At 40.9% G+C, this 288358-nt stretch overlaps 1 protein-coding gene across 2 annotated transcripts; it reads right to left on the bottom strand.

The window, feature by feature from the left end:
• Positions 1 to 65161: 65161 nt before the first annotated feature.
• MAN2A1 (mannosidase alpha class 2A member 1) lies at positions 65162 to 272975 on the bottom strand. 2 transcript variants are annotated; one of them, XM_073344670.1, is made up of 22 exons: positions 272272 to 272975; positions 259338 to 259598; positions 234859 to 235003; positions 204218 to 204389; positions 194638 to 194765; positions 193050 to 193223; positions 188440 to 188626; positions 185408 to 185585; positions 175837 to 176039; positions 151357 to 151542; positions 147338 to 147452; positions 143861 to 143928; positions 119891 to 120056; positions 111618 to 111854; positions 111373 to 111495; positions 103065 to 103179; positions 97618 to 97751; positions 95560 to 95701; positions 93856 to 93989; positions 79793 to 79987; positions 67970 to 68080; positions 65162 to 66542 (listed from the first exon to the last, which is right to left on the bottom strand). In XM_073344670.1, exons 1-22 carry the CDS (start codon positions 272404 to 272406, stop codon positions 66390 to 66392), a joined length of 3462 nt encoding a protein of 1153 aa, XP_073200771.1. In that variant the 5' UTR covers positions 272407 to 272975; the 3' UTR covers positions 65162 to 66389. The 2 variants fall into 2 exon arrangements, with proteins under 2 accessions (XP_073200771.1, XP_073200772.1); XM_073344671.1 differs by lacking the exons at positions 234859 to 235003; positions 272272 to 272975 and having other exon boundaries at positions 259338 to 259414.
• Between the last annotated feature and the right edge of the window lie 15383 nt (positions 272976 to 288358).

Below are 288358 nucleotides of genomic sequence, written 5' to 3'. Positions count from 1 at the left end.
CTTAGAATGTAAGGCAGAACAGTCTGTGTTCTGAAATATACTTACAAAGAGACATTTTCCCTCTACACAAGGGAGGAAAATTAGTACAAATTATTCTAGAGATATGTTCATAAATTGAAAAATTAAAGCTTAATGAACTTGGAAAAACTATGGTTATATTTCTCTCCTGAGCATGAAAGCAGTGAAAACTAAAACATTTTAATGATCCTTTAATAAAAAGAAACAAAAGATTAGAGTGAATATTTACTGTACATAGTTAATTTATCTCTTGCTTTTTAATAAATCAGTTTAGAAAAGACTATTGGTGTAATAATCTGGGAGATAAATTGTCTTTTGATTTTCTGGAGCCTAGTTTCTCAATACACAATCTTTTGTGAAATTTTCTTCTACAGAGCCCACCCCACTGACTACAACACTGCAATGGGAAATCTAGACCTGTAATGTTCTTATAACTTAAATACAAAGTGCATAGATGGTTGATATCACTCTGTTTCTCTTATTTGACTATATTAAGAATAGGAATTTCCCACTGAAATTTTTTTTCAATAGAAAATGTGGCTTCTGCCAAATCAAAATTTTCCATGGGAAAGTGTCAATTTTGTAAAAATGTGCTATCAGGAAAATTAAGATCAATGTTTTGTTTTGGGTTGAATTCAGTCAAATCCTTATTGATCTGTTGAACTAAATTGAACCATTTTGTTTTGAGTCAGGCTGACATTAATTTGCATCTTCTGCTGTGCAGCCAACCAAAGTCATTCAATATCAAACCAAGCTAAAACTAAATAATTCAACATTTCAAAATAAAATTATTTTGGAACTTTTCACTCTGTGAGAAGTTTTGATACTTCAACTTTTCCTCCCATTTCCAGGTGAATATAAATATCAAAATATCAGGATTTCCTGTTGGATGGAAAAGCCAATTTTCAATAAGCTCTACTTAAAAACATTGATAAGTATAAGGATAGCCATTGTGTTACCAATATAGATGAGCATGATAATAGCTATATTAAACCTGGTTCCAGCTAGCATGTCTAGAAGACATTAAATAAATGGATTTAAGCTGCAACACTAAATAATTCTGGAACAGAACAGAACAGAGAAGGGAATATAGTGAAAAGCATGAAAATGGGCTTGAGATCAATCAAAAAGGCAGGTTTGTTGGCCAATTTTTTTGATCAAATATTTTTTATGTTCATATGTATTATAAACACACAAGGATTGGAGCCTCTGTGTCCCACATTGTAAACAATTCTAACACTGTTAGAATTCTGTATACTTTTTAGACAATGTCATTTAAAAGTGTGTTTGTGTGCATAATTCAGAGCCCCTGAGCTTCAGATGATACATAATTAATTACAAGTGCTAATGAATTACTATATTTTTACCTGTATCCTTTCCAGGTTGTACACATTTAGATAAATGAAACAAGGACTTTGACTAAACTACCTTCAACCTGAGAACAACATTCCAATTCTTATCATAGGCAAGGCTATGTCTACACAGGAGTTACTGCACAGCAAGCCAGCATGTGAATTTACAGAGCACCAGCTAGTTGCACAGTAACGTCTCATGTGTACCATGCTACAATGCAGTGAAAATCCCAGAGTGCAGTTTAGTGACTATGCTTTCAAACAGTAGTATACTAACTGTACTCTGGGGCTTTCACTGTGTTATAGCAGCATGTATATGGTGAATTAATAGATTGCCAGCTGGTGCACTGTAGATTCACACGCTGGTTGGCTGCCAATGGCATACCACCTATGTATGCATTGCATGCCTGGCTGGCTGTGTGTTCAACTGGCAGCCTGCAGGCTGGATCCGGTCCAGCGCTGACTCCATCTGGCCCGCATGCAGGATGCCATTTTGTGCACAGCTTGACCTTGCACAAACCGTACAGGTGAAGTCACACCGTACACCATTTTGGCCCACCTAAGGCATGCAAGTGGGCTATTGCATGCCTTACTAGAACTAGAACAGCATGCCGCTGCTTTCTGCAGAGTAACTTGCTGTGTAAATGAGCCCTTATTAACATTCCTGTGAGAGAACATACCCATGTCCATGCTCTACACACTATTGTAAAAATCTTTGTACAAAGTATGCCTTGTGAGGTATCATTTGAAAACTCATAATTTGCTGGTTTCAGAGTAGCAGCCGTGTTAGCCTGTATTCGCAAAAAGAAAAGGAGGACTTGTGGCAGCTTAGAGACTAACCAATTTATTTGAGCATAAGCTTTCGTGACCTACAGCTCACTTCATCGGATGCATAATTTTCTGGTTATTATTGTCCTGATAAAATGTGTGTGGCAACATTGGATGTGAAGTTATAAGATTCCACTGTACGGTGTTCTTAACACGTTTCAAACTGAGGTTGCCAAACAGGTCTGTCTCAAAGAAAGAGATGTGTGCTCTGCTTAATTTGTATTTAAGAAGTAAACAGAAAGAAAAGGAGTACTTGTGGCACCTTAGAGACTAACCAATTTATCTGAGCATAAGCTTTCCTGAGCTACAGCTCACTTCATTGGATGCATACTGTGGAAAATACAGAAGACGTTTTTATACACACAAACCATGAAAAAATGGGTGTTTGTCACTACAAAAGGTTTTCTCTCCCCCCACCCCACTCTCCTGCTGGTAATAGCTTATCTAAAGTGATCACTCTCCTTACAATGTGTATGATAATCAAGTTGGGCCATTTCCAGCACAAATCCAGGGTTTAACAAGAACGTCTGGGGGGGGAGGTAGGAAAAAACAAGGGGAAATAGGTTACCTTGCATAATGACTTAGCCACTCCCAGTCTCTATTCAAGCCTAAGTTAATTGTATCCAATTTGCAAATTAATTCCAATTCAGCAGTCTCTTGCTGGAGCATGGATTTGAAGTTTTTCTGTTGTAATATCGCAACTTTCATGTCTGTAATCGCATGACCAAAGAGATTGAAGTGTTCTCCGACTGGTTTATGAATGTTATAATTCTTGACATCTGATTTGTGTCCATTTATTCTTTTACGTAGAGACTGTCCAGTTTGACCAATGTACATGGCAGAGGGGCATTGCTGGCACATGACAGCATATATCACATTGGTAGATGTGCAGGTGAACGAGCCTCTGATAGTGTGGCTGATGTTATTAGGCCCTGTGATGGTGTCCCCTGAATAGATATGTGGGCACAGTTGGCAACGGGCTTTGTTGCAAGGATAGGTTCCTGGGTTAGTGGTTCTGTTGTGTGGTATGTGGTTGCTAGTGAGTATTTGCTTCAGGTTGGGGGGCTGTCTGTAGGCAAGGACTGGCCTGTCTCCCAGGATTTGTGAGAGTGTTGGGTCATCCTTCAGGATAGGTTGTAGATCCTTAATAATGCGTTGGAGGGGTTTTAGTTGGGGGCTGAAGGTGACGGCTAGTGGCGTTCTGTTATTTTCTTTGTTAGGCCTGTCCTGTAGTAGGTGACTTCTGGGAACTCTTCTGGCTCTATCAATCTGTTTCTTCACTTCCGCAGGTGGGTATTGTAGTAGTAAGAATGCTTGATAGAGATCTTGTAGGTGTTTGTCTCTGTCTGAGGGGTTGGAGCAAATGCAGTTGTATCGCAGAGCTTGGCTGTAGACGATGGTTCGTGTGGTGTGGTCAGGGTGAAAGCTGGAGGCATGTAGGTAAGAATAGCGGTCAGTAGGTTTCCGGTATAGGGTGGTGTTTATGTGACCATCGTTTATTAGCACTGTAGTGTCCAGGAAGTGGATCTCTTGTGTGGACTGGACCAGGCTGAGGTTGATGGTGGGATGGAAATTGTTGAAATCATGGTGGAATTCCTCAAGGGCTTCTTTTCCATGGGTCCAGATGATGAAGATGAAATCAATATAGCGCAAGTAGAGTAGGGGTGTTAGGGGACGAGAGCTGAGGAAGCGTTGTTCTAAGTCAGCCATAAAAATGTTGGCATGCTGTGGGGCCATGCGGGTACCCATAGCAGTGCCGCTGATCTGAAGGTATACATTGTCTCCCCAAACGTAAAATAGTTATGGGTAAGTACAAAGTCACAAAGTTCAGCCACCAGGTTAGCCATGACATTATTGGGGATAGTGTTCTTGACAGCTTGTAGTCCATCTTTGTGTGGAATGAATGAATGAAGGTGTGGTGAAATGATAAAAGTTAGCCTTTTGACTTGTAATGGGGCCTCAGTTGTAATGAAACAAAATGTATGCTTAGATGTCTATTAAAAAAACCCACAAGAAACTCTTGTACAATGCCCCCTAAATGTTTCCCATCCTCCAGTTCTGAGAAAACAAATCTACACAGTTTCTTGGCATGGTCTTCCAGAGTCCCAGACTTAAAGTACCTTAGAGGTCTGTGTACAGATCTATAATAAAATTGAATAATTTGCAGTTAGAACATCTTTCATCTGAGGATATCAAAGCCCTTTGCTTATAACTACACCTCACAACACCTCTGTAAAATAGGTACAATGTATATCCACTTCACAGATAGCAAAGTGGGGTATATGAAGATTAAATGACTTTTCAAAGTGAGTCAGTGGCAGGACCAGCAATAGAACGCAGGAGTCTTGGCTTCCACTCCTGTGCTCTGACTACTAGACATATTTCTCCCTAACACTAATCATATTACAGAAAAAAAATCATTATCCTTAAAAGGGTTTAACACAGGGCAGTTGAGTTTTGCCTGATTAAGACACTTAAAAAATTTTTTTTTTGTTTTGGCTCTGTTATTGTAAGAGCTCTACCATGAGCTGTCTGCAACATTCTTGAATATGCTATTTTGTTGATCTGCTGTTATGGTGTTAGCTGTTTGGGGTGAAATTTGCTTTCAGGAGTGTTCATTTGTAACCCTTAGAAAAAGAAAACCTTGTAATGCTCAAATTGTATTTGTAATCCGTCAGGACTCTGTTTTGTAACTCACCATATTTAGCATCCACGTCACCATTCTGAGCTGCTATTAAGCAGTTTTATCTATGTTGTCACTGTGCCACAGATAATATCTAGATTTACACATTTCTTCCCCCTGACCCTGAGAGAGCTGTCTTTGTGCTGGAATGTGGTAGCTGGAAATACAATTCTGGATGGTTAGAAATTAGTTGTGCCTTGGCAGACTGAACAAGAGGAATTTGTTTTCCTACATAACAATAATATTTTAATACAGTGAATGGGATATTCCAAGATTCAAGGAACAAATTATTTCCAAGATTGCAACTGGTAGTGTGAAAAGTTCAAACTGAAAATCAAATAACACCATTCCCCTTATTTACATACGTATTATTATTTATATAGTGTTCAGTGTGTGCTAGGTGCTTTATAAACAAATAATAGATGCACTATGCAAAGGGATGAAAAAAGTACTGATGAATACATATGGAACACCAATACAATATACATGGACTACAGTAAATGAGATAAAGAAGCTTTCATATACCATACTTAAAGCAGTAGTCAGTAGTGTCTCTTCCTGTGCTCTTGATGTTTGGAATGAAAGTCTTGACATGATGGCTCACAGTGGGTGGGTGTTCAGAATCTTTGATTTCCTAGGACAAACCCCCCGCCCCACCTCCCCACCGCCTTGACCTACTTGTTCCATGAATATCTTATTTTACTTGCCAATTTCTCCACATTTTCCTTTATCTGACCTATTGTTCCATGTCTTTTCTGTTTTATTACAATCTGTTTGTGGTAGGGACAACATCTTTCTCTGTTGTTGTAGTAAATCACCACGTAAATGTATTCAGCTATATTTTTATTATTAACAGATAACTAGCTTTTCTGGAATTGTGCTTTGGTGTTCAGAGAGTGACTAGAAAATAAGTATTCAAAAGAATAAATGAATAATTCCTTTGGGGTACTTGAATCTTGAAATTTTCTGGTGAATTAATTTCCTTCAGACAAAAAGTACGAAACATCCAAATCAGAAACTCTTCCTCCCCACTCCCACTTATTATCCAGTTTCCTTCATGGATTTCCCAAATAAAAACAGACTTCTTGGCTCAGACAATTCTCATTAGGAGTATTTTATGAAAAAAAATATAGGTACTGTTTGTATAAATTAGATTTCCTAGACAGAAAACCCATTAGACAGCCCTTTCATCTTCTTGTTTTGGAAAAGAAAGTTGACAACTATTTCAGAATATAGCTTTTTATGCATCTCAGAGACGTTTTAATTGACTTCATTCAGTCATTCATAGGGAAGGGACAGAAACATTAATTAGGGTTCCTGCCTCCTCCCCCTAGCATTTTTGTAGGCTAGCTACAGCTGTTCTAAAGGACTGATGTATTGTTCTCTCTTTTTTGATAAATGCCCCAGTTTGACAAATGTTATAAGTGACCTTTATTATTGTTATTTATATTGCAGTAGAATCTAGAGGCTTCAGCTAAAATCAGGGTCCCGTTGTTCCAGGCTGTCAGGGTTCCCTCCCCACTCTGAACTCTGGGGTACAGATGTGGGAACCCGCATGAAAGACCCCCTAAGCTTATTTCTACCAGCTTAAGTTAAAACTTCCCCAAAGCACAAATCCCTTCTTGTCCGTGGATGGTATTCGCTGCCATCACCAAGTGAGTTAGACAAAGATTCAAGGAAAAGAACCACTTGGAGTTTCTGTTCCCCCAAATTTTGCCCCCAAACCCCTTCACCCCCTTTCCTGGGGAGGCTTAAGAATATTATCCTCACCACTTGGTACAGGTGAGCACAGACCATATCCCTGGGTTTTTCGGACACTAACAACCAATCAGATTCTTAAAAAAAACAGAACTTTATTATAAAGAAAAAAAGGTAAAAGAAGCCCCTCTGTAAAATCAGGATGGAAGGTAATTTTACAGGGTAATCAGATTCAAAACACAGAGGATTCCCCTCTAGGCAAAACTTTAAAGTTACAAAAAACTGGGATAAACCTCCCTCTAAGCATAGGAAAAAGTCACAAGCTAATACAAAAGATACTCTAATGCATTTCCTTGATATTACTTACTATTCCTGTAATTTTAGATGTATCATTCAGTAGGAGCTGGCTTACTTGCTTGGTCTCTCTCTTTGTCTCCAGAGAGAACACACACAGAGCACAAAAACAAAGCCTTCTCCACCTCCCCCCAGATTTGAAAATACCTTCTTTCCCCGTTGGTCCTTCTGGTCCGGTGCCAACTAGGTTAATTGAACTGATTAACCCCTTACAGGTAAGGGGATGGGGGGAGGGATAGCTCAGTGATTTGAGCATTGGCCTGCTAAAACCAGGGTTGAGAGTTCAATCCTTGAGGGGGCCATTTAGGGATGTGGGGCAAAAATTGGGGATTGGTCCTGCTTTGAGCAGGGGGTTGGACTAGATGACCTCATGAGGTCTCTTCCAACCCTAATATTCTATGATTCTATGATACCTCTGGCCAAGAGGAATTTTATATTACTGCATACAAAAGGTTGTGACCCTTCCCTTTATATTTACGACACACACAGGCACCGCAAATACATAGTAAGGGCCTGCTCCTCCCCTGAAGGGTTTACATGCTAAATAGATAAGACAGACCAAAGTTGGGAGGGAGGGTGGGCAGAGGTGCTGAGAGGTGGAGTGACCTGCCCACAGTCACACACAAGGCCATTAGCAGAGCCAGGTCTTTGGAATCCCAGTGCTCTAGCCACTGCTCTGTACTGCAGGTTTGACTGACAGCTGTAACCCTCTGTAGCACGTTTTAGGTTATGACTTTATTCATAGATTCATAGATTCATAGATATTTAGGTCAGAAGGGACCATTATGATCATCTAGTCTGACCTCCTGCACAATGCAGGCCACAGAATTTCACCCACCACTCCTAAAAAAACCTCACACCTATATCTGTGCTATTGAAGTCCTCAAATTGTAGTTTGAAGACCTCAAGGAGCAGAGAATCCTCCAGCAAGTGACCCGTGCCCCATGCTACAGAGGAAGGCGAAAAACCTCCAGGGCCTTCCAATCTGCCCTGGAGGAAAATTCCTTCCCGACCCCAAATATGGCGATCAGCTAAACCCTGAGCATATGGGCAAGATTCATCAGCCAGATACTACAGAAAATTCTTTCCCGGGTAACTTGGATCTTACCCCATCTAAAAACCCATCACAGGCCATTGGGCCTATTTACCATGAATATTTAATTACCAAAACCATGTTATCCCATCATACCATCTCCTCCATAAACTTATCGAGTTTAATCTTAAAGCAAGATAGATCTTTTGCCCCCACTACTTCCCTCGGAAGGCTATTCCAAAACTTCACTCCTCTGATGGTTAGAAACCTTCGTCTAATTTCTAATCTAAATTTCCTAGTGGCCAGTTTATATCCATTTGTTCTTGTGTCCACATTGGTACTGAGTTTAAATAATTCCTCTCCCTCTCTGGTATTTATCCCTCTGATATATTTATAGAGAGCAATCATATCTCCCCTCAACCTTCTTTTAGTTAGGCTAAACAAGCCAAGCTCCCTGAGTCTCCTTTCATAAGACAAGTTTTCCATTCCTTGGATCATCCTAGTAGCCCTTCTCTGTACCTGTTCCAGTTTGAATTCATCCTTCTTAAACATGGGAGACCAGAACTGCACACAGTATTCCAGGTGAGGTCTCACCAGTGCCTTATATAACGGTACTAAAACCTCCTTATCCCTACTGGAAATACCTCTCCTGATGCATCCCAAGACGACATTAGCTTTTTTCACAGCCATATCACATTGGCAGCTCATAGTCATCCTATGATCAACCAATACTCCAAGGTCCTTTTCCTCCTCCGTTACTTCTAGTTGATGCGTCCCTAGCTTATAACTAAAATTCTTGTTATTAATCCCTAAATGCATGACCTTACACTTCTCACTATTAAATTTCATCCTATTCCTATTACTCCAGTTTACAAGGTCATTCAGATCCTCCTGTAGGGTATCCCTGTCCTTCTCTAAATTAGCAATACCTCCCAGCTTTGTATCATCTGCAAACTTTATTAGCACACTCCCACTTTTTGTGCCCAGGTCAGTAATAAAAAGATTAAATAAGATTGGTCCCAAAACTGATCCTTGAGGAACTCCACTGGTAACCTCCCTCCAACTTGACAGTTCACCTTTCAGTAGGACCCGTTGTAGTCTCCCCTTTAACCAATTCCCTATCCACCTTTCAATTTTCCTATTGATGCCCATCTTAACCAATTTAACTAATAATTCCCCATGTGGCACAGTATCAAACGCCTTACTAAAATCTAAGTAAATTAGATCCACTGCGTTTCCTTTGTCTAAAAAATCTGTTACTCTCTCAAAGAAGGATATCAGGTTGGTTTGGCACGATCTACCTTTTGTAAAACCATGTTGTATTTTGTCCCATTTACCATTGACTTCAATGTCCTTAACTACCTTCTCCTTCAAAATTTTTTCCAAGACCTTGCATACTACAGATGTCAAACTAACAGGCCTATAATTACTTGGATCACTTTTTTTCCCTTTCTTAAAAATAGGAACTATGTTAGCAATTCTCCAATCATACGGTACAACCCCTGAGTTTACAGATTCATTAAAAATTCTTGCTAATGGGCTTGCAATTTCTTGTGCCAATTCTTTTAATATTCTTGGATGAAGATTATCTGGGCCCCCCGATTTAGTCCCATTAAGCTGTTTGAGTTTCGCTTCTACCTCAGATATGGTGATGTCTACCTCCATATCCTCATTCCCATTTATCATGCTACCATTATCCCTAAGATCCTCTTTAGTCTTATTAAAGACTGAGGCAAAGTATTTGTTTAGATATTGGGCCATGCCTAGATTATCCTTGACCTCCACTCCATCCTCAGTTTTTAGCGGTCCCACTTCTTCTTTCTTTGTTTTCTTCTTATTTATATGACTATAGAACCTTTTACTATTGGTTTTAATTCCCTTTGCAAGGTCCAACTCTACTTGACTTTTAGCCTGTCTCACTTTATCCCTACATATTCTGACCTCAATAAGGTAGCTTTCCTTACTGATCCCTCCCTTCTTCCACTCCCTATATGCTTTCTGCTTTTTCTTAATTACCTCTCTAAGATGCTTGCTCATCCAGCTTGGTCTACAACTCCTGCCTATGAATTTTTTCCCCTTTCTTGGGATGCAGGCTTCCGATAGCTTCTGCAGCTTTAATTTAAAATAATCCCAGGCCTCCTCTACCTTTAAACCCATAAATTCTTCAGTCCAATCCACTTCCCTAACTAATTTCCTTAATTTTTGAAAGTCAGCCCTTTTGAAATCAAAAACCCTAGTTGCAGATTTATTTTTGTTAATCCTTCCATTCAATTTGAACTGAATTAGCTCATGATCACTTGAGCCAAGATTATCCCCTACAACCATTTCCTCTATGAGGTCCTCATTACTCACCAAGACCAAATCTAAAATGGCATCCCCTCTAGTCGGTTCAGCAACTACTTGCTGAAGGAATCCATCAGCTATCGCATCTAGGAAAATCTGAGCCCTATTATTATTACTAGCACTCGTCCTCCAGTCTATATCTGGGAAGTTAAAGTCTCCCATGATCACACAGTTTCCATTAGTATTTACTTTATTAAAAACATTAAAAAGGGCGCTATCCATATCCAAATTAGATCCCGGCGGTCTATAGCACACCCCAAGCACTATCCCAGGGGAGGCTCTAATAGTTTTCTTCCCCAATTTAATTGTTGCCCAGACAGACTCAGTCATATCCATTTCATCGCTTCTTATTTCTTTACATTCTATCTCATCATTGATATACAATGCTACTCCACCACCTTTACCATTATTTCGGTCTTTCCTAAACAGCACATACCCTTCAATACCTGTAGCCCAGTCATGACTACTATTCCACCAGGTCTCTGTTATACCTATAATATCTGGTTTCACTTCCTGCACCAGTAACTCTAGTTCCTCCATTTTGTTACCTAGACTCCTTGCATTAGTGTACAAACATCTTAATTTTTGCTGTTTGGCCTCACTCACATTCTGTACCCTATTAGGCACGGTTATTTTACTACCAGTATAACCTATTAGACTTGTATCTACACTGCCCTTCCTCCTACCTACAGCTGTATCCACTCTTACTTCATTTTCTTTCCACTCTATGCTAAATTCTGGCGTGGAGATTACCTGGACATCTCCCAACCATCTCCCCCAAATTCCTAGTTTAAAGCTCTCTTAATCAGTTGTGCCAGCCTCCATCCTAGAAGTCTATTTCCTTCCCTACTCAGATGAAGTCCATCCCGAGAGAACTGTCCTCTATCCATGAATGCCTCCCAATGGCCATACATCCCAAAGCCCTCCTTATAGCACCACTGCCTAAGCCATCTGTTGATAGTCATAATCTTGTCACACCTTTGTTGCCCTTCTCTAGGAACAGGCAGAATCCCACTAAAGATCACCTGAGCCTCAATTTCCTTAAGCGTCCTCCCCAGCCTAGCATAGTCTCCCTTAATACTTTCCAGCGAGAATCTAGCCGTATCATTTGTTCCCACATGAAGGATAATTAGGGGATTCTTTCCCGCTCCCTTTAGAATCCTTTTCAACCTCAGGTCTACATCCCGTATCTTAGCACCTGGAAGACAGCACACCCTCCTATTTTCTGGATCAGCTCTGGTTACAGGCCTATCTATTCTTCTCAGTAAAGAGTCCCCAATCACATAGACCTGCCTTTTCCTAGTGACGGTGCTATTCTCCAGTCTATCCCCTGTTCCCTCTGGCTGCAAGTTTTTTCCATTCCCATTCTCCCTTGTAATCCTTTTTAACCCATCCTGTATCCTCCTGGGGCTCATATTTGGTGTAATCTCCATTAACTCTTCCCCTTTTCCTATAGGACTAACCGCTCTTCTCTTCTTCCTTGCCCTGTCACCTTCAGTGACTACCTGCTGAGCCCCTTCTTCATTTTCCAACTCTGCAAACCTATTCTGAAGCTCTATTTCTCCTTCACTAGCCCGTCTTTTCCTCTGCCTAGTTCTTTTAGTCACATGCTTCCACTGACCATTTTCCTCACCCAGTCTCCCCTCAGAATTCCCTAGTCCTGCTTCCATCTGCAAGTCTGAGCTTTTCCCTTCAGATACCTCATGTCTTTGCTCCATAATCTGCTCAAACCCCTTCCTAAACTCTACCAGACTTTCCACCTGCATCTCCAAACCTCTGATCTTTTCCTCCATCAGCTCTATCAGACGGCATTTCATGCAGACAAAACTCTTACCAGGTGCCCCCTCCAGGATCATGTACATACCACAGCTTCCACATCCAGTCATCTTCATTGTGTCATCTGCTACATGGGTCACTCCCACTGCCACCTCTGAATCTATCATAGCCTTCCCACCTAAATCCTGTTAATCTGGGAAACACAAACCACACCAAAACACCACCACCCACAGCAAAACCAAACCCCACACAAGCACCACAAGACAAACTCCCCTTTCAAACTCCCACTCAAACTCCCCTGTTTACAGCTCTGTTTGCTAGCTCCTGTGCTGCTGCAGCTGTCTGTGCTGCTGCCTGACTGGCTGCTACCTTTATAGGACCCCTTTAGATTTATTGCCAAGTGTCACAGGGTCACCAAAAGCTTCCTCCCTCTTGAACCTGCACCCTGTGTCTAGGCTGGTATAATAAAGAATCTTCCACACCTTCTTTTGCTGGATCACCCAACAACCTTTATTTACAGTGTTCATGCAGTTCCCAGATCCCCCAACAGCTAGTGCCCCACAGACCCTCCCCAGGGTCCCCTGGCTTTTGAGGCTTTCTTCTTTGATAAGGAGACAGCGATACCACCCTCCTGTCTCCTCCCAAGCTAGCCTCCCCACTGAGGTTTGCCCAGGGCTTTTATAGCCCTCTCATGCCTCAGCCCAGCTGTCAGTACTTAGTTGAGCATGTGCCTCTGAGCCAGCCCCCAGTAGGGCTTGTAGCTGGGCTCCCTGTTGAACAGCTGTGTGTCTACCCCGGCTTCCTGGCCAGAGAGCAGGCTGCAGCCAGCATTTTGGCAGGGACTTAAAGGGGTTTACCCCTGCCCTGCCACATCAAGATAAATATTCTAGTCAAGTGCTATTGACCCTGAGCCATGCATTTACCATACACAATCTTGACTGTTACAGTGCTCTTCATAGCTGTCTTTCTTCAACTGCTTCTGTCCACTGGAGCGGCTCCAACACCGCTCCCCATTCCCTATGCTGTATTGGCTACCACATCACCAATACACTAACTAGACAGATATCTTCAATCCTTGACCTCTGTTCTTTGTGCCCTGAAGCCTAGTCTCCAATCTGCTGTTGGTAAGGTGATACATGTGTCATGTTGTACGGGTTATTATACTGCTTATGATTCCAGCCAAATAATGCTACAAAGTGAGCAACAACCTTCATGGTGATTTTGTAGGACATTTTCAAGTCCTCTCTCTCCATGTTGGCAGAAAGATGGGATTTTCTGCTTGATCAGAAACTTGCTGGAGTTGAATGATTATGGTTGTGCTGGTCTGCTGGTTGTGAGAGCTTATAATGGAGATTAATGCTGGAAAAAATAGAACAAAATTTGTTGCAGAAGTCAAGGTATCTTTTGTTAAGAGGAAAGTTCAATAAAAAAGTGGTTTTTTGTGGCCAACTTTTGAAGTGAATTTGTTTAGCTGAATTTTAAGTCAATTCTTCTGTAAACTGTGAGATTTATTAGGCTACAGGTAGTCTGAGGGTGTGTGTGTGTATGTAAGGAGGAGAGAGAGAGAGAGGTGACAATCTGCGTCTGTGCTATTTCAGTGAATATTTTATCCTTTCAGATGTTTAAAGGTCATGTGTAAAGTACATTTAGTCATTTGAGTTTTAAGAAAGTGGATTTTCGTGAGTTATGTATTGAATTCCCCTGTAAATACTTGGGATTTCACCCAGTGCTGCTTACATATGAAGAAACTGTAATTTACCAACTCATTTGATAGGTTGGATTCAACACTGTGTTTTTGATGGCTTCTGCTGGTGTAACCCAGAGTACAGAACTCTAGCAGCTGAAAGTCCACTTGGAAGGCTGTTGTGGTCATGAAAGGTGACCACAACTCCTATTCTTCTGGGGCGCCCACAGACAGTCAGTACAGCCTAGAAGTCCCCCTCAGAATCAGAGGTGCTTGTGCTGGGTGGGCTGGTTCTTGTGAACATTGCTGCTAGAAGAAAGGAACTTTTGGGATATGTTAAGTTCTTGTTCTTCTTCTTCACAAGCAAAAGATCCATTAAAATTTGCCGTCCAATAGCAGTGCGTTTCAATGGAGGGAACCAAAAGACGCTTGAGGTGATGGATGTCTTTTTTAAAAAATAATACATTATAGATGGGTCTGGTAGCACTGCCTATTATTAATGTTGCCCAACACTTCCCATTATAAAACCTTGTTTTAAGTTGCTTATAACCATGTCAGATGTCTGCCTCAGGCTGATTTTTTATAATTGCAGCCAAAATGGTTCATCCATGTTAAAAAAAAAAAAATCTGGCAACCTTTTCTTTGAGAGGCTCATCACCAAATGAGCTTATCTCAATTTTTCAGAGGAAGACAAATTTTCTGTTCCCTACAGGCATCCCGCTCTAGCAAGGGAATACTACGCAAAGAACTTCATGTGCGAACAGCTGCTGCTCCGCTTCATTCTGAATGAGGAATCGTAACTCTTTTAATAGCCCTTTGGATGCTCTGTGTGTGTATTACACACACACACACAAATAAGCATTCATGTCATGCTAGTCTGGAAAAATGTCAGTATTCTAAAGAGTTAATCAAGAAAATGCTTTTTCATTACATTCTAATAATTTATTACTCCAACCATTATTAAACCAGCTGATCTTCCCATAGCAGCTGCCATTTCTCCTCCACTGGAACCACTTTACTATTCATTAAAACTGTATCAGTATTTACATTTAATTAATAAATGGCCAAGCAAAGTGCCAGTGATGGGGCTGAATATCCAGGGTTTCCAAGAGTGCTCAGAGAGTTTTTTTCATCTCCTGGACCATGGCTCTCAGGTGCATTCGAAAAATGACTTCTTTGATGCTTAGGAGGGAGGAGTGACCGATTCTCAATTCACACATGCCTCTAGCTGATTGATTCTTGGAATGGGACTGGCTCTGACAATACACTAGGTATTTAATCCAACAAAACCATTAATGCAATATCAGCAGCTCCAGGAAATAACAGAACAATTAAAAGGCCAATATTCTGCTTCAGATCAGCACAGCAGATCTTGACTGGGAGTTTTGCATATGTGTCAGGCAGAATATTGTAGTAGAGATACCCATGGGGATCTGAAAGGACTGTGCCAAAACCATGACAATGTAACTATTAAACATCCACAGTGGTGGTCACATTGTGAAGGCAAAATAAGGATGGGTTAATTAAAAGGTTATTGCATCTGCTATTGGGTGCATATTTATCACAATTGTGTATACAAAATAAGTAAGTGTATGTACAAATGGCCAGCTACTGTAAATAATAATAAATATTCTGAATGTGCCTACAAGCCCTATCCAGCATCAAGTCCCCATTGTGTTAGATACTGTACAAATGCAAAGTAATGGACAGTCCCTGCCCCCAATCCCTGACAGCATAAACAGGCAAGACAGACGTAGAGTTGGAAACAGGAATATAATATACAAGTGGAGTAAACAGAATTACCATGACTATGCAAATGTCATGTTATTTCATAATATTGTTTGGGGTAAGTTTTATTTTTAATAATTTTGGGTGGGATTTTATTTATGGCAGGGTGGGTGAGGAGGAAAGGTAGGAAGGGATTAACTAAAAGGAAAAACAAAGGTAGGGAGGTGGGAGATTGAGAAGGGAAGAATGGTGAAGAGACGGGAGGGCAGGTGGAGTGAGACTGAAGTGAAGGGACTGTGAGAGAGGGGAGAGGAAGGTGCCAGAGCAAACAGCCAATCACCAGGGGGAGAGAATGTTCAGAGCAAAAACTGCAGAAAGATGCCTGATGACAGAATCTGCTGAAACTGCTTCAGCTGCGGCTCCTACTGGTTTGAGTTTTTGCTCCCAGGCAGACTGCGCTGGACTCAGTTGACGTCAGTATAATGAGAGATGCAGGATGCTCAGCAAATTTTGAAAATCAGACCACTTATTTAGGAGCCTAACTTTAGGCACTTATTTTTTTAATGTGGCCTAAATGTTTGTTAAGAGAGAGAGTGTCTGCCACGTTTTCTGCTTTGATTGTGGATTAGTAAATTGAGAAGGAGTGAAGTTCTACTCTAGTAATGTATATTTCTAGTATATTTCATCTGAGGATTTAAAAACACATAACAAATATTAGTTAATTAAGCATTATGGGTCATTTGTCAGGTTGGTAAACCATTGTTTGGGACTGAAAACTGAGTTCCTATTATCCCATTCACATCACTGAAGCTCAAATATTGGATGAAACTCAAGTATTTTCATGTTCTAAACCTTGACTAAAAGTCATAAAAATCAGGATAGTGACAATGGGACCCGTAGGCTCCCACTCCTAGTTAACTTCCACAGACTCCTTTCCAAACTCAGTCTCTTCTCCCTTCCTTGTTCCTTGCCTGATCCCAGTCTTTCCCAGCCAGTTGTAATTCTCCCTTGCATTTCCCTCCTTGACAGGTCTGTCTCCCTTGTTCTCCTCACTTGTTCCTAGTCCCAGTCTCTCTTTGTCCAGCCAGTCCAAGTCTCCCCACAGTTCCTCATCCAATCTCAGTGTTCCCCCACAACCAATTGGCTTCCAGTCAAATGAATGCTTCCCTTGCCACTTCAGGCGTCATGAATGTGATGGACCGGGATAGAGGGGTGTACTGGGGTGTTTGTCCATTTATTTTATATTGTCAGTCCTCTTCTTGAAAAAGATTTCCCAGCTGAGACTCAGGAGTCAGAATCTATAGAAAAGGATGTCCCCGACTGCTTTTCCTCACCTGTTAGAACTTGTTTTGTTCCCTTTCCTGCTTGATGACTCTGTACAAGAGGCTGCTCGGCAGCTCTCCAACACCACTTTCTACAAGCCATTACCCTCTGATCCCACTGAGAGTTACCAAAAGAAACCACAGCATTTGCTCAAGAAACTCCCTGAAAAAGCACAAGATCAAATCCGCACAGACACACCCCTGGAACCCCGACCTGGGATATTCTATCTATCTACTACCCAAGATCCATAAACCTGGAAATCCTGGGCGCCCCATCATCTCAGGCATTGGCACCCTGACAGCAAGATTGTCTGGAAAAGAAGCCCTTGAGGAATTCCACCATGATTTCAACAATTTCCATCCCACCATCAACCTCAGCCTGGTCCAGTCCACACAAGAGATCCACTTCCTGGACACTACAGTGCTAATAAATGATGGTCACATAAACACCACCCTATACCGGAAACCTACTGACCGCTATTCTTACCTACATGCCTCCAGCTTTCACCCTGACCACACCACACGAACCATCGTCTACAGCCAAGCTCTGCGATACAACCGCATTTGCTCCAACCCCTCAGACAGAGACAAACACCTACAAGATCTCTATCAAGCATTCTTACAACTACAATACCCACCTGTGGAAGTGAAGAAACAGATTGATAGAGCCAGAAGAGTTCCCAGAAGTCACCTACTACAGGACAGGCCTAACAAAGAAAATAACAGAACGCCACTAGCCGTCACCTTCAGCCCCCAACTAAAACCCCTCCAACGCATTATATTAAGGATCTACAACCTATCCTGAAGGATGACCCAACACTCTCACAAATCCTGGGAGACAGGCCAGTCCTTGCCTACAGACAGCCCCCCAACCTGAAGCAAATACTCACTAGCAACCACATACCACACAACAGAACCACTAACCCAGGAACCTATCCTTGCAACAAAGCCCGTTGCCAACTGTGCCCACATATCTATTCAGGGGACACCATCACAGGGCCTAATAACATCAGCCACACTATCAGAGGCTCGTTCACCTGCACATCTACCAATGTGATATATGCTGTCATGTGCCAGCAATGCCCCTCTGCCATGTACATTGGTCAAACTGGACAGTCTCTATGTAAAAGAATAAATGGACACAAATCAGATGTCAAGAATTATAACATACATAAACCAGTCAGAGAACACTTCAATCTCTCTGGTCACGCGATTACAGACATGAAAGTTGCAATTCTTCAACAAAAAAACTTCAAATCCAGACTCCAGCGAGAAACTGTTGAATTGGAATTAATTTGCAAATTGGATACAATTAATTTAGGCTTGAATAGAGACTGGGAGTGACTAAGTCATTATGCAAGGTAACCTATTTCCCCTTGTTTTTTCCTAACACCCACCCCCCCAGACGTTCTTGTTAAACCTTGGATTTGTGCTGGAAATGGCCCACCTTGATTATCATAAACATTGTAAGGAGAGTGGTCACTTTAGAGAAGCTATTACCAGCAGGAGAGTGGGGTGGGGGGAGAGAAAACCTTTTGAAGTGATAAACACCCATTTTTTCATGGTCTGTGTGTATAAAACATCCTCACTGCATTTTCCACTTTATGTATCCAATGAAGTGAGCTGTTGCTCATGAAAGCTTATGCTCAAATAAATTGGGTAGTCTCTAAGGTGCCACAAGTACTCCTTTTCTTTTTCCTCTGTTTGGGTTTCTTTTCTCAGTTTTTTTCTCATCATTCCAGCTTCCCACAGCTTGTATTCACAGATATTCTTTAATTAGAATTTCAATCTTTTGCAGAAATAGCCGTGCTCTGTAGACAATTGCTCTTAGAATTGTGACAAGGAGTTTAGTCCTTTGGGCCCTTACCCATGCACTTGTATTTCTTGCTCTGTCATTCTTTCACATTTCCCCCTTTATGCTATTTTAACTATGGACGTCAGCATTGCCTAGTATGTAATTTGTATTTATGACCCAAATCAATAAAAACTCCTGCCAAACTAGATGCAGCCCATTCCATCTGGATAGTTGATATACTGATTATAACAACCTCTGACGTAATAGGTTTGGTTGAATAATATAGTGCAATGGACACTGAAGACAGGAAGAAATAAACATGAAATGGCTTTAATTTCATATTTTCAGGCTTCCTAGTCCACTGAAATATCACAATTAATGAGCATACTCATTAATATGCTTAAACATTGCTAAGAGGATTGTCACTGCTTATCCACATTCTGGTGTGCACATCAATATGGTGAAGAGGAAAAAACCATCCAGAATCTCTGAGCACACCTGAAAGATGTATCTGGGAGTGAACACTGTGTATAAAGTAGAAAGCGAGTAATAGGGTCATTCCCATTTCTCTTCCTTTGTTTTTTGTCACAGCAAACATCCTGTATTTGATCTGCATTTTGTAAAGCTTCTTTGACATCTTGGATGTGAATACTTGCTGTGACTGTCACAGCTGCACTAAAGACAGAAATGAACACCCTCAAGGTCAGGCAACTGTGAGAAAGAATCACATTTTTCTGTCACCACTTACCTGCCCCGTAGCCCAGCAAAAACTCTATTCTCCACGTGCTGTATGTAGGCAAGTCATTTTAATTTCCCTTCCTCGCCATTTCCTATACAAGATCGCAACTTAAAAACTGCCTAGATCAGTGAAGGATTTTCAGTCATTCTGGCCATGCTCAGAACCAGGTCCCCAGGCTGAACAGCTGCAGAACTTAATCTAGCTTCCCAGTAATGAATTCATTCAGCTCATTCATATGCAAGTCATGTATAAGATCACAACTTTAAAGTAAGACCAATCTTTTTAAATGGAGTGAATGTACAGTAGGCCTAGACTGCAGAGACTTGTATAGAATTCATAAAGTATTGGCTGTGTTAATCGGGGAAGCAGCACACTTTGCTGTTGGATACCTTTCTCTCTGTGGTACTATTTAATTTTTTCTCTTACTTACAAATGATGCCAGCCATTGATGCATCTTAACTCCATCTGAGAGACAGGAACATGAGACCATCTTGCACCCCAGAGCATGGATGAGCAACGTTATAGACCAAGTACACCTTATCTCTGATGTGCCTGGTGCACACTAGTCTGGGTGTGGAAGCAAACAGCCAGCTCCTCAGCAGGGTTCTGAATGGAAAGGTATTTTCAGGTGCCCACTAGTGGGTAAACAGAACTATTGTATGAGAAATATGAAGTTTCTGCAGTCCCTGGGGCTGCCCCCCCACACTGCCCCCGCCCCCAGCACTGTCCCCGCAGCTCCCATTGGCCGATTCCAGGCCAATGGCAGCTGCGGGGGTGTCGCTTGCGGGCATGGGCAGCACATGGAGACACTCTGTCCTTCTCCCCCCAGGGGTCCCAGAGACGTGCTACCAGGTGGCCACTTCCGGGAGAAGCTTGGGGCTATGGCAGCCAGTCTGCTTGAGCCCTGTTGCGTGGCCAGCCAGGAGCTGCCTGTTGTAAGGACCTCCCACCCAGAGTATGCACCTCGCACCCCCTTATCCACCCCAACCCCCTGCCCCAGATCAGAATCCCCCTCCTGCACCTAAACTCCCTCCCAGACCCCACACTCCCATCCCCAGCCCCCTTCGGCACCAAACTCCCTCCCAGGAAAAAGACTTGTATACAGAGGCCCCACAATATCTAATTGCCCCAGGTCCACAGGAGAGTTAATCCATTCCAGCTGGAAACGGAACAATATGGTAGTAATACCTGGCCCCAATCAGAACTCCTCGATGCCTCCTATCTATGGCTGTGGCCTCGCAAAGCACTTACAAAGGTGATTAATTTTAAACACATGGGTAGTCCCATGGACTTTAAAGGACAACTCATATACCTAATGGAAAGTTCATACTGAAGTACTTTGCTGGATCAGGGCATTTATGTCAAGTTGTAATCATCTGGTCATTTCAGAGCAACTTCCACAGCATGCGATAATTTAAAACTCCTGATGTTAGTGAGGGAAAGCATGTTATTTGCCACAAGTGAAAACAGAACAGAAGACATGTGGACTGAAGAAAGAGGAGCAGGGAATGGAATATGAAAGAAAATTTTGTGTTAGAATTGAAGAGCAGGGAAAGGGATACAGAGAGGCTGCATTATCTGAAGTAGGCATGGGAGTAGAACTCAAGAACCCACATTCTAATCCCAGTTCTGACAGTGACACATTCTGTGGCCTTGCACAATTTTCTTATCCTCTGTGACTCAATTTCCCCATTCATTAAGTACAGATAGTACCATAGCACTTGCCTAACTCACAGGGGTTTTGTGTGGATTAATATTTGTGTAGAGCTTTCACGATGTTAAGCAGTATTATACAGAATTATGTGCACTAAACTTTGCTTTGCTAGAGATTCCATTTGAATCCTTTCTACATGGTTATATCTACTTTAGGCTTATCTACACTACAGAGACTACATTGGCACAGCTAGGTGCTGCAGCTGTAGTTCCATAGTGGAGACACTAGCTATAGTGATGGAAGGGTTTTTTCCAATCACTCTACTAATCCAGGTTTCAGAGTAACAGCCGTGTTAGTCTGTATTCACAAAAAGAAAAGGAGGAGTATTTGTGGCACCTTAGAGACTAACCAATTTATTTGAGCATAAGCTTTCGTGAGCTACAGCTCTTTTCATCGGATGCATACATAAATTGGTTAGTCTCTAAGGTGCCACAAGTCCTCCTTTTCTTTCTACTAATCCACCCCCTCATGTGGCAGTTGCTAGGTCGATGGAAGAATTCTTCTGTCAATCTAGCAGTGTCTTTACTGGAACATCCCCAATGGTGTGAATTTTTCGCACCCCAGAGCAACATAGTTAGGTTGACCTAAGTTTTAGGTCTAGACTGGGCTTTAGTACCACTATGACGGGATCCCCGGGGTGCAGCCTGAGACTGTGCCCTTAACTCTCCAGCCTGGGCTGTCTCTCACAATGCTTTGCTAGTGACAAGCAGCAAACTCCTCCAGGTGCTGTTATCACTCAGCACAATCACATGTGGAGCCCCACACCCAGCTAGATTGCATGAATGCTCCCAGAGCCACTCATGAATCACACAGAGAAAGGCCAAGCATGGGTCCACTGTGTTCTGTTTTATATCTTTAGTCCATGTGCTTGGAGAACACAAGTCCAGGCAAGGGTGAGCAATGCCCCTGGTGTGGCCTTATGCAAGTGAGTTATTGCATTGTAGCTCCCTTGCTGGACAGTGGCTGTTGATGGTTGTTTGACACACACCTGGGCATTGGTTAGCTCCCTTGTCCCTGGGGATCTAATATCTAGGCGATTTCCCAACTCACAGCATATTTTAGTGACAACCGTACAACACATTCTCATAACTTCATATGCATTAATGATATACATATTTAGATGGAACAGTGGGTTTCAGTAGATTATAACCTTTCCCACGATACCTCACAAAGCATGCTTTATATGAAATATCACAATTGTATACAAATTATGAATATGGGGCTACAGGGTGCTCCTCCGAGGTATAGCATGTCACAAGCACATTAGGTCCAAGTATATCTCCAAATGCCCAAGGTGAAGAGATGCTTGTTTCCTAAAAATGCATCTCAGAGGCTCAGCTTCAGCTTTTGTGCTAGATCCTTTTCCCAGGGCAGTCAAACCAGGCTGCTGACAGTAAGAAGGAGAAAAGGAGTCTACTGCTAAGGTTTTGGCTACACTAGGAATTGTTTTCTGTCTGCTACTGCGCTATTAGCGCCCCTCCTCTGTGGTAGGAGTGCGAGTGTTGACCCACATTATTTACATCAGAAATAACTGACGCTGAAGCTGTTGCTCTAGCTGTGTTAGTCCAAGGCTATTAGAGAGACAAGGTGCGTTAGATAATATATTTTATTGGATCAGCTTCTGCTGGTAAAAGAGACGAACTTTCGAGCCACAGAGCTCTTCTTCAGGAGCAAGCTGGGAAGCGTGTCTTTTTCACCACCTGAAGTTGGTCCAATAAAAGGTATTAGATATTAAAATATACTACCTCATCCACCTTATCTCTGAAACTGAAAAGTTAGTTACATGAATCCCAGACCATTTTACGTATCCTGCATGAATAATTTTTGTCCCCATCAGTTTCAGTCTGTGTCACACCTAGGACCTCACAGTGGGCCAGGCTGAGAGGTCTGAGGTTTCAATCTCATTTGCCTGGCCTGGGTAGTAGACTAGGTATAACCATTCTATAATAGCATTTAAAACCCACGTTCAAGACGGAAAAAGTTCAGCTAACAGGGTTTCATCCACAGTGTATTACTGAAGAGTGGATTACTTTTCTTTAAATGTCTCTTTTCTAAAAGATGTACCCTCTTGACCACATAAGAATCTCATTCTGCCATTAGAATTCTGTGCTTGGCTGAAGCTACCCAGTTCAGAGATCCTTGAACTACAGTCACTAACCTGCAATTAGGAAAAACACATTCGTCTAGTCCATTAGTCATTTGTAAGTACTGAGCTATTGTATGTTGTCAATTGCTCAAAACTGACAAGGCTAATTACCATCCTTTCATTAGGGTTTGCCCTATTTTCAGCCAAACCTTTAGCATTTCACTGTTTAAAAACAACACTTTACGCAAATTCTTCGATAGAACTGTCATAATTCTGATGGGATTCAGCAGGCAGCGTGTCTGTAGGGATTTGTTTGTCTGAAATACTACTGTTGCCAGGATACTGTGGTGGCAGATGTCAAAAGACAACAAACTGAAAGGACAGACTAGAGAGACTAGCCAGAAATCTGCCCCTCGCATACTGATAAACATAGGGCCTGATCCTGTCCCCACTGACATCAGTGAGAACAAGATCAGGCTGCTAGTTTCACTCAGGGATGTGCTACAGGCTCTTGGAAGCTCTCCTGAGCTTTTGTTAAATTTCTAACACCAAATTGAAGGTGATTTCCCTGCTGCTAGTGAAGTTCACCCTCTCTCTGGATGCTAAATCATTCCTGCCAGAAAAGACTTATCCCTGGAGCTCCTAAAACTGCGTCTGGAGAGCAAACTATATGCCTTTGGAGTGAACCACATAGCCCAAAGCAAAACAGGACCCTGGGGAAAGTATCCCTTAACAGTTCTTGTAGGTGATCAGATACCACGGTTATGAGCTCAATATAAAAACCGTACACTTTAATCATGCAATCTAACCTGCCTGGGCAGATCCATTGAAGTCAGTGGGGCTCCATACATGTGCAGGAGTCTGCCCAACATCCTGTGGCTGGAAGATTAAGTTAGACAAATTCAGACCGGAAACATGGCTCACATTTCTAATAGTGAGGGCAATTAACCATTGGAACAATTTACCAAGGAATGTGAAGGATTCTCCATCACTTGAAGTCTTCAGATCCATATTGGAGGCCTCTCTAGAAGATGAGCCCCGACTCAGCCAGAAGTTATGAGCCTGATGCAGGAATCACTTTCTGAAATTTTGTGGCCTGTGTTATGTAGGAGGTCAGATTAGATCATCATATTGTTCTCTTCTATCTTTAAAATCTATGCATCTATGTGGAACAGATTGCAAAATGAGGGAGTCTAAGATCTTTTCACTGTACTCATCCCCATGCTTACTGAACCACTTACATGCTCTCCACCTCTAGACTCCGCTTTAAGTTATAGGTATAAACACTGTGCTATCAAGGTACTCAGGTACAAGGTACAGCTATCAAGGTACTCAGAATAGTTTCAAATATTTATACAAAATACAAAACATTACCAAGTGCATTTAAGATATGTTTGTTTAGCTGCAAGAGAAAACAGGTACATTACCCAGTCCTTCATCCATCCTCATCTTTTATGCAGCACATGCACCCTGGGACAGAGTTTATCACAGACTGCATGCAAACATTTTTGGGGAGCCCATTGTTAAAATATTGCCAGCACAACTGTACTTTCACTTTGTGCTGTTTATAGCCAGTATAATAAATATACTTCAGTTAAACTCTCTTCAGGGAGCCACAATCACTAAGGAAAGCAATAAATAGTTAACCTTCCCCCTCTCTTTTAATATAACACTAACATGAAAAAGGGCATCTTCTGTGATTCATTAATACATGACTCTGATTCATTAAAAGCACGAATTCGCAGGTCACGAAAATACATGTCGTCACAGAAACACATCCAAATCCCTTTGAAATCAGGGGCATAATACGGTGTTTTAGACTGTATGATTTGATATATCTTGCCTTTTTCTTTTGTTTTGCTATTTTATGGACCATCCCTTTTCATCACGAAAGAGAGTATATATGTTGTACAAGACAGACGGTATTCGCCCCAGGCTTTCTTTCACTATGAAATTCACCAGGGTTTTTTACCAGCTACATTTATGAAAAGTTTGAGAGTTTCAGTTGCTGAACAAGTGCTTAATGTGATGCGAAGTACTGAGGTCTACAGGATGTATTGTGTGGTATGTTTTAAAAGATCCCCCGGCTCATGTCTTATTTAGCTTCATAAAAACATGTGCCCATTGCCTAAGTCTGAGTCTATGCATAGTATATATGACTAAATAACAACTGATACTAAAAATAAATATATTGCCAGCAATCCTTATCAAAAATATGATAGTGATTGCCATACTGGCTGGTAGAATCACCAGCATCAAACAAAGTGTTTGGGACCAGAACTGTAGTACTTGTTATAAAGGAAATGGCAACATCAGAGCAGTCCCCAAAATTATTTCAACTCTGCTATAAAACCTAAAACAACCACTCTCCTAGATTCCTAAACCAATACATTAAATGATCATTCTTAACATCTACATTGCTTCAGGGTAATGGCCTGAGCAAACAGATGGACCTTTTGCAGTGGCCTGAATGCAGTGTCAACAAATTTGGGAGTCACAGCTGGAGCCCCAGAGTGGAAGGCCAGTGACTATCTCATTATATGACGGGTACATAGACATCCGTTATGTAAATGAAACAACCTGGCTAAAGAGTCACTCTTCTATTTTGTGAGGGCTCTCAATAAGGGTATGACATGACCATACTGTCTAAACTTGCCCATCAGAGCACTGCATGGATTAATCACTGTTCAACATGCAGTGAAGTCTGTCTTACATGACCATTCAACAGAACAACAGACGTGGCCTCCTAATGACAGTAGAGCAGAATTGTAGTCAGGACATTTCCAGTTGCCCAATTAGGGTGCTGTCTTGTACAGGTTTCACTGTGCTACTTCACAGTTTGTTACATTTGTTACCAGGTTATCCACCCCTTGCCAAGCTACATGTCAGCACTTGCGGAAGCAGAAGCTGCAGGAGACAGCACTGTTATAAATGCTAACTTAGCAAGACAACAAAGACAGGAAGAGCTTTGAAATCAACAATCTTGAAATGTCTTGAAGAGACTGCAAAAAATAAAATAAAATCATAGTTCAACCACTGTACTCTGGAAATTATTTTAGTTCGAACTAATGAGTCACAACCTTATTTCTTGAAGTCCACGCTGTGTTTATAAATGAAAAATGGAGATAAAAGGTTTTTTGTGCTTTTGTTAAGTTTACTAAAAGCAATAATTCCCTTATAGCACCTGAAATGGAAAATATAAAATCTGACTCTCTTGTGAAAATGTTAGTCTATGAAGAGGAGTACTGTGCTAATTCTTGCAAAGCCAGACAACATTATTAGCATGCTAAATTTACAGCATGTTTGTTGTTCAGTGAATTGATTATGATATCCCATGGAAAAACGATCAATAGCAGGTGACTGCAACAGAAGAGAGCAAGGAAAAATGGGCCCAATTAACAGAATGACTTTTATGCAACTCCATTTCTTTATTTTATTTATTTTTGTAACTTACAGTGAAATTGTACCTTGTCACATGGAGTGCATCACACATAAAAGCAAACACCAATTTCTAACTACCTACAATGGGAAGCAATCCTACAGCCATGTCCACCAACCAGAAAAGAACTCAGAAGAGCAGGAAAACAAAGGATCTTAGCTTAAAGTCTTCCAGCAAAAGCTTAATCCGAAAGCAAGTCTATGCTGGGCTCTGAAGGTTAACAAACCTGGTTTTGGATGGATTGGCAGTAGAAGAATGTTCCAGTGTTTGGCACCCTCTATGAAGATCACCCTTCTCTCAACCTCAAGAGCATACATTAACACTCTACTAAATTCAATGTATCCATCCCTGAGTGAGAGATCTCCAAAAAGAAAAAATAAGCAGAGAACAAGAGTGTGATTTTTTGTTTTATTTTTGTTTATCTGTATTTAAAATACTGACCAGGAGAAAATTCCTTGTAGCATGTAAAGGATGGCTAAGTATCATGTTCTGTACTAAGTATCAGGAGACCAAAGAGAGTTTTTGGAATATAGTAAAACACCAAGAAAGAATGGATATGATATTTTAAGAAAGAGGATACTTTAAATGGTGTAGAACAGACCATCAGAAAAAAAGCCCACTCACAATGGACATCCACTTCTAATTGTATTTTCCCTTTATGGTATATTTGATTAATTATTTTTTTAGTTTATGTATTTCCAAAGCATTATATTGTTTCCATTATATTGGGATATAGAATCGTAGGTAAGAGCAATTAATAAGCTTAGCAGGTATGGATGAAGGATCATTAATAGCTGTTAGGTGATTTGTTGCCAGTTCCAATAGCACCTAAATCTTGAGATAAATATATTCCAAGGCTTAGTTATCCCAAGAGATAACCTGTATCATTTTTCTTTCATTAACAATGGAGCAGCAACAGCAACGTATTTATTTATATGCACATTTCCAGGCCTAAAAGCTTGTCCTTTTAAAATTGCTAGCACTAAATTCTCATCAGCCCTTGATGAAAGGAGGCATTATGAATCAGCAGCAGCAGCCCTGCTAACATCTGTGCACAATGCATATTAAAAAGAAATACAAACAGCAAAGAAGGTCCTGTAGAATATATCAGTTTCTACTCCAAGAGGCTTATGGAATAAAATGTGCAAAATTACTTACTGTTCTTAATCATACTAATCACAAGTAATAGTAAAGAACTGGACCTAGATCATCTTAGTCGTGTTGGGATACCAATGTATTTAGTAATGTGCAGTTGACCCCTTAATGATGAACACCAGGAAATCAATGCTTTAGCATCATGTAACACATTAGCAACCTCCACCTTATATATCTGTAAAGGTAAGCCTCGCTCTGAGTGTGTCCATCCCTTTTTCAGTCCTTCATTTTCAATCTACCAGTCTAGATATTTATTTACAACGTATGGTTTAAAAGTAAATTACTTAATCCTCTAAATTATTGCAGTCCTAGTAGTGGTAGAAACTTTTAACTTCTTTGAGTACGTCAGTGTAGACGTGCAAGTGCCACAGGTGTGTGAGCTCAGAATCTATATAGCCAAGCCCACTGGGGCCAAATATTTGCCCTGTACTTCCTCATGCTCTCTGACAAGGGCGTAGCAGCCTTAACCTTCCCTCGGTTCCCTTTTGCCAACTACAATAAAGCAACAGAACCTGGATTGTGTCTGACCCACTTTGGTGTTTTGTCTGAGCCTCAAAACCTACATTGTGTGAAGAGATATTCTTCACTTGCTTAGTTCTAGTTGAGGAGAGAGAGAGAAAGTTCTGGGGGGGGGGGAGGGGGCCCAGGGACTGTGAAGTGAAGTTGCATAACCTTTGGAAATGGAGGAGTCTGAGTGCCCTGAGGATTTAAACCCTGTGCTTGGTGCAATGGTTTGCTGACCCTGATAGACAAGCACAGCAGATGTCTTCTGCCTCAGAGAAAGACACATCTCTGATAAATGCTCTATTTCACACTCCTCCTCCAGCACCTGGACGGATGCAAGGCTCAAACCGCACCTCTTGCAGCAATCCATGAAAGTAGCCTCCAACCCTGGGGAGAAGATGACATTTAAATGAAGGAGACATTCCTCAGCAGGTGCTTCAGCAATCAGCCCCACCACTGCTTCCAGCAGTGATACAAGGTCAAAACCAACGCCTAAATCAGCACCAGCACTGGGATCCCCTGCATCACCAGGCATCTCCTCACCACCAAAGACATCGGTACCAATATTCTTGGTGCTGACTTAATCCAGAACATTCTATGTCAGATGCAGAGCAGCACACACACCAGCACAGATCTGAGTGGGCATCACATCCATCCTGGAAGGAGGACTCTAAGGACAAGACATTGATGGCCCTCGTTTGAAGGATGGTAGTAAGGCACTGCTGATGAAGAATGCCAGGGAGGCTACAGTACTAATACCGACATAGACACCAAGTTGGTACACTGGTACCAACCTTGGCAGCAACCTTGGAGCCTCTGGACCAGGGGCCAAGGTTCACACTGAAGATCCACCGTCACCTCCCTTCCAGCATAGATCATGGCACCAGCTCTGACATCAGCACTAGAACCACTCTTGACAATGCCACTGTTGCCAGAGGAATTCTTCTCCTCCTCCTCCTCTTCCTCTGATTCCAGCAGGGAGACAGCCCTCAGCTATGAGGCTGGAACACTAAGTGGTTATCCTAGGAGTACCCAATACCAAGGACTGCTACAGGAGTATCAATGAGCAGGCTACCCATACTCCGGCCAATACCAATACAATCTCCCACAATCGCCCTACCAGAAGCACCATCCTGCCAGTCCTGGAGTGATGCCCCATTACACAAAGTGGAGGAGGTCCTGGTTGCCTACAGTGTCCTTAGCTAGAGCCTTGGAACCAGAAGAGCGTCTGTGCAAGTTGGTGGAACGGTCCAGGAGATGCTCCGGCTACCTTCCCCACCTAAGGAATCCTCTTCCTCCCCTGACAAAGCTGCACCAGCTGGGGATGACTTTTGTTTTGGCTGAGAAATAGAATTCAGGGGCAAGAGTTTCTACTCCCTTTATTTATCATTCCAAAGCAGAAAGGGGGTCTTTGCCTATCCCAGAACTGAGGAGGCTGAAGAAATACATATGGCATAACACTTACCTCCATTATTCCATAGCTTCAGGCTCAGGACTGCTTTGTGGTTCCTTGCTTGCAGGATGCATATTTCCACCCACATTTCCATCCATCCAGTGCACGGGAAGTAAGTCAGATTTACAGTAGGGCCAAACCATTATCAATACAAGGTACTTTCCTTTGGACTCCTCTCAGCATCGAGAAGCTTCACCAACTGCCCAGCCTTTGTAGCTACAGAAAAAAACGGTTTTCATGTCTACCCTTATCTGGAAGATCGGCTGTTATCGGGAAACTCTGACAAACATTAAATGAGCTTGGTCTCCTGATCAGTTGGGCCTCATGGTGAACCAACAGAAATCATCTCTCAGTCCAGTGTGGCCAATAAGGGTTAAGGAGAGACTCTGTGATGGCACGGGCATACTCACCTCATTAATAAATGGGGTAACTGCACTGCCCACCCAAGCATGACAGTGCAGACTTGCCTCAATGCATTATGAGGCCATATGTAATTAATATACAGAAATGCCTAAAAGTGACTAAATTCTAAACCAAAACCTTAAATCCTGGGTACTGCTGGCTGCCAAGGCTTTTCAGGAAGCTTTGTCAGAAAGTGAGGGTGGAAGTGAAAGATCAGAGCAAACCCAACTTTTCTAGATTGAATTTCTCAATCACCAGTATAACAAAATTACTGGTCAAGCCACTATCCAGTCACTGTGGCCTGGGCATTTACTATGGGAAGGGTGCCAATAACATTTCAAAGAGACACCCTTATCATCCATGAATGCATGGGCAAGACCAAGGAAAACAGTTCAAATGGTGAACATGGAAAAAATAAATGATCTGGTTGCATGTCTGTAGAGTGGCTGTGACCAATAGCAGCATAAGTGCTAGTGCAATATTTACATTTTGTTCTTTTGAATGCAAGTATAAAATAAATCTTTTGTTCTTTGCTGTGCTCTAAGATACCAGATAAATCAATTTATCACTGAAGAAAGGTGCACTTAATAAAATTAATATCCCAACAAAGAACAATAAATCATGTTTAAACATAAGGCCTTCTATTCAGTGGCACTCCATACCCTGAATAATTGTTTGCAGGAACAGGCTCAACCTCCAAATGTCGCTCAAGAGTCTCATACCTATATTAAGTTAGCAGAGGCATAAGAAGTCTCTTTGTGCAGCTTGACATTTTATCCTTGTAGCTTTAAATGAGTTAAAATTCTTGTTACTTTTCTGAACTCTAATCATTAATTAATTCCTCTGATACAGCCACTCTAGTCTTCCATTCAGCCCAAACATTTGGCACACAGCCCTGGATCTGCTTTAGGAACTTGCTGCCACTGAATCTCCTGTGACTGGCGCTCAGGCAATGACTGCATCACTCTTTGTTGAACCTTTTTAACTTATTTATTAGGACTATTTTAAAAAGCTTGCCAAGACAAATAGGGCTAAAGCTCAACTAGAAACTACAAAGCCATTTAAGTATTAGGCACTATGTAATTACTTTTGACAGAGAGAAACCGAGCAATTCCTTGTCAGATAGACAGGACACTGAATCTAAATGAGTGCCTTGTTTTGGAAAGGTAACGACAACAATACAGCCTGCTGGATGTCCTTGCAGCAACATATTTACTAATTTCCATTACATTCTTGCGAGCTGAGCCCTCCACGAATCCTTGACAAGTACATTGATTGATATGCATCGTTTATTACATGTGCAATATGCATTTCAGAATGTCTTCTGAAACCCTTGTATATTAATAATTCATTCTGTGCACTTTTAGGCGCCTCTCCCATCTGAGTTTCTCAAAACCCTTAAACACAAATTAAGACTCCAAATCCAGTAAGGTAGGGGAAATATTACAATCGAGGAGACTGATGCAAGAAAAGGTTAAGTGACTTCACCATGGCCACACAGGAAGTCATTGGCAGAGTCAGGACTAGAATCCATATCTTCTGACTCCCAGTCCTGTGGCTTGATAGCTCAACCATCCTTTTTGCAATGGAAATATGATTATTGGCCATTCTGAATCCCCTGAGATTTCAAATTCTACTCTTTCACGGATTAGATCTTCCTCTAATTCCATCTGAACAATTTCATTATTGGCAGAATCTCACAGAAAGCAAAGGATATGCAGATATTTTCAAACACTGATTAATTCAGATGAAATTCATTCCTTACAAATAAGCAGAGAATCCTAGGAACAAAGAAGAAGAAGAAAGAACAAAATGCTAGAAAACCCTCCTGAGACACCAGAACGGTCATTGCTATCAGTCTGGAGAGACTATCCATTAATTTGTTTCATCATCTCCTTGCAGGAAAGAGAATCCAGTTTCAAAGAACTTTTTGTTTCCCACAATTCTTCTTTCCCTTTGAAATAGCATCATCCCCAACCCAAATGTAATAGGGCAGTTATTTTCACTTTAGAAAGATATCCTAAAGTAAGAAATTTTCAGAGTATCCTGTTCTCTGTGCGCAAATCCACACCTTTGCAATGGTAAGACTGTTGCAAGAGAAATGCCTGTTATCAGGTTTATGTGATATCAAATTTGGTCATTATATTGGAAGACAAATATCTCATGTTGACAAAAATCCCTTAGAGTTCACTGTGGAGAACTTCTAATTTCCACATCGAAATGAGGTTTGAATTTGACCAAGCATCAATTAAATGCTGTGCATTCTGACAATGACCTGAGATTGAGATAACAGGTTGACATAGCACTGCATCATGATGCATGTTCACTTTAGGTTTTTGGTTTCCTTCCAGAATTAGAATCAAAAGTCTTAGGCCTTGAAAGATGGCCCTGGTTCAGTTGTTCAATAATAGAATAGCTAATACACCAATTCAGCAATCTCTCTAGTGCTAATAAACAATGGTCACATAAACACCACCCTATACCGGAAACCTACTGACCGCTATTCCTACCTGCATGCCTCCAGCTTTCACCCTGACCACACCACACGATCCATCGTCTACAGCCAAGCTCTGCGATACAACCACATTTGCTCCAACCCCTCAGACAGAGACAAACACCTACAAGATCTCTGTCAAGCTTTCTTACAACTACAATACCCACCTGCAGAAGTAAAGAAACAGATTGATAGAGCCAGAAGAGTTCCCAGAAGTTACCTACTACAGGACAGGCCTAACAAAGAAAATAACAGAACGCCACTAGCCGTCACCTTCAGCCCCCAACTAAAACCCCTCCAACGCATTATTAAGGATCTACAACCTATCCTAAAGGATGACCCAACACTCTCACAAATCTTGGGAGACAGGCCAGTCCTTGCCTACAGACAGCCCCGCAACCTGAAGCAAATACTCACCAACAACCACATACCACACAACAGAACCACTAACCCAGGAACTTATCCTTGCAACAAAGCCCGTTGCCAACTGTGCCCACATATCTATTCAGGGGACACCATCACAGGGCCTAATAACATCAGCCACACTATCAGAGGCTCGTTCACCTGCACATCCACCAATGTGATATATACCATCATGTGCCAGCAATGCCCCTCTGCCATGTACATTGGTCAAACTGGACAGTCTCTACGTAAAAGAATAAATGGACACAAATCAGATGTCAAGAATTGTAACATTCATAAACCAGTCGGAGAACACTTCAATCTCTCTGGTCACGCGATCACAGACATGAAGGTCGCTATCTTAAAACAAAAAAACTTCAAATCCAGACTCCAGCGAGAAACTGCTGAATTGGAATTCATTTGCAAATTGGATACTATTAATTTAGGCTTAAATAGAGACTTGGAGTGGCTAAGTCATTATGCAAGGTAGCCTGTTTCCTCTTGTTTTTTCCTACCCCCCCCCCAGATGTTCTGGTTTAACTTGGATTTTAACTTGAAGAGTGGTCAGTTTGGATGAGCTATTACCAGCAGGAGAGTGAGTTTGTGTGTGTATGGGGGTGGGGGGATGTGAGAACCTGGATTTATGCAGGAAATAGCCCAGCTTGATTGTCATGCACATTGTGTAAAGAGTTGTCACTTTGGATGGGCTATCACCAGCAGGAGAGTGAATTTGTGTGGGGGGGTGGAGGGTGAGAAAACCTGGATTTGTGCTGGAAATCACTTTAGATAAGCTATTACCAGCAGGACAGTGGGGTGGGAATAGGTATTGTTTCATATTCTCTGTGTATATATAAAGCCTGCTGCAGTTTCCACGATATGCATCTGAGGAAGTGAGCTGTAGCTCACGAAAGCTTATGCTCTAATAAATTGGTTAGTCTCTAAGGTGCCACAAGTCCTCCTTTTCTTTTTGCGAATACAGACTAACACGGCTGCTACTCTGAAACCTGTCTTTGGAGTCTGTTTCTGAAGTTTTTCTGTTGTAATATCGCAACTTTCATGTCTGTAATCGCGTGACCAGAGAGATTGAAGTGTTCTCTGACTGGTTTATGAACGTTATACTTCTTGACATCTGATTTGTGTCCATTTATTCTTTTACGTAGAGACTGTCCAGTTTGACCAATGTACATGGCAGAGGAGCATTGCTGGCACATGATGGCATATATCACATTGGCGGATGTGCAGGTGAACGAACCTCTGATAGCGTGGCTGATGTGATTAGGCCCTGTGATGGTGTCCCCTGAATAGATATGTGGGCACAGTTAGCAACGGGCTTTGTTGCAAGGATAGGTTCCTGGGTTAGTGGTTCTGTTGTGTGGTATGTGGTTGCTGGTGAGTATTTGCTTCAGGTTGGGGGGCTGTCTGTAGGCAAGGACTGGCCTGTCTCCCAAGATCTGTGAGAGTGATGGGTCGTCCTTCAGGATAGGTTGTAGATCCTTAATAATGCATTAGAGGGGTTTTAGCTGGGGGCTGAAGGTGACGACTAGTGGCGTTCTGTTATTTTCTTTGTTAGGCCTGTCCTGTAGTAGGTGACTTCTGGGAACTCTTCTGGCATATCAATCTGTTTCTTCACTTCCGCAGGTGGGTATTGTAGTTGTAAGAATGCTTGATAGAGATCTTGTAGGTGTTTGTCTCTGTCTGAGGGCTTGGAGCAAATGCGGTTGTATCGCAGAGCTTGGCTGTAGACAATGGATCGTGTGGTGTGGTCAGGGTGAAAGCTGGAGGCATGTAGGTAGGAATAGCATTCAGTAGGCTTCCGGTATAGGGTGATGTTTATGTGACCATCGTTTATTAGCACTGTAGTGTCCAGGAAGTGGATCTCTTGTGTGGACTGGACAAGGCTGAGGTTGATGGTGGGATGGAAATTGTTGAAATCATGGTGGAATTCTTCAAGGGCTTCTTTTCCATGGGTCCAGATGATAAAGATGTCATCAATATAGCGCGAGTAGGGGCGTTAGGGGACGAGAGCTGAGGAAGCGTTGTTCTAAGTCAGCCATAAAAATGTTGGCATACTGTGGGGTCATGCGGGTACCCATAGCAGTGCCGCTGATTTGAAGGTATACATTGTCCACAAATGTGAAATAGTTATGGGTGAGGACAAAGTCACAATGTTCAGCCACCAGGTTTGCCGTGACATTATCGGGGATAGTGTTCTTGACAGCTTGTAGTCCATCTTTGTGTGGAATGTTGGTGTAGAGGGCTTCTACATCCATAGTGGCCAGGATGGTGTTATCAGGAAGATCACCGATGGATTGTAGTTTCCTCAGGAAGTCAGTGGTGTCTCGAAGGTAGCTGGGAGTGCTTGTAGCGTAGGGCCTGAGGAGGGAGTCTACATAGCCAGACAATCCTGCTGTCACTTTAAATAAGCTATTACCAGCAGGAGAGTGGGGTGGGGGGAGAGAAAACCTTTTGTAGTGATAAACACCCATTTTTTCATGCTTTGTGTGTATAAAAGATCTTCTACACTTTCCACAGTATGCACCCGATGAAGTGAGCTGTAGCTCACGAAAGCTTATGCTCAAATAAATTGGTTAGTCTCTAAGGTGCCACAAGTACTCCTTTTCTTTTTGCGAATACAGACTAACACGGCTGTTACTCTGAAACCTGTCAGTAGTAACATTGTGATTCAATGACTGCCACAGTATATACTGGATAACTTTTAAATGTACAGCAATGCATCCTTATTCTTATATTGGGGTAAAAAGACCTATCTTGTTTTCATAACCACTTTTATCATTATGTATAGCAAAGTGTATAATGCAACGATAAGCCAGAGCAAGTTTGCACCCTGCCAGCCTCCACAATGGGCTTAGTGCCTAGTAGTGTACTGTTGTTCTATTTTGATCCAAGCTGTGATTGATTCTCTCTCTCTCTCTCTACCAGTTTTTTGCCTGCTCTGCCTTGCCCCCCCTCCAGTCACACAGACCTGGTCACAATACCCAGTCAAGCCCTATGCTAGTTTCTGGGCAGACTCTATTAAGCCCTCTTTTAGAAGTGGCCCCTTAATTATTTCTTACAACTATGTTGAGCAAAGGGTGCATTCACACATCAGTTTTAATAAGGCTTTAATTCAATCCATAACAAGCTTTCACCCAGCTCATAACAATCCAAAGGGTTCCTCTGAATGCTTCTCTTTTTTTTTAAACCCTTAGACTAACCCTGTAATTTCCAAGTGGACATATGGATATATCTAAGTGGATGTATAAACCTGGCTGTGTTAAAAGAGGTTGAAGGTTGAAATTTGGCTTTTCAGAAAGGGAGTGGTAGCAGATGAGTACTTCAGCTGAGAAAGGACAGTTGTCAGGATAGATAACTTGGAGAAAGTGTTAAATGAGGATTTGGTCAGATAGGTTGTCTACAGTAATCGATGTAGGAGGGTTTGACAAATGGGAAAGGGACTTTCGTCTGGGAAGGGAGTTTGCTGAGGGTTCAGCATGTGCCAGGGATGGGACCAACAGTAGGCATTTGTGAGAGTCAGAATCAGGCACTTATGAGGTAGGTTTGACAGCTTGAAGTGAGTTTGGGTTGAGGCATTTATGGCAGCTGGGCAGCAGATGGGGGAAAAAGATCAACAAGTAGGAGGCAGGATCTGAGTGGAGAGGGTAGCGATGGAAAGTTTTGCCAGTTAAAAATTAAGAGAAAAGTTTAGAACTGTATGTTTGTCATACATGGTAAGTGTTAGCGGAAGGACAAGTATACGTGTTATCCAAAGCAACGGGCTGAGAATTAGGAGATCCAAGTTTTGTTCCTAACTCTTCCATAGACCTTGCAATTTGTACCAGGCTTATTGTTATGTTCACAGCATACACACTGAAGTTAAATAAGAACATGAATACTTTTGGCGGATGGTTTATTTCTTAGAATTCAGAATGATGATAAATGAGAACCCCAAAAAATCTAGACACACATCAGGCTGCTCTCAAAAATAGAGAGGCACAAGTCCCCACCCTCCTTACTCTAAGCTGTTTTTCTGCAGACTGACTGCTGCTAGGCCCAGATTACATGCTTACTTACAGAGTCCCCAAGACTGCAAATGAGATCTGGAAAACTCCCTAAAATGTGAAGTGACAGCCTACAATTTTAACACCATTTTCAACACACCACCAATTATCGCTGTAGTAACTGAGTGCTGTGTGACTTTGGACAGCTCAGGCAACCTTGTGTGTCCCTCTGTTATAATACTTCCCTACCTCACAAAAATATTGTAAGGCCTTTGAAAACTTTGGATGAAAGGCACTATAGAAATGAATATTTATCATTACTACTACCCCAGTACAATTTCAGACAATCAGTATACCTGCTCTTGATGTCCTAAAGGTTCAATGTAAATTTTTACTACCTTTTTGTAGATATGCAAAGCACATGGCCATATAAAGAAAATTCAGTGTAATAAAGATAATAATAATAGATCATACTTAAGTGCTTTGTATCTTCAAAGTACCCTACAAACACCAACTGATTAATCAAATAAACACAATTAGACAAGTATGCTTATTTTCCAGGATACTAACCCTGCTGTTACTGATTTTAAGGTAAGCAATTTAAACAGCTTAAACAAGCAATCAGATCACATGTGTGTCCTACATCTAGATCCATCATAGTCAAAAATTAAGATCTTGGGAAAAGCTGCCTGCCCTGGGAATATAGGATAGCATTAGAACACTAATTACTGGCAACATAGGGCAGGGAGGGAGAGACAGGAATATACTGTGCACAATTCTAAATATTTATTACATAATATTACCACTAATGGAATCCAATGTGCTGTGTTTTCAGATTTCTCAAGAGAGGGGCAGTTTGGATGTTGATTCTGTATGCTTAATGTTGTTTTATTCTCAACATTTTGCTATGAAGAAGATTCTGAACATGTATTAAACTGAATTAAAAGCAGCAACATTGGTTCTTAACTAGCTTTTAAATTTGTCTTTTTTCCTGACCTTCAATGTCAAAGTGAAAAAACGTAACTTGTACGGACATTTCTGAGCACCATTTATGCCTGTTTAGTCTTCACATGAACATTTCAGTTTAAACTATTCCAAGATTTTAACAGATCTGGTTAATACTGGAATGATCTTCTGAAACTTGTCTTTTCCTTCTTGGTATCTCCATTGCCATTTTTACAGATGCAGAGCTTACTCATTTCCCCTCTATGTTACCAGCACATAGATGTGTCTGTGTGCTATTATACCAAGGTATTTTTCGAATCTCCTCTGTTTATTTAGATAGGATATTACTTCATGAATATTTTTAAACTATATAACTAGCTAAATCATTTGGAATGTCTAGTGTTTGACATGTTTACAGTTTTAGCTCTATTTGTCTAAGATATTATTAGCAGTGTCTCATGCAGAATGCCCATCTAAACAAATAGGTAGATAACCAGTGGCCCATGAAATAAAGGGTTAGTTTGCCACCTGTTCCACCAAATGGCAGCTGGGGCAATGCCATGTAGTACAACTCACTGTTGTACTGATATTCATCTCCTGAAATAGTGCCTCAGAGGTGGTCCTTTTGGAAATGAGATTGCAGAATGGCAGGTTAGTGGGTAAGTACAGGTACAGTACCTACGCGGAGGGGTATCTTACTATCTGTATTGCCCTCCAAGCTCTGTTCCATGTAGGGTAGGAGGTGGAAAAGGGACATCAGAAAACAGCAATGACTCCCTGATCCTGTTACAGACAGGTTGCTGCACCAGTTTGAGCAGCCTAGGAACCAACCAACATCTGAAGGAAGGACCAAGCTCCAGATCTGAGAGATTGGCCATTGAGGGGAGGGAACCAATAATAGCTAAAGAATTGTCAGACACACAAAGTTTACCTGTTGGCCAGAGCCTGCTGGCTTTAGGCTAAGCCAAGTTATAGACTCTCATAATTGTAGGATTGGAAGGGGCCCTGAGAGGACATCTAGTCCAGTCCTAGAGTGACCAGATGTCCTGATTTTATAGGGACAGTCCTGATATTCGGGGCTTTTCCTTATATAGATTGGTGCCTATTACCCTCCACCCCTGTCCAGATTTTTCATATTTTCTGTCTGGTCACCCTATCCAGTGTCCTGCACTCATGGCAGGACTAAGTATTAACTAGACCATCCCTCACAGGTGTTTGTCTAACCTGCTCTTAAAAATCTTCAGTAATGGAGATTCCACAACCTCCCTGGGCAATTTATTCCAGTCCTTAACCAACCTGACAGGATGTTTTTCTTAATGTCCAACCTAAACCTCCCTTACTGTAATTTAAGCCCATTGCTTCTTGTCCTATCCGCAGAAATTAAGGAGAATAATTTTTCTCCCACATTCTTGTAACAACCTTTTATATATTGGAAAACTCTTATGTCCCCCCCCTCAGTCTTCTCTTTTCCAGACACCCTCAGCCATTTCTCCATCTGCAGTACCAGCTTTTCCCAGGGTCCACAAGACAGAGAACTTTGAAGAATTTGCAAACAACCTCTTGGTCATAAAGCATCAAAACCTCCTTCTTCATTAGTTCTGATTACACAACCTTAGTGTGTGTAGTACAATTGCTCTTTTCAAAGAGGAACCCAGTAATCATATACAAATGACAAGAAGTCCACTGGTGTATGTCCCCATCTGCTCAGGAGAGTGGCTTTTAGGTAGATAGTGACATGGAAACAGTGTCAAAGGGACAGTGGTTATTTTCTCAGAACAGCTTTAAGATGAGTAGATATAATGTCTTCTTTAAGAAGTCATATATATTTATATTATATAGGTCAAAATTCTGAGAAACTGGTGGGCTGTTACCTAAGATTGGATGTTGGTTAATTCTAAGGAGGTCTATCATAAATTATGTTGATAATATCTGTTGTCTCCCCCAATTATGTGCTGTGGAGGAGAGATTAATGTGCACATAACTGTAAACTGGGAAGAAATCTTAATTAATTGCAATTGGAAAAGCAGCTCAAATGTTAGTGACCCTGAACTTGGAATTGATTCGTCCCTTCCTGTATGAAAACCTTTTGAGTGGTGTATCGGGTTAGTGACAACTGGGACTGATAAAATCTTTTGATATGAGAACTGAAACAAGAGGGGGCTGACATCTCACGTCATTTTAGAGATAGGATTCACATTACGATTATTTTTTTCATTTAACATTAATCTGATTATTTGATAACTGGTTGAACATATTCTTTTTGATGGTTTTCTTTTTGAACAAACAGGAATGGTAGTGGTAGCTAGCTGAAGATATATTTTGTAATTTTTTTATTTTATTAAATGGTAGGGGGGAACTAACAAAGCTCATAAAGTGGGAAAGTCACCTCAAATCTATTTATTTAGTTTAAACAAGGAGATTCCACTCAAACCATCATGTGGAGGTAAAATAGAACTAACCATCCTTGACTATTGAGTATGGCTTTGTCTACTCTACAAATACTTTGCTGGCATAGTTATAATGGTATAGCTATACTGTCAGGGTCCATCTGTATAGATTCAGTGGATATGGATAGAAGGAGTTTTTCCATCAGCATAGTAACACATCCATCCAAACGTTATCAGAATAGTTGCACCTATGCTGGAGTTTTTGCTAGTATAGCTATATTGACTGGGGTGTGTGTAATTTTTCATATAAATGACTGACGTAACTATGAGGACAAAACTTTGTAGTGTAGACCTGGCCTGTTTTCTCTAACTGTTCTCCCAAAATAAGTCACTTGTAAAAACTGAGCTTTGCCCAACTCCTGATGCTTGGCAAAAAAAATCTGTTTGAAAACAAATGATGTGCTAACTCAATAACTGAAAACATTATTCAAAACATGTTCTTGAGTTTTAACTTAAACAGTTTACACTACTAGCAAAATAAAATTTTCAGTATGCTGAGCAATTGTAAAACAACGCATTTTGAGCTATCTTGAAACAATTAAATAAAACTCACCCTGAAGTATGAGAGCAAGCTTAACTCATCTTTAACTACTTATTTCATTAGCAAAGAGTGAAGCTGAATGCAGGTTAAGTTAGACAAGTGGAACTTAATTAAACCCTGTTCACAGCTCTGTCCATGTAACTGTGTTGCTTCCAGTCCAGCTCCATACATTTATTGTTTTCTGGGGTCCTGTCAATAACAGTCCCTCCAGGGAACATGTTCCCACTGACTCCAGTTCCACTGATCATGATGCACCACTGATGTTATTTTACTGCTACACCTTATCTTTGACAAGGCACCTGAGGTGTATGAAACAAAATCAGAAGACTGCTATGTGCTGTAGAAATTTAACATTTCCCCCCCACAAAGTTCCTCAAGTAAATATCCTTAATATGTAGGACAAACAACATGTTGAATTTTAGGTTGCCTGCAGCTTATCAGTATTTAGTAGTTTTTTGCTTCACTGCCCTGAATTAATTTCTAAAAAGTGCAGGGCTTTACAGACATGGTTAACTGCTTATCCTAGGCAAATTAAATTAAGCCTCTGGCATACGATGAAAAGTTTGCTTCACCTAATTGAGCATCTAATGGGTATGGATGAATTTGAGCTACACATAGAAATATTGTTTTCAAAGCTTTTTTGATTAACATCCATTCAAATGGGTTAAGAAACACATCACATTTATTCTTATATTTTTGCAAGAAAGCTTAAAATAAGTTGTTGAGCCCTTCAGAAGGCTTCATACCACTCTGTTATGTCCTGCGTCAATACCTGTGGTATTCACATATTACTGCAGACATTCCCCACACCCCACTTTCCCTGTTGAATATACAATTGCCTCTTGGTTCTTTCACTGAGCTTTTCCATACAACAAAGGGCACTATCATTAAAAGATTATGCTATTCAGAAGCTTTTAATTATCCTGATCAAATTCAGAATCTTAACTTTTTCCTCTATAGATTATGCACCTGGCAACCAGATGCAACTTCCTTGCCTCCTCAATACAAAATACTAGGCAGGTGGGTGAGTGAAGTGCTGGTGATGAATCAACCTGAAGGTTCTTTTGAGATTTCAGAAAGGTTTATATTCTTGAACTCGTAACTCTTCTCTGAATTCATCTCAACAGTATGGAATTTGTACAAAAAAATAGAGGTGGGCTCTTGATTCCTTTGCTCATCATTGCACGTCAGTAAAACCCAAGAGTATGTTTAGTCTTTGAGTCCTGGATAAACAAAGAAACAATCTCTAATGGACAAAAGCCACATTTAGATTTTTATCCCAGAAACGTCTTTCCGTTTTAAGGAAATCCACATGCTTTTAGTGTGGATTTTAAATGAAGTGTGTGAGAAAAAAGTTCAGTCATTTTTCTCACGCTGTACAGCTTGGTCACCAGTCCCTTTACTAAGGACTCTCATGGTAAGCTACAATTGTTTTCTAGGTTTCAGTTAAAAAACCTCCTTTACAAATCATTCCTCATTTGACCACATAGCTTCCCTTTCTGAAGGTTAGCACCAACCTTCCCCCACCTCACTTTCAAATTACTTAATTATTGTGCTCCTGCCTACATCTCTTCCTTAATCTCCTCCTATAACCATTCTGCGCCCCCCTTTCTTTTTAATTCAATCCTCCTTTCTTATTGTGTCCTTCATTTCTTTTTCTTACTCTTGACTAGGTGCCTCCATTCATGCCTTTCCTTGGGCCCAGAACACTTTCTCATTCAATATGTATCATGCAAACTCCTTTTCCTTCTTCAAAAAGCTTCCATAAAAAGAACATGACACTGTGGTCTTGGTTACATGATGGAATGATGCACACTATGGGTGTGTTATATCTAAAGCGCATTAAGTTAAAGTGCACTAGAGAACATTTAGTGCATACCAGCAGGATCTACATGGACCAATTCATTCACAACAGACTAGTGCACTTTAGAAGTCACACCTCCTCGGAGCAGATTACCCCACCACGTAGACAAACCCTGTTTTTGACTGGCTTGTTACTTTATTTCTCTCTTACATCATTTAACACAGCTGTTCAAATATGAAAATTGTTAACAATTCTCCCCTGGACACAAAGAGCTTATATTCAAACACTAAAAGAGATCCCAAGAAGATTATCTCCTTAAATTAAATGCCAAGAGATTAAAACGGGTCTCATTCCCAAAGAACTTTAAAAATGTAAATGAAAAGTCAGTGAAATTTGGCCAAGAATACCACAATTCCTCATTATCTATACACCTTTTGGGAGTTCTTGATACTTTTCATGTAATCCGTGTATGTGACAGAACAGAACTTGATCGCAGATGTCCTTAGTGAATCATTTACCTGGTATTAAAAACAATCACCTTTGTGAAATGGGAATGATTTAGATGTTTCAGTAAGTTTATCTGTTGATAATCCATAGAAAAGTTGCCACAGTCTAGCCTTTATTTATACTTACAGTTTTCTTGGGCAGTACCTACTCTCCACTTTTTGGTCAAATTATCTGCTTTAATTTTTGCTGCTAGTATGAAAATAAACAAGCAAAGGCATTATCTAAGTTTTCAATTTTGCCAGCTATCCTGGATACTGCAACCATATTTGCCTTTGAAAAGCAAATTTTAATATAATAGTTGGGCAGAGTCTTTATTTAGACCTAGATCATGTGTGATTATTAAATTACAGTACTTTTCCCTCACAAAATAATGGGTAGAACTTTTTTTTTTTTAAAGGGTTGACATCAAGAGTTTATTGTCTGAACAGGGGCAGAACCTAAAGTGCTTTTGCTGTTGAACTCTTGGAAGAACAAATTCAAAAAGCTTTTATAAGTTAGCCCAACAACTAGAGAGAGGACTATGTAAGCTTGTAGAAAACGGACTCATCTCTTAGATTTGATGAAAAATGTATCGAGAGTATCTGCTATTAAATTCTATTGGCCTCCGGATGAACTGCAGTTTGACTACTAGGTAGCCAGTGCTGATTTTTGCCTTCTACGAACTAGCTAAAGATTGCATACACTCCATATAGGTTTTAGCATCCTCCAAGATATTCTTTTCACCAGATTTCCAATTCAAGACAACTCTATTTTGCACTCTGATGGAGTCTATGTCCCCTTCAATCCAATACTGGAAGATTGCCCCACTCCCAATTTTCACTGCCCTACTTTTAGAACAAAAAGTAAAACTGCAGATCTCATTTTAGGTGGCTTTAAAAAGACAATACACAGTAGAGCTGTTTTTCAACTACTTCTCTATATAGTTACAAATATTTATCATTCCATTTTTTTAGAAAGTCATTCATTATTACACCTGCATGAAACTTGGATTGCATCTACTCACTCTTTATTAAACGAATGACAAAAACGTGAATGCCAGTGGATAGGAAAGTCAATATAAAGACTAATCAGTTTCCTTTTTTTGTATAACTTCCATTTCAAGGTCTTCCTTTCTCCAATTAGTTTCCCCAAATGGATTGTTTAATGCGTAACTAATCTTGAACTTGCTCTCTCTCTCTTGCTGATGGAAAAATTACAGTTCATTTTGTTCAAGCCATGGTGCTTATGTTGCACATTTATCAAATGCTGATATTTTAAAAAGCTGCATGACAGCTGTTTTGCTTTTCCTCAGTGGAAATATTAGAGTCAATTGCATTGATAAATATGCAAAGCTCTCCTTTGGTATATAAAAGAAAAAGAAAATTACTTTTTTCTGTCAGTTCAGAATCTTCCCTGCATGATCCTGGGAATTATATGCCCATGTACCGTGTTATTGGAATCATATTACAGCTTCAGGTGGGAAGTGTGGCCTGTTGGCAGAAAGGGATAAAAGTTATTTTCTCCAGGCTAGCCAAAAAAGTAGACATGGAAGTTTGAATCACATCTATCATTTCTGCCACACCAGATAGATCTGAACTACAGTGAAACAACACATATAAGTCATATGCTTTCACTGAAAATGGGTCTGAATCAAAGTCCCAACTCCAAAGCCCCTTGCAACACTTGTTTTCACTCTTTTTTGCCACTGAAGCAAATCATTTTGCAAATTCTTTTTGCAACACAAAATTCAGAGTGCAGCATAAGGGTAAGTCTGCTGGAACTGTAAAGTAAAATGCATTACAAAGGAATACAGTGAAGGTAAAATATACATAGGATTAAGACGTCGTTATTAGAAAACCACAGAAGACTGGGAGGTGGATCAGAATCCCTCCCCCTCAAAATGGATATAAGGTGTAAGGCACTTGCACAGCCCGATCATGGCTGCTACTACCATCTGTAGGAAGTAGAACCAATCATTACCTTCTGAGAGGAAGTAGTTCTGTATTGTGCATGAAACCCACTGTCCAGACCAGGGTGGGCAAACTTTTTGGCCCAAGGGCCACATCTGGGTGGGGAAATTGCATGCAGGGCCATGAATGTAGGGCTGGGGCATGGGTTTGGGATGTGGGAGGGAGTGTGGTGTGCAGGAAGGGGATCAGGCCAGGGGATTGGAGTGCAGGAGGGGTGTGGGGTGCGGCAGGAGGCTCGGTGCAGGAGGGGTGCAGGGTGCAGGCTCCGGCCCCACTTACCTTGAGCGGCTCCGGGATGGCAGTGGTGTGCTGTGGGGCTACGGCAGGCTCCCTGCCTGCCCTGGCCCCGCGCTGCTCCCAGAAGCAGCCAGTACCATGTCCCTGCAGCCCCTGCAGGAGGGGGAGGCAGAGGGCTCTGTGCTCTGCCCTCGCCTGTGGGTACCTGCCCCCAATCTCCCACCGGCCGCGATTCCCCATTCCTGGCCAATGGGAGCTGTGGGGGGGGAGGTGTCTGCAGGCAAGGGCAGTGCGTGGAACCCTCTGCCTCCCTCTCCCGCAGGGGCTGCAGGGACATGGTACCGGCTGCTTCTGGGAGCAGTGCAGGGCCAGGGCAGGCAGGGAGCCTGCCTTAGCCCTGCGGCGCCATGGGGCTGGCAATCCCACGGGCCAGATCCAAAGCCCTGATGGGCCAGATCCAGTCCATGGGCTGTAATTTGCCCATCCCTGGTCCAGACCCTTGTATCGTTCCCACAGTCCACCTACAATCCATCTGACAATACTTCTGCACAGACAGCAGCTATGGATTTTGGTCTCACAGGCCACAGAAGGGGCTGGAATCTCTGTTTCATGCCCCTGATGCAGAAGAAATTTTTGCCTTGTGTGTTGGCAGAACAGGCCAGAGGACTTGATCATAAGAGCCCAATTATAAATGTTTACTAAGTCCCTAGAGACTGAAGAAATCTCATTTCTCTGCACTTGTCAGAATCTCTTTTCCCTCACACTAGGGATGCTGATCTCTCTTCTCTTCTGGAAGCTTCTCTCCCTTTTTTGCCAGAGGATATTGGATTGATTAATTAGCTTGATCCTCACAATCAAAGCTACACACAGCAGTCATTTACTTCATAGCACTTCTGTTAAACATGAGGAAATACATGCTTTTGAATCTACTAACACGCAAAGTTTCACACAGGAAGAAACCTGACAGCTTTGAGTTCTAGGAATAATCAATATTTTCTGTTAGGTTTTCATTAAATCTAAAACATCTAAAGTCTTTTAAAAAGTACTGTTACAAAAAATGAGAGAGTATGATATTCACACACTTAAGTAAAAAAGTAAAGTGTCACAGCTGTATATTTATTTTTAAATGCATGTAATTAAAGATCTCTATGCAAACATCACTTCAGAAGTTTCCACATAAAGACTTATATAGTGCCCTCTGCATTACTGTATCATGTTTAATTGGGAATTACTCTTAAGGTGGATGAAACTGTCCACTGAGCATCGCTATTAAGAGGATTCTATTATTTGTATGTTATATTATTGATATGTACTGTAACACAGAGTGCTGAATTGCAAAAGCTGTGCCAAACAAGTAACAGAGTCCTTACACTGAAGTGTTACAAAGGCAGGGGACTAATATATAAAAAATACATATGTCACTCAACAGTACTAAAAATAGAGAAGAAAACATATCTATAATTAAGGGTATGGAGCCACCCACTAGGGCAGACAGGCAGCATACTTCTTAAAAGTATACTATAGGAAGTGCCCAAGTAACTCTCAACATTTTATTAGAACTTAACTATAGTAATGCTGTTGTAAGCTGTACCATGTCAAACTGTTACTAACTCACATTGACTTCAGTGGGTCCAGGATGTAACAGGATTGTGGTCTTCAATTTCCGACACAAATATTTGTCCCACTGCAGGTATTTCTACAGTATAATTTTATATAGTGTCTCTGTGACAGGTTGGGTCACAGAAATCTCTTGGGAATGCCATCTGATGTGCCTAGACTACCTCAGAGCCCATTTTTCCTGTCAGCTTGGGACTTCAGTACCTTGCCTATTTGAGCCAGACATGCTTGCCTGCTGCAAACACACATCCAAGTCTGAATCACGTCCTGCACAAGCTGCAGGCTTAACTGAAAACAGCTTAAGAAGCGCACCTGTCTCTAGCACTTAGATACCAAGCTCCCAATGGGGTCCAAACCCCAAATAAATAGGTTTTACCCTGTATAAAGCTTATACAGGGTAAACTCAAATTGTTCGCCCTCTATAACACTGATAGAGAGATTGCACAGCTGTTTGCTCCCCCAGGTATTAATACTTAATCTGGGTTAATTAAAAAGTCATTTTATTAAATACAAAAAGTAGGATTTAAGTGGTTCCAAGTAATAACAGACAGAACAAGGTGAATTACCAAGCAAAATAAAACACACAAGTCTAAGCCTAATATAGTAAGAAAACTGAATACAGATAAAATCTCACCCTCAGAGATGTTTCAATAAGCTTGAAACATCCACCCCCTTATATATCTTTTGCGCAAGGCGGGAATCCTTTGTCCCTCTCTGGGTCCCACCCCTCCTTCTAAATGGAAAAGCACCAGGTTAAAGATGGATTCCAGTTCAGGTGACATGATCACGTCATTGTAAGACTTTATTAGCCACTTGCCAGCACACAGGTATACAGGAAGACTTACAAGTAAACAGAATCATTTACAACCAATTGTCCTGGTTAATGGGAGCCAAGCCACCATTAATGAATCCAAGCCACCATTAATGGCCCATACTTTACATAACCACAGTAGGAACTCAGAGTTATATTTCATATTTTTAATTTCAGATACAAGAATGATACATTTATACAAATAAGATGAACACACTCAGTAGATTATAAGGTTTGTAATGATACCTTACAAGAGACCTTTTGCATGAAGCATATTCCAGTTACATTATATTTATGCTCATGAGCATATTTTCATAAAAGCATACAGAGTGCAAAGTCAGTCTCCTATAGATATTTATAGAAAGTAAATAACAGGTTAAGTAACGAGTCTGAATAAAGGCACTGCTGTATCAAATGTCAAATGATTTAAGCATTTAAATTTGAAAGACTTCAGAGAACAACGAACTGTGAAAATGTTAAAGAGCAGCTCAATCTCTAACAGGGAAAGACAAGTCTGGTGGTATAGTGCGAGAAACAAGAACTACAGGTAAGATCCCCTCCCCGCCATTTTTTCCATAGCTTCAGGAGAGTCAGTCCAGAAGGATTTGACAAGCAATCACCAAAAGAGCTAGCGCCAAACTGGGCAGGTGAGAGAACGGATATTTTGCAATTGTCACTGACTCCATGTATTGGCCATCAAAAACTAATGAAAAAAACTACAATGAAAGTAATGAACAAATCCATACTCACTCTCTCCTCAAAATCCACTTCTGCCAAGATGCTCACCAAAAAAAAAAAAAAAAAAAGGCCAGCACATGTTGGTTAAATTATGGGACAGTCGAAGACAGCTGATATTTATTTATAGGTAAAAAGAAAAATTGCCAAGAATTCAGAAATCCTCAGTCATGCCTGTGATGGAATGGAGCTACTCTATAGTAATATTGTATGCTGCCCTGGTTATTGGGATGTTTAGTGTATGAATATATTGGGTTAGTTTGGGGGGTGGGGGATTAAGGAAAACAAGCAACAAGGAAGAAGATAGCTTCTAAATTAACACTTATGGGTTGTTAAGAGACACTGTCATGCACAGGAAAAGACATGGGAACCAGAAGATCAAAAAGACTATGGACATTTCAGACAACACTCTCTCTCCAGCAAAGAGGGCTGCTGTTCAGGGAGACCAGGATGACACACAGGCACCTGTTAGGAATATCTGAAGATGTGATGCCTGTCTAGATGGTAAGCCCCTAGGTAAGATAGATATGAATTTTGACTTATTTTAAATCCCCTTTCCTCCATAGCCTTTGTTCCTCATAGACTTTAAAGTCAGAGAGGACCATCATGATCATCTAGTCTAACCTCCTGCACATACAGGCCACAGAACATCACCCACCCACTCCTGTAATATACCCTCAACCTCTGGCTGAGTTACCAAAGTGCTCAAATCACGATTTAAAGACTTAAAGTTACAGAGAATTCACCATTTACTCTAGTTTAAACATGCAAGTGACCCATGCCCTATGCCCCAGAGGAAGGTGAAAAAACCCCTAGCATCTTTGCCAATCTGACCTGGGGAAAATTCCCACCGGGCAGATACCTGGGAAAGAATTCCCTGTAGTAACTCTGAGCCCTTCCCATTTAGTGTCCCATCTCCAGCTGTTGGGGATTTTTGCTTCTGGTAATTGCTGATGGGCCCCATGCAATTGTATGCAGTCCCATCTTACCATCCCCTCCATAAACTTACCAAGCTCAGTCTTAAAGCCAGTTAGGTTTTCCCCCTACTGTTAAAACAAACACCACATTGGTTTTTAGAAAGATGTTTGGTCAATACATACACCTCTCCTTTGTCAGACTCCTGACAGAAAGAATTGCAGCCTCCAAACCCAGTCAGACCTGCTGGGTGAGCACAGTTGGTACACAGGGCATCACAGATCATGGCCCAGTCTTTGTGGGGGAAAAGGAGAGGTAAAGGACTGAGACTGGCAGGGTACATATGATGCTTCCCAGCGGTGCCCAGTGTTGTGAGGCACCTCGGTATCATCTGCCTTTAGCATGAGGAAGTCTTGTCTGTGCCTGCTGTGGGTCAGCTTCATGACTCCACCACTCTGGCAACACAAGCACTGCCTTCCAGGCCTTCGCATATCTCACTTTCTCTTTACAGGTTCGTGATAGGCACATACCAACCCCAGTCCTCCAAGCATCCTTCTGGAGTGCTCAGCTCCTGTTCCACTGAAAACTCTCAGAGTCACTACTCCCAAAAGAATAGTACACACCAGCTTACAGGGATTCCACTCAGGATCAGCACTCCACTTAACACATAGCACAGAGAGAGAAAGATAAAAGAACAAGTTTATTATCAATAACAGACTTAGCCTTTAAGAAGCTACATGGTCAGCACCAGATGTTCTAAAATGTGGTAGAGGTACTAGGCCTTCGTGATGGTGAACAGAAGGAAGGCAGAAGGAATGAGGGAAGGAAGGCAGAGATACTAAAGGTAGGAGGCGAAATTCTGATTTAGCAGCTAAAAAATTAACAAAATATGGGTGAAAGAACAAGCAACATAAGATTGGAAAAATTGTATCATCATGGCATTGCTGAAAAAGATCACTTTTAGTGCACAAACTCTGGAGGTATTGTTCTGCTACCAACCCAGGGAAAAGTATTGGCTACCATTCATGCTGAATAGAATGAAGGCAGCAGTGGATGGAAATATTACAAGAAGGGCAGGCTGAGTTCTTTCTAGGTAGATCATGTTGTGAATAGGTATTCACTCTTCAACAGATTATCAAAAAAGCAACTGCTTGGCAAAACACCATCTTAATCAACTTTACCGGCTTGAAGAAAGCATTTAACAGTGTCCAGAGAGACCCTGTGAAATATTACTAGAAGCTATGGGATGCCAGGTAAGCTGATAAACATAATAAGGAGTTTATATGATGGGAGGAGATGTGCGCAAGATCAGATGCAGTCCTGGGGGAGTGGTTCGATATTGTTTTTAGAGTTAGACAAGGGTGCGTATTATAACCAGTCCTCTTTGCATTAGCAACAGACTGGATGATGAAGCAGGCAACAAAAGGCATTGACCATGGTATAAAATGGGTTACCCATGACAAGTTACACGATCTTGACTTTGACAATATTGTTTTACTAAGGACGACGGGGAATGCAATGATTGTCCTTGCATCACAGGTAGATCAGGAAACAGCAAAAATTGGACTGAAATTAAATGCAGAGAAAACCAAGATTATGAAGGTAGGAAACTAGACAACAGGGTAGTGAGACAAAGGTAGCTAGGAAACTAAGGCAGTTAGCCCACTGAATTGACCAGCAGATGAAGGCAGGAAAGTAGGGTTGTGGGGTCCCCCCTACCCGTTTCCTTAACTTATAGGTACTCTACAAGGAAGAAATCACAATACGATGACAATGGCATGTTACCAACACCACTGCTAGCTTCTCCTGCCTGAACCTGTGGGGGTCCCTGCCAAACAGGCATTCTGATCCTGGAGGCTTCAACTCAGGCCCTGGTCTTGACTTACTGGAAATGTGGCCTGTCCATGCTGATGAAAGTCAGGAAGGGGAAACCACCTGACATGTGAGGTGTCTGTTGGTGGAGTCCTTTAGGAAGCAGGTAAGTGAGGGTCTGGAGGAGGTTGCTTGTCTGTGTAGCATCCAGGAGCACAAGAACTTCATTGGCAGGATGTACATGGAAGCATCTGCAATGGAGTATGTTAGTTGACTACAGATGCCTGCCGTGGCACCAGAGGAGGAAGGAGACCTGGCTGCTGGCCACCTAAGGCAGTAGAATGTTTTCCATACCCCACCCAGGTCCCCGTCCATCACAGTCAAGAACTGGTACACTATACTGGCAACAGGAGGTGAGGAACAGACGCCAATGGCGGAGGAGTAGAAGCCACCTACTTCCAAAGCTTGGAGGCTCATGACCTCCACACCCAAGAGAAGACATACGGTGCTGGTGATTGTCTCCCTCAGAAGGGAGTCCCCGAGGCATCCATCTGCCAACATGACAGAGAGGTGCGCTGAGAGGTGCGCTGCCTGCCAAAGCCCACATCTGAGATGTTACAGAAAGGTTGCTGAGGTGCATTCCTCCCTTTGACCACTACCCCATACTGCTCACCCATGTGAGCACTAATGATACTGCCAGGTCTGACCCTGAGCAGATTAGCAGTGACCACAGGGCACTGGGAGCGAGGGTGAAGTAGTAAAGGACACAGGTTGTGTTCTCATCCATCCTCCTGGTTGAGGATAAGGGTCCAGACAGAGACGTGTGCATTCTGGAGATGAATGCATAGCTGCACAGATGGTGTTGATGGGAAGGCTTCAGCTTCCTCAACTATGGGATGCTATTCTGGGAAGGAGGACTGCTAGGAAGAGATGGACAAGAAAGGGAAGAGCATCTTCACACACTGACTTGCCAATCAAGTAAGAAGAGCTTTAAACTAAATCCAGGCACTACTAAAATAAATGGGAATTTTGTCATTGACTTCAAAGGTCCAGGATTTTACCCAAGGTTATTTACTCCTTTTTGACTCTTTAAAACATTCTCTGGAGAAAAACATCACAGCTGACTTGCCATTAAAGTGAAAACCTAAGTGAATTACTGTAGCTTTCACACACAATCCCCACCCCCACCCCTCTTCCCCCAATCTAAATACTGGCCTGAGGCACAGAACAGGCAATATTCTGACCTGAACTATGAAAAGCATAAGGTCTACTATCTAGCAATCCATCATGACTAGACACGGATCATTTAACCAGTAGGAAGAGGAGGCACCAGGCTTTCCAATGGCTACATTTGCTTGTAGCTCTGGAGAGTTCCAAGTTAATGAACTTTTGAAATTGTAACACTTTTTAAAAGAGAAAAACTGACCTAAGTGGAAGTTCTAAAAATGTATTACTTAGATTTTTCCCTCTCCCTCTGAGGTCTGTATACGTGAACTCTTGGTAAAGTATTCTGACTGTACAGGTGAATTGATATAAAAATAATCCCAATAAATTTTTGGAAAAAGTCTCTAAAATATACCAAAAATAGCTTTTCTGTAAATGATATAGCATACACAGTCCAATACATGATGTGACAAAGATTTTATTAGCATTCATAGAATCATAGGGTTAGAAGGGACAGCAAGGGTCATCTAGTCTAACCTCCCCCCAAGAGGCATGATTTGTTGCGTCTAAACCATCCAAGACAGATGGCTATCCAGCCTTCTTTTGAAAACCTCCAAGGAAGGAGGTTCCACACCCTTCCTAGGGTCTGTTCCATTGTCCTACTGTTCTTACAGTTACAAAGTTCACTTATTAGCATTCATTCATTTCATGCTACAGTGCCCCCCTCTTTAGGGGACAAGATGGCAGAACTCTTTGGAGGTAACTTGAGAAACATTGGGGAAAACATCCAAACATACCTCCCACTCTCTCTTTTGGACAGATTCCCTGTTGGCCACCATCATAATGAAGTAATATTTTCCCATAGCATGGCAAAGCTGTTTGAAGTGGATTGAGAAGTGAATTTTGGGCTTGTGCAAAGAGACCCCTAATTGGATGGATTTGCAGAGGGACCCAGCTTTGTTTGAACCAGCTTTACTTTATTTTAGTGGAAATGTTTATGATACTATCTATCTGTTATCTGTACAGCCAAAGAGTGAGATCCACTAACATAATCTAGGAGTCAGAGTCTGCTCCACAGAACATTTTAAGCAGATGTGAGTAGAGGAATTAGGAACTTTGCTTTTCTAATATGTATTCCATGCACACTGATACAGATCAAGCAGGGCATATTGTGTTTGCGATAGCCACAAGCTGTATGGAAAATAAATACTATATTTTAGAGAGTTTGGCCAGGAAGCATTTTTATGAGAATTCACACAGGGAATTTTTGACATAGGTAGCCAACCCTGGACAATGTTCTCAGGAAAGCTTATCAAGTAATAGTGAAAGACTGCAAGGGGCAATAAGTGCTCCTCTAGGCCTATTTGGTGAAAACCATGATGAGGTACCCAAGGGCAGATTGCATAAACTTAAATAAAAAAAGGGACCAACATGATGAGTGGTTTGGACTGCATCTACACAGGGAAATTTATAACTTGTAATTCACTACCATGGAATTGCAAGAGTGGTAGAGGATATTCAGAGGGCCCAGGAATTATTTACCAGTGTAATTAACTCTGTTTAGAGCTAAATGAGACAGTGGTAAAAATGCATAAGTCCTGTCTATACTACAACCTCCATCACTACCACGAGTGCAGCTGCAATGATGGTTGACTACAAGTCCTAAATTTGCCATTGGGAGTGGCTGGAAGTGGGGAATCATAGCTGCTGCTTTGGCTGATTGCTCACTCCATTGAACAGAAGTGTTGAAATAATGTACAAAATATGAGTTGAGTTGGCACAGGAGTGAAGAACACCTTGCAGTCTTTGTTGTCTGAGGATTCATCAACACTCATCAGTGGGATACTGTCTTATAGAGGTCCATCGGTATAAAATGAGAGCAGAACTTGGCAGAGCTGAAACACATCTCATTTCAAAGTACAAAGAAATCATCATGATCCTTGCTAATTTATACCACTTTTTCTACAAAAGCAGAAATGTCCTGACAGGCCTGGTCACTTGCAGACCTACAGTTTAAGCTATTCTACATTCACATGTCATCATTTTTATTTGAAGACTTAGTTATCAGTCATGTTTTCTTATCTTGTTTGCTGTTAGTCTTCTATTAACTTTATCTTATCTTTCCTTTTTGTAAGGTATTTGGAGCAAGAACAAGCTGAGCATCAAGCTCTGAGGAAGAAGAGCAAGTGCAGAATAAATGCTAAGCATGAAACAGAGACCAGAGCCATTGTCATGGCAATGAGGATCAGATGTGAATGGTTCAGCTGCCACTATGCTAGTGGGTGGGTGAAAATCCTTACTTCCGGACTCATTGCTGAAATCTTTGGTTAAACATATCAGCTCTCTAAAATCTGCAACCTAATTCACAGAAATTCCAAATTAGAAGATCTGGAAAAAGAACATTTGGGTATAAACTAAACCAAAAACAGATTATTATTGTAGAACATGGATTATTAAAACTGTTATAGAGGGCCAAATTATCAGAGGTGCTGAGCACCTTTCAAGATTTGTCCCTTAGCATTTTATAGGAATTGTTATAGTTTTCCAAACAACTAAGTGGCTCCTAATGGAATATCCTTAAATATTTGTTTCCCCAAAGTCTAAATACAAACAGAATTTTTATAGTGAGTACAACATGTATGGGCCTGAACACTACACAGAAAAAAGACATGATCGCTGGTCACATGGGGTAAGCAATATAAACAAATGAATGATTTCCAGAAAGTATTCTATTTACCTTTATTTTTTTGCTGAAAAGATCATGTGTGTTTGATACAGCCTCTCAACTAGCATGGATCTATTCTCCCTGCATTCCCAAAGTTCAGTACATTAACTACTTAAAAAGAAGTACTGGACACGCTGATGGAGTCTTGACGCAAGACCTGTGAATCCAGCCCATGCTTTTCCTGGCTGGTGAAAATGCCATGAGAAACTGCCACTCATGGCTGAAATAGACAATACTTCATTCAGGGAAGTAATCTCTCTCTTCCTCCTTTAAACATGCAACAGTGCAACCAACACAGAATAAGCCCACCCTAAATACATCAATTATAGCCAATTATTGCCCAGTATCAAATCTACTGTTCCTGAGCAAGCTCAGAGAAACTACCCAAAGATCAACTACAAACACATGTAATTGAAGCCAACATTCTACTACAGTGATGATATAGAAAATATGGAGCTTAATAACAATAATGCCAGACATGCACATTACACCAGAATCTTGGCATAATTTAGGCCTAAGCCTTCAAAACATGTCGAACAACAGATGCTGTTTTTCTATGTTTCACACAGAGGAGATGTAGGCTGAGTCACTACAACAGCTCACTAGCTAAGCTTAACCACAAACGCTTGTTAAGTTGTGAAGTAAGTTCCTTTTTTACTCCTTTTCTTCTATTTTATACGTTTTATGCCTATAAAGTTATAACAGAGATACCATACCAAATAACATAGCTTTATCTGCTGTATCCTAAGGTATATACCTTTATTACCAGAAAAATCTTTAAATTTAAAAAAAAATGTAAGAAACAATATCAGAATATTAAAGCTACCTAAAGGCATTCTGAAACAGACCCCCTTCAGTTTGAGGTTTTTTCATTGCTTAGGCAACCTCATCACAAAGTATGGCAAATAGTGCAGGCCATGCTGTCTATTTTAAATAGAAATGGATTAATAAGAAATATATGACTGATCCTTAAAGTTATATAAACAAGATTTTTTTTTAATTAAAGAAGCTGATACATTAAAATGGTATGCTGAGAAGCCCATGTGAAGTGAAAATCTAAGGTGAACCAACCAAAATGGTGTAAGACCTACATGATCATAAGGCCTGATCAGCTGTGATTGGCAGTTGCACAGAAAGACTTTCACATATGAAGCAAACCTACTAAAACTTTATCACTATGGTGTAGGGAATTATCAAGTACTGGTACAGAGGGGTATACGGTTGTTTTGTGTTATTTCATTGATTATAATATCCTACTAGTGATGGAACAAGCAAAAGGGTTATATAACTTTATATTGCTGCATCATGAACTACTTAATGCCAGAAACATCAAGGAGTGTGAAGAGAGAAACTTTACATAAAGACTTTGTTCTAACTTCAAAATGAACTTTCCTGCAGACAGCAGAGTGCAGAAGGAAAGAGCATGGAATCACGAAAATTGGCAAAGGATCATAGTTCCAAGGGCTCCCCCAAAATACGTTAGAGATGGGAGTTAGGCCAGTAGATGCTCAGTGTGTGATCTAACACGTATTACATAAATTGGTATGACACAAGATGTTTTACATGAAGACAACAGAATTTTCCACACAACACTGCAAGAAACCATAAGGGAGACACCTCGTTTTCTCACTGGATGAGAAGAGGAGACATAACTTGTTGGACATTTCAAATCTTTGCCAGAAACATGGGTCACTCTGATTGTCTCACATCACCTTTGTCAAGCAGAGGAACCAGGTCATGCCACCCAGGAGAAAACATATAAAATGCCCCGTGTTGTTCAACACATTACTCCTTGAAGCTGAAACATCTGGATGAGGGAGCAGGAAAGGACTGATGTGAGCAGGACAGTTATCACTGGCCAGCGAGAGCACCCCCAGCTTGGTAACAACTTAAGTCTTGTCTCGGATAAGCATCCTGTTGACTCTCTTTCACACTCCTATATAGGGACATCACTATGAAATCCAGAAAGTGAATAGAGTTTGCTGCCATAACCATTGTATTCCTATCTTGAAAAACCAGTCATTGCAACTGTGAAACTGAACTGGAAAACCAACCTTCATTCCAATTCTAACTGATAAGTAGAAAAATAAATTGTGTGTGTATTGTTTACCCAAGTGACAACCTGGTTACATTAAGCTAAATGCTTCTCAGAAAGTATGTGCGTTAGTTAAAATTCTAAGACTGATTAAAATGTATGATGTGTACTTGTCTTTTACTAAAAAGGTTAGCCTTAGTTGTCTAGAAGTTATGCTAAATCAAGAAGTAATTGAGAACATTGAGGCTGGAGAAACTCATTACAGTAGTTAAACTTAGTATTGATTGTAATAGGAAATTGTGCAAAAGTTAGCTCTGACTACAACTGAGTGTTTCAAAGAGTTCAACCCAAAAATTACACAATTTATGGTCAAGACCTTCTTCGACAAAAGCAGCAGCTTTGGCTTTTAAGCTTTTACCATGATTTGAAACTTTAGTTAAAATGGCATACGAGCTTACAGCTCTAGTGAAATTCCTGAGAAGTTAGAGTAGCTGCAAAATAATTACTTAACTATGTTTTGGGTTTATTGTGTGATAGTCTTGTGTGTGTACAAGTGGCAAAGCTTGGCTATGAGTAAAACCTGGTAAGGTAATGTTGAACTGAATTAACATTTTTTAATAAAAAAATAGCTTGTCTAAATTTGTATATCTGCTTTAGAATGGTTTTGGTTGAACTGACATGAGCAGTCCCATAATTACATTGGCATATAAACTAGAAGATAAGGATCGGTACTGAAGGATCCATAGTTCCACCATGATACCAAAATTACCTACCCAGACTTGTACAGAACTAGGATCTCATCTTTGTAATAAGAGCATGATAAGACCTTGAATTGATTGAACAGATTTATTATCTCTTACAAACTAACATCCCATGTTGAATTTAATTTCGACATTGTAAAGACAATCATATAACCATCTTTATTTTTCTTTCTGTAATTCTTTTTTTTAATTAAAAGCTATTTTAGCTAATAAAACTCAAATTTATAGTAATCTGAGTTTCTACTTTAGCTAAGGAACACAGAACTAAAGAACAAAATGCAGTACAAGGTAACTGGTTAATTAAGTTATTTAATCACTGCGTGTTTTATAATGAAGACACTTCATTTTCAATTTTTATTTTGTTTAAAATTTCCTAGGAATTTACCAATGTTTATAAAAATTTAAAAACAGGTGAAAATCACTGCAAAAAATTAACTTGTTTTCTGAGTAAATATTCTCCATCTTGTTTTTGTTTTAAACTTAAAAAAACTTACGTTCTAAAACAGTCAGATACAGTTTTTGGTTTTTGACTCATATTAGTTCACTAATTTTAATTTGCCTAGAATGCTGATAATTATCCAAAATATCTGTAAAAGCTGGTAATGTGTATATCATAGACTTGGGATTGTCTACAATACAGACACCAGCGCTTGAGTCATTCTGGCTCAGCTTTTGGCCCAGCACCCTGTTTCAGAAGAAAGATAGCAGCTTGGTAGTCTGGGCTACCCCAGTTACTGAGGCACCATCTCTCCTGAAGTGGGCCTGGAAGAAAAACAGGTGGAGAAGACAGCATGAGAAGATGGCAGCTTCGCCTTCTCCACCCTCTTCCACTTCTGGGTCTGCTCTGGAAGGAGAGATGGTGGCTCAGTGACCTGGGCATCCCAGGGTAACCAAAATTTTGTCGCGGTTATTTTTAATAAAAGCCACGGACAGGTCGAGGGCAACAAAGAAAAATTCACGTAAGCCTGCAACCTGCCTGACGTTTACTAAAAATTATGGGGGGGGGGGGGTTCAAAGGGCAGGCGACTAAAGCCTGAGCACCGCTGTGTGTGTGTGTGTGGGGGGGGGATGCTGCCAACCACCACTGCTCACAGCTCTGGGGCCCACACTGCACCCCGGCAGCTCAGAGCTCCAGGGCCCACCAGCTGACAGCTCCAGCTCACTGCCCTGAGGCATGGGGATGAAGCTTTCACAGACATCTCAAAATCATGGAATCCGTGACCTCAGTGACAAAATATTATCCTTACTCATGAACCTGAAGCTCTGAAATGGGTGATCATGAAACATTAGTATAACTTTTACTTTTTTGGGCAGCACAAGCTATAGAGGTCATATTCAGTAGAGAAATGGTCCTTTGTTGTGTTATATTCTCATTAACCTGTGTTATTAAATAATTCATATGGAGAAGGGAAAGTACAATAATCTAAACAATATATTATTGATACAATGTAATCTAACCTTTTGTATTTCAAACACCAAATCCAATAGTATAGTATATATGATAAATACTAATTAGTTCATAAAATGTAGATATTAAAGAGGATGACAATTAGACCCAGAATCTAAGAATACAATCTGTGTAATGTTTAAAGTGTTGCTGTGAAAAGTTCCTAAAAAGGAAGAGGAATGGGAACCAATAAAGCAAACACCTTTACACCTCAAGAGTTCCCCAATATGAACTATGTCTAGGGTCCTCTGTTAAGTTTATGTTTTGTATATATCTTTTCAAGGAGATAAATTGATACCATTTATCAAAACTTTTATGCTTTTGTTTCTTAAATCCATATAGCCAAATACCACAAGGATAAAGGAATTGTGCCAAATTATACAACAGACTGAGTTTGATCTATATAGTTTCTCTTACCATATGCAGTTAGCTGCCACTCAAAGCCATTCACCATAAGTCAGGGGAATTTGTTTAATCCCCTTTACAAGGCTGCACATTTGAGAGTATGACAACAGAAATCAAAGCAGTTATCTAAAGACAGCTATTTCTTTGGAAATTATACCAGCAGGCCAAGTGTGAAATATACTGGACAGTACTTTCACGGTATCTTTAAAAATATGTACACACCTTTTTCACATACATATCTCCAATATGGAGATATGAAGCACCCATATTTGCAGATTTTGATGGATTCTAAAATATAATATGTTGACTTTACTGTCAACTATGATGTTTAGAAAGGGAAAGGAAGGTTACTCACCTGTAACTGGAATTTTCAGAGTATATTCTCTGTGCACTCACCCATTTTGGATGTGAGTTCCCCTTTGTTTTGTAGATGGTTGAGTTCGCTGATGCTCTTTATTGGCATGTCACCTTACAGGTTCAGATGTTTGACATGCTGCTATAAAGAGATCCTGCTATCTAATCTACTGTCTAGTCCTGCAAACTACTAATATAGAGCTAATGAAAAAACTGTCCCCTTGGAGATGCTGCTCCTCCTCCTTATATTGCTCTTCTCCATTTTAGTGTCAGAAAGGACCTTCTACTCCCCTCTTAAAATCCTGCTTCTTTTTGAGTTCAGCTCATATCCCTCACTAAACAGGAGATGCTCTCTCAGACCATGAACTGAATCAAGTTATCCAATTGATCAAGATGGGATTCTAAAAAACTGACCCACTGCAACCAACTACCGTGATACACCAACCCCTTCTAGGTGTCTAGGAGATGTGCTCTGAGCACCATAAGCTTGAATGCAAGCACTTGCACACTCTGAACACTAGGCTGTGCGGGCTCTATAATTGGGTAGCTCACCATTAATAGAGTCCAGATAACAGTATTTACTTTACTAGGGCTCCCAGAAAATAAAAGGTGCAAGCAACCTAGGTGTAATTACTTTTACTGCTACCATACTCATCAACTTATGCTAGCTCCTTGGGCAGTCCAGGACCTGGGTATAAAGATCCATGAGGAACTTCAGGCTCAGTGCCAGGGATAGTTCTTATCCTTTTCTCTCACAAAGGAATGAAACAATGGCCCGCAGACCCAAGTGGTTAGAGCTCAATTCTTCTGTCCAGTCTTGTTGGCCCATCTGCACGGTCTTGGTGTCCACACACTAAGTTAACACTTCTGCCTGCAGGCCACTGTACTGTATCCTGTTGCTGTGACTCCTGCCAACAACAGGCTGGTTTACTGTTCAGCTCTCAGTTTCTCAGTCACAGCTCTAAGGCTGTTGCCTGCCCAGCCTTGTCTCTGACAGCTAACACCTCGGCTAGAGTTCATGTGCAGCTTCTTGTTCTCTGCCAAGCCTGATCCCTTGTGACCTCTTTCCTATTCTCTTGGCATTGTGGAGGTCTCTACTGACCAGGTTTTGAAATAGGTAACAGTCCTTTCCCTTAGTTCACTCTGGATGGTTAGAAAGCATCCAGTAACGAGCCAGCAAGATCAGTGTGCTATAATCCTCACCAAAAGAAGAGATTAGTTTAACATGGTTCAAAGTCTGCAGCTTAAAACTGACAAGAAGGAAGGATGGGTGGAAGTATGATCCCTTTCTTGTTTCATGGTCATCCTGTGCTCCAGCACCAGCAGACAACCAGCCAGCTCTCCATGAATCAATAGCAAGTGGTCCATGACCACATTTTGGAGTCCATTGCTTTAAATCCTACTATTAAATGCTTTATTTGTAAGTGGCATCCATGTGAGCTCCCACATTACTTTCCTAATGGTGCTGAACAAAAACAAATAATTTTGAAAGGAGAAAACATTATTTGCTCCATCACTGGTAAACTATCTGTAAGCAATTATGATTCCACAGTAAGGTGATCTTAAAAAGGGTGCTTTGGTACTCCACAATCAATCAGCATGTGCCCAGTGTAGTGCATGCCACACACTGCAGCGTACACCGTTAATTTTGTTCTTTATTCTCTAACTTCTAGTTTAAAATCCTGGAGCTTGGAATTTTATATTTTCTTACCACCTGGTTAAACATCAGTTAACCTCTTGGCTCTGGCTGAATGTGTCCCCCATTAAGACAATGGCATGCTAATTCTGTCTCATATAAACAGCATCCATTGCTATTCACTATCATTAAGCTAAATCAGCTCCTTGGGAGACGTCCTAATAAAGCAAGCATCTGTGCCAATTAAAGGTGTCACAAATAAGTGGTGTATGCTGTAGTTAGCTTTAGAAAATGCAAGACATTCATAATCATTTTAATGAAAAAATATAATCCAGTTAGTGTACTGTCATTTTGACTGCATTTTCCAACAGTCTGCACTTGTTAATTTACTTAATGAAGTTGCTGAAGTAAATTGGGAGTAGTCTCCACTTTATCACTCTCAAATGCATAAAAACAGAACTGAGTTGAATTCTTCTTTTAAATCTTATTAGAAAACAACTCGAAAATATTTTGAAGATGCTCTCATTCTGTTACTTGTTACAGCATTTTCCTTTTTGATTTTTACAGAGTATCTCCTTTTGAATTAAGTCTTTTCCTCATTTTCTTTGGTCAGAAGTCACATATGTTTAGTTTTCTGAAATTAGTATCTATCCTTTATTTACTTGGCACCAGAGAATACTGAATGAGACATCCTCTTCAAGGCCCTTCATTTTCAGTTTTTATTTATTTTTACCATTTTTATTCCCAGTTTTCACAAAAGCCATTATGAGGTTGTTGATTTTTTTGTTTGTTTTGGTTTTTTTTGTTTTTTTTTTAACTGATTTTCATTGTATTTTGGAAGTGCCGGAACTCCCTAGACCCATCTCCCTGCTCCAGAAGGAGGCATGGATGCTTGGCAGCCTGGGCCACCCAGGGTACTGAGCTGCCAACTCTCCCCCTGGAGTGGACCCTGAAGGAGAAGAGGTGTGGGAGACAAGGGCACCATCTCCTCATGCTGCCTCCTCCACCTCTTCCACTTCCAGGCCCGCTCCGAGAGAGATGACTCTGTAACCAAGTTACTGAAATGCCATCTCTCCTTCCAAAAGAGGGTGTTGGCTCAGAAGTACCAGAAAGACTCGAACATTGGGGTCCATATTGCTGTCAATCCCAAGTCCACCACATACATATTACCAGCTTTATAGATAGCAAGAACAGTTATCAGCATGGAAAGCAAATTTAAGTTAGTGAATTACTTTTCATGTCAAAATGGGTCAAAAAACAAAAAATCTTCTGATGTTTTACAACTTTTTTTTTTTTTTTTGGAAAAAGTTAAAAAAAAATCAGGAGAAGAGAGTAATATTTACCCAGAAAACTGTAAAGTTAGTTTTCGCACTGATTTTCCAGTGTTTTTAATTTTTGTAACAAACACTGATACATTCTTGGGAAATTTTAAACAAAATAAAAAATAAAAATGAAGGGCTTTAGGCGTCCTTCACTAGCAACGCATTTCACAACAGAAAATCCTTATACCCATCAAATGTTACTGAAGCCTCAACCATTTAAAATCACCTCTATTTTCTGTTTTTAATCAACTGTGGTCAAGGCATTGATGACACAGACAGCATATCACCATAAGGTTATCTTTTATTAGAGATCTTATATTCCATTTCCCCAAAAAGATATAAAACCTTCCCAGAGAAAATATCAAAAACCTTCCATTTAAATCAGTTTGTTTCAGAGACAGGATGAACAAGAAAAATCAAAGACATTTAAGATACGGGAATGTAAAAAAATCTCAGGACAGGTACAACTCTGGTCTGGAAAATAATTACAATGTTTGAAACCATATCTTGAACAGCATTTTCTTTAAATCCATATTTGTGGAAAATAAGGATACTTGGGTCTCTTAACCACCAGTGTAGCTATGAAAATTAGAAAAAATGTAAAAGAATATGATTAATTGGATGGTGTATGCACAGTGAATGCACAGAAAACCAAAAATGTCACCAAAACTGCAATAATACAATTAACGTATTGAGTAACCATTCACAGGAGGTATGGAAAGAAGGCAAGAGCCCAATCTTGAATTGATCACCTAAGCAAAATCTCTGCTTGCTGACTTTGGTGGAAGTTTTGATTGAGGTAAGGAGTTCAACACTGGGCCCCAAATTGACTCTCAAGTCATAACTTACCATAACTTATAACTTAAACAGAAGGCATTTAAGGTTTTCCCCCAATAAAAAAAATTAAAATTACTAGAACAAAGCAGAAGTCTGCTGGTTAAGGAGTATTCAGGCATTATGATTGTACAGCTGGTGACAAATGAAAAACTGATACAATACATTGTTTAATTATATTGAAACAGATCCTTTGGAAATAAGTCCAATAGGCAAGAATACTTTAAAATGTATTGCATCAAAACTTTAATTTTCTGCTTAACAGAATTTAAGATATTATTTTGAATATCCTCTTTGCACTGAATGCACAAAGTGCTCTGAAGATTTCTCACCTACGTATGCAACAAAAATAGAAAATCTTACCACAATTTTCTGCTGGCAAGTCTAAAGATTGTAAATTTCAACTAAAAAGGGGGAAAAAATCAAATACTGTAACCAAGAAAATTTACAGTACATGTTTACTGCACGAAAATATCAATTTACTGTTCTATATACCCTCAAATATAATTCTCACTTTTTATAAACGGTTAGTGGTCAATATATCCTTGACATAATTCACACCGGATTCTACTAAATATTCTATTCTTAAGTACAAAATATTTAGCAGATTGAACTAATTATGAATTATGCAATCATGATAAAGAGAGATCCAAACCATGACAGTACATACAAAAAAAAAAGATAAAAATTTAATTTTATGTTTGAAGTTGGATGTATGGCTACAAGATATAAACTGATATACCACAGCACCAAAATTATCTAATTAAAATAGTACAGCAGTCAATTTTAGAGTTAGCAGATAGTATGTCTTTTCCAGTTACAAGGGTTTATCATCTATTAATATTAAGAAAATCACTGATAAATGCATAAATAAAGCCTAAGCAAAATGAAGTCAGAGGAACAAAGATTAAGGAGGATCAGTAAAGGGAATAATACTCAGACGCAAATTAGTATATTTTAATTGTAAACAGTAGCTGTATTCAGGGAAAAAGAATTTTCATACTCACATGGCTTCAGCACTCAATGCAAAATACTTGATATGGTGAAAATGAAGTGAGAGGAGTAAGAAGCTATTCCTCAATAAGGTACACATTGACAGCATATGTAAGCATGAGTATTAGGTTTGAAGAGTGGCATTTTTAAAATATAGGCACATGATTTTCAATGCACCGTTTACTACAATCTGTGAAATGCAAATACATTGTATGATGGGTTTTGCAAACTATGTCTTACACACTATCAATTCTCTGCATCAAGTTGCAGTTTCCTTGACAGTGGCAATATTCCTTAGTCTTCCAATATTTTGTTTTATGACACCATTTCAGTACATTCAAATAGTCAAAATGTTCAGAAAAACACAGCACAAATTTGGTGCCGGAGGACATAGATCAGAGTGTGGCCAGCATGGTCAAATAGAAGACACACAGTTTAAGTATTATATAAACTACCCTTTTCCCCAAAACAGTGATGTGAACAGTAAAATAGTAACAGGACACATTAAAAAATAAGGCACATTTATCTTGATATGATAATCTTGATACAGAAAACCCATTTCAGAGAACATCAGTATCCAAATGAGTTTTGTAAAAAATCTTGTATTCATGATTATTACAGATTTACTTTTTTATTGTATATGATAATGGAATAATTGCACATATCCCAATGTGTCAAGTAACAAAATGGGACTTTTATTAAATATTTCTATAATTTTCCATTGCAGGATTAATTTGAAATTCTATCTTTTCTTAAGCTATGAAATTCACAAAGTGATGGTAAGGCAAAAAGTGTTAAAATCTACCATCGCTTACAATACGAAGTCTGCTGTCTTTCAGTTTACCACAGAATTCAAGTCTCCATCCCATTGAATAAATTGAAATTCAATATGGAATAAACTGAGATTACTGTCACTTATATAAATGATTTCAAATATTTGGACATTAGCTATTACAGAAGAGCTTTTTATTCCATTTCAGTTCCAAGCTGTATTAGGGATTTCAACATTGCAATTATTTGTACATAAATTAATCAAGGATCAGCAAAAAAAGTCATTTAAGTCCCACTTCCCCTCCCTTCAAAAACAAAAAACCCCAGAAACCATTAATTAGCATTTAACCTGAGATTCAATTTGTTGTCGAGAGGTTAACAACCTTAGAAATTTCTTCAGGTGTTGCATTAACTTATACTGATGTTGGTATTTTATGTAAAAACAAAAAAGTTGTTTGCAACATGGCTATTCACTGTGTTGGTCAAAAAAATAATTCTAGAATGCATGTTTTCTCACAGTATCCAGAAGCTGGAATAACAATGTGCTTCTTTATTGCACGTCAAACTTAGAGGAAATATAACTGCAGATTCCTCTTCACTATATGAATATTAAAGCCAGGTTTCATCTCAGTCGAATCCGGAATGTGTTTATCTCCATAGAACTTATACTGATCTCACTAATATTTCTGGCATCTGGAGGCGAATGCATCAAAGATAAAGATGTAGGTATAAGACTTTCAACGATTAGCTTATTAAAGAGTTTGTGCACCTTTATCTGAAAAATACAAAATTAAATAAAAGTCAGTGATATTTAGAAAATCTAATACAAGTTTGAAAGCCAATTTTAAAGTAACTAAGGGCTTGTCTACATGATATAGCAATGCGCACTATTGCTCTATAAATTCTAATGCACACGATTACTGCACACTAACTGGCCTGTGTTGACCCTGCTGGTGTGCATTACAAGTTCCCCACTACGCATTAATGTAGTGCTGTTTGAAACAGTACTACGTGAATGTGCACTAAGGAACTTTTAGTATGCACCAGCAAGGTTAACACAGACCAGTCAGTGTGCAACACCTTAGTGTGCATTGCCGCATCATGTAGACAAGCCCTTAGTTACTTTAAAATTGGCTTTCAAACTTGTATTGCAATTGCAATTACTGCACACTGCAGAACCGTGTAGACAAGCCCTAAGTTAACTTAATTTTAAACCTTTATAATGATCATTATGTCACATCTCATTACAAGCAACAGCATGCATGACAGGGAATCATAACACCAAAGTCACTGAAAATTCCTAACTGACCATATTTAAAATGTTATAAATTATGCTAGAAAGAACCCATTTAGACAGTAGTCACTTTGTGTCACATTTGAAAGCAAATGATTAAAATGTATCAATACACAGGAGGTTTGATTATAAGTATTATGTTTGGCAATATTGTAATGAAAATTTTAATCAAGAAAACATTAAATCTTGCCCCACTAACCTTCCAGACAACCCTTCAGTAAACTACTTCCAGATTGGATTAAACCTACTCTGTGAATTTTATGGATTCATTGCCACCAGACAAAGTTCTATGACTCCCCCCGCCACCCAACCTGATTACATAATCAAAGAATCAGAGATGGTAAATTAATTAATGTTTGTGAAGTGTTCGGATACCACAGAGATGTGGGCCATACAAGTACCTAGATACACAGAGCAGTTGATAGAAATGCTTAGGTTGCTGTGATGTTTGCTGCAACCTTCAAGGCAGCATTCACATGGGAGAATTCATATTTATGTTAACTAATCATATGTGAAGACGACAAATATATTATGTAGTTTTAAATGTAAGTATTTCTGTAGTAAAATAATTTCAAATAGTAGCTTTTTGTTTAAAATCATATTTACAGAAAGTTAATAAGACTGAACTCTAACCTGGAAGTTTATGGCAATGTTTTACAAGGGTGTTTTTACTTGCCAATGCCAAATTAATCTACACACATCAGAATCTTCATATAATTGTCAATACAGAACATGTCACTTGGCTTTCAAAACACATTAAATCGCAAGCATCCTGAAAATATGACATTTTAAACAAACAAATAAATGTTCAACCAGAATTCATAAGTAACTGTTCTAAAACATTTTAAATTAAGCATGTATGCAAAAATTATCTTATAAGTTAAAAATCTTCTAATATTTCAACATACCTTTCCCTGAGTAGTAGAGCATAATAGCCCTGTGTCTTTGTTTGAATATTTACAGTCAAATCCTTTTCTGTGAAGGATCAAGGCTGCTTCATCAGATGGCCCAGAATCTGCCTGCAAACAAACAAAATGTAAGCGTACCTTAGAAACTAAATGCTACGAACAGGAGACTTTTAGAACCTCAGACTAATCATTAGGATTTGACCTCTGAGCCACTTATGTTATGAATACCATTCTCCCTAAACCAACAGAACACATTTCATGTAACAGCTGTAAAAAAGACTGAATGTGCAAGAATTGGCAGCAAGATGATTTTTAAAAATGTTCTTTATTTTTCAAATATCTGAAAAACCTGGTCCCAAATTTAAATGTAGTGGTAATAGCTGTATTGACAGGCTTCCCAGAATAAGCAAGGAAGTAAAGGCTTCATAATTATGCAACCACGCCTCCAGGTTTGATTACTGACCATGACTTTGGTCCCTGCCAAGCTTTAACACTTTAGGCTTAGAAACCTAACTACTAATCGGTTACAAAGCGTACTAGAAACTATGACCAATAATGTACAACTATGAGATTAACTGTGCAGATTGGTACATGAGCCCAGAACCCACAAGAGGGAATATGCGAGAATTCAGGTACTCATTGAAACTCAGTTGTGTTTGATCTAATATATAAAGCCTCTTCAAGTAATAATCACCACAATTATTATTGCTAATTGCTTATATTACAGTAGCATAAAAAAAAGCCTCAATCAGAACCCGGCTTACTAGGGACTCTGCAAAAACAAAGAAAGACAGTACAGCTGTCTGGGAAATAATTCCCAAATTGGAATGAAAAGCCAAAACTCCAAAATTTTTCATGGAAGTGAACTTCTGTAATATTTTGTTTCAGAAATGAAATATGCTCCCAGTGCTCCCCAGGAGCCTGGCTGGCTGCAGAGGAGCCAGGCGACCAAGCTGACAAAGTACACAGCTGGAAACTGAATGACACCTGCCTGGTTTTCATCACAAGTTTCATAGACATTAACACATTTCCACAGAACATTTTGATTTCAACGAATTGGTGTTTACTGAAGGAAAAAACTTTGCACTGGAAAATTCCTGACCAGCTTTAGCAGAGGGTACCTGCTTTAAAGAGCTTATAAACTCAGATGACAAATCGTGCAGAAAAGACAGGAAAACACCAAAACATGTAATTTTTATGTACAAATATACTTTTTTTTTGGCCACTGAGCCTAAGCATTTGGGACTATGGAGTATTGGCACAATTTTAGAGCTAATCAGAAATTTTCTGAAAAAACACTTTTTCATTGGAAGATGCAGATTTGTTGACAATTAACTTTTCTATGGAAATGTGTAGATTTTGGGAAAACTTTCAATGGAAATCAGGCAGGCAATGGAAACCCACCTAATTTCTGCCAGGTCAACCTTCCTCTCACCTTCACAGCCCACCAAGTGAGTTACCACAGAATTATGGTGCACAGGCTTCCTGGCTCTGCCTTTTAGGGGCAAAAGATTTTTTCAAAAATTGGACATTGGAAAGGGAGGGAATGAATAAAGATAACTTGTCCTTCAATTGAACAGAAAGGTATCTGATAAGACCCTTCCATTTTTTGCCATTTGAACACAAAATGTGGTATTAATATATTATTGAGCACAATAATAAGAATAAATGGGATAAAATAATTATCAATATTGAGTTTCTAACTATGAAATACCATACTTAGTGTTAGTTCAAAACGTAATTTCAAAGTTAATTAAATTACACTCAGAAAACTAGACAAAACATTTTTGTTTTGCACACAAAATAACAATGTCTGTGTAAAGAGCAGGTTCGAGAAACATTATTTAAAATTCATGATGCAGAAGCCTGACTTCCTATAGGGGTGAAGTGATGCTAGAAATGACAAGCCAGTCATCCAGTGGACTTATCTTGTAGTCATCTGCATAACACATGATGGTATGGATATTTCAACTTCATTTTAAATTAAAAATTATCCTAATTAAGAATTTGAATCTATTAAAATAGAAACATATTAATAAAAACAATTACATGTTAATGAATGGACTTCAAGTAAAGTATAGGCATGTCTATGACTTAGTAATCATACAGGCTATGCCTACGCTGCAGAACACTTGCTTCAGCATGTAGGAAAGGTGTAGCAAGACACCGCAGCAAAATGCAGGCTACATCCACACTGCAGTGTATAGCTACATAATGCAGTAAAGGTCTCTTGCAGGAAGGAGGCAGAAGGAAAAGGTTCTGGCAACAGGCAGCTGCTAGAGCCTTTCGCTGAAGCCTCCATCCTAACAGAGTCTTGCATTGCAGTGGGAGACAGGGACAGGCACTGCTTAGGCATGTAGAGAGCTGTGATACATGCATCCTTCCTCACTTAAGCAGTGCCTCACCATCTACATGGCTATTTATACCTGTGCTAGGGGAAGAGGGGATGTGCAATGTATGTACTCTAGAAGCTGCTGCAAGGACTGTGCAGTGCAGACATACCCTTACCTAGAACTATTTGTATATACTCATTCTACCAATGGGTAAAGGAGTCTAAGTAGGTCTAATTTATACAATGGGATGATGTAAAAGTTGCCTTCCCTCTACTTTAATCTATACCTCCTTACTCCACCTCAGCATGTAAATTACACTGAGCGTAATTAGGTCTAGGGGAGTGACTGAGTATAACGGAATCAAACTTACAACATCCCATACATCACTTATGAATTTGGCTTGCTATGATTAATGTATGAAAATCTACTTTACTCTTCTCAGCCTTCAATAAAAATTAAATATTCTCAGTCCTGTAAAATTTTACACATTACTATGGGACAAAAACTGCTAAGCTACTGCACTATCAAATCTCCCAACTTTTCTGTACAGCTGTCAACCCTTCAACAAGGATTTAATTTTGAACCCTCAACAGTTTAACACTGTCAGGTTCTTGGCTGAAAAAAACAAAAACAAAAAAGCCCTGTGCCATGAATTCTCATACGCAAGAACCCAGGGCAACACTGCTAAGATTTTGATCTGAGTGGAGAAGAGCCATTTAAACAATTTTCAAGTGATTACCATAAGACTTATAGTCATTTATTGGAAAGTTTAAGCAACACTATAAAGATACATATTTGCTCTAAAGGAATATTTAAAAACAGTTTTTAATGTTGAAAACCAATTTATTTATAGTATATCATCTTACATCAATACACTTTTTTTTTTTTTAAAGAAATGTTCCATATCCCTGAAGCAGTATGACAGGAAGGTTGATGTTTTACAATATTAGGAATTACCATTTTTTCCTTAGAGGAAAAGAATTTAAAATTGAAACATTTTATCATAGGATTTTTCTTACTTGTTCTTTCATGGACTTATTTTGATTTCTGTTGTCTTAAATCTAAATAATGCTTTCCTTGTAATTTTGTAATTGAAGGTTCTTTTTAATATGTAAAATTGTAATACACTATAACTTCTCTAAAATATTCATTGACAGCTAGAGTGGTGTAGAAGAATTTATAATTGCAGATAAATATGTTTTGTAGGTGAGCTAATAAGTCATGGCATTTATCATTTTCACTTTGAATTTTCTGAAAAAAAAGGAAAGTCTGCTTCTTTGTGCAAGAAATTCATTTCACTGGGTAATGCAGTTTTTGCTGTGGAAAAAGAAGGTTTCATACCTACAACTGTTATTCACTTCGCATACTGCCTCTGCAGATTTACACTTTGCAAGTGCCGTATCATTACTGCCCTGGAGCCCTCTACAAAGCACTGTTTGAACACATGCACCTTTGTGGTTACACAAGGGATCACAACCCCAACCAACCCATCCAAGCTCTGGATCAGCAGTGGCACCTGGAGAGCAGTTACAGATAGGAAAATAGAGAATTCCCTCTGCAGATGTTCACAGATGGGAGTAAAAACCTCTTGAAGGAGGGCTGTAGCACAAAAATGAGGCTAGCAAATTGCTCTCCTGAAAGGAGCATCTGCTTTGGCCTCTAAGGGTATGTCTACACTGCAATTAAAAACCCGTGGCAGGCCTGTGCCAGTTGACTCGGGCTTGCAGGCTCGGGCTATGGGGCTGTTTAATTCTAGTACAGACATTCAGCCTTGGATTGAATCCAGGCTCTAGGATCCTGTGAGATGTGAGGGTCTCAAGGCTCAGGCTGCAGCCTGCGCCCCAACATCTACACCACAATTAAACAGCCCCTCAGCCTAAGCCCCAAGCGCCAAAGTCAGCTGGCACAGTACAGCCACAACTTTTTAACTGCAGTGGAGACATATCCAGAATCACAAAATTAGTGCTAAGTAAATTTATGTATTGAGCTGTTGTAAATGACATTGTCAAAATAAATCTGAGGGAACAGTGGCTTGAAAGAGTAGATCCTGGAGTTGTCAGTTATAAATTTAACTCCCAAGAAGGTGGTGGGTCCTGCACTAAAGGGCTGATGTGGGCTGGGCTCATGTATCCACCTCACATTCTGGTGAACACTCACCCCCGCATCCTAAGTCCTTGAGGCTCATGTGAGGGGAACAAAGTCTTTGAACTAGAAGATAACAGGTTGCTATTGATTCCACGTATCCTGTTGAACATCATGGTAGCTTGTTAATATTAAAATCACTAAATAGCCCTATATAGGAAAGGATGTGGACAGAAGGGGAAGACATGGGCCCCCTCACATTAAAGATAGTATTACTTGTTTTAGAGTTATTGATAGTTCAGAAAGACAGAACCTGTAATGCTTATATATCAACGTACTGTCTGATAAATCACAAAAAGGGGCACAGGTGCGGTTTGCTGTGCAAATCAGATGAGGAAACAGGACAAGCAGCACATTCAACATCTATCTAGAATATGTAGAAAAAATTATGGGGGATTTCAATCAAGGACACACATGCTGGAGGTCTCATGCTGGTGTAGAAATATCCTGGGAATTTCTAAAAATTATAGATAACTTAACTTAAACATTGCAACCATCTCCAGATAATTCTATATTAGATTTCATTCTGATGGATAAAGATGTAAGATCACTGAATTAAAACTGATGGCTGCCTTGATTCAAGTGATCATAATCTAATCTCATTTGCTATGTGCAAACAAAATACACTCCTGACCAGTAATATATACACTTGTTGCTTTAAAAAGGGACCATTTCCAAAGCTAAAAACAATTATGAGCAAAACTAAGTTGGAGGAAATATTAAAGCATAAAATATGAAGGATAATTGGGAATTGTTTACAAAGGCTTTATTAGATGCCAATCTCTACACACCCATTCCGCAGTCAGGAAAGAGGTCTTCTTCAGTTAAAAAAATCATGGTTAAGAGGGTAGGTGAAAGCAGCAATACAAAAACAAAAACCCAATATGTAACTAATGGAAAAAGAAGCAAGTCAATAGTAAAGAGTACACATCAGCAGTTAGGAATTACAGACAATTATAAACAAATCTAAAAGTATCAGTGAAAAATCAATGGCAAGTAGGGTGAAAAAACAATTATATTTTTAAAAATATATCAGGAACAAATTAAATTCTTACAGTGGTACAGATCTGCTACTAGACAATGATGGTAAAATTAACCATCATGATGCAGAAAAGGGAGACATTCAATAATATTTCTGTTCTGTATTCAGAAAGAAGCAGAATGGCTGTATCCATATCTTACAGGAGTAAGAAAATACTTTTTTCCCCATCAGTAATTAGGGAGGGTATTAAATGGCAACTATAAAAAATTAGTGGGACCATATAACTTGCATCAAAAAGTATTAAAATAATTGGCTGAGGAGCTATCTGAAGCATTAATATTGACTTTTAACAAAACTTGGAACACTGAAAGTTTCAGAGGACTAGAGAAAAAGCCAATACTTTGCCAGTATTTAAAACATATGGAAAAACAGGATGACACATGAAACTATTGGCTGGTTAGCCTAACATCAATTCCAGCTATATCATGGAGAAGCTGATATAGGATGCAATCAGTAAAGATCTAAAAGATTGAAACATAATTAATGCCAACCAATTTGTTTTTAAATGGGAAATAAGTAAAAAAAAATCTTTGTTTCTTTTTACTCAAATCAAAAGTTTGGTTGAGACAGGTAACTGTGTTGGCATAATATACATACTTCTGTAAGGCATCTGATTTAGAATCATAGAAGATTCTATTGGAATCTTGGAAGGGTTGGAAGAGACCTCAGGAGGTCATCTAGTCCAACGCCCTGCTTAAAGCAGTACTTAATCCTGAGTGACATTCTAATAAAAAATTGCGCTATAAAAAATCAATGCAGCCATTTTAAATGGATTAAAAACTGGCTAGCTAATAGATCTCAAGAAGTATTTTTAAATGCAGAATTGTTGTCCAATGATCTAGTGGGATCCTGCAGGAATCTGCTATTAGCCCAACATTCTTCAAAAATCTGGAGATGACAAAAAATCTGGAGTAGCAAATAACTACAAGATCAGGTGACCAGTTATATAGACCACCCCAGATCTCTTGGTACACTGGTCTCATTTGAATACCATGTGTTTTAACACAGCCAAATGCAAGATCATGCATTTAGCAATAAAGAATGAAGGAAACTAAGAGGGGGTGTGTGATTGTACGGAAACAGTGACTGTGAAAAAGGGCTGAAGAGTTTTTGGGGATTAGCAAATAGTGGGGTTAGAAACTCTTTCTTCAGTGTGCTTGTGGCACCTCTTCTATGACCCACTATAGATGGAGGAAATCTTCCTCCAACACGCCTCTCTCATGAGATGGGTCCCCAAAGAGGAAGGAAGAAAGGAAAGGAAAGTGAAGTGGCCTGGTGCAGAACTGTATGGAACAACCTTTGCAGGTGTGTTTAGTACTCAACAGTTGGAAGTAATACTGCACCAGGCACTGGTAAAGGAGAAGACATAAGGTCCAAAGGATGGAGGCAATGGTGTGTAGTTTTCAATCATCCCACCAAAAAGCTGTTGATTGCAAGACAAAGTTCATCTGATGAGCAGTGAGGAATCCTCCTTCTGTATGGACATCTTTTATTAGAAGCAGGCTTAGTCAAGGAAGCAGACTTGCACCATCTCTGAGGCTGCATCTCCCTGTTCTTGCAGAAAGGGAAACTTTCGGAAGCTGAATGTTAGATTCAAATGTTTCCTTCTTAAAGCGGACAGACTTAGTAAGCTCTAAGGATTGGGCAGCAACCTGTGTTGTTCTGATCTTTTCCAAAGGCCTCGGCCTTCAAAGGACAGTCTTTGATGTTCTTTTATGACTCAGAAGAAAGGCCAGAGGATCTTAACCAGAACCATCTGGGCTCTTCATTCTTGACCCTACAGGTCACTACAGGACCCAAGGAGGATGGCTTTGCTACCCGCCGGAGGCTGCGTAGAGACTTACGAGAGTCTCTATGCAAAAGAATAAATGAACACAAATCAGACGTCAAGAATTATAACATTCAAAAACCAGTTGGAGAACACTTCAATCTCTCTGGACACTCAACAACAGACTTAAAAGTGGCCATTTTTCAACAAAAAAACTTCAAAAACAGACTCCAACAAGAAATTGCAGAACTGGAATTCATTTGCAAACTGTACACCATCAAATTAGGCCTGAATAAAGAATACAAAAACTAGTTTCCCCATACTAATTTTCCCGTACTGTTACTCACACCTTCTTGTCAACTGTTTGAAATGGGCCATCCTGATTACATTGGCCTCATTACCACTACAAATGTGATTTTTCCTCCCTTGGTATTCTACTGTTGAGAATACCCCACTTCCACTTTAATAGAATTGTCTCGTTAGCACTGATCCCCCACTTGGTAAGGCAACTCCCATCTTTTCACGTACTGTGAAAAGTACTGCCTACTATATTTTCCATTCTATGCATCTGATGAAGTGGGTTTTAGCCTGTGAAAACTTATGCCCAAATAAATTTGTTAGTCTCTAAGGTGCCACAAAGTACTCCTTACTATTTTTGCTGATACAGACTAACATGGTACCACTCTAAAATCTGCAATATCAAGTATTTTCTTCTTGAAGAAAGGCTCAGGTAGACCAAAGATTTAGTTGCTAACTTGCTCCCTTAAGTTTTAAGAGTTTCATCATCTTCTTGCGAAATAGGTCTGAACCTTCAAAAGGCAGTTTAAAAATTTGGATTTGAGGGATAGGGTGGAGGTCCCGAACTTAACAACCATTGTATTGATCTTGTGGCAGCTCCCAATGAATAGCTGAATCAAAGTAAAAACTGATCTGGTCATCAATGACCGATAATTAGTGGTGTGGAGAGCAGTAGAAAATTTTAACTTTGACCCACATAACCTAACCTCCTAGACACTCTTCTGAGGTAACCAAAAAGATTTACTCCACTACATTATGTGGATCAAACCTACACATCTCATTGAACCACTTTCTTCAGGCTGAAGCTCTCTCTTCACTCTCCAAAGGCATTTGGACCACAGCCACTGCACTTCAAAAGGACCAGAAACACAGATGGGCAGGATTGAAGAGGAAGTTACTCACCTTGTGCAGTAATAATGGTTCTTTGAGATGTGTCCCCCTATGGATGCTCCACTATTGGTATATCTGTGCCCCTGCGCCTCTAATCGGAGATTTTAGGTAGCAGTGTCTGTTCGGCCTGTATATGCGCTCTCCCTGCCTTGTGATCTGCCTCGGGGCTATCTAGTGCCATGCAGGCGAACCCCCCCTCAGTTAGATAGCCCTGAGGCAGACCACAAGAGATGGAGAATGTATGAGCTGAATGGACACTTACATAAAATCTCCGATTAGAGGTGCAGGGGCGCAGATACACCTACTGTGAAGCACCCATAGGGACACTACTCGAAGAAGTAGTAAGAGCTCATGCTAGACTGGTCAAGAGCAACTGAGCTCCTTCCTCCCTATCTGCTGCCTCTCCTGGCCAGCTTTCAAGAGGTAACTCTTTCCCAGACTTTCTCCCCACCTTGCTGTTGGTACTGTGGCTACTGAGCACTCCAAGAACAGAATTAGGAGAGTGGCTTCTTCTCTCCACCCCTCAATTTCATGTTGGTCCAACAAACCCAGCCACCGGGAACAGTCATCTATTCAACTCCCACCCCTCAATGACCACTGCTGAGCCCGCAGTACCAGCTCCCAGAGGTGGTGGTGAGTTAAAAGATGGAGGAGGGGCCAACTGCCCAAGGGGGGAATTGAGAGAGGAAAAATTGACAAGGGGGTAGCCACATACTAATAAAGGATAATTTTGCCCTCAATACAGAATGAATTCATAGAATATCAGGGTTGAAAGGGACCTAAGGAGGTCATCTAGCCCAACCCCCTGCTCAAAGCAGGACCAATCCCCAATTAAATCATCCCAGCCAGGGCTTTGTCAAGCCTGACCTTAAAAACTTCTAAGGAAGGAGATTCTACCACCTCCCTAGGTAACGCATTCCAGTGTTTCACCACCTTCCTAGTGAAAAAGTTTTTCCTAATATCCAATCTAAACCTCCCCCACTGCACCTTGAGACCATTACTCCTTGTCCTGTCCTCTTCTACCACTGAGAATAGTCTAGAACCATCCTCTCTGGAACCACCTCTCAGGTAGTTGAAAGCAGCTATCAAATCCCCCCTCATTCTTCTCTTCCGCAGACTAAACAATCCCAGTTCCCTCAGCCTCTCCTCATAACTCATGTGTTCCAGACCCCTAATAATTTTTGTTGCCCTTCGCTGGACTCTCTCCAATTTATCCACATTCTTCTTGTAGTGTGGGGCCCAAAACTGGACACAGTACTCCAGATCAGGCCTCACCAATGTCGAATAGAGGGGGACGATCACGTCCCTTGATCTGCTCGCTATGCCCCTACTTATACATCCCAAAATGCCATTGGCCTTCTTGGCAACAAGGGCACACTGCTGACTCATATCCAGCTTCTCGTCCACTGTCACCCCTAGGTCCTTTTCCGCAGAACTGCTCCCTAGCCATTCGGTCCCTAGTCTGTAGCTGTGCATTGGGTTCTTCCGTCCTAAATGCAGGACTCTGCACTTATCCTTACTGAACCTCATCAGATATCTTTTGGCCCAATCCTCCAATTTGTCTAGGTCCCTCTGTATCCTATCCCTGCCCTCCAGCGTATCTACCACTCCTCCCAGTTTAGTATCATCTGCAAATTTGCTGAGAGTGCAAACCACACCATCCTCCAGATCATTTATGAAGACGTTGAACAAAACCGGCCCCAGGGGCACTCCACTTGACACCGGCTGCCAACTAGACATGGAGCCATTGATCACTACCCGTTGAGCCCGACAATCTAGCCAACTTTCTACCCACCTTATAGTGCATTCATCCAGCCCATACTTCTTTAACTTGCTGACAAGAATACTATGGGAGACCGTGTCAAAAGCTTTGCTAAAGTCAAGAAACAATACATCCACTGCTTTCCCTTCATCCACAGAACCAGTAATCTCATCATAGAAGGCGATTAGATTAGTCAGGCAAGACCTTCCCTTGGTGAATCCATGCTGACTGTTCCTGATCACTTTCCTCTCATGTAAGTGCTTCAGGATTGATTCTTTGAGGACCTGCTCCATGATTTTTCCGGGGACTGAGGTGAGGCTGACTGGCCTGTAGTTCCCAGGATCCTCCTTCTTCCCTTTTTTAAAGATTGGCACTACATTAGCCTTTTCCCAGTCATCCGGGACTTCCCCCGTTCGCCACGAGTTTTCAAAGATAATGGCCAATGGCTCTGCAATCACAGCTGCCAATTCCTTTAGCACTCTCGGATGCAACTCGTCCGGCCCCATGGACTTGTGCACGTCCAGCTTTTCTAAATAGTGCCTAACCACCTCTTTCTCCACAGAGGGCTGGCCATCTACTCCCCATGTTGTGATGCCCAGCACAGCAGTCTGGGAGCTGACCTTGTTCGTGAAGACAGAGGCAAAAAAAGCATCGAGTACATTAGCTTTTTCCACATCCTCTGTCACTAGGTTGCCTCCCTCATTCATTAAGGGGCCCACACTTTCCTTGGCTTTTTTCTTGTTGCCAACATACCTGAAGAAACCCTTCTTGTTACTCTTGACATCTCTCGCTAGCTGCAGCTCCAGGTGTGATTTCGCCCTCCTGATTTCATTCCTACATGCCCGAGCAATATTTTTATACTCTTCCCTGGTCATATGTCCAACCTTCCACTTCTTGTAAGCTTTTTTTTTATGTTTAAGATCCGCTAGGATTTCACCGTTAAGCCAAGCTGGTCGCCTGTCATATTTACTATTCTTTCGACACATCGGGATGGTTTGTCCCTGTAACCTCAACAGGGGTTCCTTGAAATACAGCCAGCTCTCCTGGACTCCTTTCCCCTTCATGTTAGTCCCCCAGGGGATCCTACCCATCCGTTCCCTGAGGGAGTCGAAGTCTGCTTTCCTGAAGTCCAGGGTCTGTATCCTGCTGCTTACCTTTCTTCCCTGTGTCAGGATCCTGAACTCAACCAACTCATGGTCACTGCCTCCCAGATTCCCATCCACTTTTGCTTCCCCTACTAATTCTTCCCGGACACTCCTGCACTGTATCTTTATGATGATGTTGCAAACTAAAGTATTCTTAAAATAAATTGACACAAGAAATATTCTGAGTTCTCTGACCACTGCTGGAAGCAGGATGAACTTAATATACATATATGTGATGTGGAATGTCAAATCCTATGTTTGTATGATGTTTCAGAAATAATGACTGGTGAGAAGATGGAAATCCTTCAGCTGTTGCGGAAGAAAGGTCTGGTGACTACATCTTATGTGGATTCATAATTTACTTTTATAGAATGAAATATTTTCCAGAATATAACATTAGTTATATCATATATTTGTTCATAACAATAATATTTTGAACATACCTTTGATTGTATTGTCCTTAGATTGACCACATGCATGTCACAAGGCATGGATGAAGTGAGTGGAGAAAAGACATTCAAAATCTGTTGGACATCAGATTCCGCATATGTAGTCATTGGAATTACAGGATGATTTAAGAAAGAAGAAGTTATATGGCTCAGAAGAGAGGGGAAACTGACTGATGACTTCTCTTCTTTCTATTAAAAAAGATAAAACCACTTTGCATTAAGTTTTTATATGGCTGCCTTAATTAAATGTAAATTTGTAAATTAAGACATATTAATTATTTTTTAGAAACAACAAAGACAGAACTTCTCAATCAGCTACTCATCTGCTTCTCTAATAATAAAAAATGGTTACATACTGGCTCGGTAACTGTTCTTCAAGATGTGCTGCATATGTCCTTTCCATTTTAGGTGTGTTGAGTGCCCGTGCACCGAAGCTAGAGAACTTTTTCCAATAGTGGTACCCATTCATGTGGAGCATGTGCCCTCTGCACATTTGTTCAACTAACTGAAGTTATGAAGGGGCGGAGCCTCCCTGACCCCATTCAGTTCCTTTGCCCAGGGAGCCAGAGTTTGCTGTTGCTCCAATGTAGAGAGCAAGGAGGATGGATCGTGGAATGGACATGTGCACACATCTTAAAGAACAGTAGTTTCTGAACAGGTAACTAACATTTCTTCAAGTATCAGGGGGTAGCTGTGTTAGTCTGTAGCCACAAAAACAAGGAGTCTAGTGGCACCTTAAGACCAACAGATTTATTTGGGCATAAGCTTTCATGGGTAAAAAGCCATTTCTTCAGATGCATCTTCTTCAAGTGTTTGCACATGTCCATTCCACTTTAGGCGACTAACAATTCCAGATGGAGGAGAAAATTGGTGTCTACCTAAACAAGGACTACAACACTACTCTTCCAAACATATCATTGTCTCCTAGGGCATAGGAGAGAGCATAACGAGCAGTGAATATATGAACAGAAGACCAAGTCATAGCTCTGCAAACATCACTGATGGGAACATGACCTAGAAAAGCAGCTGATGCTGCTTATGCTCTCATAGTGTGCTAAAACTCTTTGAGGTCACGGAGCATTATCGTAGCACTGATGAATACAAGAGGAGATCCAGGAAGAAATCATTTGTCAAGAGACAGGATGCTCTTTCATCCTGTCAGCAAAGGACATGAACAAGAGTTTAGGGTGGAGATGCCATAAAAACTCTTTAATTCTGTTCAGATAAAAGGCCAAATCTTATGAATGCCCAAAGTATGAAGGTTTTCCCTATCTCTGTTGGTGTGAGGTTTTGGAAAAAAGTTAGTAAGTATGTAGAATGATTTAGATGAAAATCTGACACCACTTTAGTAAGAAATTTTGGGGTGTGGATGCCAACTAATGTTACCTTTATAAAACAATATCTAAGGAGGGTCAGCTACCAAGGCCTGAAGTTCTGCTACCTCCTGGCCAAAATAATGGCCATTAGGAATGCTACCTTCATTGAGAGATGAGAGGGGGGTGTAGCTATAGGTTCGAATGGTGGCCATGTTAAAATGGAAAGAACCAAACTCAGATCGCAGGATGGTGTGGGATCCCTAATAGGAGGCAAGGTCTGTCCAAACCTTTCAAGAAGCTAATGTCACAGGCAACACTGCTGAAACCGTGGCCTCATCTCTGTTCTTCCTCTTTTCCCATGTCCATGTCCCTGCTCCTTCTCTTCTTCCCCCCTCCAGGAGGCACCACCCCCAGGCCAGCCCAGAACTTGGAGCCAGGCCATGCTAAGAGCCACTCAGGGAGCCCAGGCTGCTATGGGGAGACCCCTGCCCAAGAGCAGCCCTCGGCTCCACCCACCATGGTGCACTGGCCAGGGCAGGTAGAGGGTCCAGGGCTCCCCACAGCGGTCCTGAATCCCTGGGAGGCTCTTATTACAGCTCAGCTCTGACTTCTGGCCACGCCAGGGGATAGGGTCTTGGAGGGAAAGAGAAGAGGGGCAGGCCACGGAGAGGGTCCGGGCCTCAAGACAAGGGGGACTAAGGTCCTCTTCAGTCCCCCCACTGGAAAGAGGCTGGAACTGCCGGCAGGGGCTGCACTTCACAGTGGGGGAGCTGATCACCTTATCAGCTCCCCTGCCACAAAGCACAGGTACTGCCACTCCGCGCCCCCGAACTACGTCCATGTTAAAAAGTGGGTGGGCAGTACAACGTAAGATGCCAGAGTCTATAACTCTACATTGCTAGAATGCGGCACTGGGAAGCACCTTGCAGGAGTTATCTTAACTATAACTAACTTCGGTACTGGTCATTTTATGTGAGTGTGTTGAGGACTTAGCCCTCAAAGAAGAAGAGGGCTTCTTCCAGACAGAAGAGGTCAAAGGGCTGGACTTCTGCCTCCTGCATGGCACTACAGGTGGAGAGTGGTGTCGTCTCGCCAGCTCTCTTCAACTCTCTTCCAAGTCTGGTGGTGCACTCGAAGATGGAGTTGAGTCCAAATCCCTGCATATTGAGCACCTGGGTTCCAAATGAGAGCACAAAAGCTGCTTTGACCAGGATGTCTTGAAGTTGAACTTCCCTCAACGTCCTACTCCTCGTTTTAAACACCTTACAAATAGGGCAGTTATTATACCTGATGTGTCCTTCTCTCAAACACTTATCATTGGGAGTGAGGATCACTGACTGGCCTAAATTTGTTATAGCCAGAACAGTACTTAAATCTTGGGGACTTGGACATGCCTGGGAACTGAGCCAAAAACAAGTACCACTATCTAAACTACAACTATACTAAACTACTTACAATAAAAGATCTCTAGAAAGTTTTCTTAAAGGGAAATATGGGAAAGACCATAAGAAGCCACATACACTCCGACTACCAACCATGGGTGTGAGAAGGAACTGAGGAGGATTGGGACGGCTCTAACACTTTATACTTTCAGCTAGCAGCATGTACTGCCCCAACAAGTACCACTATGGGGAAAAGTTCTCCAGCTTCAGTGCACTGGTGTGTACACATCTAAAATGGAACGCAAGCACTCAAAGAATAATAATAATAATATATAGCTCTTATACGGATACTCCGTAGCTTTCTCAAAAAGCTTTGCAAAGGAGGTATCGTTAACACTTCTGTGCTTTTCTTCAATGCCAACCATCAAACCTCCTGTAAAATCTGTAAAAGTCTCTTCATCCTCCTTCAAGTACCTCCTTAAGACTTACCAGTGCTGTAATGCCTACAAAACACTCCAGATGATAATGGCTATACAGTTAGCAAAAAGACTATGGTCTCATAGGAAAATGTACTATTTACTGTTATCTCGTCTTGCCACCCCACTTGTCTATTTCATCTACCTACTCTGTCTTGTCATACACCTAGACTGTAAACTGTGGAGCAAGGATTAAATTGTACAGCATTAATCTCAGTGGAGTCCTGATCATTTACTGTAATACAAATAATTAATTGTGCCAGCAAATTAAAATTAAAGCAAGCTACAGAATTGCTTTACAATTTAAATGCAAATGTTTTGTATATTTGATTAGTTCTCAACAGATAAGATACATGCTAACTTTTGAAGGAAGAAATGAGTGTTGCTTTTCCTCCTCTTGGTTAGCAGCACAACACATTTTTTAATTATTTTTTTGTGTGTGGGTACAACAAACAGCAAACATCTGATATGTGATTCAGCTGAGAACTAAACAAGTAAACATACATCTAAATTACAAACAGGTTGTTCAATCTTAATTATAGGCAATGGTATAAACATTTCAAGTATATTATTTCATATATTTTACTGAAGATTTGCTGCACGTGTCAAAAGAAGACAGAGGATTCTGGAAGTGAATCACTAGCTAGGTAAGTGGTGTAGGGCTCTGGTTTTGTGAAATATTGGTCCACCTTCTACAGGGAAGAGGAGGCTATATTGTTTGGCCAGTCACCACTTCAGCAGAAGGGGGACCAGTCTTCTTGAGGACATGCTGGCTAGAGTAGTCAGGAGGGCATTAAATTAATAGCATAAGGGGAGGGTAAAAAGAGGGAAGATATCAGCACTCAGCACAAAATCAAGATATCGAGAACAAAATTTATCAAGGAATCAAAGGACATGAACAGGAGAAATTCTTTAATTACCTATACATCAATGCTAAGAGCCTGACCAACAACCAAGAGGAACTGGAATTGGTCATCTAGGAGCATAAATTCAATCTACAGTAGAAGCTCAGAGTTACGAAGCTCGGGAATGGAGGTTGCTCATAACGCTGAACAAAACATTATGGTTGTTCTTTCAAATGTTTAGAACTTAATACACCTTGGAAACTTTACTATGCAGAAGAAAAATGCTACTTTTAACCATCTTAATTTAAATGAAACAAGCACAGAGACAGTTTACTTACCTTATCATTTTTTTTTAAACTTTCCCTTTTTTTTTAATTAAAAGTAGTTTACATTTAACACAGTACTTTTCTGTAGAGTATATGGAATTTTTGGTCTCTGCTGCCTGATTGCATACTTCCAGTTTCAAACATGCTTCAAATTTGTAAACATTATAGATGAGAATTTCCTAACTCAAAATATGTTGCAGCCAGCATGGAGGAATTCTATATTAGACCTTGTTCCAAAAGATAAAGAACTGACCACAGGACTAAAAGTAATGTATACACTTGCTGCTTTAATAGGGCCAATTTCACAAAGCTGAAAACAAGTATGAGCCAAATAAGCTGTGGAAAATAATTTAATCAGAAAAACTTGAACTATTATTGGGACTCACTTAACACCTTACTAAATGCCCCCAAAGCCTCAATCCCACAAATGAGGAAGAAGGCTGTGCTGGTTAAAAAAACCAAACTGTTTAGAAAGCAAGTGAAGGCAGCTTTAAAATATAAAATATATAAATAATATATAACAAATGGAAGAAAGAGAAAGTTAACATTAATGAATAAGTCAGAAGTTAGCAACTGCAGAAAATTGATAAGGGACACAAAAGGAGAAAAATGTATGGCAAGCAGAGTTATGGACAGTAGTAGAGTTTTTAAAACACACTAGGAACAAAAAAGAATTCTGACAATGGTATTGGTCCATTACTAAATGGAAATGGTAGAATTATCAATAATAATAATACAGAAAAGGTGTTCAATAAATATTTCTGTTTTGTATTTGGGGAGGAAAAAAAAGATGATACAGTCTCATCATATGGCGATAACGACGTTCTTTCCATTCCACTAGTGTCTCTGGAGGATGTTGAACAGAAGCTACTAAAGTCAGAAATTTTAAAATAAACAGATCCAGATAACTTGCATCCAAAGAGTTTCAAAAGACTGGCTGAGGAGCTTGCTGATTCTCAATAAGTTTTGGAGCACTGGGAAAGTTTCAGAAGACTGGAAGAAAGCTAATGTTGTGCCAATTTTTAAAAAGGGAGCGGAATGACCCAGGTAATTATAGGCCTGTCAGCCTGACATCAATCCCAGACAAGATAATGGAATAGCTGATACAGGACTCAATTAATAAAGAACTAAAGGAGGATAATGTAACTGACACAAATCAACATGAGTTTATGGGAAATAGATCCTGTCAAACTAACTTGATATCTTTTTTTCAGTGAGATCACAAGTTTGGTTGATAAAGGTATTAGCATTAATGTAATAAACAGACTTCTGGAAAGTGTCTGACTTGGTCCGGCACAGCACTTGGATTAAAAAATCAGAATATAACATTAACATGGCATACATTAAATGGATTAAAAACTGGCTAACTGATAGGTCTCAAAATGTAACTATACAGAGAGAATCATTATTGAACTGGTCTGTCTTCAGTAGGGTCCTGTTGTGATTGGTACTTGGAGCTAAACTAGCATCTTTATCAATGACCCGGAAGAGAACAAAATCATCATAGATTAAAGTTTGCAAATGACAAAAATTAGGGGAGTGGTAAACAATGAAGAGGACACTGATTCTGAATTGCTTGATAAACTAGATGCAATATGCATTTTAAATACGGTTAAAGGTAAACGTATACATCTGGGAAGAAAGCGTATAGGCCAAATTTACAGAATGGGAGATTCTATTCTAGGATGCAGTGACTGAAAAAAATTTGAGGTCATGGTGGATAATCAGCTGAACATGAGCTCTCAGCATGATGTTATGGCCAAAAGAGCTAATGTGATCCTGGAATGCATAAACAGGGGAATCTCAAATAGCGTAGAGAGGTTACTTTATCTCTGTATTTGGCACGATGTGATCACTGCTGGAATAGCGTGTCCAGTTCTGGTGCCCACAGTTCAAGAACCTTGTTGATAAATTAGTGAGGGTTCAGAGAAGAGCCACAAGAATGACTGAAGGATTAGAAAACATGCCTAATAAACATGCCTCAAGGAGCTCAATCTATTTAGCTTGACAAAGAGAAATGTAAAGGGAAAGAAGCTGTAAAACAGTTGACATCAAATGCGATATCTCGAACCACAGGATGGCTGGTCCACACCCCACTATATGCTCTTGTAGAGGAGCACAAAGAGCTTTTCTGTGCAGGTGTGGGTCCACAATCGCTGCTTTACAAACTCCAGTTAAGAGTGCACAGGCACATGCACATTCTGTGGTGGAGCCCCCACAGGGACACATACTCGAAAAATGCAGCAACTCCACTGAATAGTTCTGCACGGTTCTTTCATACAGTACTACTGTCTGTATTTGAAACAATTTTTCTAAAAATGTTTTCAATCACAAGTAGGACTTTTTAAAACTAATCTAAGTACTCAGTTCTATACTTAAACATTTAGTATAATAGCAAACAGCTCTAGATATTCAACTAAATACCTCCCAGCACAAGCTTAGTTTTCACCTAAATATTTCACCACACTTAAAATCCCTGATCTAGGATCTCCTAAATTTATAAACACATGCAGGCAATGTTTATGGTGTTGCTTATCACAGAGTGCTCCGGAATTATCTCCAACATATGTTTCATAAGACACCAACATAAAACTAAAATAATGAATTCTGTCAAACTGAAAAGGTATTTGAAACATTTATTTACTTCTTGTCTTATACCACCAGCACAATACTATGATAAGATAAATATCTCTTGAATCAGAGGGGTAGCCGTGTTAGTCTGGATCTGTAAAAGCAGCAAAGAGTCCTGTGGCACCTTACAGACTAACAGACGTATCTCTTGATTGTGAAAGTTATCCTATCATTCTAAACATCTTTATAAATTATGTTGAACTCCACTCTTGCCAATTCTGTTATTCAAGACAGACTGAGGATCTCTCTCAACTCCAAAATATTAAATCTTTTCATTATTTAAAGTTTGAAAAATTCATGACTTGTTAATTGTTATAAAATTATATTTAAGATTCTTCCTTTTGTTAACACTCCTTATCCCCCATTTAAACCTTTCCCCTGCATAATGCCATTATTTAGGAGTAAATACGTGTTTTTGAATAATTGATGAATATACAACATGCTGCTAGAAGTAAGGAAATATACACTACATCCTGTAATGACCAAACAATACTATTGGTTAAGAAAGCATTACATGACTAATGACAATTTACGATTATTACCCCCATAACTAGTCAATGGCTGAATAGTCAGTCACAGTTAGTCTTGCCTTCTGAACATTTCCCTGTTCTTTTTCTGCATAATCTCTCCCATCCCATCTAATTCCTCATAGAATTCTCATGTCCTACTTCTCCATTTTTATTTGCCTTCCGCTCAGAATTAAGGGTTCTGGAAGCAACATCAGCTAGTGCCATCTTTGTTTTGGTCTAACAAGTATATCCACCAGTTGTGTTTTAGGCTATGGCAGCAGCCACTATCAAATGCTCCAAGATCTATAGCATAGCAGTTGCAATGTTTAAAAGGAGCTGCCAAAGCAGTACCAAGGATCCCGATATGCGTCTAAAGACGTATACATTTGCACTGGCTGTTACAGCTCCCTGGAAACCCGCTTTTAAGGAGAAAGCATATAAGTACAAGTGAAGAAAACTGGGACAATATTTTTCTTTTTTTTTAATTTAAAGGCAGAAGGAAAGATGCCATGAGCAAGAGGTTGGAAAAATGTGGGTCGAACTATTTCTGCTTTCCATTTTTTTAGGAGGGGTGTGTGTGTGTGTTTATATGTATATTTATATATGTATATGTGTATATATATAAGCTTAAGTCATTTATTTAAAACAAAAATTATTGCTTTTTGTGTTTAAATACAACCTCCCTTATGCAAGAGCATTCACAGTCAAATGGCTGAAAGCACAATATCCAGGGCTACACTCGATCTAAATTTGCATTTGATAGTAGGTTGAAAACCACACAGAAGTATGAAATAAATGGAAGAGATTCAAATCAAAGTTTTATTTGATCAGTTCCATACTATTAAAATCAATGAAATTCCAGATTTTAATAAACATTTCTTTTTACCTCATGCAGTTACAGAAATGCCAATTTGTCTGGGAATTTAGCAACTGAAGTTGGAGGAAGGAGGGATCACAGCAGTTTGATACATGGGGAGAGGAAAAGCTAAAAGCTTTGTCATTGGGATGTGGACAGGATTTTAAAGAATTGAGCACCACCTCTACCTTCTTCCACTCAATTTTTAAAATAACTTTCCAAGTGGTGACGTGGGAATATTTATTAGTAAATACTAATACTCTGCAGAGGATTTCAAAAACCTTTACAAAAGGTGTGAAAACATCGACTAATAGGGAAAATGGAGCGGATGGTATGCTGAGACTGTCTACAATGTTATACAGCCTATCTGCGACAGCTAGTAGCAAATATCCCCAATGGCTAGTGATGGGACACTAGATGGGGAGAGCTCTGAGTTACTACACAATTCTTTCCTGATGTCTGGCAGTTGCGTCTTGATGAAAAGCTCAGGGTTGGGAAGGAGTTTTCCCCAGGGTCAGGCTGGCAGAGACCCTGAGGTTTTTTTTGCCTTCCTCTGCAGCATGGGGCACAGGTCATTTGCAGGTTTAAACTAGTGTAAATGGTGCATTCTCTGTAACTTGAAGACTCTAAATCATGATTTGAGGACTTCAGTAACTCAGCCACAAGTTATGGGTCTATTACAGGAGTAGGTGGGCAAGGTTTTGTGGCCTGCAACATGCAAGTCAAACTAGATTACCATGATCATCCCTTCAGACCTTACAGTCCACGAGTCTATGAGGCTTACATTGAGGCGTAAAACAGTGGGGTGGCCGGCTGTTGACAAGAGTTGTTGGGATGGGAGAAAACTCATCAAAAAGTTTCAAATGACTGCTGCATTCAGATTCTCTCCATGACAAAGTAAGAGTGTCCTGGAAAACTCCAGCAGCTCCTGGGTGCTGGAGCCTTTCCCTGCTACGGTCTCACCCTTGCCAAAGCCTTTCACTGCCCCATGTAGCTACACACCAGAATGTGGATGCAGCCTGCAGTGTGTAGCTGCACATAATCTACCTGTCACTGCAAGAAGTCTGCAGTGTAGACATAGCCTTAATGGCTTCATTCATGGATTTAACAACAGAGTCCCACATATGAAATTTTGCAGACCATTTCATGTGTGCTATTGCATTTAGGCTCTTTGAATACAAAAGTGTAAGAGTGGATTTGCCCCCTTTTATACATTTCCATGATTATACTAGGTAAAGTTTATTATGGCAACTTCTTGATTTTTCATTTGATAGCCATTTTAATCTAAATTCATTTTTGAAAAGTTTAATTAGTCAATTAAGACCCAAAGTACCACTCAAAGTTGATAAATATCTGCCTCAAATACTGCTAATATAAAATAATTCAAAGAAATGGCAATAAGAAAATATTTAGCAGGATGACAAGTATGACTAGAAAGGCTGTCAGGAGCAAATTAAAATATAATTCACTATTGCACACAAAGAAAGTGGAGTATGGTAACACTGTAGTCACAAATACTTTAAAATGGCCCATCAGTATATTTTATCACCAGATTTTCTTTATTCTCTTCCCTTTCATTTTCTATAAAATGAGCTGATAGCTTGCACCTGACAATGATTTTAAAACAAGCTCATGTTAAACTGAACAGTCATAAAAATTATTAGGTTGCAGTAATAGAATATACTCATCTTATTATAAGATTTAAAACCTAAGAAGGTGCCTGATTGTAGGAAAGTGTCCCAAGGACCAGCAAAACCACTCAGCCACTATAGTGCAGCCTTCTGACAAATGATGCACACTCCTGGCTAGGAGGACTGCCACTGGTCAAACTCAGTGAGCTATAGGTTCTGCAATGACACATGCCACTCAGCCTGCAGTAAGCCTCATTAAAATCTGCCTTCCTCCCATGCATGAAGATTGTAGTGAAGGAAGAGAGTAAGCATGAGTCCAGTCACCTCAACCTGTTTATGGTACAGTGAATGTTCTTACTTCCTCACTTAGTCCAACTCCAGCTCCTTCCACTGCCCTTTCGTTGGTACTGTTATGTGCATGTCAGCTGCTGCCTAGTGCAGTACCTGTATACCACCTTTCTTTATACAGATTTCTTGAATTTTTTGCCTAACTTTCTCTTTCCCTCCATTTTCCTTTTTCAATTTGATTGCGTCATATGTTCCTCACCTCATAGATCAGGGTCCCTAGAGCAGCAAAGAGATACTTGGTGATGCATATGGCTGGTATACTCAAGAACAACTACTTACTGCTATCAGTGTTGTTCCGCTAGATGACTGCTGGATGGATATGTATCCTGGGTGATCAGTGTACATCTGGACACATGAGCGCAGATGTTCCTGGCTAAGAGAGTTCATTGAGACTGTACATGTACACCTAAACAACCTCAACTTTTTATGCTTCCAGCCAACCATATCATCTCGTATACTCATTGGGCCTTGCATTTAGGAAGGAAACATTCTGATGAAGAACTTCTGGATAAAGAGACTTTAAAGTTTATACTTCTAAGATCCTATGTATTTTTGTATATATGGGTTCATGATAGACAGAGTTTAAGGCCAGAAGGGACCATCATGATCATCTAGTCTGGTTTCCTGCAGATTGCAGGCCCATAGAACCTCACCCAGCCACTCCAATAGTAGGTCCCTAACCTCTGGCAGAGTTACTGAAGTACTCAAATCTATATGTAAATCTATATACAAGTGTCATTGCCTATCATTCTACACCATTGTTGTGTAAGGTTATCTAATTTTGGTCCAATCGTCACAGCAGGGTCTTAACAAGAGAAACTATTATACAAATAGATAGCTATCTATGCTAATTCTCACAGTATGGCAATGTTTTTACATATGAAACCCCCCACACTCTTGCCAATCTGACCTACACAATGGTTCTGATTGTGAGTATTTTTTCTGGCAACTTCATACGGTCTTAAAGAAGGTGGGAGTAGTTTGCTGTAAAGACAGGTGTACTTCAGTAATGCTAGAGTAGTGTAGAAATAAGAGAAAGGTTTAATAACTAATGATTTTTGAGTGGATGCTGCTCCCTGCTATGCAAAACAGGTATTAACCTTTCATATCCTTGACTTGTGTCATGTGACTGGAGCCAGGAAATAAAGATCACACTCTGACCAGTCACATCTATTACGTAGTATCAGAAGAAAACTGAATCTTTGACCAGAAAAAAGAGCAAACGAAGACACTTGTATCCCTCAGTCTGAAAAGCAAAATGGAAGAGAATTGGAGGCGGTAGCAGAACTTCCAAATTTTCCTGGAAGCAGGTGGTATTGCAGAGAAACTGGAGATGGTGAAATTTCTTCACAATGCTACAAGTGGCAGCCCCAGAGGCTTTGGAGATCTATAATGCAATCCAGTAGAAGCAAAAAAATGACTAAACAGCTAACCAAAATTTCAAGAATACTATGAGCCATGCAAAAATGTCACTTATGTAGGCACATTTTCTTTACTAGGAAGCAGTTGCCAGGTGTGTCATTGAGCCTTATGTTAAAGAGCTATGTATTAGACCTAAATCATATCAATCTGAACTGTTAACTAGATGAAGCAATTAAAGACCAAATTATTTGTGGTATAACTGATAAACAAGTCAAAGCAAAGTTATATTATGAAAAATTGAAATTAGTGAAAGAATTGATGTTCGTCTCATTAAAAATACATACCAAGGCATAAAAAAGTAAACAAACAGCAGAGACCATATATATTTGTAAGAAACGCAGAGGCAATCATCACACAAAGATTTCCAGCACAAGGAGTGCAGTGTCATGCATGCAATAAAAGAAATTAAGTAGGTTACTCTCAACACAAATTGCAAGGAAATATAAAATATATTCAAGCAAAATATATTAATAAACATATAGCTGGAGGACAAAGCCCTGTGATACAGTTCTTTTTTGGTTCTCAATAAATTTGCAAAGCAATTTCCCACAAAAAGATTGATGTGTGGCATGAGAAAAATTAAAAATTTAAAATTAACTTTTGAAGAATGTGGTGAGATGTTTAATGGACTGGGATGCATTAAGTATGTGACATCACACAGAGAGATCCCTGAAATACTTTCCAGCTTCCTAAGTTACATCTTTAATGCACTTACCATCAACTTACCTTTTTGATTATATCTATTGATATAATTCTACATTTGTAGATCTGTGATTTACGTTTATACAAATGTAATTCTACATTTTTATTTTATCTATAGATATAAGTTCAAGAATCTCCTTTCTTATGTAACGGTGCTAGCAGACAATCAATAGGTGATAGCCTTTTTATTTGGAAGCAGATTAACAGGTAACACCAAATATTTGAGCGACTGATGTGAATGTCACAATGTCATCGGGAAACAGTCCAGGTAAGGCGAATACATCCACTTCGATACATTTATGAAACATTTTACAAGCAGGTGAATGTGTTACAGCCTGAGGATGAGATTTTCAAAGCAGTAAAGGTGATTTACACGTCTTCCTTTGAAACTGGAAGATGTGTGGCTAAGTCCCCTGCAGTGCTCTGAAAATCTCAACCCTAGTTTTCACTTTTGTTTTTGTGAAGTCAAAATGAGGTTTTTCCAGCTTACCTGTGAAAACTGATTACAAACATATAGTATTTGAAATGTGGCTGGATTCAAGTTATGGGAATCTTACTTTTTGCACTACCGATCTTTAGTTTTAAAAGCCTTAGTGTTGCATTTAATTTAAATATGTCGAGTGTTTGTGCAAAAAGTCTCAACTTTTATGTTACAGACTTAAGAAGATCACCTATTTAGCTTATCAGAGAAGCTGAAGAGGTGACTATATCACAGTCCATAAGTACCTATGCGAGGAGAAGATTTCTGATGGTAGATGCCTCTCTAAACTATCTGACAAAGAGATAAGATTCGATGGCTGGACGTTGGAGCTAGAAAATTAACAATGGAAATAAGGCACAATTTTATTTTTTTAACACTGAAGTTAATACTTGGAACAACTTACCAAGGGATGCAAGCGATTCTCCACTCTCTGAAGTCTTTAAATCAAGAACAGATATCTTTCTAAAATATATGTTCCTGCTCAACAAGATGTTATGGGCTTAATGCGGGAATTATGGAGTAAAATTTTATGGCCTGTTATATAAAGGAGGATGTCGACTAGAGGATCACAATAGCTTTTGGCATTAAAAAAAATAATCTATGAATCAAATGAACACTGGAATTTAACTTTAAGTGGTATATTGTAAGTATCCTCATCACTGCAGTGGTTGCTATCACCCATATCAAAAAAATTAATTCCAGCTCCTTTGTATATTACAAGTTCATACACAATTCCTCATCTTTATAAACTGCCTTCTGATTTTAAATCCACTCAGTTTTGTAGCTTCTCTCATCAGTCTCTACTTTTGCAATATGATACTCCTTCCCAAACCTTCTTCCCCACAGTGATGGAAAAACAAAGGAGAGAAGAGAAAAAAAACCCTGAGGGAATAAGAGGGGACATACAAGGGTAAATATTTGTAAAAGGAAGAGTGAATCAAACTGACCAATACTATTATTGCATACAACATTCTCATATCTTCCTGGCTTACATAAAGAGAGACAATTTAGATAGGTCAGATACCTACACATCAGGTACTTTTGCTTAAATATATCTGTACAGAAGTATCAAATATTTGTATCTTCGGTTTTATTGAAAATACAGCAGACAAACCCATGTAATTATTCCTACCTCATCTACTCCATTTCTTCTCTCCAGCAGAAGTCGGAACAGATTAGCTGTGATCTTGTTATCTTGGAGACCCTGTCCAAGGCCACGGTTGTCATCCTGCATAAGTCGACGGTCCATGATGACTTCTAACTGTCCTGAAAAATAAATATTGAGGTTATGTTGATGATAGTAGTTTGTGCTGCTTTTATTAACCACATGAACTGCAAACAGCAATGGTAAAAATAATCCAGACAATATTTCTTACAGTTGGAGAGTTTGTGATATCTATGGTACTGGGAGGGTTGAATCAGCATTTTCATATTGCCCTGGCTTTGGTTGCTTATAATATTTTCAAATTTTTACCTATCAGGCTAAAATTTTCAAGCACTGGTCTCTGGATAAGACTGTTTTCCCCCCCAATTTTAGACAAAAGTTTTTAAGATGTTTGAGCTGCAGGAGAATGAAAAATACTTTCCCTATTATAAAAGAAATTCCAGAAATTTCTATTTGAACAGCTCTAGCCCTACAACAAGGGTACGTGAAAGCTGAAATTTTACAGGAAAAGAGGTTACTTACGAATAACTCTTGTTCTTCAAGAGTTGCCTCTGTGCATTTACACTTATGAGATATGTCTCTGGAAACAGCCTGCTAAACTGACTTGAAAAGCTTGTGCCCAGGGGTTGCATGAGAGATCTCATGTGAGCGTGATGTCATTGGCCTATTCCCTTTAACGTAGTGCACCTCCAATATTTCTTCTTTCTAACCAGATTGTCTAGCCTGACCCGTATATTTCACCCCATACCCCTACATTAAGCCCAAATACTTTATTTAGACTAAAGCTTTTCAGTCCTCAGGAGATTAAGCTATTTTGTGTCACACTGAGAAAGCAGACAGAGCACTAGATAACTATCAATAAAGGAAAAAAGAAAAAAGATAGTACATAAAGATCTACTGAGATTGCACCTAGAGTACTGTACACACATCTTTCAGCACCACTTCATATGCTTCAACAGTAGTTATTCATGAACGCTTTTTATGCATAAAAGTAAACAATACAAACTAGTTTTATGAACTGGGTTGGTAGATAGGAAACTTCTATTCACTTTCTCTTACAATGCAAGAATAAGGGAATTTTTCAATGAAATCAAAAGGTAGAAAATTAAAAACTGATTAAAGAACATACTTTTTCACACAACACAAAATTAGATGGTGTAACTCACTACAATAAGGTATCACTGAAGCCAGAAGCTTAGCAGGATTCAAAAAAAACACTTTTAGAAATTAAACAAGACTATCCAGAATTATAAAAGTAAACATTAAAAAACAAAACAAAACAAAAGCAATGGATTAGACATAATCCCATCTCCTTAGGACATAAAACAACCTCTAACTAATGGGAGTTAGGAAGAGACTTTCCCTGGGAGTAAATCTCATATCTGCCTACTGCATGGCTTCCTCTTAGCAACTAGTGCTCGTCACCGTTGGAGATAGGATACTAGAGTAGCGGGACATCAGTATTCTGATTCAGAATGATCACTCCCATGCTCCTAATATATTTCTCACAAACTATCATGTTTTAGATGTAGTAAAAATGCTTCCTTTTTCTTTACATTCTCAAGGAAGAGATATGACAGAGCATAGTAATCTGTGAAACAACCCTCTGAATACTTGACATGATTTAATATGTAGGTCAGACTTTGAAAACCTTTCCCATACTGTACTTACCACTTTTCAAGCTTGTAACACCTAGAGACTGAGCAGAATGTAGAGTCAAACGAATGGCATCATCCTGGATATAAGTCATTGTAGTCACTGGATAGATATTTGCTTGAAGAGGCAATTTGTTCATTGTCACTCTGGGCTGAATCTACAATATCAAAATTAACGTCAGTATATTCCATTGATATTTAAATATGTAAAAAAAAGCAAAATATCTTTCTAGGCGTTTATCTTATATGCTTTGGGATCAACAACTGATAGACACCAAAGCAAGTCCCTCCACCATATCATTCAGCTTTTCAGGGACTTATGGCCAACATTACTTCAGAAGTGGTGTAACTTACACATACTTGTAGTTCAAAGTAGTTTTAAAAAAAAATGAAAGGTTCTTCAAGGGAATTTGCATAAAGAATTGTAATGGCTCTTAGGATAAGGAGCAGTATTTTTGAGAGATTTTTTTTTTCTTCTTCTTTAGAAAGTAGATTGTGAATTAGCTCAAAGTAGTGTAAGTTATTCCTAGGATTTCTAGCACGGATATAATTAATAGAAATCTACAGACATTTCTTGCCATCTGTATAGATAAATGTATAGTACTATTAAATATTCTTTACTACTTTAAAACTTCACTTTATATTTTTTATTTAAGAGCAGTACTACTTTGAAATAATTAAATAAAATGGCAATTTCTTACTCAACAGATCTGGGTCCCTATGTACTCAGAATTATACCTGCTGAGAATAGTGAAACTAAAGTTTTTACTTCTGCAAACACCACAGAGCCAACACAGCTAAGAAAAATGACGTGAATTCTTTTGCATCAGGTGCATCACCAATACTATGGCTGACTGTGTTCCAATCAATTATGGTATAATTTATATGCATCACAGTAGCTGCTAGAGGTCCCAGATAAGATCAGGGCCTGCTAGGCACAGTGCAAACATGTAAGATTCATGCTCCAAATATCTTAAAAATCTAAATAGACAAGACAGAAAAGGAAAGGAATACAACATATCAATAGTGTGTCTGACGGTCTGTTAGTGACCTTTTAGTTCAATTTATTTTTATGCTTTGACCCTGAGAACCAAAACAAAGATTTTTCAGGTCAATACAATGTGGACTGAGAAAAATTTGTGTTTGCCAGAAATATTCTTGACACAACTGATGTAGCTTTGAAGTCCATTTTAAGGGTGGCTTCTACTTTCCTGTTTGCAGGGGTTTGGTCCTTTGCTGGGGTTAGTTGGTTGTTTTGCTTTTTGAAAAGAAGGCACCTTCCTCAGGAAACATCATGCCCTTTGCCATGGATGCTACCACTTTATCAATGATGGGGAGAATGAAAAAGGAATGTTTGGGTTCTTAGATTCTGCAGAATTTCATGGCCTCCTGACAGAGCAGATGCCAAATTACAAACCCTTAGAAGTTATTTAAATCTTAAAATTTCCTTGAAATGGAACAGACATTTCTCTTTGAAAGTCTCTCCAGTAATTGTAACATGTTAACTTCCACAATGACGAACATCTACTTTAGTACCTTATGTAGACTGAAGTTTGAGACAAAATCTATGTCATCTACATATTCTGCAGCACACAGAATGCTGATGGCACTCAAAAACAATGAAAAATGAAATACTTAATTTTTAAGAATATCTCCTCCTCCTTCAATATTCATGCACAGGAGATTATTTTTTAAGAAGTCTACAGCACCACACAAAATTAAAATAATAATAATAATAATAGTCTATAAACAAAGGATATATTAGTACCATCATATTGTTATAACTAAACACAGTTTTTGTATATAAGATAGGCTGATTTGTCATAACAGACATAAAATAAACATTCTTGAATCTTGGAAAAGCTATTCATAGCATTTAAGTGCATCTAAGTCATGTAAAAAAAATAGTATATATTTAAACTAATGCCCACTTTCAAAATAATTAACATTCTCATACTAAACTATTATTTGCTTGAGTAAATAAGACAAAAAAACCAATTAAAATCAAGTATTAAGCCATGATGATTCTAAATTGTCATAGTTACTATATTCAGAATTAACAGATGGTAATTACCTGATATCCATTAAGGTCAGTGTAAAACCTGTTTTGGCTGTTTATGTCAGATGAAATTCTCATTGCAATCTCACGATTGTATTCTCCTCTAATGTCCACAATATTGGACAGCTCAAGAGACTCGCCTTCCAACCCTAAATTTAAAAGTACATTTACAATTTCTGATTATTAAAAAATAAAAACCAAGTTCTATAGAGCTCGCCCCATAGCATAATAATGTTCCAATTTCCCTCAATCAATTTTCCTTTCACACTAATGTCTACCCTGATAGAGAGGAGTAAGCTTTGAACCCAGAGCATGTATCACTATTATAGAATTGCATAGCAGAGACTCTCTATACCATTGCTACCTACCAGATTAGCCATATAATTTTGAAAGCTTCATTAATGTGGAGTAGAAAAACTATGTGGATTATTAATATCTGCAGATTACTAATAGCCCAAACCAGTATAGAAGTCAGCACACCTCCTGCAGGCAATGGAGTGTGCAACGTTATTGCTGGGTCCTGCCCCTGAGCACTAGCTAATGCTCTGGAACAGGGCCGGGCCATTTACTGTCTGGAGTTGATGCTGCTCCTCCACCTTAAATTGTTGGTGCCTGCTACTGCTGCTCCTTTTGGGTGTAGGTGTGCTGTTGCTAGTCTCTTACCACTCCTATGGCAACTCTGTTACAATCACAGGAGTGAAGAGAAAGTACAGAACCATTTTAATACGAGTAAATAGGGCTTCCAAGGGCAGAGAATTTGAAGACTTTGTTTTGATGTGACTGGGAACACAAAGTATGTCTTTTGGGCGATGGAGGGGGGACGGATGAGGGCCAGATTTTAGAAGTTAATTAGGTACACATAACGACCTATGAGGAGTTTCAAAATGGAGCTTACGGGTTAATTTTTTATATGATAGTATACCACATCTCGGCCAAAACAAGAAAAGAAAATTATGAAATGTTTGTTTGCAAGCTATAAGCTTCAGACTTAAATTCTGCAGTAAGATTGTGTACAGCCTTGATCTCATCAAAGCATCAAGAAAATCCTCAACTTAATTTTGAATGGATTACCTCTACCCTGGTTGACCATCTTGTCATGCTTTGGCTTTCTAATGTAATTTAATATGTTTTCCAACATATTTCAACAACTAGTAGAAGAGGAAAACAAGGTATACAATCTTTGAACAACTCCAAAATTTAGAGTAACTTGTGGAAAAAACATTACAGCTGGTTCACCTACAAGATTTAGTGAGTCAGCAGCGCAGGGGACAAAAGATGCATACTGACTTATCTGCTGAATTTGATTCTGAACACCTTTGTATGCTGGAGCCATGTTAGCTCCTTGTCATAGTTTTGTCCCCTCCAATTAGCCATATCTAAACAGTCTTTTTTCAGCATCTCTAAACCTGGCATATCCTTCCGTTTTGGTGTGAATATCAATGAAATCTACAAAGCAGTCATCAACCTTTTCTCCATCTTTTGATACTTCAGTATACCTTAGCACCTGAGACATTTGTTCCATTTGGAAGAGTTTGGAATGCAAATACAATGGAGAAGTATTTAAACTTTCCTGAATCTGTCCAAAAAAAGGTCTACCGTGCTTTTTATAGTACTGCCCTTAATAGCTTCTATACGATCTCACAACATGCTACCATGCCCTGCAAGCAATTCAAATAATCACCAAAAATTACCATTATGACAACTTTCTAATTTCCCATCTGAACCCCTCAAAACTAAATCTCTCACCTAAGCTCCGCAAAATATTGTATCGTGATAGCAGATTTGCATATCTTCGTCAATTGTGCAACCCTTTACCAACCATTCTGCAATTTCCATCTAGCGAGCGATTGCCTCCACCTGTTCTTTGAACATTCACATAGGCATAATCCATTGCTAAAGTGGAAAAAATTTGTGAACCCAGTTTTACAAGTTCACAAAGGAAGATGAGGAGTTTGGCTGGAAAAGCAAACAAATGAAACAGTACAAGAAGGCAAGAGTCAAACTGCATATCAACCAAAATCACTGGTGCAACTTCCCATTAGAAATTTTGACAAGGAACCACAATTTTAATACTTGCCTTTATTTGAATTCACTAAGCAAACAGGCTCGTTCTAATTTAACTCTGGGACCATTTTCTACCAAAAAATGGTAAACAGAATCTGTCACTTTTGTGGCCAAGCAGCCAGATCTCGCTTGAAGTCAAAATTCTGCCCCACGCTTCCAATAAAAAAACTGCTTTCAGAGTCCACGTCCGTAACAGTTGTGCTAGTAACCAATGGGCAACATTCTGCTGAAAATCAGATTTTGGGACCCAACAATTCGATGTCAAGTTTTGTGCTGGAATCAGATACTCCAGAATGGAACACGCCTGACAAACCCAAATCAACGTCCTCACTAGCTAAGGAAGGGTAAGAAATGCAAGTAACAGAACTGTCTGCAGACTGTTTACCAGCAATATGGTCAAATATTTCAAGATATTTTGTAGACCACTCACACTTTTCTGATCATCTTTTTCATGGGCCTGCTACAGCTTGCATTTTTGAGCACCACTCTTGCACTTGTAGGTATTCATGGCGGAAATCACAGCTGACCATAAGAATTCACCCACCATGCTCTTTATGAATGAATTGCTATGTTTGGAATGACTGCGCTAGAAAGTCTAACTAAACTTAGGTAAATCAGGTAAGAGACCATAATATCTCTGTGAAACTCAGAGCTGTATCAGGTAAAACTAATGAAAAAGGAGCTCAGGAATGCAGATAAGTTTAATTTAGGTCTAGTGACGGGAACAGTTACAGAGCAGGCTAGGGCCCCAAAACGGAAGAAAAGAGCAAAAGGTTAAAGAAAGGGGAGCAAGGCCCGGTTTCACTTAAACCATTTGAACTGCCCTTTACATGGCCATTTGGAGCAGGTGGTCCCAAGCTCTATTCCTACTTATAAACCATGAGGTTCACACAGTTTAAAATTTTTATAGTGGATATAGTTCATCATTTGTATTCCCAAATCACAACTAATTAACAGGTTTCAGATCCAACTTGAGTGGCAAGTAATGATGGGGACAGGTCAGGTGTAAAGACCAATCTGGACTACTTGGTAAGATGCCATTGTGTGTTTTAACAAAGCCAATTGTGAGGTCATACATAAAAAACAAAGAATGTAGGTCACGCACTTACAATATGCATGCCTGAATCCTGGAATTCAGTGACATTGAAAAGAATTTAAGGTCATGGTAGGTAACCAGTTGAACATGAGCTTCCTGTGCAATACTGTACAGGGTGGATGCAATCCATGGATGCAAAATTGAGGAGGAGTAGAGAAGTGGTATTACCTCTAATACTGCACTAGTGAAACTATTATGGAATATGTGTCCCCACTTAAAAAAGGATAGGGGAAAAACTGGAAAGGGATCAGAGAAGATCCAAGAATGATTCAAGGTTTTGAAAGCACATAGTGAGAGACTAAAGCTATGTAGTTTATCCCAGAGAAGATTTAGAGGTGCCTTGATCAGAGTCTGCAAGTACTTACATAGGTGGGACCGAGTATGCCCCTGTATCCACAACCTACACTGTATTGTAATAAATCTTTGTAACAAAGTATGCCTTGGAAACTCATTTTTCTGATCAGTATTGTCCTAGCAAAATATGTATGGCAACATTGTATGTAAAGTTATAAGATTTTCCTATATGATGTTATTAACATATGTTCCAAACTCCACGGCACTGCCCAAACAGAAGTAAGCAAACAGATCTCTCCTAGACAAAGGAATGTGTGTGTGCCTTTATTTGCATTTAAGCAGTAAACAGAATCATCAAGTAGGGAGGGAAACAAAGAAAGCTCAAACAATTGAGAAAAAGCCAGCAAGAACATCCTTCCATATTGACTCTGTCTCCTCGTTCCCAGCTGGAAATGTTTTTCAAAAGGGGGACTGAAACTATAAAAAGGAGGAACACACACCCCAACGCACCTCTCACTCTCCCTGCCCATCACATCCACTGCACCTGAACTGACAAAGGAAGCATTATGGACTCTGGGGGAGGGGTCCTGACTCTACTGAGTTTGGTCAGTAACACTGCTGAAAGCACGTGGTGAGAAGCTTTGCTTGAATCTGATTAGTTTAAGTTAGGCATTAGTAAAAGTTTTATCCTTATTTTCCTTGTAACCATTTCTGACTTTTATATTTCATTACTTGTACTCACTTAAAATTTCTCTCTCTTTGTAGTTAATAAACTTGTTTTACTGTGTTATCTAATCCAGGGTGTTTAAACAGAAGTGTCAGAAGAACTATCTGAGATAATAAAATGGCATATTCCCTTTAAGGAATAATGAACCTAAAATATTTTGTACTGTCCAAGAAAGTATAGGACATACATTTCTGAAGGAAAATCTAAGACTAGGGGTGTGTTGGGGTCACCCTGCAGTATAACCCAGGCTGGTGAGAGCCAGAGTGTAACCCAAGTGTGGCAGGCAGGCTGCAGTTACACACAGACTTTGCATGCTGGAAGGCTGTTTGTGAGTGGCCCAGGTGGAAGATATTTCAGCAAGGCATTGTAAGACATCTGAGGTTGCAGGGCAGGGTGACAGCTGCTCAGTAGTCTGGATTGTATCCTGGTATATCACAATACAGAAGAGATTTCTGACAGCAGATGGTTTGTTTAATCTAGCAGAAAAAGGCCTACTGAGATCCAATGACTGGAAGCTGAAACTAGACAAATTCGCATTATAAATAAAATACAGATGTTTAACAGTGACGGTAATAAAACCTTTGGAACAATTTATCTAGGGATGTAGTGGATTCTCCATCATTTGAAGCCTTTAAAACAGGAGTAGGGTCTCAAAATATTACAATTCTCCCTCCCTCATTTTAGCGATCGTTACCAACGATTTATTATTTCTACAGTATAGTAGCCAAAGGCCCCATTCAGGATTGCGTACCCATTAAATGCTGCATACAGCTGAGATGGATATAGGGAGACACAAAGGAGCCATTTACACTTCTCATTCCTGGGGCTGGTTTTACAATGCCTTGGTCCTCAGCACAGGTGCAGCCTCAAGGCCACTCTAATCTACAACAGCCGCACAGTGCCAGAGCAACAGAAATCCCCAGCCACACCACTGCTACATCCGTTAACCCAGGAATGCCACCTGTACTGGGTGTTGAGTGGTGTAGGAACCACTGTGGCAGCCCTACACCATAAGAGGATTTCCCAATGTTGAGGGAGTCCTCCACCAGGAAAATCTGTTGCATTTAAGTCTGCCTTTAGTTGAGTGACTGCTGCAAGACTCAAGAATAAAGCATTTGTCCTTAAACTTAGTGAATGCTGCAATCAGAAGGCAATTCCTAAACCAGCACTGTACTAATCATAAGTTATGTAAGCACTGGAAAGCCTACGTAAGGCCAAAACTAAACAAAATTATCAAGAAAATACAAAGACATATATAACTGCAGTTTTAAAACCTCTTACCCTGAACTTTATAGAGTCGCACTGTGTGTGTCAGATGATGGAAAAAACAAGTAACTTCTGAGAAAATATTTCCATGAGTAACTCTTATCGTAGGTGGATCCGTGAAAACATAAGGCTGCAAAAACAAAGTTAAAACAATGGCATGAAAACTGTTTGCAGCATAAAAAAATCCGGTAATAGCTCATCTTAAGTGATCACTCTCCTTACAATGTGTATGATAACAACCATTTTTTCATGTTCTGTGTGTATATAAATCTCCTCACTGTATTTTCCACTGAATGCATCCGATGAAGTGAGCTGTAGCTCACGAAAGCTTATGCTCAATAAATTGGTTAGTCTCTAAGGTGTCACTAGTACTCCTTTTCTTTTTGCGAATACAGACGAACACGGCTGCTACTCTGAAACCTGTCATTATGCAAGGCACTGCATTTAGCTGTATGGAGTGGAAATCTATCAACTTCATGAAAAAACTCGTACAGATACAGACAGACATCTTCCTTTCCAAATGCAAACAGATGGACATCATACCAAAAGGACTGAAGGTAAAAAATGCATTACAATCTACATACCATACAGACTATGCTGACAGCTTGTGCCACACGCTCTCAAAGAAACTGCGGAACCACCTGATCAACATCCTCTACGAGCAAACAGGGAAAGATTAAGAATGAGCTCTCAAAACTGGATACTCTCATAAAAAACCAACCTTCCACACAAACTTCCTCGTGGCTGGACTTTACAAAAACTAGACAAGCCATTTACAATACACACTTTGCTTCTCTACAAAAGAAAAAGGACACTAAACTATCTAAACTACTACATGCCACAAGAGGCCACAGTAATGGTTCCCTTAACCCACCCAGCAATATTGTCAATCTATCCAACTATACTCTTAGCCCAGCAGAAGAATCTGTCCTATCTCGGGGCCTCTCCTTGTGCCCCTCCACCCACAAGAACATGATACAGTTCTGTGGTGACCTAGAATCCTATTTTTGACGTCTCCGACTCAAGGAATATTTCCAACACACCTCTGAACAACATACTAATCCACAGAGACCTTCCTACCAACACTACAAAAAGAAGGATTCTAGGTGGACTCCTCCTGAGGGTCAAAACAACAGACTGGACTTCTACATAGAGTGCTTCCAACATGCCCGTGCTGAAATTGTGGAAAAGCAGCATCACTTGCCTCATAACCTCAGCCGTGCAGAGCACAATGCCATCCACAGCCTCAGAAACAACTCTGACATCATAATCAAAAAGACTGACAAAGGAGGTGCTGTCGTCATCATGAATAGGTCAGAATATGAACAAGAGGCTGCTAAGCAGCTCTCCAACACCACTTTCTACAAGCCATTACCCTCTGATCCCACTGAGGGTTACCAAAAGAAACTACAGCATTTGCTCAAGAAACTCCCTGAAAAAGCACAAGAACAAATCCGCACACACACCCCCCTGGAACCCCGACCTGGGGCATTCTATCTGCTACCCAAGATCCATAAATCTGGAAATCCTGGACGCCCCATCATCTTAGGCATTGGCACCCTGACAGCAGGATTGTCTGGCTATGTAGACTCTCTCCTCAGGCCCTACGCTACCAGCACTCCCAGCTATCTTTGAGACACCACTGACTTCCTGAGGAAACTACAATCCATCGGTGACCTTTCTGAAAACACCATTCTGGCCACTATGGATGTAGAAGCCCTCTACACCAACATTCCACACAAAGATGGACTACAAGCCGTCAGGAACAGTATCCCCGATAATGTCATGGCAAACCTGGTGGCTGAAATTTGTGACTTTGTCCTCACCCATAACTATTTTACATTTGGGGACAATGTATACCTTCAAATCAGCAGCACTGCTATGGGTACCCGCATGGCCCCACAGTATGCCAACATTTTTATGGCTGACTTAGAACAACGCTTCCTCAGCTCTCGTTCCCTAATGCCCCTACTCTACTTGCGCTACACTGATGACATCTTCAGCATCTGGACCGATGGAAAAGAAGCCCTTGAGGAATTCCACCATGATTTCAACTATTTCCATCCCACCATCAACCTCAGCCTGGTCCAGTCCACACAAGAGATCCACTTCCTGGACACTACAGTGTTAATAAGCGATGGTCACATACACACCACCCTATACCAGAAACCTACTGAACGCTATTCCTACCTACATGCCTCCAGCTTTCACCCTGACCACACCACACGATCCATTGTCTACAGCCAAGCTCTACACTACATCCGCATTTGCTCCAACCCCTCAGGCAGAGACAAACACCTACAAGATCTCTATCAAGCATTCTTACAACTACAATACCCACCTGCAGAAGAGAAGAAACAGATTGATAGAGCCAGAAGAGTTCCCAGAAGTCACCTACTACAGGACAGGCCTAACAAAGAAAATAACAGAACGCCACTAGCCATCACCTTCAGCCCCCAACTAAAACCTCTCCAATACATCATCAAGGATCTACAACCTATCCTAAAGGATGACCCATCACTCTCACAAATCTTGGGAGACAGGCCAGTCCTTGCCTACAGACAGTCCCCCAACTTGAAGCAAATACTCACCAGCAACCACATATCACACAAAAGAACCACTAACCCAGGAACCTATCCTTGCAACAAAGCCCGTTGCCAACTGCGTCCACATATCTATTCAGGGGACACCATCATAGGGCCTAATCACATCAGCCACACTATCAGAGGCTCGTTCACCTGCACATCTACCAATGTGATATATGCTATCATGTGCCAGCAATGCCCCTCTGCCATGTACACTGGTCAAACTGGACAGTCTCTATGTAAAAGAATAAATGGACACAAGTCAGATGTCAAGAAGTATAACGTTCATAAACCAGTCGGAGAACACTTCAATCTCTCTGGTCACTCTATTACAGACCTAAAGGTTGCAATATTACAACAAAAAGATTTCAAAAACAGACTCCAACGAGAGACTGCTGAATTGGAATTAATTTGCAAACTGGATACAATTAACTTAGGCTTGAATAGAGACTGGGAGTGGATGTGTCATTACACAAAGTAAAACTATTTCCCCATGTTTATCTCCCCCTCCCCCCCCCCAGCCCACTGTTCTTCAGATGTTCTTGTCAACTGCTGTCAATGGCCCACCTTGATTATCACTACAAAAGGTTTTCTCCCCACTCCCCCACCCTCTTGCTGGTAATAACTTATCTTAAGTGATCACTCTCCTTACAATGTGTATGATAACACCCATTTTTTCATGTTCTGTGTGTATATAAATCTCCTCACTGTATTTTCCACTGCATGCATCCGATGAAGTGAGCTGTAGCTCACAAAAGCTTATGCTCAAATAAATTGGTTAGTCTCTAAGGTGCCACTAGTACTCCTTTTCTTTTCACGAATACAGACTAACACGGCTGCTACTCTGAAGCACAACATATCAGTTATTAAATAGGTTTAAATCCCAATTTAAAACCCCCTCCAAAAATAAGTTTTCATCTATAGTAGATGAGTGTAGGTCTGGTAATCTGAACACAAGACTGGGATCTGGGAATATATAATCCCTACTTTTACATTGACTTTCTTTGTGGTCTTGGGAAATTTTCTTAACCCTACTCTGTCTTAAAATGAGGATAATCTTCATTACATACCTCACGGGTATGTTGTGAGAATTACTGATTTAATATTTGTGAAGCATTTTGGAGATGAGAGTAACGTAAGTGTTAAGTAACATATTACTATGATTACATATATATTAGGTTCAATATTAGGGAAGTGGCAGCCAGCAAATTCCTCGGTCCATGCCACTTCCCACAGCCCCCATTAGCCTGGAATGGCGAACCACGGCCAGTGGGAGCTGCGATTGGCTGAACCTGCGGATACTGCAGGTAAACAACTGGCCCACCAGCGGATTTCCCTGATTGGCCTTGTGCCAAAGACTGCCGATCCCTGCACAACAAACTTAGCTGAACCATTAACTGCACTCCTGACAAAGCTTTAGTACTAGCTCAGCTTTGCCCCATCCCAGGAGGACCACTAGGTCCAGGAGCTGAAGCTGTCTCAGGAGCACAACTGCCTTTCAAACTGCCAACTCCTAGCCCTGGTTTGCTGATCCAGAGTGGGTTTGTGAGACTGGGACTACTGGTAGGAAGGCTGAGGATAGGAGCCAAATTCCTCCTTCTGACTGCCCAGTTAATATTCTCTGAGTTGTTTGAGTGGGTCAGCAGAGGAGGAGCTCCTGTGCATGAAAGGCTATTAGTAGTAGCAGATCTCAAACTCATTGATCTCCAGCAATGACTCCAACCAATGAATCATCTGTACTTTTCTGACTAAGATTTTCTATGCTGGGTGCTCAAGGAATTTGTCCAAGAAAAAAGGATGACTGTCTCTTGAGACAGATTCAGGGACAAGTCCCCTTCCCTCCTCTTGGAAGTAGAAAATGGGGGAAACTTGTCCCTGAGGCTGTCACAGGAGCTGGTTTTCAGCCGCACTTCTCACTTCTCAGACAACTTTTCCCCATCTCTTGATTGCCATGAGGGAAAGTAAGTCTGATGAGCCAAAGGACTACTTTTTGAAGTTGAAACAGACCATATTTTATATTGAGAACTCAGAGTAGAGTTAGATGGCACAAAGACTTTTTTGGTGTGTCTTTTTGCCATCCAATTTTGCTAGGAGCTCTTGCAACCAAATACTATAATCTGTTTCAACTTCAGAAAGTAGTCCTCTGGCTCATCAGATTGATACTTCCCCTCCTAGCTATCACAGGAACAGAGCAGTTCAAAATGAGCAGTTCATCAGCTTTGTCAGGACATTAACATCCCATACCACAAAGGGCTTTCTTAATGGTGCACAAATTGGATGACAAGTTGCTGAAAAGACACTGGTCTACCTTCAATCAGTTCACAATAAACCACGAGTACTGTCAAATGTATCTGGATGCTGTTACTCTAAATTAGACCCAGGCAGGTGAAGAGGATAGTTAAGTAGTTTGTGTATGAGGCAAGTAATGGGGTTTGTTTGCACTGCACTAAAAGATTTTTCCACTTGGACTTGTATGTCTTTCTGCTAAATGTGCTTTTAGCACCTCAGAAGTCAAGAAACACCTGCTCAAATACACCATGCACATGGATCTCTATATCAGAAGGCAAGCTCTTTGGGAGAAGATTCCCATATTGTGACGAAGCAGATATTGTGGTTCTGACTGATGATCTAAGACCAGACTCAACAACATGAATCATACTGGCTATGGCCATTTGCAACGAAGTAAAGAACCACACTTGTCTAGAGCAATAAGAGCTACTATCTTCAAACCATTGTCTCTTCTGAAATTTGGCAGTACATTTACAACAACAGAGTTTAGTATAAAGCCATGTAACAGCCTCTTTACAGAGTGTCACGTTAACTATGATCTTTTTGGTACCATGATGAGAAGCAGAGATTTTTGTTCGGGTGATTTATGACAAGATCCACTGATGGTGTCTTGTAGTAGAGGAAAATCTGATCTGCCAGTTTGTAATTCAGAGACCATTTGTGAAGATCTGTTTCAGCTCAGCTCAGCCCTATCTGTGATTGTGTTTCCCCCCCCAACCCCGTCAGACACATGGTGACAAGGCTCATCTTGTAGGACACACAATATTCCCACACCTGCACTGTTTCTCAAAATAGGGAGCACAACCTGGTGTCTCCCTCCATGTTTATGTAAAAAACGGTTGCCTAGCTGTCCATTTTAAAGAGGACAATTTTTTAGGATACTGAGTCTCTTAAGGTCCTTCGTACATACAACACTGAGGTAAAAATGCTATTACTATTGAGACCAAGGTCTTTTGATAGAACAGAAAGCAGACCAACAGGCTTCCAAACTTGGGGCAAAGATTCTTTCATTGTCTCACCTGAAAATGTTGCCCAAACCTGAAGCCAGGCCAGGTCTACACTCTCACAGACTTTAAGCATCCAGGGTGGAGGCCTTTTTCCATAGTTCCACCTGACCTATGGCTCACAGTTCACAATGTGAAATGTAGCCGTCATGAACTGGTAAACTTTTTGCTCAATTCATTATCAGCACCACCGCTTAATTTTTGGGAAGGCAGTACCATAATTGTGTTTAACCTTCCCTCTAGTTATGGCTCTGTCTCCACCTACCCCCAAGCTCCCATAGGGAGCTGAGACACCATACATCCTTGGGGAGAATATATTTTTTCCTCACTGTCTTGAAGGTTGGGATAGCAATGTGAGGTTTTTGCCACACTTTCTTCAGCAGCTGGTTCACAGTGCAAGGTTGTGGCATCTCTACCTGATAAGGGTTCCTGACCCAGGTTAATAACTATTGTAGCTCCTGTAAAGTCCTGTACTAATTGTCTTTCAAAATCAGGAGTTCTTGGAAAGAAATATCTGGCATCAGAAGAGTTTCCTGTCAAAGAATGAAATTAAATTGGTTTGGCATGACTTGTTCTTGACAACTCCATGCTGGCTATTACTTTTGACTCTATTATCCTCTAGGTGCTAACAAGCTTATTGTTCAATAATTTGCTCCAGTATCTTTTCAGGTATTGAAGTTAGGCTGATTGGTCTAAAATTCTCTAGGGCCTCTTTGCTCCCCCTTTTAAAGAGAGGTAGTATGCTTGCCCTTCTCCAGTCCTCTGGAACCTCACCCTTCCTCCAGGAATTCTGAAAGATAATTGCTAACTGTTCCAAGATTGCTTCAGCTAGTTCCATAAGTACCCTACGATAAATTTCATCAGGCCCTGCCTGTATTCCCAACTTGAATACATCTAGCTTATCTAAATATTCTTTAACTTGTTCTTTCCCTATGTTGGGTTGCATTCCTACCCCCGTTGTTAATATTGATTGTGTTAAAATATTGGGTCACAATTTACCTTTTTCGAGAAGACTGAAGCAAAATAGTCATTAAACTCCTCAGCCCCCTTTTTTGTCATATGTTATTAGCTCTCCTTCCCTGTTAAGTGGAGGGCCTCCATTTTCCTTTATCTTTCTCTTGCTCCTAATATATTTTTAAAAACCTCTTCTTATTACCTCCTTTGCTCAGTATAACTCATTTTTGTGCCTTAGCTTTCTGATTTTGTCCCTACATGCTTGTGCTACTCTTTTGTACTCATCCTCAGCAATCTGTCCATATTTCCACTGGGGCTCTTAAGAATACTGAGATGTGTAATTATGTCAACCTGACTGATAAATTGTTTACAGTTCATTGATGGCTTTACCAGGAGCCCTGTGTACGAGGCAGCATGTTGGTTCAGGTCCCCAGAAAACTGACTATGACTCAGTCACAGTCTGCCTTTCAGTTCCTCCGTCCTTTCTTCTGTAGTGGAAGTGGAGGGGAGGGTGAGATATATCCTGTGTGAGCCCTATATACCCCCAAAGCTAAGGTGGTGGGAAGCAGCAAGACTACAAAAGTTGCTCCACTCACAGTATGGCTGGCCAGTACAAGGGACTATAAACATGTTATATGCCCTTTCTTCCTTGTGCGAACACACAGGAAGGGCTTCAATCTGACCCTACATCAGCAATTAAAGTTCCTCTGAGGGAAAACTGGGACTGGAAGAATGAAGAGAAATATTAAGGTGCATGCTATCATTTACCTTTATAAAACTGTTTCACTAATATGAATATACATGGTAACAAGTACAGATACACTGCAAGTTTCTGAATTTCCAAGGAAGTTGAAACTAAACATAAGTTAACTGAAAAGAGTACGTGATTTTTAAAAATAATTGCTGAACAAAAATAATGCCTGTTTGTAGTAGATGATGGCTAAATTAGACAGCCACTTGCTCTTCTTTTTATGTTTATCATCATCATTTATGTTGCAGTAGCGCTGAACATCTCAATGAAAGTTGGGCTGCATCATGCTAGGCACTGTATAAACACATCATAACAACAGCCCATCCCACAAAGAGCTTACAGTCTTAAAAAAGTTTAGCATATTCACTCTATTATTCCATGTATAAATTTAGTATATCCAAACTCAGACTAAAGGGGGAAAAGAGAAATAGGGAGAAAGAAAAGCTGGAAAAAATGAATGAATATCTGCAATGCAGGGTCGCTGGTGCAGTTAACGTAAGACACGAAAATGAGGTCTTGGCCATTTGTGGTCATTGAAAATCTCATGGCACTTTCTGCCAGGATTGTCAGTGTCCCCTGTTAAAATTCCAACATGCATAATTTGAACACAGTGCTTCACAACAGATGTAGCTATATTTCAATGGTGGGTCAACCACTGCTTCTAGACGTAGTTTGCAAAGTGTTCTGGGATCTTTCAGGATGGAAAGCCTTTATTACAAATATAATATGAGTACTATTACCTTGGCCTCTCCATCTGGTAAGAAGAGATAAGCCCCGCTCTTATCTCTGTTACTTGTAGTTCCATACCACGCAAACTCCACCTTTATTTGATGATTTTTGCCATCTTCTTTTGTGTTAATTTTCTAAAGATAAATAATCACAATTTGAGAGGGTGACACATTTAGTTTTTACGCATCAGAATCTTTTATGCATCAATATTCTTATGAATAAGAAATACAATATTTCATATTGTGAGCCAACATACCTTCAGAAGCCCTGAGATCCCAGAAAACCATAGTTTCATATAGGAGTTCTCTAAAGTAATATCATCCGCAGAATTTTGCATCTCCTTGATCTTGAAAACCTCATCTGGGTTCACCTGCACATTATTTCCTCCACTAGTATATATATTATAATCAGCCAAGACCATTTCTGAACTCAGAACCTCCAAAAGCTGATAAACTCCCAGACCCAAAGGCGGTAGGTGCACCATGAAAGAGATCTGTTGGAGCAAGAAGAAAACATATTAAAAATGTATTGTTATCATTAAAATAAATTTCTGAACATACTGCACCAAATTCATGCCTGCTGAATTTCTATTCATCTCAATAGTTACACAGAATTGATTTTTGCCCAATTTCCAAGAATGCAAATTAATATTAGATGATTATTAAGAGTATTTCAAATTATTAAGTCAAATGTTCTAATACTTCATCACAAATAAAAACGTTGCTGCTATTCATCTGATTAGCAATATTTCAGAAGGGCATGATCATTGTTTACAAAGATGAACAACAGTTAAAATTTGCTATAAAGAAATATGATCTGTAATCTTGAGTTGAGCATATTGCCACACATTAAGGAGATGAGCATAAAATTGGTGCCACAGGTCAGAAATATTCTAGAAAGCGGAGAATGTTGGAGCACAACATTAACATATCATTATGGATCTGAACAGGAGGATATAATGGAATGTGGCCCAAACTGCCATTGATTCTTTGCTGCTTACTTAGGCCTTGTCTACACTATGAAATTAGGTTGAATTTATAGAAGTCGTTTTTGTAGAAAGCATTTTTATACAGTCAATTGTGTGTGTCCCCACACAAATGCTCTAAGTGCATGTAGTCGGCGGAGTGTGTCCACAGTACCGAGGCAACCATCAACTTCCAGAGTGTTAACACTGTGGGTAGCTATCCCACAGTTCCTGCAGTCTCCGCCGCCCATTTGAATTCTGGGTAGAAATCCCAGTGCCTGATGGGGCTAAAACACTGTTGCGGGTGGTTCTGGGTACATATCGTCAGGTCCCCGTTCCCTCCCTCCCTCTGTGAAAGCAAGGGAAGACAATCGTTTTGCGCCTTTTTTCTTGAGTTACCTGTGCAGACCATACCACGGCAAGCATGGAGCCCACTCAGCTAACCGTCACCGTATGTCTCCTGGGTGCTGGCAGACACAGTACTGCATTGTTACACAGCAACAGTTTATTGCCTTTTGGCAGCAGACAGTGCAGTATGACTGGTAGCAGTCATCGACGTAGTCCAGGGTGCTCTTTTAACCAACCTCGATAAGGTCAGGCGTGCCTGGGCAAACATGGGAGTGACTCAGCCAGGTCATTTCCCTTTTAAGTTTCGTCTCATGGAGATTCAGTCCTACCGGCAGTGCACTGTCTTTTAATCTGCAGCCAGCAGAAGACAACGGCCAGCAGTCATACTGCACCGTCTTCTGCCGAGCACACAGGTGATGACGATGGCTAGCGGTTGTACTGCACAGTCTGCTGCCAGCAAGATGTATAAAGATAGATGAAGTAGATCAAAACAAGAAATAGATCAGATTTGTTTTGTATTCATTTTTTCCTCCCTCCCTCCGTGAAATCAACGGCCTGCTAAACCCAGTTTTAGTTCTATCCTTGAGGGGGCCATTCTGTTTCTCGCAAACCCACCCCCTTTGTTGATTTTAATTCTCTGTAAGCCAACCCCGTAAGCCATGTTGTCAGTCGCCCCTCCGTCCGTCAGAGCAACGGCAAACAATTGTTTCGTGCCCTTTTCCCTGGATTGCCCGAGAAGGAGCAGACGCCACAGTACAGCAAGCATGGAGCCCGTTCAGCTCACCATAGCAGTTATGACCATTGTAAAGACCTCATGCATTTATCGTGCAGTGTATGTAGAACCAGCACCTGAAAAACAAGGCAAGGAGGAGACGGCAGCACAGTGATGAGGACATGAACACACTTTTCTCTAAAACCGCATTCCCCTGCAATTTGGAGATCATGGTGTTAATGGGGCAGGCTCATGCCATGGAACGCTGATTCTAGGCCGGGGAAACAAGCACAGACTGGTGGGAGCGCATAGCGTTGCGGGTCTGGGATGATTCCCAGTGGCTCCAAAACTTTTGTATGCGTAAGGGCACTTTCGTGGAACTTTGTGACTTGTTTTCCCCTGCCCTGAAGCACAAGAATACCAAGATGAGAGCAGCCCTCACAGTTCACAAGCGAGTGGCAATAGCCCTGTGGAAGCTTGCAACGCCAGACAGCTACCAGTCAGTCGGGAATCAATTTGGAGTGGGCAAATCTACTGTGGGGGTTGCTGTGATGCAAGTAGCCAACGCAATCACTGAGCTGCTGCTATCAAAGGTAGTGACTCTGGGAAATCTGCAGGTCATAGTAGATGTCTTTCCTGCAATGGGATTCCCTAACTGTGGTGGGGCTATAGACAGAACGCATATCCCTATTTTTGGACCGGACTACAAGGGCAGCCAGTACATAAACCGCAAGGGGTACTTTTCAATAGTGCTGCAAGCACTGGTGGATCACAAGGGACGTTTCACCACCATCAATGTGTGATGGCCGGGAAAGGTTCAAGACGCTCGCGTCTTCAGGAACTCTGTTCTGTTTAAACTGCTGCAGGAAGAGATTTACTTCCCAGACCAGAAAATAACTGTTGGGGATGTTGAAATGCCAACAGTTATCCTTGGGGACCCAGCCTACCCCTTAATGCCCTGGACAGTAGTCAGGAGCTGTTCAACTATAGGCTGAGCAAGTGCAGAATGGTGGTAGTGTGTGCATTTGGACGTTTAAAGGGTCGCTGGTGCAGTTTACTGACTCGCTCAGACCTCAGCGAAACCAATATTCCCATTGTTATTGTTGCTTGTTGTGTGCTCCACAATCTCTGTGACAGTAAGGAGGAGACGTTTATGGCAGGGTGGGAGGTTGATGCAAATCGCCTGGTCACTGAATACGCACAGCCAGACACCAGGGCGGTTAGAAGAGCACAGCAGGAAGCGGTGCGCATCAGAGAACCTTTGAAAAATAGTTTCATGACTGGCCAGGGTAGCGTGACAGTTCTGTTTGTTCCTCCTTGATGAAAACCAACCCCCTTGGTTGACTCTAATTCCCTGTAAGCTACCCGCCCTCCCGCCTTCGATCACAGCTTGCTTGCAAAGGAAATAAAGTCACTATCGTTTAAAAAACATGTTTTCTTTATTAATTGATTATAAAAATAGGGAGATAACTCACAAGCTAGCCCAGGTGGGGTGTGGGAGGAGGGTAGGAGGGAAGGAAAAGGCCACTTTAAAACTTGTTCAATGCCAACCTTCTGTTGCTTGGGCTGTCCACTGGGGTGGAGTGGTTGGGTGCCCGGAGCCTCCCACCCCGCGTTCTTGGGCATCTGGGTGAGGAGGCAATGGAACTTGGGGAGGAGAGAGGGCAGTTAAGCAGGGGCTGCAACAGTAGTCTGTGATCCTGCTGCCATTCATGAACCTCCACCAGACGCTGGAGCATGTCCGTTTGATCCTGCAGTATCCCCAGCGTTTCCTCATGCCTCCTCTGATCTTCCTGCCGCCACCTCTTCTCACGTTCATCAGCCACCGTCCTGTACTCTGCTATTGTGTCCCTCCACACAGCTCTGTCAGTGCCGGACAACTGCATGAGCTCAGAGAACATGTCATCGCACGTTTGTTTTTTTCGCCGCCTTATCTGAGATAGCCTCTGGGATGGAGGCTTGAAACATTTGCAGCTGCTGGAGGAAAAAAGGGGAGTGAAGTATTTAAAAAGATACATTTTACAGAACAATGGCTATACTCTTTCACAGTGAACAACACTATTCACATCACATGGCACATGTGATTTTGGTACAAGGTCGAATTTTGCATCTTATATTGAGTGCCTGCGGCTTTGGTGTTAGAGATCACACATGCAGGGCCGGGCAAAGGAATTCGGCTTGCGGGTGGCCAAGGTAAGCCATAGTCTTTCGGCTTCTGCAACCTTCAAAACAGCAGCCCCCTCCTTTTCCATACCAAGCAAAGCCCGTTGAGTTGGCCATTTAATGCTGCAGTTTTCCTGTTAACGTGCAGCAGCAGAAACCAAACTAACCCTCTCCCATCAACCAATTCTCTGGGATGATCGCCTTTTCCCCTCCCCCCACCACCTGGCTGGTATCAGGGAAGATCCCTGCTAGCAAAACGCGAACAGCTCAGCACCAATGGCCCCCCCTCCCACTGTGTGGCTAACTGTGGGGAGGATTTATTTTCAGCCACAGGCAAACAGCCCAGTAGGAACGGCCACCTTAATCAAATTCCCCTATTTCAATCAGGTTACCATGAACGATATCACTCTCCTGAGGATAACACAGAGAGATAAAGAATGGATGTTGCTTGAATGCCAACAAACACCGGGACCATATGCTGCCAGGCTTTGTCATACAATGATACCAGATTACTTGCTACTAGCATGGCGTGGTGAAGTGTCCTACCATGGAGGATGAAATAAGGCTGCTCTCCCCAGAAACCTTCTGCAAAGGCTTTTAGAGTACCTTCAGGAGAGCTTCATGGAGATATTCCTGAAAGATTTCCGTTCCATCCCCAGACACGTTAACAGATTTTTCCAGTAGCAGTACTGGCCACGAATGCATCCCAAGTCCTCAGGGCTACTTAATCATTAAAAAATGCTTGTTTTTATAACAACATGTATTATATTTAAAAAGATACACTCACCAGAGGTCCCTTTTCCGGCTTTGTTGGGTTGGGAGGGTATTTCAGTTAGGGTGATAAAAAGATCCTGGCTTTCGGGGAAAATGATGTGCTGTGTGCTCTCCCCAAGCTCGTTGTCCTCCTCATCTTCCCCTTCTGCAAAATCCTCAGGCATGGTGGAGAGTACCCCATCCTCGGAGACCACAGACAGGGGTGGGGTAGTGGTGGCGGCCCCCCCTAGAATTGCATGCAGCTCAGCATACAAGCGGCATGTCTGGGGCTCTGTCCAGGAGCGTCTGTTTGATTCTCTGGTTTTCTGGTATGCTTGTCTGAGCTCCTTAAATTTCACGCGGCACTGTGTTGCGTCCCTGATGTAGCCTCTGTCCCTCATGGCCTCAGATTTTTTGAAACGTTTTGGCATTTCGTCTTTTGGAACATAGTTCTGATAGTACGGATTCCTCTCCCCATACAGCCATCAGATCCAGTACCTCCTGTTCCGTCCATGCTGGAGCTCTTTTTCGATTCTGGGACTGCATGGTCACCTGTGTTCATGAGCTTGCCTGGCCAAACAGGAAATGAGATTCAAAAGTTCCCGGGGCTTTTCCTGTACACCTGGCTAGTGCATCCGAGTTCAGAATGCTGTCCAGAATGGTCACAATGGTGCACTGTGGGATAGCTCCTGGAGGCCAATACCTTCAAATTGCGTCCACACTAACCCAAATTCGAAACTGCGATGTCGATTTCAGTGCTAATCCCCTCATTGGAGAGGAGTACAGAAATCGGTTTTAAGAGCCCTTTATGTCGAAAAAATGGCTTCATTGTGTGGACGGGTGCAGGGTTAATTCGGATTTAATGCTGCTAAATTTGACAAACTCATAGTGTAGACCAGGCCTTAGAAGCCATATAAAGCTCTTCACAGCAGAGAAATATTTCTGGGTGGATCTCCAGAAACAATGTGCCCAAAGCTCCGTATGTAAACTTTCCTTTCTCCCTCTAGAACAGCCACTGCAGAGCCTCACGCTTGAGATTTATTAGCAGTAATTAGCCCATTAGAAGAGGGCTGAAAAGAATATACATTGTAGGAAAATGATTCTGAAATGGGAACTCAACCTGGCTTCCAGATCAAAAGAGTAATGTTAAATAAACATCTGAACAGAGTTCCATGTAACATTGTTTGTTTGTTTGTTTTTTTTGACAAATCTCAGTGAGACATTCACAGTAGAACAGAACTACAGGCACATGAAGATTGAGAAGAATCTCTATGATGCAGTACGGGTTGAAATTTCCCAGAATTATCAGACAGAACCAAAAGCAGGCATTGGCTCCAAGGCAAGGATCAGGCTTGAGAATAGAGAAATGGAGACTACATCAGAGTCCAGACCCAGAGGACTAGGGATCCAAGACCCTACAGCTCAAGTCTTGGATCTGAAGGTCTACTTAACTCAAATGTCATCTCAGGTCCTTCTCTGATAATGTTTTTATAGCCAAACACCCCCCGCCCCCTTAGTCAATAGAGTGGTAGAAACTATGCTTTTTCTTTCACTTCAGGATAGCAGATGATAGATCTGACTGTACCTGAATTTCACCTCTACATTATTCTTTGAAGTCCACATTTCCCAGAGCTTTTTCTATCTGAGGTGAAGATCAGACAGAGGAGCCACACTGGAACTCTTAAACTTTTCAATTTTGCTTTTTGCTACTAGATACCATTACCACTATATTTGTGACATTCCTTAAACTTCCTTACACTAAGGAATAGTGTGATAATGTTGTTCATTTACAATTGAAATTATTTTAAATAACTTATTTACAGAATTTTTAACAATCCTAATTCTGAAATACAGTATTTATGAATCAAAATCTATGTCTACAATAACCCAACAATCCAAACTAATGTGTTTAAGTCCTATAGCATACAAATTTTAGCCTTCCAGTTTAACATTCTTGTAAGTTTAAAGTGTCCCTATTTTCTTACGATTCAGCTGTATATTACGTATACCCTGCCAGTATGAGATCTTCTAAGAATGTAACGACTACTATCAACATTTCTTTCAACAACAAGTATTTTTAAAAAATGTATTCTTAGCACACTAATATACTATTATATTCATATATTACTATAAGTATATTTCTTTGTCTGCTCTGCTAGGTATGAAATTGCTGTGTTGACTTCTCCACTACAATCATTCCCCGCCCCCCACCCCCTTTTCTTTTCCTATCAAGAAGGAGTAAGGGGAGTGTTTTTCTCTCTTCTGAACCTCTCATAACAGAAGTTATGATATTAAGGCTGTGTACTCCAAAAAGCTAATTCATTAAAATGGTAAACAAAGAAGACTAACAATGGATTCTTAAAATGTACATCATATGTTATTTTTAAAAAAAATGTGTTCTAATACGTTAGTTCAATAGTTCTGTGATACTCACTTTCACACAATGCGTAAATGTGCACTTCTCTCACAACACTCCCTCCAACAGAGAGCATTGCATATTTTGGAAAAAAACATTTTTTGTTTGTTGGAATGATAGTACTATTACCACCACTGTAGACTTTTTTTTTTTTTTTTTTAAAAGAAGAGCTCTTCATATCTGAGCCACTTACTTAATAAGAAAGGGGCCCTATTTCCTTGGCTTGAGTCTTTGATCCTTCTTGCATAAGGAGGAGCTCAAGTCTGTTTTTAATAAAAACAGTTTCCTTTAAGCAAAATACATTTAATAGTATGGCCTGATACAAAGCACACTATAAAAACAGGCTTCCAAAGGATGGGAGTTTTCATTCCACTGCTCTGTGAAGCTTTTAGAGACTAAGATTTGAATCTGTGATATTGTTGTTATTTTGGGGTAACGGAAAAATCCTCGTAATAAAGACTATTTATTAAAAATGAAAAGCTATAAAAATCATCGCTTGAAACACTTCAAAATTGGCCTCAGGGCTCTCCTTGTAACCAGGGCATCGAATTCAAGGACATACATCCCCCACAGAAATGCAGTGAAATGGCTATAACATCCCTGTGATGTCTAATTGCCATTTAAATTAATGAGGATAAAGCAGCAAAGTATTTTAACATGTATACACAGCAGCTGCTATGCAAACAATTTTCAACAACTTTCAAACAAATATTTCGACATATCCACTTTGACTCAAACATGGATAAACAGAAATGTAAACAGGATACAGAGATCAATGCACTTGTAGAAAAGTTGGGGGGGGGAGGGGAAGAATTCTATTTAAACACATATACTCTAAGTTTCAACCCAAAGCAATTTTAAATGATACCAAATAATAAATTCCCCAAAACGAGGCTCATTATTGAAACACTTAATCCAGTATTAAGCTTTGCTAATATCACGAAAAGTAATGAAGTTTAGAAAGTTGATGCTATTTCTTAGACCTAAATGAAGACAGAAATGATTTAATATTCCTTCCCTCTCTTACACAGAATCTTCTTTATAAAATTGATACAAGATTAATGTATCTGAAGTCTAGTTTTCTTTATTTTATTTTCTCCTCTAATGTGAAGCTATAGTACATATCTAAGTGCAAATCAGTATAACTTACACTTTTTATTTCAAGTGACATACCTGATATGCTTCATGTGATACTGTAGTTGTGCCATCCCATACTCCACTAACCTGGACCATAACAGGTTTTCCCGAAGGAGATAATACTTTAATTTTGGGTGAACTCACATAGATTGAAACCACTGAGAACCGCTCCTGTTCTGTAGGATTATAAACCAAAAGGTACCTGCAAAAATATTTTTGCCATATTATCTTTAGGAAAATCATTTTTTCTTTTCAAGTTATTGTATTATTTTACACTAATTATGTTCGTGGAATAATTAAACCTATTATATATGTATACAATGAAAATATATGAAAACTGTAAACAGGAAAAACAATGGACATCTTTCTTAATGCTACTTTTTCTCACAGGCTTTAGACAGAAAGAGGTAATTTATGGTACTCACAAAAATTCGAATACGTTTAGCAAATGAGATGCTTAGGAATTTTCTTTAGCCATTACAAATACAGTCTTAATGCAAAAATTGTTCTTAATGTCAATGTTCTTTAAAAGACTGAATTATTGAACACTAAGAATAAAAGGCTGTTCACTGTTCAATTCTGCATTACGTTTATTTGTAAATCACGTAAAATAAGAACGATAGCTTCCTATTGGGTTCAGTGTAAATGGCAAAAGAATCAAAAGGCAAACTGTAAAGATTTTAAAACATTTTAGTAAGAATTTGTTAAGACCTTTGTTTTTGAAATACCCACTGCTGAGGCTGAAAGTTTTGAAGGGAAAAAAACAGTGATAGGAAAAATAATAGCCTTTAAAACGTATTGAAATCTGGTTATAACTAGATTGGATATACATTCTTTTTCCATATGATCATATGAATGCAGTTTAAAGTATCAATACTCATTTATGTCTTCAAAGTTACATGCTTAACTATTGCAGGATAATACTGTATGGAAATATTTCCAGGAACTTTGTGTCTATTTGTAAAACATGTTTGTGTGTATATAATTTTTCCACATAGCATATTCATATGAAAAGTGCAAAATACCATAAATTGGATTGATAAATGTGTTCACCAGAAAATACAGACCAGACAATGTATAAGTTGACAGGCTTCTTATAGCCCAAGTTATACGAGTATTTCCTTGCTAGTTGGACATAGACAACATGGCATGTGAAGTTAAGTATACAGAATACTAAAATCTCTGAGGCATGATATAACCGCATAACTCTGATTATTTTCCTCAATATGTGTTTATGTGTCAGGGAAGTGGAAGAAAGAATAAGTTTAGAGTTACAGAATAAGAAGATGAAGGTAGTAATAACTGCTGGGCAAGTTCCTAAGCACAGGACAGATTTGGATGACAACAAGGAGTTGTGGTAAGCCAGAAAGATGAGGCAGAAAGGACAGCTGGAAAAAAGTGATGAAGTAGAAAGGCAAGAAAGATGAGAGGAGAAGGAGTGAGAGACAGCATGGAGAAGACCAGGAGCAACAGGGTAATCATAAATGGCCACTGGCCAGCTAGTCAGTTTACAACCTATGGCTTTGCTAACTAGTTTAGAAAAGGTACAGCCTCATACCAGGCATCATGGAACATGCCACTTGCCAGCTGACAGTGGGGGAAAGATTAAGTGATAAAGTTTCAGAGACCAGCTGAAGAAGTCCCACTGAATAAATAAAGGATTTCACCACTCTGAGTATATACCAACTTTTTTTCCAGACAGATGTTAACCTTTAAAACCATGTTTCATAGTGAAGAATTTAGTATTAGCTTTATTGAATACTTGTTTTATATTTCACATTTAGATTCTCCTTTTGAATAGAAAGGTGTGAAAACTAAAATCACAATTCAGAATGTAGACATTTCATTTGATGGAGCTACAGTTAATTATGGAAGAGTTAACTTAATGGGGAAAGTTGTCACAGAAGAAAAACACGATTATATCAATATATGTTGTATTTTCTTGTGCATGGATGTTTAATATTTTTTCATATTCTACTTCAGTAGAACTGAAGAATTCATTCTCAGTATGTATGACATAATTAAGTTATGCACATACAACAGTGGCTAAAAATAGTTGCATACCATTTTAAAATGTCATTGAACTCCTACCCTCAAATCACACACCCAGTATCATTAACTGCAAAAAAAAATTCTAGATTAATTATGAGACATCACATTGGTATAGGACTTACTTCCCCTATACAATATCATCTTGCAGAACGATATCCACCAATATACAATTGCTGGGTATATCCTGCCTACATCAAACATGGAGGTAGTTTGGCACCATCTAAAGGTTTTATAATCTGAATTTAAAGGTAAAAACTACCTCCATTTCAGAGGCAGTTCGCAGTTACGCTACTCTCACCATTCAGAGCACTTTTGTGGTACTGCCTCAGGGTAAAATAAGTAATATCTATGACGGGTTTGGTCACCGAGACCCCTTTGGGACCGTCACCTGACGTACTGGAATTACCTCTGAGCTAGTTTGGGACTCCAGAACCTTGCCTAGTTGAGCCAGACACGGTAGCCTGCTTCAACACAGACCCAAGTCTGGTCCAAGCCCCCAAAGCTGCAGACTAACCAAAAACTGCTCAGCAGGTCACCTATCTCCAGCACCCAGACACCCAGTTCCCAATGGGATCCAAACCCCAAACAAATCCGTTTTACTCTGTATAAAGCTTATACAGGATAAACTCATAAATTGTCTGCCCTCTATAACACTGATAGAGAGAGATGCACAGCTGTTTGCTCCTCCAGGTATTAATCACTTACTCTGGGTTTACTAACAAACAAAAATGATTTTATTAAGTACAAAAAGTAGGATTTAAGTGGTTTCAAGTAATAACAGACAGAACAAAGTCAGTCATCAAGCAAAATAAAGCAAAAACACAAAAGTCTAAGCCTAATATATTAAGAAATTGTTTACAGGTAAAATCTCACCCTCAGAGATTTTCCAATAAGCCTCTTTCACAGACTAGACTGCTTCCTAGTCCGGGCCCAATCCTTTCCCCTGGTGCAGTCCTTGTTAGTTCCAGCTCAGGTTCCACCCCCTTTTATAGCTTAGGCACAAGGCGGGAATCTTTTGTCTCTCTGGGTCCCCACCCCTCCTCCTAAAAGGAAAAGTACCAGATTTAAGATGGATTCCAGTATCATGTGACATGGTCACATGTCCTGTGAGACCTCATTCTTCATTAACCATGGACTGGCCCACATGCACACAGGAAGGCTTGCAGGTAAACAGAGCCATTACAAGTCTGATTCTGAAGCACCCTTAATGGCTTTCACTTAATGGGTTTACATCCGTAATACAAGTTTATATCTTATTCTCCTAACTTCAGACATAGAAATAACACATGCGAACAAATAGGATGAACACACTCAGTAGACCTTAAGCTTTGTAATACCTTACAAGAGACCTTTCACAAGAAGCATATTCCAGTTACATTATATTCACACTCAATCATATTTCCATAAAACATTACGGAGTGCAATGTCACAATATCTTCCTTCAAGAAATTAAAAATTCTCTCCTGTCTCGATTGGCCAGTAAGACCCTGAAGAAAAAAGTCTGCAGTCAGAACATTTTACCTCAGAAGTATCAGTGAAGTGTGGCCTAATGCACTGTTAATAAAATACTCTTAGAAACTCCTCCTCCAGAACAAGACAGTGCATTGTTGCTTAGATTTCCCCCTAGGTTCATCATTGTGTTTGATTCTTCAATTAAAAAAAAAAGATTCATGGATAAAGATCTTGTCTCTTACTGGGAGTATGTACCGTGCCTAGTAAATACAGGCTGTGGTTTTGGTCTCGCCCTCTAAGTGTTCCTATAATACAAATAAATAAATAAATAAATAATGAAGTGGTCATCATTAAAATCTTCACTAGTACTGTTTGCAAGTACTTAACATTACCACAGTACTCCTTATAACCAGACAAGGTACTATCATGAACATTGCAGGAATGTTATTTATGCAAATGCAAAGTTGTAGAGATTCTAAAGTGATCACTATAATCACTCACATATATAGTGAAAGTTTCTAAGTTGTTTTAAGACAACTGACCTTTTTTCAAATAATACAATTTAACAATTGGCAAGACCAACTGTTAAATTAAATAAAAATTAAAGAGGGGAAAATTACTCACCTCTAAATCTGCTTCTTTGAAGAGACCTTCACTCGTGTCTTGAGCTACCAACATGAAGGCAAAACTAACCTAGCCTATATGCTTTTTGGCCTTTACAGGAAATTGTAGCAGCAGGCATCATACAGATTTTCTGACTCCCTGACCAATATACGCCAACAGCTGCCTCTACAACCTTCCAGACAATTCCTGCTCCTAACACATAACGAACTGAAATGTCTCTTATATGAACTAATGAAACAAAAATTTGTCAGGATAAAAACTACAATGTTCAACAGTACATCAATTCAAAAACATCCTCTAATTCGGAACCTTCTGGGGTCCCTTCCAACCCTGATATTCTATGATTCTATGATTCATCATCAAGATCATCAAGACCAGTGATCCTGCTGATACAGCCAACTCTCTAAGTTAGGCATCAACATTAGTGAAAAGAGCACAACTCTTGCACAAGAATTCTGACAGACTTTGATGAAGGATCTTCCAGCTATGTGCTGAGGATGAGACTGTTGCCAAGGCAGCCTTAAAAACAAAGCTGATGAATCTAACTAGGTCTGAAATCATACACTGCCCCAGAAGTTCCCTGAATCTGTTTCCAATTCCTGTCTTGTGTTTCAACAGTAGCACAGTAAAAGACAACTGGCTCTCACTCCACACCAGCTGTTGAGATTTCTTCTCAAGAACCAGAGCTAATTTACCACCAATTTGAGGCAGCATCAATGCCACCTCTTCAAGATACCTGAACTTATGATGCTGTCAGTGCACATTGCTTTGAGGCAACCTGGGGGGTTGGATCTGTATCAACACCAAGTCCTGGTGCTCAGTGAAAGAGCCTGATTTGCGTTTTTGTTTCAGGGATTGATCCTTTGAAGCAATGTAAGTCTGATCCAAAACAGACTTACTGGAGTCTTCTGGGGAGCTTCCAGGAGAAATTTCTTATTTCCCACAAAATGTGACTACTCTGAATGACGTTTCCAGACAGATCTGCTCAATTACAATGCAACGGACACAGTTGTAATGTTCATCCATGACCAAAACTTTTCTACCATAGATACATTGCTTGAAGCCACTGAGCTTCTTTCCTTGAGATGCAGGAAGAAAGCCTAAAAAAAGAAAGCATCACTGAAAGAAATGCATCCAAGGTTGACAAGAGATGCAGCCAAGAATCTAGAGTGTGCACCAAACAACAAATAACCCTGTGCAGAAAGGAAAAAAAGGGATGACAAAAAAAGAGCCAATAAAGTGTGAACACAGAAAAAGCACTGAAAGGGCAGTGTACATATTTTAGTGACTTACTCTTTATTATATTTCATTATAAACCCAGTTGTAATGGATCATAGAGCAAGTGCCCATGAGAGAGAAAATTATTGTATACCAAAGGAAAGCTAGGAGTCTAGAGAATCAACCGATAAGATTTGAAAAATAATTACAGATTACATACAGATTTGTGGTAATCTTGGAAAACAGCATCTTAATCTGTACATCATGTTACACAGTGAACTAATGCGCTATTACTAGTTTATGAATATTTCTTCTGTAGTCTAAACATATTATAACTGGGACAAGGTTAAACATCCTTATTAAATGCTAGATGCTACAGTATGTGATGCGTACAGGCCAAATAAATCAGTCATCCTGCTAAGTGGCAGATGCTTATGGAGAAAATGTAGAGATAAGGAATTTTTATCCTTCACATATAGAAATGCATTGCACAGAATATCCATTTGTCCACTCGAGGCCAGAAACTAGAATTTCCTGTGTGAAATGCCTTGCCCATGGTACAATAAAAAAATTTACATTCCAAGTTCACAGACAAATGTATTAATAAGGATCTATCATGGTTAATATTAAAATTCAAGTCAAATATTTATCAACAAATAAACAATTCTTAGTCATTTAAATCCCAGTGCACCTATGCAGATTTTTCAGGTCATGGCTGAATTCTAACTACAATGCAAAAGGTGTATGTGGGTTTTTTTCATTGCATTACAAGATATACTGCACTTGTGACAAAGGTGTGTGAAAACTTCTCACACTATGATTTCCTAAATAAAAGTATGTGAGGAAGATAAGCCTACATAGGAAAACAACTCTTAATCATGATTTTTAAGAGTACATAGATTTACTCTGAAAGTGCTAGTCCAATGATTTATTCAGATTTTGTTAATCACAAATCGTGTTCAAAATTGAGTTATTCATGGATAATGAGTACCAAAATATAAAGAAGGGAAGTTAACTACCTGTCTATGGAACAGAAGAACAATTGCTTAGTCTTAAGAACAAGGAAACTTGTGTGCACGACTGTGTGTGAATGACTTTTCTATTATTTCGCTTCAAACCTTTTGCTAGTTTTTTTTTCCGTGCCCTCCCCCAAAATTGGGAGTTTTAGTTAGAATTTTTATAGGATGGTTGGTATACTTCGTGATCAATAGAAGCTGATGTCAACTTCTCCAATAAGTGGACTCAGAATGTCAAACCCCTGAAGTATGTTGAAGACTTTCCAGGATTGAAGGGAAGGATCTTTGTTTGCATACATTGACCTAATCAAACCCCACTGGATGATGCCACTGACTTTTAAAAGGGATAGTACCCTTGTCTGATTCACCAAGAAACTCTTAGGAAAATTACAAGGAATAGGAACCAATCAGGCCATCATCTTCACAACTTGACATACGAGGAGAAACCAACTGCTTGCTTCTGGCTTTGGCTTCCAGATGCCACCATGCTCTGGACAAGAAGGCCTGTGCTTCCCCCACCCTTGCAGCTGGGCACCAAGGAGTAGGAATCCAGCAAGATGCGGCATCTAAGATCTGGCATCTACAAGCAAGTGACCTCTAGCCAGCCAGCAAACCTGTCAGCATTAACCAACTGAGCCAAGAAAACCACTGACCAATCTTTTCAACCACATACTATCTTCTAGAAATTGAATAAAAAACACAAGAGTTACATCCTGTCGAATATCATCTCTTTTGCTTTTCAATTTTTATTAGTAGAAGGATGTTTCTACTTTAGCATTCTAGCACTTTAAAAAAATCTTCAGCAGGTAACTGGTAGTAAAAATGTGTGCGCACACGGGCATGCAGGATCCATTTTCTGCACATGGGGAGTGGGTAGAGATTGGGCACCCATTCCACACTTATGCACACACACATACACACACACACTTTCACTACCAGTCACCTACTGAAGGGTTTTTTTTCCTTTTTTTAAATAAAATATGCACATCTGATCTTTTAGATAATGAGATTATTTAACATAAGGCTGTTTTAGCTGTTTGAGAAGCTAAGTGCAATTCTCAAATTCTGCTTTAATAACGTATACCATATAGACCAGGGAACCAGAATCTATGATCCAAAGACCATAAATTCTCTGTTATAAAAACCAAATTACCAAACAAGTTAATAAAAGATTCCATCCATAAATAATAATTGGGATAACAAGAATTCAGTCGTCTTCTTAGCGTATGCGCAACATGCTAATTGGCACGTGACCAGGATTCATCACTGAATTTGGTTCACTGGTTGGTTCATTAACTTTCCCGGCTTAGGCCACGTATTGACAGGGAGTGAGAGGTGAATACTGATCCATTCCCGCCAAGAATTCAGTGATTCAGAAGGACAGAAAATTGAAGCAGGATGAAGCTGACATTTTATGATTAAACTGATTTTTCTTTTAGCCATCAGTAAAGAAGGGGCAGAATGATTAATTTAGAAGTAGATCTAAATATTAAAGGTTAAGAAATAAATTGGCATTACCTCCAAAAGCAGTACTGACTGTCAGAATTCTGTGTAATGTATAACAAGGGTGCTTAAAAACAGTGATTTTGTGGACAAGAAAGAAAATGTTTCATTGACATTTAAAATTTCTCACTATTCAAGCAAAGCGCCTCCTAACAAGGTCTCAGATCATGCCCCCTAGATCTGTGCACAGCAGGAAGTGGGGTTCAGCCACCTCCACATCAGTCTTCTCCCTCAGACTCCATAAGATCTGAGGTGGGTGTGTGTGTTGCACAGGTGGAAACTGGGCAGGCAACAGGTACACTGTTTCTCCCTTTAGCCTTATGGACACACTCTGGTGACAATAGCACCAACTTGAGTAGTTCTCCCCAGAGCAAGCAGCTGGCAGGAGGAATTCAACAGAACTGCACCACCAGGGAACAGAGCCAGTTAAGAGATACAGGACCTCTGAAGAGAGAGCAGTAACCTTCTGCTGATTCTATAGAATCTGCACAGATCCTCATGGATCTGCCAAATTTGGAGGTGGATCCGATGGCCTTTTCTTAGGATGACAAATATGAGGACATCTCCACGAGGGAATAGTCTGAGAGTTCCTCCCCACAGAGTCCCCTCCCAAGAGTTAATGATCAGGGCCAAGAAGAACAGACACATTTTCAAAGAGCCAACTATTCACTTTTGCATTTCAGAAATTCTGCTGTTAGTGAAAGAACAGAGGTGTAGCGTAGATTGAAAAATATAAATATCAGAGGAAATTCTTATTTACTCACTTTAAAAGAGTTAACTATTTGCCCTTTGACACATGCCATGGAAACAGAAATAGATTTGGGCCCTGTGATTCAACAATGTTATGTGACCTTACTTGAACAATATCACTCTATACAAGCAAGATGACATTATAAGAAGAAATTTAGAAAATGTATTAGATATAACAAATTCTCATTCTTCTGTTGAGGCCTATCCTCCACATTAGTCAACTACTTCAGCCAATTATCAGATATGGAACACCCTCAAGAAAACAGCACTCACAGTGAACACAGATACAATGGCACAATAAATAAGAATGATGAATTTTCAGAGAAAATACAAAAAGCCAACACCAACCTAAGACAACACTTTCTATAAATGTTATGCACCTACTAGATATTCCAAATACAGGTACTTCCTGTGATTCTGACACAGTCCTAGCGGCATTTATATCCTATTCTAGAGCACAAAACTACTCTCTCATTAAGGATTAAATCCAAAGGCACTATTTTAAATTTTTCTTTTACCACAAAGTTGTGAAGTGTTCTGAAGTCCAAGATGGGCTTGAAGCCCCCTGACTTTTTCAGGATCAGGAAGTACCTTCACTAAAATCCTTTCCTTGTTCCTCTTGTAGTGCAGGCTTTATTAATCTGTATTTAGAAGGGAAAAAAAATCTGATTCAGAAGAAAAGAAGATTTGAAATATGCCATATCACTTCAGTCTGTGCCCTGACAGTCCTGGACTAACTACAATGTTGCTTTAAGCAACACCAGAAGAAAGGCTGAAGGAGAAGACCAAACATTGCAGCTAAGAAACAGTATACAGACATCCTGAGATACTGAAAGGGAATATTCTCTACTTCCAAAAAATACTTTAAAATACATGCATATGGTCCACAAGGTTCCATTTTTCGTAACTCTTGGCTAGGATAGTTATTTTATCTACGAAGAGCTCATATTTCAAGTTAAAGTAGTGGTACTGCAGTTCACAAGCCATTTCCATAATAAACCCAACTCAACTTATTTGCAATGGGTACCAAAAAGTTGTTCCTAAGAAGATGCAGCATTCCTCATTTTTGATATTATGGTCTTTGCCATGGCAAGTGAGTGTCTGAAAATGACACCTTCATAATGCAATGACTGCACTATTGTTGCAATCAGAAATAAGATAAGCTACAAAACTGTTAAAATCATAGAATCATAGAAGTGTAGGGCTGCAAGGGACCTCAAGAAGTCATCAAGTCCAGCCCCCTGCAACGTGGCAGGACCAAGTTAACCCAGACCCTCCCTGACAGGTTTGTTCAGCCAACCTGTTCTCAAAACCCTCCAATGGTAAGGATTCCACAATCTCCCTTGGAAGTCTATTCCAGAGTTTAATCATTCTTATAGGTAGAAAGTTCTTCCTAATATTTAACCTAAATCTCCCTTGCTGCAGATTAAGCCAGTTACCTTCTTGTCCCAACCATCCTCTTTATAATAGCCCTTAACATATTTGAAGACTTATTAGGTCACCCCTCAGTTTTCTTTTATCAGGATTAAACATGCCCCATTTTTTTAATCTGTCATCATAGGTGAGGTTTTTAACATCTTCCTTCAATTTTGTTACTCTCTTCCGGACTCTCTCCAATTTGTCCACATCTCCCCTAACATGTGGCGCCCAGAACTGGATATATACTTCATCCGGGGCCTCACCAGTGCTAAGTACAGCAGGACAATTACCTCCTGTATCTTATATACAACACTCCTGTTAATACACTCCAGAATGATATTACTCTTTTTCACCCCTTCATAACATTGTTGACTCATGTTCAATTTGTGTTCCACTATAATCCCCAAATCCTTTCAGCAGTACTATTACCTAGCCAGTTATTCCCAACTGTGTAGTTTTGCACTTGATTTTTTCTTCCCAAGTGAAGTATTTTCCATTTGTCTTTACTGAATTTCATTTTGTTAATTCAAACCAATTCTCCAATTTGTCAAGGTCGTTTTGAATTCGAAACACTACATACAAAATCTTAAATTTCAATTCAATTGTAAAAAGTTGCAAAGTTAAACAATTTAAAACAATGCATAAACTAGTTTCTGCAGTGTAATTTTGAAATTGTAACCACAGCAGAAAGACTATTGCAAAGAAACTAAGCAAATTAAGTATTCAGAACAGACTATCACTACTGCATCAAAAATAATAAGAAACCAATAACTAAAGGACAAGTATAATTATATACAACCATCTCATGTAATAATGGTTTATGATAAAGATTTGAAAACTTTTAGAATGTATTATAGTACTTGAACTCAAACAAAGGGATGCACAGGCAAAATTGAATATTCATAGAGAAATAAGAATGCTTTGGAGTGCAATGAGTCACTAAAGAATAGATAGGCTTTCCTGTGGAAAAACCAGTATCAACTCTGTTTCTCAAAAATGAACCAAAAGCGAGTCTTCACAGTGATTATCTTTCTTGTCTTTATAGGTCAAAATATGTAATTTTCCTCTCTATTAAGTGAACTGTTTTCGGACTTTTGATTTTGGTTGGTTTCAACAAACAAGACTGCCCCCTCAAAACAAAATGCACATACATACCCTGATCTTATTTATCACTTAGTTTCAGTATTCCAAATAAGCTGTTAATAAAATGAGAGTTACTTATGCAAATTACATGGAACCAACACGGAGGTCATGGGGTAGAGTTTATTAAAAAAATTAGCAGATATGTTCATACAGTAAAAAGTACTCTTCTTATCGAAGACTTTTTTTTTTTTTTTTAACACTGAAGACAACCACCTTTGGTTTTGTTCATTTTCAACTACCATTTCTGAGAGAGCTTTTGGTGTAAAAAAAAAAAAAGCCTAATTTCACGCTTACGTGCTTGAATATAAACTATCAAAATCAATACATAACATGAGCTGTCCATCAATTTCAGTGTTATAGGAAGAAGCGAAGTTGATTATGTCAGAGAAATTAAAAATGCAACTATTTAATCACAGTAATTATGCTCATAAAATTCCATGATTGTCTTAATCCCTAAAATATTTGAACTATTCTGATGTGATCATTTAGTCCAAACCTATAACTAAATTGTCATAAAAATGCAAATACTTTTTTTGGAAAAACATACTTCTAATGGTCCCTCTATCCCGCTTGTCTGAGGATAAAATAAAAGCAATAAAAGTCAGTGAGAAGTTCTACTTTAAAACAGCTGGCAGGATATAATCCTTTTTGCAACTGTTACTACAATTTTATCCAAAGCAAAACTCCAGCAATATTTCTAGCAAAATTCAATTCTAAACTAGTTTGTTATACTAAGGAAGAAAATTATAACATTTTAATTATAAAATTACTTTGCAAAAATATTTACAAACTCATAGATGACCGGTGAGGTCCCAGAAGACTGGAGAAGGACTAATGCAGTGCCCATCTTTAAAAAAGAGAAAAAAGGAGGAGGCGGGGAACTACAGACCAGTCAGCCTGACTTTGATACCAGGAAGCTATGAGAGCAATGTATAAAATTTTCAATTTGGAATACCTGGAGGATGAAGGGGTAAACACTAGCAACCAGCATGGAGTTATCAAGAACAAATCATGCCAAACCAGCTTGATTTCCTTCTTTGACAGATAATAATAAATTGGTTAGTCTCTAAGGTGCCACAAGTACTCCTTTTCTTTTTGCGAATACAGACTAACACGGCTGTTACTCTGAAACCGTTCTTCGACAGGGTAACTAGTTTGGTGCATAGGGGGAATGCAATGGACGTAATATACCTGGACTTCCACAAGGTTTTCGACATAGTCCCACATGACATTCTAATAAGTAAGCTGGAGAAATGCAGGCTCGACAAAACTAACATTAAGTGGATACATAATGGGTTAAACAACCACAAACAAAGAGTAACAATTAATGGAATGATGTCAGATTGGAGGGAGGTCTCAAATAGGATTCCACAGGGATCTGTTCTAAGTCCAGTGTTGTTCAATATCTTTATTAATGATCTGGATGTAGGAATAGAGAGCATACTCAACACATTTGCAGACAACACAAAGCTAGGGAGGATAAGTGCCAGCACTTTGGAGGATTCAGCTAAGATTCAGAGAAATGTTCATAAATTGGAGAACTGGACTATAGACAACAAAATGAAATTCAACAAAGACAATTGTAAGGTGCTACACTTGGGGGGAAAAACAAACACACAAAAACAGCATAGAGGATAACTGGCTTGGTAGCAGCACTGCTGAGAAGGATCTGGGAGTTGTGGTGGATCACAACCTCAACATGAGTTAGCAATGCAATGCTGTAGTAAGTAAGTAAGTAAGTAAATAAATAAATAACCAAATGCCATTTTAGGTTGCATTAACCAGAGGCATAGCATGCAAGTCACAGGAAGTGATAGTACTGCTCTACTTGATGCTGGTTAGGCCTCACTGGAGTACTGTGTCCAATTGTGGTCACCAATGAAAGGATATGGAGAAACTGGAAAGGATCCAGTGGCGAGTGACAAAGATGATCAAAGGGATGGAATGCAAACCATACAAACAAAAACTAAAGGAATTGGATACAGTTAGTTTGGAAGAGAGGAGATTGATGGGGTCTTCAAATACTTGAAAGGCTGCCTTAAAAAGATGGGAAAAGTTGTTCTCTCTTGCCACAAACAGCAGGACAAGCAGCAATAAGTGCAAACTACAGCATAGCAGATTTCGATTAAATCTCAGGAAAAACTTCATAACTGTAAGAACAGTAGGACAATGGAACAGACTGCCTAGGGAGTTTGTGGAAGTTCCTTCTCTGGAGGTTTTCTAAAGGAGGCTGTCTTGGAAGGCTTAAGACACAACAAATCCTGCATCTTGACCAGGGCTTACACCAGATGACCCTTGTGGTCCCTTCTAACCCTGTGATTCTATGAAATTCTTTGCAATTTATTAACTCTGTATAGTTTATATACAACACTAGTATTCTTTTTTAATACTCATATTTTACATGCTAGAATATCACAATAATTAAGGAAGTCAAATGTTATTTTTATTATGCTAGTCCAAGAAATTATTCCTATACAGTTTATTTTATTTGTATGTAGTTATAACTATCATTTTATCACTTATCTCAGGTTCCATGTAAAAAGGTTACAACATCTATATGGTGATCAAAATACACTCTTATTCAGAACTCTATATCCTTATAAACCACTTAGGAGACTCATGTAAACTTATCCTATACCTGAAAGATGGGCAACACAAACAGGACTTGAAATTAGACTTGCCAGGTTCTAAGATTATTATGCCTCTGGGTGATGTTTTAATCTTTGTAGTTCAGCAAGACACCCAATTTTCCTATAGCACTTCCCACCGCAGCTTTCTCAACCTTGGCTCAAGTCCTCAGCCCAGGCTTTCCTTCCTGTCATTTCACACTACAAGTCTCCTTTACAACCAAGTTACACTTCTTGTGCATATATTCCTTACCACATATTATATGGATAATGTATCCTTAGCATACATTACAATTCTGTATTCTGACAACAGTAGCAAAAGAATCTTGTCAAGTGCTTTCTTGAAAAGGTAACAGCAACTTCACACTGACATTTTTTCCAGAGATAATCAGTGAGGTTGATTGGCTGACCTACTGTCCAAATGAGATCAGAGTGGAGATGAGAACTGATTGGCTGAGTATCAGTGTGAAAGATGACTGATGTAATATTTGAGGGCTAGGGAGAACAAAGAATCAATTTCCTCAAATGAAAGTATGTCCACCATTTATTACTCAGGTTTGGAAAATGAACTTCTGTTGTGTCTTTATTTGCTGCTAGATACTGAGATAGGAGCCGTAACCAAGGGTATTTTTTTCAATTTGGTCTTGGCAAGACAACTGACCTTGCATTTCAAGAAACAGACCTCACTGTAGTTATGCATGGCTTCGTCACCTTGAGTCTTTTCTAATACAATGTGTTCTACATAAGGCTAAACTTTAAGACAACTTGAAAAATTCAGTTAACACAGAACGTTGGCCTGCTTATTAAGAAATATGTCTCAAAAATATTACATCTATGCTCCATAACTTGCAGTTATCCATTTCATTTCTGGATAAATTTTAAAAAGTTTGGTTTGATCCTAGAAAACCTTGCTATTTGAGAGCTAGATATGTTAGAGACTACCTCTTTTCCTGTGATATTCTGACAACTTCAATGAGATAGAGTGCCTGAGCTGACGTCCCTTTGATTTCAATTAGACGAACAGAGGTTCCAACCTACCTGAAGACCAGTGATGGTTGACCTCCTGCCATCCTAGTAGCAGGCTCCTACATGAGAGTCCCCTGTTACCACTACCACAGGCAGAGGTTGCACTGTGGGACAGGGTTTCCCCCTGTGGGTTGTGGCTCAGGCTGCAATAGCCCAATCCTGTTTTTCTCTATTGTTAAGAAGCCCTGTGATAAAGGTCAGATGATGCAGATCCTCATTTGCTAGGCCTTGTGAATCCTGGAACTACTTCAGAACAGTATATGATTGGTCCTACATGTACTTTGATATATGCACATAAGATTGTTACTTTAGTATATACTACTTTACATGAATGCTTGGCAGATATGAGAGCTGAACTGACCTCTGTTTTTCCCAGAGTTATCACTACTCATGCTAAGCTACATCTCACAATACCCTACAGTAGCACAAATGAGCATTTGGCTTAAGCCGATAGGAAACTAGTCACAATCAAAATACCTTTGTTCTATATCTTAGTACAAGCCAAGGAGGTACCTTCAAAGGCCAATACCTGGAATGCTAGTATCCAAAATAAAGATAAGGAACAGAAGAGAACAAAAAGGAAAAGAATTAAGACAAACTAATGGCTTGGGATGTGGTCACAATGTGACATTATCCTTAAAAAAGACTGTGAACCCCCCTTCCCCCCCAACTCTGAGCAGAAGTAATGGCTATGAGAAAGGCTGTTTTCATAGACAAATGTAGAAGGTAGCAGGTAACCACAGGTTCAAAAGGGGGGCTTCATAAGGCATCTAAGTACCAAGTGGAGGTCGCAAGTGAGCGTAGGGCATCTGATTTGTGGAAAGTTTCTCAAGGGATTGGGGAATCCTCATCATTGTAGCATGAGCGAAGATGGAAAAACCCTCCGCTATATGATGGAAGGTTGTAATAGCTGTCATGTGTACTCTAATTCTTCTTAGAGACAATCTTGTGATTTTTAGCTCTAAGATGTATCTGATAACAGAGAGGATGTAGGTGAAAGATGTCTGAGGCCACACCAGTGATTGAATCTCCCCCACTTTTACAGGTAGGTATTAGGAGTGGATTTTCTTCTGTGCAAAAGCACTCTCTTTACACATCCTCAGAACAAGTTGTTTTTAACTCTGCAAACCATCCATCTGCCGTGCCTTGAGTCAAGGAATCTTGAGGTTGAAGGCACCCCCCATGGAGTAACAACAAAAGTGAAGGCACCCCCCATGGAGTAATGATCCAGACTGCCTCTAGAGAAGAACTGGGAGCACTACTTGTTCTTGGCTGTGGAAAACAAGCTTATCTGCACGACACCCCAATAACAAACAGGTGGTGGAGTGTAATGGGATCTAACTCACTGCTTCAGTGCAGAGGGAGAATGATCTCGTTCTCCCTGGATGGTGGTTATAAATATGCATGACAAGTTTTCTGTCATGATCTTCTAGTATTTGCCCCTGGTTAGTGGAAGAAAATGGAGACAAGCATTTCAGACTGCTCTGAGTTCCATTAAGTTGATGTGCAGAGTGGACTCATGAGGTGACCACTTGCCATGAGCAGTGTGCAGGTCTATATGAGCTCCCCATCCCAGTAGGGATGCATCTGTTATTACTGACATTGGAGATGGTTGTGCAAAGGCAACCCCTGTGCAAATATTGTGAGGGTCCTTCCACCAGTCGAAGGAATTCCATGATCGAAGGCAGTGAGAGTAATTTGTTCAAACTGTGTTTGCTTGGCAAATAAACAGTTCTGAACCACCCCTGAAGGCAGTACATGTGAAGTCGGGTGTGTTTTATTGAGCAGGCAATCACTGAAGTATGGGAATATCAGAATTCCTTGTTTGTGAAGATGAGCAGAACCCTGTATTGAAAATGCTCTTGACCCAGAGTGAAGTATAAGAATTTTCTGCTGGAGGGGTGGATTGCTATATGAAAGTAAGTATCTTGCAGGTCGAGGGCCAAGAACTAATCCCATCAGTCCAATGATGGAATTGTTGCTGCAAGAGTTATCTCCAAAACCCACCTGTCCATAGAGATATGTCCCATTCCTGACAGAAATGAGAAAGGAGGTTGCCAAAGCAAGGGAGACATGTAGATTGTTGCAGCAAATAAGTGAGGATGGTAACTCAGCACCTTGACCACCCCATAAAAATTGATGTTTCAAAGTTGTAGGTTGTGAGCTTGATGCCCTAGAGGTAGATGGTCTCCTCTTCTGGAACCGTTGTCTCTTACGCTGGGAATTCATAATGTCTCTGGGAGAAAGAAAGCTGAGTGGGAAGAGATGTCTGCACCATCTGGGACTCACTAAAATTTCTTTTTTGTGCAGGGGTGTAAATTCCCAGCGAAAAGAAGATGGTCCTAGAGTCTTAAGTTATGTAGGGACTCGTCAGTTTTTTCAGCAAATAGCTTCCATCTGTCAAAAGGAAGGTAATCAACTTTGGACTTCCCTCAGAAACCCTGAGAGCTAAAGCCCTCCTTATGACTGGGATCGCCTCACAGCATGAAAGGCAGTGTTTAAAATTTGGAGGACTGGGCATGCCCTCCCAGCATTTAAGTTCTCCTAAGGTGAGAAAATAAAGAGGAAAGGACAACGGTCCTTTCACTAAAACTATAACAATATATATGTATATATGAATAAAAAATTAAATATTTTAATTTTGTTTTAAGTTATAGAATTACTACAACTAACTAATACAAAGCCAACACTAAAGTACTAACACTAAACTAGCTAGTTAGATAAGAGAAAAAAATACAGTTGAGGTAAGCTCAACTCAGACACTGCTGAGGCTCCATCTCAGGGCAAGGCAGTTGAGAGGAGAGATAGGGTGGTTTGCCCACAGCTCTTTATAGCCACTGTACAGAGCAAAAGACTCCATGGGGTGCATGTGTGGGCTGAACAGGCACTGCTACCTAAAATCTCTGACCAAAGGCACATAAAGTGCATGCGCACCTAGAGTGGAGCACCCATAGGGACACTCATCTTGAAGAACAACAAGATGCTCCTAACCAAGTTTACATCACATGTGGTCCCAACTCCTTTCTTTCCTGCCTGCACAACAGATCTCTGGCCATTGTTCACTGTCAGCAGACTTTTAGATAATTTAACACTATTTACAAAAATTACATTTTAGTTTTTCATTTAGATCATTATTTATTGTTAGTATTATTGTTGAGAAAATAGTATTTGGTCTCTCCTCGGGTATCTGCCTTTTGTCTGATCTGGAGAGGAAGCCAAGATGTCAGCTACAGATAAATATTGTTGTTTGTTTTAAATGGATGTTCTGCTAAAGAGTGCACACCCTCTGCTGCTTACTAAAAAACAGTTCCTTGGAGAACTGTTCCTCATCTCTTTCAAAGGAAGTAAAATAAAACCTTTGCACACAAGCCATGTCACTAATCAGACAATGTCAGGTGTTTATATAAATTACTTTAATAAATTACAGTAAGTTGAGGCCTTAACATAGGTTGTCATAATTTCAAATTCAAGTTTAAATAGGTTTATTTAAAAAAATAAAAATGTACCTAATTTAAAATTTAAAAATCTTGTATTTTTTCTTAATCCTTGATTTTTATCCACCCTGCCTGGCACCATCAGTGTCTGAAAAACTAGGATTTCCTCAAAGCTTTGATCACAGAACTAACAACCATCCTTTATACCAAGGGCTTTTGTATCAAGGCAGCTTTCAGCACTAATAAATCTCACCAAAGAAGCTAGTGAGCCAATGAAGAATTCAGTCTTAGCCAACAAGTACTGTGTTTACAAAAAATCAGTGTATACAGTTGCTGTAAGGGCTTACTGCAGATTGATTCCAAACAAAGATATCTCACCTCCACCTGAGAATAATGTGTTCTTTCCTTTTGGTAGAATGGTTTAAGGACAAGAACAATGAAAGCCCATGGATTGGTAGTTCAACTCTTATTATAGATCTATGAAGAAGGGTTCTGGTTTATCATGATAATGTTTCTCTCACATGACAAGTGTGCCTCCTCTCCCATCCCACTCATATACATGCCATTATTCCCCTTCTTTAAAGGTCTATTTGGATATGGATTTCTTTTTTGATTGTGAAGTTTTGAATGCCTTTGGGGTTTCCCGCTGGACTTCTCCTTCAGTACTATGACACAACGAATGAATGATATTGGTCATATGTCTTTTGAGACCTGTCTTGTTTGTTTACTCATTTATTTAGATAAAAAGCACGTATTCCAAGATCTAGGCACCTGCATATCATTTCAAAATCCATACAGAAATTCTAATTTATCAGTATCTATTCAACTCCACAACCACAATAAAAAGCTCTTACCTGCTCAGCATATTCACACCATCAAACTATTCTATAAAAGAAATCCTGAGAAAATAGAAAGGCTTTACAGTGTGACCTCAAGTTCAAACCATGACTCTGAAAAAGGGAGTGAAGTCCAGAGCTGAATTATATACTAGACTACACTTTCATACAACTTTCCTTAAACAGGAAATCCTTTTTGTATAGAAGAAAAAAAAATCTCTTCTGGAAATTAGGCCTGACTATTTTAGAGTGCCAATACAAAGAAAAGTATCTTCAAAGGCCCTCAGCTCCCATATCTGCTTTCTAAAAAAAAAAGAGTTCACACCACAAAAAAAGCAAGTACATACATATGAAGTATTCCTTCAGGGAATGGAGAGTAGTTCTCTCTGTGCAGCAGCAGCCCCCTTCCTAGGAGATTGTACTCTTTATATGTTCCTTCAGAAAACTGGATGCCACAATCCCGCCTCATTCCCTTGAACTCCTGTGGGTTCTAGCTTTCCACCCCCCATGTAAATGGCTTCCTAAGAATGGGGGAGAACACAACTACAAGGGCATCCTCTTGGACTCCACAGAATCTGTGCAATCAGTCACAAGCCTTTCAGTGCCAACAGCCTGCTACCAGCCCAATGCTACTGAAATCTGGGTGTGTCATTCCAACCGTTGTGGCATCACAAAATAAGAGAGATGACCTTTTACACATTACTGATATATAGAAATAGCTATGGAAGGAAAGTACAAAAAGGTAGGTTCATTGAAAAATGAGAGAGAACTAACTAATAATTCAAATGACAGATTTTGAATTCTTTTTGAAGAATTCTAGCTGAATTATAAGCTTAGGTATTATCTGTAACTATGATAATGATTAGAGAAAAATTCTATTTTTCAATATGCCAGTTTTGTGTATAGTCAGCTTTCCTGGCTCTCCTAGTTAGTTTTCCTTGTTGTTTGTGTGCATCTTTTACAGGCAACAAGGATGAGAAAACACATTTTTAAAAATCAGTTTTAGTACCTGAAATTACATTTAGCTCATTTTAGAAACTGACTAGACTTCTAGTTGACACTTTTATATCTGTATTAAATAAGAAAAATAAAAAGTTGGTAAGGAATAAAGAATCAGTATCAATCATCATTCATTACAAGCAGATACAAGAATGCTTTAAAATTTTGAACATATAAATTTATTAGCTCGTCTGGATGAATCCTAAGGTTTAAAAAAATACACTGAATGCTAACTATTTTTAACATAATCATGCGCCACACAGAGGCACTGGAAGACCAGAGAAAACCAAATATAGTGCCAGTTTTCCATTAGGGAAAAGAACAATGAATCTATCTTTGCTAAAATATTGGAACACATATGAAAAGAAAAAAATGTACTAAACATCTACAGGATAACAGACCGTGAATAAACAGCACATATTTATAATTAATACATTATTGATCAATTATAAAGCATCTGGTAATAGTCAAGAGATGTAACACAACTGAATTTTACTAAACCTCTGATATCAAGTCTTGTGATAGAGGAGTCATATTATACATGACTTTGAAACTGATATGGAAACAAAAAAGGGCCAGAGATGTAGCTTGTCAAACAACAGGATGGCAACACTCCTCTTTAAACTCTTCTCCTTCACTTCTACACCTCTATTTTCTTGCCTCTTCATTACCTCATGAGTAATTTAGATTGCATGCTCTTCGGAGCAGGGGGCATGTCTTGTGTCTCTATGGCATCTAGCACATTTTTGAATGGCTAATGAAAAACTAACATTAACAACATTAACCCCTTTGAGCAGGGGGTTGGACTAGATGACCTCCTGAGGTTCCTTCCAACTGTGATATTCTACGATATTCTATGAACACAGAGCTATAGTACAGCTAGCTGATATTACTTCTATTCTGGACAACTACCAGTAAGATATCTTTCTAACTGGTTAGAGGGAGTTCAAAGAAGAGCAACAAAACACTGGGCTAGTGGAACTGATTTAAGAATTAATACTAAAAAGAAGTAAACAGGTATATCTTGGCTAATACACAACTGTGGCTGGAGACACCAGTAGTTCAAATATTTGAAATGCGCAAATATCAAGGAGGGAGAAATTATTTAGAATGGTATACACAGGAATAACTAGGAGTAACATGAGGAAATTAAGTGAAGTAAAATGTAAGATGTATATACGGAAAAATTTCCTCTGAGAACTTACCTAGTTCATGGCAAGCTGGGGTTCAAATCTACCTACATTACCCTACTGCACACTATGTGTCTGTGTGTACCCTGCCACCGCTCACTAGAAGTTACAGAGTGCACTTTAATCTACTCCACTTTGAAATGGGAGTGGATTAAAACGTACCAGGGAAGTTTTACCGAGCAGGAGAAGGTTCCACACAGAAACTTAGTGCACAGCAGGCTCGTGCAGGGTAGATTTAGCTTGTGGCAGGCTAGAGTGTAAGTGTTCGTATAGACAAGCCCTTAGTGAAATCTAATAGGCTTTTGAATAGTCTCCTAAAGGAAGTGGTGAAAACTCCATCAGTTTGCACATTAGAAAAGAACCTGGACAAAAAAAATGTACTCTTCAAGCCATCCTACATTGGCATGGAAACGAGCTGTATGATGACCTGATTTTTTCTCCCATCTCTAACTTCTATAATCCTCTCACTGTGGAACTAGTTTGTGGGACATGCTGAAAGAAAAAAGACTGATCAAATCAATATATAGCTAGTTTTTTATACTTTGTGCATCACCATAGTAAGTAAGCACCTTACAAAATCTAACAGAAAACACATTAAAGGATTACTCCTTACTCTCCAGCCTCAATAAGCCTGGGTTTTATCAGGTGTGCTTATTCTTTGGGGATTTTTTTATTTCTGGGGCAAGAAGGGGTGGCGGTTTTTGTTTGTTTCACTGTTTTGATAAAGATAGACCAGGTAATGGGCTTTTATATTTTGATATAAAGATAGTGAGAGCAAAGCCATTCAAAGGATCTTGCAGTGAGTGAACTGAAATGATAAATTACGTAAAAATATTCATAGTCCTTTTTACAGGTAGCTAGAAGACCAGTGGTTTTTAACCTTTTTTCAAGTTTGAATGGAAATTCAACTTATGGTCCACAGACTCGTACCATAGAAGTCTTAGACTGAAAACTGACGGAACAGAATTCAACTATAAATGTTGCATGCCTCAACACAGATTTGACACAGCATGAGAAAGGGCACTAAACTGTGGGCTTCTATGGTAACGACAACACTTCTGGGTTTTGACCTGTAGGTGGGGATATTCACATACGTTTGATTTATCAGAAAAACAGAATGCCTTTTCTGCGACCTGAAACTTTATTTTCATAGTCACCTTTTTTGCAGACCTCTTAGACAGTCTGTGGAGCCCCAGGGTCTGCTGACCACAGGTTGAAAACCACTGTACAAGACTATGGAATCTCTACAGGTCATCCCAGGAAGTATTACTGCCTTCTAAAGAAGACAGAATGGGATGTAACAACTGTCCACTCTGGGGTCTACCTTAATAATATTTTGTTGAATCAGTTGGAAGGATAAATCAGGTATCCAGAGTAGTACAGATACGATTTAGTCTTGGAAGAAAACTGGAGGAAAATAGCATCAATAAAGCCGCACTGTTTCAGCAAAGGACACCAACACAAGGAAAGGGTTGGCTTTAACAATACTGTCATATTTCTGCACTGAATAAAACTTGCATAACAAATCAGCATAAACTGTCAAGTGCTCCTCAATGAGACAGGCTACATATGTTAGCTCAAAACTAAGAATGTATCAAGCTATGGAGGACCAGGGTCTTCTGCAGCTCCATAGGAACTGGACTGCAGTCACTCTTTCAAAGATTTTGATTAACCAAAGCGTTGATTAACAAGGTTTAGCTGTAGCTGTCATTTAATGAACTCATAAGTTCTGCTGGGAAAGCCAACATATCTTACAAACTGTAATGCCGCAAGGTTCCCCTACCTGTTCTAAAATGAAAAATTAAATGTGAATACTACTTAAACTCTGCTGCAAAAACAAAAGGTTTGGTTTTGCCTTTATTGCTTGTTTATGTCTTAAATCTTGTGTTAAAAAAACCCTAACAAAACCTTAGAATTACTCAACTCAGGCACACAACTGCTCTTATCCATATGTTTCTATTACTGTTACTTTCATTCTCCTTCCATATTCCCTTTATTTGGCTGTTACCCCCATCTGCTGTTTAGATTAAACTAGAGTGTAACCCATTTGGAGCATGGATGGGACTCACAACATGTGTCTGTACAGCATCCATCACAATGGGGCTCCAATCCTGATCAAGTATAATAATAAATAATAATAATGATAAATGTAGATTTTTTTTAAAAAATAATGTTAATATGTTAGAAAGATGCAGTAATAAAAGAAAACATTCCAGCTTTGCTGTTGAAATTTTAAGGATATGAAATTCAGCATTTAGCTATTGTGTTTCTCCCACAATGCTAACTTAGCCACTTTGCACATACATATTATTTTCTATTCTTATTTTCCTTTTTAGATGGAAACTCAGGTACTGTTGTGCTATAAATGCATGTTATATTGTATAATTACTAGGCTAGCTGTAGCTGAAATAGTAGTATGAGAGAAATATTTAAATCTTGGAATTTTTCTACTTGAATGCTTTATTTTGCAATCTTAGCATTCCATTCATGCTAATTTTTAGCATGAATAAAGTGGGAAACTCCCATTTTGCAATTAAAAATGGGTAATATTTTTAATTTTGGAAAATTCAACATGAACTAAAATTTTACCAAAACTAATTATTTTAGAACAAAATAAATTGTACAAAAGTTAAAAACACTAAAGAAAATAAGTGATTAGCAGAAGAGACATTGCTATATGGAAACTTTCAAATACTGTGTATTAATGCATTATTTACCTTGGCTGTATACTCAGCTTTATAACTGTCTTGCGTGGCAGAGAATCTTGTGAGGACTGAACATCATCCTACAGGGAAAAAAAAACTTTGAATTTATATAGATATACATAGATCAAACTAAAAATCATACATTTCAGTTTTAGAAGAACCAACACTTAAAAATGCACTATCTACATCACACCAATAGCGACTTCCAATGAAACCTAATTTACCACAATATGCAGGAAGACACTAGTCACCACTTCACCAGATAATCATCTCCAAACCTGTACTTAACAAGAAGATTATGAACATACCTGTCTAAATAGATTTTAATAGAAAGGAAAAATGTATACTTATTCATCCAATTTGAAATCATTGTTCCCATTAAGTCATTTATTGTTATACCCAACCTTCACACTCACTGACACCTATACACGTTTCTACAACTGTGTACTAGACATTCTAATCACTAATATAGCTGGTGTGGTTTACAAACAATTTCAGTACGTTGAAATTAACTTTCTATTGCTGGAGGTTTACCCTCTCAAGCACTATAGTCCTACAGTTTAGTTGCAGAAGCCATTGGTTTACTCTTTGTTAGAATTCAACAAACTATTCTCTCCCTGCTCCACCACCCAAGTGTACACACACACACACACACACAAAAGAAGAGGAGGGAGGATTGTGTGGGCGTCCAGATAAATTAAGGTTGGGGTTTTTTTTTTAAACGAGGTGTTGGTTCATCAGCAGGCCAGTATATGTCAGTAACAGTGTAAGTTTATGCAGTAAGCACTTTCAAAAACAGGTTTATTTCCTAAACTCCAGAGTCTCTCTATAAAATGCTAAGAATGTTTGCCTGTCCTTGCACAAGGAGTCTTTATATAACTACCCTCTACCATGGGTACAACTCCCCCTTATGATCTAGTCACCCTCTAACGGTCACAGCCTAAAGAAGGCAAGTTTTTGTACTACTACATAAGCAGTAACTTTTGTGTTACCGCTAGTAAATCATTAAGGGTTGTGGCCTACAGCTCTCCATTTTGTCTAAAAATGTGAATGAATATAATAAAATAAACAAAACACACCTCTTCTAACACTGACTTGATAAGTTCACACCTATAGGTTATTTATACTGGGAGTAGCAGCCATTATACTTAAAAATAGTAAAATAGCTTTCATTAGAACTCTCTAATTTCAATTACTCAGAATATTCTCAAAAATTCACCTCTATGGCTGAAATTGTCCATGTCTGGTTTTTACCCAAAGTTATTTTCTTAAAGGTCTGAGTAAGAAATGCTTGGAAGAGATGCTCAGCTAGGATCTGTGACAACCTCTCTTTTTGCATCCCTCCACTGGCTCCCCCTTCTCTATCTCACCAAATTTAAATGTCCTCATTTTGAAAGCTCTCCGTGGCATATCCCCACCCTACCTATCATTTCTCATTTACTATCAAAATGTCGACTCCCACCTCCATAACTCACATTTGTTACATTTTCAAAGAAGCACCCTTGTGCTTTTTGCCATGCTGCCCCTCATGCTTCAGAGAAGCTCCCATAAAACATCCACACAGCTACCTTATTATCCTCCTTCAAATCACTCCTTAAAACTCTGAATTTCCGTGATGTCTACAAAAGAAATTTGGCAACGGTTATGCCACTGGTGTGGAGAGACTATTGCCTACCACACTGACCAATACAGACTCATTATTTCCTTGTACTCCTTGTGTCTCTGTATCCATCAGTTGTCCCTTGTCTGATAAGATTGTAAGGGGGGGAACCATCTTTCTGCGCTATGTTGGTACAGTGCCTAGCACAATGGGGCTCTGGTCCATGACTAGGACTCTTATGTGTTATGGTAATAAACATACTCCTATACTACATGACTATAGAAGAGTAATACTGAAAACTCAGCATGAGGCATGAGCACAGCACAACTGCCCTGAAATATAATTCAGGGGAGGAAGTAATTGCCTGAAGTATATGTAACAATTAACTGTTTAAATCCCTGAATGCACTTCCAGATTACATTTTCTTTCCAGCCAGCAAAAAAGCTTAATACATAAGTAATGATTTTGGGAAATCTGTGTGCACAATTTGTGAATCCTGGGTTAGATAATAAACTCTGTATGTATCTTTACCAAGTTGCAAACTTCATTTCAAATGTGCAGTACTTTTTGCCTTCTCTATGGTCTGTTTGCCCCCATCTTGGACTGGAATTCCACAGGTGTGTGGCAAAGGTCTAGTAAAAGAGAGTTGTTACGTGCACAACCATTGAAATGTAATCACTCTTGAGAAAAGACTGGCTCCCAACCAGGAGAGCTGGTTTATCAGGGGAGAGGTTACCTAGCTCCAACGCGAGCCCAGATGATTACATTGAAATTGTAAAGCCCTGTAGCCCAAGCCCTCCAAGCCCAAGCTGTGTTTGATTGCACTGTGGACTTGCCCTCAGGGATCTAGAAGCTGGATTCCTTTCTCAGCAGAGTAATGAGTGCCCCATGAGGATGCTATTGATTGGATCTGTGATGACATAGATACTGACCAAATTAATGTGTGCCTTAAAAAGTTCAAGTAATTAAAGATATGTGAAAATAAAACTGTGTAAGTATATATGAATGAAAAAATATTTCAAGATGTTACTTATGCACATTGCTGATTGTAGAAACATTTTCATGTATTATATTAAATTATTTAAGCGTCATATGACCATGTAACTAGAGACTGCATTGTAACACTTATGTGCAAAGGCACAGACTTAAGATGTGTGTAACCTTAACTATGTTATTTCCGGTCTTTAAAGTGTTCAACAGGGCAATTTTAAAATATTTCTAACAATAACAAAGGATTTTGGTATGGAATAATATAGTTTGTTAAAAGAGATGGACTAAAAAAATTATAGTATTTGCTTTTTTTAAATTAAATATATTCCTTTAGTGTGTTTCTCTTCTGAAAAGTGACTTCAAAAATGGCCTGTAGGAACTTTGAGCTCATTTTTCCTCAGTGGATTCCCATATCAAATTCTCTCAATTTACAAATAAAAGTATGTCTGTTCTATATTCCAATTCTGCAGATTCAACATGGGCTCTTTCTTTCCCCTTCATCATCATAAGTAATTATGACCTACAAGTCAAGTTAGGCCTACAGTTACACTTGTGCAACCTCACTATCATCAATTTTCACAAGCAACAGGTATAGATAATTGGATAATAGATAAATTCTGTTGATGATGCACATGAAACAGAGTCCAGTACACTCACTTTCAGCTATGTAGGTTCTGCAGGGCCAACTGCAATAAGTAGTAAAATCTATTTTTGCTGTCAACACCACCTGTAATTCTAACTACATACAGAGACCAGATCTGTTGAGTAAGAAGGGACAATCTTTACATAGTTAATTTTCAGAGTAGAAGTTGAACTTCTCCACATCATTCATAATTAGTCTTAAAAGATTATTCATATAACTTTTAAAAAATACAAAAACGATAAGTAGGACAACTCACCATCTTAAGGAACGGAGTTGATGGGTTATAGATGTAGGTATCTTTGTCTTTTAGGATAAGAATATGAGCAGAGTCAATGATCACCCTCTTCAAATTCATTAATGAGTGGAAAAGCCTGTTGATAAAATTTTCAATTGTTACTAGTTTTGAGATTATATGTTTATAAAAAGCCATTATAAGACCCTTGGAAAAAAAGGATATAGAAATATTATTAACTATTAAAAGTATTGCTTTAGCTGAGTAATTTTTTTATTCTGACCTAAATTTCCAACAATGACCAGTTATTTTGGGTGCCCAACTTGAGATACCTTGAAAGACCCTAATTTTGAGGCAATACTGAGCACTTGTCTCCTGAAAATTAGACCCTTACTTTACCCTGTCTCAATTTGGGCACCCAAAAATCATCACCATCCTTGCCACACTATCAGAACCATACGGAAGAAGGCAAATGGCCCCAATCATCCCTACCCTGGGCTCTTGTGTCTAGCTCTTTCATATTTAGCTGCAATAATGCTGCTTCAGCCATTATTGTACTACAGAGCATGCCTTTAGGTCAACTTCTCCATCTCCATTAAATAAATTTCAGTTTACTTAGCATGTTACTAGTCATTCTTAAAAGATGTCCAAAATATGTCCAACTTTCTTAGGTACTACTTGCCTTTTATGTAGGTATGTCCATTCTAAGCCATCTTTCATTACATAATAAGTTCATTTTACTTTGGATAGTCTATGCAGACAACTGCACTGAAAGCTGTGTCAAATTTGCATGGGATAGAATTACTTTTCCAGGACTCTGCTCCATAGAAGATGATACTTAAGATCTTTATAAGCAGTCAGTGTGATGTTTTTGCTAATCACACTGGACTTCCATACTGCATAAAGTTTTTTAAATACAGCACTTGTGTTACCTATTCTGGGCTTCATATCGAACACGTAATCAGCAGTATCATGAATGACGCTACCCAGATAAGCTTTTTGTTGGTTTTCCCAGCTTCACCTTCCCTATGGGTGCTCCACTGTATGTGACTCCACAGCAGTACCGCTGATGGAGGAATGGGGCTATAACTGATGCTAATACTGTGGAGCCAAATATGGCATGGGATGATGAGCATGGATAATATTTTAAAAACATATGGGCAGATGCCCAAGTTTCTGCCCTGCATATTTCTGATGAAGGCTACAGAAGTGGAAACATCTCATGAAAGGAGTTTGGACTCCAGACAGGGATTGAAGATTGTGGGCATTATAGCAGTAGTTAATACAGTTTGATATCCATTTGGAGAGTCTCTGATTTGATATTGCGGATCCCTTGGATCTCTCCGCAATTGAGAGGAACAGTTTAGGATAGTGGTTTTCAACCTGTGGATTGCCGACCACTGGGAATCCGCAGACTATGTCTAAGATTTTCAAAGGAGTCTAACACTTCCATTCTAAATTTTTTAGGAGTCCTCAAATGAAAAAAGATTGAAAACCACTGTTTTAGGAGATTCCTAAAGTCTTTTGTTCTATCCAAATAAAATGTCAAAGCTCTCCTGACACTGATTCTCTGTTGTCACGGTGAGGCTTTGGGAAGAAAATATAAGCCTCAATTTGCTCTATTAATGTTTTTTTGATAGAAGTAACGGCTTGTCTTTATCCGACAACTATTCAGTCATCATTTTCTAAGGCTGTCCATGCACTTTGACTCTTGAATATTTTGATGTGACTATTAATTGTTTAGCCTGGGTATTCACTTTTCAGTACCTCATGATCTTGCATTACGTTAGATGTCATAACTCCTACTGTAAGGCAGAGAGAATGCAGAATAGCACAGATACAAATATGATGCTGGAGCTGATTTTTTGTAGAATTCATTTGATCCTCTTCTCCTTTGCACTGAAGAACTTCAGAATTTATCATGCCATGATAGGATGGCTTGGGAAAAGTCTGTAGAAGCTGCAAAAAGTCTTTAATGCTGCAGACAAATCATCATCACGTATCATGCTGGAGGACTGCTTCTTTATGCTAACCATTTGAAGCAGGAAGCATGCACCCAAAGATGTCAACACTGCATTAATTATGGAGACTCAAGATATTTCCATTTTGGGGAACCATACAAAATCTTAGCTCTTTGGACAGTGTAAAGTTAATGAATTTGCCTATTTTGGTATCATAATTTCTTTTGGCACTTATTTGCTCTCTATCATCTTCCACAGTGAAGGGGAAGGCATACTTCCTACCTGCAATACAACACAAAATATTTGCATGGTCTTACTGTTCCCTCACTCTTGTCTGTCTAGTTCTAGCTTTATCTTCTTCTGGTTATCTCACTGAACTGTTGAGGTCCCCTTTGGATTATGCTCTGGAGAAAACAGTCTTTCTTGGGTTTATTCTTTGTAACAGAGCCTTCCCAATTCCTCAATCAATTACATGCTGGAAGCAAAAAGAAAAGGAGTACTTGTGACACCTTAGAGACAAAAATTTATTTGAGCATAAGCTTTCGTGAGCTACAGATCTTTCTAGCCTTGTTAGATTTTCTTTTTTAATTTGAGATTTCTACTGTTTATCTTTTCCTCATCTCATGGAATAAAGAGCTATTTTCATTTTGATTTCTTATTTTTCATTACTAGGGCAATGTCCATTTATTTTAGTCTGTCTCAGAGTAACCCCATAACTGATGGATCAAGATTATCCAAGCTTGTCAATCAGACTTTTTTGCTTTGCCTTTTTCTAGTAGATCTACATATGTGAGAAGAACATTAAGCCAAGATTTTCAAGCATAGGTACCGCAAGTTAAATTTCTAAATCTGCATTAAGGCATCTAAAGAACTGGCCTGATTTACAAGAGTGCTGAACACCCAGCAGCTCCCATTGACTTTAATGCAATTACAAGAAATGCCAGAACCTAGTTATAGCCTAAAGGAACAAGTGATGTTCTAGTTAGAATGCCCATAATCCCTTTGACAATCAGTGAAGAATTAATTTATAGGCATCCATAGCAAATCAAGTGATACTGATAACACCAAGAATTTGAATTTAAGTGATCTGTTAGAAGGGTGCCTCATTTTTCTTATATTATAAATAGAGATAAAAGGAAGTATATAATTTATATAATATTGAACTCTTTCACATTCCATGCTTTGGAGAATTAATGCTAAATTGGGACTGATCCAGCTTTCCCTACCTTCCAAATGGCACAGATACACATGGAGAGGAGATAGGAAAGTTTGGAGGATTTTTTTTTAAATATACTCTCTGAATATAAAAGTCAGAAACAGAAGAGTGTTTTAAGGGCATTATTTCAAGCATTGGCTTATTTAATATAGTATTCTCTCTCTATCAATAAGACATCCATTCAGCAAGTTCACCAGTACCTACTTTTCATATTTTCTGTACATAAAAGTGTTCTGAATGAATCATTCATTCATATAGCTATAGGTGTGTGTGTGGTGGGGGTGTTTTAAAAGCAATATCTCTACTTTGCAACTACTTAGGAGAATATTATAAATTATTCTATCAAAATATAGAGAAAGCAATTCACTTCCAAACTTGACAAAGAATCAATCTACAAATGAGCTAATAAGCATAGTAATAAGAAAATGATGTCCCAGGTTGAAGATAGGAAATTATATAGTGGGAAAGACTAAGATAATCACATAATACCTAGTCAACATCAAGTTTCTTGATCAGTGCTTAACAGTGGCAGAGACTTAATGCAGCAGTACCTAGTTTTGCTTTGAATGATAGCCCTGTGGTTAAGGCACAAGCTGCAGGCTTTATCTTCAACCTTCCTTTAAAACCCCTGTGCACATTGTAGGCTCTATGTGCCTCAATTTCTTACTCTACAAAATTGGGGAACTACTTCCCTACTTTATATGGATATGCTGAGATAGAAGAGAATATATAAAATACAAAGTAGCAGTAATATTTTCTCAGTGGTATATATTTTGGTAGCTATATTAAAAATACAGTATATTCATAACAAAAACACAGGAGAAAATAAATGTAAATATTTAAATGTACTCATTAAATTATATTACCTAGTTCCATAATCCACAACTACCCAATCTTTAGATGTTCCTGTGATGGCATCATGGTGCTGAAAGAGTCCTAGGTTCCTCCTAGCCTCCGTCAGCAATTTATAATTTTCCACTGAAGGAAATGCATTCATCTTTTCATATTTTTTGGACTCTACTAGTGCAAAAGAATAAAGGATCTCAGCAGCTCTGGAAAATCAAAGAAAAAAATGAATGGAGCTACTTGTTTACACACAAACATGCACACACAAAGCCAAACACACACTTTAAGAGATGAACCACAGCGCTTTCACAGCTTCCCCTAAAAGTGGTCCTCTAGGTTCTTTAAACTAAAAGTTAAATTTTGTCAATTACAATATAATTCACTATTTACAAATAAAGCAATAAAGAAGTTCATTTGCACAAATTTGTAATGATCAGTGATCATACCTTAGATGGATGCATTCAGGATACCTTCTGTCACAGAAGAAAAATTAAACTTTCAAGAACACACAACTTGTTTAACCAACAGAATTACTTCTCTCAAAAGGTACATACTGTATATATTGCATGCAGTATTCATGAACTCTTATTTAATTTTTAAGACCTCTGTTTGGGTCTTAGTTTGGTCATTGAGAACCCAAACTAATTTCTTCCTAAATAACACAACCGTCAAAGTAAAAGATTATGACAACACATCCAAACTGTCTGAGCCCTGGTCTACACTACAGGGTTAGGTCAAATTTAGCCACGTGAGGTCGATTTTATAATGAATGTGTCTACACAAACAACCCTGTTCCATTGACCTAAAGGGCTCTTAAAATCGACTTCTGTACTCCTCCCCAGCGAGGGGAGTAGCGCTAAAATCGACCTTTCTGGGTCAAATTTGAGGTAGTGCAGATGCAAATCGACTTTATTGACCTCTGGGAACTATCCCAGAGTGCTCCAATGTGACCACTCTGGACAGCACTTTCAACTCCGATGCACTAGCCAGGTACACAGGAAAAGCCCTGGGAACTTTTGAATTTCATTTCCAGCATGGTGAGCTCAGCAGACCATGCAGTCCCCCAAGAATTGCAAACGAGCTCCAGCATGGAGCGAATGGGAGACACTGGATCTGATTGCTGTATGGGGAGAAGAATCTGTGCAGGCAGAACTCCTATCAAAAAGGAAGAAATGCTAATATATGTGCCAAAATCACACAGGGCACGATAGACAGAGGCTACAACTGGGACACACAGCAGTGCTGCGTGAAAGTCAAGGAGCTCAGGCAAGCCTACCAAAAGACAAAGGAGGCAAATGGTCGCTCTGGGTCAGAGCCCCATACATACTGTTTTTATGATCAGCTGCATGGCATTCTAGAGGGGGACCCTACCACTACCCCACCACTGTCCATGGACAGCTGCAAGGGGGGAGTCTCACGCAACATGGAGGAGGATTTTGTGGATGAGGAGGAGGAGGAGGAGGAGGAGGAGAATGCACAGCAGGCAACTGGTGAATCTGTTCTCCCTGGCAGCCAGGACCTTTTCATCACCCTAGAGCCAATACCCTCCCAAGGCGGGATCCCCGACCCTGAAGCCAGAGAAGGCACCTCTGGTGAGGGCACATTTGTAACTACAGTACAGGGTTTAAAAGCAAAGAAATGTTTGATTTGCCCTGAAGACTTGGGATGCATTTGCGGCCAGTACAGCTACTGGAACAGTCTGTTAACGTGACTGGGGATGGAGCAGGAATTCTCCAGGGACATCTCCATGAAGCTCTCCTGGAGGTACTCTGAAATCCTTTGCAGAAGGTTTCTGGGAGGGCTGCCTTATTTCGTTCTCCACAGTAGGACACTTTACCACGCCACGCCACGCCAGTAGCAAGTATTCTGGAATCATTGCAGCACAAAGCATGGCAGCAAATGGTCCTGGGTTTTGGTACACTGAAGCAACATTCGGTCTTTATCTTTCTGTGTTAGCCCCAGGAGAGTGATATCATTCATGGTCACCTGGTTGAAATAGGGGAATTTTTGTAAGGAAACAGTAAAAGGACCCCATTCATGCTGGGCTGTTTGCGCTTGGCTAAAAGGGATCAACCCTGAGAATAGCCACGCAGCGGGGGGAGGGGAGGAAGGGATCATCCCAAATAGCCACGCAGAGGGATGGAGGGGAGGTGTGTGCTGCACATCCACCCGAAAACCGCAGCCCCTCCTTTTAAATGGCAAACCCAACCAGCATTGCTTGCTATGGGATAGGAGAACGCTGCAGTTTGAAAACATTCCCACATGTTATGAAGGCGTTAGAAGCCAAACCCACGTAGCCTTTGGTTTACCATGGCTGCCTGGAAACCAAATTCTGTTGCCCAGCCATGTGTGATGTGTCACCATACCGGCAGGCGCTCAATATAAAAGACACAATGTGACCTTGTACCTAAAGCACATGTGCTGTCTGCTGTGACTTGCTTGATTCACTGTGAAAGAGTCTCCCTTTTGTTCTCAGAAATGTATCATTTTAAATTTTACTCTCCCTTTTTATCCCTCTGCAGGTCCAAATGTTTTTATGCTCCCGCTATCATCTCCGTCCCTGAGTCTATCGCAGATTAGAAGGTGAAAAAAACGCACTTGCGATGACATGTTTTCCAAGCTCATGCAGTCCTTCACACTGATAGGGCACAGCTGAGTGCATGGTGGCATTCAATGGCAGAGACCAGGAAAGCATTAAGTGAGCGTGATGAGAAGAGGCAGGATGCAATGCTGAGGCTAATGGGGGAGCAAACAGACATGCTTAGGCGTCTGGTGGAGCTGCAGGAAAGCCAACAAGAGCACAGACCGCCACTGCATCCACTATACAACCGCCTGCCCTCCTCCCCAAGTTCCACATCCTCCTCACCCAGACACCCAATGCCACTGGGGGGAGGCTCCAGGCACCCAGCCACTCCACTCCAGAGGATGGCCCAAGCAAAAGAAGGCTGTCATTCAAACAGTTTTGATTTGTTGTGTGGCTACAATAAGCAATGTGCCCTTGTCCTTCCCTCCTCCCCCACCGCATCCTCCCCCACGTGGGCTACCTTATCAGTTATCTCCCTTTTTTATTTTTAATTAATAAAGAAAGAATGCATGGTTTCAAAACAACAGTGACTTTATTTCCTTTGCCAACCATAATCGAAGGGGAGAGGGTGGTTGGCTTACAGGGAATTAAAATCAACAGAGGGGGCGGATTTGCATCAAGGAGAAACAAACACAACTGTCACACTGTAGCCTGGCCAGTCATGAAACTGGTTTTCAAAGCCTCTCTGATGCGCAGCGCTCCTACCTGTGCTCTTCTAATTGTCCTGGTGTCTGTCTCTTCAAAATTGGCAGCCAGGCAATTTGCCTCAACCTCCCACCCCGCCATAAACGTCTCCCCCTTACTCTCACAGATATTATGGAGCACACAGCAAGCAGTAATAACACTGGGAATATTGGTTACGCTGAGGTCTAACCTAGTCAGCAAACAGTACCAGCGAGCTTTTAAAAGTCCAAAGGCACATTCTACCACCATTCTGCACTTACTCAGCCTACAGTTGAACTGCTCCTTACTACTGTCCAGGCTGCCTATGTATGGCTTCATGAGCCATGGGAGCAAGGGGTAGGCTGGGTCTCCAAGGAGAACTATTGGCATTTCAACATCCCCAACAGTAATTTTCTAGTCCAGGAAGTAAGTCCCTTCTTGCAGCTGCTCAAACAGCCCAGAGCTCCTGAAGATTTGAGCGTCATGCACCTTTCCCGGCCATCCCACATTGATGTCAGTGAAACATCCCTTGTGATCCACCAGTGCTTGCAGCACTATTGAGAAGTACCCCTTGCAGTTTATGTACTGGTTGGCAAGGTGGTCCGGTGCCTAGATAGAGAGATGCGTTCCATCTATCGCCCCACCACAGTGAGGGAAACCCATTGCAACAAAGCCATCCACTATGACCTGCACATTTCCCAGAGTCACTACCCTTGATAGCAGAACATCAGTGATTGCATTGGCTACTTGAACCACAGCAGTCCCCACAGTAGATTTGACCACTCCAAATAGATTCCTGACTGACCGGTAGCAGTCAGGCATTGCAAGCTTCCACAGGGCTATCGCCACTTGCTTCTCTACTGTCAGGGCAGCTCTCATCTTGGTATTCCTGCACTTCAGGGCGGGGGAAAGCAACTCACAGAGTTCCAGGAACGTGGGCTTACGCATACGAAAGTTTCGCAGCCACTGGGAATCATCCCGTACCTGCAAGACTATGCGGTCCCACCAGTCTATGCTTGTTTGCTGGGCCCAGAATTGGCATTCCACTGTATCAACCAGCCCCACTGCCACCATGATGTCCCAATTGTCACATCCTGTGCTTTCAGGAACATCTGTGTCCTCCTCACAATTGTCCTCGTGCTGACGTCTCTTAGCCAGGTTCTGCACATACTGCAGTGTAATGTGCAAGGTGTTTACAATGCTCGCAACAGCAGCGGTGTGCTGAGCGGGCTCCATGCTTGTTGTGCTGTGTCATCTGCACAGGTAACCCAGGGAAAAAAGTGATTGTCTGCAGTTGCTTTCATGGAGGGAGGGAGGGGAGACTGACGGCATGTACCCAAAACCACCCGCAACAATGTTTTTGCCCATTGGGAGCTTAACGCAGAATTCCAATGGGCAGCAGAGACTGCGGGAACTGTGGGATAGCTTCCCACAGTGCACCACTCTGTGAGTCGATGCTAGCCACGGTAGTGAGGACGCACTCTGCCGACATAATGCGCTTAGTGGGGACATACACAATCGATTTCTAAAAATCGACTTCTATAAAATCGACCTAATTTCGTAATGGAGACATACCGAAGAAGGGATCCACCAACTGACCACCAGTACCAGACAAGACCAAATACCTCAAGACCCTGTATCTTAGACAAAGTACAGGAGTTCACCATACTACAACTGGGTGCTCTCCTGGACCCTGAGTACAAAGTCCATCTACTCTCTGGACAGCTCAGGGGTACCTGGGGAACTTTGTAGGCACCAACCACAGAGGACATTGAGAATGACCTAGAGCAAGTGCCATCTACAGCCACAGTGTCCTCAAAGTGGAGCAGAGCAGATGCTCTCCACAGGGGGCCACAGCCACTTGGACCACACTCAGGACTCCACGGCAGAATGAGAAAAGAAGGAAGTGGCAGCTGAAACAGCATCACCTCAGCCATGTAAAGACTTGATTCATGATTGTTATGGTTAGGGGAGACATGACATAAGGACCTCATCAGTGCCTCTGTAGAGCCAATCTATATCGGCTTTAAAAATGTCACTTTGTATCGTCCCTTCAGGGCATAGGAAACACTATTCTCCACTCTCTTCCAGCATCCTGAAGGCAGGTTTCAGCAACTGCTGGGAATGGGAAATAGCCATATCTCCACTCCTCCCCATTTATGCTGTTTGTATGCTCCCTTCTGAGTGTGAACCATCTTCCCCTCCCCCCATCTCCATTCCTCTCCTTTGGCACCCAGATGGCAGGATTTGGGTAATGCTGTTTGCTGTTTGAACATTTCCTGCTGGACCTAGGAACCAGCATTACCCCATCACCCTTAGTCTCCACTATCAGTCCCCTCCCTGGCATCCACATGGGACTGAAGAGGGATTCCAAGGGGGGCAGGGGATTTAAATACTGTAACTGAGGTTTATTGTAAAACACACTGCTGCACACATGGTCACCTACTCAAAAGGCTACTGACAGTCAGCCCTAAGACCCAGAATCAGAGAAGAAGAAGAAAGAGGAGGGCACTGGGACATCCTTCTGATGAAAATGCACAGTGACTGGCAGACAGTATGGCCACCTCTTTGAACTTGAAAGGGAGAAGCTGAAGCAGGAACAGCAACGAAGAGGGGATGAGTATATGGTGGCTATGTACATCCGCCATGACCCTGCCAGGAGAGATCAAGATCTCCAACACCAATGTGAGGTGAGGCAGCAGCAAATGTTTCTGTGAGAGCTGAGACTGCCATACAGAGGAAAGGATATTTAACACATTCTTTTTCCAGTATCACCATCAAAATAAATGTACTTTCAGAGGCAGCTTTCTTATGCACGAATGCAAATACAGAGCCCACCAGTGATACCTACCCCTCCAAGCTGGAAAGGAGAACTGGGAGCTTCATGGAGAATAAAAGATTGAGCCATCTGTGCTTCTAGCCTCACAACAGCTACATCAGCAAGCTGGGCAGGGGAGACTAGGAGATGAACAGGGAAAAGCAATGGATCCTACTTCATCATTCAGAGCAGAATCCATGGCTTTCCACCAGAATGCAGGTAACAAACACAAGTCGAAGTGGAATATTGTAATAAGCTGCTGGGGGAAGTCCACTTCCACCCATGTGACCAGAACAGACAAACATTTTACCAAAATAAACTGCAAGAGTTTGGAAGGAGTGGCTCGATACTGCAACACTAAGAACTAAGGGAACTGCCCCTAGAAAGCAAGCATCTCACTTTGGTCATTATTGCAACAGTGTACATACAGTTACTCAAGGATAACTTGAGATAACCTTTGCGGTGTGCCCACTCTGCCTTCAGCTACACTAGCTTCAGTGAAGTAGCTAAAGGAAATTAACTCAGGCTAATAAGACAATGAAGTATATGTGGGGAAAAACAAGAAACAGCAGAGGTGTATTTTATAAAACAGAAGAAAACACAAAAAAGGGAAAAAAAAGAAAAGAAAATAAATCAGCATGAGGGTAAATACTGATGAAGATGAAAGAGGGAATAGGAATGCCAAAATGGCTGGAAAGAAAGTCATAAAACAGGAAAAAGGAGATAAATATATGGAGAGAAGATTAATTTCTTAAGTTTAATAGTTATTGCCACAACATACAGTAAAATAGACAATGCATATTTGAGTTTCTATTTGTAACCTTTATGTTGAAATGCTCCCAACTAATATTAAGCTGTTAAAGACAAGGATGCTATAAAATCCAACTAAATTTTCAGGTTTGAGCCTATAGGTTGGTTACAGAAAATGTATTTAATAGAAGAGCACTGGGCAACACTTTGAATGATCCAGCCAAACTTTATTTAAAAAGAAAAATGATAGGTTAAGCAAACAGCCATGCAATTACTCCTTACACAAATGCTACTATTATACTCTCTCTCAAAGATGAAATGGTGTATCAGTGGGAAATCAGTCCACTGACAACAGTGCGAAGTACAGCCTTAAAATCCTGGAACCTAACAGTACACTTTTGATGTTAGTTGGAGCTATCCCTGAATTTAGCTAAACTACTCCTTATATACTGTTATACTAATAATTAACATTAAAATTGCCTTAATCATAATCGTAGTTCTGCCACCTTCTTATTCACTCTTTACATTACACATTATTTAAATTAACATATGCACCAATGTCCTTCCCACACTCTAGATAGCATTTTAATAAAACATTCACAATTCACAAAAACACGTTAAAAACTTTGCTCAATCGATTATAACCAAAACATAACAACCACCACCCTGGGTCATGTCCTTGCTAACTCTTACTTTCTCATAACACTCAGTCTCCTATTTATTTTGGACTTCTCACAATAGCTGCTTCAATATCTCATATTTCTCTACCCTTAGGCTAACCTAGGCCCAAAACCTAACTTTTATTTATTTATTAACCCAAACTATTCTATGGACTACATATTAAAATATCTTATGAGCAGCCCATATTATTTTACTAACAGTCCTCTCAATTTACTACAATACACACACACACACACACTCTTCTGGTAAATCGATGGGTGTTAAGTTCCTGTGTTGTGGGTTGCTCTAGAGACAGTGACCAGGATACTCTCGTCCTTCAATCCAGCCCTGGTTTTGGGTGTTTGTTGTGTTGCAGGGGTTTGCTTTTTAGGTTTGTTTGTTTCCAGTGTTGTCTCAGGATATTAGAGACACAAGGTGGGGGAGGTTACAGAAGTTGGTCCAGTAACAGATGTTACCTCACCCACTTTGTATCTCTGTTTATTTTTGGTTGTGAGGAGCCTGGGGGGTAGGGGAGGGAGGGCAATGGGCATAGGAGTCAAGTGATCTAGTAAGGTTAATGAGTCCCTGTGTGACACTGAAGAAGGGATTTTTCTTCCTCCATCCTGAATTGTGAGCTCCTCCTTTCCCCATGACCACCAGCATCTTCAGTCACAGTAGCTTGTCCCTAAACTCCATGTTTTCCCAACTAATGGGCCACCCCAGTTCATATATCCAGTGGGCCCTTATTCTTAAATCCACTCAAGGTACGATAATAGATCCACATTCTTAGTTCACACAGCTTCTGAAGTAAGCAGGGGAACTACAGGCCAGTCAGCCTCACCTTAGTCCCTGGGAAAATCATGGAGAAGGTCCTCAAGGAATCAATTCTGAAGCATTCAGAGAAGAGGAAAGCGATCAGGAACAGTCAGCATGGATTCACCAAGGGCAAGTCATGCCTGACTAATCTAATTGCCTTCTATGACGAGATAACTGGCTCTGTGGATGAGGGGAAAGCGGTGGATGTGTTGTTCCTTGATTTTAGCAAAGCTTTTGATACGGTCTCCCACAGTATTCTTGCCAGCAAGTTCAAGTAGTATGGGCTGGATGAATGGACTATAAGTTGGATAGAAAGCTGGCTAGATCATCAGGCTCAACGGGTAGTGATCAATGGCTCCATGTCTAGTTGGCAGCCGGTATCAAGTGGAGTGCCCCAAGGGTCAGTCCTCGGGCCGGTTTTGTTCAGTATCTTCATAAATGATCTGGAGGATGGTGTGGACAGCACCCTCAGCAAGTTTGCAGATGACACTAAACCGGGAGAAGAAGTAGATAAGCTGGAGGGTGGGGATAGGATACAGAGGGACCTAGACAAATTAGAGGATTGGGCCAAAAGAAATCTGATGAGGTTCAACAAGGACAAGGGCAGAGTCCTGCACTTAGGACGGAAGAATCCCATGCACAGCTACAGACTAGGGACCGAATGGCTAGGCAGCAGTTCTGCAGAAAAGGACCTAGGGGTTACAGTGGACAAGAAGCTGGATATGAGTCAACAGTGTGCCATTGTTGCCAAGAAGGCCAATGGCCTTTTGGGATGTATAAGTAGGAGCATTACCAGCAGATCGAGGGACGTGATCGTTCCCTTCTATTCAGCATTGGTGAGGCCTCATTTGGAGTACTGTGTCCAGTTTTGGGCCCCACACTACAAGAAGGATGTGGAAAAATTGGAAAGAGTTCAGCGGAGGACAACAAAAATGATTAGGGGAGTGGAACACATGATTTATGAGGAGAGGCTGAAGGAACTGGGATTATTTAGTCTGCAGAAGAGAAGAATGAGGGGGGATTTGATAGCTGCTTTCAAATACCTGAAAGGGGGTTCCAAAGACGATGGATCTAGACTGTTCTCAGTGGTAGCAGATGACAGAACAAGGAGTAAGTTGCAGTTGGTCTCAACTTGCAGTGAGGGAGTTTTACGTTGGATATTAGGAAAAAAATTTTCACTAGGAGGATGGTGGAGCACTAGAATAGATTACCTAGGGACATGGTGGAATCTCCTTCCTTGGAGGTTTTTAAGGTCAGGCTGGGATGATTTAGTTGGGGATTGGTTCTGCTTTGTGCCAGGGGTTGAACTAGATGACCTCCGAGGTCCCTTCCAACCCTGCTATTCTATGATTCTATCACATTAGGTGAATTAATTTATCACTTAGAGCAGTTTAAGGCTTTTGTTTTCCACTCCAAAAAATAGGTGACTGATTGCGTTTTACTGCAATCTCTTAAAACCATGATTTCCTTTTAAACCTCAACCCTGTTCTAAATTTTAAAGTGGATCAAATCCCTAAGGATAAATGAACTGAATGTATGAAAAACTACATTATTTCTGAGAAATTTAAACTTCAGGAAAGCAATTTTCTTGTCTCTAACTTAATCTCAGTCTAGGAAAGCTAGCAGAAAGTCTCTTTACAGAATCAATACACCACATCCCCTACCATCAACGAAAACTCCAGTAGTGAGAAAAACATCCGATACAAGGGATCTTAAAAATAAAGAAAATTAATAATGTCATAGAAAGACAAATCATATCTAACCAAATTAAAATTCTTCTTGCTTTATGTATTTCAACAGAGAACTATAAATAATCAATCCATAATTTATCCCGAAGCACTTTTATAAAATTAGCTAAAAATAGGACCTGAGAAATCCCAAAAGCCGTTGAACATTGAGCAACAACTTTGAAATGAGCCGCGTTTGTTACTTATGCTTGCAACTTTTGGTCCCTCATTGATACAACCTGTCTCAAGACAGTAATTTTTGGCATGAAGTTATAGCATGGAAAGAAGACCACAGTGCACCCTGCTAATCTCATTTGACACGTCTGATTTAACTAACGCTGTGCAGCTGCTCTAATGATCTGTGACAACTAAGAACTCTGTCCTACAGGTCTTGAAATAGAAATATTTTGCATAGTAAATTCAGCAGCTTTTTGAAAAATGAAAATAATTAGTTGTAAAATTTTAAAAAATTAAGTAGACAGCCTGAACAATGGAATTCATTTTAATTTCAAAATTGTGCAAGTCAAAAAATGAAAAACGAATGTAAAATTCTCTCAAAGCTCCTCATTTGACTTCTGAAATTTTCTAATGGGTATTGGACAAATTCAAATTTACTCTCCTATTCAAATAAGTTCCACACTATTTTGTTTCTTTGTTTTTAAAGCTTAAACTAATTTAACAATATTGCAAATTTTTGTTATAAATTTTAGCCTGTGCAAGTTGTTTACTTACAATAAGCCAGAGTATTGTAGCTACCTTGGTCTTGTTTTCCACCCTCCAGTAACACAAAACTACTCCTCTAATTATTTTTCAGTTAAATTTAAAGCTCCTGAGTACAGCAGAGCTATACCTTGTAAATAAAGTGCCTGGTGTTGAACTTGCCATTGGTGTGTATGAGGACAGTTTGCAGAAAAAATCCAGGGTGATGGAGCCCTGGACTGAATTGAGATACAGGTTATTTAAAATCACTATTTCCCTTCTCTCACTTTCTTTCCTCAACAAAGTTTTGGCAGCATGGCAAAATAATAAACACAAATATTTTAAAGCCAGACTAATCCTGCTGCTTTGCCACCACTGTACTCGAATGCCTTGGAACTATAGGAAGGAGGAAGTGGGAGTAGCTGGGCTTCTCCCTACTCTGAGACAGTACATGGCCCGTAACACACTGCCCTCCCTAGACTCAGCACCTAGACCCAACAATTCATCCTCCCTTTGGGGATAACAGCTTTCTGCTGCCAGAAAACATTGTTAGTCCTATAGCTCAAGTGGTAATGGTCTGTGTTACAATAATATACATTCACAGTTCAAATGATGGACAGTTTTGAGGTACACAACTGAATTTGTTTTTACCTTTTCCTTTTTAAAAAAACTAGGAAGTTGCATACAGAAAAATTCATGTTAAAAATACTATTTAGGCTGCAACTCAAGCTCTCAAAAGTTAGGAAATGCCAGATTACAGTTGTTCACACAACCTTAACATGGCCCATTGTGCATATGCATTATAATATATAGTCTTTAACTCTATAATCACATTCCCCCCCCCCCCCGCCCCCACACACACACACACACACACAAATCCAGATTTATTCATTGCACAGGGTGGGCATACAAGGGGCAAGATTAAGGTTACATGACCAAACAAATCATAGCACTGCTCTATACTTTCAATGGAGAGATGTGCTCTCTTAAATGATGGAGGCTCACCAGCACTTCTCCTTCCTAACTGCACTCTATGGCTCTGCATGGAAGGGACTACAATCTATCAGTCTCCCTTTCTCTCATTCCCACCCCTTGCTACTCTCTCCACTGTAGTGCTGGCAAAACAGAAGCACCAGACAACTACCACAAAGGACTGTCTGTTTAAAGAATTAAACAAATGGGATTTAACAGGCAATACTTGTGTATCCTATGTAGTCCCCCATTACCAACAGCATAAGGTTCCTGGGCACATGCAAATGAGTGACAGATTTCCCTGCCTCTCAATCTATAACCCTTGATATCATTAAGCCATTGTTGCAAGGCTGACTTATCCCTATATCTTAAAAATGTTTCTGAAAAGCAATTTATTTACATATATCTGAAATTGTGCTTTGGAATGCACTAGGCTACATTAAATAGCAAGCACTTTTATTATAAACTCAGATAGGATCGCCCCTGAATCAGGGTGGATAAAAATCAATGATTTTTTTAAAAAAATCAAAAAATCAGATTATTTATTTAAATTGGATTTTTTGATAAAATGCTTTTTGAGGAAAAAACCGATCTAAAGATAGTTTTAATTAAGATACATTATAGCTCAAAGATATCTCATCATGGAATAGGGATTATAAATTCTAATTCTATAGTATGAGACAATACATTCATGTAATGTTTAAAAAAAGTTTTGTAAATGATTTCCAATAGTTCGTGGATTAGGGACCCAATCTTATGGGATTCCAGGGGCTTCTGTATAGATTATTTAGGTTAATCTTTCTATCTACCAATGGGACTCAGTGCTCAGTCTAGAAGACGGCAGCAGCTGCTCTGAAAAAAGTGGGAGGAACCAAGCTAACTCTCCCACAAGACGTGTGATGGAACTCAGAGTAGTGGACTGTTTTGAGCACTATATCAACAACTGGCTTCATCTGATGACAGTTTGTGAACAAAACTGTGAAAAAATAAATGGCACTGTCACAACCAAAGTTCTCAACATTGGGTTTAAGAGAAATGTTGAACACATGCTGAGTACCCTGAAGCCTATTTCTGTAGCCTTGAACAAAATGCAGGGAAATAGGTGTTTTATTGCTGACGCTGTTGAAATTTGGAAGGAACTGAGTGAGGTCTTACAAAGAGAAATATGCAATGACAGCGTTAAATTACAAGCATTAAAAAACAAATGGGACAAGCACTATCTCCAGCTCATTTTCTTGCAAATATTCTCAATACTCGGTACCAGGGTCAAACCTTAACTGCTGAAGAAGAGGAGGTGGCTATGACATGGACATCCAGCAATCATCCCTCATTAATGCTAACTGTAATAAACTTCAGGGTTGAAGGTGAACCATTCAAGAAATGTATGTTTGCTGATGATGTTTTAAAGAAAGTCATACCAGTGAACTGGTGGAAGTCACTTAAGCACTTGGATTCAGAGACTTGTTGAAGTGATAATCTCACTTTTAACAGCAGTAGCTTCTGCCGCTGTAGAAAATATTTTTTTCCTTTGAACTAATTCATTACCAATTGAAAAACTGTTTGGAACCTGAAAAAGCAGGAAAGGTTGTTTTTCTTTTCCAGATTACGAACAAACAGGAAAATGCAGATGAAGACGACCGAGTTAGCTGCAGAAGGCAATATATTAAGTTTCTCATGTTGACCTGGCTGACACAGTCAATTTTTTTTTTTAATATTTCATTTAACTATTTAGTTCAAAACAATTTTAACAAAAACAAATCTGATTTTAAAAAACTTGAATGTTTAACTAAATTCAAAAATGCATATGGTTGTTTGTTAAAATATTATATGTTTGCTGTTGAAGAAAAAAATCCAGACTACATAACATTGTTGTTTTAGCTAAAAACACAATTTAAATGTCTGTCTGGTGATGCTCTGCTCCTAATAAAGCATGGCAAGAAAATCCTCACAATATTAATGATTAAACTCTTGAATTGGAGATATTTATGAAATCATTGGGAGGTGAATTATCTGCTTCCATTACCTTTGGTAAATGAAATAATCAAACAATCATTCATTTTCTGATATAGCTGTAAAACTAATCTGAAAAGTTTTCAAAATAAATCACTTTAAAAATGTATAGTGTGTGCCTTCTAAAAATGAAACCTACATCTGAGTTGTGAAGAATATGTATTAAGGTTATAACAACCAACAAGAATGCTCTTCTATGTCACAATCTGTGATTAAATCGAGTCTTCCTGACTAGTGATTTAAATCAATTTGATTTAAATCATGAATCCACCCTGCCCTGAATCCCATCTAAAATATTCTTTCCATGCTGCAAAGTAGTTATCTCAGAGGTTTTTCATAAGCCTTATCTATTTTGCAGCTGCCAACACTATGTTCCTTTCAAAAATAAAAAAAGGCCAGCCATAGAACAAATTGTCACAACACCAGAAACATACAGGGTTTATTACAACTGTTAATTTATTTAGATTTGTAAATACACATATCATAACCATAAAGCTAAGGGCAGCCTAGAATTCCTCCTTACCTGTAAGGGGTTAAGAAGCTCAAATAATGTGGTTGGCACCTGACCAAAAGAACCAATGGGGAAAGAAGATACTTTCAAATCTTGGAGTGGGGGGAGGCTTTGTTTTGCATGTTCTCTTTAGAAGCAGAGAAGCATCAGGTCAGAAAAACCCTCCTCCTATAAACTATCCTAAAAGTCTCTCATATTACAAAAACTGTAAGTAAAAGCCAGGCAAGGCGTGTTAGATTATCTTTTGTTCTGCTTGTGAATTTTTCCTTTGCTGGAGGGAGGTTTATTCCTGTTTTTTGTAACTTTGAAACTAAGCCTAGAGGAAGTTCTCCTGTGTTTTTTAATCTGTTGTTACCCTGTAAAGTTATTTTCCATCCTGATTTTACAGAGGTGATTTTTACTTTTTTTAAAAATAAAATCCTTCTTTTAAGAACCTGACTGATTTCTCTATTATCCTAAGACCCAGGGGTTTGGGTCTGTGATCACTTTGTAACCAAGTGGTTAGGATAGTATTCTCAAGCCTCTCCAGGAAAGAGGGTGTAAGGGCTTGGGGTGATATTTTGGGGAACAGGAACTCCAAGTGGTCCTTTCCCTGATTCTTTGTTAAATCACTTTGTGGTGGCAGCGTACCCTCCAAGGGCAAAGAATTTGTGCTTTGGGGAAGTTTTAGCCTAAGCTGGAAAAAATAAACTTAGGGGGTCTTTCATGTGGGTCCCCACATCTGTACCCTAGAGTTCAGAGTGGGGAGGGAACCCTGACAACACACAAAAGAAATCTATTCCAGGTTCTGATGGCAAAGGTGTACTAATTCAAAATTGAACCAAACAGGAAAGACTAAGCCAACAACTACTACTCATCCCAAAACCACAGGAGAATTAAACCAAGTGTTAAAATCAACTCAACCAACATCCCCTTTGCTTCAGAACAGCAGCCCTTGTTGCGGTCCTTTATCCCCAAAAGCCTGTGTAAATGAAAGATGGAACTTTCAGCACACTCTGAAGGTGAACAGTTTCAGACTATTTTGGACCAAGTGGTAGAACACTACATGTTCCAGAATGAAGGGCCCTTTTGCACTCAGTGAAGGTGCTTAAACTAGAACAACCTGGACATAAGGAGGTGACCTCTTGGTGAATTTACTGCAGACAGTCCCCTCTCATATCCAGATGGTTCCATCTTAAGCATCTCTATCACCATAACCATTGTTGAGGAAGAAAGATAGTCTCTCAAGGAGACAGATCTCATGTAATTTACATACAGCTTTATTGGTCAAAACCAATACCTTAAACCTCTGCCCCGAAACAATAAGCAGTCAATGTCAAACCCTGATCATTTGCGGCATGTACTCTCAATGAGATACATCACATAATATGCAGACGGCCACATTCTATGAAGAATTCTGTTTGGGGGGTTTTATTTAAGATGTAGGTTGATGTACAGCACGTTGCAGTAATCTAACGTGACAGATATGGACGGCAGTAACAGCTCCTCATCCAAAAGGAATAGTTTTAATCTCTTTGCCGGACAAACGGAAAAAGGCCTTCCTAGAAACTGCTACTATATGATTGTGACACCTTAGAGACTAAAGGAAAAGGAGTACTTGTGGCACCTTAGAGACTAACCAATTTATTTGAGCATAAGCTTTCGTCAGCTACAGCTCACTTCATCAGATGCATGTAGTGGAAAATGCAGTGGGGAGATTTATATACAGAGAGAACACGAAACAGTAGGTGTTACCATACACACTGTAACAAGAGTGATCAGGTAAGGTGAGCTATTATGCATCATCAAGGATCTACAACCTATCCTCAAGGACGACCAATCACTCTCACAGATCTTTGGAGACAGGCCAGTCCTTGCTTACAGACAGCCCGCCAACCTGAAGCAAATACTCACCAGCAACCACACACCACACAACAGAACCACTAACCCAGGAACCTATCCTTGCAACAAAGCCCGTTGCCAACTGTGTCCACATATCTATTCAGGGGACACCATCATAGGGCCTAATTACATCAGCCACACTATCAGAGGCTCGTTCACCTGCACATCTACCAATGTGATATATGCCATCATGTGCCAGCAATGCCCCTCTGCCATGTACATTGGTCAAACTGGACAGTCTCTACATAAAAGAATAAATGGACACAAATCAGACGTCAAGAATTATAACATTCAAAAACCAGTCGGAGAACACTTCAATCTCTTTGTCAGGTTTCAGAGTAACAGCCGTGTTAGTCTGTCTTTGCAAAAAGAAAAGGAGCACTTGTGGCACCTTAGAGACTAACCAATTTATTTGAGCATGAGCTTTCGTGAGCTATGCATCCGATGAAGTGAACTGTAGCTCACGAAAGCTCATGCTCAAATAAATTGGTTAGTCTCTAAGGTGCCACAAGTACTCCTTTTCTTTTTTCAATCTCTTTGGTCACTCGATTAGAGACCTGAAAGTGGCAATTCTTCAACAAAAAAACTTCAAAAACAGACTCCAACGAGAGACTGCTGAATTGGAATTAATTTGCAATACAATTAACTTAGGCTTGAATAAAGACTGGGAGTGGATGTGTCATTACTAAAAAAGTAAAACTATTTCCCCATGTTTATTCCCCCCCACACACAGACACACACACTGTTCTCAGACGTTCTTGTCAACTGCTGGAAATGGCCCACCTTGATTATCACTACAAAAGGCTCCCCCCCCCCACCCCCACCCCGGCTCTCCTGCTGGTAATAGCTCACCTTACCTGATCATTCTTGTTATAGTGTGTACGGTAACACCCATTGTTTCATGTTCTCTGTGTATATAAATCTCCCCACTGTATTTTCCACTGAATCCATCCAATGAAGTGAGCTGTAGCTCACGAAAGCTTATGCTCAAATAAATTGGTTAGTCTCTAAGGTGCCACAAGTACTCCTTTTCTTTTTGCGGATACAGACCTACACGGCTGCTGCTCTAAAACTTAGAGACTAAAAAATTTATTAGAGCATAAACTTTCATGGGCTACAGCCCACTTCATCGGATGCATAGAATGGAACATATAGTAAGATATATAGATAGACAGATAGATGGATCTAGCTATCCACACACACACACACAGAGAGATAAGTTGGAAGTTACCATAAATTGTGAGAGGCTAATTAGTTAAGATGAGCTATTATCAGCAGGAGAAAAAAATGTATGTAACGATAATCAAGATTGCTCATTTAGATGTCTAAATGGGCCATCTTGATTATCACTACACAAGTTTTTTTCTCCTGCTGATAATAGCTCATCTTAACTAATTAGCCTCTCACAATTTATGGTAACTTCCAACTTAACTGTATGTGTGTATATATCTTACTATACGTTCCATTCTATGCATCCGATGAAGTGGGCTGTAGCCCAAGAAAGCTTATGCTCTAATAAATTTGTTAGTCTCTAAGGTGTCACAAGTACTCCTGTTCTTTTTACGGCTACAGACTAACACTGCTGCTACTCTGAAACCTGTTATTATGTGATTGTGTTACATAGGAACCAATAAAACGTTCAGACTGCAAACAAAAAGATACAGTCCTGGCTGAATATCTTCTGGCTGTCTCCCAACAACATTCCAGCATTCCTTTAATCTAACCTGGATTGATCTTCAGACATCTTGAGCTTATCTATGCCACAATCTCAGACACCTTGAGAAAGGTTTTCAACAGCACATACAGGGTCAGATGAGACAGAGAGCAGCATGTCATTGTAACGTTTTGGGATTTCACCCAGACCAGGAAGGGGGTTGTGTCACTGCCTGCCCTGTAACCCTGGGTGCATCTGTGCAGTGCAGAGCCCTAACAGCAGCAACTTGCTTACAACACAGTATCCTCTCCCTGGGTTCCACCAGCCTGGTTACTCCTTACTGGGTAACACCAACAGCCCTTCCAGTCTGTAGTCTCCCCAAAATCATCTCCCCTGCTGTGTCCAGTCCTTTTGAGTCGATATTCACAGAAGTTATCAAGTTAACTGCCCCCAAAGAGACAGAGCACACACCAGTTTGTTAATTTAGCTAAGGACTTCACTCTTCAGTTTAATACACAACATGGAGATGATTTTGTAATACAACAAAAATAAGTTCATTAACGAAGAACAGATATTTACGTGACACTAAGAAAACAGAATGCACAGATACAGTTACAAGTAAAACAAAATAAAACATACTTTCTAGTGACAAACAATTTCAGCAAGTTAGAACCTTTGTCTAAGCAGGTTTCTCACTTACAGTTGGATCTAGCTACTCTTAGTTTTCAAGCCAAGAGGATCCACTTTTCATTAGCTGAAAAGGCTCTGCTCTCCCTTTGTCCCCTAGCTGATAGCGATGACTGATATCAGTTTTTAACCTTACAGTGAGTTCAAAGTCCAAACACAACTGAGTAGCTCAGAAAGATTAGCAGTATGTATATCAGAATTGAGCTCCAAATGTTCACTCTAAAGGTCAGGACTAATTATTAATGCAATCTTGCACTCAAATTTTGAAGGCATGTTTTTTTAATTCTAATGGATATTATGTCACCTATGCAGTGGACAAAAAGTTGTATATCTCGTGAACCTCTGCTTTTTAATAAATATTTTCTACACTAATTCCTACTACATTATAACAAATGGTGACTACTAATATTTTCACAAATAAGGACTGGCTTCAATAAATTCTGCATAATCTATATATTATATTTGCATATAATCATAATTGTACTTTTAATTTGCATAAAACTATGCTAAAAGAAAATTAACATTACCAAGTAAAGAACTCGAGTTAAAAAATGTTAATGTTACCAAGTCAAGCCCACAAAAGAATTTAAAATTAGGATTAACACCGCCCGCAGCAGCAGCAGGTCTCCATTCTTTCTGTTTTGTGTTGCATACCAAATGAGATAGCTGGGGAGCATTCAGCAATATTAGCACCAAATCTCTAGCAAAGCTCTACCGAGCATAACACAGATTGCAAATGGTCTTTATAACTCCTTATAACTTGGCCAATCCTGAAAAGATTTTCATGGCAACTGCAAAAGGTACCTCCCAGCCCCCAGGCCTATCTATTTTCCCCTTCTCCCCCCAACTAATTACAGATCCTGCGACAAACCAGGGAGGCATTAGGCAGGGGGAAGGTTTCATTAAGCATCTTAAAACAACAGTTGAAAAAGTTTCTACAGTAGGAACTATTAGTATAGGAGTTGCTACCACTCCCTCTATATTTCTTTAAAGAGTATTCCTAATTCTCTTGTTTACCCAAACAAGGTATCTATGATTCAAAATGTATTTAGTAACTATTTGTTTCTAGAATTTGACAGCTGAATGGTCATTTAAATTGAAAGGTATTTTTCTCTTATGAAGACTAAGGTCCAACACCCTATATTTTAATTACCAAATTCTTAGGAATATCCTATACTTACAAGGGATTCCTTTAAGGAGCAGGAAAGCCTTTCCCAATCTGTTCTCATGAAAACATCAAGAATATAAACATGTTTTTTGTTCACTTTGTAGAGGCTGGTAGGGGGCAGTGTCCTGTGAGAGAAGCTGAGTCCTGATTAGGGGCAGGGCTTCCCTGATTAGGGGGCCTATAAAGGCAGCCAAACAGTCAGCCAGTGGCACAGGAGCAGCAAGCAGAGCTGTAAACAGGAGAGTTTGAGTGGGAATTCATAGTAAGGAATGTGGTGTTCTGGTTTTGTTTTGGTGTTTGTTTGGATCTTTGTCTGTTTTTCTTTTACCCTTGACAGGAATTTAGGTGGGAAGGCTATGACAGGTACAATAATTCCTTGCTTAACATTGTAGTTACGTTCCTTAAAAATGCTACTTTAAGCAAAACAATGTTAAGTGAATCCAATTTCCCCATAAGAATTAATGTAAATAGGGGAGGTTAGGTTCCAGAGAAATTTTTTTCACTAGACAAAAGACTATATATACACACACACACATAGATATCACACACAGTATAAGTTTTAAACAATTTAATACTGTACACAGCAATGATGACTGTGTAGCTTGGTTGAGGCGGTGAAGTCAGATGGTGGAAGAGGGTAGGATATTTCCTAGGGAATGGCTCACTGCTAAATGAGGAACTAGCGCTTGGCCAAGCCCTCAAGGGTTAACACACTGTTGTTAATGTAGCTTCACACTCTAAAAGGCAGCACAAATGGAGGGAGGGGAGACAGCACGGCAGAGAGAGACAGACACACACACCATGTGTATGAGAGAGAGACGCGCATTGCCCCTTTAAGTACTCTAACCCCACTCTAAGTACATTGCCTTTTTAAGTAGATCGACAAGTTGAGACAGCTGCTGCTGCCAGCAAGCTCCCTCTGTCCTGAGCCCTGTCGTGTCCCATCCCTGCTCTATGGAGGTAAGGTACAGGAGCGGGGGACAGGATGGGGGGGGAGGAGGACACCCTGACATTAGCACCCCTCCTCCCCCGGCTCTGCACCGCAAGCAGGAGGCTCCTGGAGCAGCTCCAAGGCAGAGGGCAGGAGCAGCACACGGCAGTGGAGGGAGGTAGAGCAGAACTTCCGGCAATTGATAGCCTGCTGGGCAGCTGCTGCACAGGGAACTTAGGGGAGCTGATAGGGAGGTTGCTGGTCCACCCTGGTTCCAAGCCCCCACTAGCTAGCTCCAATGGGCTGCTCTTTCTGCAAGCAGTGGACAAAGCAGACGGCTGTCAAACAACGTTATAAGGGAGCATTGCGCACCTTTAAACGAGCATGTTCTCTAACTGATCAGCAACGTAACAATGAAAAAACCTTAACCGGGATGACTAAGTGAGGACTTACTGTACAAAGGCAGCAGTGGAACTGGCCAAAGCCATGGAAGAGACAATGAAGATGACCGGATGTGGAAGCTGAGGGATGTACATAACCCTAGAGCAGGTACCTAAGAAGAGCTTCATTTGTATGACATGCTACTTGATAGAGCTGATGGAAGAGAAGATCCGAGGGTTGGAGATGCAGGTGGAAACTATGGTTGACTTTTGAAGGGGGTTCGAGCAGATGATGGAGCAAAGGCAAGAGAAGGCTGAAGGGAAAAGCCAAGACTTGCAGATGCAAGCTGGACTGAAGAACTCGGTTGGGTATGGAAAGTGGTCAGTGGAAGCATGTGACTACAAGAACCAGGCATAGGAAAAGACCAGCTAGTGAAGGAGAAATAGAGCTCAAGAACAGGTTTACTGAGTTGGAAAATGAAGGGGCACAGCAAACTGTAACTGAAGGAGGGGGGGCAAGGAAGACAAGAAGAGCAGCTAGTCCTGTAAGAAGAGGAGAAGAGCCAATGGAGATACCCAGAGTTCAGAGCCCCAGGAGGCTACAGAATGACTTGAGAAGATTGTAAGGGAGAACAAAAGACAGGAGGACTCTCAGCCAAAAAGAACAGAAAGAAGGCCAGAGAATCACACCATCATGAGGAAAAGGCAGGTCTACGTGATTGGGGACTAACTACTAAGAAAAAGAGACAGGCCTATCACCAGAGCTGATCCAGAGAACAGAAGGGTGTGTTGTCTTCTGGGAGCTAAGATACGGGACATGGACCTGAGGCAGAAGAGGATCCTAATGGGAGCAGAAAAGAATTCACTGATTATCCTTCATGTGGGAACAAATGACACAGCTAGATTCTCGATGGAACGTATCTAGGGAGACCATGCCAGCTGGGAAACGAGTAAGGAAGGCTCAGGTGATCTTCAGTGGGATTCTGCCTGTCCCTAGAGGAGGAGAACGAAGGCAAGACGAGATTATGATGATCAACAGATGGCTCAGGCAATGGTGCTATAAGGAGGGCTTTGGGATGTTTGTCTACTGGGAAGCGTTCATGGACAGAGGACAGTTCTCATGGGATGGACTCCACATGAGTAGGGAGGGGAACAGACTTCTGGGATGGAGGTTGGCACAACTTATTAAAAGAGCTTTAAACTAGGAACTCAGGGGAGACTGTTGGGAGATGCTCATGTAATCTCTACGCCTGATTTTAACATTGAGAGGGAGGAAAATCAAGTAAGAAAGGATATAGAAATGGAGAAAGGAACAGCATTGGTTAGAAGAATTGACATTAAGAGGAAGGATAGTGCTGATGCCCATCAGAGAGGAGACACTGGCAGTAGAATGACTGTAGCCAATCGAGTGAGGAATGTGAATGAAGCCAAACAGCAACAGTTATGATGACTGTACACCAATGCAAGGAGCCTGGATAACAAAATGGAGGAACTAGAACTACAGGTGCAGGGAGTGAAACCAGATATTATAGAGATAACAAATATGGTGGAACAGTAGTCATGACTGGAGTATAGGTATTGAAGAGTAAGTTCTGTTCAGGAAAGACAGAAATAAAGGCAAAGGTGGTGGAGTAGTATTGCATATTAATGATGAGGTATACTGTAAAAAAAATGGAGTGGGTGATGTTCTGTGGCCTGCAATATGCAGGACATCAGACTACATGATCACAATGATCCCTTCTGGCCTTAAAGTCTATGAGTCTATTAATTCAAACCTTATCAAGCCAGGTTACTTCCAGGGTTCCTGCATCAGGACTGTTGAGCCAAACATTCTAAACTGCAAAGGCTTGGTTCCTGAGAATGATGGGAAAATTCTACCTTGGAACAAATGGCACCCCTTCTGGAAGAGAAGGGCACTTTCCTCTGCAATACTGTTTACATCATCATCAAGATGTTCCTTCTGAACGTGGCATCAGCCATTACAATCTGAAAAGCCCTGTGAGATGCCTCCTTCAAGGTGGCCAAGATCACCCCCCATTATGCAAGTTCTTCTCTATTCAGAAGTGGTCTAGTTGAGATCCTGAAACCCTTGAAAGGTAACCCCCAAAATGGCCCTTCTAAAAGCCAAGATGTCTTCTGAGCAGTAGTCCTTTTGGAAGCCAGCTTCAGGTTAAAGCCAACAGGATTCAGAAGGTATGTGCCAATCCAAGAAACAATCCTTTCAGAGCCTGCGATGGGGTCCACAGGTGGCACCTCCCCCTGGTCGCTCTGGGGATTAACTCTTTTAAGGTGCTGAGCCCTCCTCTCACAGACTCTTCACCTGTCCTTACCCCAAAGGCCGCTCTCACCCCAGGAGCTGCAGCTTCCTCTTCGTGACTTGGCTCTTCAGTCAGGTCACTATGATCCTCCCTTTCCAAAGTTTTTCAAAGTCTCTCTCCACACTAGCAGTCTCAGGCAGTTTTCACCCCATGGTGCCACTCCCACAGTGGCTGGCAGAGGAACCTGGGAGCACCCTCTACTCCGGGACCGTCTAAGTCAGCAGCCAAGGTCTGTTCCCTTCTAGACTTTATTGCCTTTCCCTGAGCCCTTTCCTTACTATCTGGCACTCCCTGCACAACCCAAGTTTGCCAGCCTCCCAACTGCCTCCAACCAGTGAGTAACTATAGCCTACATGTCTCTGCAGCCTCTCAACACTCCTCTCTTCTCCCAGGGACCAACTGCAGACTTTCCAAGCAGTCCCCCTCTGCTTCCAGTTTCTTGGCTTCATAAATCCAGCTCAGCTTCTTGCTCCTCAGCTGGGCTCCCTTCACTGGGCTCCTAATCATGGGATTACTTAGCCACCTGATTTCCCCTCAGCACTGGTCTATCATACTAATTAGCCACCTTCTCAACCTGCATTAACTTTTTTTAGAGCAAGTGTGGAGTAAACACCCCATCACAGAGCCCTAATTGCAAATAGTTCTGCTTTCAGTACCTCTTGTAGCTATTGGGAACAGCCAAGTAACTGCCAAGGAGAAGTACCTGACTAATGATACAGGTCCTCAAGTAATCCCTGCCTCATTTTAAGGAGATTCCAAAGAGCTCTCATGACTTCACTGGGCACACAAATACTCCTGACTACTTCTGATTTGCCACAATGTTCCGGCAAAATTTATTCTTTTTATCTCCCTGTCCAAAAAGCCATATCATTCCAGAAAATGATAGATCATTTGACAGCAATCAACACAATTATTCAAGTCCCATCTACAGAGACAAGGATCAAGAATACATTTGCTAGTTTCATGGTATCCAAAGTGACCAGTAACTTCCATAGTATCTTAAAACAATTAAGATATAGGTGGAACTTTTAAAAAAAAAACTGTTTAGATTGACAAATATCCCATATATTTGTAATTCCATTAAAATGCCACAGCCATATTTCTTCTTCTACATAGATTTTGACAAAGTCCAAATTTTGATGTCAGTTATGAACCTTTTCTATAGTATAATGAAAATAAGCTTCAAAATTTATTTGAAAATGACATTTGATATCTCTGCAGTATTAGATATAAACATTTACACAATACACGTATCAGATGACTATACCTACCTTAAATAGGATTCCAGAACTCTATCTAGCCTTTTGTAGAAGGGTCGTGATGTAAAGTATCCACTCCAATAATGATTATCTCTGTCTGCATATGTGAAGAAATCTCCACTCAGAACAGGAAAAACTGAATTGCTGTTCTTTTCCTCCAAATTACCTGCTTTGCGCAGAGCCTCAAAATAATCTGATAAAGTTCCAAACTGGGCCTGAAACAAAATTATAAGAACTGTTTATGTGACTGACAGATTTCCATTTTATTAGTTTAGAAATTTAGGGTTGAAGTGTATGAACATGGTGGCTTTAAATACGTACTTCAGTACACCTTCTGCAAGAAAGGTCATCACAGAAATATTGCTTTAAATAAAGAAGCTTAAAAATTTCCCTTGACACCTTTGATTCAGGGTTGACATATATATCCCATGAGAAACTATTTCCAACTCACAAAATTAAAACTACCCTTTGTGTTTCCGAGTATAAATACATTCTCCGTAAAGCAGCAGCAGTTTAATCAAAAGTCAGATGAACAAAATAAGTTTTTCATTTCTCTCTTATAGGCACATATCAGGGACTTGATCAAATCTAGGCTTCAGCTGTAAGAAAACTGTCCTACATTTCACCTCTCTCTCAAAAAGCTGCCTATTGGAGTTTAGTAACCCAGCATCCAGTAATCCAGTTTATGGAGATGTCTGAAGAGATTACCTCTCATATAATGAAACAAAAGCACCATTTTTAACTTTATTCATTATTTTCAGTTTTATTAGCTCTACTGTGTCACAGCAAAGTTTCTGTTATGCTTTCAAAGCTATTTATAGATCGTGAATAAAACCGACATACATCTGCTTTCAAAGGCCTTCTGCATTTTTCTTCAAAAGTCTGCTTACAAACAACAGTTACATTTTTATTCAAACTTAGTGTTGGAAACAGGAAACTGAAAATAAGTCTACAACCCTTACATTTAGTTTTAAGTGTAGTTGTTTTAAAGAGATGATAGTTGAGCAAACTGGAGTTTGAATCAGACAAAAATATTATGATTACAAATGGAGAGGGAACAGCATGAAGACATAAGAAAAGCAATGTCCCTGTGATCAACTGAGAATTTATACACTTGAAATAATACAGTAATTAAAAAGGCAGTATTACACAAATAAGAAGCTTTATAAATCAATGTTTTCATAATGTTTATATTAAATATTGAAACAAATAAGACTTTTTCACAACCTTAAGTTAATTGGCAATTAAGGTGTACTGTTGTGAAAATATTGGTGTCCAGTTTGGGCGTTTTGAAAAAGGTATTTACAAATGAGTGATTTTGAATTTGTCTTCTTACACTAACGTCTTTTGTGTTATAAGCTTACTTGTTTTAGGATATGTACTTCAGTAAATTCACACTGGAAAAAGATAAAATCTCTTAGAAGTACAGTATTTCCATGTGGACATTTCTGGGGACTCTGGCCTTTTACTTTTAATTTCTTTGTTATTCAACGCAATTAACAAACACCTAAAAAGCTTTCATTGTGTGAATTACACATCCTTTAATTTATGATTTACCTTTTTTTTAGGTTTAGGAATGACAATACAGTTATGAAATTAGGCTAAATCAAGATTCATTGTCAACTCCCAGAACCCAATATATGCCTGATCCTGCACCACTAAAAGCAACAGGAGTTTTACTATTGTCCATTGATGTCACAAAATCAAGCCCATTACATGTAAGCAAATAAACAGTCCAACTAACTATAGGGAGGATCAGCCACCTCGGACACTTTCATGTGCATTAATAGTGCTTCCAGCACACCACAGGATTTAAAGATATCACATAGCTCAGTGTGATTTTGCTATGTTGCCCATTAAGAAAGATATGGTAAGGATTACTAATTAATGTTTATTTTACTATGTGTACTTGCCAGAAAATTATGCTAGTACAATTTATCATTCTGTAGGCATATCACTTGTTCACAAATGTAATACATGTTTAAGTTTTAGCCTGCTCAACTATTAGTTTCCAAGATATAAAATCTCAGTTTAAAAAAAAAAATCAATACTTAAAGGAAAGGAGGAATACCAAATATTTTCAAAACATTAAACACCTATACTCACTTTCAAAGTGCCATACACAGCTTTTATTTGAGAAACTATATAGAACTTATATTAACGGATGAAGAATAGCTGAAATAGTTCAGAGTCGGGTCAGTTACAGATGACAATACTTTGGAGCCAAAGATTGAATCGGAGGCAGAGTCCCCATTGATCGCATAATGTTCTGTGAAGGTACGGACTGACGCCCAAGTCGTCGTTCTACAAATTTCTGAGATAAGGACATTCTTGAGGAAGATGACGGATAAGGAGATTGACCTCATGGAGTGTGCGCAAATACCAGCTGCAGATGTTATGTTGCAAACCTGATAACATTGCTTAATGCTGCTCAAGACCCATTTGGACAGCCTCTGGGCTGATATTGCTGAGCCCTTGGATCTTTCTGAAATAGAAAGGAAAAGCTTGGGAGATTTCCTAAGAGCCTTCGTCCTATCCAGATAAAAGGTCAGAGCTCTCCTAATGCCTAGCACATGTAGTATAGCTTCCCTGTAATCACTGTTCCCGAGTAACAGCCGTGTTAGTCTGTATTCGCAAAAAGAAAAGGAGGACTTGTGGCACCTTAGAGACTAACCAATTTATTTGAGCATAAGCTTTCATGAGCTACAGCTCACTTAATCGGATGCATACTGTGGAAAGTGTAGAAGATCTTTTTATACACACAAAGCATGAAAAAAATACCTCCCCCCACCCTGGATTTGTGCTGGAAATGGCCCAACTTGATTATCATACACATTGTAAGGAGAGTGATCACTTTACATAAGCTATTACCAGCAGGAGAGTGGGGTGGGGGGAGGTATTTTTTCATGCTTTGTGTGTATAAAAAGATCTTCTACACTTTCCACAGTATGCATCTGATGAAGTGAGCGGTAGCTCACGAAAGCTTATGCTCAAATAAATTGGTTAGTCTCTAAGGTGCCACAAATACTCCTTTTCTTTTTGTAATCACTGTGAAGCTTAGGGTAAAAACTCAAAAGGTGGATCAGATGGTTCACGTGAAAAGGAGAAGTCAGCTTGGGGCTGAACTTCGGGTGTGGTCTGAGTGTGACCTTGTCTCAAAAGAATACTGTGTAGGGGGGATGTGCCATCAGAACCGCTATTTGCCCTATTCTCCTAGACGAGGTGATTGACACCAGCAAGGCAGTTTTCACTGACATGTACATAAGCGAACACGTCACCCTGGGTTCACAGGGATGTCTAATCAGGCTTTTCAACACTAGATTTAGATCCCACGTAGGGGTGGTATGTTGGGGTTGTGGGAAAAGGTTTATTATACCCCTAGGGAAACATTTCGGTTTGATAGCATTGAGTATCTGCCTACTTGTAGGTGAAAGGCTGCTATGGCCAGTAGGTGGACCATGAGTGAACTGAAAGATTGTCCCAATTTTTAAGAGTCCATACATAGTATAGGATCTTCGGAAGGGTAGCCGATGTCAGAGAAATTTGTTGGGAATTACATCAAGTTTGAAACCTGGAACACTTTTACAGGTATGTACGGTGTATCATGGATTTTCTACTGTGTAGTAATTCCTCTTGTACCTCCTCCGAGCAGGAGCTTTCTGTGTATGGGAACCATGAAGTAGACAAGCCTTGAGGTGGAGAATCCCCAGGTTGGGATAAGTGCATCCTTTGTTCTGCAAGAGGAGGTATGGAGCGGATTGGAGAGAGATAGTCAAGCACATCGCGAGTTGTGCCAGATAAGTCTGTCTCGGTCAGGTGGGAGCAATCAGTATGACATGTGCTCCTTCTCTTTTTATTTTCAATAGGACTTTTGATAGTAGGGGAAATGGGGAAAAGGCATAGAGAAGGTCCTTGTCTCACGGAAGGAAACAGTCACCCAGAGAGTGCTGTATTATCCCTGCTTTGGAGAAGTAGTGTGGACATTTCCTGCTCAGGGAAGTGGTGAACAGGTTTGTGGTCAGTGTCCCCCATTACCTGAATATGTCATGAAGCACTGCTGGGTTTATCTCCCATTCATGGTCATGTAGGAACTTGTGACAGACTGTCCGCCATCATGTTTTGTATGCCAGGAAGGTAGGCTGTTGACCATGTAATGTTATGGGAGATGCATCTGTTGCATAACTTTAGTGCTTCTGCACAGAGGGACAGTGACCTGGCTCCTCCTCATTGATTTTTGTAATACATACAAGCTATGTTGTCTATTAGAACTCTTGTGTGTATTCCCTTGATCAGCAAGAGAAATAGGTGCAGGCACTCCTGACAGCCTTGAGCAAGAGGAGGCCAATGTGGAGGGATGCCTTGTATTGTAAGGTCATTTAGGGATGCATCAGCAGTGAGAAGTAATGACAGGGAAGTCTGCGAAAAGGGGATTCCTTTGCAAACATTTGCTGGGTTTTTCCACCAGTCCAGGGAGCTTTTGACCTTGGTGGGCAGCGACAGAGATTTGTCTAGTCTATCTCTGTTTGGTCAGTAGATCGAGCTGAACAACATCTGGAGACACCACATGTGAAGCCTGGCATGAGGTATCCCTGCTGCACCAGCTGCCATATGCCCCAAGAGTTGAAGGCAGTGGCTGGCTGATATCTGGGGGCTGTTTTGTACTGTCTCTATAAGCGCGGACAAGCAGAGGAACTTGTGGTGGGGTAGAAGCGTTTTGGCCTATAACAAGTCAAAGTCAGCCTGTAGCGGAGCAATTGCCCCACTCCTGAAAAAAGGTAGGCTCAGTGAGTGTGGCTGCAGCTGTGCCCGCTTCACCAATCAGGCCACAGCTGGCCCTGATAAAAGGGCTGAGGGCGGAGCTGGGTCACAGTCTCTCGCTCTCTCTGGAGAGAGAAGGACCTAGCTGCCTGAAGGAGCAAGGATATCTGAGGCTGAGCAGTGCTGGGGAAGGGCAAAGGAGCTGGGGAGCTCCAGCCTGGCAATTCCCCAGGCTGAGGCCTTGGTTTAAGTCTAAGAAGGTACTGGGGCTGCAGAGGGGGCAGCCCAGGGATAGGCAGAGGCAGCTGGTCCAACTCCCTTGCCAATGATGAGTGGCCATTACGGACTGCAGTTTGCCCTAGTGAGAGGGGGCTAGATGACGACTGGTAGTAGCCACTGAGGCAAGGTGGGTGTAGAGGATTGGGGGTTCCCCTGGAGGAGAGACCCAGAGCGTGGGTAGTACTGCAGTGGGGAGAACCCCAGGGTAAGGGGCACTGGGAGGGACACGGGAACAAGAGAATTCCCAAGATGACCAGCAGGAGGCGCTGCACCAGTGAGTCTTCGGTCCACTACACAGCTCCTATGAATTCCAGGCGTTGTACTAGGGTAAGAGCTGATTTATGGCTGTTGATCTATAGGCCCAGTTCTGTGAACAAATCTATTGTGGTTTTGGTAACCCAGTGAGCCTCGTTGAAGGAGCGGGCTCTGAGGAGGAAATCATCCAGGTAGGGGTAGACCATGAACCCCTGGGACAACAGGTGTGTGGCCACTATTGACAGAATCTTGGAGAATACCCTCAGAGTCGATGATAGCCCAGTTTCATATTCCAATGCTGGAATAATCATTGCTAGAGTAACCATCTTGAATTTTTGAGCTGTGACAAACTTGTTGAGTGCTCAGAGGTCTAGTATGGGTCTCCAACCTCCCTTCTTCTTGGGCATTAGGAAATAGTGACAGTAAAAAAGCTTTGCCTCATAGATGTTGAAGTACAGGAGCCATGGCTCCTAACTGTAGTATGCAATCTCTTTCATCATAGTAAACTCTCGTAAGAAGAGTCCCTGAAGAGGGACAAGGAAGGATGTTGAGTGGGGGAGAGGTAAAGTAAAAAAAATCTCCAAGACCCATCAGTCTGACGTTACGTGTTCCCAGGTGCAACAGAACGTGGCAAGGCGATAGCCAAATGGATGGGATAGGATGGTCACTGTAGTGATTGAGGGGAGTGGTCTGTCAACACCTCAGCCAACATGTCAAAATTGGTGTTTTGAGGTGGAACGTTGCAACATGGAAGACTGTGGACCTGATGGTTTGCATTTGGAGAACCTAGATTTCTTTCTTTGAGGTTCATAAAAGCATTGAGTCAGGTAGTGAGATGTACGGAATTTATGCTGCCGCAGCGGACTAAACCTTCTCTTTGTTCCGGTTGTTTACATCCCTAATGAGCACAGAGGTGCCCTGGAATCCCTAACAGTATGGAGGGATGCGTCAGTATTTTCAGCAAACAACTTGGTGCCTTCAAAATAAAGGTCTTCAGCAGTTCTTTGCATCGCTTTAGAGAAGCCCAAAAGGTGTAACCATGACACATGTCATATAACCACTGCCGTGGAAATGGACTGGGATGCTGTATCAGCTGCATCAAGGGCTGACTGGAGCATTGTTTTGACTACTAGTTGTCCTTCCTGGACAATAGCTCAGAACTGGTCGTGCTTTGACTGGGAGCTGATCAATAAAGCTGTTGAGTTTTGAATAGTAAATGCTGTCATACTTGGTCATTAAGACTTGATAATTTGTTATTCAAAACTGCAAAGTGGCAGAGGAGTAGGCCTTTCTCCCGAAGCGGTCCAAGCATTTCCAATCCCTATCATAGAGGGATGGATCTCATTTGGTGCTGGCGGCCGCAGGATTTTACCATGTCCACAACGATGGAGTTGGGCGGAGGGTGAGAAAGAAGATATTCCACCTCCCTAGGCAGGATGCAATATTTTTTATTGACCCATTTATAAGTAGGCATCGCCAATCCTGGGATTTGCCATACAGTTTTTGTGGGGTCCAGGAGGGCTCACTGATGGGGAGGAATATTCTGGAGGAGGAGGAAGAGTATAGGAGGTTCAAGGAGTTTGTGGTGAGTGTCCTTGACATCCTCCAGGGGTATCTGCAACCCTTTGGCCAAGTCCTGGAAGAGCCAGAAATCAGCAGCTAAGAATGACTGTCTCATCTGGAGGAAGATATATTGGTTCTTGGAGTAACCTCTTCCTCCATTCCATCCTCCTGTTCCTCCATAATCTCCTCTGGAAGTTCCGAGATTCTGGATACCATAGACGAGGGAGAATGTCTCAGGGGCTCACGGGTGAGGCTCACAATCCAAGGAGTATGGGAGCAATACGCCGCCCAGGAATCCCAGTAGGGCCACTGAAGCGGTGGGATAGATCCCAGTGGTGGTGCCCATGGCTGGTCGTATTATGTGAGTGGTAGGGGCAGGCTGAGGGTATACCCGAGGAGCCCCTTGATAACAGGCATCATAGGGACAATGGGAGGAGTGATTGGAGATGACTTTCTCTGGCTCGCTGTCTGATTTGCTACTAGAAAGTGGAGGTGCATGGCAGGGTACCAGAGAAGACTCCCACACTTGGAGAAGACTTGGTATTGAATTCCCAATGCCAAGAGGAGGAGACTCTGGTATATCAGATAGCCTGAATTCTCCTGAGTGCCGGAATTCCAGCAGTGCCACTGGTGGTACGGAGAGAGTCAGGGATCTCGCTCACACCAAATGCTCCGGTGCTGGATGGGGCACTGATGACAGTGCCAAAAGTACAGCATGTACTGGCAGCGTTTTCTTACTGGAGCACTCTCTGCTCCAATCTTTTTCCACTGGGTACCGTTGGCTTGGTGCATGTGCCCATCAGAATCTTAGGTGCATCTACAATACCTGCCACTCTAGATCTTCGTAAGCCATGGGTACCAGGTTTGAACTGTCTCAGTGCCAATGATACCGACCATGCAGGAGATCTTTTACAGATAGCTCAGGGCTCACTCTGGGGACTCAACACTCTCTTTTCTGATGACTTATGAGAGGGGTCTGCAGCTGGTTTCTTTGACCCACAGTCCTCTGATTTTGAGGGCTGTGTAGAAAACATGCACTTTCTGGGTGACTCCTGGCATGGATCCAGAGAAGGCTGGAGGGCTGCCTCCATGAAGATGATCTTCTGTCTTAACTCCCTGTCCTTTCAAGACCTGGCTCTGAGTTGCTGGAAGAGACCACGCTTCTGGGCAATGTGGCTTTCTGGGCAATGTGGCAAGGCAGCATATGCAGCAAGAGTGTTTGTCTGGCACAGGGACAGCCTCTTTGCAAGACAGGCACTTCTTGAAGTCCGATGAGCCAGGCATATCCTGCTGGGGGAAGGGGTTCCCAACAAAAAAAAAAGAAGGTTTTTTTGTTTGTTTTCTGAAGAGAAAATAAAGAGAAAAAACTACATCTAAGACGAAGGATACTAACTACTAGAAATGCTAAAGAAAGCTAATGATCGCAAATGGACTGCTAAGGGCTTTATCTCTAGCCGGGGCAGCTGACAAGGAACTGAGGGGGGTTAGCCCACCCTTGCTGGTTAGCCTCGTGGCAGGGCACAAGGAGGGACAGAACCTGTGCAGGCCTAATGGACACTGCTGCCAAAGTTCTCCAATCTGCAACGCAGAGATACAAGCACACCTATAGTGGAGCACCCATAGAGACACGACTCAGAGAACAACTGGAAGCTACTCAAAGCAACAAGAGAAGAAAGAAACTCCCTTAAACTTAAAGGCTATTGTTTAAAGTAAACCACTATGGCCATTGTTTATATTTCTTATAGAATAATTTCAAGCCTTGGAAGGAAAAAAAATAAAGTTAGTCTGGCTTGTCATTAACCTCAAGTACATTCAAAATCATCCATCAGTTGAACTATACATTTTTATTTTAAGGACTTACTTCTATTTTTAATTTTATTTTTACAGTTGTGGGATGAGTGGGTTGTGCTGACAGCAGGTCGGCCAGGGCCCAAGACACCAGGGGACAAGGTGCAGGGGAGGCAGTGATCATCCTGGTTAGGCGAAGCAGAAGCCACTGGCCAGGACTGTAAGAAAGAGGATGAACCCCGAGCTGTATGGGAGGCCAACCCACTGCTGAACAGTTCCTGCCCAGGGACAGCTCCCATGTGCCTGGCTGGTGGTGAGTGAGTGAGTGAGCAGAGCCATGACAGCAAAGTTGCAGAAGTCTCCCCGCACTGCCACAGGAGCCACTCAGCAATATGGTGGTCTCCCCATGGCAGAAAGCTCACCCTCTTCCTTCTGCAAGTCATGACCAGACGTCTCTGTGCTGCCTCACCAGGATAGCAGTCTTCCTCTGAACCTTGCGCCTGCAGGGATTGAGTGTCACCGATCCTGAAGCAGTGCAATTAGCCCTCTGTAGAACCACTGTTATGGACCTGCTCACTCTCTGCCCTGACAGGAGAGCTGCAGATGGCTGCCAAGGCCAGTGACAATCATCCATGCAGGCATGCCAACTGTTACAGATTTTTCTTCCATTTACTGACAGTTATCGATTAAAATCAAATCCTGCCAGGCCTAACTATAAAACTTGATCAGTACTACCTTCCTTACTAACCAAGAGTTTCAGTTAAGCTATAGTAGTATTTAGCTAGCTTTCTCCATGATGCAAAACAAATTCATACAAAAATCTCAGTATATCAGAAGGTGTTAAAGAGTGAAACAGGAGTACATAAAAAGTTTAAATTAGGGCTCATTGATGTTAGAACAGGACTACAACTATTTGAAAAAAAATAAATATGCACTTTACCTTAACATGTAACTCAGGATGAGAGTTCATAAAATCAAAAAGCTTTTGATAATTCTGGTACTGCTGATCCCATTCTGAGCTCTCACTGTAGCGGAAATCATCCCCTAGTGGAGCCAACAGAACTTTAGTACGGAAAAGCTTTGACTTCTTTCTGTACTGATCTAAAATCATCCAAGCCCTTGGAAGAAAAAAAAATTATAAAATTTAGAATATAGAAAAGTAATTACTTGACAAGACGACAAATGTCTAAAATATGTTCTATACAACACCTTACAACTAGCCTTGCAAAATTCTACTTGTCCACTTACTTGTGATAATTAAAAAGGTAGGTTTTTTCCTCCCTAATAGCAACATATTAAATAGTGGGTTAAAAACTTTAGCACCTGAGCTAGTGAAAGTGTTCATAAAATTTTGTACGGCTTCTCTGAATAACCATGATTGCCATTAAAATCTTTTCAGTACTATTTTTTTCTAATTAAAGTTACTTAGGTACATTTAATATAAGAAATACTGTCAATACTGCAGTTACGTTAGTTACATGCCAAAGATTTTACAGAAACTATAAATCTAAAGATTTCTAAAACAACAACTTACCTACTTTTAATGCATATTCTCAAAGAGGTTGCAGCATGTATACATTTAGAATGGTTTCCAAACCATTAATGCTTAAAATTTGGGAAGGGGGGGTTAAATGTTGTATGTGAAAGTTTTTATGAGTTACAAATATTTTTTGCAATATATCCAAAATCTGTAAAAATTTTAATAAGTTGTTTCTTTTTTTTAAGCTATATAAACTGCTTTTACTTAGAATAAGTTTTCTGTTAGCGTTCTCATTAATAGGTAGTTTTAAATCTTGGATGAATAAACTGCAGACATTGAGTTACATGGTCTGCTCAAACAAACATAACCCACCTAGTATCATCATTGTTTTCTTGCCGGCAATCCATTTTATAGTTTGTCATTAGCCATTCTCAAAGCGTTGAACTGCCTTGACTGAACCAATACCCCTTGTGAGGTCAGAAAGACTACTCTGAATCTAGGGTACGTGAAGTCCTCCCCTCAGAGAAATAGGTATGCTATCACTTACAAACTACAGTATAGAAGAAGAGGAGTTCCAAAAGAAGCTCATTTGTGGTTCAAATTTTACACGTGCACTCTGAGACCAGACAACAGTTTGTCCATATTTGTGATCATTTGCCCAAAGTTACTTGTGTGATATGGAAAAAAAGGTTAGTAAGTGAGGTATTTTCCCTTGGCACCTCTTCTTTCCTGTCTTCCCTCTCCAATTTCTTTCTCAATCAGTTACACAGTTTGTCAATGGGTTTCTATAGCATAGGGAGGATGGAATACCCATACTCAGAAGAATAATCAGGGCAAAACACACCAGATCTCAGATCTGTTGGACACAAGAAACATCTCTGTAATGAAACCATACCTCACCCCACCTCTGCGGCCCCCCACCTCTACCCCTTCTGGCTCCCTGCAGCACAGTACCAAATGTGCATTTCCATACGTTCATGTGTTGATTTCAGTTACATTTGCCTGAACTCTGAATTTTGTTTTTTCTAATCTTTTGTCTTTATAAACACTCAATTTTTTTCAGCTTACATTATTGATATGTACTATCAGCATAACTATTTTAAACATTTTTTATGGGACTATTTAGTTTTGTTTTCAATTAACTGGATTAGATGTGGGAAGTCATATCAAAGATACAGTGTATGCTCCCACTATTCTCCCTCAGAGGGTATGTCTGCACTTCAATGAAAAACCCATGGTGCTCAGCCTCAGAACCCGGGTCATTTGACTCAGGCTCATACGACTAAAAGTAACAGTGTAGACATATGGGCTTGGGCTCCGGCCTGAACTGCGAGACCTTCCTCTCTCACAGAGTTTCCGAGCCCGAACAGCTACCCTGTTGTTTTAGCCTCATAAGCCTGGGTCAATTGACCCAGGCTCTGAGACTCAGTGTCACTGGTCTTTTGTTGGAGTGTAGACAAACCCAGAGAGATCCTGATGCCATCCCCGTGCCTGACAGTACAGAATCTGGAAAAAGTCTGACAAGCAAATTGTTTGTACCTCCTTCCTGGTACTCATAAAATGTAACTGACCCAAGAGTTGTAGACTTGTTTATTAGGAACTGGGGAATTAACACATTAACTCAGTGTATTAATTTTAGTTTCTCTTACAGTTACCACTTTCATAAATTGTACTAGCAACTGTTTTGGGAATTGACACACACACAGTGCATATGTAATAGAAATTATTTCTCCTAGGACAGGGGTGGGCAAACTTCTTGGCCCGAGGGCCACATCGGGGTGCGAAACTGTATGGAGGGCCAGGTAGGGAAGGCTATTTCTCCCCAAACAGCCTGGCCCCAACCCCCATCTGCCCCCTCCCACTTCCCGCCCCCCTCAGAACCTCACACCCATCCAACCCCACCCTGCTCCTTGTCCCCAGACCACCCCCTCCGAGGACCCCCACCCCTAACCACCCCCTAGGACTCCTCCCCCATTTAACCCCCACCGCTCCCCGTCCCCTGACTGCCCCCCCCAAGAACCTCTGCCCTATACAACTGCCCCCTGGTCCCCGTCCCCTGACCACCTCCCTCCACCCCCCGCCGGGACCCCACCCCATCCAACTGCCCCCTGCTCCCTGACTGCCCCCCAGGAGCTCCTGCCCCTTAAACAACCCCCCCCCCCGGCCCCGTTACCATGCCACTCAGAGCAGCATGTCTGGGAGCCGCACAGGAGCCAGACACGCTGCTGTGCTGCCCTGCATGAGTGCGCGGCGGCGTAAGTGCGGGGAAGGAGGGACAGCAGGGGAGGGGCTGGGGGCTAGCCTCCTGGGCCAGGAGCTCAGCAGCTGGGCAGGACAGTCCCGGACGCCGGATGTGGCCCGCGGGCCATAGTTTGCCCATCTCTGTCCTAGAGGATCGTCTTTTTTGAACAGTAAAACAAGCAAGTTGTGATGTTAGTATCGCCTTCAGCAAGTACAAATTACTGAATTCCACAATACTTTCAGTACTGTACCTGTGCTGAACATTCCCAGCATGAATGGCCTCAGGAGGAACTCTCCAGGGACAACTTACTCTTCCCCCAGGAAGACGCTTAAAATCAAACTGGCAACAGATTTTAGGATCTGGACCACACGTATGAGGAACGTCATAGCTGTAGAAAGGCATCATGTGGCAAAGGATATCTGTATTGGATCCCAAATCTAAAAGTACATGAACAGAATATATCTATAAAATAAAGCCATATTTCATTGTCTAAACTAAATTAACTAACTGTCTGGGCCTAATCCAGGAGTGCTTTTAATATGCCATCTTAAAATACAGTGCCATTTTGGAGATCTGAGCCCTGACACTGCACCATTTAAGTCACTGGGCGTTTTGCCATTGACTTTAATTAATGTAGGATCAAGTCTCTAATGATTAAGTTACCTTAAAGACAATACCTCAATGAATAATGAATTGTACCTGAATTTTCCTAAATTCCGTAAAGACAAAATCCATTCTTCTATGTGTTTTTATAATTCAATTTTTCAGTGGTGCTTACTCAAAACAATTCCCACTGATTAATTTGCATGGAGAAATCATTTATTTATTTAGCTCAACAACATCAGCAACAACTCTGTACTGAACTAAACAATTATCTCACTGAAGTAAGACAAAAGGTACATTTTTCAACAGGTCAGATTCTCTTTTAAAAGAAGAATTTAAAATTTTAGTGGGCATCAGGGTTTTCTCTTAAAGAGGTTCTAAGTAAAACAGCATCAGGAAATTACTATAAGAAGATACTGATAAAAAGTAAATTAAACAAGAATTACTATCATGATTTTCTTACATTTACAACCCTTTGATTAGATATTAAATACTAGGATTGTGTTTGGGAGTTGGGTATAATGTAAGTCAACTAGAAATTTTGGCATCTGCAGAATCTGCATGCAATGTGAGCTTAGTCATAGGAAGCAACAAGTAGAGCAGATTGCTGACTGTATTGCCCACCTATCTTTGTGTACCATCTATTTACATCCTTTGCTTTCAATATACCTGTAAACTTCCAAACACAAGAACTCACCAGATGATTTTACACCAGAGTTTGGAGCTTCCCACTCATTCCCACTTTAAATATATGAATAATTCAGTAGAGAGGACAGGAAGAGGGGTGTGGTCCTGCAGCTAAGAATAAAGGCTGCTGTAACATGAAGTGCTGTACTGTAGGAAGAGGGATACTGTAGAGAGTGGAGACGATGCGTGAAGGGGGAGGGGAAGCCAACCAAACAGCAACCCAGCTGGGGCCTGGTTTTCAATTTAACCTGACAAGAGAAAGACACTCTTATCCACTCAAAACTGACTCTAGTAAATCAAAACATCAGATCACTATGCATGAGAAGTGGAGTTGGAGGAGTTCTACACTGAAACCCAAAAAGAAAACATCTGAAAGGAGTGTTAAATTATTTGAATTAAAATATACAGCCTCAAGGTCCTTACCTTGCAAACACATATGCATGTGCTTAAAGCAACACATGAGACTACTGCTAAGCAAATGAACGGGACCATTCACTTCAATGGGTCTAACTCCCACATACCTCTTAAATGTTGCACATTCTGCTTAGAACATCCTTCCCAAACCCATTTGCCAAACCACCTCCCGCACCTCATTCAAGCTCTCCTAAATATTCAGTTCTGCCATTTTGTCTATTAAAAGCAAGGGGAAAGAAATAAATATAAATATCAAAAATTTCAAGATTTTTAGGGGGATGGGGGGAAATAAAAATCTTAATTGTCACCCTTCTTTCAAATCTCCCCTTTATCACACTTTACACTTGCCAGTCCTGAAGAATTTAATTTGTAAACTTAAGGACAGGGACCATGTCTCCACTTGTTTTGAGAGACAAATCTTTTTTTTAAATCATCACTAAAAACATCATAATTGAAAGAGCAAACCGCAACGCAGTTGGCTCTCCCATGGCCCTTTACCCATCTATCAAATAAGCAATACCCGCTTGGCTGGGATTATGATAATGGTATAAAAATCAATGCTGATGATCGTCATCTATGGTAGGGACACATTACAGATTTAGATTTCTATTTATCATCAGGTGGAAGGCACTATAATTACACTACATACTAATGCTATGCTTTTAATACTTCTGCATTATTACACTGTAAACTGATTGGGGCTGGAGTCATGTTTCTCAGCATACTACTACAATGGGGTCCCAATCTTGATCAGTAAAACATGAACACCCTAGGTCCTCCGCCAACTTTTGGTCGTCAATTTATGTAAAACTAAAACAAGCTCTAAAGTTAACATGTAAATAATTTTTAATAATGTTTAATATTTCATAGGATTTTACCAGGAAATATGCTTAATAGATTATGTACTAGATTGTTAATTCCCTAGTAGTCTCGAGTCAGTTAGCTACTTTTTCATGGTGAATTTGTTCAGTCTTAATATCAAATTTGTTGAGACCTTACGACCTCTTAGCCACTCAAATCTAATTTCACACTCTCCAGGCGATTCATATCACTTCAGGATATCTAATATTAGGCAAAGGTGATCTACTAATACTTTTAAGTCTGCAGGTGATCAGCTTTTTAGGTGAGCTGCAAAATGGGGGTGGGAATTGGCTTTTTACTTCTTTATGGATGTTAAAAAAGCCCTGAAAGTTTTCTTTTAAAAATGTTTGATTTTTACCTTCAGGTCTTGGTTACACTTGAAAACTACTGGAGAGTTAATGAAGTTACGACAACACAAGAGACTGAAAACTGAGCAAGTGAGATAAGAGATTTTGATTTTTGCAGCTGGGGTCTTCTTAGTACCTATTTAACTCCAATGCCTGACAAAAAGATATGACACCTTCAGTTGAGATCCTGGTATTCACAATACATATACTCAGATATCCCCAATAAATCCTTTGCAATTCTAGGGAAGAAAATATACAACATTCCTGATGTTCTTAAGATAAAACAGCAAAAATAAGACAAAATCAAAACACAACACGACACTTTTCTGGCTTTCTTTATCTATCAAACAAAAAAGGCCAAAACCATTTTAAAAAAATCATTTACAAGAAGAATTAAAGGTGACTTCAGTTCTGAAATACTAGAATACTCTGATGTGAACCCAAACCCCTGGACACTAACTTTATCATTGGTGTTTATTTTGACTACCATTTAGAAAAGCTAATGTCAAGTTAGAAATTGAGCCGCATACACAAAAAATAAGTTTAACAACAAAAATTACTCGAGGATGAAGACTGTGCTTAACAACTTCACTCCTCTGGCACAATGGAACTTTCAACAATAAAGGTAAAGCTAGCTCATGCAGCAGACGGAACTTTCTCTGGAGCCAAGCCGAACCAAAACTCCGGAATAAACTCCCACAGGAACTAATGAATATTACAAACCTCGCCAGCCAACGTTTTAAGTGAAAGACACATTATTTTGACGAGGTCTTCTCTAAAACTGACAAATAGCAATGTTAATTATTTTTTAAAATTCTGAAACAAAAACATTCTACTGCACGCACTTCTCCCCCTGGGGAAAGAATGAACAAACTAATACATGACAGATTTTAGTCATGCTGCTTAATGCACTACTGGAAAGCACTCTGACACGATGGTAATGAGCATGGTGTAAATACATTTACAAAACAGAATATACATTTCCAGCCCATATCCATCTGCTGACATTTATTTACTATACTGGATACTTTAAACCTGATCTATATCTTGCTTGTATTTTTGAATAGGGTTTGTTTGGCTAGAGCTGTTAATGAGACTACAGTTTTGTTTTTTTACTAAAGCGGACCTGAATACTCAGTTAACAATTCTGATGTACTAGATTAAACTTTATCCTTTGCATTCTAATTCTACCACCCCAAATGTCTGAGAATATTAATTGCTCTGAAGAATCCTGCTTAGTAAAATTCTGTTTGAGAAGATTAATTATTCTGAAGTCTTGCTTGATAAAATTAAAAACAAATGGAAATCATATCACATTCTACACCTTTAAATCACAGCAAAATACCTGAAAAATGTTGTTGAAATTTTTGTTGTAAGAAAAATGTCTCTCTCTGCACCCTTATTCCACTCTTCCCTCTTTTCCCTTTTTTTTCCTCCCCCAACTGAAAAAAGTAAGAGGAGAAAACAAAATATTGGGAGAAAGAGGGAAAAAATAGTTTCCCGCTTTTTACTTCTTCCTGCCCACTGAAGAAGTGGGGAAAACATTTGTTATGTTTTAAAACGTGAGAGAAAGTAACTTAAAAAAAAACACTTTTCCCCACCCAACTTTCCAGTGAAGACAGAAAGAACGTAGACAAAGAAAGAAGAAAAAACAAAATTAATATTTTTAATTCAAAATTAAATGACATTTTTCTTTCTCATTTTTGTCAGAAAAGAAAATTCTGAAAAAAATCAAAATTTTGAATACAACAAAATGTGTTCCTTTCTTTAAAAATGTTTTTTGCACCAGTAAAATATTAAAAATTTTGACCAGCCCTACTTTTAATTACTTCATACATTCTGCACCAGGTCATCTGTTTACTATAGAGGTTTTCACAACTGTTTATTTAATGCCTACTTCCAGGTATAAAGCAACAAATGACAGAGATACCAAGAAAACAATACATACCCCAGTTCTGTCTCCAAAAAAATTCTAGTGTCTTCTGGGTTGCAAAATATTTTTTAACCGAGTAATGAACTCTCTGTATAAGCATGCTGGAAAATCCTGAACGTTTCAGAAGGTAAGTCATTGTTGGCGAATGCCCAAAGGGATCGATGGCCCAACCAGACTTCGGTTTTACTCCTGTTGAGCAGCAGAATGTGTCAGAAGTTTGTGTCTTTTTTACTTATTTCTCATTTCAAAGAAAGCTACACCCATACTATTCAACCCAGTGTTCAGAAAAGTCAAGTGGTGCAAAGCACTTAGTTTAAGAACACAAGAATGGCCATACTGGGTCAGACCGAAGGTCCATCTAGCCCGTATCCGGTCTTCCAACAGTGGCCAATGCCAGGTACTTCAGAGGGAATGAACATAACAGGTAATCATCAAGTGATCCATCCCCTGTTGCCCATTCCCAGTTTCTGGCAAACAGAGGCTGCGGACACTTCAGAGCATGGTTTTGCATCCCTGTCCACCCTGGCTAATAGCCATTGATGGACCTATCCTCCATGAACTTATCTAGTTCTTTTTTGAACTCTGTTATAGTCTTGGCCTTCACAACACCCTCTGGGGCAAACAGTTTAAGTAGATAAATGAAAGATAAAGAAAACAAGTCTGCTTAAGACACTTTATCATTGCAAAGTTCAAATAAAAAAAAAAGTATAAATATAAATAAAGCATATACATATATAATTACAAGTAGGCCAATCTCTTGCCCCTCATAAAAACCTGTACAATAGAATCTGTAGTATTTCCACTGTTGCTGTGTCCTGCAATTTTGTTGTGTCACAATATTTCATATTTTACTTAAAACCCCATGAATCAATTACAATTATACAAAAAATCTCAGCTTTCATTGAAAAAGTAGTAGTAAGCATCTGGCCCCCAATTCTACAGAGAAAAGGTGGAAAATGTGAATGCTCTAAGCTCCAAAACAAGATGGCAAATAAAAAGGACCGACGCTTATTATTTTGAAAATCTCGTGATATTTTCATATCATATTTTGGACCGGATTCATGAATTTTGAAAAGTTGGTAGACAATACTGGTGGTTTCATGAAGGAATTGGGCAGCACAGGTTCACAGGTGCTATATTAAAGCAAATTTTATTCCTCATGTATTATGCGTAAGTAATATAAGTTTCTTCCACAGATCAAGACAGAAAAAATAATACAATGGAAAATAATTCAATTGCTCTTACCCTAAGAACCTATGTTTGCAAACTAGCATCACAAATACAGGTGCCAATCCTTCAATTTACAATGTAAAGGCAGACCACTACACCCACACACTGTCACTGACTGCCACTTCAGAAATTGTGAATCAGGTCCAAAGTCACTTTTCACTTAGAGTAGACATGAACAATATTCCTCACATCTAGGCATTCAGAATCACAAAATCTGCAAAAACGTAACTATCTTTGCACAGATTTGTTTCTCTGAAAATAGTTTAGCTTGCAATGATGCCTACTTATAGTCAATCATCAAAACATTGTACAACACTTGCTGACTGACTTAGCTCTGTGTCAGTTTTTAAGTTTAAAACATCAAATTAGATACCTAGAGTCTTCTCCAGCCACTGATGTCCTTCTATCAGCTGGTCAATCAAAGCAAAGTAATGAGGCGAAGCTTCATCAGGCATGACCCATCCTCCTGTTACTATTTCAAACTGGCCATCTTCTATTAATCTAAGAGAAAAATATTTAGTAAACTTGTGTCCAGAAGTGCAAATCTGATTTAACAAAAGAATGCATCTATAAAGTAAAAATCCATAAAATGTAGTGTTCACAGTAATAGCATTGAGAATGTAAAAATTGAACTTCTATACCTTAAAAGGGAATATACTGTAGCTCTTATAGAATCCATTAATTTATTGCAATAGATGTTCACATGGGAATAGTGTCAAAAAACTCTAAATTTAACTATTTCACTGGAAACCATTTTAGCAGAAAAATTCATTTAATGAGCTTATCCCACAATCTCAATCCCTTTCCCATAACCAACCTACCTATGTGACAAAGCCACAAAATGCCCTCCACACTATCAAACCTTCAGCTTCCCGTATCTTAATTTCCTTTATACAATTATGCACTGTCAATGCAAAAATCTCGCACATGCAAATATTGAAAGTCTAGATTACTGTAAATTACGATGAATTTAGCAGAACACCACAGGGGATGCTGTATCAGTTATGTTCTTTAATTTCAAGTGTAATTCAAAAAAAGCCTCCATTTTAGAAAATTAATGAAACTTGTAAGATTACCTGTCTGCCACACAAACCAGGTATTGTGTCACAGAATTTAGATCCAATTTAATGCAGAGTACGCAGGGACTTGCTTACAGCAGTCACTGCCACTCCCACTATAAAAAAGAGCCAAGACTATAAGGGCTGCTCAGCACTAACAAAAATGGACACTAAAATCAACCCTAAACATCAAATAAACCATATTTTGATACTATTTTGACCAAACATTTCTATATTCACACCCTAAGCACTACTGTAATAATCTTTGTACAAAATATGCCTTGGGAGGTATCATTTGAAAACTAATAACTCACTGGTCACTATCACCATGAAATGAATGTCGCAACACTGAGTAAAGTTATGAAATTTCCCCGTATGATGTTAAAGGCACATATTCAAACTCACATAGCCTCAATTAGGTAGAACTGGTCAAATTAGCCTGTCTTAACCAAGGGATTATGTTTACACAATTTGCATACAAGATGTAAACAGAGTCCTCAGATACAAGAGTGTGAAAAAAGAAGAAACAAAATCTGTATTTCATTATGCACTGGTGAAAAGAAACAGCATAACACCTCTTCCCCATCAGACTCCATATATCCTTTTTCTCAGTTGGAAATAACTTTATCTAAGAATCACTCTCAGGAAAATACATTTCAAAAGGTGACTGAATTATAAAAGTGAGGGAACAAAAACACCCAGTTTCTCTCTCCCTGTCTCTCTCTCTTTTCACCTAAGGCGACAAAAGAAACAGCCACTGGACCTTGTGAGCAGATCCTGGTCTGAGAATTTGGTCAGCAATGCACCGAAAATCTGTGAAAAGAACTTCAGCTTAAACCAAGTCTAATTTATTAAGTTTAGTACTAGGAAACATTTCATCTTTATTCTTCTTGTAACCATTTCTGATCTTAATGACTTAATACTTGTACTCACTTAAAATCTCTCTCTTTGTAGTTAAATAAACTTTTTTTGTTCTTTAAATCAAAATTCATCCAGTGTTGTGAACTGTTTTGGGTAGCTCCATTTAAGAAGGCAAGTTGTTGTATATTGTTCCCTTGCAGAAACAACAAATCTAAAACATCTGAACAGTCCTGGAGAAAGCTGGGAATTACAGAACACACATTTTTAGGGGAAAATTCAGGACTGGGAGTGTGTTTGGGTCACCCTGCAATTAATAACCCAGGCTGGTGGAAGTAAGAGTGTGGCTGGTGTTTGCTGACAGGCTGCTGGGATCATAGTGCCTGAACAAGGACTGTGGCCATTCACGGACACTCAGGGTGTGACAGGCATGCTGTTTGTGAGTGGTACAGGTGGGAGCTACAGCAACAAGGCATTGTGAAGCACCCAAGGTTGTAGGGCAGAGGTGACATAGCCCCTCATTGGTCTGAATTGCACCCCAAAATGTCATCGCTATAAGAGAAGGACGTCTTTAAGGTAAACTGTTGCACCACAGAGACCCTAGATAGTTGTTAGCAATCTAACAAACAATCTTAGTATAGACTGACTTTACTACAGATCAAGTACAATAAAAGTGACTCTGCACTTTACAAGCACTAGAAAAATAGTTTTTAAACACTATATACAAATATATAAATAGCAAGACCTAAAAAAGTAGATAGTCTCAAAGCACTCCAATCATTTTTAACTTTCATAGCTAATTCTCGCTACTTTTAAGCCATTCAGATCAGTGCTGAACAATTCATACATAACATGGGTACTGAGTTCCATTAGTAATACAGTACAATTCCTTTCAAAGGGTAAAGAATTAATTGTATATCAGATTGTGTTGGGTTTTTATTAACCAGAACAAGACAAGGTTGATTTGTTCCTCTTTGCGGAGATACAGCAATAGATTTCACACAGTAATTTTGTTTTTGCTTGCCATCCTGCTTTTTATATATATTTTTTGTCAAGATTTAGTGAGGCTGATAATACTACTGAGCTCTGCAGAAGCTTGAAAGCTTGTTTCTTTCACCTATAGAAGTTGGTCCAATAAAAGATATCTCACCAACTTTGTCTCTCTAACATCCCAGGAACAACACAACTAAAACACTGCAAAAACAAAATGTAACTGACCAATGTGACTGGTTTATAAAACTGGTAAAATCATTCTTCGCCCAAAAATTCTCTCAGTGACCACTACTGTAATAATTATTTAAAAGGCAGATTAAAAGAGAAAACATCAAAACAAGTCCTAGAAAAATGTGATCTCTAAGTATTAAATATCAAGGTATTAAATAAGGATCTTTCTAAACACAGCCAGAAAGAAAGAAGCTTGATACCTCTGCAACCCACTGCCGAACAGCTATTAGTCAGGCAAGAAGATGGTTATCAGGAGATCACCTCGAATAAGTTGGCAATTTCAGCAGTACTTAAAAGGTTCCCATTAGCTTGTTTTACCATGCAAAACAAAGGGATAGATATGTAACTATGCACATATTCTAGGATTAACCCCCTTACTTCAGACTTTTGTAGATGAAATATCTAAAAGGAGACTATGGAATCTTGGACACAAGCTTTTCTTCTCTCCTTGTAAACATAAATGTTGAATTTTTTAGTATGTTACATTATTCCAAATGGCTTTATCAGTGGGGATTTTAGATTACTTGGTGAATGGACTTTAAATTGTAGGGCCAAATTTTGCCACCTTTATTCACCTGGAGTTGTACTGTACTCTGTAAAAAAAAATCCATTGATTCAGAAGCCATTTGCACAGTAAGGTTCTAAGCGGCCAGATTTTAAAAGGTATTTAGGAAACTAAAAATGCAGATAGGTGAAATAATTGAAATCAACCTATGTGTTTTTGAAAATTCCACTAAATCCCTATCTGCATCTTTAGATACTTAAAATACATTTTAAAAATTTGCCCCGGTCACTAGGAATAGAGGTGGCAAAATTGGGTAGTTTCTGAACTTCTGTATATTGAGTATCATGGCAGTGGAGGCCACGACCATGGCAAAGTCCTGGACAAGTGGAGAGTCCAGAACAGATTGACAAAGTAAATCTGCTGCCTGATATGCCACTAGCATGGAGACTCTCGGTGCTGGTGTTGATGTAATCAGTACTGCACTCAACAGATGCCCCCAGGCCAGAATCGGTATCAATGGTACAGTGTCCTGGAAGTTTCAGTGTGATATCGGGGAGTGGTTTGACAGACCTGCTCCATCCCACAGCCTGGAAGTGGTATGGTGGTGGTCTGTACTCTTTTTAGAGGAGGAAGAAGAGTTCCCATGAGCACTGCGATGGTCCCAGTCAGTTTTATGGGACTTTTTCCTTGGCGCCCCTGAGGAGGGTGAAAGACCCCTCCTTCTCTTGGGGGAGATGGCAGCACTGGAACACAGAGCAGCCTCATTCACCGAGTCTGAAGGAGACAGCCAGACACAGGGCTTTGCACCAAAACAGGCCTCATGGCATGCTCAAGAAGGTGTTGCTTCAAGCGTAATTCACTGACCACCTGGGTTCTTTTGGTGAACAACCTAAAGATAAGAGCACCGCTCCCTAGTACGCCCCTTCCCTAAACACAGCAAGCACCTCATGTGAGGATCACTATTAGAAATCGCTCCACACACACACACACACTACTGGTAGTACTTGAACCCTAGTGAGGGCATCACACAGGGCAATAAGTATCCTAACACTAACTACATAAAAACTATATACATTGAAGGATAATTCTCAGAAAACAGATAAGTGAACGTGAAGTGATAACCACTGAGCTCCAACTCCAGTTATGGGTGGTAAGAAGGAACTAACGGGGGTTGGGGTGGCACCGCCTCGTATAGCCAGGGGGCGGGCTACACCCACAAGGCATGAATGCTTTCTCTAAATTTACTGCTAGCCAAAATTCTCCAGCTCTTGTGTGGAATACACAGCTGCATCTACTTGAAGAAACAACATTAACTAAGATGATTGGCAGCGGTCTCAGCACAAGTATGGCCTAACAGTTAACCTTCTACAGATTTTACAGAAGAGTTTTAAAAGAGGGGTTTTGAAGGAGGATAGTAAAGTAGTTGCGCAGATATTTACAAGAAGCTCTGCCCAAGCATGAAGGTCAGCATGAGTGAAATCACAAAGGTGCTTATTTGAAAATTTAACAAGTGGCCGATGGAGGCAGGAGTCAACAGATCATTAGAGAATGTGAGATGATAGGTAGGGTGGAGATAAGCTGTGAAGGGCCTTGAAAGTGAAGACAAGTAGATTATGTTTGATATGATAGAGGGGGCAAGCCAGTAGACGGGTGAGAGGAGAATGACATGGTCAAAGCAAAAAGCTAGGAAAATCATTTTTGCAGCAGCATTCTGAATGGATATGAGCAGGTCAAGATTGCATTTGTCAAGGCCAAAGAAAAGGATACTGCAGTAACAGACATGAGATGATGAAAACTGGAACAACAGTTTTAGCTGGATGGTTGGATAGGAAAAGCTGTATCTTAGAAATGTTATGCAGAAAGAATCAGCAAGATTTAGACAGTCTGAACATGAGGATCCAAATGAGAGTTCCAAGTCATAAACAACACGCAAATTACAGCCCTGAGTAGCAAGTAGGATGTTGGTGCTGTCCAGCAACAGAGAGGAGGTAGCAGGGAGGACTTGCAGGGGAAGATTAAGAGCTCTGTTTTAGACTTGTTGAGCTTAAGATGCGTGCTAGAAATCTACTAGGACATGTCAGAAACACAGGTCAAGATTTTAGTTTGAACAGAAGTACACAGGTTTGGAGTAAAGCGGTAGCACTCTAAGTTGTCAGCAATGGACGGTAGTTGAATGTGCGTTTGTAAATGAGATTACTTAAAATTAAGGTGTAGAGGAAGAAGAGAAGGGGACCAATGACAGAGGCCTGTGGAAACCCCACAGAAAGTTGGAGGGGAATAAGGATCATTCAAAGAACATTTTTAAGGAGTGATTAGAGAATTAGGAGGAGAACCAGGAAAGAATAGTCATGGAAGTCAAGAGGACAAGATTTCAAAAAGAGCATGGTCAACATTATTGAAGTCAGCTGACAGGTCAAGGAGGCGGAGGATGGAGTACTAGTGAGTTTTGACTAGGAAGAGATCATTGAGGATTTTGGCAGTGGAGCACAAGCAGTGGAAGCCAGACTGAAAAAAGGTCTAGAATAGAACTGGAGGAGAGGAACTACAGACAGCACCTGTAAGCAGCTCATTCAACAATCTCAGAAATCAAAGGGAGAAGGGGTGATAGCAAGAAAGACAAGTGAGGTCAAGGATGGGTTGTTTTATTTATTTTTTTAAGATGGGCAATACAAAGCATGCTTTTATTGTGAAAGAAAAGATTCAGAGCAGAGTGAGAGATTAAGAAAGAGAAGAGTAAAGTAGGAGATGCGAGTGGGCATGAGGGAAATCAGAAGATGGGATGGGGTGTGGTCATTGGGGAAAAAAGAGGATGGGTTAGAGATAGAGAGAAGGTGAGAAACTTGTGAGAAACTTATCTAAGAGAAGCAGGAGACAGTTGTAGAAGGGAAAGGAAAAGCAAGCTGAGGGGAAAGGTCATTTAATAGTTTGTGTTTTCTCTTGCAGGAAATCAGTGAGATCCTGTATGGAGGGAGAAGTGATGGCAAGAAGAGCAGAGGGAGCGTCAAGTGCGTAAAGGGTTCAGAAAAGATGGCTGGGATTGAGGTCATGGGATTCACTCAAGTTAGAAACAGTGTTGCTCAGCTCAGAAGATGGCTGAACTGAAATAAGAGTGAATGAATTTGTAGCGGAGGAAGCCAGCCTGGTCACAGAATTTCCATCAGAGAAGCACCGTGGAGCAAGAGCAGGAGCAGAAGAGGCCCAAAAAGCCCAGGGTGGAGGAGAGTGAAGCACAGAGAGAATCAACAACCATATAAATGGAAGAAAGGGCAGAGGGTGGGGAGGATAGGGCTGAGAGCAGATCAGAAGTCTACAATGCAGAGGAACTGGAAGTCATGGACAGGCTGAGTGACAGGTCCAAGGAGGGGGTTGATGGGAAAGGGTGAAAGAGACCGAACAATGGTCAAAGATGGAGCATACAGCAACAGAGAAATTAGAGAGAGTGCTGTGTTTGGTGAAGACCAAATCAACTAAATGGCCCTTTTGGTGAGTGGGAGAGTTGAATCATGGCTTCAGGTCAAATGAAGAGGTGAGGACAAGGAAACATGCATCTAAGGGATCAGATGGGTCATCAGCATGGAAGCTGAAGGATTAACGTGGGAGACTGTGAGGAGAGGAAGAGAGCCACAAGTCTAAATCAAAGAGGAAAACTGATGGAGAAGGAGTTGTGTGGACAACAGATAACAGGAACATGGAGGAAGAAAGGAGAGGAGAATCAGATTCACTACTGTTCAAAAGAGGAGAAAGTCTGGTCCAGAGAATAGAATGTAAGAGAAGGTGATGCCTCCACAAAAGAGGGTAGTTGCATAGGTAGGGTCAGATAAAGGGCTCCAGGTCTCTCCATAGCCAAGAGCTAGAAAGATAGAGATATGAAGTGGTCATGAACAGCTCTGGGTGTCTTTTTTTGGTTTGTTTAAACAGATATAGAATGGGCATTCCACGCAAAACAAGAGAAGAGAAGGAAGGAATGGGGAGTGAGCTTAGGAATGGCACAAGAGGGGTGGAGATGGGCCACTCATCACTACCACTCCCTAAATTTCATTTTCGATCAAGAGTTTTTAATCAGCTTTCAGGATGTATAAGTAGGGCATTGCCAGCAGACCAAGGGAAATGATCGTTCCCCTCTATTCGACATTGGTGAGGCCTCATCTGGAGTACTGAGTCCAGTTTTGGGCCCCACACTACAAGAAGGATGTGGAAAAATTGGAAAGAGTCCAGCGGAGGGCAACAAAAATGATTAGGGGAGTGGAACACATGACTTATGAGGAGAGGCTGAGGGAACTGGGGATGTTTAGTCTACAGAAGAGAAGAATGAGGGGGGATTTGATAGCTGCTTTCAACTACCTGAAAGGGGGTTCCAAAGAGGATGGATCTAGACTGTTCTCAGTGGTAAGCAGATAACAGAACAAGGAGAAATGGTCTCAAGTTGCAGTGGGGGAGATTTAGGTTGGATATTAGGAAAAACTTTTTCACTAGGAGGGTGGTGAAACACTGGAATGCGTTACCTAGGGAGGTGGTGGAATCTCCTTCCATAGAAGTTTTTAAGGTCAGGCTTGACAAAGCCCTGGCTGGGATGATTTAATTGGGGATCGGTCCTGCTTTGAGCAGGGGGTTGGACTAGATGACCTCCTGAGATCCCTTCCAACCCTGATATTCTGTGATTTCCAAAGGCTGTAATGTCTGAATCATAAATTAATCCCATAAAAACCCATTGAACAAGTCAAGTCAGAAATTGCCTAGGTAAAACTGCATGGGCAAATTCAGTACCAACATTAAACCAGATGCAGTGACTAAGGCAAGAATATGCAGTGAATGGATATAGAGAAAATATTTGTAATGCTAATTTAAGAGACTACTATAATACTGAAATAGGTAAACCTCTTACTTCTGCAGCTCCCATTGCTATTTTACTCACTTTCCTCTCTTTCTCTGCTTCCACCCTACCACATAATCCGTCATCACCATCCATACCCCCCCTACTAAGTCCCACATATTGTTAGGATTTGTGTTGTGGAATTCTCACAGACCTAATAAGATCCATAGGAAGTCAGCATCTTAGGAGTTCTATATGAGGGTTTAGCTGGAGACTAGGGGTAAGAAACACAACAGTGTGAGGTGGCATCTTCCAGCCCATCCCCTGGTTCACATCCCACCATGAAGTACATAACTAAGGTTTCCAACTCTTGTGATTTTAATGCGTGTCTTGATATTTGTTCTTTTTATCAGAGTCCCAGCTCTTGGAGTTTTATGATTAAATGAGAATCTCAGATTTATTTAAGTTTCTAGCCCACATCTTTGGAAAGAAGTTTGAAAATGTGAAAAATGCACCTTTACACGTTAAAAAACAGAAGACAAATACCTCCCCCCTTTTTTTAGCCTCATGATTTTTAAACCAACCATAATTTTGGAGGAGAACTTGACACGCTTTTTGATCACTTTGGGTAGGCAATAATGGGGAAATCTCAAACTTAATCTGTATTCATCTTCTACTCTACATTCGCAAGATAGATGGAGCAAACCAGCTTTAATTTTGGTGGAAAATTCTTATTCTACTTAGAAGCCCCACAAGCGATCAGTTTACATTTTGAGGACTATCCCCACAAGTTAAATGGAGAGAGGCTTGCTTCCATCCCCCACCTTTTCTTTTTTTAAGGGTAGCTTAAGATCACTGTAAGAGATTATCCTATTGTCATTAATAAAAATGTTGATACTTTCTCTAAATTTGATAGTACTCAAATAAAAAAGTCCTTGAACTTCCTTCAGCGAAGGAAGACAATTATTCTTTTATTGCTACAGAGTGTTGTCAAAAGGATTTTTTTTTAATCTGATGAATACCTCAATTCCTAAATGTCCTAATCAAGGAACCCATTATCATATGCACATATTTTACAGAAAGATTCTACCTTAGCTTCAGGCCCAACTTATCAATGTTGAGGCCAACGTAATTTTTTTGTGTGTTGGGGATGGGAAGTATAAGTTAGGCTTAAAATGAAAACTCAATTGCAACTTCAACTATGGAGCAGCTACTACTTGATCCAATATATGTACACAGATATTTTTATTTGGTTCTTTGCCAAATACAGTTGTCTTATATGCAGCCTGCCTCCAATTCCCTGAAAAAAACCTTATTAAAAATTATGAAAAAATGAAAGTATAACAATCATCCAGAATAATATTAAAAATAAGATAACTTTAAGAACTGTATACTTTTATCAACGAAGCTCTAAGTTTATATATATTTAAGCACATCATTAAGAGTTACAAAACTCTACAATATGGTATACAGCAGCAAATAATACAGATGTTCAAACCTTTTAACAGCATCCTTTTTTTGGCTATCTATTCCATCCCACCACTTTGAAAAGTAAGAGATTTCCGACCACATGAACTTCCTCCTGTTGTCTTCTTGCAATTTTACCACCATGTTGTTTAGGATATGTTGTGTCTGATCTCTGAAGTAGTCATCAAAAGTCTTCAACCAACCTGAGTTAAAAATAAGAATACATTGCATAAAATCTAAGTTTAAATGGTCCTACCTAAAGATTTTACCCCATCAGAAAAAGGGTTAGTTTTCAATGTTCTTGTCTATCTCGCATTTAAACGCTCAAACCTTTCATACCATGGGCTATTTTGCAGTGATAGACTTTATAAGTCTGTCTCTGTTTTTTGGTTTTGGTTTTACAACTTTTATATCTTGTTTTTTCTTTAAAAAAAACATACTCAACTTAAAAACGTAACATTCCAGCCTGTAGTACCCTACTTACAAAAAGATAAATTGTCAAACAGTTCAGTTACAAAAGCGTCTTGTAGTTTTAGCATAATCCATGATGAAGTAATTGCTAGGGTAAGGAGTTTGGTTATAGCGGCGGGGGAACAGAGAAAAAAAATTGGAAGGAAACACAGAAAGAAAAGGTTTAAACAGAGAAGGTCTGAAGCTTAATATTTGAAGCAGAAATGACCACTTAAAAAAATGTAAGCACCACAAAGAAAGAATTTAAACTACTGACCCTGTAGCTTCCTCTGCCTAGAAACCTGCAGCTACTGCCTCTTTTTGGTGGGATACCATCACCAGGGAAACACACCAAAATGCACTGCAGGCATTGATTCTGGGAAAGGAAATAAGTTGCCTGGACCCTAGGCAGTGTGATTCCTCCCACCAGCTCAGTGTTCAAGCCCTCCCTGACCACTCCCCCATCAAGGCTTAAAGGACAGTGGGAGGAAGTGACCATGAGATGGTCGAGTTCAGGATCCTGACACAGGGAAGAAAGGAGAGCAGCAGAATACGGAGCCTGGACTTCAGAAAAGCAGACTTTGACAACCTCAGAGAACTGATGGGCAGGATCCCCTGGGAGAATAACATGAGGGGGAAAGGAGTCCAGGAGAGCTGGCTGTATTTTAAAGAATCCTGATTGAGGTTATAGGGACAAACCATCCCGATGTGTAGAAAGAACAGGAAATATGGCAGGCGACCAGCTTGGCTTAACAGTGAAATCCTTGGTGATCTTAAACACAAAAAAGAAGCTTACAAGAAGTGGAAGATTGGACAAATGACCAGGGAAGAGTATAAAAATATTGCTCGGGCATGCAGGAGTGAAATCAGGAAGGCCAAATCACACCTGGAGTTGCAGCTAGCAAGAGATGTTAAGAGTAACAAGAAGGGTTTCTTCAGGTATGTTAGCTACAAGAAGAAAGTCAAGGAAAGTGTGGGCCCCTTACTGAATGAGGGAGGCAACCTAGTGACAGACGATGTGGAAAAAGCTAATGTACTCAATGCTTCTTTTGCCTCTGTCTTCACGAACAAGGTCAGCTCCCAGACTACTGCACTGGGCAGCACAGCATGGGGAGGTGGTGACCAGCCTTCTGTGGAGAAAGAAGTGGTTCGGAACTATTTAGAAAAGCTGGACGAGCACAAGTCCATGGGGCCGGATGCGTTGCATCTGAGAGTGCTAAAGGAGTTGGTGGATGTGATTGCAGAGCCACTGGCCATAATCTTTGAAAACTCATGGCAACCCGGTGAAGTCCCGGACGACTGGAAAAAGGCTAATGTAGTGCCCATCTTTAAAAAAAGGGAAGAAGGAGGATCCGGAGAACTACAGGCCAGTCAGCCTCACCTCAGTCCCTGGAAAAATCATGGAGCAGGTCCTCAAGGAATCAATTCTGAAGCACTTAGAGGAGAGGAAAGTGATCAGGAACAGTCAGCATGGATTCACCAAGGGCAAGTCATGCCTGACTAATCTAATTGCCTTCTATGACGAGATAACTGGCTCTGTGGATGAGGGGAAAGCGGTGGACGTGTTGTTCCTTGACTTCAGCAAAGCTTTTGACACGGTCTCCCACAGTATTCTTGCCAGCAAGTTAAAGAAGCATGGGCTGGATGAATGGACTACAAGGTGGATAGAAAGCTGGCTAGATTGTCGGGCTCAACGGGTAGTGATCAATGGCTCCATGTCTAGTTGGCAGCCGGTATCAAGCGGAGTGCCCCAAGGGTCGGTCCTTGGGCCCGTTTTGTTCAATATCTTCATAAATGATCTGGAGGATGGTGTGGATTGCACCCTCAGCAAGTCTGCAGATGACACTAAACTGGGAGGAGAGATAGATATGCTGGAGGGTAGGGATAGGATACAGAGGGACCTAGACAAATTAGAGGATTGGGCCAAAGGAAATCTGAGGAGGTTCAACAAGGACAAGTGCAGAGTCCTGCACTTAGGACGGAAGAATCCCATGCACCGCTACAGTCTAGGGACCGAATGGCTCGGCAGCAGTTCTGCAGAAAAGGACCTAGGGGTTACAGTGGACGAGAAGCTGGATATGAGTCAACAGTGTTCCCTTGTTGCCAAGAAGGCCAATGGCATTTTGGGATGTATATGTAGGGGCATTGCCACCAGGTCGAGGGACGTGATTGTTCCCCTCTATTCGACATTGGTGAGGCCTCATCTGGAGTACTGTGTCCAGTTTTGGGCCCCACACTACAAGAAGGATGTGGAAAACTTGGAAAAGGTCCAGCGGTGGGCAACAAAAATGATTAGGGGACTGGAACACATGACTTATGAGGAGAGGCTGAGACAACTGGGATTATTTAGTCTGCAGAAGAGAAGAATGAGGGGGGATTTGACAGCTGCTTTCAACTACCTGAAAGGGAGTTCTAAAGAGGATGGATCTAGACTATTCTCAGTGGTAGCTGATGACAGAACGAGGAGTAATGGTCTCAAGATGCAGTGGGGGAGGTTTAGGTTGAGTATTAGGAAAAACTTTTTCACTAGGAGGGTGGTGAAACACTGGAATGAGTTACCTAGGGAGGTGGTGGAATCTCCTTCCTTAGAAGTTTTTAAGGTCAGGCTTGACAAAGCCCTGGCTGGAATGATTTAGTTGGGGACTGGTCCTGCTTTGAGCAGAGGGGTGGACTAGATGACCCCCTGAGGTCCCTTCCAACCCTGATATTCTATGATTTTATGACAGGGAAGAAGTTTCCAATAGCTCACCTGTCAGGTTTGCAGAGAGGGGATCTGAAAAAAAAACAGTAGGCCACACTCCTTCCCTCCCTCCACACACACAATCCTAATGCTTAAGAAGGGAGGTGAAGTACACTCAAAACCCTCCTCTTCTCTAAAAGATGCAAGAGGGGCTGGATTAAAGATGCCCAGCTTCGCTCTTCATGGCTGGAGAGGAAGGTGAAGAGCCATGTGTTTTCCCCTAGAAGAAGGACGAAGAGGAATGTAGCCAAGTAACAGTGACCTATGTTATATGGCTTTTAAAAGAAGCTAAAACACAGGTACTGAGGGAAAGGATTTATTGCTAAAGGTAATTGGGGATGGAAGATGTGCTTTGTGGATGCATATCAATTCTACCGGCGTAAAACACAAAGTGGAGAGTGACGAAAAAGGGTGCTCTGCAGGATCTTAACTACCTGCCTATGCCTCAAGTAGGGCTGTGAACAGTCAAGACATGCATTATTTAAATAGAAAATTGCCTGTCCCATACTAAATCAGTACGGGACATCTTTTATCCCGTATTTCAACATATTAAAAATATCATTATGAAAATCCAGTTTTTATTGTTACCTTACCTTCCAATGATACAAAGTTTGCAAAATTAGACAATTTAGTAATGCAGAATCAGTCCCATGATTTACTGAACCAATGTACCTATAGTGCAGGGAAATGGAAGGTTATACCTCACAAGTACTGACCCCCCTGCCAAACAGAGCCCCTTCCTGACCCTGGCCCTTCAGCACAGCTCCAGGGCACACAGCCCCATCTACTTACCCTGCCAGACGGAGCCAGCACAGGGACAGCAGACAGGGAGACATTTAAGGACTGGAGTCAGCAGGGAGCCCTATCCAGCAGGGGACCTTTACTCTCAGATGCATCTTCCAATCACTCCCCTCCCAATCCTGCCCCTTCAGTGCTCCCTTGTTCAATTCCGGAGCTGGGCCCCAGCAGCCAACAGTCTGATTGCTTCACGATGCAGAAGGTTTCCTCAACTGCCACATGGTTAGTTCCCCCCCCACACACCCTTCGTGGTTCTGGACATCCCACCCCTGGCCCCCATGGGTACAGAGTACTCCTCCCCCATCAGGGTACTAAGAAAACAGTCCCGTACTTTTGAAATACGATTTTGGCAACCCTAGAAGGGAGAACATCTTGCCGTGAGATTCTTAACCCCCTCCCCAAAGACCCTATAAAAGTACACAGGGAAATATTTCATTCCTCTCTCTTTCACAGGCCCTGCTGGGAGCATTGTTTCTTCACCCCCTTCCCCACGGGTGTACAAGGAAGGGAGATGATCTCTATCTACCTAGAACACAAGTAGTCTCTTCCTGTTCCAGATGTCTGTAGCTGCAACTCATATTGCTGTTTAATGATGACAAAGGGAGGCAACAGGTGGCTTTGGAGTGAAAGCAGCAGCTGCAGAGCACCCGTCAAGAGTAAGCAACAGATAAGTAACTTGCCTCTGTAAAGTTTAAACACTAAAGGGGATTTTTCATCAACAACCCCATAACTCAACACAGTAGTCCAATACAGCTCTGGCAATAACTAGCATTAAATATTGCTTCAAGGCCAGCAGATTAATACAAAACAGTATTTTAGTGTGTGAAAACAAACAGAAAACCAACTATCCAAAAAAAGCTTCCTTTTTACTAAACAGAACTGCTCTGTCCAGGTATTTAGATCCTATGTACTTATCTTAGTGACTCAAATATTTTTTTTAACTAAAGTTTTACTTCTATTAGTATTGCGGAGCCAATACATTTTGGCAAAAACAAGCTAATTCTTTTCCAGCTCACACATCCAAATTGTTGACTAAGTTTCAAATGCAAAACTTTTGGTTTTGGTGATATATGATAGCCACAAAGAATAAACCTTGACTTTCAGGTTTCAGATTAAGTTTGCAGAGCTGGCAGTTAGGGGGGAAAAAAGATCTTTTTACTCATAAATTGAGTAAAATAGATTTTTTAGGTCACAGAAGAAAAACGGAACCACCCTCAGTGCCAGTTTTCAGAGTGTAATAGCACTTTTTTCCTTATGCAGCAGCATCTCTTTTAAGCCTCAACTATGATTATAGCTAAAGCTTTTTTTAATCATATGTAAAATCTAGAGGAATCACCTCACAATTCTAAGTTTTGACAGATTTAGTAGTAGGGGGCCTAAGCTGTTGACAGGGTTCCTCAGCGGAGGGAAAGTACATCTTACAAGGAAAAAGTAATTAAAATCAGATTGCTTAAAAACTAAATATAACGTACAAATTGTTTGAGATTACAACAGGTTAACAAAACTAGACAATTAATTATTATATGCAGTAGTTTCAAGGAGACTGAAAAAGGAAAAGCAACAAACCAGAAAAATTTCTTATTTTCTCTAACTTGCTATTTTTATCAGAGCTATAACTTGCTGTGAACTACATCCATTCCAGGGAATGTTTTGTTGTGGAAGTTTTCATGCATTAGGAAGTGGGTTCAGAATTATTAATTCATTTTCCTTTCGCCTTTCAACAGTCAAAGACAAATATTTCAAAGATATTTATGTGAACCAGCATACCAGTAGAGGACTGAATTATGAACTGTTTACACCATGAAGTTCTTCTGGAATAGTTACAAATATTGCCTAGATGACCTCTCAAGGTCCCTTCTAGTCCTATGATTACCATATTATCACACAATTAATATAGAATGAATTGAAAGATAGCTTGTTACACTTTTTCCTATACACAGTAAAACAGGCACAATATAACAGTAAATTAGCTTTTATAGATGCTATACAATAGAGTAATCAAGAAGTTTTTTAAGTTGAATATTTTATATATTAATGCAAAATTTAATATATTAATATGAGACCAACTAAAAAACCAAACAAGTGGTATATTTAGCAAAAGAGGCTGCATGTCAGGTATTACAGTGGAACAGCAGCAACCCTGAAAGCATTGTGTAAACCATCTGGCTTTAACTAGCCCTTAAACCCTCTCTGTAGCTCCCAAAACTAAAAATTCAAAAGCCCCTAAAATAGAACTAGAAATACTCCCCTTGAATTTTTGATAGTACTGGGAATACTGACAAGCACTCCTAGACTTAGACTTTAGAAACACATCGTACGCTTTTTGGTATCCTGTAGTTAACTAATCTTGGCCCCTACAATGTCCACCCACCACCGGGCCCCATGGGTAACATAGGGGACACATACAAAATTTAGTACTATTTTAACCTGTTCACTTTCCAGTTCTGTCCTGGAGTCTCCAGGAATTAAAGATTAATCTAACTAAAAATTATGTCATGTGATGAAACCCTCCAGGAATACATCCAATCAAAAACTGGCAACCCTAGCAGTAACTGCAGTTCCTTGAGATGTGTATCTCTATGGGTACTCCATTTCAGGTGTGCATGTGCCCCACCCGCCTTTGATCAGAGATTTTCATTAGCAGTGTCAGTTTGGTCCGTGCACGCACAGCTGATATCCTTGTGTCCCACACTGAGGCTACACCAGGCTGTGCAGGTAAACTACCCTCAGTTCCTTCTCCACCGCCAAGTCTCAGAAGAAAACTCCAAATCAGAAGGAAAAGAGGGCTAGTAGAGGTGTCTCTCCCTATGGGAACTCCACTAAGAAATACAATTACTGCACAGGATAAGTAACTGTTTTTCTTCTTTGAGTAGTGTCCCTATGGATGCTCCACATTTTTAATTAAAGCCATAGATGTAGACCAGGGATTGGCAACCTTTGGCACGCAGCCCCTCAGGGAAATCCACTGGCAGGCCGGGATGGTTTGCTTACCTGCAGCGTCCACAGGTTCAGCCGATCACAGCTCCCACTGGCTGCGGTTTGCCATTCCAGGCCAATCGGGGCTGCAGGAAGTGGTGCAGACTGAGGGATGTGCTGGCCGTGTATTGGGAGAGCAGCTGAGGAGTGACTGGAAGATTTGGTTGGTGTTGGTTGGAGGAAGAGAACTCCAACCCCTAAATTGCCATGAACCTTCCACAAGTCTATGGAGTGTTTCACCTATTGAGGAACTGAAACCTGCTTGTCTAGGCTTTGTTTGTGTGATGAGTAAACTGATCTGAGCCAGTGCTGGAAACAGCAAAGTCTGTTGTTCTGTCGCAAAAGTTCAAGCCGCTATCTGACCTAGAGGTTGAAGACAGTTTCTTACTCAAGTCTGGAGGCTCTCTTGACTAGTTCTGACAAGGTTTGATAGTGTTATGAATATGTCCATGCCAAGGAATTCAGGGATACCAATATAAATTGTATAGTCTGTACGGAAGTCACTGTGGATTTTCAACTGAAGACCCAAGTCCAAGAACACAGAAAGTGCTTTCTGCATGATGGTCAATACCTATTGGTAAGATCAACCCTTGAACAACCAATCATGGGAATACTATGATCACCTGATGATGTAGGTAGGAAGCCACTACAGACAGAACCTTTGAACACACTCAGACCTGAGGAGAGACCTAATGAGAGTACCCAGTACTGAAAATGATCCTGACCTATGACAAAACACAGGAACCTTCTGTGGGACAGGTGTATCGCCATATGGAAAGAGGTGTCTTTAAGGTCAAGAGTAAAAAACCCATCCCCTGAATTGAGAGCAGGAATTATAGCTATCAGAGTCACCATCATGAACTTCTGAGACCTCATAAATTTGTTCAGGAGTCTTAAATCTAAGATTGGTCTCCATCCCCTGCATTTTTCTTTGGCCTGAGATAGAAACTCAAGTAGAAGCCCCTTCCCTTGTGCTGAGCAGGGGACAGCTCTATCACACCTATATGAAGGAAGTTAATTTCCAGCCTTAGTCAGAACTCGTGAAAGGGGTCCCCGAGGGAGAACGGGGAAGGTGGGTGAGAAGAACGGAGGTAAAATGGATGGTGTAACGCAATTATATTATTTGCGGCACCCGATTCTTAAGATGATATGCTCCCATGCTTACCAGAAATGAGAGACTTGGTTTCCACATGAGGAAGGCAGGTCAATCGTGGCAGCTGACAGGCTAAAGAGAGGGGAGGATCTGAACCCTTGACCATTCAGTCAAAACTGGCACTTTGAAGATGAAACTTGAAGCAAACTTTTGTTGGGTTTCTTGGAGATTCCAACAATCTCTAAACTCCAGAGAATTGCACTGCAGGTGGGGGATCTTTGAGCCTGTGATCTACTAAATTTTTGTTTGTTCACAGGAGTGCAGATACCTAATGAAAATAACATGATCCTGGAGTCTTTCAGTGCATGCAGTGGGAGAAAGGGTGGCATCCAGGGCTGCTTCACCAAGAGCAATCAGATCCCTGGACTTCTTCCCTGTCTCTTCAAGACTGATGAAACTGAAGGGAAGTTTCCATCACTGTTCTTCTTCCTTTAACGAAAGAGCTCCAACCAAAAAGGGAGGTGGATTAAACAGTACGGGGGATGTATAAGAGTCTGAAGGCAATGTGGTTCTTGATATCAAGAAATGGTAAATTATGCAAGCAACAGAGACTCTGGTGCAGCAATCTCGAAAAGTTCTTCAGGTACCTAAAGCTTTGTGGTATCAAGCAGACTTGTGGTACTGAATGGAGTTGCAGCACTGAGTAAAGTTGTGACACCACAGACAGTTATGATCATCCCTGCAGGATGGTACCAAGGGTTTTGAGCACTTCACAGACATTGCTGACATGGATAGAGGCTTAGTCTTACATGGTTCCAAACAGCCCAATAGGGGTACTGGGAGAGAAGTAAAGGCCGACAGTACTGATCTTTTGTGCTTGCTCTGACCATTTCTGATAGACTGTACATATCAGGGCCTTCTCAGAGCCATGCTTACTTTTCAAAGAGCTACAAGATTTTCCCGCCTTGGTGGTACCAGAGGAGCCCTTCACCTCTACGATACCAAGTCTTGAGGTCAAAGTCTCTGAATCTGCTGACCTGCTCAGAGAGCAAGGTCTTTTTTTGGTGGATTCCTTAAGAGTTGAGTTAGAGCGCCTTTTCTCGGAATCTTTAGAAAAGAGCTCTGAGACTTATCTCTTTCTAGGAAAGTGTTGTGCCAAGGTCAAAGGGATGCCAGAGACCCCGGGAGACTGGTCTACAGGGAGGTTTTCCTGACCTTGCTCCCAAACAGGAACAAGGGAGTGCTCCATGATTAACAGTTGCAGCTTGTTTTCCTGGCTCTTCCGTGTTGTGAATTTGAGGGCTACACAGAAGTCACACTTCTGTGGGACACGCAACTCCCCTAGGCAGCAAATGCACTTAGAGTGTCCTTTGCTGATTGGGATAGTCTCTGTACATTTGAGGCAGCGTTTAAATCCTGGTGAACCAGGCATGCCCCTCAAAGGGATATTTCCCCAGAGGAAATAATACTCTTCAAGTAACTAAGAAACTAACCTAACTAACTAATAACCAATACCTAAACTAAGCTAGTCCAAAGTCAGCAAGCAGCCGAGGTGCGGATACACTAAGCTCCATCCCTGACTAAGGTGGCTGAGAAGGAACTGAGGGTGAAATGCCCAAGCAACCTGATGTGTCCTTGTGCTCCATGCCAAGGCTATGAGCAGTGCATGAGTGGACTGAAAGAACACTGCTAATGAAAATCTCTGATCCAAAGTATATGTGGCACACCTAAAGTGCAGCACCCATCGGGACACTAATCAAACAACATCATTAGGGAACTATGCCAAGACAAGACCAGGTTTACACCAGAAAAGGTTTGCTAGTATTCCTCCTACTGTAGATGGGAGTTATGCCAGGAAACAAAACAAAACAAAAGTTTTTAATGATTGAGCTTATTCCAGTTTCCAGAGCAAAGAAAGCAATACCAGCAAAAACACTTTTTTGCCAGTATAATTGTGTTTACACTTGGGCTTTCGACAGTATAAAAATATAGCAAAAAAGAGAGTAACACCTCTAAACAACATTACCTTCCCAGTAAAAGTTTTTAGTGTAGACCTGGTCTTGGCCTGCATTGCTGTACCAGCTCCTTCCCATTTGTACCCAAAAGGGTATGTGGATCTGCACTGTTAAATTGCTTAATGGATAATTGTGTTGCTTTTGTGGTTTTGTGTCAGGTGAAGTATGTGGTAACCTTAAACTTCTTAAACAATTCAAACATTTTTTTCTGGAAAGTACCCTCAACATACCCCTGCACAAGCCTACACCTCCCAACTTGCCCCAACTTTCAATCAAATCCATGCCTGGAGGATATTCGGCAGAGATAAGGTTAAAGTGCCCTTCATAAGGAATATAAAGTTTTACCATAGCAGATATTGTTTCTACTATTCCAGTTTTCCCATTCCTGCTCTCTGGTCAGTTCCTCTCAAGATCGTAACCCAGTCTCCATCTCCTACTTCAAGTCAGAAATAGTAAACAAGAGAAAAAATTGCCTAACATCCACTGCTCTGCCCATTTTTCATCTTATAAACTAAGTCCTAGGTCAAAATCTAAGCATAGGTTACTTTCTCATTTTCATGATGTTTGTTTATTACCACTGGTAGTCAAACGTGTTTCTAGCTACATCACAAGCAACATCAAATATTTTTATCATATAATATTTTTGGTGATGAATTGATGCTTCAGAAGCTTAGCTTTCATTTTAAAAGAACGCAGTGTTCCTAACCTTTTAAATGTGAATCCACCACGAGGTACTGTCTGCATGAGTCTGCACAGAGCTTAAAAAAAGTGTTCACTGCCTCCTTCATTTAACTGAATGGTTAATATGAAACCAAAATATGGCCATTTAAAACAATATTAACTTTTTCATTGATTGTTTTAGCAGAAAAATCCAACTGCATTGTGTGGGCAGCATGCACGGGGTAAGGGAAAAGGCGATCATGCAAGAGGCTTGTCATTCCTAATCTTAATAATAAAACTTGCTTCAAAGAGAAGGTTGACATTATGCATAGCTTGAGTACTTTATCATTTATCAGACTAATGCACTCAAGACACTTATCCATCTAATGGGTTGCCCATTTCTTACTTTTTTAGCTCTTTAAAGTCATTCAAATTCAATTTCAGTGAACTTGAGAGTTCAAACATAACAGTACTAACAGCTTCCATTGATCAAACTAATTTGTACATGTAGTTTTTTTATAACCTTGTACTTGTATAGAATAATAATAAAAGCATACTTTTGAATTTCACTTAGAGGACAACAACTTCCCTAAAATTAAGACAGCTTACCTCCTCAGAAATGTGGAAATATTCTCTGCCAAACACTTCAAACTAAAAAGTGTACCACTAAATTTATCAACAATCCACAGCATGTAATCTTTCTGTAAAGTTATCTTTATAGTCCCCTGGATAAGACTAAACTACCACCAACTCTTAGTAGAATACATAACCATTAAATATACTTGACAGTCAGAAAAGCCAAAGAGGCCAAGATTAGGGACTAAAAGGGAGAGGTCTCAGTTTCTGGTAACTACATTAATGCTTCAAGATGAATGTGAAAGTCTCAGATACAACTGTCCTCAAAAAACGACTAATAATGAGTTCTTATCATGCTCCCCATGAAATGCTCAACACTAGATCCTTGTCCATACTCCCATATAAACAGTCTGGAGCATGGTTGTCTAGCTGATCAGATTTTGTACACACTAATGAGAATAATCATCATAAATGTAGTAAGCAGTTCAAGTAAGATGACCTCCTGAAGGTGGAAACATATCTACATTACCACAGAACAAAGTTTAATGTTTCAGTTTGCATAGATAAAATGACAAGACTGGACCATTCAACATCAGCACCTGTGTGATTTAATCAAAGGGAAAGGTTCCCCTTTCCTGAAAGTTTCAAAACTTGGGCACAAATGTTCTGCCCTACTTTTGATGTCCCATAACATTGTCATCTTTGCATTTCATATAAACTTGCAGCAACATAGTCAAAGTAGGTAAAACTGTGCCAGATAAAACAAACTAGCTACTATTTTTCTGATATATAGTTTCTGATAGCATCAAACATTTGTTTTGTAAAGGATGGCTGTTGGCCCTTATTTTATGAGTCAACAGAATCAAGTGATTCAGTGGCCAGGAAACTGGATTTCACTGTTGCAGCCAGTGGTTCTTCAGATGCAATGACACAACCTAGAGAAAACAGTAAGATTACCACTCATGAGGCTAGCCTATGGTAAAATAAATAAATAAAAATTAAAAGATTCTGGCAAGAGCTTTACCTTCCAGTTTATACTCTGTCAATGAGGAAAATGGAAGCAAAGGAGAAAATTAATTGGAACATCACTGCGTTCCAGTATTAGTTGTAGTAAGCTGGAAACTGGATGTTTTGGTAGACCACTTCAAGCTCCTCTAGAAAATATCTTGGAAGTAAGGCCTACTAGTTAGGAGGAAAAACACTCCTGTTGAAAGAGTATGACATCAAATTTAACTTTCTGGACAGGTGGTATGCCCTAACTTATTAAAAAAATAAAAAACTGATTAGCAGAACAAGAGAATCATTGCATAGTTTACCTGTTATGGTTGTGTGTTCTGCTAAGAGTTGGTGATAGTTTAGTCTTACCCAATGGACTATGAAGATAACATTACAAAAAGATTACATGTCATGGATTATTGATAAATTTAGTGGTACACTTTTTAGTTTGAAGTATTTGACAGAGAAAAGTGCCACATTTCTGAGGATGTAAGATGTACTCCGCTTCAAACGTGTATCTAGGCATTCAGTGACCAGGTATTTAACCAAAAGCAAAATCTCCGTTGTAAAGTGAGAAGGGCTAGAGAGATTTCTTTCTAGAATTTATGTGGTAGATTTATGGGCCTTTGGTCATGGCAAATGAAAACCCATACAAACCCTGCAGAATTAGAGATTTGTATTTCCAAGAAGAAACAGCTTGTCTAGTTTCCAAATAGATTCTCACCCTTGTTCCACCAAAGAAACATGGTCACTAATAAGGGAATTCTGATCCTGAGTATTATAGATTTTAAAGAAAAAGAACGCTTTTGAAGGATTCCATTCAGCAGCCACTTCACACTACTGAGTCTAGAGCTGCAAGCAGAAGCTTTCCTTCCCGAGTTTACTGCAGCAGGAGCAATTAGCTAGGGACTTTGGTATTGATTTTATGTAGCAATAACTCAGATGATGTACCAATGGGATGTAGTATAAAACTGATGAGAGATTAGACAGAATGCTAACGTTCACAATGGTAGACCTTGTCTCTATTTTGTTACTTCAGATTAGGGAGAAGTTTAAAAAAAAAAGCAGAAACACAGAACAGCATAACAATGGCACTATCAAGAGGTCCATGGAAACTTAGGGAACAATGGAAGTAACATATGCTATACTGAAGAGTCACGTTTGTTCTGGAATAATGTCTCCACACTAGGAGTTATTCCAGCATAGTTAGACTGTTAAAATTATATTGCTGTATAGTATAGTTTACATGTAGACAAGTGCTACGCTGCTTAAAGGCAAGACAAATTGCATTTCTATAATCTTGTTTTTTTAAAGCATGGTGGAGGAACAGACACAACCTGCAGTTTATATCAGAAATGATAAGTAAAATCTTGATGGAATTAAATTCTCATTTCTGTGCAACTGTGTTATTTATTATATATAGATTCTCAGTGACCCCATACTGAGATGACTGACATCTGACAGCCAAAACTCAAATATAGCACATGAAAATAAAGGTAGAAAACAGAAGTGTGGAATTCTATTTTCTGTAGTCTGAATTTTTCAATTCAGCTTTTGCTATAAATAACTTCCAATACAAAAAGTGAACACCTGGTATATATATGACAAAAGTTTTGGTCTAAAATTAAAGATGTCCTCCAGAATGAGCAACAATTGAAAGTCATGAAGTCTTTTGCAGACTGGAAGGCAAAAAAATTAAAGAATCAATTTTGGACAAAGAAAATGCGCTGAATTCTACTAGATCCCCTTTGTTCTATAAACCAGAAAATCAACTAGCTAGAAAGTTTTTCTCCTCCAAAATGGAGGTCAACTTCACCTCCACTACTCCCAACGTAAGTTAAGGAGCAGGGTATTGGATATTTACAAGGAACACCATCAGAGCTGCTGACCTCTCTCAAAATTTATAATTTTTTTTTGTTTTAAAAAGAGAGAGATTACCTTGATAAATCTTATCTAGAACATCTAAATATTGCCTGGGAATGATTAAGAGACACAGTTTAAGTTATCAAGGGAAGCCTCTTATGCTTTGTCAACACTAGACCTTTGCCAGCAAAATTTCATCGGTCAGGATGCAAAAACACCCACCTCTCTGATCAACATATGTTTCACATACAAAAATGCCGGCGTGGACAGAGCTATGTCAGCAGGAGAGTGTCTCCTGCCAACATAGCTACCACAGCTCATTGGGGGTGGTTTAATTACAGAGCAGGCACACAGGAGACTTTAGAGCTGTGGAGGGTAGTACAGACACAGGCTAAGTCAACTGTATCTTTGGAGACCTTAAACAAGATTAATTGTCATCCGTGCTAAAGGAATCAGCCAAATTTTTAAATGCTTAAATCAAGACTCTGGTGTAAGACAGCAATTGTTAACACCTGTGTCCCTCAAGTAAGTATGTGAATTAGAAAATTTGTATTTTATCATGAATTGAAAGTGTGTTCCTTGAGACAGTTCTGCAATTTTTCAAGGGCTTGAATCAGCCTCATCACAAAGAGAGGGAGTGGCAAGGGGAGCTGCCAAATACGTTCCGCCAGTTTACATGCGGCCCTAGGGCCGATTCTGATGTGAGTCATGAGCACTAAAAATAAGTTTACACTGTTCAAGGTTGAAACAATACTGAAGAATTTCATAGTAGCTGTCTGATTCTAAATCTCCATGCCTTCCTGCCCCATCACCCTCCAAGTTATACAGAAGAGCAATCAAATATCCACTCTTCAATTTATTTTCTTTATCTAGTCTTCACATGCTATCCTCTCTTTTCAGGAAAATTAAATATTGCAGATGTTTATGTAGTAGGCAGCAGGGACTTATGGTTATAGATACAAAGGTGCTATAATTGTGTTTTAGTCATCCTATTAAATGTGAAATGAAAACATACCACCCAACCATCTTTCAATTTCATGGTTGGTGGTCTGAAATTTTAAAAGGTAATATTAACCAAGTTATTAACATTATTCCTAGTAGCAGTTTTTCTTTTTTGCTTTAATTTTACGTAAGCTATGAAGTCTTGTCTATGCTATCATACTCATGTCCTACCAGACTTCTACAGGAAATGTGGAAATCAAGGACAAAGTTTAAAATTAGCAGTGGCCCACTAAACTGAAGGTAATAAACCACCTGAGAAGCCATTTTAAAATTACCCTCTGCAATGGGCCAATAGAAAACAAACCAAAGAACATAGCAGATATTACCAAATTCTGTAAGCGTACACACTTCGTATTCTATGGTATTACGATCAAATTTAAGATTTTTACAAACCTGCATAAGCTTCCTTTTGAGGAAATCGTTTCAATATTGAAACAGGGCCACTCACACATTAAACTAGTTTTAGATTTTAAAGAGTCACATTTAAACCTGAAATTAGACCATCTCCACTATAGCTAAGGTTGAGAAGCCCTTAGAAAACACACAGGAACCATATGTCTTAGGGGAGAGAACAGACTGGGACTCAGAAAACCTGGACTCTATTTCTGGCTCTGCCATTGGCCTAGTAGGTGACATTAGCTAAATCACTTCACCTCTCTGTTCCTCAGTTTCCCCTCTGTACAATGGGGATGATGATCCTAAACAAATTAGGGAAATACAGCCTAGATGGAGCTACTATAAGGTAGGTGCATAACTGTTTGGATATTTGTTCCCAGAGAGTAGTTATCAGTGGTTCACAGTCAAGCTGGAAGGGTATAACGAGTAGGTTCCCACAGGGATTGGTCCTGGGTCCATTTCTGTTCAATATCTTCATAAAATGATTTTGATAATGGCATAGAGAATACACACAAAGTTTGCAGATGATACTAAGCTGGGAGGGCTGCAAATGCTTTGGGGATAGGATTAAAATTCAAAGTGATCTGGACAAACTGGAGAAATGGACTAAAGTAAATAGAAGGAAATTCAATAAGGACAAATGCAAAGTACTCCACTTCAGAAAGAGCAATCAATTGCACACATACAAAATGGGAAATAATTGCCTATGAAGGAGTAGTACTTCAGAAAGAGATCTGGGGGTTATAGTAGATCACAAGCTAAACATGAGTCAACAGCGTAAGACTCTTGCAAAAAAGCAAACATCATTCTGGTATGCATTAGCAGGAATGTTATAAGCAAGACAAGAGAAGTAATTCTTCCACTCTATTCCATGCTTATATGGCCTCAACTGGAATAGTGTGTCCAGTTCAGGGTGCCACGTTTTAGGAAAGATGTGGAAAAACTGGAGAAAGTTCAGAGGAGAGCAACAAAAATTATTAAAGGTCTAGAACAGTTGTGCTCAAACTGTGGGTTGGGACCCCAAAGTGGGTTGCAACCCCATTTTTATGGGGTCGCCAGGGTTGGCTTAGACTTGCTGGGGCCCAGGGCCAAAGCCCGAGCCCCACCACCTGAGGCTGAAGCCTGAGGGTTTCAGCCCTGCATGTTGGGACTCAGGTTACAGGCCCCCTGCCTGGGGCTGAAGCCCTTGGGCTTCAGCTTTGTCCCTCTCCCTCCCCCTCTCCAGCCCAGGTCAGTGGGGCTTGGGCGGGCTCAGGCTTCAGTCCCCCCTCTTAAAGTCATGTAATTTTTACTATCAGAAGGGGGTTGCAGTGCAATGAAATTTGAGAACCCGTGGTCTAGAAAACATCACCTATGAGGAAATAGTGAAAAAAATGGGTTTGTTTAGTCTGGAGAAGGGAAGACTGACGGGGGGGACATGATAACAGTATTCAAGTACATAAAAGGTTGTTACAAGGAGGAGGGAGAAAAATTTTTCTTGGTCACGTCTGAGGATAGGACAAGAAGCAATGGGCTAAAATTGCAGCAGGAGAGGTTTAGGTTGGACATTAGGAAAAACTTCCTGTCAGGGTAGTTAAGCACTGGACCAAATTACCTAGGGAGGTTGTGGAATCTCCATCACTGGAGGGTTTTAAGAGCAAGTTAGACAAACACCTATCAAGGGTGGTCTAGACTCTGATAATATTTAGTCCCATCTTGAGTGCAAGGGACTGGACTAGAAGACCTCTCAAGATCCCTTCCAGTCCTACACTTCTATGATTCTAAGTTTTGTACCTTGGTAAATTGCCTTGAGCTCTACTGATGAAAAGTGCTATGTATAGCTAAAAGAAAAGGAGTACTTGTGGCACCTTAGAGACTAACCAATTTATTTGAGCATAAGCTTTTGTGAGCTACAGCTCACTTCATCGGAAGCTTATGCTCAAATAAATTGGTTAGTCTCTAAGGTGCCACAAGTACTCCTTTTCTTTTTGCGAATACAGACTAACACAGCTGCTACTCTGAAACCTATGTATAGCTAGGTATTCTTATCAGTTCACAGTAATGTCTCAACAGCAAACGTACATTACAACTGCCTAAGTGACAACTAACTCCTATCCACATTTATCTTTCTGTTAAAAACAACTAGGAAATTCACTGACAAAAAAATTTTGCTAATGCAAAATGAAGGTTGCCTGGTAGCATATTGTCCCTTTCCAAAATGCTGAGTGCAGAAAAACTCAAACTTCTGAAAACCAGGAAATACAGATTAGCATATGCAGGGTTGGGCAACTGACCAGTCACACAACATTAAAAATGGTCAAATATTCTAAAGCAGTAATTTATTAGAACAACAACAAAAAGACAGACAGACTAGGGTCTCAAATAGGCTTAGCCTTAGATAGGTACTTATGCCTAATTACAAAAACAAAGTTACTTAGCAATTATTTTAACTCAAAAAAATGCAAAACAATTAAATGAAGTTTTTAAAAGTGGAAGATTAATTACTCTTTAGCTATGTTAAGTCAGCATGTAAATGCATTATTCAAGACTGAACAGTTACAAAAGAAAGAAAATTACACAGAAAAAAAACACGTTGCCATTATAAAAGAAAAGGTCATTTTTAAATGCACTTAATGCTAGGCACACAGGAGGCCAACTCTTCAAGCAGCTTAATGGTTGTGAACCCTCCTCTCCAACCCTCCACATTCACACCCTTCTGAGTTAATTTCAGTGTTTGTCTAGGTCAGTTTAGATGGTAAACTCTTTCAGGCAGGAACTGAGTCTTTTAAACTTGTTTAACGTGCTTTGTAAACCACTGCGTATATGGATGACCTGGTATACAAAAAGATAAAAATAAACAGTGTTAGTTCTAGAAATTTCCAGCCGATCAAGATGCTCAGCTTTCAATTAGTTGAGCATTTTCCCAAAAGGTGTCATTAGCATATAGAAAAGTGAGCGATCAAGACATTTAGGTAGGCTTGCTAACACATGGCACCATGATGCAATTTAAACCACCTAAATTTGGGCATTCTTGCTGGAATAGTTGCCAGTACTGGACAGTGGTCAAAAATAGGCAGTGAATTGACATTATTTGGCTGGTCAATTGACCGTACTGGCAAGCCTACATACATGCCCACGGAACATTAACTCTGCCTTCTGAACCATGTCCTAGTATATCCATAACACACAGTCACATTCTGCCTTTACACTGTGCTGAACAGGAACTACCTATAGATGCTTTCTATTCAAACACTTAGTCTATTCCACATCTGCAAAGTTTTTATAACCTCTTTACCCCACTTTACAATCACTTTACCTAGGGTTGCTAGGTGTCCAGTTTTTGACCGGAGAGCCCGATTTTAAGGGGACCTGTAGAGTCTCCCATCAGAAGTAAGGACCAGACACCAAAAGTCCAGTTACCACAAGGCCATAACTAGGGCGGAGCAAGAGGAGCAGCTTCCCCAGCTGTAGAGGCAGCATCAGCACCCAATCCCTCGCAGGGCTGGGCCAAGCAGCATCAGCCAGAGCCCAGGGCAGAGCAGCACCTGCCAGGCAGGAGCGGTGAACACTGGGAGGGGCTGGCCTGCCCCCAGCCAGGGGCCCTTTTGGTTCTGCTCTACTCTGGCCCCTGAGCATGGCTGGCTTAGCTGCTGCAATGGACCCAAAGGAGCCACCCATGAGGTAAGAGAGCAGGGCCTGGCCCTTTGCTGGCAGCTGGGCAGGGAAGGATCCCTGGGGGGAGCTGAGCCCACACAATTTTGACCATAGCTGTGGTGCAGGGGCACTGGAATGGAGGGGGAAGGAACCATGGTCCCAGCACTTTTTACTTATCTTAAGGGAAAGCAGGCAGGGGAGAGGGGAGGCACCGGGTCATCAACCTGCACCGAGGCCACCTCCTACCTGCATCTCATGGGCAGGCAGGCTGTATGTCAGATTGCAGATCCCAGCCCTGGCTCCGTGGGTGGCAAATGAGTAGTCCCCTTCAAAGCAGAGGGAGCACACCTGGAGGAGGTTGGGAATGGGAGAGGATCGGGCAATGGGGAAGGGGGAGAAGAGAAGGGGGAAGAGTAGTGAGCGGGGACGGGGCCTCGGGGGAAAGAGGCAGAGTAGGGGAGGTTCCGGTGCTCCTGCTGGACTGTCCAGTTTTAAGAAATTGAAAAGTTGGAAACTATCTTTATCCTCATGTACACAAAGCCAACTAACAGTATACTTTCACTTACCCTTCATTACACTCACAGTGCACACTCACCTCCCACCTAGTGCTGACAATTCTCATAGCAAAACCACTCCTATGCCCAGATACTGACACAAGCTACATAATACAGTACCGAAATGAGGCATACTGAATCTCTCAAGGTACACATGCATTTCTTTCCTTTGATCACATACATTGGGGGTGGAGGCGTGAAACACAGAAGGGAGCATATATTCCTAGAAGGGCAGAACTCCCCCCCAAGATCACCTCATAACACAGTCATAGCTCTATACAACCCTTCCATTCAATACAGGTACACAAAGTGAATGCAGCTGGAGTGCATGCAGATAATTCCAAGTTGCTATTGCCCGCTCCAGGAGAGCAGAGTTAAGGTTGCATGGCTGTGTACCTTAATTCTGTTTTTCCTGGTTCTCAGATGTTTGAGTTTTGCTGAATTTGGAACTCTGGATGGGCACGAGATATCATCAGGCAACCTTAACTCTGTGTTAATAATGTGTTCTTTGTCAATGAATACCTAGGTATATTCATGTACTAAAGCAAAAAACTTGTGAAAAAACTGAAGGCTAATTTTTCATTTGAATTTAATCTAATTTCTACATTAATAATCATCTTGGGCTTTGTTCTTCACAACTACCAATATACACAATAGATTACGCAGCTCTAAAAGATTCCAGTCTACTACACATTGATAGTAGAAAACAAACTTGCAAGTCAATCTGCTAGTGGAGAAAAATGAAATTGCAATTATCAAGATCCTGGGGGCCAGCTGAGGAACATTAGATGTGTTGACATTTAATATAGGCTAAATAATATAGGCTAAATAATATTTTAAGGTTTGCCTGGTAGCAAGACTCCCATGATGTTTTGCCATTAAGATGAAGCTAACTGTAGATAGTGGAATTTTATCAAGCAGTAACACTTAGCATGTGTTGAAAGCTGTTGTAGGAGAAGTCTCAGTATTGTAATAACCACAAGATATAAAACAGATAAATGTCTAAAAAAAGGCTTATGTGACTAACCAACAGGTGTTGAAATGGTTGGAAACTTGCAATGGAACAGAGAACCCTGGAAATAGCCTGTTATAACAATGGTGTACCAAAACGAAGGAATAGATATGGACCAGAATGATACAGAGGAAGAGTGACAAAGACATAACTGCCCCTAAATCATAGGAAAAGTAAGACCATCTGCAGACTGGATGCAGGCTGTCACAGAACTCAACAGACTATTTTCCATAGCTGTTGGTAACTGTATGCCTCTCTGTATGTGCTGCCTTTTCTAATTGTTAAATCAATAAATCCAAACAAAGCTCAAGTTTGTTTTTATTAACTAATCCATACTTAAAAGAACTCCTCTCATTAAACATATAATCACATTTAACAATATTAACCATTACTGGTTATCTAATTGGTTGATTACTGACAAATTACTGATAATCACTCTCTCTTCAGGTTTACCCAGGAGGTGAAAGGGAGATGGAGAAAGGTGAATTAAAGCAATCTTTGCACTCTTCCAGTCCTGGGGCAGGTCAGCATTGAGCCAGTCCCCAGGCCCAAATTAAAGCATCTTGAGGACTGCTCTAATTGCCACCAGTTGCCACCACCAGAAAACTACCATTATGACAACTAGTGATTAGATGGAGGAAAGGGATCCCTGACCACACCTTTTTCCCCAGCCATGCCCCATGTTCCAGTCAGAGGGAGAAGGGGCAACACAGGGAGCCCATGTTCCTCCTAATTAGTAGAATTCACTTAGGGCTAGTTAACTTGGAACTAGGACAGTTTTGTAAAAGAGCAGCACAAAGCCAATGTACCAGAGGACCTGACCCCCAAATTTCTAATAATGTTAAAATGGAGCAATACTAAAGATATGAAAGTGACAGAACCTTATTTATCTTCTTCAGTTTCCAGACACAAGGCCTGTTTTTTATACAGGATAGTACTACTGTTACTGAAGAATATTTTTACAACAATCAGAATCATTATACTACAGTGTTTTGTACCCTATGTAACTAGTTAAGAGTCTTGTTACAGGATTGCATATCAAGACATTCCAAGGCCTGTAACTCAAACACAGTTTGACCTATTCTCAAACTCTGCAGAAAACATATTCCCCACTTTCAGAGCAATCCAATTTCACTAACCAAAGTTATAAGACGGTTAAAAAATAAGCCTTAAAATAGAACCTAGCTTTAACATTAAATATGGAGACTATGGCCAAGACCTTCAAAAATGGATGCCCAAAGTCAGACTCCTAAATCCTTAGGACCCCCCCCCCCATTTTTTTTTTAAATAAAGTTGGAGCCTTTTAAAAGAAATTAAATAGATGTTAAACACACATAGTCTGAAGGTAATAGCCACACAATAATTTGAAGATTCATGTGATAACTTGCATTTACCGCACATTTTCAAATGCCTCTACCACATTCTCCCCCACTAAACCATCTTCTTTAGGACTACTAAAATTCCATAGTTTCCTTTCCCCATCATATTGAACTTTCACTCTCATGGCACTTCCCTAAGACAGGCAACATTCAAGTTCTAGGGGATTCACAGGTTGAAGGTCTGCTATTTCACGATCCTTCAAGACTAAAAATGCACGGTTTATACCACTGAAAAGAGGAGATTCTCAGCTTTCCACCAGATCCCCAGCATTTGTTTCTAGTCCTGGAAAGTCTGTACATATGAAACGTAAAGTAAACAGATACAAATGTAATAAATTATTTATCTCTCTCTCAGAAGTCTATACATTTAGATTCATAGTGCTAACAAAGTCAGGTTTATAGGTAGAGGAATTTAAAGAAATTATGACTATTTTTTAAACAAATCAGCTTTTCTTAACTAATTTTCCTATAAAATATGTGGTGGATAAGGACTATATAATGTGTGACCTAAATGTCTCATCAGCACTCATTCACCATTACACGCATGGACAAAATAAACTCAGGAGAGAGAAACTAGGATGAGAATTTAAGGCTTCTGCAAGTAAAACTGAGTATAACTTCTTTAGCCACACACTATTTCTACTAGTTCCAGCAAAGAAAGTCAGTTGCAGGATCTTGCCACTGGACAAATCTACATTTTGTAATGGCCCAGCTAGTGTTGTCAAGTCAACTGCATGCTGCATACAGGGATTTATGACCCACCTCTTTCCCTCTCTGTGAATTACTGAGGGAGAGGGTAGGAAGTATGACAGCTAGAATTTGAAGGTCACTCAAATGCAGATATAATTTTGTGATGTTTCCGATCCGGCTCCTCAGTTCTCTCAGAGTCTGAAGCATGATGAAATGGCTCCAAGTTTCCTTTATGCACTCAAGCCTACCAATTTCCAATCATTCTGAATTAATACTTTGACCTTGTTGTGTATGGTTGAGCATTCATACTCCACCTTTAGAATGAAGTCTTCAGTTTATGTGCCCAAAGACGTCAGGAAGATAAGTTAAGTATACCACCAAGATCAATTACTGAAGACATAAGCAAAAGGCAATCACTAACCATTCATGAAAACCCGCACTCCTGCTCTTAATTAAATGAGTCAAGATAGTACTTTACTTCATGCATAATCTAATTTCAGCATAAAAAATAGTTGACAGTTACAGAAACCCACATAATCACAAATCAATTCAAAAGTGTCATGAATGCACAGCAACAGACACTGATTGCTCTTGAACACCTTTAGAACCTTTGAAGCCATATCTATTATGCAGGGAAGAATACGACTATTCTGTGGTACATGTCCTGTATGTACATTGTGCAAAATAAGACATCTGAAAAAGATCATGTTGACATTGGGAGTTTGAGTAACCAAATCTTGACGAGTTTTGGAGGTTTAAGTTTTCACTGAAAAACGTCTTCAGGTTTACCTTTCACTGATAGATGTCCAATTTCTAGATGCTGAAATAACACTGAAGGCTTCATACTTTTGGCATGCAGCACTTTAGGATGCCCTATATTTTAACAATATGAAAATGCTTTCCCCACACTTTCCCATTTTCTCTTTCAGCCACTGTTGGAGCAAGCTGACACTGTCCTTTTCCACAAAAGGATCTCTTTCCAAATCAATGAGCTGCAGCAAAAACGAGCAGATGCAATGTGTTCATATAAGGCTCAGTGGTGCCCTCAGGCCTCTTAAAGTTTACAGCAGGCATATCTGATGTTCTAATTCAGGGACACATTTTGCCACAATCTATATGCTTTGTGTTGTACATAATAAACATTTGAATAGGGCATGTTCTCTTGTATAAGGCAGATCTTGTGGGGCATGTAGCATTTTTTTGCAGTGTGCTTACACAGAGCTTAGCACAATGAGATCTAGTCCCTGACGCATTACCCCAATAAATAATACTGTTATTAGCAGAAGTTGTAGCAACCTGCTGCACACACTCATATCCTTTACTGAACTACTAGCAGGGGTTCTCAAAATACAATAATTTGGTGCCCTTATAGTGAAACACTATTAGGGGGCTATATGCATTTTCCCCTCCATCTTACTTTTTTGCATGAACTTCCACAAAACCCTATAAACCCTCTGTGACCTGCAATCCATAATGTGGGAAAGTTCTGAGACCTACAGATATAAACATACTATAAGAACTAAGAATTTTTATTCTTCTTATAATAGTGTAAGGCTCATCTAGTCACCAAGAGGCAAATTAGTTTACAGTACTGCACGAAAAGTTAATATAAACTCAGAGAGTGTGGCACTAGCTCATAGTATCTGATTTGTTAGTAATAGTTACCATACTAGAGCTAGTTTTCACTGCTAAAAAAGGGTGGATTTTCAGCAAGATAACTAAACCAGGTTCGCTATTGCACTATAAAATCCTAGTGGAGACAAAATATAGTTGGGGTGCCATAGTGTTGACCTCTTTCAGCAACCCCGTGGTAAAATTAGTGTGTCCTGTCCCCCCTAGGATTTTACAAAGCAATAGCTAACCGACATTTACCTATCCCACTGGGAAAAAGAAACCACATCTTTTTTGCAGTGAAGACACAGCCTAGGATTTATTGCACAAACTGAAATTTTAGAGTGTGAGAAATGAGCAGTAGGACATTTAGTCAAGTGAAAAGCCTGGGCTAAGATAAAAAGGACATATGGCTGATAGATGGCCTGTTAATGACTCAGTGCTTCATTCCCTATGGAGCAGTCCAAAGAAACTCTTTTCTAGACAATAGGTCCCAGATATTGAAAAGCCAGAAAACTGCCTCAATTGTTCAGTACTCTTGGACAGTTCTAAGTATCAATAATGGCACCTGAGGGAAACCTTTGTTCTGAATTTTTTTGATGTAATCTCTTCCAACTCTTTAAATCAGAATTTTCTGTAGTATCTGGCTGATGAATCTTGCCCATATGCTCAGGGTTTAGCTGATCGCCATATTTGGGGTCGGGAAGGAATTTTCCTCCAGGGCAGATTGGAAGGCCCTGGAGGTTTCTCGCCTTCCTCTGTAGCATGGGGCACGGGTCACTTGCTGGAGGATTCTCTGCTCCTTGAGGTCTTCAAACTACAATTTGAGGACTTCAATAGCATAGATATAGGTGTGAGGTCTTTTTTAGGAGTGGTGGGTGAAATTCTGTGGCCTGCATTGTGCAGGAGGTCAGACTAGATGATCATAATGGTCCCTTCTGGCCTAAATATCTATGAATCTATGAAATCCTGAACTCTGCCAGAAAGTTACAGGCCCAAGCTTTCATTACACAGACACACACACAATTTAAAATGCACCTATTGTTGACACTAATAGTCAGCAGTGAGCATTTTTGCAGTCTAGACAAAAGTTTATAACCACTGCTAGACTCAAATGCTATGTTGATGAGAATTATTAAAGATACTTGTTATGCAGCGTTTATGGTGGTCACAGTTATAGCTGACACAGGCAAGAGGTGTAATTACCTAGAGCCTCAAATATTGTTATTTTGATGGTCAAATGAGATGGCCTGACCTTTAGATTAGTCAGTATAGCAAGTAACAACCATGGAGCCACCTTGAATAGTTGGGTTCTGTTGAAGTAATAAAACAAGGCCCTGGAAAAATCAAGTGTGCGCAACTGCTTCTTCTCCCGGAGCAGAGTGTGACTTAGGAAAGGAAACTGGCCCTAGTAGTTTGCTGGAGGAGGAAGCAGTAGACATGATATATCTTGATTTTAATAAGGCTTTTGACAATCGCACATGACATTCACATAAACAAACTAGGGAAATGTGATCGATCTGAAATTACTATAAGGTGAGTGCAAAACTGGTTGCAAGTCTGTACTCAAAGAGTAGTTATCAATAGTCTGCTTCTAACTGGGAAGGTGTATCTACTGTAGTCCCACAAAACACAGTCATGGGCTCAGTACAATTCAATATTTTCATTTATGACTTGGATAATAGGGTGGAGAGCACGCTTATAAAATTTGTAGATGACCACCATCACCTAAGTAAAATATATATAATATACATTTATATTTATATTTATTTTAACCAATTTGGCAAATGTGTCTCAAATCCATCAACAGTTTCAGGCATTTATTTACCTTTTTGGCAAATAAATTATTTGTCTGAAAAATTTCACCCTGCTCTTGTAATAGATGCTGGCTTTATTGCTTGGGGTGCTGGCTTCAGGCTGTTAGTGCCAAAGGATTTCATTAATGCCAAAGATTTCAGTGTCAAAGATGCTAGTGCCAGCTTCATCAGCATCCTCTTAGCCTTCCTTTCATTGCCCAATCCCGGGGGTCTGGAGTGTGCTCGAGGGAGTGCTAGCCAATGCTGTCTTTTCCAGACTCACTCTGGTAGTTATCACTTCAGGGTCTGAAGTGACCCACATGAACTGCTCTAGCAGAAACATGAGCCAAGCATCCTTGGTTTTGCAGGTCCTTGAGAAGAAGGACTTTTACATAGAGCACCTATCAGGCATGTGGCACTCTTGTAGGTAGAAGAGGTATCAATTACGTCCATCTTTGATGGGATTCAGTCCGTCGCAAGACAGGCATTGTTTGACTCCTAATGATTTGATTGATTTAGTTGGTGTTGGTCCTGCTTTGAGCAAGGGATTGGACTAGATGACCTCCAGAGGTCTCTTCCAACCCTAATATTCTATGATTCTATGATTTAGAGTCTGCCAAGAGGCGTGGCCACTGGCATGCAGCATCTTCCACCATTGTACACAGGGATGCACAAAGTGATAGCTGATAGGACCTTCCAAAGAAAAGAAAACTGAGGAAAAGAGAAGTGTGAAGATGAAGTTTGTTTCACACAGACGAGTTGAAAAACTGAAATGAAGTCTTTCAGGTCAGATATTCACTAAGTTTCACATCGTTGCCATGGGTGGTAAGAAAAAACCAAAAGGGAGGGTCACGGCTGCTCTACCCTTTATGCCTTCACACTGGAGCATGAGGCAGTGCCAACAGACAATTATTCAAAAGATTCTGATCTTACGTGAATGTGCAGCTCATTGGGATCCACACTGACACATACTCAAAGCAATAAGGCTTTTCCAGACTAAAACTTTATTAAGACAAAGTTAAGGATGAAAATATATTATTGTCTTTTAAAACAAAGTAAAACATTACTGAGTCAGGACATCTGCTGTTAAGTTACCAGCCCCCACACAAATAACTTAACTTTGTTTAATTCCTAGCATTTCATTTGGGTTTTGTTGTGAGTTTTGTTGTTTTGTCGGTTTTTCTTTAAAATATATATTAGCTTTGTTTTCAAAAAGGGCAGAAATCAACTGATTCTTGATTAATCTATGTCTAGAATCTAAGAATAGTTAGATAGTCTTGTGAGAATTGTTAATGTACCAAAGCTAGGGATCTCTTAATTATCTAGAACATGCTCCCCATAAGAAGGTCTAACACAGCTCATTTATGGGCAACAGAGCCCAGAACTTGAAGAGGCAGAGAGGAAATCTGTTTTAGAATTTAACTAAAAGTTGAACTAATTTTTTTCAGAACTGTGGCTAATTAACTGCATGTAGGTGAAAGATTAAGTTAAATCATTTCCCCAAGAATGTGATAACTCAAATGTGTGTACTGAACACCTTCTTTTCAAAAAAGTCCTTTTAGGTATGCATTTGATGATCAAGGAAATGAAACACCTTTATTTAACTTCAAAAAATACAGAAAGATATTTTAAAAACTCAGAAACCAAGTACTGGCAAGGAGCCATCAAGCATACGGCTCAAACAGGCAGCTCCAGAAATATTCATTAGTAGCAAAGAAGGACAGAGTCTTCTGACCAGAAACATCAGTTCCTTTTTATTAGCTTTTGAATATTGTACCTTTTTCAAAACTTAATTCTAGAAATAGTCAGAACAGCAATTGGTTAAGATATGTAAATAGGGCAGTTAAGTTTTAAAATCATTTCCATTTCTTGTAATCTTTAAACTGTAATTAATTTTTATTCCTGTATATATCATTGTGTTATTTAAACAAACTATAAAAGGAATGAGTTATTTATGTCTGACAATTTTTGAAAAAAATCCTACCAAATCCTACCATGGGAAAGTGTTACATTTTGCCTGTCCTCTCAGGGCTTTTCTACATGGTGCATCAGTACTCGCTACATGGGGCATGATTTCTAAAGCACACTAACTTGCTGAGCATTAATTGGTCCACGTAGACCCTACTGATGCATACTACAGGTGTGCTTTAATGTAATGCAGGCTACTCTTTACTTTAGTATGTCTGGGAAAGTTTAATAAAGTACAATGGGGTACTGAGCAAAAAGAAAGACAAGAAGGGGCTGCTCATAATATGTTATATTGGATCATTTATATCACATACAGTGTGCTTAGTGTTTGTTTTTGGGACACTTCTATCAAAAATGTATTATGCAATGCCAAATAAGATTTATTTTCTGCTATTTCTTGATGTCTGATAATTTCAAAATGCGTCATGCTGTAGACTGCTGATATATATTTCAGTCTGATCCATAGTACTACAAATATTAAAAAGCTATTTAGAAAGAATTCATCAATGAAATTATACTTGGAAAGAATCATAGCAGGAAAGACTTAATTATTTAAATTGTAAGATTCAAATTGTTATAATTAGTGCTAAGTAGATTCTCCTCCCCTCTCATCAACTGAAGTCTTGTGTGTGTTTACAAACCAATGAGTAGGGCTAACCTTCTCATGATTTGTCTACATGGGAAAGTGTTACAGTTATACTGGTATAGATTCCCTGTATGGGCACATTCTGGATTAAGAGTAGCTTTTTGTTCCCTCCCCACCACTTATTTTTTTAAAACATTAGTTTACACCCCTTCCAAAGCAACTTAAGCAAAACTGAAAAACTCTTATTCCAGAATAACTATTCACACAGGGGGTTACACCGGTAGAACTATATTCGTTTAAATTCACATCTTAGTTTATACCAGTATAAAAATATTCCATGTAGACAAAGCCTCAGCTTGCCCCTTTCCACACTACAAATGCTTTTCAAAAGACGCCACAGTTGCTAACACTGGTTCAGCCCCATCACTATTAGCAGCATCACGAGAGTGTATAGTATACACAGCCTGCCTGCCAACTGTTATGTTTTAAGCACCACAATGTCTAGTACAGTGGCTCTCAACCTTTCAGGACTACATACCCCTTTTAGGAGTCTGATTTTGTCTTGCGTACCCCCAAGTTTCACCTCACTTAAAAACTACTTGCTTACTAAATCAGACAAAAATACAGAAAAGTGACACAGCACACTATTACTGAAAAATTGCTTATTTTCTCATTGTTGCCATATCATTATAAAATAAATCATTTTCAATATAATAGTGTATTTCAGTAAGGAGTATATAGAGCAGTATAAACAAGTCATTGTCTATATGAAATTTTAGTTTGTACTGACTTCCCTAGTGATTTTTATGTAGTCTGCTGTAAAACTAGGCAAATAACTAGATGAATTGATGTACTCCCTGGAAGACCTCTGTGTACCCCCAGGGATATACATACATCTGTTTGAGAATCACCTGCCTAGTATGCTTAGTTGATACAATGTTTAAAATGGTAGTGGCAGATGGTGGGGATTCTACATTAAAACCATCCCTAGATGTTGCAGACACTGAGGACTGGAGCTGGGTTCCCTCCCAATTCACCAAGAAACAGTGTTCTTGAAAACAGACCTTTGTTCCCTCAGTCCTAGGTCATCTAAAGATGGCCACATACATCCCTTTCTCCCTCAGAGGAACACTAGGTATCTGACTTTAAGCTACTTCTTCCCCTCTCCCCACTCAGGTACACGGAATGTAGATTTGCTGAAGAGAAATCTGAATTGTGGCAGGCAATTTACCTGAATTTTAGTTTTATGTACCAAACAGGTTGCCTTTTGCACTCATTGCTCTGTTATATAAACTTTATAGGTCTGTGGCACTTTTAACCTCACATAGTCATTAGAAACTAACTCATCTTGGGGGGATAAGGGAGATTACATTTGCTAACCACTTTAAGTATGAGCAATGAAGACGAAAACCACAGAAATTTAGATTCCCCAGTATCACTCTTCCAAAGATACAAGCCTATTAATCATTACTGGTAGCTTGCACTAAAAATAGTTAAACAACTATCAAAGTTGACATTTTTCTTCTTCTACATGCTGGTAAAAAAATCTTATTAAAATGAACTTATTTAATGCAGTAATGTGTAGTTCCATTTGACTTAACAGTGGTGAGCATCTAGAAATTCCATACTACGCTCCAATACAAAATGCCACCATTAAGGCTCTGATCCAGCTAATAATTAATCACATGAGTTGTTCCAGTGAAGTCAATGGGCTAAACTAAAACGTGCTCAAATGCTTTGGTGAATCGACACCCAATACACTAGGCAGCATGATTCAGGAAAGCCCAAACCCTAACACCAAAAGAAGGCTGCAGTCCTATATATCTTAACTCAAGTTGCTAAATACTCAGATTTCAAATCCATATGGCAGTGTATTACCTGGATCATTATGTGAGTGAGGCACAACAAACACTTGAAGAGGTTCATCATCCCATTCATTTTCATTGTACGTGATATCAAATCCTTGTTTCCAAACTCCACCATCTGGATTATCGAAAGGAAGAATGTCATAGACATCCAACATCTAAAAAGAGTAAAAGGAATGTACAGCATGAATTCATAAAACGGATATAGTGCACAATTCCATTACTGAAAAAAACACTGCTGTGTTCATTAAAATCCAGCATTAAATGCTGGCTGTTGCTCTTAAAAAAATATATTTTTTAATGGGTAACTGAAGACCAATCTAACTTACAGCAGCACAATTCATGCTTAGTATGATAATGACTGGGGACCAACCAAGATCAAGGGTTAATTGTATTGAGCACTGTTCATATACACAGCAATAGACAGTCCCTGCTCCAAGAACTTACAATCTAAACTGCAAAGACAAAGGGTAGGGGAAAGGGATATATAAATACAAGCAAATCGACCAGCGTGATGGTGGCATATGAGATATCTAGTTGCACAATTTTTTTCTGGCAGGAGGGTGGACTGTTAGGAAGGGATTAATGAAATGGAAAGTCAAGAGAACAGAGAAGGTGAGGGGACAAAACAAGTGAGGAGAGAGAGAAGAGGAAGGTCTGAGGGCAGGTGTGATGTGAAGCTGAGATAAAGAGACTACAAAGACAGCAGACACAAGTGGGATGGAACAAACAGCCAAAGTCTAGTCAAAACTATAGGAAACATCTTTGTTGGCTGATATGTTTAAGGCTGCTTCCGTAGGTGCTCTCTTCCTTAATAAAATACTTGTTCAAGTCAAACAAGAGATATGAAGTTTATTCAGATAACGGAGGTCTCAGTAAATGAAGCTCTCCAAAATGAGATGCCTGCAGAATTCAGACACTAATGGACAATTTTATATGGAGAAAATCTTGTGTTGAAGTCATACTTCAGGAATTACATCTGACTTTGCTAGTTAGAGTTTGGAGAACCATGTTTCTACATTTTTATTCTCGAACCAATTTCAAAAACACAAAGCTGTTACCCACTTATTTTGTTAGAAACTAACTTTATATGCTCCATATTACTGAAGGAAAAAGATCTAGGAAGAGCAAATATCACATTGTTTGAACATAACACTTTATGGTTTCAAATTCTGAAAAAAATAAGTTATTTCCATTTCCAAAGAGAGCTCAGCTGGATCCCCATACTTCGCAATGAAATCAAAGTTTTTTAAAATTTTATGTAGTTAATCAGGTCTATATCAGTAATGCACTCTGTGAAAGCATCATTATCTGTAAAACCTCAAATGGTTTTATATTGTTGCCAGAGTACCAAAACAGTTAACAGAACATTAAAAGGATGATTCAAAAATCATATACAAAAGATTAACCTTCAGTTAACTTTTGGCCAAGTCTCCAGGTCCTTGGATTATGCAAAATGTCATTAAAGCATAGGCAGTCACCGGGTAATCTTATCCTTAGGCAACCGAAAATGTAATGAACAAAAACCGAGCAAGGATCTCAGGTTTTGGCACTAACACTAATTTATAGAGATCAAACTACTTTAAACCCTCTTTATAGCAATATGCTAATGTGTCTAAGGGCACATCAAGTCAATTTTCTTTTTCTAGCTCACAGATTTAACTTTCTTTACACACCCAAAATTAGAGAAATAAACCACAACGGAATGTTGCAGTTATATTTTCTGATCCGAGTCATATCCCACCTCAGAAAAAGGTTATAGAATGAATGTTTACATAGCACAGTGAGAATTTATCTGACTAAACAGCAACACTCATGGAAAGAGGGTATCAATTTAGAGAAAACTGACTTGTCACTAATGAATCAGAGATAGCACACAATTTCATAAGTTGACACCTACATGGGGCCAGGCTTTCATCTGTAGAGATCTGTTGACAGTAAGATCGCGATCACTCAAAAGGTTTATTCTTTTGTTTTAAGTAAGACAAAACAAATTAAAGATAGCTCAGTTTGTACTTATCATAGCTAATTTCTCATTTTATATACTACAGCATATTATGTAATTTATGGACAACAGCAAGAGTATAGAGACCAGTCGAGTGGCTTGGTTTAGACTGCCACAAAGCTTTGTCTGCACTGGACTCACCTTTCCTGAAACTTCACAATACTGATACTAGAGATGCAATTCAACTAGTAATTGTTGCTGCGGACACTCTGTATTGTAAATGAACTAACACCCTAAAAGCTACTGAGGGAAGGTCCAAGACGGGAAGGTCCAATATACCTTGGTGCTGATGCACACAGGTGGCTTCTATTTCACAAGGGTATTGTGTGAATAAAATTCACTGATTGTGAGGCACTCAATATACTGTTGAGGACCACATAAACACTCAGAGACTGAACATTCCTCAGCATAAAGCAAAGACCACGTAGCCTCACATCTAAGGCTTACAACATTTATACTGATCATTCAGTCCCTTCTCACAAAAACAAATACAACCTGACCTAATCTAAAACAAAAGCTCACTTATCTATAGTAATTTATTTTACAACTGGTTTGCATCCAGGCATACACTGCAGGAGTCACTTGCCTAAAGCCATGCAGGCACAAGCATAAATACCACATACCACCTAAGAGATCTTCCATGCTCTCTACAAGCAGAAGCCCTTCTGTTAGATGAGCCCCTAAATAAGAAGCGGAGACAGTAAGCGTGGCTTCAGGTGGCAATACAGTTTGAGAACAAGAGTCACCACAGGTAAGTAACCACTTGTTTCTTCTACATGGAGTTGCCCCCACAAAGCCCCAAGGTAGCAATGACCTCTTTGAGAAGGTGATCTGAGGACCTCCAATAACTCAAACTGAATCACTGTCTTCCCAAAACTCCTATCTGCCCTTCATGCATTGTCAAAAAGATACAATTAAAGTAGATATGACTCAAATGCCACACAGAACCCTAAAGATTTCAGTTAAGGGTACACAGCAACTACATTCTTTTAAGTCTGTCATCCCTTTAGATAAATAAGCCCTAAGGCATTCAGGCACAGAAGCATCAATAGGGTCAAAAGGATCAAGTTAGTTCATAACAGGACTAGATGCGGAGTCTTCTCCACTTACACAGATTGAGCCAAGATAGCTTGACCATTACATTTTTCTATGAAGGCCACAAAATAGTCTGATTAGCTATTACTTAGTACAAGGCCACTTAGAAAGCCAAAGTTGTTCTGACATAAAAGGCAAGTACTTTTGCCTCTCCAGGACAGTATGGGGTTATGGGAAAGGGGAAAAAGACAGGCTGTGATATTAGCTTATTCAGATGAAAGTGAAATATCACTTTTGTCAGATAGTGGTGTGAGGGGCAAGTACCACCTTCTCTTTGTGAAATATGGTTTAAGATTCATGAGGCTGTCTGTGTCTGCATCTCTAAGACCCTCCTGTCAAAGGTAACGGACACCAACTTTAATGAGTAGGAGGAAGAAAGTCTTAAGATCCATTAAATACTATTTCACCAGAACTCTGTCTGTCCTTCACAGCAATATGACAGGCAAAAATAGCGCTTAATAAATCTCTACAATTGCCAGGGACAGTAGAATAGAAGGATGGTCCAGCAGGCAGGGTCTTAGCCTAGGACTTGAGAGATGCAGGTTCAATTCCTTACTCCGATGTTTCCCAAACTTGGGATGCCGCTTGTTCAGGGAAAGCCCCTGGCAGGCCGGGCCAGTTTGTTTACCTGCCACGTCCGCAGGTTCGGCCAATCGCGGCTCCCACTGGCCGTGGTTAGCCGCTCCAGGCCAACGGGGCTGCGGGAAGCGGAGGTCAGTATGTCCCTTGGCCCGCGCCACTTCCTGCAGCCCCCATTGGCCTGCGGCAGCGAACCGTAGCCAGTGGGAGCTGCAACCGGCGGAACCTGCAGACACGCAGGTAAACAAACTGGCCCGGCCCGCCAAGGGCTTTCCCTGAACAAGCGGCGTCCCAAGTTTGGGAAACACTGCCTTACTCTATCACATATTTCCTGTGTGACCTTGGTAAGTCACTTAGTCTCTGTTCTGTTCAATTCCTTATCTGTAAAATGGGGGATAGCTACCTCAGAGTGTTTCGAAAATAAATACATTAAATTACTTAAAAATTGTGACACACTCAGATATTATGATAGTAGTAGTCATATCTTTTACTTTCTCCTTCTGTTAATGCTAACTGGAACCAAATAGGAAATCAAGTCAAGAGCTCTGCTTTGAACAAATTACTTAATAATTGCATTTGATCAGCACAACACTTAATGAAAGCCCTTCTGCACTACAATAGAACTATCTTGGTTTCCTCACAAGACCAGGACATTTTGCATAGGAATCCAATAACCATGTTGTTAGAATAAGTGACTTGAGATGCAGACACATGACTCTGCCAGACTACTGGGTCAAGGGAGCTGACTTAAAGGGGAAAACGAATGGCTGTTCTCTGGACAGAGCCAGCAGCTTTTATAAACAGCCTGCAGTGGTCAAGCAACTGTGTCTGAGCTCACTCGGGCTTAATCTTGCCCAATTTTCTTCAATATTCTGGTGGAAAGAGGAAATTGAGGAAAGACATAAAAGGAACCCAACATGCCTTAACATAAAAGAAAGGTGTTGGTATGCACCAAGGGTCCTTACCCACTCTCAGGCAGGACCCCAAATACCGGCTGCTCTGATTCATATCAAAAAAGTTTGTATCCGAAGGAGCCCCATTCCAAATATCAGAACAAACACATTGGGTTTGAGCCATCACTCAAGCTGATCCACAATCTTCCAATTCAGATCATCAACAATGGTATGTTGAGAGGTGGGCAGGTTATTGTTCTGCAGAAAGCTGCAGAAAGCAAACAAGACACTTCATTTCAGAAGCCTCATTCCTGGAGAGATGGCCAAGCATGACATGTGTTCAAGCAATATATTTTAACCATGCTGTCTGACAAACTGCACTAGATGTCATATGATCTATGGAGAAAAAAAAAAAAAATAAGAGCAGCCTGCTGGCCCTAGCTCTAACAAATTTATACAAAGTCTAGACTCCTGAGGTAACTGAAGACCACAAATGGTGGGGGCTCACAGATGCGTTCCTGAACACATCTGTGCCTGTCCTTATCTGAGAAGTAGACAAGAAGAAAGGCACCCATCTTTTCAAAACACACTCTCTAGTTGAGCCCACCACAGTAGAGAATCTCAATCCTATCAGGAGATAATGAGTACTTGATTTGTGAACCACATTTAACCACACTGGCAAGTGCTGTATCCGTAGACTTGCAAAGAAGGTGACAAGGGTGCAATATGCTATCAGACTGAATACCCTCTGGAAAATCCCACAGGGACTTTTAACATGGAACTGATGAAGGCCTAAATGACGACAGAGGCCGTGAAAGCAGCTGAACTCACCAAGCAGAGACAGTGAACTGGAGTTGCAAAGGGCTGGAAATACAATGCTCTTTTGCCCAACCTGCTGCAAGTCTGGAGCTTGCAAAGTAAAAAAACGTTCAAGCATAGAAGCATCTAGCTGAAGCAGGAAGGATTAAGGGTTATGGTTAAACAGCCCACACAGAGCAAAAGGGAAAGTATTAAGATTGTTTGCGTTATCCTACATGTGAATTTCCATTGTTTAAATGTTTATTTTTGAACTTTTGCTTTAAATACTAATCTTATTTTTGGGCAAACAGAAGCAGGTTATCATGGGAGTTTCTAAGGAGATACAGATCCTGTGCTTGGAAGGAAGAACCTAGGTATGCAGAGATTTTGGTCTATTTGTTGCAACTCTGGACATGCTGTGTGAATGGAATTTTTGTCTCACATCAGACGGGATGTTGGAAGTCTGAGTATTAATCTCTCCCTGTTAATGAGGGGCCATGCTGACCAGGTGCAAGGTGAACTCCTGATTATGCTATCAGAGCAGTTCGAGGGAGTTTTTAGATGGGAATTCAGGAATTCTCTTTCTACGTACATTTGTGCTTCAGAAACCATTATAATGGAAGTTTATTGTGACCCAGAAGGGATATACTATGTTTCTTGCCGAAACACAAGAGAGGCTTCCTCTGCATGAAGTGCAAGTTGATAGCCATATTGGAAAAAAAGAACTATGATCTTTAAGGACAGCTATTTACACTATGTAGCATTAGAAAGGCTGAAGAGTTCTTGGACAACTGGATTTGGACATCGCTACTGCAGATGTCACAAGAGAAGGAATTGGCTATGAATAAACAGGAGGGAACTGAGGAGATTTTGATCATGCAAGGAAAAGATAAGCAGGAGGCATTCAAAGCATGCTGAGGTCTCCAACTGCTATAAGTACTCAGAGTAGCAGCTGCAAAAAATTTCTCCGAACATCAGTGGAAGGGTGAGAATTCTGCGCAGGACATACCCAATGCAACCTACAAGGATGTCAAGCATGCCCACGAGACGTCAGACCATCCAAAGTCAACAATCTTCACTGAGGACTGGAAGTTGAGATTATCTAACATTCTACAAAAGGACAGAAGGATGATATCCTGTCTTCCTGAAGCAAAAACAAGGCAGTCAGATGCCACCAACAGAAGGTTGATTTTCCTTTTTGGTGGTTCGGGTTCTGTAGTTTCTGCATCAGAGTGTTGCTCTTTTAAGATTTCTGAAAGCATACTCCATGCCTCGCCCCTCTCAGATTTTGAAAGGCACTTCAGATGCTTAAACCTTGGGTTGAATGCTATAGCTACCTTTTGAAATCTGCTATTGGAACCTTCTTTGTTTTGTCAAATCTGCAGTGAAAGTGTTCTTAAATCAAACTTATGCTGGCCTAGTCATCCGAGACTACCATAACAAAACAATATATGGCAGGAGGCAGATAAAACCATGGAGCAGGAGACATACAAATTCTCTTCCCAGAAGTTCAGTCACAAATTTAATTAATGCTTTTTTTTTTTTTTTTAAAGCATCAGCATGGAAGCATGTCCTCTGGAATGGTGGTCAAAGCATGAAGAGGCATATGAATGTTTAGCATATCTGGCATGTAAATACCTTGCAATGCTGGCTACAAAAGTGCCATGTGAACGCCTGTTCCCACTTTCAGGTGACATTGTAAATAAGCAGCAGACAGCATTTATCTCCTATAAATGTAAACAAAACTTGTTTCTCTTAGAGTGGTAGCTGTGTTTGTCCGTATTAGCAAAAAGAAACTTGTGGCACCTTAGAGACTAACAAATTTATTTGAGCATAAACTTTCATGGGCTAAAACCCACTTCACTGGATGCATGCAGTGGAAAATACAGTAGGAAGATATAGATTATATACATTTTTTCTCAGAGAACATGAAAAAACAGAGTAATCAGTTAAGGTGAGCTATTATCAGCAAGAGAAAAATAAATCCTTTGTAGTGATAATCAGGATGGCCCATTTCCAAAAGTTGACAAGAAGGTGTGAGTAAAAGTAGGGGGGAAAAATAAGCATGGGGAAATAGTTTTTTGTTTGTGTAATGACCCATCCACTCCCAGTCTCTATTCAAGCCTAATTTAATGGTATCCAGTTTGCAAATTAATTCCAATTCAGCAGTTTCTCATTGGAGTCTGTTTTTGAAGTTTTTTTGTTGTAGTATTGCGACTTTTAGGTCTGTAATCAAGTGACCAAAGAGATTGAAGTGTTCTCCGACTGGTTTTTGAATGTTATCATTCCCGATATCTGATTTGTGTCCATTTATTCTTTTACATAGAGACTGTCCGGTTTGGCCAATGTACATGGTAGAGGGGCATTGCTGACAGATGATGGCATATATTACATTGGTAGATGTGCAGGTGAACGAGCCTCTGATAGTGTGGCTGATGTGATTAGGCCCTATGACTATGTCCCCTGAATAGATATGTGGACACAGTTGGCAACGGGCTTGCAAGGATAGGTTCCTGGGTTAGTGGTTCTGTTGTGTGGTATGTGGTTGTTGGTGAGTATTTGCTTCAGGTTGCGGGCCTGTCTGTAAGCAAGGACTGGCCTATCTCCCAAGACCTGTAACAGTGAGGGATCGTCCTTCAGGATAGGTTGTAGATCCTTGATGATGCACTGGAGAGGTTTTAGTTGGGGGCTGAAGATGACGGCTAGTGGCTTTCTGTTGCTTTCTTTGTTGGGCCTGTCCTGTAGTAGGTGACTTCTGGGTACTCTTCTGGCTCTGTCAACCTGTTTCTTCACTTCAGCAGGTGGGTATTGTAGTTTTAAGAATGCTTGATAGAGATCTTGCAGGTGTTTGTCTCTGTCTGAGGGGTTGCAGCAAATGCGGTTGTATTGTAGAGCTTGGCTGTAGACAATGGATCATGTGGTGTGGTCTGGATGAAAGCTGGAGGCATGTAGGTAAGTATAGTGGTCAGTAGGGTTCCGGTTTAGGGTGGTGTTTATGTGACCATCGCTTATTAGCACTGTAGTGTCCAGGAAGTGGATCTCTTGTGTGGACACATCCAGGCTGAGGTTGATGGTGGGATGGAAATTGTTGAAATCATGGTGGAATTCTTCAAGGGCTTCTTTTCCATGGGTCCAGATGATGAAGATGTCATCAGTGTAGCACAAGCAGAGTAGGGGCATAAGGAGAAGAGAGCTGAGGAAGCGTTGTTCTAAGTCAGCCATAAAAATGTTAGCATACTGTGGGGCCATGCGGGTACCCATAGCAGTGCTGCTGACTTTAAGGTATACATTGTCCCCAGATGTGAAATAGTTGTGGGTGGTACAAAGTCACAAATTTCAGCCACCATGTTTGCCGTGACATTATCGGGGATACTGTTCCTGACAGCTTGTAGTCCATCTTTGTGTGGAATGTTGGTGTAGAGGGCTTCTACATCCATAATGGCCAGTATGGTGTTTTTAGGAAGATCACCAATGGATTGTAGTTTCCTCAGGAAGTCAGTGGCATCTCGAAGATAGCTAGGAGTGCTGGTAGAGGAGGGCCTGAGGAGGGAGTCTACACAGCCAGAAATCCTGGATGCCCCATCATCTCAGGCATCGGCACCCTAACAGCAGGATTGTCTGGCTATGTAGACTGTTACACCTTCTTGTCAACTGTTGGAAATGGGCCATCCTGATTATTACTACTGTCAAAGTTTGACTCAGACTCACAATTTATCAGACCACTCTGTTTTATTAGCAAAGCTGCTCTGCTAATACATTTAGAAGTGAGCCCCCCGAGTGGGGCTTGTGTCTTTGAATTTATACAGTTTTTTGGAGAACAAGTTACAGAGAAGTTACAGACAAAAGAAGAAAAAGATTTGTCACCACCCTTCGAGATCCCTGAGACCAATCACGTATCTTCAATTACCTGCCACCCTTAACAATCTCCTTTAACAGCTTCCAGTTAACTAATTGCCCTTCACACCTTCCATTCTGATGCCTGCTTCTTAGATGTGCTGGCTCTATCTTAATTGCTTCTCCATTCAAAAGCTAACTGTCCCTACGTGTGCTCCCTCAGATACTTTTAACATGTTTTGGCATGCCCTCTCATATACAATGTATCCAGCATGTCCCCTTATACAATGTTATACTTCCACAATCCCCCCTTTTGGTCAAGGCTACGCCCATGACCAATGACTTACTGGATTCCATACATCAATCGTTCTTTTTCATTACTTTCAGTGGTGACATTTAACAACATTAGATTAGCACTCTGGTTAGGGGTAACCTGATGGATGGTGTGTCTTGTGCAGTTTTGGATACAAGAAATCAATTGAAAACACACAAAGATTATTAGAATTCCAAATAGGATAGTCAGGATTCCTTGAAACAACCAGTTTCCCAGACTAGAGAAATTGAATAAGTTACTTATCCATTTCCACAAGGAACTTGGTTCTTCGTGGGGAAGGGATGCAATTTGCTCCAGATGGCTAGCACGATTTATTACCTCATTAGTATTATCAGGTATGTATACACAGCATTCTGTTCCAATTAGAGCACAGGTCCCTCCTTTGGCTGCCAGTATTATATCTAATGCCCGACGGTTTTGGAGGGCCAGTTGTCGGACCGCTCCTGCTTCTTTGGCTAGAGCTTTTAAGCTGTCTCCTGTTTCATTGGCCATGATCTCAATCACCGCTTGTAACCTTAAAAGCCTTTTTGCATGGTGGATTACCCCCCCTACTGGGACTAAAGAAATGCCAACAGCTTCTTCCCAAGTTAGGGGGCTTATCTTATCCACATACCGTTTAGCATCTGGCAAGTCCCTCCTTTTTCACCTGAAATTACGGAGGCGATTTCGTGGGAGGGATTGAAGCACCCGGAATTGTGGGAAAAGCTGAGCAGGATAACAGATACCTGACCAATTTGCTGGTAACACAGTGTAAGCATTTTCCCCACAAACCCAATGATGTCCCATTAAAGCTGGGAAGGGTTGACTGCAACCCTTTGACATGTAAGAATTTACGAAGGAGGAATAGTATCCCACAAAGGGCACAGGATGATTTTCACTGGGAGAAGAGGTAGCATTCACATGACATTTGTAGATGGTGCTGTTTTTCTCAGGGAGGCTGTAGGGGGAGCAAGAGATTGAATCTTTGGTTTGATCCCAGGTTGAGAGGAAGTTTATCTTTCCATACCCGGTTCACCATTCTCCAACCTTGTTTGAATAGTCCCATACACCATGGGACACGATGTACTGGAGACAGCTGCTCCTCCCTAGATTCAGCCCTGTCCCATTACACACCCAGCACCATTGGCCCTTTCCTTTCACCACACTTATAAGTTTAGGAACATATGTTTTTCCCAGCCCCCAAGTGTCATTTTCCTTCCATGTCCTTTTAAGTGGATAGGGTTCTCCAGCAAGCTCTGAGGAATTCAAAGGGATTGCCATGGTGGGGATACTAGCTTGTGAGTGAGCTGGGATGTGGCTGCAGACCCAGCAATTAGAAATATTCAGGATCTGGGCTATCTGCACCTGTTGTTGGATGAAAGAATTGTCACTGTCACTCTGGATTCCCCAGACCCTTAGGACACAGTAGCTGAAGATTAAGCTTCTCAAAGGACACATGTTGGAAGCAGGACCCTTTCTGGTTCCGACAACCCCTTTCGAGGGAACCGCAGTCACAGTTTTACGTCCACCAGGCAGCAGGCGCTAGGCTCGCTACTGCTTCTTGTTTGTTGGATCCTGCTGTCTGCTTACCCTCTGCTTCTGGCAACCCTTACAAGAGCGCAGATTGTAAGGTATTGCAGGCTGTTCCTCTGTCTTCTGGGGTTGAAGCTGGTTCTGCGTGGTCTTGCAGAGGTGCTTGGTCTCCTTGAGGTGGCGCTGGCTTACACTGTGAGGCGTGGATCCATGCAGCGATGCCGGATAATTTCATTGCTGTCTGGGTGGTGAGCAGTACCTGGTATGGATCCTTCCACCGGGGTTCCAAGGCGTGCTTCCGAAGGTGGTGCCGCAGGTAGACCCAATCACCAGGCTCAAGAGAGTGACAGGCAGCAGAGGTGGGTTCCGTCGGCCAAGCTGCTCGCACCTGCGAATGGGAGGAGCTCACAGCTTGCATTAACCCTTTGCAGTACTGGAGGAGCGTGCTGTGAGTTAGGTTTAGGTCTGGGGCTGGGGTAATAGTAGCCATTGTTCGCATAGGGCATCCCATGATGATTTCAAATGGACTCAATTTGTGTCTCTGGGATGGGGATAACCGAATTTCCATAAGGGCCAGTGGTAAAGCAGCTGGCCAGTTTAACCCTGTGGAACTACAGATTTTTGCCAGCTTATTTTTAGGCACACCATTTCGCCTTTCAACTGCCCCTGCACTCTGTGGATGGTAAGGGCAGTGCAACAGGTGGGTGACATGTAATTCCTGGTTTAGATGTTGAACAATTTTTCCAGTAAAATGTGTTCCCCGGTCATTAGACAAAGTGGCAGGAATTCCCTTGGTAGGGATAATGTGGTTTAACAGACATTTTGCAATGGACAATGAATCAGCTTTGCGACATGGAAAGGCTTCAATCCAACCCGAAAACAGACATATTATAACTAAAATGAATTCATATTTCTGACACTTTGGCATTTGTACAAAATCAAGTTGCCAGTGTAAGAAAGGTGCTTGAGGCAAACCCCGGAACCCTTGTGTTACTTTTACAGATTTGCCTACATTGTGGCTTTGACAAGTAACACAAGCGGCACAGTGGCGGGTTGCAAAGGAGCTGAAATGGGGAGCCTACCACCCTGCCTTACTTATAGCAGAGACCATCCCCTCCTTGCCGACATGCGAAACACCATGTAGCAGGGCGGCTAGAGACAGGTAGAGTGAGAGGGGGGCTACAAAGGTACCGGTGGGCGATCGCCAAAGGGAATCAGAATGCAAAGAGCAACCCAAAGCACTCCAGGAGTCTCTCTCTGTTTCTGGGGCAGAATCCTGGAGCTGAGCGAGATGAAACAGGGATGGTGGCGTTACAGAGACAGAGAGGGGACCAAGAAACGTTCTGGTGAAGGTTTTATAGTGGCGGCATGTTTTGCAGCAGCATCAGCAAGTGCATTACCTTTTGCCACCTCGGTGTCTGCCGCTGAGTGGCCAGTACACTTAACAATTGCTAAGGCAGACGGTAGTAAAACTGCATACAGGAGGGCGGCAATGTAGGGGCCATTCTTGATAGGGGTACCAGTAGAGGTAAGAAAACCTCGAGCCTGCCAGAGGGCGCCAAAGTCATGCACAACCCCAAAGGCATACCGAGAATCAGTAAAAATAGTGGCAGAGAGCCCCTCGGCTAGAAAGCAGGCACGGGTTAGAGCAATCAGTTCAGCCACCTGGGCAGAGGTCACAGAGGGTAAGGGCGCAGCTTCTATGGTTTCAGAGAGAGAGACCACAGCGTACCCTGCAAGAAGGTGGCCTTGGTCATTTCTATAACAGGACGCATCAGTAAATAATACCAGGTCAGAGTTAGGGAGAGGTACATCTGAAAGGTCGGGGTGCGGGACAGTGATAGCGGAGACAGTTGCAAGGCAGTCATGGGGTTCACCATCACTAGGTAAAGGAAGGAGGGTAGCAGGGTTTAACCGGGAGCAGCACTTAATAGTGATATGTGAAGCTGAAAGCAGCAAAAGTTCATACCTAGTGAAGCGAGCAGAGGAGAGGTGAGCAGTGTTGCGTTGCAGAAGGAGAGTTTTCACAGAATGGGGAACCATGAGAGTGAGAGGAGAGCAGAGGACAAGGAACTCAGACATCTCGACCAGGCGCGCTGCAGCAGCTACAGCGCGCAGGCAAGGGGGTAAACCCTGGGCTACAGGGTCCAAGGTTGCAGAAAAATAAGCCACCGGGCAATTTCTGTCACCGTGCTCCTGAGTAAGAACCCCGAGGGCACAAGCAGATTGTTCGTGACAGAAAAGGGTAAAAGGCTTGTCATAATTAGGTTTCAGAGTAACAGCCGTGTTAGTCTGTATTCGCAAAAAGAAAAGGAGTACTTGTGGCACCTTAGAGACTAACCAATTTATTTGAGCATGAGCTTTCGTGAGCTACAGCTCACTTCATCGGATGCATACCGTGGAAACTGCAGCAGACTTTATATACACACAGAGAATATGAAACAATACCTCCTCCCACCCCACTGTCCTGCTGGTAATAGCTTATCTAAAGTGATCATCAGGTTGGGCCATTTCCAGCACTTGATTATCATGCACATTGTGTAAAGAGTTGTCACTTTGGATGGGCTATCACCAGCAGGAGAGTGAATTTGTGTGGGGGGGTGGAGGGTGAGAAAACCTGGATTTGTGCTGGAAATGGCCCAACCTGATGATCACTTTAGATAAGCTATTACCAGCAGGACAGTGGGGTGGGAGGAGGTATTGTTTCATATTCTCTGTGTGTATATAAAGTCTGCTGCAGTTTCCACGGTATGCATCCGATGAAGTGAGCTATAGCTCACGAAAGCTCATGCTCAAATAAATTGGTTAGTCTCTAAGGTGCCACAAGTACTCCTTTTCTTTTTGTCATAATTAGGTAACCCTAAGGCAGGGGCAGAGGCTAAATTCTGCTTAAGGGAGATGAAAGCAGCATTTGCTTCAAGTGGCCATGGCATGGGGTTAGGTATAGAGGATCGAGTGAGTTCTTCGAGTGGTTTAGCCAGAGAAGCATATTGGGGAATCCATTGCCTACAGAACCCTGTCATGCCTAAGAATTTTCTGACCTGGCGTGGAGAGCAAGGCTGGGGAAAGCGAAGGATGGCTTGTACCCGGGCTGGAGAGAGTGTACGGGAGCCCTGGGAGAGAAGGAAGCCTAGGTATGTGACAGAGGTTTGGCAGAGCTGCAATTTTGTGCGAGAAGCCTTATGACCCTTTTAGAGTAATAGCCGTGTTAGTCTATATTCGCAAAAAGAAAAGGAGTACTTGTGGCACCTTAGAGACTAACCAATTTATTTGAGCATGAGCTTTCGTGAGCTACAGCTCACTTCATCGGATGCATACCGTGGAAACTGCAGCAGACTTTATATATACACAGAGAATATGAAACAATACCTCCTCCCACCCCACTGTCCTGCTGGTAATAGCTTATCTAAAGTGATCATCAGGTGGGCCATTTCCAGCACAAATCCAGGTTTTCTCACCCTCCACCCCCCCACACAAATTCACTCTCCTGCTGGTGACAGCCCATCCAAAGTGACAACTCTTTACACAATGTGCATGATAATCAAGTTGGGCTATTTCCTGCACAAATCCAGGTTTTCTCACATCCCCCCCACCCCCATACACACACAAACTCACTCTCCTGCTGGTAATAGCTCATTCAAACTGACCACTCTTCAAGTTTAAATCCAAGTTAAACCAGAACATCTGGGGGGGGGGGGGTAGGAAAAAACAAGAGGAAACAGGCTACCTTGCATAATGACTTAGCCACTCCCAGTCTCTATTTAAGCCTAAATTAATAGTATCCAATTTGCAAATGAATTCCAATTCAGCAGTTTCTCACTGGAGTCTGGATTTGAAGTTTTTTTGTTTTAAGATAGCGACCTTCATGTCTGTGACTGCATGACCAGAGAGACTGAAGTGTTCTCCGACTGGTTTATGAATGTTATAATTCTTGACATCTGATTTGTGTCCATTTATTCTTTTACGTAGAGACTGTCCAGTTTGACCAATGTACATGGCAGAGGGGCATTGCTGGCACATGATGGCATATATCACATTGGTGGATGTGCAGGTGAACGAGCCTCTGATAGTGTGGCTGATGTTATTAGGCCCTGTGATGGTGTCCCCTGAATAGATATGTGGACACAGTTGGCAACGGGCTTTGTTGCAAGGATAAGTTCCTGGGTTAGTGGTTCTGTTGTGTGATATGTGGTTGTTGGTGAGTATTTGCTTCAGGTTGCGGGGCTGTCTGTAGCTATTACCAGCAGGACAGTGGGGTGGGAGGAGGTATTGTTTCATATTCTCTGTGTATATATAAAGTCTGCTGCAGTTTCCACAGTATGCATCCGATGAAATGAGCTGTAGCTCACAAAAGCTCATGCTCAAATAGATTGGTTAGTCTCTAAGGTGCCACAAGTACTCCTTTTCTTCTTATGACCCTTGTTCGCTAAAGCTGTGAGAAGTGTTAGTGAATCAGTTTCTGAGGCAGACAGAGAGGGGGAGCACAGGAGTAAGTCATCCACATATTGGATCAGTGTGGATCCTGATGGGAAAACCAGATTAGCGAGATCCCTGGCTAGGGCTTGAGAAAAATAGGATGGACTCTCTGTATACCCCTGGGGAAGGGTAGTTCATGTATATTGCTGACTCTTGTAGGAGAAGGCAAAGAGATACTGGGATTCAGAGTGAACTGGGACAGAGAAGAAAGCGGAGCATAAATCAACAGTAAAGCGGGTTGCATTTGGAGGAATAGACGCTAGTATTGTAGCAGGGTTAGGAACCACTGGAAAAGAAGGTATGACAATACGGTTAATAGCTCGAAGGTCTTGAACAGATCGCCACGATTTGCCATCCGCCTTTTGAACTGGGAGGATAGGGGTGTTACAGGAGCTGGAACAAGGGACAATAATTCCTTGTTCTTTTAATGCAGATATAACTGGAGCAATCCCAGCCTCTGCCTCAGGATTCAAAGGATACTGAGACAGGCGAGGCAGAGGTTTGGAATTGTCTACAGTAATCCGAACTGGGTCAGTATTTAATCGGCCCACTTCAGATGGGTGAGATGGCCATAGGGAGGAAGGAACCTGGGAGATTAGGTGCTCTAGGGACGGAGTTAAGAGACAGCAAGGGACCGGAGTGGAGAGGGAAGTTTCAGACAGCAGGGAGGCTACAGAATCACATAAGGAAGACTGAGGGATCTGCAGATAGACACCATCTGGGGAGCAGTAAATAGAACAGCCAAGTACCGTCCCAGAAGGTTTGCAGGGGTGGAATCAGAGAGGAGGAATGCATGCTCCTCAGAGAGGGGACCGACCTGAGCAGACAAAGGTTTTGAGAGGGGAAAAGAGGTAGGGATCCCTGTAATGCCAACAGCAGACACAGATTTTCCAGATCGGGGAACCTCAGGCAAGTCAGTGGTGTGGATTGTAGAAAGAGAAGCTCCAGTATCAACAAAGAAAGGGAGAGAGAGATCATTTACAGTCAGGACACATTCTCCAGTAGGAGACAGAGGTAATAAGGGAGCTAAAACTTTGTGAGGTTCCCCAGCATCCCATCATTGTTGGGGTGAAAAATAGGGTTGGGGATCAGCTGGAGGAACCAGCAGGGGATTCACTTGATTTCCCATACAATTATTAGGTCGTCTTGGACACTCTTTTTTCCAGTGTCCAGGTTGTTTACAGTAGTTACAAACCCCAGTTAATCCAGCCCCCCGCCCCCTTCCGCAACCCCGTCCCTGTCCCCGGTGCGGTCTGCTTAGTCCTGAATAATGCTGTATCTGCAGAGCCATTAACTTTTGGGAGGACTGTTCCTCCTTTCCTTTTAAAGTGCGGTGGCAATGCTCTGCTACTGCCAGCAATTTGTCCATGGTTTCAGTCTCCCATCCCACACCTATTTGTTTTAACATGCTGCCTGTAGCAGGGAGAAGACCATCAACAAATGCATGTGCCAAGGCCCCCTGCCCATTTATATCTTGTATTCCTTGTAATCCTCTTGTATTCCTGAATGTTGTAGGAAAATATCAGTTAGCTGGGACCTATAGTTGCCTGGACTTTCTCCTTGCCCTTGCTTACAGCAACGTATTGCTGTCCAGTTTGTTTTAGGAGACCACACTTTGGGAATGGCTTGATTCAGGCGCTTCCAAAGAGCCATACACCGGTCTCTGTATGCCGAATCTGGGCCAGTACTTTTTATGGTTGAGTGGCGTGCCTCAGCTGGCCAGTCTGCGGCAGCCAACCATTTTTCATAATAACTGGCAGGAGCTAACAATTTACACAGTTGGAGGAGATCTGTCTCAGAGGGTTCATAGGTTTCACAGATTAACAGAAACTCCTCAGCAAATTTGACAGAGTTTTCCTGTGGTTTGGGAAAACTTTTAACTATAGATAGAAGTTCCGTACGAGTCCAGTGCTTATAATCCCATATGGACTCACTTTCTCCAATCTTAAGGACTCGTAAGGGTGCCACAACAGTTTGATCAGTCTCTCTCATTAACCTCCCATCAGGTTCTCTTTTCCAAGAAGAGATGTCAAGAGAATCTTTGCAGTCTGCTTTGGATTTCTTCTTCATAATATTTTGCAGAGCTGCGAGGCCAATGAGGGTATCTTCTTCACTTTCATTATCTGTAGTCACTGAAGATTTTTCCTTTTCTGATTTCTTATTTGCGCAGGAGTATGGTGGGGGTCGGGTTTGATCCGGATCATTGCACAGGACTGGGCAAAGGGGAGCGCTAGGACTAGTGGTGGGAGAGACTGCATCCAATTGAACTGTTAGTTTTTTGATAGAATTTTTGAGAGAGGTGAGTTTTGACTCAGTCCATCTACGATTTGCCTCTTCCCACCACTGTATGAAGCAGTCTACTTCTCCTCTCTCCAATTTGGTTTTTGGGAGGACGAGTTTGCTTTTTAAAGCGTCCACTCGATCCTTGTCCCAAGAACCTAACAGTGGCCACTGTAATTTGGGGTTCTCTAAAGCTAATTTGGACCATTTTTCAAGAAACCTACAAGAGTCTGGACCCCTCCTAAAGTAATAAAATAAGCTGGAGTTCCCTTAGGGAACTGTTCTACCTTAGACTTCTGATTACCCATCCAGGAGGACTTCACACAGCACTCACACAAGAAGGAAATTTGGGCTCAGCAGAGCGGTACCCGGTGCAACACACAGAAAGGAGCCCACAGGCTACTGCCTCAACTGCCCTTGCTTTCACACCAGGGGTTATACCCAAGGCGTGGTGCGGCTGCAGCTGTGCAGATTCCACTTATTCAGACCGTGGGACGGGGACCCCTTGGTCAGCCAGTCTCCGGACAGAGATGGCTCCCAGATTCACACACACACCACGGGGAAGACGGATAGACACAAAGACAAGACAGTCCTCAAACCGGTTAAAGCACAAAAATAATAATTACCTGAGACGTCTGATTCCAGAAGCTGGATCCAAAGACCCCTACCCGAACAGAGTGGGAACCAACAAGTTCAATGGCGTAGACTGCGCTGCTGCTGTGTACCTTTCTGTCTTGTGGAGCATCGCTTGGACTAAGCGTCCAGGCGCCGGCTGCCACGATCATCCTGCAAGGCAGTCAGGGATCACACAGCCTCAGTGAAGCCGCTTGCCATCTCGGTGGGACCTCCAAATTGTCAAAGTTTGACTCAGACTCACAATTTATCAGACCACTCTGTTTTATTAGCAAAGCTGCTCTGCTAATACATTTAGAAGTGAGCCCCCCGAGTGGGGCTTGTGTCTTTGAATTTATACAGTTTTTTGGAGAACAAGTTACAGAGAAGTTACAGACAAAAGAAGAAAAAGATTTTAGTCACCACCCTTTGAGATCCCTGAGACCAGTCACATATCTTCAATTACCTGCTACCCTTAACAATCTCCTTTAACAGCTTCCAGTTAACTTAACTAATTGCCCTTCACACCTTCCATTCTGATGCCTGCTTCTTAGATGTGCTGGCTCTATCGTAATTGCTTCTCCATTCAAAAGCTAACTATCCCTACGTGTGCTCCCTCAGATACTTTGTAACATGTTTTGGCATGCCCTCTCATATACAGTGTATCCAGCATGTCCCCTTATACAACGTTATACTTATACAGTGTTATACTTCCACACTACAAAAGGTTTTTTTTTCTCCTGCTGATAATAGTTCACCTTAACTGATTACTCTCGTTATAGTTTGTATAGCACCATCCATTTTTTCATGTTCTCTGTGTATGTATTGTGACAAAGTTCCTCCTCTGTCTTGAAGAGTTCTGAGCTTATTGGCAGATTTGCTTGCCTCACTTTTCCGAGTGGCTCAAACCTGCCAACCTTCCCCTCTGGTGGGACTCACAGTCCAGGTCAACTCCTCCTGTATCCAATAGGGAGTTGGAGTTATGGGGGGAACCCAGGCCCACCCTCTACTCCAGGTTCCAGCCCAGGGCCCTGTGGATCACAGCTGTCTATAGTGGTTTGTGTAACAACTGTGTGACAGCTACAACTCCCTGGGCTACTTCCCCATGGCCTCCTCCCAACACCTTCTGTATCCTCACCACAGGACCTTCCTCCTGATGCTAGATAGCATTTGTACTCCTCAGTCCTCCAGCAGCACCCCCTCTCACTCTCAGCTCCTTGCGCACCCCACACTGACTGAAGTGAGGTCCTTTTTAAACCAGGTGCCCTGAATAGTCTGCCTTAATTGATTCTAGCAGCTTAATTGGCTCCAGGTGTCCTAATTAGCCTGTCTGCCTTAATTGGTTCCAATAAGTTCCTGATTGTTCTGGAACTGCCCTTTACCTTATCCAGGGAAAAGGGACCTGCTTTACCTGGGGCTAATATATCTGCCTTCGATCACTCTCCTGTCGCCATCTGGCCCGACCCTGTCACAATATATATCTTTCTACCATATTTTCCACTGCATGCAGCTGATGAAGTGGGTTTTAGCCCACGAAAGCTTATGCCCAAATAAATTTGTTAGTTTCTAAGGTGCCACAAGTACTCCTCATTCTTTTTACTTTTTTTAGTTAATTGCGTGAGTTATCTGAGATCAATCAACAGCCCTAGTTGTAACTAAGGGTACGAACACAATTCCTCTGTGCAAAAGCAAGGAAATACTGAGTAGGAATAAGTGAGATGGTACTATCTCTGTAAACAGCATTAGTGAGACCATTTTGTCCAGTTCTGCTGCCCACACTTCAAAAAAATATATATATGTAAAAACTGAAGGGGTTCAGAAAACAGCTACATGAATGATTTGAGACTTGGAAAACATGCCTTATAGTGAGAGATTAAGTAGCTTAATCTTTTATCTTATCCAAGAGATGATTAAAGGGTAATCTTTAAATCAAGATGTGACTGGAATCCCAGGGGAGCCAGCTGAGGTCAGGCAATCCCCAAAGCTGGTGAATATTCTAATACTTATATTTACCACGCCAGCACAAAACAGCTTCTAGTATACCCACTCATGTCAAAATTATGAGGATTAATGAAAACCTTATTCATCATATAAAAAAGGTTCTGCCAATCCCAGAGGACTAGACACACAACCTCCCAGGTCAATGAATATTCCAGATCTTACCAAAAAACAGACACTTATAGCCCATTCTTATCAACTAAACTAAAATTTATTTAAAAAAAGAAAGTGTTGGTTAAAACAAAAATCAGTGTACATAGACAAAAGTACAATCTTGAGATTCAGATTCATACCAGAGATGCTGAGCTCTGTAGATGCAAAGAGTTCTTTCAGAAATAGTCCATAGGTTACAGTCCAATGCTTATATTCAGAGCAGTCATCGGAACTGGGATCTCTGTCCTTATGGCTTAGGCTTCCCCTGCATGAAACCTCAAGCAGATCTGAGGTGACAGGATCAAGACCCAAGCCAATTTTTATATAGTTTCAGGCCTTCTTTGACAGATTGGAGTCCCTCTGTGAACAACAGGCACTCATTTCCTAAGCATCTCTGGTAATTATTCACACAGATTAACAAAAGGAAACTGCCTATTTTTCCACCATTTGCAGGTGGTTTGCTATACATTTTAAAGAGATGAATACAGCGATATCCTAGGTTTACAGTTCATTTAAATGTTAAGATGTTCTTTTGGTCTCTGAATTAACAGAATACAGTACAGACAGGGGCTGTTTGACTACACTGTTGACCATTACCAATATATATGTAAATATACAAAAATACAAACATTATCTATCCATATGTTTTTAAGGGTTGAATTTGTGTTATTTATCCTGAAGGATGCTTAACCCTTTCTGGTCATGCGTCACACAAGGCAACGTCTCTCTAAAAGGTATGATTTAGTTCAACCAGAACTTGGGCTAAATTCTCCAACCTGTCTGATGCAGAAGCCTAGATTAGATTATTGTGACGAACAGGGCAATTTCCAGCTATATCCTTGAAAAAATCTTATTGAATTACATTTAAGTATCTTTGGACTCTATAGTATCAATTGAAAAACGTATACATTATTGTGAGATTGGATGCAACTTCTCTAGTGGGGAAATGTGGCCAATGTAAACCTTGAAAAATGTTATGAGCTTCAAAGGGAACTATTTTAAACAATGTGCCAGGCAAGAAGTAATTTTTGGACAAACAAAATTAAGTGGGTTTCCTAGGAAATTCCTGGGGGGTGAATGCTAATACCCACCACCAGACCCAACTCTGGAAGCTATACCCTGAGGAGACATACAAGAGAGACTTGATTTATTCATGAGTGTGCTTGTTCTGAGCTGCTATGAACTTGTAACCATAGAAAACTAGGAGTTGCCCACTTTCTGATTACAGAAAAACAAACACCCTTGCCCCACCCCCGGCCCTGACCACTCACTCCATCTCCCCTCCCTCCATCACTAGCTCTCCCCCACCCTCGCTCACTCATTTTCACTGGGCTGGGGCAGGGGATTTGGGTGTGGGAGGGGGTGAGAGCTCCAACTGGGGGTGTGGGCTCCGGGGTGGGGCCAAGGATGAGGGGTTTGGGGTGCATGGGGGACTCCAGGCTGGGGGAGGGGGTTGGGTGTAAGGGTGGTTTGAGGGCTCCGGCTGAGGGTTCGGGCTCTGGGGTGGGGTTGGGGATGAGGTGTTTGGGCTGCAGGAGGGGATGCGGGCTCTAGGAGGAAGTTTGGATGTGGGAGGGGGCCGGGGTGCAGGCTCCAGGTAGCACTTACCTAAGGCAGCTCCTGGAAGCAGCCGCGACGTACCTCCAGCTTCTAGGCGCAGAGGTGGCCGGGAACTCCGCAAGTGCCACCCCTGCACCTCCCATCAGCCATCAGTTCCCAGCCAATGGAAGCTGCGGAGCTGGTGCTCGGGGTGGCAACCACGCCACAAGCAGAGGCAGCGCACGGAGCCCACCTAGCTGCCCCAGTGCCTAGGAGCCTGAAGGACAAGCCAGCTGCTTCCAAGAGCCACGTGGAGTTGGCCACTACGGCTAACCAGACTTTTAGTGGCCCGGTCAGCTGTGCTGACCAGAGTCACCAGGGTCCCTTTTCGACCAGGCATTCCGGTCAAAAACCGGCAACCTGGCAACCCTATAGAAAACCCCCATGGTAAGGTTTGAAGGACTGACTCCTGCCAGAGCCCCTGCTGGAGTTGGGGAGGAAGGGTGATCTCTGGGAAGCTTATCTGCATGCTTGGAGGTTCTTTTATTGTTTTTGGTATGTTTTCTCTGTAACACTTTCACCTTAAGAAGAATTCTTATAAGCAGGCCTGTTTAGGTAGTCTGGCCTGCTGGTGAATAACACAGACAGTATAGGAAAGGAACAGGGCAGCCTGGAAAAACCTTGCTTCTGAAGCAGAGAGATACGTGTCTCCGCCCAAGAGAGGTGGGGGAGCCAGAAGCCTAAAAGTCATTGCCTTAAAAAAGTGATTACACAGAGTGGAACTGCAAGTGTAGTTGAGCCGAACTGTGACAATTATCAAAATGATTCTATTAATGTTTCCAGTTTTGACAACTTTTCTAAAACTGCAGTGCTCTTAAAACTTTTCCCCCTACCCTCTGCTACCAGTGTTGATGTATATTTATAACCTTATTACTAGCTTAATTAAGTTTTTTGTCTGATAACCTTAGAATGTATTATACTTGTGTAGATTACTGATTTTAAACTATGAATATATTTCTCTCTATAGGTGAAGCATTAATATAGTATGAACTACTACCAGGATCCCGGAGGGGTTTATAAGTATTGTAATAGGTACAGCAGCAATTACAGATGTTGTTATGCCTACATTTAAGTTATCAAGAGTCAAGTGTTTCTTGGACATTGTTGCTGTAAAGAGACTGACTTCTAGATGCTTCTCTGGGATACAGACTTCACAAAATTTAATCTTTGCATACAGGATCTACAGCCGCACCAGACGTCCAAAATAACACAGCGTTCAGAACTGAATAATCCAGAGTAGGCCTCAGGTTCTCCTGCTCTTTAAAAGTAACCACACAATTTTTCCAAAAAGTAGCCAAAGATCCCATTCCTCACTGATCACTAAAATAAACTTAACTTGTAGGATATGACTTTAAAAGATGCTGAACACCCAGAGCCCACAATAAAATAAACCGAACAAGTGGGTATTAATCACTTTTGGAAGGTCAAGCCCCAGTTTCTAGGCCAATTTTTGAGACATAAATATTCCAAAAAAACAAACAGTTCTCAAAAAAAGATACAGTATCCAAGATTTATTTTCTTCTTCAAAATTCCACCTCTTACACATGCACTGTCTCCCCTCAAAAAAAAATCTCACCTCTGCCATTCATCTCTAAAAGCAGCATACAGGAGAAGTTTCCATAATTCCATTCAAGTGGTTCAATTTCAGAAAAGTTTGAGAGTAGGATGGAAGAAGAGTAAAAAAAAAAAAAATCAACCAACCCAACACACACCTGTAGAGCCTACTATATTTCCAAAGTATAATCAGTTAGAGCTTAACCCGACAGGACCTGACCACAAGTACCAGGTTTGGGTCAGGTCATGTCTAAAAACAATCTCTGATCATCTTCTGTTGCCTGCGTGTTTGGTGCAGCAGCAGCAGCGTGCCTCACTCCTGCCAATACCAACTCAGAAGTCGCAGCGCCTCTCATTTCATAGCGCAGCAAAGCAGCAACGACCATCAGGAGCAGGGCACACAGCTGCCACCACACCAACTCCACCAGCAGAAGGCATCCAGAGATGGATCATGGGCATGGGGAGCGGAAAATCCCATCAGGCCAAGCCTGAGGACCAAGAGGCAGTGGCAGCACTGACACAGATTCAGGGAGAAGAGTCAGGTTTCGGTCAGGTCTGAAATGGACTTGACACGCTCGAGTCAGGCTTTAAAAATAGGCCCGAGCAGACCTAAATAATCTGTATTAATGTTTGATAATAAATTATCAGAATTTAAGCACCTAGATGGTAGATTCTGTGACCTAGTAGTAGTGTTCTGCAGTGCCAGGTGGTATATCAGGGTTAGATTTCTTGTCAGTAGGAATGTTAATATTTATTTACATGCTGCTTACCTGTACGTTTGAATCTTGACTTCCACTTTTTGAAGCAAATGAGCAATCCTCAGGATCAACTGTGAGGGATACTAGAGCAGATGGCAGAAGCTCGGAAAAAGATCCTTGACTGAAATTTATGGCCTCTGGGTTTCTTTGACCATCCTTCACAGATTCACTCAGATTGATCACAGAATCTCTTATGTTCGAAATAATCTCATTATTTTCTGCCAACAAACGTTCTAAGTGGTCTATTTTCTCTTGTAATATTGAAAGTTGGCCCTGTATTGAAAGAAATTTAAAATTCTATTAGTCCTCAGATAATTTCCTTGCAAATCTAAATATTTGGAATTCAATTTTCAATTCTGCTAAAGTGGTATTTTCTGACAAAAACATTTTATTGAATACACCATTATTTTGTGTTCACTTAGAGAAACAGAACTAATTATGGAAAAGGGTTCCTAACTATCTTGTATTCCTACATGGAAACTTCAGCACCTGAAAGAAAAACAAAGCAACAAAACATGTCCTATACTTTGCTATAAACTTGAACTCATGCGACAATGTTTAACCAACAATATAAAGGATATTCAACAATGACAAAATAGCTACATTGTGTTTCAAATACCAAATTAATCATGGTAGATAATTACAAGTTAGTCAGGAATTTCAAATTTAAAACTTTCCTTCATGCCTATCAAAATTTTCCAAAAAACCTGGCCTTTGCATATACTACCATGTCTTTATCTGAAGAAAAAATCTGTTTTCAATACAGTAGGTTGCATTCTGTAATGGGCTAATCCTTCCTCCAGGAAGACAGGGTGAGTGGAAACCAGACAAAACAGAAGGACAACAATACATTTATCCATACCTATCAGCCAATAATCTTAGACTGGCTGGTGGGATCTGAAGCAAAAGGTGCTGTGATTCCTACCAAGGTGCTAACCCTTGGACCACTCTGCCCCTTCCCTTAATCTCAAATCAGTTCCAGCTAGCAAGTAGGCAGTACATTTTTAAGCTCCAATAATTTTTGGAGAAGATGTTTTATACAATCACAAGAGGCTAGATGGCATCATTTGAGTTTTTCACATTTGGATATTTTTGCTCACTAAATTTTTTCCCCCAAGTTTTATCTCTACCCTAGTATTTTGGGTCCACAGGTTCCACGATCAATAAGAAAGGTTGAGGGACAGAGGGACTTTAAACAAATTCTTAAATAAAGCCTTGACCTATCCCAAAAGTATAGAATTCATAAGTCGTTTTTGACAAAAACCTTTCTCCACATCAAAAAAATAGTACAGGTCAAGATTTCTGCCTAAACTTTGTTCATTATGTTCAGCACATAGCTAATACTGTCACAGAGCAACTGCCCTTTAATTAATCTTTTTAGTGATCTGCCTGTTTTAGCAGAGTTTATAACTTAATGCTCAAATTTTTGCTGGTACCTTTCTGTTTCTATTTTATAAAACAGAAATTGTCAAAGGGATTCTTACTTGAACTATACAAGCATTCATTTTTAAGATGAGTGATGAAGCCTCAATGTCCTACGAACAGCATCAGGGCCTTCAGTGGCAGAAAGGACAGACAATCCTCAAAATCAATGAGAACTCTAAATAGAATGTTTGCTCTTGCCATTCACCTGAAACATGCTCCTCCATATCCCTTTGAAGGCCCAAATTGTTTCCTTAACATGAAAAAACAGTGCAAAGATCTATACTTCAATTTGAGGAGGCTTAGGCTATGTCTACATTGCACACCTTACAACAGTATGGCTGTGCTGCTGTAGCCATGCCGTTGTAAGGTGCACTGTGTAGCCACTCTTTATTGCTGAGAGAGAGCTCTCCCGGTGACAAAATAAAACCACCTCCAATGAGGGGCAGTAGCTTTGTTGCCGGGAGTGCAGCTATCCACACCAGTGCTTCTCGTCATTAAAACTTTTGTCAATAAGGGGCGTGTTTTTTCACACCCCTGAGCAACAAAAGTTTTAACGGCTAAAGTGCCAGTGTAGACAAAGTCTTAAATTTTTTCCAACTATTGCACTAAGCCATAGGCCTCTTGTTTAAATTCTGAGGCATAGAGTCTTTTTTGTAATTCCCTGACTTCTGTTTACTTTCAATGAGTTTGTACCATGAGGACCATCCCTCATCCAAATAAGACAAAATGGCCTTTTTGACTACCCTGTATAGGCATTTTCATTACTTTTAAACCTTACAATAGCAGTTCTTTGCAATCATGTGGAAGACTTGTTTCATAATTTTATAAGCTTTTCCAGTTTGCCTCTTCATTTTTTGGACTACGTAGTTTCTTTTGAAATAGAATGTGTTCATTCAGCCTGTTTAAGTTAACCTTCTCTGAATACTAAATTTTAAAATGTAACTTTCTTAGCAGAATACTTTTTTTTCTACTCACTGCTTCACAAACAGATAACATTGCTGTTGCCCTGCCAATATTCCACTTTTTTTTATCATGTTTACAAAATGTATTGTGACGATGACCAAATTTCCATCCTTCCATATATTACAGATTGATTAACCAAACAGGGATACAGGCCTACCCCACCAAAACAGTATCCTGGATATCTATAAAGGTTATGACTCCCAAACAAACAGAAAATCGATACGTATATGACAAGAGTACTGTGCAGAAAAATAAGTGTAGTCCCATGCCCTCTGGTGGTACAAAACACCAACATCTGAGGACAAAATCTCTGCCGGGTTAGAGCCTGCTTTAAAGCAAAATCCAGACTAACTTATACCTCAAGACAGGCAACATGCCCAGATTCAAAGCATATACAAACCCGGGCAAAAGGTTTGTGCTAAACCCCCAGTAAAGCACAGGTTAACTCTGCAGTGAAGTCATACCCTGAGAACCCCGAATTGCAGAACAAGGATCTTGATTTTTCTTCTATAGTTTCACCTTAAAACTGACATCCATATTTTAAGATAAAGCAGAAGGCAAAAATAAACCTACCAAAAGGTGAAACACGTAAGAAAGCAACAAATAGAGAAATTATTTTTAATATATTACTCTTTAGAGTTCTAAATTTAATGTAGATTCTATAACAAAATGTTTCTTTTTGCTGTTGACTAGTGCAACACTGCAAGATTCTACTTTGCCTCTCACCTAACGCATTTTTGGGGGGAGACAGGGCAGACAAAAACAATATTATTGCTCTATATTAAAGCAGATATAGCAGCCACCACTATAGATAAGTCTGGATGATTGCTTCCATTCTCATCTTCATAATTTCTGAAATTTTCACTTTTCAAGCTATTTTCCAGGCTCAGTTTCTACCTGATAGATGTTATTTTTAAGTGTGAGCAAATATGGTCCAACAATTTTTTTTTATTACAACTTTTAGGAACTTGAGTACTTTTTAAAAGCTGTCTAGTTGAAATGGCTTGGAGTAGACAGTTGAAGTTTGGCACGGAAATAGCTCTAATTGGGAATTTTCAGTGTTCTAGTGATGTTTATTTGACCAAGTTATGACTTTTTAAAAATCATATGTACAAAATGTACTTATGTACATCATTTTTCACTAAGCCCATAAACAGTGTAGCTACTGAAAGCTATGCTGCCCATACTTGGCTAATTTTCCTCTATAATCGAAAAAGTTTACTTGAAGCGTGCATGAGCATGAGACATGAGCTCAGTCCCTGTGGTGAAGGTATTATAGATAGGCATTATAGATAGTTACTTCACTTTAGTGAGATTTGCAATGGACTATGAGTTCCACAACTCCAAAGATTTGCAAAAGAGAGACTCCTTCCTGTACAGCATTTTAGGCATATGTGCAAGCCACTCCTGTGATACTCATTTGAAGAGTTTCACATTATGGAATTTGTAAGTGCTGTTGCCAATTTTTGGGGTGGAAGGGGGGGCTGTTTTTTGGTGCAATCCAGCAGAGTTTCAAAGCTCTAGCAAATTAAGACCCTTTTTGTGGTCTTCTTCACTCTTAAAGCCTCGAGTATACCACACCAAAATGTGATTATGCTTGCACATTTCAGCACTCAAAAGTCAAGAAATGACAATGTTAAGGTTAACAAATTTATTTGAGCATAAGCTTTCGTGAGCCACAGCTCACTTCATCGGATGCATGTGCTCAAATAAATTGGTTAGTCTCTAAGGTGCCACAAGTACTCTTTTTCTTTTTGCGAATACAGACTAACACGGCTGCTACTCTGAAACCTGAAATGTTAAGGTTATATGCACCAACCACCTTAACTCAGCTCTCTTGGGAACACATGTTATACACTAAAGTTTGGTATTCAAACTGTTTCTCAAATACAGAATCATACAATTTTTCTACATCCTTTCACACAGACATGTACCATTTTGTAGCACTGTATAATACTTTGTATACCAGAAAGCTCATTGAAAACCTAAACCCTAAACCACACTTAGACAGCATACTACTGTAACAGATCTGTAACAGATTCCAGACTGCTGTGAGGAAAGCCAAAACCTGAATCCCACATGCCCTTAGCTTATTGGAAGCTGGGAAGAGTTTAGGCACTGTCCCTGGCTTTGGACCTCCTGGTAAGCACTCAGGTGCAGACTTCGTGTCTGACATCTCTTGGCTGTGGGTACCCCATGGTACAATATCTAGGTCCTGAAACTAGTACTGTTTCCCCGAACCCTCCCTAAAAGCTCAAACGTTCCCCAGAATTCCACTGAAGGCCTAAACTTTCTGGGTTACAGTTTAGTTCTTCAGGGCTACACAGTAGCAAAAAGAAAACAGATTTTGCACAGAATTCTAGAGCACCATTACTAATTACTTAGCATAAGAAATATACAGATCTAGACAAAATAATAAACAAACCTATATGCATTTTCCCTGCTTCCGTTTCCTAACCACTCCAAATCGTAATTTGGGCATATGCCAGAGTCCTCTAAGGACCTTCCTATGGCCCCTGCCCTCCTTCATGTGACTTCTCATCCAGAATATGTAATCTCTGGTCTCTTCTCTCTACCATGGCTACTAAGAGATGCTCTCTCTTACAACCTTCAGCTTCCCTTGTCAGGTGGCTCCTAATCGGCCTCAACAGGTGACTACCCTTAGCAAGTAACTTCATTTCCTGGCAACCTCTCCCCTGGTAAATCAATTCTAAAGGGTAGGAGCCAGCCTTTTGTCTCAAGGTGTTTCCACCATAATAGAGGTCCAACAACCAATCCATTGTCCCTGGTCTGGTAAGGATATTGTATGTGGTCTGCAAAATGGCAGATTTCACAGAGAGGCATTCCATGACAACAATTTCATAAGTGGTACACAGACTCCTGGGATCACCACAATCATGACAGTGAACATGTACTAATTAATACAGGCCATTTAACTTCAAAACTAAGTTAACAGTGAACGTAGGTACAATTCAGTGCTGAGACAAGCAACATAAGCTGTGCTGATGGTTGAAGAGTACTTGAGTGCTGACAAAATTACTAAAATACATACCTAAAAAAGAATAAAAAGTCTAAGTCAAAAGAGATTAATTTCACTATGGGCCAGTAATTAAAAAAATACTGAAAAATGCTACATGTGCATCTAAGGTTACAGAAATGTATACCATACCATATTTGAGAGTGTACAGGAACATATAATTAAGTGCATATGCAGGATGGATCAGAATTCAGATTACTTGTGAAATCTTAGCTCTTGCATTTTCTCACAGGAGTACTTAACTGGTTCTGTGGATGAAGGGAAAGCAGTGGACATGGTGTTCCTTGACTTCAGCAAAGCTTTTGACGCTGTCTCCCACAGTATTCTTGTCAGCAAGTTAAAGTAGTATGGGCTGGATGAATGCATTATAAGGTGGGAAGAAAATTGGCTAGATTGTCGGGCTCAACGGGTAGTGATCAATGGCTCCATGTCTAGTTAGCAGCCGGTATCAAGCGGAGTGCCCCAAGGGTCGGTCCTGGGGCCGGTTTTGTTCAATATCTTCATTCATGATCTGGAGGATGGTGTGGATTGCACCCTCAGCAAGTCTGCAGACGACACTAAACTGGGAGGAGTGGTAGATACGCTGGAGGGTACAGATAGGATACAGGGGGACCTAGACAAATTGGAGGACTGGGCCAAAAGAAATCTGATGAGGTTCAACAAGGACAAGTGCAAAGTCCTGCACTTAGGACGGAAGAATCCAATGCACAGCTACAGACTAGGGACCGAATGGCTAGGCAGCAGTTCTGCAGAAAAGGACCTAGGGGTTACAGTGGACGAGAAGCTGGATATGAGTCAACAGCGTGCCCTTGTTGCAAAGAAGACCAATGGCATTTTGGGATGTATAAGTAGGGGCACTGCCAGCAGATCGAGGGACGTGATTGTTCCCCTCTATTCGACATTGGTGAGGCCTCATCTGGAGTACTGTGTCCAGTTTTGGGCCCCACACTACAAGAATCATAGAATATCAAGGTTGGAAGGGACCTCAGGTGGTCATCTAGTCCAACCCCCTGCTCAAAGCAGGACCAATCCCCAGTTAAATCATCCCAGCCAGGGCTTTGTCAAGCCTGACCTTAAAAACTTCTAAGGAAGGAGATTCTACCACCTCCCTAGGTAACGCATTCCAGTGTTTCACCACCCTCTTAGTGAAAGTTTTTCCTAATATCCAACCTAAACCTCCCCCACTGCAACTTGAGACCATTACTCCTTGTCCTGTCCTCTTCTACCACTGAGAATAGTCTAGAACCGTCCTCTCTGGAACCACCTCTCAGGTAGTTGAAAGCAGCTATCAAATCTCAACTCAACTCATTTTTCTCTTCTGCAGACTGAACAATCCCAGTTCCCTCAGCCTCTCCTCATAACTCATGTGTTCCAGACGCCTAATCATTTTTGTTGCCCTTCGCTGGACTCTCCCCAATTTATCCACATCCTTCTTGTGGTGTGGGGATGTGGAAAAATTGGAAAAGGTCCACCGGAGGGCAACAAAAATAATTAGGGGAGTGGAACACATAACTTACGAGGAGAGGCTGAGGGAACTGGGATTGTTTAGTCTACAGAAGAGAAGAATGAGTTGAGATTTGATAGCTGCTTTCAACTACCTGAAAGGTGGTTCCAAAGAGGATGGATCTAGACTATTCTCAGTGGTAGCAGATGACAGGACAAGGAGTAATGGTCTCAAGTTGCAGTGGGGGAGATTTAGGTTGGATATTAGGAAAAACTTTTTCACTAGGAGGGTGGTGAAACACTGGAATGCGTTACCTAGGGAGGTGGTGGAATCTCCTTCCATAGAAGTTTTAAGGTCAGGCTTGACAAAGCCCTGGCTGGGATGATTTAATTGGGGATCGCTCCTGCTTTGAGCAGGGGGTTGGACTAGATGGCCTCCTGAGGTCCCTTCCAACCCTGATATTCTATGAACTGTGCAGCTTTAATATTTTCTTAACAACGCTTTTTATATAAAATAATCATGCTAAGAGCAGATTTTGGGTCAGGACTGAAACTTTCATGATGACTTTTCAGTAGCCAGTCAGGCACAAGAATATACATTTTAAAGGGATTATATATAGTATTGCAATAAGTATCTCTTATTTTGTCTTTCCTCTTGCCATAGGTCTGAGGTTTTTGTAGCTGAATATATACTCAGAAAATCATACCTTTTACCAACTCAGTCACTTTAGGGCACTTCCAATACTGGAAGTCAATGCAGAGTTCATAGGTATATCCAAGGATTGTATAGTTCATGTGGTGTGGCTTACTGATTCCATACTGACTAAGATGAAAGATTCACTGAATGATTTGTTTTCTTTAGATTTTCTGCCACTATACAATGGTGAGCAGAGAGTGTTGGCCTAAATTTGACTAAGACAGCATGATGAACAATTCTCACATAACTATGCCTGTGAGAGGAACCTTGCCCTATTATTTACCAGGGAGAGAGAGGGAGAGACAGACAGACAGACACATTCCTTGGATATACACACTACTGCAGCACTCCAGCCCTTGCCTACAGTTTAACAAACTAACCTTAAATCAAGATAGAAACCTGTACAAGAGAGCTTAAAATTTAGTCTCTATAGAGTGAATCCCTAGCTGCATTATCTGGAAAGACACTATAGCAGCCATAAAGCAACTTGGAGAGAGGAGAAACCTAGAGAGGCTGACCATGGAACCCTGCAAGGTGGGAGTGTCCCAGACCCTGGGCTGCAGCCTGAGCCTGTTTGTCGACACTGCAATTGAACAGCCCCGCAGCCTGAGGCAGCCCAAGCCCCATGAGCTGGAGTCAGCTAGCCCGGGCCAGATTAAGGCTTTTAATTATCCCTGACTTCAAGCTACCTGGAAATGACAACTAACTGCAGATTAAAGCACTAAAAAGGGAGGAGTTCTGAATCCTAGGACCAGAAAGGCTAAACTTTAGACAGGCCTGGGAAAGAAGAGGCCAAAAAAATAGTAATATGGTGTAAAAATAATATGCTTACCTTAAAGCCTACTGAACAAAACCTAAACTAGTCCACTTGGAGTCAGTATTCTGGGATTGGTGTGTTATGCTTGTGCCACTTTATTTTCTTTGGTGATCTAACTGCTTTGGCGTGCAATTCAAACACTTGGGGCCCAAATTTTGGTTTTCAACTGCCTTTCCATAGTGCTCCTGCAGCACGAGAGGGGTTACAAACCACACAGAAGCACCACCCAGAGAAAGGCCCCAGCATAAAGGGGGCTCACAAGCCAATGAAAAGCTTCCAGGACAGCTTTACTCTCCCCCTCTCCCAGCACAGGGAACATGCTAGAGAGGAGGAGCACCTTTGCACTCTGGCTATTCTCAGCAGGTGGACAGCTCATGGAAGCAAAGTATAACATCTACTAGGAGCCAGGCCAAGAATACCACGACATGCAAAGATGCAGCCACCTTTGTCATCCTATATTCCTGCAACTAGCTCAGTTTGGCAGAAACAGAACTGAGGCTATAATCTTTAAAACCTCCAATTAATCCACCACACACATCCAATACTCACGAGCCTGTTACTTACTTCATGTTAGTCATTGTAACAGGGCAGCAATTTAAGCATCAGACTGTCATTAGGACCATCTTGTTCACAAGACAATTTTAACTAATTATTATCAGTAATAAATATTTATTTTATGGAAGTGCCAAATGACCTCAAATTGGGATTGGGGCTCCATTGTGCTGGGTGCCATACAAACACAGAAAAGAGAATGTCTGCCCTGAAGATTTACAACTTAAGTAAACAAAGGCCATTCCTACACTTAGAAAAAAGGGATATTTTAACTTATACTAACGAACATATTAATCACTTTTCCGTAATGAAGACAAAGTCCTTGTCTTCACTAGGAAGAAAATGCATTTTTAGCATGTGTTAGCTAACGTGTTAACTAACATTAAAATTTTAGTGTAGATAAGGCAAGTTGAAGTTTTAACAGGTAAACATGCTGAGGGGAGGATATGGATACTGAGGGAGTTTCGGGTTTACATGTCAGCCAACCTATTTAGACGTAGAGATGATTTAATATAGGTGAAGAGGTCATATAGAGTTCAAGAAAATACAATGAAAATCTGCTTTATGGTAATTCTAGTTTCTAGAACACAGAAACAACCAAATCTGTTCAAGAGATTACCTGCAAAGATCTCAGTTTCTCTACCTAGACAACAGCCTCAGCCATACGGGGTTGGAGAAGGAAATGTCACAATTCACAACCCTGAGGGCATGAAACTTGAAGCATCCATACTATTTCTGGCCACTGTGCAGGGCTGGACACAGGGCTGGAAAAGTTAATTCACCACTGGTGAGTAGGAAGCAAATAGAGAGATCTAAGCCATCAATTTCTGCAGCAGCTTTTGGTTTTTATAAAAATTAATTATCTAACATCTGTGAAGATAAACTTCCAAATGTTAATAAAATACTGTGTGTTATGTCCCTGAGCCCGGCCCTAAACAGTATACTGCTATTTCTTGCTTTTCAAAACTGCAGCAGCAGCATGAAATTGACAAGACACTGGTCAGTTTAACAGATGCTATTCTGAACCCTGACAGCAACAGTGAACTGACAAAATCAAGTCAGTTGAGGTGCCACTAGGACTGTTGTCCTTAAATCTTGCTGGTGGCTTTTGCCTCACATCCTCAACTTTCATATCAACCTCAAGCTAACATATCACTGGGATTAACGGGTGCCTGATAAGTGTCATAGCTTTCCCAAATTGTAATAAAGTGCAAAACTACTAGTCTTTTCAGTTTTCACTGCTACTACTCAAAACCCTGTGGGCAGCAACAAAAAAAAAAATGTTTGACAAAAACAACATCAGTTTCATCTGTAACTGCTTGGGGAAATAAAATATAAGCAGCAGAAACAAGAACTGAAGCTTTCCACTCAGAAGGACCCAAACTACAGGATGGGTGGGGATACTATAGTAAGAGAGAACCACCCTAGATGCTATTAGCAAGAGTAGCAAAAACACTGTCTCCTCCCCCCCACAGCAAACAAGATATTGGAGGCCGGGGGCCCTAGTAGGGAGAAGAGAAATACTCTCTCTTTTAGGAACCAGAATAGGTTGGTGGGGGAGGCAACTGTAAATTTACATATCTGCTATCCAAATGCTAAAATAAGTGAGATACAGCACACTGGCAGGAATCCCAACACCAAGGTACTGATTGTGGACAATGAGAATCCCCGCCAAATCTTTCATATTCACTTACATGTCCTAATTTTTTTCAGGCCCTGAAATTACTGTATGACGATATAAAAGAAAATGAACAAACATGTTCCTTTTCTGGCATTTTTTCTGGACTTTAGCCGTTTACTTTGCAGTATCTGCATCCTTCTCTCCTCTCTCCCTTCCTTCCAGAAAAGTTTGTGGTCAGACTCTAATCCATAACTTAAATTTAGAGCAGGGATTGGCAACCTTTAGCATGCAGCCCGTCAGGGAAATCTACTGATGGGCCAGGATAGTTTGTTTACCTGCAGCGTCGGCCAATCACAGCTCCCACGTGTACAGTTCACCATTCCAGGCCACTGGGGGCTGCGGGAAGCGGCGCAGGCTAAGGGATGTGCTGGCAGATTTCCCTGACAGGCCACATGTCAAAGGTTGCTGATCCCTGATTTAGAGAGACTATAGCAGGTCTGTACCCTTCTTTCACACCCAAGTGGTGTCAATGTTTTGCTTTTTACCCCCCTGTTCTTTTTAGTTTGTTACTACTATTATTTTAGCAGTAACTGAACAGTTAAGACATTGTACTCAAGAAAGAAGGCATTTTATTTTTTTTAAATAAAACATTTGAAGATTTATCTGTTTACTTCAACTTTCTTGGGGTCTTAAAGGAAATTTTTGGTTTGTTTCTGAAAATAAGGGAAAATATAAATATGCTGTGCCTTTTGCTTGACCTTTTGTACTTTATCTTGACAGATTACTGAAAAGGCAACAGGGGTTTTATCTTTCCGCAGACATATGATGTCAGTATTCTGCTGTTTTACAAAAGAGTGAGGGGAGGTGGTTATTTTGTTTTAAGTGGCAGTTTGCAAAGCACACCACCTTATTTGAAAAGCACTGTTCCTTTTAGTTACATCAAAAAGAAATATGAATATGTATTTCAGGACTCTATACTGGTTGTAACATTTAAAAATTTTCCATATTAAAGCAACAGAAATACACAAATTCTCAATCACTCATTTACCAGTTTGGATTCTTTTTGTTGGTTTAGGTTTTTGTTTTTTTTTTTAAACTGAACTGCAAGCCACATTCTTCCTTTCTAGATAAATATCTCCTAGATCAACAGTAACACAATGTAAATAGCGTTTAAATTTCTCTCCCACACAAAAAGCAAGAAAAAGTGAAGGGCTACAAATGCCTTTCTGTACTTTATAATCCTCATGTAACATGCAATGCTGTTATGAATAATAGCCAGTAAACAGCCCAAAGTAACTCTTAGGGGACAAAAAAAAAAAAAAAAAAGACCAATACAAAATCAATTTTTCTTTAGAATAGACCTACCTGTTGATCCAGACAGCTGAACTCAAGGATAAAAATTAACAAACAAATAATAATGTCTTTAACAATTATTTGAACTTCTGGATTCTGAGAACTAGCACTTAAGAATAAACCTTACATCTTTGGTTCTACTTACTAACTTTACAGAACATGAGTTAAGCTGTTAGGTCATAGAAAAGTCTTGTTTGCACAGTTAAGATGAACAGCACATAATTGAGCACCACACAGCTAACCTAGGCAGTATGACATTTTACATTACCTCAGTTACATATCTGCTGCAAACAAAATCAACATTTAGAAGACACTATGGCATTAGGTCCTCCTCTCAAACAGGTGGTTTGCACCTAAACTAACCCCTATAACAACAAAACTTAACAGGTTCATTTTCCTACACAACGGCTAACAGCAGACAGGACGACATCTCCACTGACAAACTGTTTTAATTTCATTGATACAGAAAGCCTCTCGGGAATGAAGACTGGGTTTTTTATGTTCCCTTAACTCCTTATTGACCAGCTGCCCACGCCGACATAAACCGATAAAGTCAACCACAGGTCAGATGTGTGCCTGCACTCAGCAGGGGCAGCAGCAGAGACACTGTTGGTCCTGCGCCAATGCCACAACTGCAGTTTCAAATGCACGTTTGTAAACCTAGAGTGGGTAGTTCTCATTGCACCGATCTCTTCCCTACTCCGCGCATGAACGACACAAATACGGGAACTCAGCCCAGCCCCGCACCCCCTACCCTGACCGTCCGCCAGTCCCAGCACCCAGCTGGCGCTAAGGTTTCACGAGGCGGGGCTGATGCCCCAAAGGCAGAACACCTCCTCCACAGCGCTCAGGAAGCTGCTAGACCTAACCTGCCCCCCGGGCACCTGGAGGGGAGGCGGCTGTCGCACCTCCAGCCAGCAGCACTGGGGGGAAAGGAAAGTCGAGTAACTCGCCCGCCCACCCTTTAAAACCGCTGCCCGGAACTCGCCCCCTTCCGCCGGCAGCAGCGCCCTCCCCGGTGCCCTCTGCCCCGCTCACCTTGGGGAAGGTGCCCTCCCGGCGGGGGCTTTTTGGATGGTCGAAGTGGCCCCTGTCCAGCATCAGGTAGAGGGAGAAAATCACGACGCAGAAGATCGCGCTGCCGAACACCGTGAACTGCCTGCTCAGCTTCATGCCCGCAGGCAGCGGGGCCCCGCCGCCCAGCAGCTCCCCGGCCGGGGCTCGGACAGCGCTCGTTCAACTTCTGGGGGCGCTCGCTGGCTCCACCGGGCCCGCTGCCTGCCGCGGCTCACAGGGAAAAGTTTCCTCCGGCCGGGAAGCTGCTGCGGGTGTCCTCACGCGACGGCCCCAAATCCCCGAAGTTCCCCCGCTCTGGCTGCGCTCAGGCCCCTGCGCCACCTGCCCGAGAGACGCCGAGAGTTTCCGGGAGCGGAGCAGGCTTCCCCCCACCTCCGCGACTAGTTATCTCCGAGCAGAGGAGTGAGGGGCGGCGCTGCGGGACCAACCCCCGCAGCACCCCAGCTGCGCTGCTCCGCTCCCCCGGGCTGCCTCTGAGCGGCGCCGAAGTCCGCCGCCGCCGCCGCCTCCTGGCAAGAGCGCCGCTGCCCCGCGCCACAGACCTGGCAACAGGGACGGCGCCGCGCGCAAACTGAGCTCTGAGAGCGCGGAGCCCGCGGCCGACCAGCACCGGCCCCTGCTGCTGCCGCCAGAGAGCAACGCGCTCCGCCCCCCGCACGCACCGAGACCGGGCGGGGCCTGCGCGTGACACACCGCCGCAGCAGGCCGCCCCCAGCGCTCAGAGACAGGGGAGGGGCCCTGAACCCAGGGGTGGGAGGAGAAGCGACTGCCCCTCTGACCGTTGGGGGCGCGGCCGTTGCTGGTGCTGCCACCCCCTCCGCTCCGCCGAACGTACTTGAGAGCGCGGCGGTTGCTGTAGGCCGCGCGGAAGCACGAGCAGCTGGTACCGCTGCGGCTGCCGCCGCCGCCGCCGCCGCCTCTTGCCCCCGCCCCGCAGCAGGGAGCAGCCGGCACAAGACTGTTCCCGCTTCCCTGTTGGCCCTACGGAGTGACAGGAAACAGAGCAGCGGCTCGCGCTGCCTTGACTCCAGCTGCGGCGCTCTCAAAAGCTGGGGCCAGGACAGGGCCTGGGCGGGGCCTGAGCCGCTGTTTCTTGGTAATTTACAGTGGTGAAAGTAAGAAAATGCCGGGCTCTGCCTGCGCTCAGCTGCTGGGACCCCGCTGGCCTGTTCCAGCGCAACAGGCCCCGACCACGATTTCCCCTGCAGGGACCCCTGTACTGATGATGGCAGCCAGCCTGGCTCCCTGCGTGCTCAGGGCCCCACTGAGGCAGGCGGTGGGGAGCTTGGGAAGGGAGAAGAGAGGGAACGCAGGAGCTGTCATTTTTCCGGACCTTGAATCCCCCCATCTGTTCCCCCGCCTTGAGCCCCTGTTCACCTGGATCCATTGGCTGGTCCTGCTGCAGTTTCAATTTAGATAAATCTTTTCACAGTCTGGATAAGCCACTAAAACAAGCTCTTCCACCTCACTGAAGTGGGACCACAGTGAGACGGTGAAGATAGGGCTGCCCATTATTAGGTCGCCACCCTCTCCCATTTCTCCTTATAAGACTTTGGTTTCAGTGGCTTATGACTTTGCCCAACTTAAACTGTTCAGCCTAAATTTCTCCATGCTAGTAGGCTGCCTCATGCTGATATTTTTTGGGGAAGGTTCACTTATTGGAGTTAAGCCGTTTCTGAGAATGTTAGGAGGTGGAAAACACACTGAATTGTACATGTAGAATTTTTTTTTTTTAACTAACAGTTTTAGTGAGAAACTCTAATGCCTCCATGCTTTGGAGTAGGGATTTGAAATTTGGCAGAAGGGTCGCTCCGTCATCAAGCCTATGCCTTTTGTTGTTGTTGTGAAAATTCTCTCTCATTATAAGCCTCCGAAAAACCTCATGTTCTGGAGAGCATGGTTAGAGTTTGGTAGCTAAGTTCTCCAAAGATTCTGTCTACCCTGAGCATGCTCCAGTACCTCACCGTTCCTTCCTGCCAACTGGAGCACACATAACAGCCATACTGGGTCAGACCAAAGGTCCATCAAGCCCAGTATCCTGTTCTCTGATAGTGGCCAATGGCAGGTACCCCAAAGGGAATGAACAGACAGGTTATCGTCAAGTGATCCATGCCCTGTCACCAAATGCCAGTTTCTGGCAAACAAAGGCTAAGGACACCATTCCTGCCCTTCCTGGCTAATAGCCATTGATGGACCTGTCTTCCATGAATCTATCTAGCTCCCTTTTGAACCCTGTTATAGTGTTGGTCTTCACAACACTCTCTGGCAAGGAGTTCCAGAGGTTGACAGTGTGTTGCATGAAAAAAGACTTTCTTGTGTTTGTTTTAAACCTATTAATTTCATTTGGTGGCCCCTTGTTCTTGTATTATGAGAAGGAGTAAATAACACTTCCTTCCTTACTTTCTCTATACCACTCATGATTTTATAGACCTCTATATCTTCCTTTAGTTGTCTCTTTTCCAAGCTGAAAAGTCCCAGTCTTATTAATCTCTCCTCATACAGAAGCCGTTCTATACCCCTAATAATTTTCGTTGACCTTTTCTGAACCTTTTCCAATTCCAATATATCTTTTTTGAGATGGGGCAACCACATCTGCACACAGTATTCAAGGTGTGGGCGTATTATGGATTTATATAGAGGCAATATTATATTTTCTGTCTTCTTATCTGTCCCTTTCTTGATATCCCTTTCTTATTATCTATCCCTTTCCCAACATTCTGTTTGCTTTTTTCACTGCCTCTGCACATTGAGTGGATGATTTCAAAGAACTATCCACAATGACTCCAAGATCTCTTTCTTGAGTGGTAACAGCTAATTTAGACCCCATCATTGTATATGTATAGTTAGGATTATGTTTTCCAATGTCCATTACTTTGCATTGATCAACATTAAATTTCATCTGCCATTTTGTTGCCTAGTCACATACACCATCCTCATAAAGCAGGGGTCTCAAACACATGGGCCACATGAGGCCCACAGGGTTATTTTCTGTGGCCCGCCAGCTCCCCGCAGCCCCCCAGCATTTACCTAGAGCGGTTCCGGCCTGGCCCTGCCCTGCGCTGCTCCGGGAAGCAGCCGGGACCTGGGGGAGGGAGGCATAGGGGTTTGTGTGTTGCCCTGGCCGCACCTCCAGGTACTTCCCCCGAAGCTCCCATTGGCCGCGGTTTCCCGTTCCCACAGATCCCGTGCCCCCACCATCCCCCAAGGTTCCAGCCGCTTCCCGGAACGGCCCGGGGGCAGGGCAGGCAGGCAGGGAAGGGGTTGGAATGGGGGCAGGGAAGAGGTGGGGCAGGGGCAGGGCCTCATGGAAGGGGTGGAGTGGGGGCGGAGCCAGAGCAGCGGGGGCGGGGGTCAGTGATGCGGCTTTTGGGCCAATGTACTAGTCCTAATGTGGCCCTCATGGTCATTTGAGTTTGAGATCCCTGTCATAGAGCAACTGAGCATGCTTCATCCCAGAGCTCAAGGGGCTGTGCAGCCCTTTTCTTAAAATTGTTGCTTCCTAGCTGCTGCAGGCTGCTGTTGTGCTAGAGAGACTGTCACTCCTGGGCACTCTTGTTTTGCTAACTGCCTGTGGGCAGAATGGAGGAGAAGGAAAAGGCTGTCTGACTTGAATGCAGAGGAATGAGGAACCGTGGATGGGATAGAGCAAAGAAATGCTGAGCAAATGTACACAAATAGGAGCTGGAGGGGAGGAGATTAGGAAGTGGGAGCAGAAGACTGGGGTGAGGAATAGGAAGAAGTGGGGAAGTAAGAACAGAGAGAGAGGCAGGAGGATAAGAGCAGTGGGAATGGGGAAGGAGCAACGGGAGGAGACAACGATGGTTTGTGACCACGATAACACACCCACACCTACAGAACCTGGAATTGAACTCAGGCATCTTGAATGTTTTCCAAATAGCTATGAAACTCTGGCAAAGCATATCTCCATCCCCTTCTAGTTGCAGTCACATAGACAATAATAAGCCTACTACTGCTGTCGCTCACTCTGTTAGCTCAGGCGATAAAGGCAGTTGCTTTGGATTGAAAGACTCCAGCCCTGCTGGAGGTGCATGTGGAAGAGGCCATTGTAGTTCCACATGCTGACATTTTTGTTCTTTCAATTTTTTTTTAAAAAGCTTATGAAATTACATATAACTATTGGCTGGTCTACACTACACAATGTAAGGCAGATTACCTCAACCTAATTGCCAGTGTCTACACAACAGCCTTGCTCTCGCTGATGTAAGTGCCCTACTACACCAACTTAATAACGCCACCTCCATGAGGGGTGTAGGGCTTATGTCAGTGTAGTTAGGGTGATGCAGTGTCTGAGTAGATGTTGTGTTACTTACAGCTGCAGTTGGCTGTCTTGTCAGTTTCACGGCAGGAGCCATGAAATTGACAAGAAAGCCAGGAGCTAGAGCCCAGCTGCCCCTGGCTCCTCTGGAGAGCTTGGGTGGCTGGACACCACTCCAGTCTGGGAGCCAGGGCAAGAAGCTTGGGCAGCTTCCCATCCACCGCCTGGAAGGAGCTGGGGTGAAAAGCCCTGCAGCTGGACCCTGTAGGGAGACAGACTGAGAAGCCTGAACTACTTCTCCCCCTGCCAGGAGCCAGGGTGAGAAGTCTGGGTGGCTCTTCCCCGCCCCCTCCACACAAACACTCTCTCAGCTGGAAGAAGGGGCAAGAAACTGTGAAATTGACTAGGCTGGACAGATTTCAGCAGGGAGTGGGCGGGGGAGGGGGTCCAAGAAGCTCTGGGCAGCTTTCTCCCCCATGGGCAATGTGGATGTGAGGATCCCTAAGTGGCTTCCCTCTCCCCTGCTCCCAGAAGGGAACGGGGAGGCAAGAAGACCTGGGTGGCTACCCCTGCTCCCAGTGGGGAATGAGGAGCAGCAGCCCACCAGGAGCCCAGGAGGCTGTGGGGCAGCCAGGCTCCCAGCAGGGAGCTGCCAGAGGAGCTGAGAGCCCAGTCTTAAGTCAGTGGAAGTGCTCCTGGTGAGGACATGCACCACCGACCCAAGGAGAGTAGTGTGAACATGCACTACCGCAGTAATTACTATTACTATAGTAGGTTGACTTAGGTTTCTAGTGTAGATATACCCTCAGTTAAAAGACAATTAAAGTTGCAGAATCAAGCATTCAAGAGTTGGGAAAGGCCATAATAAAGGTTGCCCATGTGACCTTAATTAACCCTCTCGTGCATGTGCATTATTATACAGTCTTTAATTACACAGTTACATTCTACTTTTTCCCCATGTCACCCGTGCCTCATTCAGTGTACAGGACAGACTGTGTGTCCTGTGTGCCTTAGGAATAAGTCGGGAATGTGTAATGAATGAGGCTGATGTCTGTTAGATTTCTGCCTCATGTTGAGGAAGTTGGAAGGGTATGTTGTGAATGAGGCCAGAAAGTACAGGAATTAAACAAGATGGTCTTATAATTAAGGTAGTGAAATGCCACCTTGAAGATTTAGATTCTGTCCCTATTTCTATCACTGAGGCCCACTATTGCACTGGAACCGCAATTTTCAGATGACCACTGTGTATTTGTTTTCTGCACGTCCAACTTGAGAACCCGCCGTCTGATTTGCAGAAGTCCTGAGCACTTGTATTTGCAAATTAAGTCATTGGGAACCTAGTTTTAAACATACAATAGAACATCAGCGTTATGAACTCCTTAGGAACAGAGGATGTTCGTAACGCTGATATGTTCGTAACTCTGAACAAAATGTTGTGGTTGTTCTCCCAAAAGTTTACAATTGAACATTGACTTAATATAGCTTGGAAACTTGCAGAAGGAAAACGATGATTTTAACCATCTTAATTTAAATGAAAGAAGCAGAGACAGTATCCTTATCTTGTCAATTTTTTTTAAAAATTTCCCTTTATTTTTTAATAGCTTATGTTTAACATAGTACTATACTGTATTTGCGCTTTTTTTTGTCTCTGCTGTTGCCTGATTGTGTACTTCCAGTAAGTTCATAACTCTGGTGTTCGTAACTCTGAGGTTCTACTGTATACGTACTCTGAGGGCTTGTACACACTAGTGCTTACTTCGGTATAATTTAAGTAATTCAACGGTGTGAAAAAGCCACCCCCGAGTGACATAAATTACACTGACCTATGTGTGGACAACGCTATGTTGGCGGGAGAAGCTCTCCCATCAACATAGCTACTGCCGCTCGGGGAAGTGGAGTAATCATACTGATGGGAGAGCTCTCGCCTGTCGGCACAGAGCGTCTGCATTAGCAGCGTTACAGCGGCAGAGTTACATCGGCACAGATGCGCCGCTGTAGTGCTTCTAGTGTAGATTAGCCCTGAGAAAATCAGGTCCAAGTCTTCCCAAATTGGGCAGCCAAAGTTAGTTGACATTCTTTACTTTAATCAGTGTCTTAGTTCCACTGTGTGCAGATAAGGTCATTAAAGTTTGTAAAAAGAAAAGGAGTACTTGTGGCACCTTAGAGACTAACCAATTTATTTGAGCATAAGCTCACTTATACTCAAATCAATTGGTTAGTCTCTAAGGTGCCACAAGTACTCCTTTTCTTTTTGCAAATACAGACTAACACAGCTGTTACTCAGAAACCTAAAGTTTGTAAGTAAGTAAGAAAAGATGGGATCATAGAAAAACACATGAGAAAACTGACAATTCAGTGTGGATTTTGGATAGTGTGCAGTAAATAATGCATGTGATACTAAATGACATATTAACTAGTCACCCATTCAGTGAGCACCATCTGTCCGGCTCATTGAAGGAGGTAAGGGTCCTGTGAAAAAAAAGACATCTGTGATCATGTAATTAAAGAATGTATCATAATGCATATACACAAGGGAGATGAACTAAGATTGCACAGATTGGAGAGACCTGTGAAATGCAGGATTATATATGCATGCTCAAATCTGTATTATTCTAAAGATTTATTAACAAACAGTGAAAAGCAGTTTATCCATAGTGTTCTTACTGACCAGTGTGATATCTAAAGTTACAGTTTCTAGAGACTAGTGGGAAATGTATCTGTAGCTATTAAGAAACTGTTCAAGGGCTTATCTGCACTGCAGTATACACTCCTGAGGGCTATTCTGTGTCAAAAAATTAAAAATTCTGCTCACAATATTTTACAATTCTGCATAATTCTGCAAATTTTATTTGTGACATAAATGTGGAGGCTCCAGCATGGCACTGGGGAGCACAGGCCACTGGCTACACAAGAGGTGGGGGATCACTGTGCAGCTCTCCCGGCTCCTCGTGAAACACAGACTCAGTGGTGAGGCTGCACCCAACCCTGACACAGCAGAAGGATTTGTCCTGCCCAAGAAACACTCTAGGGCCTTGCCCCTTCATGCCAGGTGCAGCAGGTGCAGGCCGGCAGGCTCCACAAGGCAGGATCCAAGTGTGGAGGGGTTTAGTGCGGAGGGATCCAGGTGTGGGTTGAGAGGGTTCTCTGTGGGGTAATCTGGGTGCAGGCAGCTCAGTGGGGGATCTGGGTGCAACAGTAATGGAACTCTGCAGGGGGGTCCAGGTGAAGGTGGTTGGGGCTCAGCAGGGGGGTCTGGGGATAGAGTTCATCGGGTGGGGTCTAAGTGTGGGAGGGATAGAGCTTGTGAGGGGCGGTCTAGGTGGGGGGCTAAGTTAGGGATCCAGGTGCTGGGGGAGTAGGGCTCAGTGGGGTGGGGATGCAGGTGCAGCTGGTTGGGGCTCAGTGGGGTGGAGATCTGGGTGCAGGGTGAGTGGGGTGGTCCAGATGCAGGGTGAGTGGGGCTCATCGGGGGGGGTCCTGAATGCGGGGGGGTGATGCTTGGTGGAAGGATCTGGGTATGAGAGTCTCAGGGGGTGAGGCTTGGAGGAAGGATCTGGGTGTGAGGGGGTCTTGGATGCCCGGGGTTGGGCAGATGGGGGAGCAGCTTCCTGTACAGGGAGCCCTCCCCCTGCAGCTGAGGAGTGATGGGTGCAGGAAGAGGGCTGTGGGGAGGATTTTCAGAGCTTCCTGCATCTGGGGAGAAATCTAGAGGTGGGTCTGATCTGGCCTTGGATGCCATGCAGGGGAAGAGGAAGTCCCATCCTCCCCAACCCCGCCGGGACTAGCAGCTGAGCTTGCACAGAATAGGAGCCATGAGCCAGGCCTTCCCCAGTCACACCCCCTGCCCCTTGGTGATTTACCTCTCTGCCAGCTGCCCTGGGCACCTGAAACATACTGCTGGAGAGGGTTGCATGACCACTCTTGTGGATTCCCTTTGCTTCCCTGTCAAAAAGTCATTTTTCTGTGGGAAAGCAAGGAAATCTGCAGGGGACATAAATTTCTGCGCATGTGCAGTGGTGCAGAATTCATGCAGGAGTAACTATAGTGTGGACTATGGGGGTGTGAACTGCAAAGTGCACCAAAGTGTTTTACTCTAACTGCCCCCATGTGGAAGCTGCTGATGCAAACTAAAAGGTAGCTAGTTCACGTTAAAGCAAACTGGGCACCTTTTTGTTCATGCCAGCAGCATCCACACTGGGCAGTTAGAGCAAAACACTTTGGTGGCTCTGCAATTCACACACTTGCTGTCCGCACTGTAGTGCAGTGTATCCATAGCCTAAATAATCTATATACCTGAGGGAAGTTATCATCCAAGCGAGGTAGGATGGAGGAGAAAAAATACACAATAAAATACCTGAGTGGGTTATACAAGAGAATATAGCATTGTAAGTATTGTGGATAGTAGCATGGTATAAACAAGTTATTAAGAAGCACCTACCACCAAATTCCAAAAATCTGTTTCCACTATGCTAATGTAAGTCCCATTAAAGGGCAGCAGTAAAGCAACAGTTTCCATGTGGTAAGATGCATAAGCCTTCTTTTACAGCATCTGAGTGGTTATATGAACAGATTGCCTCAGTCTTTAGCCAGGATGCTGTGGTATAAGCATAGGCCATTACTGCCAAGCTACATAAATAATGACCCATGGCTGCTTATTTGAAAATCATAACTGCCTTCAAAGATCTTACATTAACCTGGCAACAGTTCTCATTCATCTTCACTCCTCTTCCTGTTTCTTGTATTAAACATTTATAATTAACACTTACCCTGCCTTCTTAAGACCAATTTTACAATAAGCAGAAGAGAGAAATTCCATCCACTACAAAACATTAAGTGTGTTTGATGGTTAGTTAATTGCATGACTAGTGAGATGAGGGACAGAATTTCTAGTTTGCATAGGATCTGTTCCAAGAGTTGGTACTATACATTCTTTTATTGTTTTGGACACATGAACAAAAATGCCTTTCTGAGGTTTCTTTGAATACTGATTTAGTTTTTTGAAAGTATTTGATAAATGCAAAAGTAACCAAGTGAAGAGCGGCACAGAAGATTACATTGAAAATTTAAATAAGATATGGAGAGGTGCATCATGGGGAAATTCTGAGAGATGGCATGATTATAGATAATCAATTCTGTACACTTAGATAATTACAAAACATTCATTAGAAGAATTCACATCAGTTATAAAACACTTTCCAGATTGCAGGTCCCTTTGGCCCTAACATGTTTTGATCTTATTTAAGCATGTCCAGTCTTGGAAAGTGGACTGGATATAAGATGGGGTAGAAAGGGGTTATTGTTTGAAATAAAATTATTTTAGGCTGTTTTCCCTCAGCAAGTCTTCACATTTCGTGCCAGACTAGTTTATTTTCAATGCATCAATTATTTTTTTTCTGTTACAACTGAATAGTATTTAAGGTGTTTGGCAGCTACTCTTCAACAGTTTACTGGTGATGGTTTCTGGTGTTACTGTGATGTGTTCTCAATTAGATTAAATATATAGGCACATTAGGCTGCTTCACAAAAATTGAGCTACAAGGATTCCTGAGGAGAAACTTTCTAACAGGCCGTGTATGAGTCTGGCTGGTTTTCTTTAGCTTGCAATACAAGCTTTACAAATTATTCTCACTCTAATACCAATTTCCAAAAAGTAGTCTTTCCAAAAATACTTAAAACCTATTTCCTAAATGTTAGTCAGATAAATCACTTATTTGAATCCAAATGAAAACTGTGACACTGATAGACCAGGTGCCAGCTCATGTCAAGGCTCCTAGGCCTCACTGAACACTGACAAATGCATAGTTGGAAACCAGTCTGGCTCACCTGTGTGTTAACATTGTTAAAATAGATGTTAAGTCTATAAGAACGTGTTTAGTCTTTATGAAATGCTTGTAGGATGCTGCATGTATTGATCTCACTTATAACATGTATTCCATGTATTACATTGAGTATTTGCATTGTAAACCTCTGTAACTGTGTAACTAGAACAGAAAAGAAACATTAATTAATGTAAAATGCTGATCCTGCAACAAGCCTGGTGCCAAGATAGACTGGAGTACCCAAAGGAGACTGTCTGTGACTCCACAGTTAGGCTGCTATAGTGCATGAGGATTAAGAAAAATAAATGATTTATTTACAAGGTTAAGGCCTTAACCTTGTAAATAAATCATTTATTTTTCTTAATTGATACATCTTTAGTTAGTTTGTTGCAGGATTGGCTACAAACATTGTCTTTGCTGTGAAAACTGAGATACAGTTTTCCTTTGGTAAGTAACTGGTCCTTTGGTAACCTGATTATTGTTGTGATTTTTTTATGTAAGGGACCATGTATCACAAATGTAAGTTTGCCTGGTGCCAAGATAGACTGGAGTACCTAAAGGAGACTGCCTGTGACTCCACAGTTAGGCTGCTATAGTGCCTGAGGAATTCACACTTGTTACTTGGTTGGTGAAATCTAAGTATAGAACTCACAATCAATTTGGGGTTTGTGCCCTGGTTTGTAACAGTCTGTCCTGAGGCTGGAACTCAAGTTTGTGAGCCACTCCAGATGGCTTGACAAAAACAGACAGACATATATACATATACCCCACACACCCAGGAAACAGCTTAAGCAGTGCCACATTGCCCACTGCTAACATCACATAAAAATACTTAACCTACGTTGCATTTGTTGCTAAGTAGATTAAGGTATACAGTTTCAAGCTGGAGCAATTCACTTTCTAAGCACTCAGGTCCGGTCTGCTCTAGAATGCTAGTAGGTGGCCAAGCGAAGCAAGGCCCTACAGGCAACTTCATGGCATTTCCCTGTTTGCTTGTGTGTAATGAGATACTTTGGAACACTGCATCCAGGCACTTCCAGAGTTGCAGGGAATGTTCAGGGCATCAATAGGCAGAACCTATTGATTTTGCTGAAAACGGGGGGAAACTGGAAAAGCCCGACTCAGAGGAAAATCTAAGCCTCCAGACTAATCGGTGCTGGAGGCTCTCTAGGCTCTCCCTGCTGCTGCCTGCAAATATCAGAGGGAGCAGAATAACTTGCTGAGTGGGAAGATTGAACTCAAGGCTATAGTCAACAGAAATAAGAAGGTCTTACAGAAAGGTTTTTTTAAGGGAAAGTGGGTTCCAGGGTGGAGGTGTGGGGGAGAAGAGACCAGAAGTGGGGAGGAAGCAGGGGCCCCATGGAAGGAAGGAAAATAGTGGTCATGGGGGAAGTGGAGTTGGAGGGGAATGTAGGGAAGCAGGGACCCAGAGTGGAGATGGAGGCAAAAGCAGGGACCCAATGCAAGGGAGATCAGGAACTGTTTAACAAACCTTAGTTTTTCTGCTCAACCTCTGCAGTTATTGACTCTGACAGAAGAGTCCCATGTAGAGGAGATTCCTAGCCAGGGCTTGAGGGGGAAAGAAGGGTTCTATTGGGAGAAGGGTGTGAACTTCTGGGATCAGGAGGGAAGAGGATGGGGGCTCCAGGTCACTGGAGGGTAAAGGACAAAGCAAGTCGAGTATAGGAGCTAAGGAGTATCTTTAACTCCACCCATGCCCCCCATCATCTCCATTTTTCCTCCCACTCCCGACATCCTCTCCCTCACTAAGTTGCTGCAGACAGTGGAATCTCTGTGGTGCCCCTTGCTGATGCCTACACACATCACAGGTGGAAATAGCTCACTTTCGCATAGGTTGTACAGCTAGACCTACAGAAGGAACAAAATGTGTGACCGTCAAGTTACACTGTTGTGAAATGGAATGCTGTATGGCCATCTCTAGCATTTTTCTGCGGAGAAACAGGTTTTCAGGGGGTGCTGGAGCTAGTGTCATGATGATACTAGAATCTCGGCCGCGAAGTTCATCCCTGCCTGAAGCCAGCAAAGTATCTCCCTTTCGTTCCCTATTCTCAGAGCAGGGAAGGGAGGAGGAGGAAGCATAGAGAGCACCGCATAGATCCACTCCCTCCTGAAAGAAAGAATGACAGAACAGCACTTCTTCTCCTCCCACATTCTGCTATGGCAGACACTCAGAATGTTTCAGTCTTTCCACATTCAAAACATTTAAGCAGGTCCTTAATCTGGGTCCCTTCCCTCCCATGCTGCTGTCTTTTCTTATGCTCATACTGCCTTCTGTTGCACTCAAATCTTTTGTGCACCAGAAACACACATGAAAACAACAGTGGTTTCCCAACCAGTGCTGCTGGGTCCCAAATCTCACCATCTCTCCTTTTCTGCTGCATGGCCCACTGTTCCTTTTGCTGCTGCCACTGCTACTCCAGCAAAAAAATTGCCCACAACCACTGTTGCTGTTAGAACAGTAAAAGAAAACATCCTCTATTCTCTACTATGCCTTGATGAGAAGGGGTCCACAGGATCCTGCCAACTACACCAATTTCTAACTAGCCAGCCACCACTGCCTCATGGCCAGTCATGGCTATATGGTACCCTACCTGTTTGCCCTTTTCAGGGCCTTTTAAGAACTCCACACAGTGCCTGGGGCTGGTTTAATAACCAACACACCACTCCTGTCTGGGGCTGGTTTAACAACCAAAACAATCCTTAAGGTCCCAAAATAAAGTCCATCACCACAACACAAAAATTCATACTCAGCTCTGGCTTCTTCTAACATATACAGAGCTCTTCTTCTGTCCCAGCATGCTCTTCATAAACTCACTTATTTCAGTCCTTCCTAGGTGGAGCTCAGCCTTCGACTCTGTCTTTCAGGCCCAAACCCTTCTCCCAGTCAGTAGTCTTCTGTAGGGACCTCCTATACACTACAGTTCTATACCACAAATTCCTCGCCCAGGTTCCTGTTCCCCTCTGACTCTTTAGAAACCAGCTGTCCTCTGTCAGATCTCATCAAGAGACTGTTAATGGTCCCATTCCACCCTGTGACAGTGAGCAATGCTCACACACACACACAGAGGATGGGTAGGGGAAATTCAAAAATCAAGAGACCATAACCACAATATTATCTTTTTTTTTTAACCTCAATTTTCGGGGGCACTCATCATTTTGGGAGGTCCAACGCATGATTTTTGATCTCTTGAGATTGGCAATATTGGGAATAGTCTCCGACAATCAGAGCCTTGTGAAGTTACTAACTCACAACTCTGTGATTGTCATTAACTATACGGCCTGCAGATATCTGCACTAAGATTGGCTGAAGACATTAGTAGCTAGTCAGAGCACAGAGCAGCTAGGCAAAGTGTTCTCTAAGTCAGTGTAAGAAAACAGGCAATGAAGCAGGATCCAGAATAGTGTCAGCTCATCAGGATAGGCAAATCCTACCTAATTTTGTGGCAGTTGAACACTTTTTAAGTACAGACAGTTGTTTTTATTGTTCTTTCTTAAGAGGTTCACATTACTGCTTGACCCATTGTTGATTTCATCCAGAATGTTCTAGCACAGAAGTTTTCAAACTTTGGGATACCTTTTCAAGCCAAGGGGGGGGAAATCCCTGGTTTTATTACATTAAGACTGATGAAGAAGTAGATCTAATTGCTGCTCCTTCAAGGTCAAAGCTCGAGGTGTGGCCCCTACCTGGCTCCTGGAAAAGGAGGGTTATTAGTTATTAGTATTTCTCTGTGAAGAGAAACTAACAAGTAGTATGAAAGTTATTCTATTCTCTCTTCCCCACAGAAAAGAGGATTAGGGGGGTTTCCTTTTCTCTCCACCCACATGAGCATAGTCAGCGACGAGTGTCTCACAACTCCTTACCTCTCTCTCCTCAATTTCTTTGGCTCCTGAGAATTATGCCTCATTTCTCACATACTGGTTACAGAGCCCAGTGCAGCTCTCAGGAACCATTGAAGTAGATCAGTCAGGGAGAACAGAAGCTTCCTATTTCTTACAACAGCAACACAATTTTGAAAAATAGAAATGATTAGAGAGAGGATCCTCCCTATTGAAGCCTCTTGTTTACAAACTGAAAACAGGCCACACATTTGTTTATTATGCAGTAAATATAATGGCGACACACTTTCCACCATGTAGATCAGAGAATAGCAAAAAATGCTCCAGAGATCCTAACTCAGGGGTTATAGTTGATCTGAGGGAGCGTTTTCTGTACAGAAGTGAGATGGGGAAGGGGGAGGCAGTGCCAAGCAGCCACACAAATGTTCTTGGCCCTCTGATTTATCCATGTTCAATGCATATCTTGGAGTTTCTGTGCACTTGGGAAATTAAACCTTTTGCCAGTTCCATAATAAACCCCATCTCATGCTCAGACAGAACAATTCCAAGAATACATCACAAGTAGATACAGAGTTTTGTTGTTCTTATGTGAGCGAATCCATGTAGGGATAGCATGTGGCTTAAAGTGTGTAGCAACTCATGCTAATAGCTAATCATGGCTCTGTGTCTCTCTTGCTGTAAATATCAGATCCGATGACTGGCTTTTACTATTTTTGTTCTACGGCAGACAAGGCTTACAAATCAGCTGCTGACTCCCATAGCCGCCTCCCTCCTTCACAATTCACTGAACCACAATATGAGGTTACTGTACATATTGTAAGTAGGGACATGAAAGAACTATGTGTAGCACAGTGATCTGAAATTAAAACAATAAGGTCAAGAGTGTAGGCAAGCAGCTTCAGCTTAATTTCAAATCTCCCGATACTTAGCACGGAACAGCTGTATCCTGAAGATAGTACATTTGGCCGACAGATAGGAATAAGAAAGGATTTACCAGCAAGAAGATAAGTATAAGTGTGTGCCAATATATTATTGTAGGAGGTAGCTCTCTATAAAACTAATGTAAGTTACCATGATATAAACGAAAATAGGTATGTTGTTTTTATGATGTAAGAGGGTCCCAGCCACATGAAGCAAAACCTGTAAATAACTTTTGAGGATTTCTGGCAAAATAGAGCTACTGTCCTAGAGGTCAGATCAGAATTGGACACCTAATCAAATAGAAGTATATCCTCTGAGTTTGGGTGATGTGCCCTAAGAGCCTGATCTAAAGCTTACTGAGGTAAAGGAAAAGACGCCATTTGACATCAGTGGACATTGGATGACCCTGTCTTCCTCAATTGTGGAAAGAAAATAAGAAATGGGCTAGACTTTCCCAGTAAGAGAAACTGAGCTCCCACAATAGACAGCTTCTCTTTACAGTGTATCTGAGAGAAGACAGGATAAGGTTGGGGAAGGAATGGGAGTTGAGTGCCTAACTACCATTTGTAATTTTTGAACATCACCCCCTGGGTCTTCCCAGTGTGTCCACAAAGACAACCAGAGACAATCAGAGCACCACATTCAAGGACAAGAAAATCTAAGAATCTTAACTCTGTATATCTTGCACCTTCTTCCAGTGCTCTCACCCTGCAGCTGTATCAGTTAAGTCTTCTCTAGATTCACACCCAGTTACCAATGTATAATTTGCTTCTCTCCTACAAACCTTTATACATTACCTGTGAATTTGGCTCACTAGGCCCTGGTCTATAGGAGTTGAGGTCGAATATAGCAGTGTTAAATCGATTTAAATCTGCACCCGTCCACACAACGAAACCCCTTTTTTCGACTTAAAGGGCTCTTAAAGTCGATTTCTTTACTCCACCCCCGACAAGGGGATTAGCGCTGAAATCGGCCTTGCCTGGTCGAATTTGGGGTAGTGTGGATGCAACTTGGCAGTATTGGCCTCCGGAAGCTATCCCAGAGTGCTCCATTGTGACCGCTCTGGACAGTACTCTCAACTCAGATGCACTGGCCAGGTAAACAGGAAAAGGCCCGTGAACTTTTGAATCTCATTTCCTGTTTGGCCAGCGTGGCAGGCTGCAGGTGACCATGC

Source organism: Lepidochelys kempii, chromosome 5, assembly GCF_965140265.1.
Source record: "Lepidochelys kempii isolate rLepKem1 chromosome 5, rLepKem1.hap2, whole genome shotgun sequence".
NCBI classification, from domain to species: Eukaryota; Metazoa; Chordata; order Testudines; family Cheloniidae; genus Lepidochelys; species Lepidochelys kempii.
Note: the sequence above shows the minus strand (reverse complement) of the source record. Positions and strands in the feature narration are given on the sequence as shown.

Bases quoted from the DNA above. Each gene is read 5' to 3' on its own strand.
- MAN2A1 (XM_073344670.1), bottom strand. From the start codon at position 272,406: ATGAAGCTGAGCAGGCAGTTCACGGTGTTCGGCAGCGCGATCTTCTGC. The intron at 120,057-143,860 runs GTAAATAATGCA...ATATTTTTGCAG, and splicing joins AAGCTGAGTATACAGCCAAG to GTACCTTTTGGTTTATAATC. The intron at 93,990-95,559 runs GTAAGTACAGTA...TTTATTTTTCAG, and splicing joins TGTTACAAGCTTGAAAAGTG to GACAGTTAGAAGTCATCATG.